The sequence below is a fragment of the Sylvia atricapilla genome, chromosome Z, assembly GCF_009819655.1.
Source record: "Sylvia atricapilla isolate bSylAtr1 chromosome Z, bSylAtr1.pri, whole genome shotgun sequence".
Lineage (NCBI taxonomy): Eukaryota > Metazoa > Chordata > Aves > Passeriformes > Sylviidae > Sylvia > Sylvia atricapilla.
In genome coordinates, this window is record NC_089174.1 from 67,664,484 (window position 1) to 67,899,957 (window position 235,474).

At 41.7% G+C, this 235,474-nt stretch overlaps 2 protein-coding genes across 2 annotated transcripts; both read left to right on the forward strand.

Moving 5' to 3' along the window:
- Positions 1–22,786: 22,786 nt before the first annotated feature.
- Positions 22,787–228,912, forward strand: LOC136374278 (serine-rich adhesin for platelets-like). The gene is made up of 43 exons (XM_066339578.1): positions 22,787–22,850; positions 48,869–48,898; positions 52,143–52,242; positions 56,076–56,193; positions 57,135–57,258; positions 65,105–65,175; positions 68,269–68,326; positions 85,880–86,102; positions 90,533–92,030; positions 92,322–92,462; positions 93,192–99,109; positions 100,797–101,123; positions 103,024–103,114; positions 138,833–138,839; positions 144,239–144,278; positions 148,539–148,617; positions 150,331–150,405; positions 151,041–151,260; positions 158,997–159,224; positions 160,021–160,162; positions 168,916–169,085; positions 169,937–170,052; positions 171,886–172,049; positions 174,044–174,194; positions 175,173–175,241; positions 177,425–177,514; positions 178,917–179,051; positions 179,855–179,976; positions 180,879–180,964; positions 188,342–188,468; positions 193,028–193,124; positions 193,924–194,067; positions 194,203–194,280; positions 194,777–194,854; positions 201,779–201,867; positions 204,911–205,063; positions 206,960–207,083; positions 213,342–213,398; positions 217,832–217,912; positions 218,296–218,443; positions 224,392–224,484; positions 225,567–225,726; positions 226,916–228,912. Exons 1-43 carry the CDS (start codon positions 22,787–22,789, stop codon positions 227,199–227,201), a joined length of 12,372 nt encoding a protein of 4,123 aa, XP_066195675.1. The 3' UTR covers positions 227,202–228,912.
- On the forward strand, positions 131,106–133,146 carry LOC136373859 (protein unc-13 homolog C-like). Its single transcript, XM_066338873.1, has one exon. The coding sequence runs from the start codon at positions 131,131–131,133 to the stop codon at positions 133,144–133,146; it is 2,016 nt and encodes a 671-aa protein (XP_066194970.1). The 5' UTR covers positions 131,106–131,130.
- Positions 228,913–235,474: the final 6,562 nt, after the last annotated feature.

Here is a 235,474-nt window from a genome sequence, read left to right on the forward strand (position 1 = left end):
GCGGGGCCCCACGGGCACGATGTGTCCCACCCCACGGGCAGCCATTTCATCTCTAATACATGTCCCACCCCGCGCGTCCACCGTGTGTCCCACCCTGCGTTCACACCCACGGGCAAGCATGTCTCAATCCCACAGACACTCTTTGCCCAGCCCCACGAGTGAGACAAAGGTGTGCCAGCCCCAGAGACAGCCCTCCCTGGCCCCAGGGTTACAGCCTCCCCCAGGTGAGACCCCCGCGGTGTCCCTTGCCTCATGTCCCGAGTGGGCTGACCCTGGTGTTCCCCATTCCTCAGGTGGTGCTGGTGCCTGGCAGGACGGGTCTGCTGTCCACCCACACTGCCGGGCTAGGAACTATCCGTGCCGGGCAGTGCCAGAGCCCACTGTTGGTGTCAGACCCGAGGGGGCATCTGCCACCCGGGACATGCCTACTCAGAGCTACTTAAACACCCGGCAGCCGTGGGCACCTGGGCACTGCCACCCGCCTGTAGGGACGCCGGCAGGACCCACTGCCCCGAGAGGAAGCAGCCCACAACTCACCAGCCTGACCACAGGCCATTTAGGTCAGGGAAGAGATGCCTTGTCTTCATCAATTTTGGGTGAAGCTCGGTAAAGATCAGTCCCTAACTGACTCACCTCGCTTCTCAGAGAGCTCCAGCTGCAACACCACTCTAAAAATAGTGGGGACCAGTATCGTCAAATGATAAATATAACCAAGATCTCGTCTTTTGACTGCGTTAGCATGCAGTGAGCTGGATGTAAACCTGCAGTGCACTGGCTGCTGAGTCCCAACGCTCCCCTTGCCTTGCTTCCAGTCCTGGGGCATTATTTTTGGAGGTGCTGTCATGGATAAAATTGTGCTGTTGCTGTCTGGGAATAGCCATGAGCTGTACAGACGGTCCTCTGACAGCAATGCCCTGCACGTGCCTCTGTGCAGGGTGAAATGGCAGCTCAGTGTCCTATGGACAGATATGTGGCCATGAAGCAGCTGCCAGCAGAGGAACTCATCTCCTCCTGGGGCCTCAGATTGCTGCTCTAGGAGATTTCTTGCTGAATAACTCCTGGCTGTCCCCAGATTTAGCTTGTGGGCCACTAAAAGCTATTTAATGTACAGAGCATTTTAATTTCTGAATGTAATGACAAGAACATGCAATCCTTCAGTGCTCCTGGTGACTTAGGAGCCACTGACTCAAACTTCATGTGTGCAGGTGCTGGTATCAAAAGCAGCCAAGGAAGCTCAGTTCCTTCACATGCCTGCTTGTCTTTCACTGCAGATTTCCTACAGACTTCCAGGACAAAATCTAGCTTTTCTGCCTTTTGACCCTGCATATCATCTCTGCTGAGCTGGCAAGAAGTTCTGGAGTCCAACCAGGAAGGCACCGGAGGCCATGGAAACCAGGGATAGGCTGGAAAAGGCTCAGTCTCCATTACAAAGCTGTGTCCACAGACTGTGCTTTCCAGTGCGAACTAGCTGGAATGGGTTTACAGTTAAAAAATGGTTAATGAACCTTTATTGGCTGAACAGGAACACAACTTCAGTTGAAGCTGAACCAACCACGGAGCTGAATAAAAAAAATTGCTGGTTCAGCTCCTTGGCTGGGGGGAAATATGGGCTCTTTTGTCCTTGACAAGAATAATACATTCCTGTTTATTGTGTGGGCAGTGAAGGATTAATAATATCCTTAGTTATTTACCTCCTGCTTTTGAGTGCTGAGGGTTTGTGAGCAATGTCCGTGCTGAGCATACTGTCCCTTAGCAACCTCCCCTGATTTTTGAAACATGTTCTTGCTCCAGAAGCAGGATTAAGGCACAGGACATAAAAGTCCCTTTTAGCAGTCTGATGAGGTGAAGCTGCTTCCACTGCTTTTACCATGGAGCAGAACCTCAGCTATGGCCATTTGATGGGCGAAGTAATACAAGCTGTGGTGGTTCAGAGAGCATCTGGAAAAACTTCCAGAGGCTTGGGAGGGTTAGGGATGGGGGAGACTTACTACACAAGCTATACTACTTCTTTGCAGGGGGCAGCCCACTCTAGGCCTTGCCATTAGGCTTCATCTATTCCTTATGCACCCTAGGGGCTTGAAAAGGGTTGATGAAGGCTAGCGTGGGGTTTAAGCACATTAGGCATAGCTCTGCACCATGGCTGGCCACTTTCCAGAGACTCCAGGAAGGCTTGAAAGAAGGGTGTTTCCCCCGGAGGATGAGGTGTCCCAAGAAGCACATGATGGAATGACGTCTTTCCGTCTTGAGCCTTTCTGCCTGCAGGGCTTCCCTTTGAAGGGTGCCCTGGTGAGGTGACTGAGTGGTGGTGAGTTCATACCTGGGTTAGCTCCCTCCTGGAGGGAGGCAGCCAGTGCTGCCCCAACCTGCTGGTGCTGGGCTGGGGCTGTTCAGCCTGTTTGCCAGGCTGGCTACTCCCACCAGAAAGGCTGTCAGGTGCCAAGCTCCAGAATGCTGAGGAGCTGACACAAGCAAGGATCCTGCCACAGTTTTAATTTAATTTAATGGTTTTCGTCATGGAAGAGTGACATCCCCATGAATACACTCGTTTTATTGGTGTGAGCAGGTTTCGCAATTGCAAAAGCACCTTTGAGAAGTACATGGATCATCTCCCAGAGCTAATGAGGCAGGATGTGCCTCCATAGGGGTGATGCTACCCCTGCATCACCTGTATGCTCCGCGTGCCAGCAGGCTGTGCCATGCTATGATCCAAGTCCATAGGTAGGTAAAGCAATAAATGACCCATGTGCAGAAGCAAAGAAGGACCTGGAGTCCTGCCAGGAAAAGATTGTAGTGAATTTTAAAAGGACCTTGAAGGAAGCTGGTAGAAATCAGCTGTTACGTTGCTTGGGGGCCCCGGCAAGTGGTACCAAGTGGGGAGGGGTGTGGAGCCATGGCAGGGCTGTACCAGGCACCATGTGGTGACTCATGGCCTCATCCCAGCTGGCAGAGGAGCTGGAGAAAGCCCAAGGGGCAGGTATACTAGAGGAGCATTGGGTGGCACTTCCATTCTTAATGGTGTGTTGCCACAAAAAAGCTTGGATTTTTGTATCTCTCACAGCTCAAGTCCTAGGTGTGCAGCACAGACTGTATCTTCTGCAGTGCTGCCTCCAGGAGTTTTCATGCTTCTTGTCCTCCCTGTGTTTTGCAACTAGAGGAGACAGAAGCCAAAGCCTGTCCCTCTTTCCCTGAGATTGTAACAAGCAGAAGATGCACTGTAGTGCCCTGTGGTCCTGTGCTGGAGCTAGAGAATGTTCCTGGGGGAGTATGAACCAGTGCTGCAGGACTTTCCTCCCGCTGGAACCTGTTTCTGTGATGTGCTTGGTTTACCTGTTTGACAAAAATGGCTGTAAAACTGGAGATAAAAATCAAACTTGGAGAGTTTCCTGCTGGAGGACCCCTACTCCTTTCAGGGGTAGGGGTGGCATTCTCTTTTGGCACTGTGGGAATTCCTTTTGGTACAGCTCCAAACAGGGCTTGGGATCACAAAGAGCTGAAGTCAGTGTGGCACACTGAGTCCCAGTGCCCATCAAAGCCTCATCCCAAACTGAGTGTGTCTGATGGAATTCAGAGCCCTGATCAGAAAGGGAGAAGTGAGAACGATGGATCTGATATCGCTTTAACCAGGACTAGGTGGTAGGGCCAGGCAGGGCTGCACTTTTCCTCCCATACCCACACCACACTCATAGTTCCAGTGTTGCCTCTTCCATCAGCTGTCTCACAGCACTTCTGTAGAGGAGGGCAACACTGTAGCCCCCAAGTGACCATGGTGGGCCTTATGGACCAAGGAACAAAGGCTGGATGATCTGGAGCCTGATAGAGGTTATTAAACCCAGTGCTAGAGCCACCAGACTTCACTGTTGTTTTGTGTCTGAGACACACATGGGACTTCCCAGAATTAAACAGGGAGACCCAAACTCCAGAGATCTGTCCTGTAGCTGCTGGCAAATTGTATTCTGAGGGATGAGGGCTGTTGGCTACAGCTTGACAGGCTGAGGATGCTCAGCAAGAAGAATTTCTGTGCAGCCTAGGGCAGGAATCTCCAGGCCCGGGGATTAGAAGTACAAAGCCATAGCTAATATGATGTTGGGTTACACCCTGCTCTGAGAAGAAGGTCAGACTGGGGATGTCCCTGCCACCCTATATCCAGGGCTGCAACAACACCTAGGGACTGTATGTGCCTATTCAGCACCAGGGAAATAATCCCTGCTCTCTTTTCACTGTTGGAAATGTAGAGCTCCAGCTGCTGCCACTTCAGTCCTCGGGGTAACCCATTGTCCAGGACAGTTCGACTTCGTTTAACGGCCCTCTGCCCTGACCTGCAGCTGGGGAGCTGGGAGACGGGCTGGCTGTGGATTTAAGGCGGCATCAGGGACGTGCTCTGAGGAGGATGCCGGTGATCTGGGCGGGCCCTGGGAAGAGAAGTGCCTGGCCCCACCCTTGGACGTGTGAATGGGTCCCCTCCCTCGTCCCCTTGTTCCTTGAGCCTCTCGCCCTGCAGGTTCCCTGCAGAAATGTTTCCTTTCTTCCATGCCTGCCCTGAAAATAAAATATTAAAAAGAGAAAACCTGAAGGAACTGATAAACTCTGTTTACCCACCCAGATAGCATCGGCTCCAAAGAGCCGGCCGGCGTGGGCTGTGCCAGGTCTGGTGCATGCCAGGGCTGCCCGAGCCGGGCAGTGACGTCCCAGCCTTTCTGCTGCCCCCCCGACTGCCCTGTCAGCCTTCGCCCGTGCCAAGTGTGCAAACCAGGGCTGATAGCAGAAGGCAAAGGTCTCCTTGGCGTCACCTTGGAGAGGCGGCAGAGCCTGGGGCCACCCAGCAATTGCTCTCAGCACTGCAGACTGCATCAACACCCGAGGGTGCTCGTTCATTGCTAGCACCTACGTTTTGGAATGCTGGCATTTCTCCCTGGCCAAGCTCGGCATTAGGGGCAGAGCCTTTCTGCTGAGCTCTGTGACTCGAGCGCTCGCAGGAATCCTGTGCCCCACACAGTGCCAGAACCCTGGCGGGGGTCTGCATCCTCTCTTCCCGCTCCCAGGCATTTCCCCGAGGACTCGGCTGCTGGACGACGGGACTAAGATCTGCTCAGATACAGGAATTTTGAACCCCGAGGTGTGGGTGAAGATGACTTCATGGAGGGACAACAAAGTACCTTGCCTATTCAGCAGGGAGCTGCTGAGCTCCATCGGTCTCATCTGAGATATTCCAGGGTATATACTAAAACTATATCCCCATTTAGGTCATTGAAAACGTGGGGTAATGGGAAATCTTAGGACGTCCGTACGGAAACGTCCCATGCCAGGCTTGGTCAGTGGATGCTGCCTGTTGGCACAAGGTGGCAGCCCAGCCCAGCTTATTTTCGGCAGCACCTTTGAGGGGGAACCTGGGCCCTGCCATGACCTGCCCCTGTCCCCCAAACCTTGGGTGTGTGTTCTCCACGGGGTGCTGCCCTCACCCTGCCAGGGGTCAGAATTACAGGAGGGACAACGTCCTGCTGCGTGGGGCAGCCCTGCCCAAGGGCACCCAGGAGCTGCATTCTGGCTGTCCTGGCTCTCCTGTACCTTCCCTCTGTGAGGGGATGTGGGGACAAGGGACATGCTGGTGGGCAACAGTCCTTCAGCTCCTGGAATAGAGAGGGCTTGGGGTAGGCCACAACAGGCATACAGTTGCTACTAGAATCTTCTTTTCAGGGTTTTCCTGAGCAAGAGGGAGCAATGTAAACATGGGGTAAATTACCCAGCACTGCAAAAGGCAATGATGAATTCTTCCCTGCCCTCATGGGAGAGCAGGGGTGTCCTGGAGTTTGTGATAACCAGTCCAAGGTGAGGATATTACAATTGCATTTAGAATGTTCATGGACCTCTCACTCTGATGTGCCCATGTACCTCCAGCAAAGGGATGGAGAGACTTCTTACAAATCTAGATGCTGTGGGTACTCCATTGTTTTTCCACCAGTTCTTACCTCTTGGTGTCCACTGTATTTCCATATCCTACTGTTTCCCCCCGAATATGGCAGGTTGAAGACTGGTTTGTGCTTGAAATTCCCTGTGAACATATGTTCAATGATACAGCTCAGCTGTGAGGAGGCATGGCAGGTTCCCATTTCTCTCTTTCATCCATGCTTGCCCTGCAGGTGCATTTTTGTAAGAACAAGAAGAGCTGTGAAGTTTCTGACATGAGATTGTTCAGGACATCTCCCTGATGGTGGCTGGCTCAGTTTTGGGGTTTATGCATGTCTCTGGAGCAGCCAAAGATGTTGTTTGCGTATGCATTGCTGGACTGACTCTGTTCTGATGTGCATCCTTTCACTTTTTTGTTTGCTTATCTGTAATGGAGATACATGAGAATGCTGTTGATGTGATAGACCTTGTTAGAGGCCTTCTTAGAGACCAAATTAGATTTCCTTTTGGTTTACAGTCAAATTTCCTGCCAGATCTGCTTATGCCTTGTTTTCATCATCACCTGATCCTTGACTTCCTCAGGCCAAGAGCTGAGCACCCACAACCCTTCTAGTCTTTGGAGGGGCCCCACTTTCCAGGTGCTGCACCTTTACCTTAAAAACCTTTCTTTCGTAGGAGCTGCCCCTAGCTTCTGTAGAAAACTATGGCAGAAAAATGCCTCTGAGCATTTGATCTTCCCTTCCAGATATCTTAAGCTCATGTGCATCTACAATTATAGAGGACACCAGGTCAGAAGGAGCCCATAGAGCTGTGGGTCAGATCTGAGTAACCTGGTCCAGTGGAAGGTGATACTGACTGTGGCAGAGGGATTGGAACGAAATGATCTTTCAGGTCTCTTCTGATCCAATCGATTCTGTAATTTTATGAGGGTGGGGCTGCCAGCATTATCAGGGTGGGCTGGGCAGCACCAGCAAGCTGCTGGACTTCCAGAGTGCCTGTGAACATCCAGAAAAATCCTTTCTGAGCATCTACCTGCAGAAAACTGCTCAGTGTGCTCAGATGTGAAAACACACCCAGCACCACAGTGTGGGCATCTCTGCACTCTCAGGGCAGCACATTGTGGAGAGGACAAACATCCCTTCCCCAAATAAATCACAGATACTCATGGCTTGTCACCTCTGCTGCACTGGGCTGGGACCTTCCCTAAGGTTTCAGTGTGCTGCATGTAGACAGGATGGGAACTGCTAGCTCCAGCTGGTTTGCTGGAGAGAGAAATGCCCACACCGGCTGTTATTTCTGCCTTAGGTTTCTCACCCAAAGGGCCATTTGGGAACAAAATGCCCTTAAACTGGGTCTTTTCAGCTCCCAGTGCCTGGCTCTGCCCCTCATGCTTGTCCTTCATTTCAGTAAACACATTCAATCCCTCACCAGGCTCTTGGGAGGATTGAGAATTAAATGATGCAAAAATCCCTGCCAGCTGCCTGCGTGGGGCTCTCGGATGAGTCTCACCGGCTCAGCGCAGGCGGATGCACAAGAAACGAGGTCATGGCCATGGGGGAGGCAGGAGCCATGGCCCCCGGCTCCAAGCACCATGGCAGTCCCCATCCCAGGAGCACCTGCCAGGGTGCAGATCCCTGGCACTGTGCTGGAGAGGCACAAGGACTGGGGACTGACCAAAGCCCTCACACCCATGGGCTTTGCATTACACTGTTGGAGGATGCTGCAGCCATGCTGGCAGTGACAGCAATGCTTGGGAAGCATTTTTAGGCTCTCTGAAGAAATTTTCAGACCTTTCATACTTAGATTTGTAAAAGTAAAAAGCCAGGGAAAATAGTTCCCCTACCAGAGCTGGTTCAGAGAGAAAAATATATTACACCGCATATGTGATGTAGTGCTGATAAAACATGGAATCACAGAATAAATTGAATTGGGAACTCCAAGGACTTGCATGGCTCATCAAGTCCAGCTCTTGGTCCTGCACAGGGCACCCCTAAGAGTCATACTATGTACCTGGAAGCGTTGTCCAAATGCTTCTTGAACTCAGACAGATTTGATGCTGTGACCACTTCCCTGAGAAGCCTGTTCCAGGGCCCAACCACTGTGTGTGTGAAGAACCTTTTCCCAATATCCAACATAAACGTCTCCTAATACAACTTAAGGCCATTCCTTTGGATCCTGTCACTGGCTGCCACAGGATGATCATCACTCAAGTGACAGGTCAGGTCTCCTTATGCCATTAAGTGTGTCCTTTGTTCACCATTTCATGCTTGGAGGCCTAAAGGCACATACAGCATAGTTCTCATCAGCAAAGCTTTCCAGCGTGAATGCCAAGGGGCCAGGGGAGGAAGGCATCACAGCTCTCTTGTTTGAGGTACAGGTGGCTGCACTGCAGTGGGAGGCACTTGGCTACTTTTGGCATACCCATCCCCAGGCTGTGTCCTTTAAACATGCTCCACAGGGACAAACTTTCCAAGAGCTGGCTTCTTGCCCCAGTAGGGCTGGCACTTTTTCATCTGTGCTTACTGCAGCTGGTGTAAACACACAGGGGAACAGAGGAGTGCATGTATCTCTCATAAAAATGTTGCTCAGTGGCCTCATATCCACTTTGATGCTGAATGGGTGAGGGAAGGAAAGAGGATAATGTCCATGAATTAAAGTTACAACCCTTTCCTCCTCCTCTGCTACTAATCCCCATTCAGATTTAATCAGAAAAAGAGTCCTCATAGTCTGAGCTATTGCAGCAACAGCCGGCTCCAGAGGGGCACTGCCTCAGCAGCTGTTGTTCCAGCTCCCAATGAAAGGAAAAAAGGTTTTGAGAAGTTGTGATCTGAAACACAGCAGCAGGTAGAGACAACAGCAGGGGGCATTGAGAAAAATGTCAGCACACAACACGGATCTGTGCCTGGCAGCTGAGCTAACCATTAAGGTTACATTTTGGGAGTGATGCAAGAGGAGTGTGGCGGGATGCTGGAAACCTCAAAGATGACAAGCAGGCAGTGGAGAACTGCGAGAGCTGGATGAAAACCACAGGAGATTCATGTGGTTTTTATTTAGGACTGTGTCAGCCAGATGGATCCAACATTTGTCAGGAAAAAGATCCTTTGCCACGGAGTTCAGAATAGCTCAGATGGGAATTTTGAACAGACCTGTTCATGTGAGGGAAGGGGCAAAGAGTAGTTGTGTTCTGCAGGAAGGTTCTGAAAGACCTTGGTCAGGAGGACATAGTTTGACGTTAACGTATTGGTTGTGGCCTGAAAAACTGCCAGGATAATAATTCTGTACTTCACCATGGAAGGACTTCATGAATATGAAGACCTCTGCTCTAGCTGAGTTGAACTTGAGGTTATAGCATGCATCTATGAAGAAAAAATAGTAGGACATCAAGGTTTGTTTTGGACAAAGAAATCTTGGTCTTGGACAAAGAGAAATCTTGATGCTGTATGAGGTGGTGCCTATATTCAGAGGTAAAGCATTAGATTCATCTCATCTGACATTGACCCTTCTCTGAGCTAAGGTCCCTGGGCTTCCCTAGTGGTCAGTGAAGAAAAAGACGTATTTTCAGGGCATCTAACCTAGTTTGAATATTCACTTTAGAGTGAAGAGAACTGTTATCAAAAAGTGTTTGTATGGATTATAAAGAGGGACACAATGGGAAGAACTCAGGGACAGACACCTAGACTGCAGACACCTGCATTTGAAAAGCTAAATCCTGACTGAGAGGGAATCTCACAGAAGCCTGGGGGCATTGCTGCTCCAAAGGTCACTGGGGGAATAAGACATGAGGACACAAACCACTGAATCTGAAGAAAAACAGGGTCTTCAGGAGAAAAGTGCAGTCAATGACCCAGAGGTGACAAATCAGAGAGGACAAAGCATCTGTTCACCCTGTAACACTGCAGCAGGACTGCAGCAGGATAGAAAATGTTCTCAGGATCTTTGTGAACAGAACAGTTCACGAAATCACAATTGCAGAATATCCTGAGTTAGAAGGGACCTATAAGGATCATTGAGTCCAACACTTAGCCCTGCATAGGACACCCCAAGAGTCACACGATATGCCTGTGAGAGCATTGCCCAAAATTGTACAGATTTGCACAACCTCAGCGTCAGGATAAAGCCAGCTCTCCTGCTTTTGTCACAGCCAAGGCACTGGCATATCACATGCCTACTAAAGAGCAAAAGCTCCCTAAGTGGTGGTATAAACACTCAAAAACATAGAAATTAGGAGGGTGAGAGTATCCAAAGCTGATGGCTTTGGAATAAGACGCAAGGACAAGTTTTGAGAAACCCCTGTGTGCAGAGTGGAAGTCCTTTGTCTTCTTTTGATTCTGTGGGAGAGCTGCCAGCTCCCAGCTGTGCTGCTTGCTTGGCTTCTGGCCAAGACTCCAGAGTGCATGACAGTCCCCCTTTCCTTGCTGCTGGGAGGGGCTCCAGGTTTGACTGATGGCTCAACACGCACCTAAAGCTCTGAGAAAAGCTCTGCCCTTCCTTACAGAAAGATAAGGCATAGTACAGATGCCAGCTCCCCCATCCCCATATTCAGATGTAATTAGTACTTAAACTTAGTGCCTCTGGGGTTGGCTTCAGAACATCTTGCAGTTACATGTTTTGGGCTGTGAAAACTCACTCTGCCAGCATGGAATTGGTGAGGCCATAGGGAGAAATGTCCACTAAATGACACTAGAACTGGGCAGTTTTCTGGTAAATCCTCAAATTACAAGCAACCCCCAAGAAACAAATTAGGTTAAACCTATGAGGCTCCTGGATAACTCCAGCCACTTAAACCTCCAGATCCTGCAGGGAAAAATGCCCTTTATTGCTGCTTGGTGTTGTCTTAGCAGATCTCCGAACAAAAAAGCAGAACTTGGGCTGCCCAACAGTTTGCTGGGACACCTCTAGAGAAACTTGTCTGCCTTACAGGAAAGTGTATTTAGATAGGGATGCTTTTCTTCTCCATCTGTGTTGCCTCTGTAGAGTATCCTAGTGCCAGAATATCTGTGGTGTTTTTTTGCAGTCAGGCTTGTGATAGATGCTGCCTGCTGCCATCAGCCTGAGGAATTGGGTTTTCCCCTATGGATGAGGCAGCCAAGGCTTGGCTTTAAGGAGCTTCTGGATGCAGAATACAGCACCAGTGTCACCATATGGGAACAGGAGGTGATAGCTGTCTGGATGAGAGCTGCAAACTAGAGGGGAATTGCTAGGTATGGGAAGAGGCAGACAAAGGATAAAATTCCTATGATAAAAGCAAGAATTTCTTGACCTGACATCTTTGTGAGACATCAGCATTTTTGTATGACGCAAATATTCCACAGTAGATAAATGGCTGGCAATTAAGGATAAAAAGGCAGGGACGAATTAGGGTGTCTGACTAAAATTTTCTGCATTTTGGATGCTGACTTTGCTTAGATTTGTGTAGTTGCAAGTCAACATTTTTCCAAGAATTTTCTGCGTTAATGCATGTAGCTCTGAACATGAAAGCAAACAGCGTTTGGAAGCAGACTACTTGTAACGAGTGCCATTATGAATTTCAATCTGCAAACCACAAAATGATCTCCAGCACACGTAAATCACTCTGCCAATCTGTTTCTTTCCTACCTGCTAAGCATGACAATGACACTATGTTTTTCCTAGTTGGGGGTCCTGCTGCTTACCTCAGCTTTATGAGCAGGCTCGAATCAGCAACTCCCTTATGGAGAGATGGCAGGAGGACCTCCCTCGAGCACAGGCAGTACCCAGGCCACATAGGCAATACCATACTAGAGGAAACCCGTGCAAGGTGAAGCCATTCACAGAAACACAGAATCCAAGATAACCCCACTGCTATGGGCAGGAACACCTTCCACCAGACCAGGTTGCTTAGAGCTCCATCCAACTTGGCCTTGAACACTTCTAGGGATGGGACATCGATAGTTTCTCTAGGCAACCTGTGCCAGGACCTCACCACCCTCACAGTAATGAATTTCTTTCTTGTTGGGAAAGATGGGACAGGAAGGGCTTATGGATATGATTGTCTGGTAAGAAATACTGGAGATGTAAAACCTGTGAGTGAAATAGAAATGAAGGCCAGCTTTGAGATGTAGGCATGCCAGGCAGGAAGACGGTGATTAACTGGAGATAGGATGAAGGACAGAAAACAAAAGGACCCAAGAATGCAGTCCATCTCCACCCTGCCAAGGCATCAAGGAAAAAGTAGATAAGAAGAGTTGTCTTTAGAGTTTAGAATATAGGATGATATGGTAATTTAGTAGTTCTCATAGGTTGCATGCAAAGTTTGTAGGTTTTGTATCTTGTGCCTGTTGGTCACTGTAAATTAGAATTTTCAACACAAAAGGAGATATAATGTGTTGTAACAAGGTCCTCGCTCTCTTACTCTTTTATTCTCTTGTCTCTTACCTCTTACTCTCTTACACACTTACTCTCTTACCTCTTTGCCTCTTCTCTTCTCGCCCCTTTTTCCTGTCTTGCCTCTTCACCCCTTCTCTTGCTCGCTCTCTCCCTCTGCTTCTTCTACCTCCCTCTCTCCTACCGCCCTGACCCCAGCACTCTTCTTACCTCCCTTACCTCATTCCCCCTCTCTCTCTCCCTCTCTCTTTAGGGGCTTCCCTTCAGCCAAGGCTGGTGGCTGAAAGCAGGCCCTCTTTACCCACAACCCTTGCAATAAAACCACGTGTTTCTAGAATATCTCAGGTCTGCAGAGTACCTTGTCCCTGTGGTCTGTGGATGCCCGTACACTTTCTAATATCTAACCTAAAGTCACTCTCTTTCAGTTTGAAGCCATTCTTCTTTGTCCTGTCACTGCCTGGCCCTTGCAAAAAATACCTCCCCATTGTTCTCATTGGCTCCTTTAAGATGGCCTCAATAAGGTCATCCCTAAGAGTTTTCTTTTCCAGGCTGAACAATTCCAGCTCTCTCAACCTTTCCTCACAGCAGAGGTGCTCCAGCACTCTGATCATCTTGGTGGCTTCCTCTAGCCTCACTCCAGCAGATCCCTGTCCCTCCTGTGCTGGGACAGAGCTGGGACCCCAGGTCTGGATGCAGAGCTCCAGGTGGGTGTCACCAGAGCAGAGCAGAGGGGCAGAATCCCCTCCCTCCCCTGCTGCCCACGGGGCTCTGGATGCAGCCCAGGACACGTTTGGCTCTCTGGGCTGTCAGTGCCATGGCCGGGGCATGTCCAGCCTCTCACCCACCAGCACCCCCAAGTCCTTGTGGGCAGGGCTGCTCTGGCTCTGGTCATGCCCAGCCTGTGCTGATTCCTCAAGTTCTGGCAGCATTTAGCCTTCTATTGGCAATGGAAGCAGCCTTGATAATGACTAGAAATCCTAAAACTAAATAATGTAAAGTCTAATAATTTAGAGCCAGGCTCCCTAGGGAAGGGTAATGGCATATAAAAACAGTTACCTAATAACAGTCTAATTACCCAACTGGAATGTGGCCAGGATGCTGAGACTAAGAACAGTACACTAAGGAAAGGGTTCTAAGTTCTCTGTGAGTGCACATGCTTGGGATCTTGGCTCTGTACACTAAGCAGAAATTGTAGAGAGGCAGAGAGTATGCCTGGTACTGCCAAAACACCCACTCTAGACTAGGCAAATGATATTGCAGGTAGGTTACTTCTTCACAGCCTCATACTTCCAGAAGCTAGACAGCCACTTCTGCCTTCCAGCGGCTCTTAGAAACCCCAACAATTAACTGGCAGGGCCAGCTTTTGGTTCAGATGGTGAACCCTGATTTAACCTCCTGCTAGGTGTCCCTGTCATGATCCTATCAAATTATATTGATGGATGTCATTACAGACTATGGTTTCAGTGCCCAGATTTGAGAAATTTCACAGATGGGGAGAGGGAATGGCATCTCAGCAGATTGGGAAAGTTTGTTTCCCACAGGTGATAGGAAGCTAGACCTGAGCATCTCTCCAATCCCTCCTACACCACTCTGCTTTCCGCTTTGGCACCTGATCTTATCTCCGTGGCATTACTGTGTTGCTGCCTTTTTCTCCAGGATTTTTTTACTTTTATGTGTGTCCTTTTCCTCAGTGAGGATCACTAGTTTCTTGCACAAGAAAAGACCCGGCAAACTCAAGACAGTTAGACATTTCTTGTATCCATACTCTGACTGTAGGCTCTGAGAGAAGCTTCAGCTGAGCCCGTCTCAAGCAGATGGGAAGACGTGAGGAAGAAGAGAAGCAGGGAGGGGAATAACAGCCCTGGAACCAAGCAGGTGCTTTTCAGAGTGGAGATGGGGATTGTCAGCAGCCCCTGCTCCTTCCCTTTGAGTGGGTTCAGATTTGGATGAGTCTCTCAGGTTTGCCGAGGGAGAGCTGTGGAGTCATGGTGTATTGCAGAGACATTGCAGTGAGGCTCAGGAGTGCCCTGCCACCCAGCAGTTATAATCCAGCGACCAGGGACTGCTCACCCTTCAGCTTTCACAGCTTCCTGCAAGGCAAACGATGACTGTGGCAGGATCCTTGCAGACCCCTTATCACAGTGCCAATGTTTAAACACCCTATCTGTCCCAGCCTGTTTCCCTACAACCTTTGCTGATTTTCCTAAGCAACTTTATGTAACCAGCTGGTCTGGATTTCTATGAGTGTAGAGCAAAGGCTTATTGACCTTGTTTGTTGTTCTAGGATAGAAAAGAAAGTTGGAAGAGCAGGGTTTTTTTTTTTAAATTTCATTTTCTTTCTTTTTATCCTTGGATCTCAGAAGAGGCTCAAAGAATTAATGGATGATGTCTGTTCTTATCGCAACATGAAATGATAATATCCAGCCCAAGAAACATAAGAAATTTGGGATTGTTAGCTACAGTTTTGAATTTTGCTTTTGAATTTGCATTTTATCAACTTATTTCATTCAAAGATATGAAATAGTCCCCAAATGATACCCATCCTGTTCATGGTTTTCTGAAGGGAAGATTTCAAGATCCTCTATTTCAGTTATTCTTTCAAGACTCACCCTCTCAGACCTGCCATCAGAGATAAAAGGTGAAGTTCAGGAATGTGGTAATAAAGAGTTATCATCCATAAAACAACTTTCAGGCTGTAACGCTGCATGTTTTGTGACTTATCTTCTCCTGCAGTTTACTCTGTTATTAAGGGAACCATGCCCCACAGCTGCTATGCACATTATATTGTAGACACAGGTATGTAAAATCTGAGGAGTTCTTAATTTTTATTTTTTGTTTAAAAATAATAATTTGTTGTTGGTATTGTTTTTGTTGTTTAAAAAAGGAGCTTTGAGGGAGTAATGGGAAAAAATTACAATATGGACAGTGAGAAATTTCTTAATTACTTGTTATTGCTTGTCTTATATGCAGCAATCAGCAGCACAGTGCTAGACATTGCACAAGCATTTAATGAAATGGATAAGCTTCTCTTTGCATTTAAAATTATTTTGAAAAGGATTTTTCTAAATCCTTTGCAAAGAGGGACAAAAAGGGGAGTGAAAATGTGAACTAGAGAGACTCCTGGTGAACTGCAATATGCTTGCTTTCTGCGCATCCCTTTGAGGAGGCTAATGGTGTAGTGTCAAAACAGAGCTTTTACTCCATTATCGACACTCCAGAACCTTGGAAGAGGGAGGGCCAGCTTGCCTGCCTGCCTGATCTCCCCTTTTTCTTCACGTAGCAGGAAGGCATGGTACACGTGCACACTGCTTGAACTCCAGTACTATACAGAAGTTTAGCTGGAAGGTTAAACAGCCTGTTTTGCACAGGAAGTGTCAATCACTTGGCCTCTTCTAGAGGGCTGGTGGCTCCCCTGAGCTGTGTGAGGTTGGCCTTTCTCTGCTATGTACTTTATTTCCACAAAAAGTATTTTTTACAAGAGCACTATAAAAATTCTCCTACAAAAAACCTGTTACACAAAAATACAGTTAAATACCCTCCCATATTTTTCAAGGGTCTCACCAATGCATTATTCATTTTAATTCAGAAACCCTTCTTCTGCCCCTGCTGCTCTCAGGTAGCAGATGTATTATGACAAAAAGTCACGTCAGAGAGGACAAGCCGTGTCAGCTGCCCCACAGCAAAGTGAAAGATATCCAGTATTCCTGAGGGGTAACTTTTATGCCTGTGATACTGACTCGGTAGCTTTTGACTGTGGTATTGGGATGGCATGCCAGTCAAGCAAGCAGAAGAACCCTTTGTGGTCTCACAAAGGTGCTTCTTCCTCAGAGCCCATTGCTTCTCCTGTGTTTGCCAACAATTTCAACAAATAGCTCCTCTTTTATGTCTGACAAATGTTCATCTTCAAAGAATATAAACTACAAAAGCAAGAAAAAAGCTACTCCCCTAGGCTTCTCCATTGAAGAATAACCTTCTGCACTACTCAAATATCTGCTAATGTGAACAGAACAATAACTGAAGAAACAGCTCTAAGGCAGGAAACAAGCCTAGGTGGGATAAGGGAGTTTTGCACCTTGCCAAGTTACAAGTGGGTCCTCGTGGAAAGGGAAATTATCTGATCTACTTAGAATAAAATATTTATTGACTCTCTTTTAAGAGGGAAGCCATGGCTCAATTTAGACAGGAATCCAGTCAAAGAGGATTATGGAACAGCAAAAAGGGTGTCACCTATTTCTGTAGAACCAGAAGGTGACCATCTCACAGGACTCCACAGATCTGTATAGCTGATCTATGGCACCAAGACCAGGCAATACTGGTTTTATCTTGATGTGACTAGCCATGCACAGTACATGCCACTTACACTTGAGAAGTGCTAACTCAAACTAAAAAGGTGTAAAATGACAAATAATACAGTCAGAAACAGAGATCTCTAGACTTCTTGGAATAGTTCCTATAAAGTGCCATAGCAAATACCCAAGCTCTTTGTAAAGGAGACAGAGCTGGGGAAAACGGGCAATGTGACTGTAAGAACAGGAGTTCTGAACCCAGGGGTCTCCTCAGTCCTGTGTCCAATATCACTTATCAGACTGCCAGACAGCAGGTATGTGGTGAGAAGGGGACAGTTAACTAAATGCAGCCAAAAATAAATATGCTCAACATATTGTATTTCTGCTGATCAGAATGATCCTTTCACACTAACACAGAGGCTTTCAGGGCACTTGAGCATCCTTCAGCTCGTGGATGTGCTAGGACAGAAACAGTGTGTCCACCAAGATCAGGGAAGTGATTGCGCCTCTGCATTTGGCATTGGTGAGACCATACCTCCTGTCCTGTGTCCAGTTCTGGGCCCCTCAATTCAGGAGGAACACTGAGGTGCATGAGTGAGTCCAGCTGGAGCTGCGAAAGTGTCAGGAGTCTGAGGAGAAGTGGGTGAGGGAGCTGGGGGTATTTAGCCTAGGGAAAAGGAGGCTCAGTGGGACTTTATTGCTCTGATAAGAGTGATATTGCTCTGAAAGCAATCTGAAAGGAGGGTGTAGCCAGGTGGGAGGCAGTCTCTTCTCCCTACAACCAGGGACAGGATGAGAGGACATAGTCTCAAACTCTTTGAGGAGAGGTTTAGGTTGGACATTGGAGGAATTTCTTCACAGAAAAGGAGATTAAACACTGGAATGGGCTCCCTAGGGACGTGGAGTCATCATCCTTGAAGGTGTTGAAGGAAAAATTGGACATAGCCCTTTGTGCCATGGTCTGGTTGACATGGTGATGTTAGGCTGTAGGCTGGACTTGAAGACCTCAGAGGTCTTTTCCAACCTAATTGATTTAATGATTTTGTGATACCTGCTTTTGGGAAAGCAGCAATAGTGCCAATGTGCATGCTGACTAGGTGAGGGATCACTGGCAGACAGCATCAGTTCTAGCATGCTTGGTTAGACCCCAGGGAATTATCCCTTTTGGGATCTCTGCTTCACACACACCCTGTGTTGCTGGCTTTGCTGCTCACTGCTTGGGCAGACAAAGACCCACACCATATATGTGTAGCTCTGAGTACAGTCTGCCTCAAAATGAGCAAGAAACACCATGTTTGGGATCTTGGGATAATTGTATGAGAAATAGGTTCAGTTCTGTCAACTCTGCCATGAGCAGTTGTAAGACTTATCTGCCGAGCAGCTGTAATTGAAAGGTCAGTTCCCATGGAAGCTGTTCTCATGTAGAGGGTTTTTCCCTGAGATGAAAGGATCCCTTTTGCCTCTCCAGCCTTTTGAACATGCATTTGCAATCTAAAGGCTGGCAAACCTCTTTGTCTGTTTTAAATGGTTATGCCGTGACAGTGTCCATGCATCTCATCATCCCCAATGTATTTATAATCAGGACACCCTTTGATACCTCCTTCCTTAAAGAATTATCACCACCTCCATTTTGTGGGTTGGGAATTAAGGCACAGAAACTGAAGCCTACTCAAGTGGTCATGCTGTGCAGAGAGAAAAGCTAAACAGCTGCAGAGAGTTCCTGAGCATGCTGAAAGCAAAGGGTCAGTACAGGGACTTCAATGGTGGGTTGGACAGGACAGTTGGAGGGGCTCTGCTGCAAGAGGCAATTAAAATTAAGCCATTGATTAATGTCTCAAATTGCCAGACCACTGTCACTCCTAGAAGTCATGAATCCTTAGAAAAGAACAAGACTAGGACACTGGAAAGAGGATGTTCCAAGTTGGAGCCCAAGGTTTGGCTGTTTGTTTAGTGGGGGGTGCTGCTCTACCCACCTTGTTCTCATACAAGCGCAGAAGTCCTATCCATTCCCCAGCCTTTAAATTTTTTTGAACATTTTTGAGTGTCAAAAGCAACATTATAGTTCATGTATAATTGAGAGGCTGGCAGGCTTCTTCCCTGTACATTTCAGTGCATGTCTGTGGTGTTTTTTAGCCAGTGCACTGACTATAGGCTGCAATCCATTCCAGAGAATGGTGAATTTCAAGATGTTATTCAAATGTGTCCTGCACACAGGTAAAACATCACACAGGCTTGTGAAAGACATCATGTTGTCCCCTAGTGGTTGTACAAATATTACATTTTATTAATAAAGAAATTGATCACAAATACCAGTGAAAGCCATTTCAGGAGCCTGTTATTTTACAGCCAAATAAACCTGAGGGCTGCCTCCCGATATCAGGATATCAATCAACTGCTTAGTCTATATTCAGCACTGAATTCCTGCCAAATGTCATAGGGTAAATTAAAAGCTTTTTTTCCTTATCTTTAGAGCTTAGCCCCAAAAACCAGGTCTGAGATGATTTTTTTTTGTCAGTTGCATAACAGTAAAAATGGTTTAACATATCTAAACCCTTTCATTTAAAATAAAGCCCATGTGGGTTTGCTACATACTAACTTTCCGCTTGACCCATTCCCTAGCAATAAATACAAAACTCAAAAAACGCAAAGCAAAAAGAGAAGAAGCAAATACAGTTTATGTAGACTGCAAACATAACTATAGTATTGCTCTCTGAACACGGAAACTACAGCACATAGATAGGTATAAAACAGCTGGCAAGCTGCAGTGACTGGAGTATCGCCCATTTATTACTTTCCTATTAAACAGCAGGTGAACTGAGACCAATGGCTGGGATCTGAGTAGCCAGAGAATATTAACTCTTGCTCTACTGGAAGTAAAAAAAAACAGGTGGCACTTTGCAGTTGACAGCAATGCCTCTGTTTTTTGCTTGCAGAGTACCTTTTGTTGTTCAGGAAGGCAAATAATCTGAGTGTGTATGGGAGCTACTGTAGTGTGCTTGCTGCACTGTGTTTTTCCTCCTTAATTCAGCAGAATTCTCCCATAAAAAAAGTACACTGCCAATGCAGTGTGCTGCCTGTGCTGCCAGAACACACTGCCAGCTGCACAATTTAGATCTGGTCTTCTGCAACAGGTTTTAGGGCTTATCTTCTAGTTAAGCATTTGTGAAGCTTGAATTCCCTTTTTTTTTTTTATTTTCAGAAACAAACTTGGAAAGATTGGTCATGTTTAATTGCTTGAGAACAGCACAGAACATGGGTTTTTTCCACTCCTCTTTCTACTGCAGCTTTTCTATCACTAAGCTATTTCTTGTATTTATGACAGCAATGTCCAGAGGAAGAATAGAAACAATAACAGAGCAAGATCCATTGGGGAGTGTCACTTCAGCTGAGAAAACATAAGGAAGTTGATTTCAAAGAGCAAGCATAATTTAGAAGAAGGTAACTCTACCTTGCAAAAGTTTTGCAGTATTGACTTCATCCTTCTTCCAGCCTATCTGAGATGGAAAGGAGAGAGAGATGGACAGACACAAAAGTACAAATTATTTCTTTTGATTAGACAAAGTCTGGTAAAACACTTGCGTCTAATTAGATCTCAGAACTGCAGGGAAATCATAACATCTGCGACAATCCCAGCGTTCACTGTTACTGTTGGTGGTAAGAGATCTCATCCTAGCTACAAGACACTTACTTAATTGCCACGCTTGCTAGTAACACATTACTACAATTTTAAAATGTATATGTCATCATCTGCCCTTGATGAGATAATTTCCCTATTCTAGTAGCATTTACAAGCTGTGGGCAAGATAGGGACTTGCTGTACCAGGCGCTGTGTGACGCAGTCTGTGACAATTATGGCCTCGAATGTTTTAATTTTTAAATTAGGACAGGCAGAGCAATGGGGCCCAGTAAAGGGAGGAGAGCAGTCATGATGAGATTGTGTGGTTGTGGCAGAAATTAGCTTAAGCACATATCAAAGGATTTTGCTTGCAACAAGGCTGCAAAGAAGACAAGAAAGGAAAGGCATCAGGACAGCTCAGGGACCCTCGAGCACACCTTTTGCTGATGAAAAGCTCTGAGGCTCTGAAGAAATGCAAAGGGGAATAGAAATGTGAAAAGGTCGGGGATCTAGCACTCTACCTGAGACACACGGGAGATAAAGAATAATGGACTTCAGAGAGAAACACTAACCTCCCTTCAAGTTAATGGAAAGTCAGTGGGGTACTCAACTCACAGGTGGGGCAGGCTTGGATGATGTACTGCCAAAATGCACAGTCTGGTGTGCTGGAGCTCTTACACTCTGCTGCTGCTGCTGCTGCTGCTACGTGGGATGAACACATAGAGAAATAAAGCAGAGCTTTCGGGAAGTCTAGCAGCATTTCAGCAGCACTGAAGCCACTTCAGGGTCAAGAAGAGGAGATTTCTTCCCTGGCTGCCTCAGTGCTGGCACTTGACAGTTCCTGCACTGACAGTTCCCATTCACACTTACAAGTGGAAGTATTCCCAGTCCCTTGAGTCTGCCTTCGGTAACACCCTTAGCACACATTCTGGTTGATTTTTTGTAGGAATACAATGGTTTATCCTTACAAGTTCTTCTTTGTATCTTGGAGATAAGTACGGTTTTGACACATTCCCTTCACTGATGCACTTCTGGGCAGCAAACATAAAGTCAGAAAAAATCTGCTGTGCAGAAATTAAATCTCTTTTGTCTAGGTGTGAACCTTGGGAAGGTTTGTTGGTCTTTGAAACACTCAACTAGGAATCTTGTCCTTCACACTCTGTGCAAACTTTGGAGTTGTTCTAAATATTAACAGAATAGCAATCACACTATATGACATTTTGCTGTTGAGTTTCAATTTCAGAAATTATTTGCTGGATCTTCTGTTTGGAACTAGAAGTACATTCTGCAGTGTTATGGCTATTTATAGTTTGGGATGAAGCAGCAATAAAAGCATTAGAGGCAGTCAGAGAAACTGGGCTCAAGGGAAACCACCTTAGGAGATTCTTTCGGCAACAGGCAGCTGACCTGTGAGTTGCTCAATCAGAAGAGGAGGCAAACTTTGGAGTGGTTTGAGATAGACTAGATAAGCTGAGAGATGGACTGGGTATTACCAACACAAACATATCAGGTTCTGGAAAGCCCTCAGCGCTGGCTGGCCATTGTAGCTGGAAGGGTACTGAGGGGAGCTTTAGGACGCAAGTAATCACTTGTCTGCTTGTCCTGCTTTTTGCACAAGACCAGTATTGTTTTATGGCTTTTTCCACGTGGGGGGATACAGCTGGCTGCTGCTGTGCATCAGTCGAGACTCTTCATCACCAGTTGAGCTCCTTGATCAGCAGTGGAGCTGGGGAAGGGCCTTGAAGGGAAACCGTATGAGGAGTGGCTGAGGTCACTTGGCTTGCTTATCCTGGAGGAGACTGAGCGGAGACCTCACAGCAGTTTACATCTTCCTCAGGAGGGGAGGGAGAAGGGCAGGCACTGATCTCTCCGGTAACCAGTGACAGGATCTGAGGGAATGGCCTGAAATTGTGTCAGGGGAAGTTTCGGCTGGATTTTGGGATAAAGTTCTTCACCCAGAGGGTGGCTGGACACTGGAACAGGCTCCCCAGGGAAGTGGTCACAGCACCAGCCTGACAGAGTTCAGAAACAGTTTGAACAAAGCTCCCAGGTACATGGTAGGATTCCGGGGTTGCACTGGACTCGATGATCTCTAAGGGTCCCTCTCAGCTCAACACATTCCTTAATTCTTACGCTAGCACACCGGAACTTGTCCGAGAACAGGACAGTTGTGAAACACTCCAGCGAAGACACATCCAGGGCGTTCCTCCTCCATCGAGTCCCCTCACCTTTCGGGCGTGAAACAAAATCCTGAGAAGAAGAGAGGCCAAGCAGCAAAGCCGCAGAGCCGAGGGCAGCCCGCCCGGCCGCGGGCTCCCCCTGCCGCGTCCGTCGTCACTCGGCCCTGCCCCGGCGGGACGGCCCCGCCCCGGCTGAGGCGCCGCCGCCGCCCGGTGTCCGCGGGGCGGCATGAGGAGAGCCGGGGGCGGCTGCCGGGGCCGCCATGTCGCTGCTGTGCGTGCGAGGTGAGTGGGGCGGCGGCGCCGGAGCGGGGGACACGCCTGGGCAGGGTTTGGCTTTGTCCCGGGTGAAGTGGGTTTCAGCCGCCCGGGAGCGGGGACGGGCGTGCCGGTGCGTCTCGGCTGAGCCGCGGGCGGCCGCGGCCCGGCCGCCACCTGCACCCCTGGGCGGGAGGTGCCGCATGGCGAGGGAGCAGGTGCGGGTCCTGGAGCGGCGGTCCCGGCCGGGAAGGTCCGGAGCCCCGGGTGCCGTGAGGAGCGGTGGCTGACTTTGGGAGTTGGCTCGGACACGAGTTGAATCGCCCAGTGAACGGCGCGGGCAGGAAGCAGGCTGCTGTCACTCCGTATACTGGCCTTAGAGCGTGCATTGTTATTTCACGTACATTCCTAATTACCTCCTCATCCTGCTATCGTCCCCTTGCTGAACAGGTTGCGGGAAGCAGGCGCTTTCTCTCCGCAGTGGATTATAGGGTTGTCTCCGGTTTCCCATTTCTATTGCCTTGTGCTGAAAAATAATGATAAAGAAATCCCTGGGGGAAACCATCTGCCAGGGCTCACGCTACAGGGACGTGTCTCCCTGCACTGAACGTCGGTGGTCACAGGGTGTCCCCGAGCGCAGCCGTGCCCTGCGGCTTAAAAGTGTAGTTTTAATGTTCTCAGCTCCTATGCCAGGAATGATAAAAAAACTGGCACGGCTGGTAGTTCAGCTCTTCTTTCACACACACGGGTTTATTGATAACAGCTCCTTTTCCAGCTGTTCGTCACCCTTTTGAGTCAAAATCCTTATGTCAGTGATGGTGTAAGATGCCCAGCAGAGCATCTTGAGATGCGTTATTTGGGGGAGAGCCCTGTTTTTGGGGAGTGTTTCTGAATTAATTTTTAGCCCTTTTATTAAACACGTGTGTTTATGGACTTAGGTGAGGTGCACAAGTGCTAAGTTTACCTTAAATATGCTTTTTGTACACTTCTGTGGAAACTGTGAAGTATGCTTGTCTAGCCCGTTTTGGGGGTTTTGCCAAAATCACTTTACTGAAGCTGAGTGTTCTAAGCCAAAGGATGCTTATAATGTGTTACAGGTGTTTTTAAACTGGTTATTTTTGGTGGTTCATCCTCAAAATGTTTTCAGAGTGTCCTTTAAAGAAATGTGGGGTTTGATACCACTTGAAGCTGATTGTCTTAAAAATGTATTTACGCACTGTTCATGAGGAATAGTGAAAGAACATGAACTGAATGATTGGGTTGCTGAAAGTGTCTTCTGTTTGCAAGGTGTTTATTCTTGATCTGTAGAGTTTTCGGGACAGAAGCATTTCAGGAGCCTGGAATGATGCGCTGTTGTGTTTCATTTTTTCTTTGGTTGTGTGAAGAGCTAAAGAAGAAACTTGAGGTGGCTGGTGACTGTGTGTGAAGAATTACTGTGAAAATTGTGTCTTCCATTTCCATCTGCTGTGTGAAGATAGTAGAAGACACCAGCATTCATTTAAATAGATGAGACTGAACAACTTTATTATAAGACTGCAGAATGTAGTCAATTTACTAAACATCAAGAAACATGTTTGCTAAAATAGGCATGACTGAAAGGATGAACTGATGAGATCACAAGTAGCAACCATCTAACATGAAGTGGAAGTATGTTGAGGTAGAGCAGTCTGAAAAACAGAACAGATACCAGGAGCGGAGATAAAAGAACCAGGGCAAAGAGGACACAGCCTTATTAATTGTCACTTTTTTTAAAAAGCCCAACAAATGGCACTTTCTTTGATTCTTTTACCTTTTCACTGAAATGAACTAATCTCGCTGAGAAAGCAGTGAGCTGAGTAAGAGAGCTGAAAAAGCTGGGGGATTTTTCTATTCCAAATGGTACACGTGTAAGACTACATGGTAGTGTGGGGTTGGATGGTGTAGAGCTGAGACTAACAAAGAAAGACAAGAGAAATCCCCATGGAATAGATGTAGGTGATTGGTACACTGTTAATAGCATCTGGATCACAGTTTTACAGATAAAGGAAGATGTGGAAAAAGTCCTAAGTGTCAGTGTCACAAGAAGCCTGACAGAAGGATAGTGTTTTAATTTATTTATTTATTTTACACCTCCCTTGAATTATGCCCATTAATGGTATTTTAATGAATTGCTAATCTAAAACAGTGCTCAGTGTTTGTGACCAAACATGTCTTGAGTGCTGCCTTTGTTCCTGAAAAACCAGCTACTGTACATGGCTTCTTGATGTCATCTTGGGTCCTACATTTCTTTTACCTTCTTGGAGAACAAATAATTTTTTGTGTGTGTGTGGTTTTTTCTTCCTCCTCCCCTTGTTTATTTGTTTTGATTTGTTGTTTGTTTGTTTTATTTGTCATTGTTTTGTTATGTGACATTTTTTGTTTGTTTCTTTGGTGTATTTTTTTTTTTTTTTTTTGAGAATCATTGAGCTATATCTGCCATAGAAATAGGAAGCACCTGGCAGAAAATCTAAGCTGAGAGGAATTGAGGAATTGTGAGTCTGTCTTTGTCTGCAGCTGTTCAGGGGACGGGTGAAATAAGCCAGTGGTAATAGGGTGTTGTAGGAGCAAATTAAGGGACTCTTTTGAAGCACGAAAATACGCAGTAAGTGTAAGTGAAGTCAAGGAGAATAGAAATCTTGAATATTACATGATTGAGGCTTTTAGGAGACTTCTTTGTATTTTGATTCCACTGCTTAAGTGCAAGAGAGGTTGCATACACTCCTGTTCAGAGCAGCTGTGTCTGGATTATGTTTGATAATCTTCTCTTGGCATAGTTTGCTTTATTAGTTTGCATTTAGTGTTGTATTTGTGAAAATAGCACATATTAAATAAAACTAATCCCAGGGAAGCAGTCTAGTTTTTGACATCAGTCTTGCATTGTTAACTTTCTTGAATTTCTCTTGTAACTGTTGATTTTACCTGACATCTCAACTAGATAAAATTTCTTTTCCTGATCTTTCCTGTTTCCTGACTTGGAGATGGGAATAACTGCTGTCTCAGCACAGCTTGCAGAGGTTGTAGCAAAAGGGACCCTGCTGAAGCTGGATCACCCGGTCACTGCCTCTGTTTGTCATTGTCCTGACATATACTTCATGCCTTTTTACATGTTCACTTTTATTCCATCTTACTTTGTCCCAAGCCCTTGCTGTCTCAAGACCGATGGTTCCCTTCTAGTTTTTCTCCTCTCTGCTTCATAGCAGTTTAAGCTATGTCTTCACCATCACTGTATTCCAAACTGCTTCACCTGCCTGGTCCACCTGACAATTATAATGCCAAGGATGTTGGCAGTGAGGTTCTTCCCTCATCCCTGTGCATCGTACCTGACTTAGTCCCATGAGGGCATAGTGCTTTTGAGTAATGTGGTTTTGTCTTGAGGCCTGATCCGCAGTATCCGTGTGACATTTGGCTGCCAGTTACGTGGTAGAATGACTTGGATGAACTCTTGCACTCCAGAATTTCAAATTGGCTGCTGTGTGAAATGATGCTGTCTGGAGGTTAGGAAAGATATTTTTTTGTTCTCCTAATGTTTATCTTATGGCTGCTCTGAAGAACTAGAAGTGCTTGTGACATTTTTGCCAAAACGGCTGGAGTGTTGGAATACTACTCGGAGAACTTAACAGTCCATCCCTATATTGCCTGCAAAATTTAAGTTCTAGTACTGAATTGAACTGTGTTGACATACAAGTGAAAGAAGCAAAGAAGTAAAATGGAAATGAATGTTAATTATGACAGAAATGAAAACATGTTCTATCTTATGGAGTACTTAGAAATACCTATACCTACAAATGTCAGGAATGTGTCTTGAAAGGATTTTTCCCCACCTTGATGTAATGGCCTCAACTTACCTCAGTGTTCTGTTTATGACTGAATGCAGTGCCTCCAGCTTTCTGTTGTGACAGTGTTCTAAAACAGCTGTAGAATTGAAAAAAAACCCTACCCATCTTTTTGTAGGTTGAAATGATGAAGAAGAAAATTGGACATTAAAAGTCATAGCAGAAATGCAAGGTTACAACAGTAGGGTATTAAAATAACGTAATGAATCATTTAGAATTTGCTGTGTGACTATTATGAACGCCATTTCTCTAGCTGTTCTTAGTCAGGAAGCTACTAGTGTAGGGAGTGTTGGAACAAAATGAAGTGCATTAGAAATTTGAGTAATAAGACTAAGATAGAAGTGTTCTCTAATAAAAGAGCGTTTTTGTGTTGAGAGTTAAGTTTGAGGTTTATAAATCTGTAATTGCAGAGAACTTTTAAGATTTCTAGCTTCTTTTTCTATTGTTCAGTAAAACCTGCAAACTGTTTGGCTTTTGATGCATGAGTGGTTGTTCGATTTCCTGCTTAAAATCCTCACTCAGCTTTGGGTGCTGTTTCTGCACCCAAAGTAGTGTGGAATCTACTTTTTAAGTATTGTGGGGACTATGAACTACTTGAAACCTCCTTATATTTCTCAGTGGGATGAAGGAAAGATACCAAGACGCTTCCTGAATTTGAATACTTCCTTGTACTTCGTTCTTGCTCACATGGTGTACTTTGAGCTGGCTCCTTCAGTCTTCGATCTGCCAGGCCTAACTTGTTAAACTTGCTGCTAGCATACTCTTTTAATATGCAATAAAGTGCTGCATTTAATCTAAATGCTGAAAGAACCTAATTTTAAACTCTAACAGTCTCCAAAATCTAGTTGCAGCTTACACAGCAGCATTGAAAGTCCAGGCAAATTAAAGTGCTTTTTAAAATCTGGGACGTTATTTCAAATACTTGAAAGCATATGAAATGTGTATGTCTGATGGCAAATTGTCTTCTTATAAATTTCCTTTGAAATTTCTTCCTGCATATTTTTTTTGTGCCTTGTGGTCACGTTTTACTGGGTATTTTAAAAGATACTTTAATCCCTCAGTAAATGCTGTTCTTGCTGTTCTTCCAAGAGATCTTGAAGTGGAGGGATGTGTCTAATAACTCTTTCTCTGTTGCTTTTTCGTTCTGATAATTCCCTGTGTGGTCTTGCAAACAGATTTGGGACTGCTTTGAAAGTATGTAGGGTTTTCACTAACAGCTTCTTTCTTACATTAGAGGTAACTGGTTCATACCTGGCATTTTCTTATTGTGGAAGTGTAAGTAAGCAGCTTGCTGGTCCTGCCTCTTGTTTGATAGAATGATTTCTGGAGTCAGGAGTTTAAAAAGTTTCTCTTTGGCACTTGAATTTGCTTTTCTTTGCTGCTTTTTTTCCCTGACCTTACTTCTAAAGCTTGTATAGTAGTGAAATTTGCATTTAATATTGCGTTGATCTCATCACTGTTAAATAGAGAACTAAAATCTGCTTTACTTGTGTTGTTGGTGTGTGCTTATCTGTGCCCACATTAACCATTTGCCAAGAACTTTGCTAAAGTGATGTTTTGCTTGTATACTGTCACTGCAAAATTTGGCAGATGCTTTCTGTGGTACAGATCCTGTTCCATAGGTATATCCTGGCCATTTGGATCAGCTCTCCTTGCACTTAGCAGGATTTCAGATGCATTTTCTTTTCTCTTAGGTTCGCCTTATACCTGACTAGGCTACTGTGCATAATTCTGCTTTTATTATTTGCCATTTGACTGGCTTCTGTGTCCTGCTTGGTTTTGTGTAAATGGCAAGTGCCTAGTTGAGGAGTAAAATATGGCAGGCATTTGGAACTGATCAGGGCCAGCCTCTCAAGTGGCTATCTATTAATGTTTCACTGGATACCCACCATACTATGTTCTTTCACACTTTATTGAGACACTGTTCTACCCTAAATAAGTTGTGTGTCTCAAAAAATTCCACGTGTGTACAGTTTGGATCAGTCTTTCCAAGTTGGTGCTAAATAGTAGGTATCTTATTTTTCCAGAACTTTAACTCCTTAGACATTTCAGATGTTTGTCTGGAGTGCTAAGTGATCTGTAGGTACCTGATCTACTGTAGGTGTGCTCTGAGTGTCACCTTGGGTGTCATACTCTGCTCTTTCATAGAGTCTCTTTTCTAATCTCTCTGGATTCATTTAAAACGAAGGTCACTGGGATACAGACTACTTCAATGACACACGAGTTGCAGTTTTCTGGACCTTCTGATTTTTTTTTACTTGCATTTTGGATATTTAACATAATTTTCATTTGCCATAGCCTGGAAAATACCTGATGTCACAGGTGCTTGCTTCTTCCTGAGCATGGAGCCAATGTTTATGGGATGCTTAATGCTTTTTCACCATTAGCAGTTAAATCAGCTGATGAGTCGGGAAGGCAATATCCTTGTTGGCGTTTTGTCTCTATCCAGATTTTTTGTTAAGTTTAACTCTCTAGCTTTCCCTTGCATTTAAATTCCTACATCTTGGGCCACACAACCTCTGTCAATACAGTTTATTTCTTGTATTTTACCATGGCTTTATAGCTCTTTGAGGAGGAATGTAATTCAGCTGTTCTTCTTGCTTGAGGACTTGTGTCTTTTTGGTCCCCTGGAATATATCTAATGAATGATTCCTGAATCTGATTATGACCGTTTTGGTTCATATTTTTTCTTCTCAGTCAATTGGTAGTAATTATTCCCAACTTTATGGAATTAACTCTCTCTGGAATATCCCTCATGTATAGGTAGAGATTGTTTGTGGACAGCTCATGTGGTATTTGATTTGATCACAGTTATTGCAGGTAACTATTAAATAATTGTTTTGTAGAAGAAAATTGGAGTGGTGATCCAAAAATATTGTTCTGCTGCTTAAAAGTTTTGAGTTGGAACACTGTATGCAAGTTTTGAAAGAATTGAAGAAGGACTGGCAGGCATATGAGCTCTTCAGCATTTCTCTGTTTAACTGTCTTTGTATGGGTAGTGCTGTCTTCTATGATGAGCAGATTTCAACTAAATACATTCTGAAATACATTATGTACATTTATATGTCTATTTCAGCTGGGAATAAAGATTCAAGTCTAATCCAGATTTAAAAAAAAAAAAAGGTTAAACTAAGAAATCTTTGGTTGATAATTTCATGAAAAGATACGAATGTGATTTACTTGGTGCATCATGAACAGCTCAGACATCTCTTTCACCAGGCTTTCAAAGCAGATTTCTTACTGTCCTTTTAAGTTATTTTTCCCATTATGAATATTAAATAATTAAATAATTACACTTCAAAATAACAAAATGTTGAGTACCTATAGGTCTTAGCAGCCTTTCACTTCTTGTGTAGTGTGGAGTGCAAGGGACCAACTGTGCCTAGAGGATCAGGTTAGATAATGATAAGTCCCCAGCATGGAATTCTTTTGACTGATGCTGGTTGAACTTACTGAGCCCTGTATTATGGCCTTGATTCATGTCCTGCTGTTGTGGAAAGTGGCAAGGAATCAGAGCGCAGTACTGGCAAGCCTCTCTAATAGCTATATACGTGGGAGTCCTAAAAAACGAAAGGGAGTGCTGCCAATTAATGGTTGTAACTTTGTTTATGTTCCCTCTGGCACACTGCTCTCCAGTGCATGTTCATCCTTTTGTCAGATGAGTTGGAGTGGGATTTGGACAGAACTGTATGACAGGTGGGTCCATGCATTCAACATGGAAGCATATGCTGGGAGAAGTTCAGTTCATGGAAACCCTGTGCTGAGAGAAAATTAAATTGGGGCAGTGTCAGGTATGAATAAATGTTGCCAGCTTTGTTTGCAGGATTTACTTTTGCTAGCCACACTTAAATTTGTAAAAATCTTAAAATTGCTGGACAGGATGTATGGGGTAGGAACTGTGTTAAAGGAATTAAAAATCCTGATTTTGTTCCCTTTTGAATTTCCTGCATCTGGGGAGCCGGGGCATTAAAAAGTATGTAGAAGGTATAGCATTTCAATGGTTTTGTGCTGACCTCAGTTTCTTGATGCTCTACCTTGCAGTTGAACATAGTGTATAAATGGAAAGTAAATTGGACTGGGATGTCTTGTCTGATGGAGGATAAGAGGAGGTGTCTTGTTCAAAGTAATCTCTAGCCTAAAACTGATGGCGAGTTTGAAAAGAAATTTGGCTTCAAGCCTTGACCGTGTCCCTTTAAGGAGTACTGGTTTTAACCTTATTACTTAAAGCTCCTGTGACTTAACTCTCTTAAATCTTTACAACCTAAGTGCTCTGCTAAACAGACTTCAACATTTCCACCATGGAGACCTAATTATTAGGTATAAAATACCTGCGGAATTATGCTTCTGATTATTGGCACACTTTTGCTTTCTCTTCTCAGGCCAGTGTAGTTAATACTCAGCTTTAAAAACTTAATTAAAAAATAAAAATAACATTTTTTTTTCATTCACTTTTGTGTTGCTACTCTGTTCAGACAAAAGCTACACCATATAACTAACCTGCTGTGATCTTTGTTGGCATCTGCTGAAAGAACTTTGGATTTGGAGATAAGTGTGGTGGCCCGTGAAAGCCTTCATTTTCTGAGCTGTTGTGGGAGCACAATGCTGCATTCCATATGCCAGGGATTCAGGCATGCTTGGATAAGGCAAAGGGAGCTGTGAAGGAACTGCATCACCTGGAATCTCTTCTGAAGGATATATAGAGAGCTTTTGTCCAGTGTCATTGCCAAACTCCATTTTTCCCAATTCTTAAGTACTGGAAGGGCAAGGAGTACAACTTATATAATAGCTTCTCCAATCTGAGGAAAGTCTCACCAACTTCAGCAGTTCTGATGCTAAAGGTAGTAAAGCACTTCAGGATAAAAAGTAGGAATTTGTCACGTATGATAATCAGCATAAAGCTGATGAATATTTAAATACTGAATTTCTAGGCAGAAACCTATTACAGATGTTTTCTTTTCCTAAGAACTTCTATAAACTTCAGAACAAGTTTTCAGAAAATGTCCAGCAAATGTCCAAGTTTTCAGATTTTCAGTACCTGTGATTATTCACTTGTAGTTATCACACACTCTTCTGTTCCAGCAACCTCAGTCCTTTGCAAACAGTCCTTGTGGAGTGTTACAGCTGCAATTACACGCTGGAGAGCTACAAACCCTTGTTGTGGAAATCTTCAGTAATTGTTTCTTCCTGTAGGGCCAGGAGTACCAGACACATGGTGCACCAAGGTAGTTTGTCAGCTTCCTATGAGAGAGAAATTTGACTGCTGAGTAAACTATTACACACATTGTAGAAAACTGTTGTTCCTCTTTTGGTCTCTTTCCAAATTTCATGTGTTACCCTTTGTCAAGATTTCTTTAAATGCAAGCAGGTGTTATTCTTCAGGAGATTGTTTGGCCTCTTCACGCTTCATGTGGCTCGTCTTTGAGAGGCAGAGGGGTCATAAATTACAAAAAAAACTGTGATTGCCTTTGTTTTTGGATTTGAGATTTCTAACCTTCCTAAAATCATAATGTCACTTCGTAGATTAATAAAGTCACGGTTTTAAATTAAATTCTCCATATTTTGTCGTTCAGACATCCCCCAACCTTGAGCTCCTGAGCTGAACCTAAACTTGTGTGTGACTTAAATTTGGCGTGCAACATGGATATGGATTGTTAGGGAGGGAGAAATGGACATGAAGCAGTAGTTTTATCTCAGTCTTTCCTACCTGGTATAACTTGCTGCATGTGCAGAATTTTATTAGATTTTGACCTATCAAATTAAGTAAGTGGAGTCTATGTATGCTCTATTTTAGTAGGAGATTTTTTGAGATTAACTGCTTAGAAACTCCATAGTTATAAGGCCAGAATGGATTGTTGTAATCATCTAATATGACCCTGTGTAGTACATAGTATTTTTTAAATTTAACTACCTAGAGTCTAACAGAAAAAGATCAGATTCTGGACTAAATTTGATGAAAGATTTTCTATGGTTCTTGGCAGCTTTATGTTAATTATCATATGTGATGAATTTCTCCTTTTTATGCTGAAGTGGTTCACTAGCTTCAGCATTAGAGCAGCAAAATCTAATGTGCCTTTTGTTAAGTTGGAGAAGCTATTATGATATTTGTACTCCTTGCCCTTTTAAGGATTGGGGAAAAGAGTTTGTTAATGTCTGCTCCTTGAGTAGAGGCAAGTGGATGTTATATTATGAGTAATCTGACTACAATGACAAGTGTTTACATATTTTTCCATGGTTAAAAAGAGATCAAGACTTACCATGATCTATTAAATCACTTGTTTTGTTACACTTTTTTTTGTTTTTGTTTTTGTGGGTTTTTTTGTGGGGTTTTTTTTTGGGGGTTGTTGTTGTTGTTGTTACGCATATGTTATACTTTTGCTAGGTGGGAAGAGTATGGTTTAGCAGAGCTTGACTGACAGACCTTTTACTTCTGTTGTAAACTTGAGTTTGAAGTTACTGTTCTGTATAAACCTGACACTTCAGTCTAAGATGTAGAAACTTGTTCAGGCTCTATTAGAGGAGGGTAGTATGTGACAGATGTTTGAATATATATGAGCTAACCCTGTGCACGCTCCTTGGGCCTGCATTGTATATTTCTTTTCCTTCATGGAATGTCAGGGAAGAGCTGGTGCTGCAGATGAAATGGGGGTTACCCAATCCAGGAATTACAAATTAAATATTATATATTTAATATATTAAAGTTCTATGAAGTAATCAGTGTAAAGCATTTGAATTAGTAGTGTTGAGTTAGTTTTCCTAGAAGGTGCAAACATATTCATGTATAAAGCAAAATGGGAAGCTTGTGGCTAAAGTGGTGGGAAGGGGGCTGTTAGTTTAAGACTCAGAACTAGCCCCCAAAAGTTTAGCAGGAGTCACGATGAGTGGGGCTTATGAGGGAAACAGAAATGTCGGAAGGGCTGTGCTACTCTAGAAAGAGAGGAATAGAGGTGACTGGGAAAATTCCACTGTGGTGTGGTGATGCAAAATTTTAAAGCAGCATTAGTGTGGATAAAAGAGAACCAGCTGGGCTGAAATTGCTTTGGGAAGGGCTGATAAGAGATTTCGCTGTGATAGCACAAGAGATCTACTGCACGTAGTCCAGGATTTAAATTTGGGTAAAAATCTTATAACATGGTTAGAGCTAAGTGTTTCTGGGTATTCTCACTGTGAAAGACTGACTCCACACACCAGGGAATATATGCGGTTGGTCGTGGCTGAGGTACAGGAAGCTCTGTTATCTGACAGTTAGGCTGTCAGGCAGTGACTAAAGCCATAAAATTGATGGAAGTGAACTGTAGATGTGATTTTGAGAGGCACATAAGATGCTTTAGGGAAGTTGAACATGGAAGTGAACTTGGTTTGAATGGTCACAACTGAAACTAAGTTAAGGTAAACAGATGAACATGTAGGTTAACAATTGTCAAGTCTCCAGGGAAACTGAAGAAGGTTTTTGGTGAAATGAGGAGGTTGGATACAGAGGAGGGCATGAAATTCAGGGAAGCTACAGGGGTAAATATTAGCATCTCAAATAACAGAAAAGGCTCCACCTAGGAAATTACCCCAGAGCTGATGATTCACCTGTTCATTACGTCAGGATATGCTGAGCAAACAGAGAACCTCTGAGAGGTGTGGGCAAAAAAACAGTTCATAAAGGAAGATGTATGTTGAGGATCAGGGAGTCCAATGCTAAGGCTGGGGCTTCCACCTCAGCAGACAAGGTGGCATCTTGAAAATGGTAATAAAACAAGTAATAGGCAGCCCTTTGGTCACACAGAAAGAAGAAACAACTGGCATCCACAGGGGGAGGAATCAGACTTCTGTGCATGGGGACAGAGAGTTGTGTGAAGATGGGCTGGGTATGGTCCCTGGACTATAGGAATTGTTTCTTGTGAAACTGAAAGCAATTCACAAGGGAAGGAGGAAAAAATTGATATCCTGCATTTGAGTCTGGTAGTCTGTATCCCAGAGTGCTGAAACATGCAACATTTAAAATAGGAACTCTGCCAGCAGAGGTTTAACTATGGCTGCAAACATGCAGTGGCATTGACTAACTGGAGGGGAATAGACATTGTTTTTGTGTATAGGCAGGAAGATAAAGGAGATGAGTGATAAATGTGGATAAATATGGATCTTGACTTCAAAAGCAGGCAGGACTGTGACAATATGGAAAGCTTAAAATAAATTGTTAGGAAAGAATAATAAAAATTTTATAGATCAGTGGAAGCAATGTGGAAGGGTATGAAATGTGTATGGTATGAAATGTGACAGGTGTGAGTGAGAGGAAGGTTGTTCTGGGCTACCTTGTTTCTAGATGAAAGCGTGCATCTATTTATACTTCTGTAATATCTCTCAAATCCTATAGCAGACTTTTTTAAAAAAATTGGAATTTGCAAAAGACTTGTAAAGAGTATAAGGAGCTGGCTCTAGCGGAAGCTAGTCCTGTTGCTAAGTAAGACTAGTGGGAGAAGCAGATAGGTGTATTCCACTTGTGTCATGGCAAGAAAGAATACAAATGTGTCAAAGCCGTTCTTAAGAAATGTCCTAATTACGTAGTAAATTTTGAAGCAAATAAGTATATTGCTGGAAGGACTCAGTGACCCCTGAGGAGAGTGAGAATGAAAATGAGTCCATGTTCTGTAAAAAAGCTATACACTTAGAGGCAAATGACAAGCATTGCTGAGAAATGTGAAACTTGGTGAAAGTAGACATTTTGGGGAGTCCTTGTGTCTCTGCAACGTGCTTGTAAACAGAAGCTGATGGGATCTGTGACTTCATCAGGAACATCAGGAAATTAAGCATGGAGCGAGGAAAAACATGGAGAGGGGGAATAATATTGACATAAGATATAGAAGGTATACACTTGCCATTAATTAAAGTGTTGGGTGGAGGGTCGGAATGATTTTGAGTGGTGTTAAGTGGTCCAGGTGTTGGGAGAAACAGCATTAGAATTGGTGATCCCAAAGGACCCTTTCAGTCTTGTGATCCTCACTGTACTAACTTTATTGTGATGTGAGTTACTGTTCTGACAACTAATTGCTATAGACAAACTGTATATTAAGGTAAAAATTTGATGTATCATCTTCCTTATTTGTAAATGTTAATAATAAGGAAAAGAACCTACATGTGAAGGAACTTGCTCATACTCGTTTTTTACCTAAGGCTGTTTATTTTGATTAATGGTCTTGATTCTTATTTAACTTGGTGGATTTTCACCTTATGTTTTATGGAGGTACAAATGTAAGCAAGCAGCATGGCTTTCAGGAGAATAGTCTTGGGCACACTCCTTGTCAATAGTAAACTTTCTTATGATTCAGTTCTTTGTATACATGCTGTTACAAAACAAAAATATTGGCAGGTGAGTGCTAATGTGTTAGTGAGGTGCAGCTCTTTCACATGGCAATCTGAACTGTCCTATTTCTGCAATTAGTCGGTGTCCTCCAGGAACCAATATTGTTTGAGCAGTTTGTGAATGTGAAGATTAAAATCAGACTTCCAAAGGTACAGTTTACAAGCAGTGTTTTGTTGTTAGGTCTCCTATTCCTGTCTGGAATCTCATTCAGTTACACCTTAACTCATACCCTAACAAGTTCTTTTTCTTAATTCTCACAGTCAGACTTATTTCTGTCTCTCAGATATTAATATTTTTGCTGGTTTGTGAAGCCAAACAGGTAAATATTAAGTAACATAATAACAAAATTTTATTAATATTTTAGTTAAAGATATTTTGGGTCCTAAGCCAATCTTCCTTCATTATTTGGTGTGGAAAACACAGGTGCTGTTTTTCCTGGAAGCTTATTATTTACTATAGCATGTGGGATGTTTTTGCTTAAAAAAATAAATACAAAAATTTAATGAATCCACCAGAACGTGCTGTTGCTTTATTTTTGAGTTTCTCTTTTGGTGAATATGCTAGACCTCTGAAGTTGAACGCTGGTATTTGTTAGTATCATTTTTTTATCTCGTTGCCTTTCAGGACAAGCTTGTGCTCAGTCCTGCTTGACAAGTAGCCATGTTCCAGTTGGCTGAGTGCTTGCAATCCTGTAACTTAAATCGAAACTACCAGAAAATAGACCAAGGCTGTGATTAGGAGGCAATCGCTACTGGTGTGGTTAGTCAGCAACTCTTTTTCCAGGGTGCATCTTGTTTACACTAAGTCTGAACAGGGAGTGTAGAAACCGGAGTCACTGGGGAGACTGTTCAGGTAACTTTTGTTGACAGGAGAAAAGCACACACCAAAGGACAAGCACACAAGTGGTTTTGTTCTGTCATTTCTGCTCTTTCCTCTTTGGTACCACAGTATTTGTGTCTTCTAGCCGCTGGTACCTTGGCTGTGACCAGGCTGTGTGATTTGACCTACTCTGGCAAGATTGTAGTAATTTAAATGGCCTTTACCTCTGTGTACAAGGTCTGAGCAGAAGGTGCTTAAGCTCTGTGTCTGGGAAGAAATCCGCAAAGAGATGTATCTTTTTTCAAAAAAAATACACCTACCCAGCCCCCTCAAACCTGAAGAAACCAATTTCTCCATTCATCTGTTTTCTGAATTACTGTTAAGAGGTTTTCATTATGTGTGGAGTTTAAAATTAATTTTTATATTTGCCCTTTGGTTTTTATTCTCTTCCACTGAAGCTTTTATTATAAACTGGTTGAGCTGTTGCTTTGTCATCAAAGTCAGTTTACCAGCTCAGACTGGCTCCTAGCAGACTTGATACATTATCAGTCTGTCTCTTTTCCTGCCTTCTGGTGCAAGGATATGGCTTTCATTATGCATATTTCCTTAGTCTTTGGCAGCTGGAAGCATGTGTGAGTTGCAGTCTGTTTTGTGTAAAATCAAGTAGTATGGGTTTTGTTCCCCTGATCAATTAAGGCATTTCCAGTAACTTAAAATAATATATTTCTGCCACTAACTTAAAATAATGTATTTCGTAACCTTGCAGGATTTCAAACAAGGGCATATTATGCCACTGAAAATTGGAAGCCTCCTTTACTGCTCTGTCCAGTAATGTGTATCTTATATGTTTAAAAATTCTGTAAGATTTGGTGGATGTTTATTTTTTTTTCCATGATGAAACACAGATTCAGGAGCAGAGTACTATCTTTTCTGATCATAAAACAGTTAAAAGTTAGGAGAAATCTGGAACGTGTAGGGAACCCCTTAAGGCAAAGTGACCGAAGCACAGTCTAACAGAATGCATTTTCTGAGAGAGTTGGGCACACAATAACTTGCTCTGGTACACTGCACCCAAGCTGCTTTTTGACGAATAATATTAAGGCTGCAGGAGAATATTGGAGAGGCGTGGCAGCTTGGATTGCTGTTTAGTTCATCTCTTGGTTGGGGAACCAGGTCGCCTGGCAGAGCTGTCTGTGTTGCCGGCGTCAGGAGGATTAACCTCTTATAATCTCTGTGATTTGAATAAGAGATTTTGTTCCTGTCCTCACTGCTCAGTTCAAAGCAGCTGCTGAGCAGAAACTTTGGTGGATCTTCAGAAATGTGTCTGTGTTCATCAGTCAAAAAAGGAATCAATAGATGTTGCAAGGATTTCTCCTAGCTATGCTTTTCAGCAACTGATTTAATTGTTTGTAGGGTAAATGTATATAGGTGGATTTAGCTGCTGCTGTTCTCTGGAGTCAGGGAAGTTGGCTAAATCCTCAGTTTCTTTTTTGTTTGCAAGGTCTTGTGTTACACAGATAGTATCAAATCACACCCTGCTTCCCCAGCCCCTTGGAGAGCAAACTTGGGACAAAAGCAGAGTCTTGTAAGCACATCATAACAAAACTTCTGTTTGTGTTTGTTTTCCCACTTCTCAAGAGAAGTACAACTGATCCAGACCAATCAGTTGGAAGTGATGCTCACCTGCCTGAGCTAGGTCAGGCCAAAGCTAGGAGGGATTACTCAGTCAGATAAGGTGTACGTGTTTGCCCTTGACTGGTGGTGGTAGTAATAAGGTTACTTAGCTCTCTGCTTAGAGCCCCACAAAATTTGAAGGATTTTCTTTTGTGTATTGTGGCTGGGAGGAGGCTCTCCAGTTTTAAAAAAGCCGGACTCTTGTTTGCTGTGTTAAACAGGTAGCAAAGCATCTTGCCTTGCTTTGATAGTCCCTTTCTTTTTGATGCAGAACGATACAGGTTTGCTTGTGTTGCCCTCTTTAAAACATGTGATATTGCTATCAAGTGACAACAAATATGTATAGCAAAAAGGCTAAACTGTGAAATAAAGGATCTGAAGCATGTATTCCCTCTTGCTTTTGAAGAAATTCCAAAGTGGAATTGACCTGAAATTGCTGGCACCCTTCAGCATTGATTATTTGGTGATGAAGAAGGTTTAGTGGTAGAATAGACTGTATGAAACTACTTTCAAAAATGTCACCTCTGTGTCCTAAGCTTAGGGGCCTATTAATTTGTACAGTAGGTATCATGTCATGCTCTTTTCTGGTAATTGTCTAGATGTTTATATAGATAACATACAGGCTAATGGGCTTGTTCTGCTGCCCTCACTCAAGATACAGTTTCTCTCAATACACACTCCTGCAGAGGGTGTGGAAGAAGCCCCTTAGTCTGCAGGGCAGAAGACATCTGGTTGGGGACCCAAATGCAAGGTGTCATTGACATTGAAGTGCTTTTTGGGAGCTGTAGCATCTAATTTGAGCAGTGAGACTGTCAGACTTACTGAAACAACTGACGTTTTGTCAGTTTTGTCTGACAGTCATTGTCATGGTGCTGGTAGGGGGAGAGGCAGTAACCTGAAGGCAGACATCTCTGAGACAGCAAGAAGGGTCCTGTGGCACCTTGCTTGTGAATGTTCTTGTTATTTGGTTGTGGTTCTTTGTGGAGAAATACAACTGACACTTCAGAGCCTTTTCTTGGTGAAGAAAACCATCTGAAAATAGTTTGAATTCTCCACTGTGTCCCAGAGCGTGGGCCTTTGGCTCAGGCAAGTGGCTGTTGAGGTAGCAGCTAGGAGCAAAGTGGAATTACAGGTAGATATTAACATATCTGTGGGAATGTTATGAAGGAGCAAAGCACAATTCTGAATAAGCATCTGAGGATGCTGACTCTTGCCTCGCTAGAATTAACTTGTCAGTTTGCACTGAGATCATGATTATTGCCATATAAGTTGGAAAGGTGAGTAATGAGGTAAAGGGCTCTCTGCCGAGCAGTATGCAGGCTGGAGCCACCTTGTACTCCAGCACTGGCTGTGGGGCTCTTGAGAGCTGGAGCAAAGTTTCTGCACAGCCTTGAATAAGATGCATTGTGTAGAGGAAAATTTTTGTCTGGGCACTGAGAGGCTGTCATTTCAGCAAAGTTCCAAAGCAGACAGAACGTGGCTTATGGTTCTCAATTATTGTTGTAATTACCTGAAAGATGACTTGAACTCAGGGGATTAGTCTGTTTTATGCTGGCTGGAGAAGTGTCCTTGAGACCACCTGCCTGCCAGCTGAACGTGGGGGACCATGCAAGCAGGAGAAATGGAGTTAGATACACTCAGAGCCTGGAAGAGGATCTGCAGTGATGGGAATTTCTGGAAGAGTGTTCTGGTGTTGGGAATTCTACTCAACTGCCACCTCCTCCTTCTCTCTCCTGTTCAGCATTTCAGCACACACACTGCTTGAAAATAGAAGCTTCTGCACTTTTTCTGGTTCCAAGTATATTTCATGTAAAAACTGGAAAATATTTAATGGGCTGTTGATGCTCTGGATTCACTGGCATTGCAGATGTGTTTCAGGAGGTTGTAAAGTTCAAAACTTGCATGTTCCTAGTTTCTTTACTGCTTCCAACATCTGATTCTAGCTTTCTTGACTGTATAGCTCATGAATACACTTTTTTCTCCCTCCTGGACAGAAAAAGCAATAATGTCAAGTTTATTTCAACTGCTCTTTATCTGAAATCAATTGAATGCTTCCTACTGCCTTTCAGGAAGCTTTTTCTGGGATCAGCTTTAAGTAAACTTCTTGCAGCTTCTGTTGCAAGGCAGAAGTTCCACTGAGTGCTAATATGTAATGTAATAAAGATTTGAGCTGTGGTTTACCAAACAGCTTATCAATGTTTTAAGCATTTTATTGTTACGGTCTCCTGAGGCTTTTCTGGATAAAATGATCTGCATGTTTCAAAGTGCTGGATTTCTCTTGCAGTGCTGAATGGTCATGGTGTATTGTACATATTTTAGCAGTGTAGATCCTGTTCTGTGCTTGCTTTTTAGTAAAATCAATGTATTTACTTGAAGGTTCGGAGATGAGGGTACTTCTGGGTTTTGGGACCTGTTTTTCTGTGAATCTCCTCCTTCCCTTCTTCTCTGTGAACCCTGTCCTAGTTGCTCTACTTCAAATATTGTTTTCAAACCAACAAACAACAGCCTGACCTTGTATGCTGATGCTACTTTCCTGAGAAATGCTGTGTAAGAATTTGGAAGAGCAGTCTGATGTCTACATAGAGGAAGGAATCAGTTGCAGACCTCTTTAGTTTTTGTTTTGCATTTAGTCCCCTGTCACAGTTGCCTTCTACAAGTTGCATACATAGTTTAAGTTCCATTCATTTTTCCTGTTCTGTAGTTCCCTAGTGAAATTCAGTTTGTGTTTGAGATACATTTAATTTTTCTGTCCAAAACTGTTCGCAACTGCAATCCCCATATCTTTTGCAGCACCCTCTTTTTGGTGTTTTCTTCTCCTGTGAATTTCTGTTGGTGAAATAGTTCAAGGAGTATTTCAGGCAGGTGAGTTCTTGAGCTATGCAACAAAAAGAATACACAGAAAACCCTTCAGTTCAGGAAGTTGAAAATTTGTGTGATGTTAAGTCAGTGTGTCAAATCAGATCTGGTAACAGATTAACCTGTAAACAGGTGTGTCTCTTAACTGTCTAAATCTGTTTTGTCATTGAAAGTGTTGAGAAGTCTACTTGCATTAACTGCCTAGTACATTAAACCAGAGTGGAAAGTAAATTGTCACCCCTTCTGTTGCGTGAAATACCTTTTAGAGAAGTAGAACATTTTAGAAGAAGGCTTCTTTTGCTGATGAGGACTGACTTTCATGATAACCCCCACAGTTAAACAGCTCTTGACAAAGGATTTGCAAACTTTATCTGCTCCTCCTGTATACTGTGAGAATATGGGGAGTTTGTGCAAATGTCAGAAAGGATTTGTTACACTATTTTTAAATTTGTTCTGTTTACATTATCTAGTAACTTTGGTAGGGATGGAAGAAGTGGAGAAGTGGAATGCTGTGAAGCTGTGGTGCAAGCTGAGCTGTGCTGTACACATTTACAAAGTTTTATGCAAAAGCTGAGTTGAAAAGTGACAATACTTGCAGGAAGTATGAAATTACCTGTTCACTGAGGGGATCAGACTGGATGGTTGAGCAAAATAGTTTTATGTATCGTTTGTTTTACAACTGGATCAGCACAGTGTATTAACGGTGGTTTTGCTCAGGTTTGTGTAGATTTGCCATCATATTGTCCTCCAAGCTCACCCAAGTTTATGTGCTTGAAAACTGGGGAATAGTCTAGATATCCAGTCACTGTGCTGTGTTGCTCTGATGTTCATGGGCTATGGCAGTACTAGAGATTCAGACAAGACTATAATATATAGCTTTTACATATAAAAGCTAGGCATTTTCTGCTTTGGTTTCAATACTTTGCTCACTGAAGTTCATCCCATACAAATGAAAATTCTGGCAAGAAACTAATGTTGGGGTCAAGTATAGTAACAGTAACAGTATAGGCAGCAATATCCCCTTGGGACTTAGCTGTGAGCCCCAAGTTGTGGAATGTCTGGGCTACGGAGGGGAGCAAGTGGGGTGCTATCTTCTGCAGGTTGTGACTCTTTTGTGCATGCAAGGCCTGGGTCTTAACTGACCAGAGAATTTACAGAGGAGCAGGAGAGCATCTAGTGAGGTTTGGCAGTTTAGGTGAGTGTACATTATGAAGTGCTTTCCTGGAAATCCTCTATGAAATGGTGGTGAACCTTGAATGGGAGTACTGAGTATATGTTTCTTTTGCACAGGGATTTGGAAAGCCCTGCAAAGAGTCACATGTCCCAGCTTCTATCAGTCACTGTCCAGTAGGCAGGAAGGGTGGAGTGGCTGATAGAAAGCTGTTTGCTGGAAATTGTATTGTAAATCAAATAAATGTAGTAGCTTTGTGTGTCTCTGGACAGGGTAATGAATTTGCAGATCATTTGAGCAGGAAGATGCTAATTCATGTGAATTAGGAAGGATTCTAATTCATTTTCAAGGCATCTGGCAATACAGAAATCTCTTGGGTAGATCAATTTGCTATCACAGGCGACAGATTAAAAACTCTCTTTTGCTCACCCCCTTCCTGAGAAGAATCCTTGAGTAATGGCTGGTTGCTGAAGGGAATGTATCTTCCCTTTGTTTGATGTGGTTCCCAGGACCTTGGGAAGGGCAAGTCAATCTGTCCTGTGGGCATTCAGAGTGGTCAAATTGAAGAAAGTTCTTTGCTACATGATTGGAAAATGCAATATGTAAGTGCTTTGTGGTATGTTGGGGTTTTTTTTCCTGCGAACTATTAAAAATTAATGAACTCATATCACGTCTATTCCATTTATTCCGGACTACTTATTAAAGCAGATCGATCCTTCAGTTCATTTGAGGTAAACTTGGCTATCTGTGTTCCCCCGCAGTTGTCTCCATCAGATAGGTAATGGATTTTTGAAGGACTGTTTCAAGTACTAAATCAGAAAAATTGTATCCTTAGAAGCAACCTTAGTAATTTGGGTATTGTTGAAAATCTGTGATATTTTCCTGCTCTCTGCCAGTTACCAAACAGAGTCGCATTTTGCAGTAGCTCTTCCTTCTGGCAGCAGAGCAGTTCCCTGATCAGCCCAGCCCTCCTTTCACATTAAGCAATAACAACAGAATGTTATCCCCCCATGTACTGTGAATTCAGTCTCAGCTTTTAGGACTGTTGGTCCATGAAGGACCACTGTGTTTCCATCACTTCATTCTCAAAGAGAATACTGGGGCATAAAGTACTCCCTTCCTGCTTGAGTGGAACAGTGTTTATATGTAAACCAGTGGTTTGTTTTGCCTGGCAGGAAAACAAAATATGAAGTAATGAATGTGACTTAAGTCCTGTGTCTCTCAGTGGCCCCTGAGGCTGCAGGAGCCTTGTCTGCAGTAACCACCCCAGCTTTGCAGGGCTCTGCTGGGAGAAGCTGGAGACCCTGCTCTGAGCTCTGCAGTTACAGCAGAAGCTCTTGAGGTGCTGCTGAGTGCTGGTGGGTCTCTGGGGCCTCCTGTGCAATCATCATTTCTCCAAGCTGGTTCAGGGAAATCTCTTCCTTCCTTTAATTTCACTCTAAGTGTATGAGAATGCAGTGGAGCCTTTCTTTTTACACCTGTCTAAGGCTGGGAATGTCAAGGTGGCTGTGTCACATTGAATCTTCGTAGTGGACTTGGAAAATCACTAAACTGCTGTTTTATCCAGCTTTTCCTTTCTCAGGAATTACGAAGGGAAGAGTTTCATGGCACAGTCAGTACTGCTGTTCTGTTATGGCACTTGGAATTGCAGTTAATGCCATAACTGTTGCTGATAGGCTTCAATAGGGATTGCATGAAACACAGCAGTGATGGAGTTAAAATCACAGGTGAGATCACTTCATGGTCTCTGCTTCCTCCAGGCTGGAGCACCTTTTGGGTTCAAGTAGTGAGAAAGAAAAGGGTTCCTCACCCTCAGGTGGAAGATGAGAGTGTGCAGAGGCTGTGCATGTTTTGATCTCCAGGGCAGGGAAGGAAGTGGTGGAGTCTCCCTCCTTGGAAGTGTTCAAAAGCCCTCTGGACACAATCATATGCCGTGTGCTTTGGGATGGCCCTGCTTGAGCAGGGAGGTTGGATCAGGTGACCCATTGTGTTCCCTTCCAACCTGACCCATTCTGTGATTCTGTGAAAGGTCCTTGTGTGTCAGGGTTAGATCCCCAGGGACAGAGCAGACCTTGTTAAAAGTGCCAGTCTTGAGCCACTTGCCAGCCTGTTGTGTATTTTATCAATCACTTCCAAGAAGTGAGTAGGAGGTGTTGAGTTTCTGGCTCTGCTATGGGGTACATACATGCACTACAGCTGTTGGTGCAGGATTCAGGCAGCAAAATGGTTTCCAAAGGCTGCGTTACAGAAAGTGAAGGGCTGGAGCACTACCTAACCATTGCATCCCTCACAGGAGGGCTCCCCTCCTTCTGCATGCCTGCTGGAGGGCGCATGGGTGTGAATTTGGTTTGTTGACTTAGTCTTGGGTAGAATCAGCAGCTTGCTGTGGTCTCTTATTTCTGTTGTTTAAGCAACCTTTGCACCTAGTGCTGCATGTCACTATACACTGAAGTGTGAACACCTGGAAAAGGTGAGAAAAGCAGAGTGAAATGGAAATATGTGTTGATTCTGCTGTTCAGCTGGGGAAAGTTACTGTAGAAGTTAGAGCGCTCTTGAAAACACATTAATGCTGCATTTGTGTTTCACAGGGATGAGGAAGCTATTTATCAAGTAGCTGATCAGGAAAATGAGTTTTGAATGCTCTGCTTTCAGCACTGCATTTGTTTTTAAAAGTGGTAATTCTTTTAATTTCTTCCACAGCCCTTCCATAGCACTTTTTTGTGTCCTGCGAGGGGATGTAGGTTTTGTTCTAGTGGGGGGAGTGATCGGGTGGTAAGTCATGTGCTGGATTTAGTTAGAATGTAATCTTTTGGCCATCTGCTCAGCCACTCCCTGTGTTGCCTTCCTCTCATTTGCAAGGGTTAAAGGTGATCTGGGATGTGCAGGTGTTCAGAACACTTGGTTTCCCTTTAACTGAACATGACTATGTGCCTGCTTGATTTGAGGAGATTTGAGCAGAGTTTCTTCTGAACCTTGCAGTAATTTGGCATGCTTAATTTTAATTACCTCAGTGGTATATGTAGCACCTGCTCAGAAAAAAAAATCATTCAGACTGTTTGAAAAATACGTGGATAACAAGGCTTTCTGCTTAGAAACTGAGTTTAAAAATACTCTGGTGTATGCTCTGCTATTGTTTTTTCATCCTCCCACAGTGATTCTAGACATTTTTTGCAATTTCTGGCTTGTGTTTTCCTTTCCTTGTCTTTAGGAGTTTGTCTGACCCTCCAGTCCTTTGTAAGTGATGGCTGCAGAGCATCTGGAATCTTGCTGTGGCTTTTAAAAATTTTTAGTTTAGTTAAGTTGCAGGCAAGACTTCAAAGTTAATTTCTTTTTTGTGTCTATATTAGAGTAATGCCAAAACGATGAGAGATGCTCAGATGGAGGAAAAAACTCTACATCAAGTTTTGTCTGCCTTCTAATAACTCCATGGAATAGCTGTATCTCTGATATACTCAAGGTTTTTTTTTTGAGATTAAATCAATCTTTATGGGCAGGGAGAGCAGGTGCATCTCTGTGCATCTCTTTCATGATGGGCTTGCCTGTGGCAGTGCAAAGCACTGTGTTGTGCTTTGTGTCTTGTGTTTCTTTCTAATTTTCTGTCATTTTCATTCCCACCCTTGTGTCCTGCTCTTGCTGTGGTGTGGCATAGGATCAGCATAGTTTGATATTTGTGTCTGAATGGATGGACTTAGTTTGCTGAGAGAAGCCATTTGAAACTGAGCAGAATTTGACATCTCCAGCTGGTTTAAAAATGCTCCTTCCCGAGAGACCAGGAGTACTGTGGCCTAACTGGGAATGAGTCAGGAAATACTTGATCTAGACCATTAATTACGTTATGTTTAGGTTTTTGCTTTGTGGCAATGCAGGAGCAACTGTAGCTGTAAAACCTGGTGTTGCTGGGTGCTCTAGAGAATAGTTTCATTTTGTGGTACCGGTTTTATATTATAAAAATCAGATTTTATTTATAAAAATTACATTTTACATTATAGAACTGTTGCATATGGCTTGATTTCAAGGTACTTTCATGCTGCTTCTTGTAGCAATGACTTTTCAGCCTTTGCTGTAACACTGAGTAACTAATGCATCAGGTTTCTGTTGAGCTTCAGAACTCAACTTTAAGTCTTTCCTTGAGAGCTTGGCATAGAGGAGCTTTAACCAGAGAGAAGGAGCAGGTGTGGGCAGAAAAGTTTTCTTAGTAGTGTTCCTTCGAAAAGGTGGAGTCCTTCGTGGCATGATGCATTGGTGTTCCGTGCAATGCATCTGACTTGCAAATTCCCTGGGCTGACATACAGGATGGGCCCTAGCAGTGCCTAGCAGCCCATTCCAGCTCAGAACTCCCAGAAATTCAAGCTGTTATATGGGGAATCCTCCAGTCTCACAGCCAGTCCTGGGAGATGTTCTGGGAGCTGCGCCTTTGAAATGCTTTCTGCACACCGCTAGGAAGTGTTTTCCTATAGGGCTAGCAAAATGAAAACACGTCCAAGTCCCTTTTCATGGGAACTTTTTGGACATGCTGTACAGGTTTGCAGATAGAGCAAAGGAGTTACTGGTGAGATGAGACTCGCAGGTTTGTGATTCAGGTCTTAGTTATAAGTTCTATTTCTACAGCTAAAGGTGTAATTTATTACATGCACTTTGTTTAGAGGCATGGTGCTCATTCCTGGGAGTTGCTAAGGGTTCCATTTTTGCCATGTGAGTCTGTAGCATGCTTGTGATCTTTGTTTAGTCTGGCTGCTTCCCCGGGATATCCCTGGGACAGCTCTTGCTGAAGCCCTCCACAGGCACCCCTCTCAACTGCCGAGGCAGTGCAGGGTTTGCTGCCTTTCATCAAAGGAGTCTCTGAATATTTAGAGGCTGTGATCACAGTGTACAAACGACATCTGTCTCTTAGTTTGCATATTGCCGCTGCAGAGGCTGCGTCTCTGTGTTTAGGAGCAGGTGGCCCACTCCAGTTGCTTTTTTAGCAAATACTACTGTTGTTCTACACTGGGGTTGCCTCTGCTTCCATGCTAACACTAGTGGAGCTTGTGAAGCTTCCCGTGTGTCCCCTGCCTTCCTTTGCCTTTTTTCCCAAGCACATGCACTTGGTTCTTTGTCTCCTGCCTCTTGTAAGGGAGGGGAACAGGGAAGTGCAGAGATAAGCTGGTGCCTGGGCGCTCCAGGGCAGTATTTCATGAAATGTCTGCTTTTGTGTGGTATGCAAAGCAACCTAGAAAGTGGGTAGATTGTCCCACATATTTCTCAGTGGTTAAACAAACTGATTTGAAGGCATCTGTATCTTCCAGTCAAGAACACTGGCCCCTGCTATTGTATATTTCACTTGCACCATTAGGTTCAACATCAGGAATGCTTCAGGCCCTGAATCTAGGGGAAAATGAGCCAGTTTATTTTGGACCTAAAGGCTTGTGAGCCTTGTCAGTCTAGGTGGGAGCTTCAGCCCTTTTAACAGTAACAGTTCATAATGTACTTGGTGAAGCATTTTCCTTCATGCAGGCATCTACCTAGACTGTAAATGCTCGCAAAGGAGAATTTCTGAAATAGCAATGCTGTTATCACACTCCGTTGCGACTCTGAGTATAATGGTGTCAGGGCATTTTTTAAAAAATAATTGGTTGTAATTTTTTAATGTTTCTTTCTAGAACTTTCAAGATAAAAGTTGGACACTGTCAGCCTCTAATTTACTGTCAGCTCTGTTTTCTGGAGGAAATATCATTGCACCAGCTTTTAAATATTTTTGCTCTCTTGTGTATCTTGCTTTCTAGCTTCTTAAATATATTTTCTTCTTAGTGTTAGTTTTCCATTGGGAAAACTAGCTGGAGCCTAGAGATGTCTTCTTTTAGTGCTTACTCTTAGCAATTCTAGTGAGGATACGAGCTTGCAAAAGGGAAATGTAAACAAAATCTCCCCTAGGTAGACATGGACCTTCTCCATCTGGTGAGATAAGAGCCAATACTGTTTTATGTTTTAACAATTCTATTTTTATATATAAATACTGTCCTGGAATTAAATTAACAGAGTAGAGCTTGTAAAAATGACATTTGAGTTTACATTGTTGTTTGTTTGGCTTATTTAATTTAATTGACAATGTCATAGTATAGAGCTACTTAAGGAGCTGCTATTCAGGCTTGATTATTTTCAATTTGTGGTCTGCTGTATAGTGTTAGGAGAATTTTTTTGTTTATAAAGAAATGTTTATTTCTTCTGGAAAGTAAGTAACTTTGTAAGTGAGGTGGTATGAAATGACATCTTGCTAAGCAGCACTAACATCTGGTAGCAGAGGATTGATGTTGAGATTGCTTTGTATTAGACATATTGCATTGCTTTCCAAACATTAAGCCTGTGATTGTTTTTGTAAATGCCTCACTTCAGAGAGATGCCATGGGGTACAAAGGAGTTTTTCATCTCCAGATTTGTTTAAATGAGTGTGCATTTCCAGCTACCAGGACTGTGCAGGGGATGTTGTCCAGTTAATATGATTCACTGTGATGCTTTAACTCAGGGGAAACTGTAGCAGGACAAAATCACTGACAGGCTCTTATTTTGTTCTTTTCCTTTCTTCTCTTTACAGTAAAAAAAGCAAAGCTCCATGGACCACCAGGTAAGTCCTGCTCTACTGCTTGTTTACAGCAATGAGTATCCCTGCTCTCACTGCTGTTCATGCTGCTCCCTCCAGTTTTCCTCCACGTCATCTCACCTCCTTTATGTTCTCCTTATGAGTGATCCAGTCTACCTTGAGAATCCAGGTAGTTTGAGTTAGTAGAAAGCTTGAGGCTGTGACCTGGTGTCACAGTGGTAAGAAACCTCTGTGTGCTTAACCTGACCTGAACAGGTGATGAAAAGAGGAAATGTGTTCCTTTACTGTCACCCTTCCCCACCTACCTGGCCTTTTCATCTCATTTTGTCTCTGTCCCAGTTTTAAGCAGAACTGGTGTGTGCATCTGTGGATTTAGCACCTTCTCAGTCCTAACTAGGATTGTTGGATAGAACTGCAGAAGTGAATCATTCTCTTATGTGGCAGTCTGTAATGGCCCTGCTTGGAATTAAAATCCCACCCGCTAGGTTTTCTGTCTACATAATAAAAACAAACAGCTGGTGATGCCCAGAGTTTACAGTCTGGGCAACTTCTTTTCACTGTGGTTCAGAAGCTAGCAAGGAATCATTTAGCAATTCAGTGGAAATTTGATGTTCAGTTCCCAAAAGAATAAGCACTTATATAAAAGGCTCATAAACAAAAACTTCTGGAATAACACCTAGTGAGGTGTTTAGGTCTGAAACAGTTGCACACCTCATTCATAACTTACTTTTTCAGCTTAATTCTTTGGATATAGCTGTCCTCAGATTATGGCAGAAAATTTCCAGGATTCATCCATATTCCACAGCAGATCAAGATCTGTCTGTGCACCAAACTTGAATTTCCAGGGAAGGAAAGCTGAGTGCCCAGACTTGAAGGGAGACAGTGTGTACTTTATCTTTTCCCTAATCAAGCCTGCTCACAAATGCAAAAGATTTGTCCTCTAGTCTAGGTTTAACTCAGGTTAAACCTGAGTCAAATATGTGATTTCACTGATAAGCTCAGTGTCCCAGGAGGATGCAGGAGTAAAATAGACAGGGAAGGGTAATGTGGTAATGAATAACTGGATATATAGGAATATTCAGTGACTCTTGACTCCTTCCTGAGCTTCTAGATTGTGTAATTTCTGTTTCCTCCCTTCATGTTAGGATATTGGAAGCTAGATGATGTGGTTCGCTATAGTAACCCACAGCAGTGATGCATTAAAATTATATAATCATATAGTCATAGAATGTTCAGGACTTGGAAGGGACCTAAAGAATCATCTAGTTCGATGCCATGGAAAGGGACACTTCCCACTAGACCATGTTGCCCAGTGCCTTATCCAACGTGGCCTCAAACCCTACCAGGATTGGGAGTCCACAACTTACTTGGGCAACCTGTGCCAGTGTCTCAACACCTTCACAGTAAAGGATTTCTTCCTAATACCTACCTAAATTTTCCCCCTTTCAATTTGTACTTAGAATTCCCTGTCCAATCACTATGGTTCCTGATAGAGGGTTCCTTTCTGGACTCCTTTCAGATATTGGCAGATTGCTGTGAGATCTCCCTACAACCTTCTCTTTGCCAGGCTGAACAGCCCCAGCATTCTAAGCCTGTCTTCATAGGGGAGGTGCTCCACTGTTCTTACCGGCTTTGTTTCCTCCTCTGCGCTTGCTCCAGCACTTGCATGTCCTTCTTATGTTGGAGATGCCAGATCTGTATGCAGTAATCCAGATGGGATGTCACAGAAGCAGGGGGGATGAATTGTCTTCCTTGATCTGCTGCTCATGTCCCTTTGGTTGCATCCCAGGATACATTTGGCTTTCTGGGCTGCGAGGACACAGCCAGTTTATGTTGTTACTCATCAACAAGCTTCATGAGGTTTGCACAGTCCCACTTCTCCAGCCTGTCCAGGTCCTCTGGATGGCGCCCCTTCTCTCCAGAGCATGACTGCACCACAGCCTAGTGTCATCAGTGAACTTGCTGAGCATGCCCTTGATCCCATTGTCCCTGTCACTGACAAATACAATGAACACTATCAGCTCCAGTTGAGACCCCTGAGGGACACCACTTGTTACTGGTCACCAGGTGGACAATGAGTCGCTGACCACAAGTCTTTGGGTGTAGCCAGCTAGCCAGTTCTTTATCCACAGAGAGCTCCATCCATCAAATCTGTGGCTCTCTTATTAAAAGATAAGGATGTTGTGCAGGACAGTGTCAAATGGTTTGCACAAGTCCAGGCAGACAACATCAGTTACTCTGCCCCGTCCACCAGTGCAGTAGCCCTAGAAGGTCATCAGATTTGTCAGCCATGATTTCCCCTTTGTAAAGTCATGTTCGCTGTTATATCTTTGTTTTCCATGTGAAATTTTGACAGTATTAAAATTGACTTCATTGAGATTGAACATTGGGAATGGATGCAAGAGAACATCAAAGTATTAAAATATGTGCACTGCTTTCTGGGTGCTTAGCATGTCTTGTTCCAGGCTGTTTGAAGCTGATAGATAGGCCTGAGGTGGTCACTCCCCTTAAAGGGGAATTTGTTCATTCTTGGGTGCTGATATTCAAACTTTGTATTTTGCTGCTTTTGGTTTTATTAACAAAGAGATAGCAGATACTAGGAAAAAAGTTCTTCCAGAATTTTCCTTCAGATTTAAAGTAAAAAGCAAAACATCTAAACAGAGCCTGTCTTGTCTAGATGTGAGTGTGATGTGTTTTTCCTAGGCCAGGTGGGTTTCAGCACACTTAACAGTAAATCTGTATTTTTCCCTGACTGGCCTGTAAAGTTCTTTGTGGACTCATGGGTGGAAAACTGAGTTGTGACTAGGAGAGCAGTTGGGTCAGAAGGGATGAGATGATATGACCAACCCAACCTCTTGCTTATATGTTTTGCAAATTTGTTTTTCTCACTGCTTAGTATTTATGATGGGTCCTGTGCCTTCAGACTGTCTTTTCTTCCTCTTGTCTGCATTTCAGAAGCAGCATCATACAAAGTGTCTGTGTTCCTTAGGATTTTACTCTCTTTGTCCCTGTCTTACAGCAAGTGAACAGATGCATGTTTTTGTTCATTTGTGCTTGGATTTCTGAAAAAGCTATGATGGAAAATTTGATGCAGGTGGAAAACATCTTTAACATTTGTCTTCTTAAACCCAGTGATATTTTTCCCACATGGACTTTTTATCTGAGGTCTCTCTGGATGCACTGTATGAACTGAAAACATTACAGTGTTGCAGGTGATGTGATGAAAGGGTGTGATGATGAAGATAACATTTTGTGCCTCATTCCCCAGATAAATTCAATACATATGTGACCCTGAAAGTGCAAAATGTGAAGAGCACGACGGTGGCTGTGCGAGGTGACCAGCCCTGCTGGGAACAGGATTTTATGTTGTAAGTATGGTGGTGCACAGCATGAGGTGCTTATGGTTGAGTCCTTCCATAGCCCTGGTGTTCATACAGCACTGCTAGTGTACGTAGGAATGGAATGTTTGGGTTGGTAAAATGCACAAGCCTGGTGACAACCTGAATAATTTTCTAGTGTTGTATGCGGTGGCCTGTGGTGAAAGATGTGTGTTGGGAGATTTTCTCTGCTGGTGCCATGGATTGGCAGTTGCTAGTCAGGTCTGTAGTGGGAGGCCAAGTCTGAGGTTGAACTGGGAAGTTACTGTGTGGGTTGATGTTGTCCTTGGCCAGTATGTGCACAGCTGTGCCTGTAAAGTCGACCCCCGCGCCCCCGCCCCATCCCTATGAGAGAGCTTAGCCAAGGACTAAAGGCCCATAGCTGAGCTTAAATGGGGCTCCTGGGTGTGGGAAGAGCGTGTGGGTGTCTGTGGCTGGAGAGGCTGGTCAGGGCAATTAAGTGTTAGTACCCTCAGGGCCTCTACGAGGTGATCCTGGTTACCTCAGTTGGGAGCTGCTTCATGAGCAGCAGAACCAGTTCATTCCAGCTTTTTCAGGGCTTCTGGTGCAGTTGGCACTTCTGATTTGCTTTGATTCTCATAGATGTGACATGTAGCCAAGGATTTCCCAGTGTCTTTTACGATGGTGTGGGTTTTCCTTCTGGTGGATGAATGATTTATTGATTGTACTGCATCTGCTTCTGTTTCTATAGCTTTATAAGGCAAATTGAACTAAATTTACTAAATGGGGGGGAATGATGTTGTATTCATCTTGTGAGGTCAAAGATAGTGTTGCTGTTTCTGAGTTGGTTTGAGGTGTTTACATGGGATCTAATGTAAGAATTTTGTGAATATGTTTCCTAATCTACCAGCTGTTTGTTTGTCAGCTGAAAGTGGGAGGTTGCTGCCTCAGGTTAAGGAGGTCACCTGGGTCAGTACTGTGTTTTCATCATGGCTGTGCTCTCACCTCCTTTGTTTGGTGGTACTCTGCTTTTGGAGCAGCACAAGCTATATGTGCTCCTGCATGAAGAGTCTCTGGAGCCTGTCCTTCGGCATCTGGTGAAACTCACACACTCCTAAACACCAGCATCTACGCAGCTCTGAAGCTTCTGGTCAGACAGAGGCCATTTAAATTTAAAACATTCGGGACTGGGTAAGGCTGGGACAAGGAATTGAACCTATACTTGGAGTCACATGCCTGTACTCAAACTACTAATTCTTTCTGCCTGTGATTTGTGCTCATCCTGTGGGCAGGAGCTACCTTTAAACACAGCCAGTCACAGAGAAGGCTTCTCAGTGGTGATTTAAGAAACCACTTGAATATGTTGGGTGAAGGCTCCTGTGATTGCTCCTCCTTCCTCCCCTCAGGCAGCTCCTGCAGCTGCGCTCTGGTATCAGCTGGGAGCTTAGCTGGCATGCTGTAAGGTCACTGAGACGCTCCATAATTAGTTGCTAGGGAATATGGTAGCAGAATATTAGCTGAACTACCTTGCCATTATTGTCCCTGCGTTAGCCAGGCAACTCTACAGTAGTTCTGGTGTCTTCTCATAACAGAAATATTACATGTGGGAAGTAACATGTTTTGCATGATCCTGTGTACATTAAGTTGTCCTAGGAGAAATGGTGCTAGTATTCCCATACTGCTGTTCTCTAGCTTGCTCTTATTCTTTCTGGAGTTGGAAAAGAATTTTGAGCAGAGCAGCTTTTCCCCCCAGGGGAAGGATGCTTTTACTGTCTGTGCTGTGTTTACCTTTTTCATGAGGCATAGTAGAAGAACAGACCACAAACAAAAAATGCTTCCTGTCTGTGTTTGTTGGCTTTGCTGTCAAGCTCCTTGTGAGCCATAACACTGCAGAATTTGGGTCTCTGGGGTTGTTTGAGATTTGGCTATTTACCAGACCAGTGAAACACTTCAATGTATTCCTTGGGGACATCTTCGAATTTTGAAAGAGCTTTAAAAGAGCTGTATATGTGATGCCTGTTTGCAGGAAACACCTCAAGTGAAAGTGCCCACTGATGTTTAGAACACAGTAATTCATTTGTGTTGGAGTTGTGAGAAATGCCTTTATTTAAGTCCTCTGTGTGTATGTAAAGGGAGGGACACCGTATTTCAGTCTCAGCTCTTTTGTTTCTAGAAGCTGTTCTGCATCTAACCAGAAGGTGGAGAAAGGGAGACACAAAGGCAATCAAAGCCACAGGAATTCTTTCTATTTTTTGTTCTTACTTGATGACCTATCCTTTGGAGATTTTTAGAGGAGCTCATTGGGTGTATCATTACCAGTGTCGTTCTCTGACAGTGTGTGTTGAAGCAAAGTGCATGGTTATACGCTGTGACTGAAAATAGAGTATTTCTTCCTTTTCCTTTCCTTTCCTTTCTGGCCTCACACCCTTCCATCCAGCAGTCAGCCAGTCATCATAAGGCTGCAATCAGATGAATATCATGCAGGGTGAGGGCAGAGCAATGCTGGTACAGCTGTTGGCCATACTGAGTAACCCTATCAGAGTAAAGGATGCTGGAGACTCTATTGCAGGATGCCAGCAGTAAACTCATAGAAGGCAGTGTAATCGCTTGATTTTGAACTGTTGCAGACTGAGCCACTCAAGTACTGGATGCTCCTAACCTTAATTCCTGTGTCTCAAACATGAACAGAAGCACTTAGATTTAAACCAGACATTTATATACTCTACTGTAACTGCAAGGTTTGTCTTGAACTTTGTAGATATGATGTTCTCTTTTAGTTGCAAGAAGGAGGCAAAGTTCAAGTGGGTGCTTGGATTTGCAGCAGTTCTTTCTTATTTTGGCTACAAAGGCAGTTTATAGAAATAAGATAGTAACATATTTTTAAATTTCCTTGATAGCTGTAACATGGATATATTTGGGCAGAGGGCAGCAGCACTGACTGTCCAAGATGCCTACTTTTGAGGATTAACAGTTGCAATAAAGGGAAGCCCTGAGCTCGAAAAATTACGAGTTACAGCTTTTCTTCAGGATAAGTGTGAGACAGCTGTGATACCAACAGACAGCTCAAGATTCTTCCCTACTTTATTATTTTTACCAGTGTCTGCTGTGTAATGTTAGGCTGTTCTGAAGTAGGCATGTAAGTAGGCATAGTTATAAACCAGCATGCACATGTGAGGCATAAATGCTGTAAAACTTTGAGAAGATGCAAATTTGAGATGCGTTCTTGTGTCAGGAATATACGGTGAAAGGAAAGATGTTTGTGAAAACCTTCAGATCAGATTATTTCCAAGAACCTGTCACTCAGTGGCCATGTGAAAGCTGGTGCTGGAGTGGAAGTGGTGCCACACAGCCGTAAGCAATAGGTAGTGCTACTGATGGAGCTATGCTGGATTTCGGACTATTACTTTTGGCTAGGAGTAGCTACACTCACAATTAAGTATTGGCATGTTTGCATCTGCCAAAGTACACTTGTCTTGCTGTGCTGCCAGGGGTGACACTCACTTTAGAAGTGGGGTGCCTGACGACAACACCTCATCTCTAGGTTTTGGTCCAAGGTACACTTCCTCCTCCTGTGTACATAGCTGCAGAGATGAGTTCCCTACTGGCAGTTCATGCATGACATAGTTCAGGGTTTTAGTTTGCACTCTTTGTGTAATTAGTATTAAACTGTGAGTTACTAGAAACTGGTGTTCCCTGTGAGTGTGAGCTGCCTCAGTCACACAATTCCAGGAGTTCTCTGTAGCTTGACACAGCTCTGTGGAAATAGTTCACTGGTATAGTCATGGTGGTAATGCAGAACATAAAAAAAAATTAGATTGTATTCTACTTTTTTCTCATCTGTGCTGCCTTTACTTTTTTTGCAGTGAGATCAGTCGGCTGGACCTGGGCCTAATTGTGGAAGTATGGAACAAAGGACTGATTTGGGACACCCTGGTTGGGACCGTGTGGATTGCTCTGAAGGCCATTCACCAATCTGATGAGGTTAAGCTGACGGAGAACCTTTATTTACTCCAGTGTTGATAATTAATGCATTACGGACCTGGCGTGGTGCAGCCCAGACTTAGCTCCTAAGCAAAACTTCCACTTGCAAAGTCAGGAAGGCTGAGTGAGCAGAGAGAGCTGTCTCATCACATTGATTTTGATTTTGTAGTGAGATCACAAGTGAGCTTACACTAGGCTCTTTGGTCTCATTTCACTTGTGTGGACTCAAGAGCTAGGGCCTAATCTGTTAAGGAACACAGACAAATGTATGAAGTCTTAAGGACTTAATGCTAAGTCTGATTGTCAGATTCCTATGACTTACTGCTAAAGACATCTATCTCGTCCAGCTGACAAGGTAGACCCAGAGCATATCTGCAGTATCTTCTTAGGGCTTCTAGTTGTAGCATTAGGTGAACATTGTGCTAATATATATGGACAGAAGTAGGAAGTTGGATGCGCCAATGTTTGTAACTGCTCTAACTACAAGTTTGGCATTTGTTGCAACTAAGCATTTTTAACACAAATTTTAGGGTATTTACTTAGAAGATTATTGGATTTGGCCAGGGAGAGGTAGATTGTATTTTCCATAAAAGGAAAAGAGTGGAGATGCCCTGCAGTGTGGCCATGAGATCTGGCTGGTGCTCAGTTCCTTTCACTGTCCAGATACTCCTCAGTCCTGCCTTTGAGGGTTTACCTTTGCAATTCCATTGAGAAGGCAGCACTTGTTTTTGCTGCTTGCCCTGGTAGATGCCTGTGAAATTTGGAAGAAATCCAGTTGGGAAGAAAAAGCCAGTGCATGCTAAACGGATGTAATTTGATGTTAAAATACAGTTGATAATGCCATAAAGCTCTTTTTGGTCTGTTTTAGCAAAAGTGTGAGAGTTGATGTGTGATGTTCTTCAGACTTAAATGTTCATTCACTTAAGGCCTTTGTGTCACAGGAAGGTCCTGGGGAGTGGTCTACACTGGAGGCAGAAGTTGTAATGAAACATGATGAAATCTGTGGAACCAAAAACCCAACTCCTCATAAAATTTTGCTGGACACAAGATTTGAATTACCTTTTGGTGAGTACATTTCCATAACTTACCCAGGTGCTGACAGTAGAGAGAGAAAGCGGGAGCAACTTAAGTTTTATAATCAAATTGTGCTCATTCTCAGTGTAGTCAGTGTAGTTCAGTGGAGGTCATATGGCTGGTATTCATTTTTTGTTTGGCTTCTTTCTTACAAGATCTGAATAAATATGAAATATTTGGAAGTCCCTGGGTGCTGGAATGTTTAGACTGGCAGCGATTTTTTCTTCTAATAGTGTTTCAGGATTGTGTATGCATTTTTTTTCCTGAGCAGGGAGCATTCGCTTCTTTGAATCTAGAGAAATTTGTCTCTAGAAGAGGTCGTTAGGTGTTGTTAGAGCTGTTCTGTGGTGAACGCACGTAGCCCTCTTAGATGTGTGCAGTTCAGTTAGTGAAACATTAATGCTTAGTGGTCCTGAACGTTACCGTTAGCAGAATATATAAATAACTTAATGTTGTAAGAACTGCCTTTCTCGAAATCACTTGTGGTTAAAAAATACAGAACGTGGAAAAGCAGCTAATTGGATCAAACTGATCTCAAGTAAAGTTGTAATTTTTAAATTTTATTTTACTTAAGCAAACCCCAAACCAAATAAATGCCAAAAGTAAGGCCTTAGCCAAAGTGCATCCTAGGCTTACATAACTTCTCTTTCCAGCTCTTGCCTAAACTTGGCAACATCAAGAACAGAGATGATGTTTTTGGGGTTTGTGCTTTTTTATGCACTGACCATTGGAAGTATTTCAAAATGTTCTGTCATTGCAAGGCTCATCCCTTCCTCTCTCCCTGTTGCATCCTTTTTGCTGCAAAGCCCTAGCCAGTGTGAGCAATTTGTATTGTGCTCTAAGCAGGGGTAGGGCATTTGTGCAGGCACTGGCATGTAATCACCACCCGTCAGGATTGTCCATCTGTTGTGGGAAGAAGTTAGGATATCTGTGAGTCTCATACTCTGCTTCCTGCTGCAGGGGAGGATGCAGGCTTGGCCTGTCAATTGTATTGACAGTCAATACAAATTGTGTTTTGTGCTGTGGATGCACTGTTGTGAGTGCACAGTCGCCTGGACTATTGTACTTCTGGGACAGCACAGTAGATGTAGATACAGTGGCAGTTCTGTAGGTGCAGTGTCAGTGCTCTTTAGCTACAGTCCAGTGTGCAAAGGGGAAGAGGTACCTGACAGCTCAGCTGTCCTGACAGCTGTCTGATGTTGGTCAGGAGCCATCCCTCTTCCCCATGGAATTACTCTGCTGTTCCACTGCTTTTGTCTGTGGGAGGTTTATTACTGAAGTTAACTTTTTATGCAAGAGGAGGAACAAGCCTGTTTAACTTCACCAAATGTCTTGGTTCTTTGGTACAAGTGTTGAGGCTTCTGAGAGGGGCAGAACAGAGCTGAAGGCAGGGCTTGTAGCCACCTTCTCATCTCAGTTCATTCTGACACACTTGCTTGTAAACTGTGACTGCTTTAAAATAAAATGAAGTTTTGATGTCTCACTTTGTACTGAGAGTATCCAAAAGAGAATTTGCCTTTTTCTGCCATTCATGTTATGGACTGTGTTTCATTTTGAAGTATTTTTTTCAAGTGTAAGAAAACAGACTTCATGTTGATGTGTTACAATATCTCAATTTTAGAAATCAAAGTATCAGATAATAATGTGTTTCCTCCCTAGTACTATACTCAGAAGAATTTTTCTTTGTTTCTTTTGGGGAGATTTATGCTATTTTAAATTTTTCCATTTGAAGAAGTAGAATTCCATGCAGAGCAGTGAGTAAATTAAAAAAATTGTGATTCTTCTGTTTTTGACACCATTGATCATTTAAAGCACACCTGTTACTTATTTCTTTGCTTACAATGCCAAATACTGAAATAACAGAGATTCCTCACCATCGTGTTGAATGATTTTTGTTCTAGGGTGTGGAAAGTTGTCTGCCTGTCCAGGATTTCATAATGTCCAGGAAAAGATGGGTGCATGAGTTAGGACTTCAAAGGCTAGAAGAGTGCTGCAGTTTTTGCTTTGATCTCCATTTCTAGTCTGAGGTGCCATGGCAAGGTCAGAAGCAGGTTGAAAAGCAGGAGGCACTAAGGGTATGTCATACTTCTCTAGAAAGTGGCATCTACCCATGTCACCTACTCCAGTGGTGCTTCCCCTCACACCGTGACTGTCTCCTGCCATCACCTTTGGGACAGACAAGGACTCTGCACCATGAATTAGGCTCTGTCTCCTTTCCCAGGTACAGTGAGACTCGGAGGGGTGCACGGACCTCACAGCATCTCTCTGTGGATTTGCAGGTCAGTTTCCCTTTAGCTGGATGGCAGCAATATGGATTCTTACTGCCTATACATTAAGATTCTTTGTTATATGAGTTGGCAAGTGCTGCTTTATCCCTACACAGGGTAGTAAATGGATCACTGATGTACCGTGGATGTTCTTAAGTCAGCAGCTGGGCCGTAGAGGCAAGATTTGGAGCAGGTTTGGAGTGACACTTAGGAACATTGTATATCATGTTTTGTTTCCCAGGTGAAGATCTCCTGGTATTGTAAATGCATAATAACCAGAGTGATGTGTGGGCACATGTGCAGCTTGTGCTGTTTTTCAAGTTGGGTAAAACACTGCTGCCTGGGATAGCAGCTTTAAAAAAAACCTGTGTGTTCTCCGGTTTGGCTGTGCTTCTGTGCTTTTTCTATAATTTCTGGCTGCTGTCTCATTTAGATGCACACAGATGCAGTACCCAAGGTTATTCAGTGTATTTAAAGTATTTCATTGTATTTAGGTGGAGCTTGAGAGGTTTTAAAGGGTTTGTGAAAGAGAATAAATGAATTTGAAAACCAGAAAAGCTGAAGTCCTTGATGTAAAACGTGACTGTGTATGCAAAGAGGTTTAGAAACTGGTTTGTTGTTTGCACTATATTTATCCCAGATGAGCTAGTTGTTTCTGCTTCCATCTGATACATTCAAGATTCTTCCTTCCTGGTGTCTCTTCTGCTAGTACTCTGGAGACTGGCAGCCACCAAAGCTGAAATAAGTGCAAAATGATGCTGATAATGGTAGTATGTGATGAAGGCAACTTAGAGATTTTTTAAAAATTTTTTTTTCATATAATGCTGTTTTCAAGTACTTACCAGGCTTGGAGTTGGGAAGCAGTCATCTCTTAACAAAGGCTGGTGGGAATTTAGTCTCTGCTTTCTGGTGATAGAAGAAGATAAGCTTTTCTGAGGTCATGCAGGAGTTACACTTTGGCAATGGCCAGATTTGTAACGGGACAAAGAACACTGATGGTGGCCTTCATATGTCCACTGTGTGTCCATTGCATGTTCCAGATGCAGCTGTTGCCTTGTGGTCAGTTTGTGTGACACCAGCACATGCTGTTCAGGAGAGGGCATCTCTGTGGGCCCTTCTGTGTTGCATATCTCTGCATGATGGCCTTGCAGTGCTGGGGACCAGGCTGTCATATGATACTCTCTGTCATGTTCTTGAATATTCAGTCTCACAGGAACAGAACAACTGCAAATTCTCTGCTACAAAAATGGAACAAAGAGTGAGGATGGGAAATGTGAAGCCTTATATTAACCTGTAGGGTGAGAAGCTTGGTAGTCCATTAAAAATGGCAATAAACTGCCTTCTTCATGGCAAGAAGTGGTTGTTAGCCGAGACAGGCTGGAGCCACTTTCTGCTCTGATCATATCTGTTTCCTCTTTGGAAACAGACAGACAAGGAAGGGATACAGCTTTCCTTGGTTGTTTCAGAAAATTTTCTGGTAAGGAGAAGACGATCTTCCTATTACTGTTTTGGTGCAGTGAGTGTGTATTGGCACAGACTTTTCAGGATGCTGCTTTTCAAGTGTAAAATTGTTCTTGATAGCAGTTTTACTCTGTCCCCCTTTTTTAGAAGTGCAGTGACTGTGCAAATCCCTCACAGGATGCAGTACTCAAAAATGCTTTTCGCTCCCAAGCTGTAGCAGTTTGGTTCTGTGCCAAGCAATTTCTAGTTCATAATTGGAGTGAAAATGCTTTTAGTGTTCTCAACACTCCCAGAGTGGGAGCGTGCTGATCTACATCTAACCATGAGGTGGGGTAAGTGTGTTTTGTTATTTTAGTGTCTTGGGAACGAACAGAAAGAAAAACTCAGCTCAGCAAAGTCATTTCAGTAAGAAGTTACAGAGATTCCCATACATTGGAAAAGGGAATAAATTTGGGCTGGGAAGAGAGGAAGCTAGGTGAACACTTGTAGGAAAGTGGGGAGAAAGAGGGTATCACTTTTGCTTTCAGCACTTGCTCTCACTCCTGCTGAGCTGGGTTTTACCCCAGCCCAGAACTTGCTACCTTGGAAAAACGCAGAAGGAACAAGGTGATGTGCAAGGTTCAGGGCAAGGCCCAGCAGACCTGAGGAGAAGAAAAGCTTTAGGGCTGAAAGTGCCTGGTTGTTGCCAAGCTAGAGATGTCTAAGCAGGAATGCTGTCATATTTCGCTTCCTGAGGGGTTTAACTCGGTGAAGTGTTCTGTTTGGATGCGCCAAATTCTCCTCTTATTTCCTTCCTCACTCTAACAAGTAACTGTACTGCTGTATGCCTATTCTATGTGTTAGGGCACTTACGTGCTCTGAGCACCCTCACCTGAGACCTCCACGCATACCCTTGTTCATGTGCCCAGGAATCCACATCAGCTCAACTTGGAGCCTTCAATCCTGAGTGATCTTGTGGGAGTCGCTCATCCCCCACCCCAGCCATTGCCATGTCTGTGCCTGCTTATGGACTCTGCAGATTCAGGCCCAGAAAACCAGGAGCTCAGAGAAAGTGAGGTTCAGCTTCCAGCTGAGAATGGCAGTAAGAACAGGGACAGTAAAGTTTGCAGTGTTTCTGTGTTGGTTTCAAATAAATAAGCACCAAAAGCTATCGAATCTACTTGCCCATTTCCTCTCTGTTGTTTATCAGTAATTTAGTTTCACTGACATATGGTCTTGCTCCTTGTGTTCACCAAGCATGATGCCATCCTGAAATGGCATCAGGTGGTCTCCCTCTGAATCTTTTTATCTTTTAAGCAGAAGTTTATGTGGTGGAGTAGTTTCCATTGTAGTCAAAAGCTGAGTAATGATGCAGAAGCTGGCCAGTGGATGTGGCCTTGCAAGCAGTCTGTGATCTCTGGGCTAGGGATTTCCACTCTGCGTTCCAGAGAAACAGCTTCAACAGAACTGCTGACTGAGACAAGACACAACAGAAGCTTTCTCAAAAAATCAAAAATTATATCTCATTGGGATTTCTTTTGAGCAGGTAATTTGACTCAAGATCATAGGCCAGTTGCTTCAAATTTAAAGTTTGCTGTACAGTAATTTTACTGGTATTAGTATTGATGACAAGAGTTTCTCTGTGATCAGAAAGATGTCCTAACAGCTGTTACCTGAACAGTAGCTGATTTTTATCTCTGACTAGTCTAAGAAGCTGTTTCAATAGAAGCAGCCATCCTGCAGTAAAAATCTGACAGCTGTTTATGAAATGGGCGTCTGGGTTGTGAGATAGGAACAGTAAGTCCAAGTGCTGCTCCTTGATGCCTGAGCATGCCACTACCCCATGATGTATGGGAAAGCTTTGTGGCCTACCCTAAGATACCCTCTATTTCTTGCAGTGCTGATGGTTCCTGATGGTTCACCCGTTCTCAGTCTCTTCAGTCTTGATTTCAGGCTCCAGATTTGAGTTGGACTTTCAGTTCTCATTCATGAGGTTTTTTTCACTTCTTAAGAGAATTGTCTTGGAAAGACAATTCCATGGGCTTTGCTGTAATTTTTGGATTGTTTCATGCCGTTATTAGAGTTTGTCCTTCTAAACCTCATCACATTGTATGCTGATAGCCATTCAGTTCACTGATGCCTTCTTTCTCGATCAGTTTTATCTGATCAGATTTGTTTTGAATGCCGGTCCTAATTTGCACAGACTGTCTAAAAAGTCTGTGCAGCTGTGATCCACAGCCCTGATGATCAAAAACACGTATGTGTTTCTACTGCTCCTGTAGTTGTGGAAGAGTCTCTCATGTTTCTCTTACCTTGTTTTCTGATAGGTTTTAACAATGAAGTAGTGTACTGTACGTCAGAAAGAGCAGGTGGCTTTGTGTGCTTTGGTTAAAATAAATTACTTTGGTCTCCCTCCAAGCAAGGAGAAAATGGGTTGTCTTTTTTTTCTACTTGGTGCACGTTTTTTGGAGTCAGGTACTAAGCTCTTCCATAAAGCTTTCTGAAGTAGGGAGTATTTTAACACCTTGTGTGGGTGAGGCTAGTTGCTTAAAAATTCGGTGGTGTTTCTGTTACCAAGATGAGGACATGAGTTCATAGTCCAAGGAAATATCTACTGTTGAAACTTGAAATTCCACTAAATCTGGCACATACCTGTTAACAGTTGTTTGTGTTCTGTTATCAGCAGTGTTTTGGGCTTGTTGTCTTCATAAGATCATGGTTTGTATGGCTGTGAGAGGACACATGTAGAACAGACATTCTCTAAAATGTACAAGAAGACAGCAATTCTTGGTCCTTTCTGAAAGCATCGTGAATTTCAATGGAATGCTCACCTGCCAATAAATCTTGGTCCTTTTTTCTGTGAGGAGTGAGAGTGGAAGTAACTTTTAGAATCACCTTTTCATCAGGAGGCCACCGTGTCCTGCTTTTCCTGTTTTTGCTAATGCGTAGCCTAACATATCACTGTGCTGGTGTCCATGGAGTACAGTTCATTGCAGGGAAGCAGACTTCTTGGCTCTTTTTGAGGCCACCTGAAAGCATAAAGAGTTACAGGAGATGGGAAAACCAGCTGAACTGGAATAGCACTATCTTCCTGTCAGCTTGCAGGACTGGTGGTGTTTTTAGCTGGAGCGCTCCCTCCATTTCCTTCCTCTGTGAGCTTTGAAGTTTCTGCAGTGGTGCAGTTTCAGTCCTTAAACAGCCAGATTTCAGAAGCTGCTACATTCGGGGATGTTGAGTGGCTAGAAAAGAACCCAAACAAAATAAATCCAAATCCTTTTTTTTTTTCCTTTTCCAATGTTTTCACACCACTCCATCCCTAAATAATTTTGTGTTAAGCTTTTCTTAGCAGGTTATCTGCATCTCTGAGCATGTCCTTTGAAAGGCAGAATTTTGAGCGGCAGAAGTCAGTGTTCCATTAGGACAAATCATTCCATTATTTCAAAGTGTGAAATAGAAAGTAGTTGCCACAATAAAAGTGATAATGCTTGCTATATACTGTCAGCTTGGTAGCTCTTCTAGATGATAAAAATGTTGAGATTCATTTCACAATGAAGCTGCAGTGGGGCATAAAAGGAAGAATGTGTTTTCCTGTGAATATGACTGCCTCTAACACTGTTTATTGCCTCAAAATATTTGGCTTATTGCTGGCAAAGAAATAAGAGACCATTTATTTTTTGGTACCTAATTTGTGTTACACCAGGAGGTGTGCTATTGGTGTGCATAAGGTGTGCTATTCAAAGGTGGCCCTTGTTCTGCTGGGGCTATAAAAAGCGTCCAGAATGAGGTTTTTGTTTTGTATTAAAGTGTATAAGCAAGGGTATTAAAATACTGTTGTGAAATGGCTCTTCATCAAACTAATACTTTAATTAAATGTGAACTAGTCTGTCTTTCTCTTTCTTACCTGTGTGTAAGTGTGCATTTGGTTAATTAGCTTTTAACAAGAAAGCAGTGTAAGTCCGTGAACTATGCTACTATTTACAATGTTTATTTTCCATCTGAGTGCTAACATAAGACAGGCCTATTTCTTCAAAATCATATGTGGGGTTTTTGTGTATAATCTTTATTAGTAATGGTTATGAATGGAAAGTTGCCTAATTAATAAGGTGGTGTGACTTACTCTTTTGACTTAGATATTCCTGAAGAAGAGGCCAGATACTGGACCAGAAAATTAGAACAAATAAATTCACTGGGAGATGATGAGGTAAATATTTAAATTGAAAGAATAATGTAGTCCTGAATGTCTTATAACTAGCTTTTATTCTTTGTATTAGGTTCCTGTGATTAGGATAACTACTAAGTGTTGATCATTTACAGGTCTTCCATGAATTGCTTACAGAACTCTTTCTCAAGTATACTGTTTAGTGTTAAGGAGAGGAGTATTTTTCTGCATACTGGAAGTGCTTGAATAATGTTTTGTTGATGTGAATATATTCAAAGGAAAGGCAACACCATGCTTTACCTGAGCAGAGAGTGAAACCATTTTTGACAGGCTGTGGTAGATTCTTTATGTGAAATCAAGTCAGAAAGGACTTTTTTTTTTGCAGTTGATGGTTTCTTTGAAGAAAACAGTGCAAGATACTGAATCTTTATTTGAACTGAGGACTGTTGAAGGTGTTGGCTTTTGTCCTTGTGCAGTTGTTAATGCCTCAATTTATATGAATCTTGTATTAAAATATGTGGTAGCTATAGCTTTGGTTTCCTGGCTGTTGTGTGTGCTTAGCTAAGCAGCCATAAAATAGAGGTTACTTTTTTATTTCTAAGAGAGACTCTTGCATGACTAAAATTTTGTTTACAGTTCATACTGTTTGCAGAGTATGATTTTAACATGTTAATGCTTGTACCAGAAATGAAGTATTTAGAAAACCCCAGTACTCATGTGTTGATGTGAACATCACTGAGTAAGAACATGGTGCTGGTGAAACATCTTTGACACGTCTCTTTCTGTAGCAAGAGTTTCCATAGCAAGATAACTTGCAAAATACTCTGCCAATGCAATGACTTCTAGAGATTTTTGTTCTGGGATCCTTCATCTATTCTTTGGCTGTTCCTTATGTGAATGATTTAGTTTACTGTGCAGGTGAAGGAAAATAAGGTGGATTTTATTTTTGACTGAGGCAAGAGCAATACTCGGGTGGATAAAATGTTAAAGAATTTAACATTTAAAGGCCTTGCCTGCCTTCGTAGAAGTTTGAGAGCCTCTAAGAACTGATGAAAAGCTCAGTCTGTGACTTGTCCTGTCAGTGATACTGCTGTGGTGCCTAGAGCAGCAGTTCAGGTACTTCAGCGAGGCACAGGTGCCCTCTAGTGATTCACTGAGCTGGTACTTGCTGAAAGATATCCTGAGCTTCCTGAGTCTCCCCTTTCCCTGCAGTGCCGTGCACCTGCTTGCTAACTGCAGGCTCTTACCAAATACCAGTAACAAAGTACTATCTCTGTATTTGTTACCTAATGATCTCAGACTTATTATGGATGCTACTTGTGACCAGGAAGGAAAAAACCTGTGCAGGGCCTGACCTCAAGTGGTTCTCCTGAAGTTCTCTATGTTTGCCAGCCACCCAAGCATGGGAATGAGATCTTCCTTGCACATTCCCCTAATTGGCAGTGACCTGTAGCTCAGGAGCTTCCAGAGCCAGAGGCAGTATCCTTGTGTTGAATGCAATAGATTTCTCTTTTGTGGATGCCAGCTGCCCTTTAAATGCACCCAGTTCAGTTACGGAATTCAGCACCTTAATTGTGCATTGCCCGAAGAAATTTCTTAATGACTCTGAGCAAACAAACACAGTGTTTGAGAAACCAGCTGGAGGCCGGTTTATTTGAAGTTAAGTGGCTGATCCTCATGCATCTAGTCTCTGCCACTCAGCTTTACAGACCTCACCTTTTGGGCTGCAGAATCCTGGTCTGCACAGTGTTTTTTAGCACAAGACAACTATGAATCTTTGTCTTCTTTGTTTTAAGTTCAGCTATCTCTGAGATGGTGAATGAACAGACTAAAGCTGCGCAGGAATATTGAAGAAGCAGGTTCATTTGGAGTTCATATGGTGTCATAGAAATACTTTCCAGCCTCTCTTCCTACAAAAATTTAATATTCTGTTTTCATTTTGGGACTTCTGATAGCCGTAGGGCTGATGCCTTAAAAAGAACAAACTGCTGACATTCTGAGATCTCTGAGGATAATAATTCAGAACCCACTGCTGTCCTGTGTTGCTGAGATTGCTCATCAGCAGACTTCCTTTCACCACTTTGTCAACCAGTCAGTGCTGTGAGATCCGGCAGTTCTTGTTTTCACAGTCCTGATTAACTCAGTGGGTTGGCAGTTTGCTGATGATAAGACTAACCACCTTTCAGGATCCCTTGTGCATTTTAAATAGCACAGATTGGAAGATAACTGCAGCGGAAGTCTGCGGGTTGTTGCCTTCCATGCACAGAACTGGTCATTAATCCCTACCAAATCCAAGGAGAGACTGGTGGCTGTGTTTTGCATAGGCTGCAGCAGCAGCTTGCTAAGTTTGCCACTTCCTTTGTTGTCAGATCTTTTTTCCTAGCAAATACTGTTCTTGTTATTTTGGTCAATTGTCCTAATTTTCTTATATCTCTATGTAATACAAGATAGAAGAGAATAACAAAATAAAAACACTGGCATTCCCCTAGGGAACACTTTGATGGTGTAACAAACAGCTTTGTAAAAAATAAAAGCTGGCTAATTGAAATACCTCAGTGTTCTCTAATTTAGTATTAAATGAGATGAAAAATTCTTCACTTTGGATGTGAAGTGGATCACAGGAGAGTTTGCAAGTGTTGACTGGGCAAACATTGTGTTCTTGCCTTGCCAGGTACATTAATTACCTTGCTGTTGCCATCTCCTACTGCAGAGTTGCTGTGAGCCCGCATGAGTTTTCAACTGTTGAAGCTGTGCTGGAGTGTCTAAATATAAACAGGCTCATTCCCAGTTTGGAGCTCCCTGTCATACTGACATTGTGATGTGGAGAATCAGGTCTTTTCAATGTCTAATTGGAGATCTTAGAATTAGTGATAGGGCCTGTGCTTGTTCTAAAGCAGACTTCACCTTAAACAGAAGTGCACTTTGTAACGTGATTTTTGCATGAAAAAAGAGGACACTTCTAGGAGAGTGTTTAAATACAGATATAACGGAGATTATATTACAGATATTATGTTATAGATATTGTGCTTTGGTAATACCAGGGTTGTTTTCTCTTATGTGTGGCATGTTGTCATAAAGTTACCATTTGCTTACTTACCTGTCTATATTCCTTCCTATTTTTTTTCCTTCCTTTAGTATTCCTTTCAGGAGGAAGTCCAGAAGAAACCATTGCCCAGTGCTGCCTCCCAGTGTTGTAAGTTAGACTTATTTCTTCTCAATATTTTTCCTCTTTCAATGTACTTGATTTCCTTTTGTGGTTAGATGTCAAGCAATGGTACATCTGAACAACATTTTCTTATTAGAAGTACTTAAATTTCTGTGCAGTTATGAAAAGCTGTGCTCCTCAAAATATTGCTCTGCAGCTTCTGATGCCAGGAAATGAAGTCAGGCATTGAGTCTTCCACTTGCTGTAGTCCTTATATGCAACAGGAACAGAAAATGTGTTCAAAGTCACCAAGATTGTCAGGCCTTGTATTGTTTATACCAGTAAGAAAATGCTGTGTTTTTTTCATGTGACTATATTAGGCTATGTTCTGCTAAAGCTTGGTGTGTTAAATATAATTTTTTATTACTGTTTAGTGAAATTTTAAGAGGGAGAAAATAGATGGAGACAAGTACTACTGGTAGCCTTTTAAAATGCACCAGAGGTTTGTGTACTTGATATCTAATTTCTTCAATATTACTTTTCAATGCTGCGTTGATGGATGGAAAAAATATTTTTACTAAATTTTGCTTATCTTGTCTTGCATTTTTATACTTCTGAAAACATGGATGGAAAAATAACATAGCAATTACTGTATCTGATGATCTGCAAAATTAGATTTATGAAGCACTGCTTTTTACATACAATAGATGAAAGCTCAGTGATGTCTCTTGTGAATGTGTTATCTGCTTTTGGCAACAACATTAATAAAACTCAAGTCTCATAATTTAAACAAATCTTTTATCCTCTACTTCAAATCCTTTAAGATGTACATTGGCTAGGGCTGTTTATCCATTAGGCAGATTATAGGATCTCTTCAAAAGTAGTAACATTAGGAAATGCTAGTTATTGTTTACCTATTTTGGGTGGAATGAATTTCTCTGTGTACTATTGTTATGTTATCTTAAAAGTATCTTAAACCAACTCTGGACATTAACCAACTGCCTCGGAAATCTGGTTGTGCTGTGTAGCTGAACATGTCCAGCCCTATATCAAAGTATTCCAGTAATATTTTCATTCTAGTTAACACTGAATGTGTCCTCCCTTTTTTGGGGGGCGAGGGCGGGGGGGGTGGAAGAAAAGAAAAAAAAAATGTTTATAAAGAATAGTGCGGGGGGGGGGTTTGTTTGGTGGTTTTTGGGGGGCGTGTTTGATTGCTTTTTGTTGTTGCTGTTGTTCTGTTTTTGGGGGAGTTGTGTGTTTTGCTTTGTTTTTAAATGGTCAAAAGGGTACAATTGATTTGTTAAACCTATAAATAAGACATATTTCGGGAGAAACTAATATTTGATTAAATCTTATTAACATAGTATGCAGAACCTGTGATGTCAAAAAGTCAAAGAAAAACTGCTGTATGACGTGTCCAAGATATTAATGTGTTATTTGCTGAATTTGTTTTCCTGGCTCTGTGCCCTGGACTTTGCTTTTGTTTGAGGGAGGCTGGTTTGATTGAATCTCCTAAGTATTGAGATGTGTGGGTAAATTAGAGGGAATGCTTATGTGTGGGGAAAACAGTTGCACCTGTTCCCACAGCAGGGTGCTCTTACATCCCCCTGTAGGTGGTTTCTCCCCTGGAGAACCAACTGGGGCTCCTGGAGATGGACACAATGAGAAGCAGCACTACAGCCATCCTTGTGCTACCTGTTAACAGCCTGCATCTTGCTAGAAAGTGAGCTTTTGCAATATTCAGTTGAAGGCCCTGTGGTTTCACCAATTAATGTCGCATAGAATTTAATATAATCATTCATGGGATTAAAACACTCATTAGAATGGATGTTAAACATTTCATAGCAGTCTGTTGTTAATGTATTTAAGAATTTTCAATAAAGCTGATGGCACTGCATGTACTTTGGCTTGTTTACTGCCTGCAAGTATCTAATGTCTATGAATATCTATTCACATGGAAAAAATACAAAATAGACATTTAGTAGGGGTACTTCAAAAAATGAACTCTGCCTGCATCAACTTGTGCATAAGAGTTGTCAGCTTGCCTCAATACAGCACAGTCCTTGGATACACAAGACTTTAACACAGAACATGCACAGATTGTATCTCTGTTGAAAACTGACCTGACCTTTGCATGGGACACAGGAGCTCAGCCCTTTTTACACAAGAGCAGGGTGGGTGTCCCTCACCACACTAACATGTGTTCAATGTGGAATGTTCTTACTTATCATGTGGGTAAATAATTAATAAGTTTATTTTTAGATATAATTAAAATATCCTCAAGAACGCTTTTAAGACTCTTCCAATTTTCCATCACATCATTTTTCAATTTGATCATCTAGGTGTTCCAGATGAGGTGTGGTCACTGTTGGGAGTAGGACACAGTCTTCTGGACAAAAGACTAAGTATTTATTTAGAAGGAGGAAAAAAACATGCTTGATGTGAGTGGGTTTTACTCCATGAGAATGTTTTCCCAGTCCTTCAAAAAATACAAAATTATCTTAAAACCTACTGCACTATAGAGCAAAAGTTCTGCAAAACGTTTCATATAGCTTGCACTTAAAAAAATTGTACATTACTGCATATACCACTGGTGTCCTGCTTAGCCAGTCTGGTAGCTCTCAGAAGATCATTTTGACATTCTTGTTCCAGCTAGAGAAAATCCTACTCCAGCAAGCAGGATCAAGTTCATTATTTAGGAAAATACATGTCCTTGCATGTTAAAATAAGATTATGCTTCAGCCATCTTCTGCATCTGAACTTTCCACATATCTTTTTACCTTTTCCAAACCAGCTTTTCTTGTTGTGGTTTCCCACTTACTGCAGGGTTGCAATTTGTTCTCTTATCTCCCCTGAGTAGACGGGGAGATGGATGGAGCAGGATGTGAGAGAAGGGAGGTGACATATCTGAAAGCCAGCCTCTGATCTGAGGGTGGGTTTTTGTCCCTAGGCGTGTATAGGCTGCTGCCTTGGTATGATGCCATGGGAAATCTTGGCCCACCCTGGGAGCTCTGATTTTTCCAGAGATTATTGAGCTTTCAGCCCTCTTTCACAGTCTCAAATGCTGTTCTGTTCTCAGAAGACTCTGACCCATAAATTCTGAGGTAATGTGGGATTTGGACTTTCTACCTATTCTTAAATTAGGCAGGTGGTTCTGTTGCATATACAGTCTTTTCTAAGCCCTACTGTTTTTGGCACTTCCTGCCTCTTTCCTTCATTATACTTAACCATTTCATTTTTAACTCCCAGCTGCTGTGCTTCCCTATATATTCCTCCTGCCCCAGAAAGATCACATGCTTCCAATTGATTTAACTTTCACTGAGCAATGAGCAAAGCACTAGAGTGTCCAAGGATCCAGTTTTGTTTGCCTTTCTATTACATGTAGTCATAGTTATTAATGTTTTGATAAGTCATTGTTAGAAAACTGCAGCATCTCCATATTGGCTTTTACCCACAGCCTGAAATTAAATGTAAATTGAAAGGAAAGCAAGGTTTTGTTGTTTGAAAATCCACTTTAAATTATGTAGATTGAAAGCATATTATGTGATTACTTTGATGTTGAGTCAATGAGCGCTAAGTTATTTATTGTGAGGAGTTACAGATATGTTTTCCTTGTATGCTCAAGATAATTTCTGGACACAGACAAGTCCATTATAATCCACAAGTGAGTCACTGAGTATTTTAAATGCAGCTCTGATTTGGATCAGTTACAGTGCGAACTGGGATGAGGAAGATACTCTATCTTTGCAGAATCAATCTGGCAGACTTCGTTAATATCAGCTGTTGTAAATAATGCACTACAGCATTTGTCAGGGAGTTTGCCAATCTGGAAGAGACCAGGTTTGTTCAGTGTGATTCTTATTAAAGATAACCTAAGTGCCACTGAGTCAACCAGTTATGTCTGTCCTCTTAGCACTGACTGATAATCTTTCTGAGAATGCTTTATTGTCTCTTTTTGCAACAGTGTCTTTTTGTTCCATTTCCTTTAGTCCTTTGCCCTGTGAAATCGCTGGTTTTCAGGACTGTGGTGGATGTTGACTTCTTTTTTTGTTTGCTTGCTTTCTTGTTTGTTTGTTTTTTGGGTTGGTTGGGTTTGGCTTTCTGTTTGTTCATTTGTTTGTTTGGTTTGGTTTGGCTTTTTATGTGTGTGGGTTTTGTTTTTTTATTTTTGGGGGGTGTGTGTGTGTGTTCTTCTTTGGGTTTTGTTGTGCTTCTTTTTTATCAGAAGAAGATAATTTTTTTTTTTCTCTGGATGTAGTTTGGTACTGGCAACAAAAGAAGCAATAGGTTCTCATATACTGTTTTACTAGTAGAAAGAACCAAAGCCAGCCTGTGCTTGTTCTGCCGTAAGATGAGAGAGAAAAAAACAAGATTACATCTCTTAATGCTCTTTGGAATGTGTGTGTGCACATGCATGCAGGAAAAAAAAATGCTACAGTTGTTTTAGATACATAAGCAGCTTTTTATCTACTCAATATCTGGCAAAATGTTTTATACACATTATAGGAATGGATATAATTTGATGCCGGATCAGTTTGTTGTGGTGACTCCTCTTTGCCACTGATACTTCAAGAAATCTGGTTTTTCAAAATTCTTCTGGTACCTATGCATGCACTGCTATTTCAAAAGTACTGCAAAGGCTGATTTGAGAGGTTTCATTCGTGATGCTCACTGATTTTTGTTTTTGGTAGCTCCAGTTCCCCTGGTACATTGCGAAGGCTTGTTCATTCCCCTGAACAGACTGACTCGAATGCTGAGATGATGATGCTTTCTATGGCACTGATGAGGAGTTTTCTCTGCTTAACAGCCAGATGATTGCCTTCCCTGCCCCTTACTCCCCTGCATGCCCGCAGACATGACACTGATTTTGTATTTGTGCTCTACTGTGGATGCATTATTTTCTGCTGCCATTAATGTGCCACTGGGCTGGGGGTATCTAGCTCTGCTGTGGAGTGAACTGACCCTGTGGCAGCAAATGGCAGAGAATTTGCTTCTTTTCTTCTTTGGTTATAGTATATAAAAAAGTGGTCTGCTCTATGAGTCTCTCAAGACCAGACAATAGCAAAACACTTAAACAGGTCAGAACATGCCACTCCTAATTGTTTGTAGAGGTGCATGATCTGTGGTAGTGGAGGGTCAGGCAGCATAGTTGTCTGGAGAATCCTGGGAGCTGACACTGCCCTCCTTGTTGTAAAGTTGTGTTGCGTACATCAGGATTCTTGCTGGTTTTTTTTTTCTGGGGGCCAGCCTGATTCTGCACTTAAACAACAGAGGTCAGCAGCCACCTACAGCATCTCTAGTCCACACCAGTTTAGGAAGGGTAAGGAAGAAGTCAATGATTATTTTACCCTTCTCAAGTGTAGGTTGCACTGAGGATCTTGCTGCAGTCAATGTATAACTGTACACTAGTATGAGTAGAACTTCTGGTTACAGTGCAGTTACAACTCAAAAGACTGTTCAGTGTAATTCAAAACAGCACACATGAATGGCTTTATTTATTGATTGATTTAAGCTTGGCCACAGAAAAACTGCTTTAGTCCATACAAGGGGCGCCACTGTTTGAGCTTTTTTGTGGTAGTTTACTGATGGGCTGGGAAGGCTAGGTCCTTGTCCTCTCTGCTTCTGGGTGACTGGCAGCTCCTGTTTCTCTTTGTTTGGGATAAATCCCCTCTGGGATACTTGTTTTCTTATGGCTTTGTGGCACTCACTGGGCTGGCTGAAGGCCTGACAGATCTGCTGAAAGGAACACAGGTTCAAGATTTTACTTTAAAATATCTGGCTGCAATTTTAGGATAAAGCTGCTACTTCAGGACTGGATATGTCTAAGAAAGAGTACTTGGCATATGGAATTTAAAAATAAAAATACTGGCTATATTAGGAGATTATACTGTAACCAAGTTTGATGTACTGCTGAACTCTGGAGAACTCTATGGCTTTGATTTTGCTGCTGATCCTCTAAATATAAATATGTGTTTTTAGTTGTTGTTTTCCTAGAGTTTGGGCTGCATTCTGAAAGGTGGTGACAAGGAAATAAAGCTTTTACTTTTAAATAAACCCCAAATGTAAAATGCTTACTGAAATGCTGAACACTGCCAATACTGACAAGTGTCTTTATAAGCAGTGATCAGGCAAAGCAAATGTTCATTTAAACACTAGCTTTCATAATTTGTCTAGTGCTCTTCATGAAATCTTCATTTTTTTTCTAGTGCAGTTTTTTAAGGACTTTGAACTTTATTAGTCATAATTTAATATCCTGGCAATAGGAGCAAATCAATTTGAATTTTGTTACAACAGTGAATAAGAAACTTTTTAAAAATTAAAGTTTTTAAACAGATAAAAAATGATTCCCAAACTATGTGCAAGCCATGAATATGTGTTTTCCAGCAGTCAGGCTTGTCCTTAAAGTCCAAGATCAAAAATCAGAAGAAAAAAAGGCACCAAATCTTTTATTTCTGCTACTGTAGAACATTATATTCCTCTTTGTTATTATGCATATATGTCATGTTGGGTGATCAACTATGGTTCAAAATTTTATCTTACTAAGGGGTATATAAATGTTTTGTCTGTAACTGTGTTTAAATCTCTTAGCCAGATAGTGTGTGTGACTTCGTAGCCTGGAAATTTGTAAGACAGGACAGCCATGTTAGGCATCAGTGCAGTGGTAGAAATGTTACAGTTTTCCATTGACGATAAAATTAGGTGGCACTCTGCCTGAGCCTTTTTACTGTGGTTACTGATGAGTTGCACAAGCTTGTAATAACTTAGTGGGTACTGTCGGTGATTTGATGGTGATCCAAGCCCTGCTCAAATTCTCAGATCTTGGTCTGATTTTGTTTAGCCAAAGTAAAGGTGGCCAGAAGGGCCATTTTGTTTCATGAAATAAAATACTCAAAAATTTCAACATAAGCTGAATGTGGTGAACTGAGGATCAAGGAGAGCACACCAGTGTCTCACTCCAGTACCTGTCCTTGTGTCTGTCAGATCCCTTTAGCTTATTTGCCTCTTGTGCTTTCTTATCTCCTTTTATGCAGAGGCCTTATCCCTCGTCTGGAGTGTTCCAAAACTGAGCTGGAAATGGTGGTACTTGTTACAAAACCTTCTTTGGCATTGTCTTTACTTAAACCTTGACTTCCTTCTAAAAAAGTATTCAATGTATGTTTTCTATTTTAGGAGCTTATTCCACTAAAATACCACCTGTTTTGTTTTGGGAAGTACATTGAACACTGGAAGAATGTAGATTTTTATGGAATCTGAGATCTGTTCACACTGTGTTGAGGGTATTAGCTATGGGAAAAGGAGATTTCTTAAACATAGCAAAAAGAACTGACCAGAAAACATTCTGTCAATGGTACTCTATCAGAACCAAATATTCTATCTGGATCTTGATTTGCTTTTATAAACTTACTTCGATGATTTTCATTTGTGCTAAGCATAGGATATAATCGGGAGAATTAAGTAATTCTTTAGTGTGACTATAAGCAGTGGTCAGCAGCAAATGATAGTGTTCTGGCAGGGATAGTAGGTCCAACCAACCTCAGAGGCTTATAAACAGAAATGAAACAAAATGGCAAACAGGCAGCCAAATTAGATGGCATTAAAAACTGGCAATATTCTGGTTTTTTACAGTGTCGCTGCTGACCCAGGCTTGACAGTGTGAAGTGGCGAGGAGGAGTTCCTCCTTGCATAGTTGCGTAACTGAGGCACAGAACAAGCATATGTTATATTCAGCTAACAGTGGGAACTTAGATGTGCTTTATAAAATGTGTTAATGACAAAAATATTTTAGCTTCCAAGGCACCAGGCTGTTGGCATTGCTTAGTCCTTAATTGGAAGTTTATATGAAACCTCATTTTTTGAAACTGAAACTTACAAATACAAAATAATGTGATAACCAAGGCACCCACTGTTGGTATTTAAGAACACATGGAGTGACTAGTCTGACTTGTCTGTATCATGTATTCCATTGTTGCTGTATGTTGTTGTATGGTTTTGGAGTTACAGCTTTCCATTTGCTATCAGTCTGGACTTTGTGGTTTTAGTTTGAGTTTGTACAGGTTTAAATTTGTTCCCAGAGGTGATCTGGAAGGGATTTTTTTCTTAACAAATTGTGGTAATACATATTACTTTTATGAAGCAGAAAAACAACTTGAAAAGGCTGAAAAGAAATTCTGTTTTCATTAACCTTCAAAGTATCAAGACTGTCAGCCCAGGTCTTCTACGATTATGCTGAAGGGCTGAGATATATACTGTTAGCTCCTGAATCTTAAATGAAGCAGCATATGTGTAGAATCTTTAATAAATTCATTATTTTCCAAAATGTTAGACACTAAAGTGAAGTGGGTGTTAGTAAAAACAAACAAAAGTGGAATTTTGAGCTTCTGGCTGAAAATCCCTTACTCTCTGTTATTTCATCTCTTTCTCTTTGCTCCTGCAGCATTGCTTTCCCCAGTCCATAGCTGTAGCATACCCTAGTCAGCCAACCCCAGCTTCTCAGTGTGAGAAAATGTGCAGGGTAAGGAGTTGCTGTCTAAGGGCAGCTGCCTCTCTCCTTGCCCTGCCCTGCTTGGCATTTGGCCGCTGTTTGCCTTGGGCATGGAAAATCTGCAGGATTTTCATGCTGTTCATAAGGAACTTGGTAGCAGTGAGGTGGACAGGTAAATAGCTGGCTCAGGGTCATCACTGTCAGTTTGAGGATTTCTTTATCTGTGGGAGGTGGTAAGACTTCTCCTCCAAGGACTTCTCTTCCTCTTGGTATCCTTGAGGGGTTGTCTTAGCACTTGGTGGTTGTCTCCTTGTTGCAGTTTCAAACGATGAGTAGTGTTGTGCCAACCATCAGGATTTTTTCTGTCAAGGAAATAGTGATTAGGAACGTTCCCAGCTGGTTTCAGAAGTCACTCATTCCCTCCATGCAGATTGAGTACAATGGTTTGTGCAGAGGCTGGCGGTCTGGGATTTATATCTTTGTGAAAACCGTGAGGACGGATAAGCTCCATTTCCTCTGTGGGTGTTTTTTTTTTTTTTTTTTTTTTTTTTTTTTTTTTTTTTTTTTTTGGTTTTTTTTTGGTTTTTTTTGTTTTTTTGCCTATCAGCTTTGGAAACTTACAGTTATCTTCTGGTTTTTCTTCCTCTGTTGCTCTGGGGTTTTACATGTGCATTCATTTGTGAATAATGACATGCATTTCACTAGTATGTGGACTGACTGCAGTAATGCTGTGTCACTACATAGTTTTTCTGGATCTTTGATAGTAATACAAGCTGAAGGTATTTGAATGTTCTCCTTCCTTTGGCTCTTACTGTTCACCTGAGATACAGACATTTTAATGGAAAGATGTGTTTGAGTTGCTATTGCATGCTATTCCATGAGCTAGTGGCTTGAGATTTTCAGTAATGAGATACATGAAAGCTGTTGTTCAACTTCTACATTAATAGGAAATTGTTTTTAATGGGAACTCTTGGTTACAGCAGTTCGAAGCTCAGTGCAGAGCTCTATCAACATCTCGCTCTTACCTCAGTCCATTTTCTTGTGTCCCTGTTTACTGTCTCTGCTCTCCCTGCCTCCAGTTTCCATGCTCTTTCTCTTGGTTGTCTCCCCTTTTCATTTCTTTGCCATGTCTTTTACTTTTGTTTTGTCAGCTTGGTTGTGCATTCCTCTTTTTCCTCTCCTTCCCCCCTGAAATAACACTCACACCGCTGTCAAACCTGGTATTTCGGTTGTTTGCTGTTGTGAAAAACAAGCCTAAGGTGATAGCCCTGTGGGTCATGCAAACAGTGTTGGATGGATCCTGGCAGGTTTCTGATGCATTTGGATACATCTTCATCTTACCAGCACACCAGGCACAGGTGCATTATCACTCTTGCTACTTGAGTGGCATTTGTCTTACCTCAGGCTGTAGATTGTTGAGGCTCGACTTGATGGACTTCAGTTTTCTTCCATTGTTAAATTCAGTAAGCTACAACTTCTGTACACAAGAGAGGAATAAACTTTTTGTGCTCCATGGTAACTGCATGTGTTTAACTTTATACCAGTGGTTCTTTCTAAATCAGCACCATATAAATTGTCATTCAATTTTTTCCACTTAGTCAGGGCTGCCTCCTTTAATGGCCAAAGCAAACATACATGTGTTAATTTTTTTCCGTCTAACTTTGACTATAGGTGCCAGAAGGTAATGGCCTATCTTTGAAATTCTACCAGGTATAAAAGTGCCACTTGAACCTGAGCAATGCCTGTGCCAGTGCAAAGCACCACACATATATTTATCAGAGCCTAATCCAGGGACCTTAAAGTACTGATGTGTATCTGAGGGACTGTGTTGCTTTGTAGACCTTTTGTTTCTGAAAAGAAAGGAGCAGTCTGATTGTAGCTCTGATGCCTTTGTGTGCCTGGCTGGCAGCCAGGACGGGAAGCTCTTGCTTGTTCTCTGTCTACATGGGATGAATTTGTTTATTGTCTGCTGCACTTGATGCATCAGCAGTCCTATAAATGTAACTTTTTAAAGTGTGTTTTACACTGTCTTCTAGAAATGTTGGTTCTGAGGCATTTCTTGGAGTTGCAAATTGTGTGCATGGTTCTGAAGTACTTTAAGGGCTGTGTGTGAACTGGTTTGTTGTCTCCGTGGTACTGAGTATGACCTTGAAGTGACAACATGAGTATTGATAAGTAAAAACTTTATTGTCTTACGAACTTGATGTGCAGCTTAAGCATGAATTTGTTTTCACCTTCTATTTTAACATAGAAAGGTTTGCTTACTGTAGCAGAATTAATTCATGGTTTAATTAATTATTAATAAATCATTATTTCATGTGCCTTAGAATCTTGTGAGAGCCTTTAAGCTTTTAACTAGTGTGTATATCTGTCTAACAAAGTACACTTCACTTCACATTGTTTACATGCACACAGTTTTTCATGTTATTATTGAAGTGATGCTCTTGCCACTGGGTTAACTTTGTTCTGGAGAGGAGGCAGAAATGGAAATGTGAAGTGGCTTTTGCCACGTGATTTGTGGAGTTTAGCCTGGAATCAGATACTGTGCTAAAACTGGTTTCTGAGACATTGGAGTGTACTCGGGAATAACAGTGTTTAACTGCTCTTGCTAGGTTGACTGATGTACTTTTGTTAATAAATGTGTTATTGCTTATCAGTTCCAAGAGTTTATAATGATCTAGTTTTCAGAATGTCTTATAAACAAACTGGACATGAGGAGTAAGCCCCAACATAAAATTAATGTTTTATTTATAAATAAAAAAAAAACCCTTACATTTTCAAGCTCACGATCTATAAGGCTTTTTTAATACATGAAAAGTATGCTCATGGTTTATTTTTTCTAAGCTTTCTTTTTCCATTCCTATTCTTTTCTGCCATTTGTGTTACATGCAGGCAACTGGAGTTATTTCGGATGGGGAGAGCAGCTGAGTACGTAACCGTTTGATTTCTTGCAAGCTTTCTGGTCGTATAGTGATGCAGCATGCTCCAGTACAAGGAAAAGTGGAAATATTCATGCATATAGAAAAATTCTGTTCTGTTGTATTTCTTTTGCTTTCACTTAGTCATCATATTTGTGTGAATGGATGGCTGTTCATTTTTCACTTTTTAGCTTTGGTCATGTTTTGAATGAGTTGCTTGTACCTTCTACTGGAATTTGAGGTCTTGATGGTGGAATTGGACTATTATTCTTTTCCTGTAAAGGTGGTTTTGTTTTTTTGCTTTTGTGTGTCTTGTGTTGGTCGTCATACCTATGTAAGCCCAAATCAGTGTTTGAAGTAATGGAAAAACACAAGGGAATCTGTAGTCATTGTCTTACTAAGATAGGAAGGTATGGTGGAAATATATTCCAAATACTACAAATAGGAGTAAATCTGAAAGAAGAAATTACTATTGCACCCCAGTGAGGTTGTAGCTACTGTGTTATGTTCAACCCCAGTGAGACAGTATCATGGCAGAAGTGGTGAAGCTTTCACTAGTGCTGAGCAACCTTGGACAGGAAAAGCTCAGGTACTACAGCTGTCTGTGATCTGTACAGCTGATACCACACCTGGAGACTGGTGTGTTAAGTTGTGATTAGGCTGCAAAATTTTTGTTCTTTTTTCTAGAAAATGTGCCTGAAACATCGTCTTTTCTCAAAGTGCTACAGATGCCAACAGGCAAGGCCACTGCTCCAGATCCAGTGTGTGGCTTCTACAGTCTATAGAACAAGTCTATATGTTGATCCATCAGTCTTGAAGCAAAGGTGTTTTTTCCCCTGTGTACAAGTCAAGAATGAGAGTGTTGCTTAGGGGAGCATGCAAAGAAAAATTACTGCATCCAGCAGGGTGGAGATTCTGCCTCATACTTTTCCATTTTTGATGTGATAGAATTTGTAGAGGATGCATTTACTGCTTCTGAGTCTAATGTCCAGCTAATGTTACTGTGCATTTCATATGTGGACCTGTTCTGCATTTTAGAAGTCTTCCACTAGTGACTTCCTCATTTCTTCTCCCACAACATTTTTTGTCCTCCTTGTTCTGTCTTTGATCAAACATAAGTTCTTAGTGCATCAGCGGTGTTGATCAACTTGCTTGCGCTGTTGGTGCTGGATGTCTCAAATGTTTATTCTTAGAGATGTGATAGGATAACTGACAGGTAACTAATTAACTTTTTTATGCTACTGAAAGAAGGACTGGTGTCCTAAATAGCTTTATTTTCCATTTTTGGGTATTTGGGAGGGGAATGGGGCGTTTAAGTACTAGTCAGTGAGGGGTCTAGGAGGGCTGTGTACATGTATTTCTCCTGTATCTAGAGAGTCAGTGTGTGGTGGTTTTGCTTTAAAAGTGCTTGTATTCATGAGCCTCCCTCCCTCCCTTTCCTTCTTCCTTGCTGTGGTGTCCTCTCTGAAATCATTTTAGCATCCCTACAGTCAGGCTTGGTCTGGTGTTACTGGTGTTTCTGAGTGAACTCCATTAGCCTGATAATAAAATGAAAAACACACTTCTAGTTGTAATGCTTAAACAGCAGCTGAGAAGGAAGCAGCAGAAATAGCACGTTGGTAGCTGAAGGCGGTTTTCCTGGTGAGAGTTTCATGCAAGAGGAATGCTGTAGTCCAGACCCTTGTTAGTTGGGCAGAGGGTGTTTTAGGAAAGAGGCATATTGTACTGTTGACCTAGTTTCATTTTAGGAAAGGGAAAAACTTGAAGAAGTAGGGTAAATGTTCAGGGGAGTCTTTGCACTTCAGCCTGTCAGTTCTGTTCTTGGCTGTTGAGTGTTTCAGCAGCAAGTATTTTCAAGTGAGCAAAACAGAATTATGAAAGCTCTTAAACTGAAGACTTAATATTGCAAACATGCTGTCTTTAAAAATAAGCAAATTTATAATGTATTTTTAAGCCATGAGGGCAATACAATGAACTAATGACCCTCATTTAGAAGTGCAAAAAGTTGCATTTAAATAATTTCTCAAAAGCTAGGTGGTTTTATAATAAAAAGATATAGAGGGGCCTCAGAAAACACCCTTGTATCCTTTTGAATTTTTTTTCTTTCCTTCTTATTTCAGTAGTCCTCTTTAGGCTAGTATGCACTATGGTTATAAGATTTTAGAAAGTGTATTTGTCAGAACTGACCATGGTTCAGTAGATGATGGCACAGTGGGATCTGAGGCTTAAGAAAGAAGCTATTGGCAGCTATGATGAAAAGAAGTTTAAATGGATGATGGGTGGGGAAGGTGAATTAATCACAATTGGTGTGGAGCTGACAGAGACTTTCACTGACCTGGAAGTCATTCCTCCAGTTAGTACACTTGGTTTTTTTCTACCACTATTAAAATAGACAAAAGCTGTGAAATGCTCGGTGCTTGTTTTGGAGAATTAATGAGAGTTTTGCTTTTGTCCAAGATTTTGCTCTAGTTTGTAGAGGATAATTTAAGGCTCAGGGGACTGGACTTCAGCTCCCAGGGGCTGATGACACACTATGCTAGAAAAGGCAGGCAATTTCAACTGAATACAATGTTTTGAGAAGAGCTTCTGCTGTGCCTTGAGACCTTAAACCAACAAAACCACTTATTCAAGTGCATTCTTCCGGCCGCCTGTAATAATTCTGTTGCTAGCTTTCCTTCCTGTCCTGAAGTTTGATTTAAAGAAAACTGCCAGAGGCTGAAGGGGACTAGTTGAGCTGGCATAGCAGGGCTGTCAAAGTGGTTTTTGAGGTCAAGATATTAAAACCTGCCTGTGTTCTACCCTGCAGCAGTCATATTATAACTTCTGGGGGCAGGAATTAGGGGAGGAATAACAGTCACAGAAGGTGTCTCCTTCCTTCATTTTTCCCAGTCTGTGAAATCCTGCTATGTGGTGTGACTGCCCCAATGGGTTTTCTTCTTATGCTGCATATATGCATGAATATTCAATAATGGAACATGAACAGCATGCTTCTGCCCTGCCCTTCAGCCTTACCCACAGCTCTCTCTGCAATGGGTCCAGTGACAAAGAAACAGTTTTCATCCCTTGACAGCTCCTTGGTATATGTTAAATTTCTCTAACTGGTGTGAAAAAATTACTGTCTTTTTATGTTTATTGTTGTGTGTCTTGTTACCAATTTAACTGATCTTCCGAGACTGAGCTTCGCTTGTAGAAGACTTGTTTTATCACCTGTTTGAAGAAAACTTGAATTTATTACACCATGTGCGTTGTGAGGCATATTTTGCTGAAATGCAGGCTGTAATACCTCCATTTGAAGGGGCACTGCATCCCCAAAGCCACTTCTGCATGTTCTTGTCAGTCTCTTAATTAAAATTTAAGCACTGATATGTTAATGAATGGGATCATCACTATGTGTTGGCATTTCAGAAAATACTTTCTTGCAAAGAAAATGTGTGCTATAAGCCACATATGGGCCAGGTTTTGATGCTTTTCATCAGGCTGAGCAATGTCTTCATTTGAGAACACTTCTGTTAAATAAAGTGAGATTGCTCATAGGCTAGTTGCAGTTCAGCATGACTAAGAGGTTTTTGAGTTGGCACTTATTTATGAGTCAGTTGACGATTTCTGTCTGGTATTGACATCTGTGGATGTTGTTAGGTACCTGGGGCATACATCAGAGAAAAAACATGTTCCTGCCTCATGAAGCCTTGCGTCCTTTAAACATACCTCAGGTAGGCATTTTGTGTCATGACCTCAGAGAGACTTCCTTCTGCAAAAAAACCCATTAGAACTCTGAAAAATTCTGGTATCAGCTTTTATAAATGTATGTGCTCTAAATGTTTGATTAACATTTACACTAATCAGCTATTTTTGGATGTTGCCTAGAGATACTCTGGTTTCTTTGGGAAATCTTCGTTTGGTAGTGCAGAGGTGAGATGCAGTGACTGGTTAACAAATACAGATAGTGCTTCTGCAACAGTCTGATTCATTTGGAGTTCTCTGGGCCTGTCAGCTGGTCAGAGTTGGTGACATATAGAAGAAGTGTTCTGCTTCCTAATAAATGTAATTGTGTAAGTCTCTGCACTCCCAGTATGAGTGAATCACTGGATTTCACCTACATAATTGTACTAATTTGTACTTTTTGTTATACACTGGAAGTTAGCTAAAATGTTTAGTCCTAAAGCTGTTGGTCTGGTGACTTTTACCAGACCCTAAACCTGTATCTCAGTTAGGCTGCCTTTAGTCTCTACAAGTGCTGTGATGATGACGGGGCCACAGCCAAGGAACTTCCCATCATACAAGAGTTACTTAGGCTTTATCTTAAATGACAGTAACATCTGATGAGACAAAGCAATTAGTTGAGCAGCAAGGTGAGGCATTAAAAGACCCTTTGGATCAGTGTGTCTTCTGTCCCAGTACAAGTAATTATTGTTCATAAAATGGCAATGGCTCAAGTGTTGAGCAATAACAATGACGTTGCTCAGCTGTAATAGCTTGTTATTCTTGTGAAGTCAGTGTGAGCCTCATGATTGACAAGTAGATTGGCCCTTGCTCCACAGGCTGGAAGTTTGATGCTCCTCAGTGGGGTTTGGCATATGAAATCATTTTCACGTAGTAAATTTTGAATATTTTTTCCAAGCACTGAACCGTGATAAAATTGATGGACGCTGTGCTTTTAATAAAGCTGAATACAGCAGCATATGATTACTGTTCATTTCTATTCAGTTGACTAGAGACTGACAAGAACCCTGCAGCATTTAAACTAGAAAAAAGCAGGAGGCTTCACTCTGTTTTCAGTCTGGACAATCAGATTGAATTGGTTCCACTGAAGAGTGCAGAGCAGGGTTTTTCAAGTGGCCCGTATTTTGCAGTTGTGTACTACTGCTGTTCTTTTCTCCTCTTCCACTTCAGAGCTAATCTTACTATGTTGTGAAGGAACTGAAAAGATCAGCAAGAACAAATTGTACTTCAGATGAAAAAAATAGAAATTGGGTTAGAGGTATGGGAAGCACCCATGGAAGAAAAAGGGGTTCCGTGATGCTGCATTCCATCTTCTTGGAATTTCAGCACTTAAATGCAGGGTTCTTTAAGGATCTGGAATATAAAAAGCACTTTCACTTTATTGTTCAGCCTCATGATGAATGACTATGTAGGACACCATTGGATAACCTACCAGAGAGGGCATTAATTTGATTGTCCTTTCTAGAGAGACTTGATGGCAGAGGGAATGAATAATGGCTGATCATTATTTTCTTTTGTTTCAAGCATGTTAATGGTGCACTCCTCTGCCTTATGGTGTGTGTATTTCACTGTAAGCTTGCAAAGATAACCTTGCATCCTGCATAGCCATACACAGCCATTTATTTTTGATACCTCACTATAACTTGGCATTCTCCTTTCGTGGGGGGTTATGAAGCAGAAAGGTTTCTGCAGGGATAGGAATTCACTGGAAAGGAGCTTTTTCTTTTTTGGAAGGTTATTGTTAGTGTTAAGTACTATGCTTAAGCTAATTTACCTGTATTTGTTAAATGTAGCAATTTTCCCCTATAAGAAGTAGTAGAATTGTTTATAAGCAGAACTACTCTCCCAGTTCTTCTGATTTTCCTACTGAGTACTTTCCATTAATTTCTCTTAACTTAAACTAATTAACTACTATTTTAAAAAAAGGCATTAAAAAAATCCAGAACCACGAAGTTCTGGTTAGGAATGGTGAGAAAAGACAGTATTACAGCTTAAAGGTTGGAAAGTTTTCAGAACGAGCTCCTTTACACAAAGAACTGTTTTAGGGTTTGTGTTTTTTCTTTCTTTTCCACTGTCTAAAGGTTCATTTTGGCAGCAGCAAAGTACCTGAAATTTTGGGTGCTGGGTTTGTTGTTGTTTGGTTGGGTTTGTTTTGGTTTTGGTTTTTTTGGGGGGGATGGGGGGGGGGAGGGGATGTTTCTTTTGTTTTAAATAAAGATGTCTTAATCTGCTTATTAGTAATGACTAAAAATACCCAAATTCCTGTAATAAGAAGGGGGAAAGGAGGGTATGGATCTGATCACTGCAGTTCCTTGCTGCACACTTGAGAGAACTGGGCATTATAGCCAGCTCCCAGATGGAGATACAGCCACAGCATAAATAGTGATTTTTTTTTTGTTATTCTTCCTAAACAAAATGGGTTCCACTGTCCCAGCAAGACAACTGAGAGAGCTGCACCCTTAAACTGCTTTTGTCTCATAGCCTTTGAAGATGCTGACAGTGCTGTGGATGACCGGGACAGCGACTACCGCAGCGAGACGAGCAACAGCATTCCCCCTCCGTACCACACCACGGTGCAGCCCAATGCCTCTGTGCACCAGTTCACGGGCCCGGCTCGCCTGCAGCAGCAGGGAGTCCTGCGGGATTCCTGTGCTGACTCCCTCCAGAATTACGATCTGGATTATCAGGAGCACGTGGCTGTCAGGTGAGTGCTGTTTGGGGTAGCTCCCCTTTCCCCATTGTTTTTCCACTGCAGGCCATGAAGGTACTGAGCTGTCAGGGGAGGGCAAATCAAGGGCTATGTAAGTCTTCTGATAGGAGAGCGTTACGTGTGTTGTTGACACTGGAATTCTGCTGTGAACCAGGTAACACCTGTGAGGGTTATGAGTTGCACCAGATCTGGCAGTTCAGGCAGTTACCTTTAAAAGATACATCAAGTTTAGGTCATTTACTCTTGGTTGTACTTTCGCCATACTCTCTGAAGGCTGGAGTAATGGGTAGTTGTTCTGGTACCAGGGAGTAGGTGTGCCTCCAAAGCCAGTGAAACACAGTTATCCTACTGGGCGCTTCTTTCTTGGTAGAGATTTATTTACTCTTCTGGATTAGCTCCAGTTCTATTAGATCTGCCAAACAATGTATTCAAGAAGAAAGTTTGTAACAGATCAGTTGTTGGGTTTTTTTTCTTCTGTTCCTATTACCATGTAGTACTGTTGAATGGCTAAGCTGCTGCTTCTGCCGTTGGTGAGGAAGGAAGAGGCAGCTACTTAAGCACTGTCACAGTTAGAGGTGCAGAGTTCTATTTGTATTATAACTGATTTGTTCTACCTTATCTCCCTTGGTGCGAATGTTCTTGTTTTCTGAAGCCTGAACCTAAATTTAGTTATTGTCTTGGGTGGCTGAGGCTAAGTTTTGCCCTTCTTGATGTGTGATCATTACCGGTAAAGGATGAAGTTTAATGGTAACATCTAATGTTAGTGTTACTGAGGTATCAAGAATAGAAGCAAATGTGCCAAAAAAATGCATTTATTGCAGTGTGATGTGCCGTTCCTAGTGTTCTATTCCTAGTTCATTAAATATTTTATATATAAGCAAGTTATTCTCTTTCTCATATGAGTCTGTGCTGCTGGCTTGCAGTGGTAAAATTGCTGAAGATCTGACTGAGAAAATGAGCTGAGGTGTTTTGTTTTTGGAAGAGCTGAGCTGAGCAGTGGTGTTGGACCCCCAGTTAGGGGAGGCCAAATGGTGGTGGCATATTTTTGAAGTTGTGTGATTTCTTGAAATGGTGTTGACAATACACAGGTAGTTTTTCATGGCTCACTTCGCTTGGAGTCAGTGTATATGTGAATTTATATCTGTATCTAAAAGATAAATGTGTTTGTAAGACTTTCCAAAGAACCACTGCTGGTTTGAATTGTTAGAGAATACCAAGCTGGAATTTTTTTTTTCCCTGATTTCCTTAAGGTATTGATGTAAAAGGATTTGGGCTGATAAAACTTTACTTAAAAATGCTGAGATTTGTAGTTTGCTATGGTCTAAAACTACTTCCAGACCAGAAATGCAAATGCTCGATGGTAATCTGAGTATTCCTGTTCCCTTGTGCATTTTCCACATGCCCAACAAGATTCTTTGCCACATATTTAATGTTAAAACATAAAATATGCAAATAAGCTTTCCAAAGAAGCTACGTGGGATTCTCTTACTTACCAGAAAGGTATTCCTAACAAGCTGGCTGAAAAGAAGCATGTGGGTAGATCCTAAATATTTTCAAAACAAAGTTGTAGCTGAGTATTGCAGGAACAAGTTGTATTTGACTTTCATTCCTAGCAGCTCTCAATTCTGTGTACCAGGCAGTCACCTTTTGAGATCAGTGTTCCTGGCAGACTGCAGCTGATAGTTGCTGTGAAGATGAGGGCTTGTAGGAGGCTCTCCTGGGCCGACCCAGAGGAATCAGACAAGAACCCGCTAAAACCTGTCGTGAACTGGGCAAAAGGTTGTCAGTGGCAAAATGCCTCAGTTGAAACTGTCTATTCTAACACTTGGGTTTTGTTCTTACAATATTTGAGTTTGGGTGAAAAAGTTCTGTATCTCTTTATTAGCTGTTACATGTGATCATAATCCTTTGATACAAGTAATGTATTTTCTTCTGACCTTTCCTAAGGATGACAAGCAATGTTGTTATTTGTCCTTGGAGTGTGTTTTGCTGCCAGCAGCCAGTTGGCTTCAGAAGAGCAGACATCTTTCCCTCAGTTTTTTTTCTGGCTTTTTTGTTGTTTGTTTGTTTGGGTTTTTTGTTTGGTTTTTGTTGTTGTTGTGTGGGGTTTTTTTGTTTAAGTACTAACTTCTCTTTGCACTGCTCATTTTCTTTAACTGTCCTCCATACCTCCCTAGTGCCCAATATGATAATGTAGATTCCACTGTGAGAGGCCACACTGACGAAGAGTCCACATCTGAGTCCCTAGGTCTGTCAGATGAGTGGGTTAACCTCTCTGCACGTCTCTGCCTATCTCCCCACTCTTGCTGCTTTGAAGTGTTCCTGTGATAGATTTCAGCTGATACTCACTATTTGCCTCAGCTGTTTTTTACATCTGTAGTAGTTAAATGCTGGGTTGATGTATTTTTCTCCTCTCATGTGTTGGGTTTCTCATCATTATTTCTAGTAAAAGGGATGCTATGTAAAAGAGCAGAGGAAACACGTACAGGAAAGAAGCTCAGTTAGAAAGAACAGTAATTTTCTTTATGGCTAAATTAGTAAATTTTTTTGGTTCAGCATTTACAGATAATGGCTCTTCAGACATTCATGTAGCTCCCATTGCCTTCAGCTGAGTTTTTGAAGGGCTTGATCCAGTAACTATGGTAGTCCGGGGAATCTTTTAAAAGAAAATTATTTCAATTGCCAGCTTAAAGTAGTGAGCAAGAAGTGTAATAAGTGTTCTAAACTGTGTGTAATAGAACTCATTTAAAGTAGTGAGCATATTTCCAATTACTGTAAGTTAGCTAATATTGTTGGAAATACAGCACTAAAGCAGCAGTAAAAAATGCAATGACCCATCTCTCTTTCAGGGCTATCCCATCTGCATCCTATGTTGGTGTGCTCTGTGCAGCTCTCATGGTGAAGACTCTTGGATTTCCAGTATCCATAAAATGCCTGTGTGGCCTCTGTATTTTCTCTTCTCTGGCACAATGGGGTCAGGGACATACATGCCCTCATGCTCCTTAATTCTCAGCAGTGGGTGATGTGAGGGGGAGCTGCATCTTTCAGATGATCATTTTGATGTTTTTACTTCCACTTTCTACCTGTTTGTTTGTATGTAGATAGTCAGGAGCTGTCTTTGTGAGGTTTGGATCAAGAAGAAGTTTCCTTGCTGCTGCCCTTGGGGCTGTTGAACAGTTGAGATAATCGTACTGACCAAGGGATAAGCATTAATCCCCAAATCCCAAGGATCAGTTACTTGGTTTTCTGGGAAGCATCAGGTTGTTTCACAGCTTAATTCCCTCTCCTACAATCAACAGTATAAATTGTTGGATCTGTTCAGATGCGTTGTAAATCAGAAGTATACAGATCATCAAAAGCATCTGAGGCTTACAGTGGACTAATATCCAGCACTACTGTTTTGTTTTTGCCTTCTGGTCCTGTTCTGGTAACAGCTCTGAGAATTTTAATTTTGTGTTGATAGGGGCACCTTGAGGCCGTTAGCTGCTGCAAGAGCTCTCCCAGCAAAGAGCAATGATGAAATAGCTGAAACTCCTCTTGTTGCTTGTGCCCACATTTTTGTCCCCTGCCCATACTTGCCTGGAGTCCAGTGACTCGTAATTCTCCAGGTGCATTCTCTGCTCTGTTGCCACCCCTGAGAGATACAGGGTCCCTGTGTGCTTTATGAATACTGCTGAAATAAATTCTGCAGCCCAGAGTGACTGAAATGCAGGCACAGCATAGTGGAATGGGGTGCGTGGGCTCTGAATCTCAAAGTAGTCCTCTTGCTGCAAAAAGTGACTTCTTTTCAGCATGCCTAAAAAAGCAACAGCAGAATACTGGTACAGCCAAGGCTGTGTGCCCTCACTTGATCACAAAAAGCTGTTCTCCCTCAGAAAGGCATTTCTAAATTTTGTGCAGACATAACCGATGGAATCTCACAACCCATGCTGCTTTCTTTGACTATTTGATTGAAGTGTAATGGTGGTAGATTGCAGGTTTTCAATTTGTTATATGTGAATGTTTCTGATTTTAATTTTCATTTATTTAATGCATGTTTTTCCATTACTATTTTTTTGTCCTTCATATAGCTTTTTTAAAACTGTTGTTTTTTCTTCCTATTTTTTTTTTTTGCTGCCTCTTCTTTTTCCTCCCACTCCCTTTGTTTCTTATCTTAGGCAAGAATCTCTAGGTAGAAATGAGAGAGTCAGGATCATTCCATTTGATGCTGAAGATGGAGAAGAAGAACAGGACAGTAACTATGAAGAGCTAGGAAAACTGTTAATAGAGGATTTCTTAGAAAAAACTCATAAAACTAGGAGCTGGCATGAGAAAAATATGAGAAAGATGCAAACTCTCTCAAAAAGAGAAAATTTAAATCACTATGAAAGATCAAGGAGCTGCCAAAATGTGTGTCTGGAGTCAGGGTCTGTAGGTGTCCCTAGATATCCTCAGGAGTATGATACAATTGATAGAAGAAGGAAAAAGAAGCTGCGATACAATTTTGAAGACAGAGAACGAATAAGTAAGGGAGGTCTGCAATTTCCTGGGGAGAAAACAGTTTATTTCAATGGCGTGGCACCTAGTTCTGAACCTATTGATGATTTCTCAGTATATGCCAGAGTTGGAAAATATACCAGTAACTCCGAAGGTAAGGGGTTGCCTGCTTATCCAGTCCTGCGTCCATACAAAAATGGGTTAATGGTTAAAAGTGGCAAGTTGCCCAACAAGCAGGGGATGAACCATGAGGACTCACTTCACCTGAGTAACACTGAGAACATGAAGCGCATGAGGATGCTAGAGAACACTTTTGTGCCTGTCGATGTCCTTGAGGAATTTGACAGCAGTGCTTCTGATGAGTTCCAGTACTCTCCTGTTTCAGATGATGAAATGGGGGAACTGGCTACACTTTCAAAAAGATGGTACGATTCTGACATCAGCCATTTGAGAAACATAACTGCTATTTTCCCTGCAAATATGGGCTCCCACTTAAAATCTAGCTCTGATAAAACCCATAAAATTAAAGAGACCAAGTGTGATCATCCTATGCAAGACTTAACATTGTCTCCTGTTGAAGAGCCCAATGAGGAGTACATAGACACAATGGATGAACTTCAGTGTCTGGTAGAATCAGTCTCTGAATACTTGGCTGAAAAGGAGGAAGAAATCAGCAAATTTGGTACATTGCCAGAAACAAAAAAAAGTGTTGAGAATGTGCCACTGAAGCGGGATAATGCTGATAATTCAGCAGAAGCTAAAAAGTCTGAGCAGACCAAACATCTTGCTACAGAGGAGAGTACCAAAGGCAAAACTGAATCTCTTCCTGACTTGTCAGGGGTGAAAAATACAGTGAACTCCCTGTTCAGCTCTTTCACAGAGAAGGTGGGGTCAAGCACAAAGCAACTCACAGCCTCTGTTGAAAAACTTGTGTCTTCCACTCCAGAGAATACAGAATATAAAAACTCATCAGAAGGTGGAATCCTGAATGTATTTAATAGTAAAACTAAAAGTGAGAGTTCTTCTGGAGGAGCAGCAGAGAGTAAATCTGACCCCAAATTCTCCATTCAGTCTTTGCTGCCATCCCAGGTGACTGGTGATAAAAGAGCCCAGAACACAAACTCCAACAAGGCAGAAACCATGGAGACAGACAGCAACGCTTCTGCACCACATCCTCCCCAGAAAACACAAGGAAATTCTGACGACAGCCAACAGAATCAGCATTCAGTTGTGAATTCGGTTCTAGGCATGTTTAATCCTTTAAAGATCTTCTCTGAGAAGGAAGTGCCTAAACAAGAAGTTACAAAAGAGGAGCACACCAAGGATAGCCATGCTGTGGAAGTTGAGGAGGCAAAAAGGAATGAAATACCATCTGGACAGATGTCAGCCAGGACAAGCAGCAGTGTTCCAGAGGCTCAGAAGAGTGAGACTAGAAGCGAGGCAGAGGTAAACACAAATAGCACTTCTGTGTCTTCCATCTTTGGCAGGATCACAAATTCAGTCAGTTCCTTCAGTCTGAAAGCCAATCTTGATGGTCTGTTAGCTCCCAAGCAGCCAGATGTGCCACAGAAACAATCAGATTTGCATCCTATTACAAGTCAGCCAGGTGCCACTTTGGTAGAGGGTGTGCCTGCTGCCAGGAAGCAGGCTCCTGCACATCACTCAGAGGATCAGCATCCTGCAGGCCATGGACTTGCAAACAACCAAAACAGAGGTAATGTGGAACCTAAATCACAGCCTCAAGATCAGGATACAGCATCTGAAAGCTTTTTTAGCCCACTCAAAAAGTCTTTCAGTCAATTATTGCTTCCTTCTGCTGAACAAGGAAAGAAAGAAAGTACGTCTGAACATTTTAAAGACCGTAAGTCTGAGGAGGATGTAAGACAAAATAGTTCACTGAAGGAAGAGCACTCATTTCCTTTCACTGGAAAACTTCCTTTTATCGGTGGGCTGGGTTCTTCAGCAAAGCAGGAACAGAGGAATGAGAAGGGAGGCTTTATGTCATCATTATTTAAATTTGCTTCTGCAGAAAATCTAGCACCTACACAGGACCAAAAAAGTCATGAGGGTTCTGATGGCAATTCTTTGCATGAAGGCAGAAACAGTAATTCAGGAAATGCTGTTTCAATAAAATCTAGTTCCGTTCCAAATTTATCAAACAATAAGGAGGAACTTTTACAAAGGAGAAACATGAATAAAGAAAACCTATCTACTGTCCAGGTAAACAGAAAAAACCACCAGGATGGTGCCTCTGCTGCCCTTAAGGCAAAAGAAGAGCAGCAGAAAGCTAAGGGTACTCAAGAAGAACCTAGAAATGTTAAAGGAGGACTGATGAAAGAAGGAGTAAATGCAACAGATGTAAGCAAAGGCTCAGTTAAATCCACCTCTTCATCTAAAAGGCCAGAAGTTCCAAGTGCAGATGATACTCAGAAGAAGCACACAGCAGGTTTTCTTTCTGGCTTTCTTCACATTTCTTCAAATGAAGACACAGCCAATAATCAAAACTCGACTGCTAAAAGCGAGGATGATAACCAGAAAAGCGCTTCTCCTGGGTTATTTTCTGGCTTATTCAGGTTTGCCTCAAGTGAAAATTTGTTTGAATGTAAGCAAGAGAAGGCAAAACCAAATTCTCTGGGCTTCATGAAGCTTTTTGATAGAGGTGATGATTCTAGCTCAGAGACAAAACCCAGTAATTCAGGAGTGACTTCTGACAGTCAAAGCAGCACTGGAGAAAAGCTGGAAGCTTCCAGCTTCTTAAAAAATCTGCTACCAAAACCAAAAGAAAAGCAGGATAATGTGGAAACAGTGGAATCTTCCACTGCTGTCCACTTATCCAGTGCAACAGCAAATGAAACAACTGAGCCTAATGTTCCCCACAGTGAGCATTCTGTGCTCCCCGAGGCCCTAAATCTGCAAGCTAAGGTACAGGACTTGTCTGGAAAGCTTGTAAATAGTAGGCATATTCCTCAACAGGATGAAGAATCTGGAGTTCTTCCAACTCCTTTGAACAAAAGATCAAATGAATCTCTGAATTTGACTAATAGAAGCTTTAACCCTAGGGAGCGGTACTCAGCTTATCAGGAAACAAGGAGCCATTCTAGCTTTGAATGGGAATATGAAGTGGGGGGACTGGCTGATGCTCATGGAATAGCAGTACCAGTTTACTATGTGTTAAACCAGAACCCTGTTCTGCCCCCTCAGTTCTTAGACTGGCCTGAAAATAATGTGGTAGTGAATCTTTGCAAAAAGGATGGGAATGCAAATGTGATGGATTGGCAGACTAATGCCAATTTTGATGGACAGAGTCTAGATTTAAGTGTGATGTCATATGAGTCATTTGACCAGTTAATATTTCAAGACATTTGTTTGGAAGAAAACGATGCATGGACTACTGATTCTCTCAATGAAAGTTACAATAACTTTCCACCCTTTGAAAGAGATGGCAGTTACTCATTTGAAGAGTTGCCCATGGATTTGAGCTGCTCCTCTGGCTGTGATGGAACGATGTGGACACTAATTGACCAAGAGACTTTAAGTACGGATGAAGGCTTAATGTACTCATCCTATAGCCGGGAGTATCAGGAGTGGATAATGATGCTTGAGCAGGGCGTGTGGTGGCCATCAGAAGATGGTGATTGTGGATACTACATGTACAGTGACAACCAGTATGTGTATTCCCTGCTTACTGATCCAACTGGACAGTATGTCTATGTGTGTGCTCCTGAAACTTACTCCTACATGGACTGCTGGGATTATAATTTCCAGATGGATTCTATTCCAAGAGCTGTACTGGAAGACAACACAATTGCTGTTTGTGGTTTTAAAGTCCCTCTTGGCAGTGAAGATGAGTTGTTTTGGTTTGCTGAAGAAGAGTGTCTGGATGATTATACAACAAATAAACCCCTGGATTTGTCAGTAGCTTTGCAGAGGAGTGACCAGCTAATGAACATGAATTTGGAAACTTTTTCACAGATGTTTGAGGAGTCTATTTATTATCAGAGAGAGCAACCATTAGACTTCTCAGGTTATAAACTTCAAAAACTCAAAGTAGATTTCAGACCTGAAAAGGAAACTCTGAACCATTCAGAGGAGCCTCCAGTAACTCTTGATCTCAGAACACATTCCAGGGCAGCTTTCAATAAATCTCTGAATAAGGAAGTCCATACCAAGGAAATTGATAAGGCTGTCCCAGTGACAGCTTCTGGGAGTGGGTCATCTGGATTCTTTGGATTACAGCTGTTTCAGTCTACTTCTAAAGCTGAAGAAACTGCAGCATCTACTGAAAGAGTAACAGAAACAAAAAAGATTGAGGAAGATAAGAAAACACCAGTGAACAAAGTTAGCTCCTTATTTTCTGCTTTGGGAGGACTAATTGCCAAGTCTACAAGCTCTGGCACTGAGACATCAGAAGATTCTACCTCAAAGAGAGCAGACACATGGTCAGTATCATCTGAAAATAAAACTGATGTTTTATCACTTACACCAAATAAAAAATTTGATGAAGAACAAGCAGGGCAGAAGTTTTCTGTTACATCAGAAGCGAGAAGAAATACTTCATTAGAACTTAATTTGGAGGCTGCTAGAAATGAAAAGCCAGGATTACACCAGACTGGAAACATTCGTGTTAAAAAACCAGGATTAACAAGATCTCCTTCTATACTGAGCCAAACTGCTGTGGATGGCAGGCCCATACAAGAAGAGAGACCTGTTAAAGCAATACCAGCTTCCAGGCCTCTTGAAAGGCATGCAACCTTTAATGAACCAAGTCAGCCACAGCCAACTCAAAACCAACCAGCCACTGGGCCTGAGCCTGAGGAGACATTATTTAAAAGTGCTCTGAAATTGTTCAGTGTTGGAGAAGATTCTCCAGCAACCTCAACTGCCAACAAACCCCAATCTTCTGGGTTTTTTGATTTCTTTAAAACCCAAGTAAGCAAAGCGCCACAGCCGTCACCAGAACTGGAGAAGAGGCAAAGTAATAAACCAGAAGAGGTGAAACAGGCAGAACAGAAGGAAACCTCAGGCATCTCATCTTTATTTGGATCCCTTGGAGAGCTGTTCAAGGTAGAGCCTGTGTCTTCTCAGCCAACCTCAAATGCTACAACTCTGCCAAAACCCAGTAGCAGAACTGTGGCTGAACCAAGGCAGAAACCTGAGAAATCTGGAGGTCTTCAGAGTGCCAGTATGCCATGTCTGTCCTCCACCCCCAAGGAAGAGGTGAAAACAGAAGGTATGAACAAGCAGGTCTCTCCTAGCCCCAGAGTGCAACAGGAACAACAAAGCAAAAAAGCTGTGGATGAGTCTCTTGAGAGTAAAAAAGTGCCTCCTGGAAATGCTTCACAGAAGCCACTGAGTGTAGGTCCCAGAGGAAGCCAGCTGGGCCAGCCAGCTGGGCAGCACAGCAGCACACCCATGGTCACACCAAAGCAACAGGGAGGTCATGTAGGAGACACAGCTAATCGGGCAAAACCAAAGCCAGTTCAGACACCCAGAGAGTCAGGTTTCAGTTTGCCATTCAGCTTCTCTGATATCACTGCTCCGAAACCCCAGCCAGCCAGTAAGAGCATATTCTCCTTCTTCACTGGATCAGATGAACCAAAGCCTTCGGCACCTGCTGCTTCTCCTGCTAGTGGGAAGCAGCAAGAAACAGAGGGGCTGTTTCATCTGCCTTCCTTCTTCTCCAGTGGTCCAGCTCCTAACAAGAGTGTACCTCAAAGAAGTACTAGTTTTAGCTTCTTCAATTTGACATCTTTTTTGGATGAAAAGCCACAAACCACTCCAGGACAGGAAAAACCAGCTAAACCAGTGAACTCTAAACCACCAACTGCTCCTAGACAGGAGAGTAATACAAAACCAGCTAAACCAATGAACGCTAAACCACATACAAAGCAAAGTGTTTCCACTTACTCTGGTGTCAAAACCAGTGATTCTCCCAGGCAGCAAGATGCAGACAATAAAAAAGAAGTTGATGATATTATTGCAGCAGTGACTGGCAAACAAGCATCTAATGACCTCATGATCCCAGAAAATAAATCAGAAAAGCTGGCAGTGGAAACTATAGAAAACATTGCTGCAATAGCTGAAGAGAGTGGTTTAGAAAAGCTTCCACAGACCAGTGGAGAGAGTGGTTTAGGAAAACTTCCACATGCCGATGAACAGAGTGGCTTAGGAAAGATTCTACTAGCCAGTGAAGACAGTGACTTAGAAAAGATTCCACAGGCTAGTGAAGAAAGTGGCTCAGAGAAGCTTCCACAGGCCAGTCAAGAGAGTGGCTTAGGAAAATTTCCACAGACCAAGGACACTGCCATAACCAATTTGTCTGGTCCTGGTCCTTGCCTTCAGACTTCCACTGTGCAGGAAGGTTCTCAGGACCAACAGAGTATTTCCCCAAGGGCAGAAGATGAGTCGGGTAGTACAGAGAAAATGGACAGTGTTGCATTTCCTACTGATGTGGAGCCTTATTCTTCCAAAGAGCAAACTTCTGAAAAGGTTGATCATAGCATAGCCTCAGGTGACAAGATGGATTCCCAGGATATAAATTACTTAAATGGTATAGATGACATGAAAAATGAAGTGGCCTCTGAAGAAGTGCGTATACAGAATGAGTTGCCAGAACAAAAAGTACTTGAACAAACTGACAGATTACGAAGGGCACAACAGCCACATGTTCCTCCTAAAATGCCAGAGGCACCTAATTTGCAAAGCAAACCAAAGGAACCTGAGAGTGATAAATCGGTTCTGGATTCTTCAGTTGAAATGTTTTCAAGTTTCATGACAAAAATGAAACCACCTACAACATTTTCTGGTTTCTTTTCTCAACCTCAAGCTACTGCACCTCCACCTGCACAGAAGAGAAGCTCCTCTTTCTTTGGTTTCTCATCCCTCCCAAGTGGTCCAGCACCAGCTTTCACAAATGATATATTCGGCATCTTCAAAGGTCCAAAAGACTCTCCAAAAGAGGTGCCTCCAAAATCCACCCCTAAACCTCAAAGCACTGTGAAAGATATCACTGGGTCTGTTCCATCAAAAGGCTCTAGGGAGCCAGAAAATACAGCTGCAGCCAGAGAGTCTAAAGGAGATATCTCTACCTCTGTGGAAGAAGAGAATGCCACAAAAGAGTCTCCTATGGAAACAGAAACTGAGGAGAAAAAGAGCTTGGAAACCTCTAAAGAGAAACCTTTGAGTGCCACTCTAGTAACAGGAGTCTCTAGTGAGAATGAAGCCCTTGAGGTGCTGCAGCAGGATGGTGAAGCACAGCCCTGTGAGGTGGTAGATACTCAGCCATGCCAGTCTGATCTCAGTGGTGCAGTTGATACAGTGCAGGCTGAGGCCACTGACCAGGCTGATGTAGGTACTTTCCAACCAGATCTGCGGCCTTCAGGTATAGAAGAAGAAGCTGCTCCTGCAGAGAAGGCAGCCACTGCCATCCTTCACACTGGCTCTACTGATGAGCTTGCGCTGGAAATGGAAGCCCAAACTAACAGGGCAGACACAAACCTTCCCCAGTTAGGTGAGGGTGTTACACTTGAATCAGAATGTGCTGTTACGGGGGATCACACCAATGATGATGTTGATCAGCAGGACTTGATCGGTGGTAATGATAGCAAACCCACAACTCAAGCTGATGAGCTCAGTGTTCATCTGCCTGAGCTGAATGAAGAGAAGGCAAATGAGGTAGAAAAGCAAACTGCTGGACAAGAAAAGCATTTAACAATTGATAAGGTGCCTGCAGAAAGGATTGCTTCCAAATCTGACTTGAAGAAACAGGATATAGCGAATAATATTGCTGCAGATATAGGCAGTAGTAAACCTGTCTTTGAAATACCAAACATACCCAGTTTGCCAAAATTCAGCTTTATGTCATCTTCTGATAGTGGCAAACCTTTTGGGTCATTCTTCTCTCAGCAGCCACCTTCTGCTAATAAAGCAGGAACAGATGAGGGCCTTGTGTCCAGTTTTAAGAAACTCTCTATGTCTCTGTTTGAAGGAGGTGGTGAAGAAAAGGTGAGTAAGCCAGAGAGTGCCCAAGGAGCAGTATTTGGGAAAAAGATAGATTTCTCCTTCCCCTGGCAAAAAGACATCAAGGAGACCTCTGCAAAAAAGGAACCACATGTACCACCACAGGCTTTGTCAAAACCAGATGACAAGGTGTTAGGAACAGTCAGTTCAGAAGAAAACTCAAAATCTGCAGTCCCAGATCAAGTGACTGATGCAAATATAGAAGTGAAGTTGTCTTCAAAGCAGCCTGATGCTGTAGACAATGAACGTTCTGAAGAGCCATCTGGTGCAAGCACTGTTAATGATACATCCAACAAAGAGCTGGGAGAGAAGCTTGACAAAGAGTCAGAAGATCAGCAGAATGTGATTTCAGGTGAACTGCAGAAAGAAGATCAAGCAGAGGAGCATGTGCCAGACAAGCCTGAGGAACAAGAAACTGGGCTTGATTCTGCTCCTGATGGACCAGTGCTGCATCCTGATACGCTGGCTGCAGATCTGCATAGCGTGGAACAACTGAATGAGAAAAGGCTAGTTAAAAATGAGGCATAATAAATGGGATTTTACCATTTATAATGCAATGCTGCAACAGTAGACAGTGGCCTTGGTGTCTGATGTTGGTAGCTCAGTCCCAGTCCCCTAGCTGTTGTCAGTGTTTGTGATGTCTCTGGTGGCTGTCACAGACGATATGGCAAACTAGTCACTAGTCATGTACAAGCCTTTAGACCATTTCTCACCTTTTTTCCACTCCTTTTCTGTAAGTGCGATTTAATTTCCCATGTTCTTATGTGTCACACTCAATGAGATGTTTTTAGTGCTGATTTCATTAGTGTGCTGATTTCATTAGCCTGTTAGAAGTTATGGTCTTTGTGTATTAATTCTGCTACATACAATTCACTTTGCTTTCTTGTTTAGCGATAATATTGTATTTCCTAAGAAAAAAGTAACAGGTAGAATGTAATGGTAGGGAGGAATGTTTTGTTCTCAAAATGCAAGGTAAAGGTTTTAAATTTTAGAGAGAAGTTTGACTTACTCATGATACATTATAGAACTACTTAGGTTCACTTCACACTGTTAAATATATTAAAACACTTTCAGAAATATCAGTGAAGGTATTCTAATGCTTGGTCTTCCTAAAATCGGTGCAAAATTTATTTCATGCAGTTACGGAAGTCCCTAGAGGAAGGTATCAGTATTTCATGAATGTATTCAGTCCTGTGCATGTGCTAAGTCACAACTGCCCTTAAAAATCAAAACAGAGACCTGCTAAACTTATATTTAAGTATATATACAATTCTCTATAATATAAGTGAAACTTGTTCCTCTGTCATACAGTTGCAACTCTGCACTCACAGAACTTCCTGGCTCCAAATAAGACTGCAAGTGAAAAATACGAATATTAGTTAATTCTTGGCCATAGTTCTCCTGACTGCATGACAAATTTCCATCTGCTGTATTTTGTTTGAAGATTCTAGGAATTCAGTCCTGAAAGTGTTGTCTTGAATCACAGAGGCCACACCCCTGTGATACTAGGGTTTTTATATAAAATAAACTATAGAGAAAACTCTACTGGAGTGAGACACGTGGATTTCACGTGAAAATTTGTTCCATTTTTGTCGAAGGTTAAAAGTTTAAGGCCTTGATGGTCTTAATCTTGACTGCAGCATATTTTATCATAAACTTGTAATATATAAAAGTAAACTTTATTTTTTGACATTAGTCAACTGAAATGGACGTGATAAAGACCCCAGCTGCAACAAAACTACGAAGAAGACAGAAACACTTTGACTCTGAATTGCTGTGTTTCAATTCTTATTCATGTCGGGTTATTAGAATATCTTCACTGCAGTTTCTTGCTGATGTAAGGTGAAGCAGTAGTTGGTGCAAGAAAGAGCATTATATAGAGCATACTAAAGTGTGTGTGTGTGTGTGTGTATATATGTATATGTATATATATTTATATATACAAGGAAAGTGTATATGATCTATATGTTGGTAGACTGTGTATAAAGTATTTCTACTGCCTACCGAACTTTTGAGGTTCACAAGTCTGTGTTTATATAATAATCATAAGAATATAATAGTTAACTAAAACTTCATAAAGAGCCTTTTCAGTAATACTTGGTGTCCTGCTCAGTTTTTTAGATGTGCAGGTGGTTCTATGTTTTTCCAAGCCACTATTTTTACTGATGGGCTTTCTTATTCTCTCATTCTCAGTCCTGCTGGCAGTAGTAGATATGGCTCCTCTTGCAATGTCAGCCATGAAAGCTCTCACCTCAGTGAGCTGGAACATTACCATGAAAGTGCCCATGGCTCTGAGCAGGAAGATGATCACCAAGAAAGGCAGTCAAATCACTCTTACCACAGTTTGAGCAGCTACCATAAGGATGGTCAGGCATGGCTCAAGGAGCAAGAGGAGCCTCATGGCAAAGGAGAGGAGGAGAAAGTCTGCAAAACTGAGGAAAAACCTGCAGACCATTCTGCAGATAAGTTACCTCTGGAACTGGAAAAGCCCAAGGATGTTGCTGCAGGAGTCCCAGTGAGGTAGGTGAAACTATTACCAATTTATTTTCAGCTAGTTCAAAGAGAATACTTCTATTTGCTTTTTCCCAGGGGAAATTATGTACATTGTTCTTGCAGCCTTTTCTGACATCTGAGTTAATGATCTGTGAAACATCTGTTGTAGACAACCAGTTACTTACAGGACATAAGCTAAAGCTATGTTTGCCTGTGTGCAAAGAGGAACACTTGCTAAAACTGCGGTTTGTGTGTCTGTAACGAGGAACACCACCTTGGAGTTCATTTGCTGGATTTTCTGTTTGTGTTTTGAGGAACATACTCTGGCCCCAAAATAGCTGCTCCTGTTGCACATGTGGGATCAAGTTTATGGTTGAGCAGCCAAGAATTATATGTTTTCATGGTTAGAGCTTCACTAGTTCCATTCTTGTGTAGTGGACTACCACAATTATTAGAGTTAGTGTTTATATAGTTGTAGGTTGTAGAGAATTAACAGCACTAATAGACATTTTGCTCTGACTCACTGTGGCAGCTTTTCTTGTCCTTGTACTTTGGCTTTCCAGGCTGTTAACAGTATTGAAAACAGGCTTCAAAAGTAAACAGGCTTCAAAATTTCATCTAAGTTTGGGGGAGTAAAGTACTGGGTTTTGCACAGGTTTTACCGAAATTTCAAATTTCACTTCTTAAATTTGGGAGTGACATTTTTCCTTGAGGTAATCAAGTCATTGAAGCCCATGGATGTGGTTTTGCTTTCATAAGTATGAGGGATTTTTAAAAAATCTGGTTCTGTTAGATCCATGGGAAGATGTCTGCCTGCCTGTACCCTTTAAGAGGGTACAGCTGGTGTCACTGTGCATGGATGATAGAATTATCTACAAGAGTTCATGTGTAGGCAAGCCTTACACTAAAGATGAAAAGAGGAAAACAAGACGAGAAAAGTGTTAAACTGTTTTTAAACTCTGATTCACTTTCCTCTTTTCCTTGCAGAGCAGCAGGAGTCTTGTCCCAGAATGGCTGGCCTATATTTGTTCGCAGGAAAGGTTATTCACATAGTCTATTTCAGGCTAATTTAGGCATCTAACTTGGATACTCCTGCCTCACTGGCTCCCTTCTCTCCACTCTCTGGCAGTGCTCTCCTGTCTCCATGGAATAGGCATGGAATTGAGCTCTGAGTGTTGATCCCTTGTGCTGCACTTGAGCTAGACCTGTAGCATGGATGTGCACTGGTCTTATCTATGGGGTTGTTTGATACAGTCAGCAGTGTGGAGTGAGTGCTTTGCAGGCAGGAAAAGGTGATGTTTTTGTGATTTACACTTCAGCAACATACAAAGGCAGGAATGCAACCAAAAGCCCAATATCCACAACAAGGTTAGGGATGTGCTGTGGGGCACTGAGGTGGAGCGTTCCTGACAGATCTGCCTCTCCTCTTGAACAGCTGTACAAAAGAGTTCAATGCACCCTGGAAACTTGGGGCTGAATCCTGTTGCCAGTGTTTCCACTTAAGAGGAGCTGTAAATTTTGTAGCAGGAGGAGTAGGAAAGGGCAGTGGCTAGAAGGGAACTACAACAGGCATGGGGATATAAAATCTTCTGTCCACCTCTTTTTGTGTCTGTAATCACAATAACAATGTGTTGCATTGTTTTGATCCGGTGTTGTAGACTTTTCCTGATGTCAGCACAAGCATCATCTTCCTCCTAGGTGTGGATTGTGTACAGCTCAGGTCTTTGAGCTCATCAGTTTCCAAGATGCTCCTGAGTTTAAAGAAACCTCTGCTTTAGCCTCACTTGCCAGAGCACATGAAAGGCTGTGCTAACTGGAGCCTGTTGGTTCCTTCAGAGCTGAAGCTGTAGTTGCACTATGTAATTGAATCTTTAATGCTACAGGTAAATGTCTTTCATGTAGTGATTTCCTGTTTCTTACTTCCAAGCTACCAGGGTGACATCGAGCCACCACCGTTTCCTCCAGCAAGAGCCCATTGGATTAGAGCCATTAGCAAAGTCCGACTGCAGCTTCAACAGGTAGGATGGAGTATTGCTTTGCTCCTTTTCTGAGCTGCTGTGGCTCAAGGTTTCACTTCTTCTTCATTGTAAGACCCCTCTTAGAGTTTTGATGTTTTGCAGTTAAGTTTTATCAAAGGTATTATGTAGGACTGCAGCATGTTGTAGAGCTCTCTGATTCTACCAGACATTTTTAACATCATTGTGTGGAATTAGAGATGAATATCAGAAAAGATGCAAAAGGTGAGAAATTATTTCTGAATTTGTAAATAATAAAAATGGTGTCTAGGACTTAAATGGTTATTCTAAATTGTTTGAAATGAAGACTTTTTCTCAAGGCAACTTGAGGATAGCTTGTTAGTTTAGTAGGAGTTACCAGTATTATTTGTCGTGTGAAAATGTTCCTTGGGAAACTTTGCATCAAATATTTTTATATATACTTATTGAAAGTGGGTGTATAATAAGTCTTGGTATTTCCATCTCATGAAAGTAAGATTTAAAAATAAATAGTCTTGATTTGGGAAGTCAAAAGGAAAAGGTTGTGACATTTTCTATAACTGTATAAACACTCTTGTTTTAGAAAACAGTGTTTAGGAACCAAAAATTTGGATTAAAAAAAACAGTCTTATGGTTTTATCCATCTATATGCCCACAGAAAGATAACATATGGTGTTCATGTTCCCTAGATTTTGCCTGCTAACCTAAGTGCAGAGTTAATATATTTCGCTTAGAAATACTACTTTCTTCCAGAGCTGACTTGTTTTTATAAGAGATTTTACAGTATTTGTCACAATCAGGACTTTCTCTTGGAGACTTTTGAAAATTTACAAGAACTGGTTGTTGTTGTTGCTTTGCATCTGGAAAGACAAAATAGTTTTCCTCTTGTTTTATCTGGATTTTAAATGCTTTTTTATCTAAAAATGGCTTCACTTCTGAACAGAGAGGATTTGGATCAAAACTCTGGGTATGACATGGAAAGTGAAGAGCACCACTAGAAGAAATTGGCTTCTGCTATGATTTTGTAGAGTATGCAAACAAAACAGTTTAATTCTGTGCCTTATGGAAAGCAAGTGCACAAACAAGGTACAAGAGATTCAACAACACCCATCCATTGATCTCTCTCTTTTTCTAAGAGGGTAGAAAGTCCTTGAGGTGGTTCAGTGTCTGTTTGTGATTCTGCTGAATTGGAAGGATGACATGCTTTGAGATGATTGTTACTGAAACAGTAGTTTAGTTTTGATCACAATATGTCGTTATTTGGTTCACCTCGACCACTGCTGACAACAATTGATCAAAAATTCCCTTAAACCAAAAAATGTAGGAATTGGAACTTCTCAGGAGCCTGCTCTGGGGTTTAGCTGCCTTTTCTATCCAAAAGCTTTTTCTTACCTCTGCTCTAGGTCTCTCTTGTTCCATATAAATTCATGTCTCATGATTAGGACAGGGAGTACTGGAATAGTAAAGAGCAGCTGCAAAGACAGGACGAAGCCCTGCTTGCTCTTCTTATATTGACTAGATGACCCTTTCTCTTTTAGTCTTTTCTTGCCAGGATTCTTAGGGACTCTTTTAATTCTCTCTCCTGCTCATTTCTTTGTTTTCCCTGAAGTACAGTGCTCAAAGCTGAATGTAGAAATCCAGCTGAGAGCCTGCTCATGTGCCCTGTAGAGCAGCCAAGACTTTGTTCTCCTGCCTGTGGTCCCGATATCCCAAGATATACTGGCTGTCCTGCTGCGATGGTGCTTTTTTTATCACAGGCTATCACTGATGTGTAGTTAGCCTTTTACACTTTTCAGAGCTGAGGTTCCTTCTGAAGATGGGTTTGTCTGATGTTTCATAGCCTATCTTTTTGTTGGATACAGCTGAATATGGCTTTGCACTAGTTTTTATAGAATTTGGGTTTTTTTTTTGTTTTGTAAGCACTTTGTTGTCTGTCTCTTCCTTAACTTTTATGTGAACAAATAATTCAAGTTATCTGTGACAAAACTCCGTGGTACCAAAGCTGATGGCCTGTGTGCTATCAGAGTTGCCTGAGGGATCTTGCTTGATACATTATTTGAATTTGGCTACTATGATTATCAATTTTTACGAGTATGTTTGCATCTACTTTAACAGCTTCATCCAGATTATGGGGTATAAAACTTCTATTATTTTCTCTCTATCCCTTAGAATAGTTTAGCTTGTCATAGAAGGAAGTTAAATGCATTTGACACAGTTCTACTCTTGATGAAACCGTACTCACAGTTATTTCTCTCCTTTTCATGTTCTAGAAGATTTGCAAATAATTTGATTATTTGTTGCAGTCTTCAATCCCCAGGGAACTAGGGGAGGGGTCTGTATGTGTCAAGTTATAATGATCCAAGGCTTTCTCTTACTATTTTTTAAGCATAAATACTTACTTTGCCTTTTTCAAATCTTCAAGCACATTGCCTGTTTTTCAAGTTCTTAGTGCTTAGTGATTATCAGCGTTGCAACCTAGAACTTGAATATAAATATTCATCAGAGCTATCTGACTTAACAGACAGATAAGGTGGTTATTTCTTGCAGGTTTTTTTTGTTTACTGCAGCTTCTTTTTTATAACTTTATAAACCTTTTTCTGTTAAAAATCCTCCAACAATCCAGTATTAATTTGGTCAGTTGCCTGACTGCACTTGTCCATTTCACTGAAGACATGAAGCAATGAAGGCGTCAAATTTCCAGCCTTCTTAATGCTGCCTGGATGATACCTCTGTCTTCCTATGAATGGCATCCATCCTTTATTTGTCTTGTTGTGTGGTCATTGCTAGATATTTAAGTTTGTGCTTCAGCCTTTTGGTTCCTTTCCTGTGCAATCATTTTTGTCCTTAAAATCATCCTCAGGAAGAGAGTTCAAGCCCTCCTAGAGGGCAGGAGGCTTCTTCACTGGGGCAGGTTCTGATTTTTGTCTGGTAATGCTGTTTCATTAGCTGTAAACAGCTTCTTGAACCCTCTGGTCCTTTAAGCCTCTTTCTCCTGAGCTCTAGAGACTGATTTTATCTATTTTTATTAGTTTGTGTTCTTGAATCACATAGTGTTTTCTAGCTTGTCTAATTCCTTTCCTTCTAAGGTATCAGGATGACTCTCACAGTTTCTTCAGATGCATTTGCATCCTCATTTCTCTCTGCACTTATGCACAAATCTAGTGGAATATCTCTGCTAGCTGCTTTCTGCGCACATTGAGTCATCAGCTTGTTCATAGATTTTGTTTGAAAGTCAGTGATACAAAGACAGACTTTCAGATGAGAAACAGGATTTTAAAGGTCCCTGTGGTGACAGTCTAAGCAGGTGATTCTCTTGGTAGCTAGGAAAGATCATGTCTCATTACTCTGGTCACTGTACTGACATCTTTCCATCTTCTGTCGTTGCCTGGGAGCCCTCAAGAGGTCTGTCCTTGTTTGTTCCAGCTCTTGAGAGCAGGTGGTTATCTCCTTAATGTTTGAAGAGATGTTGGCAGCACATTTCTTGTGTTCCTGTTTCTCCGTGTGCCATAATAATTCATGAATACACATAGAGCTCCACCTCACAGATCTGAGGGGCTGGTCTCCTAGCACATAGACTACTGAAATGTTTCTTGCAACCCTTAACTGTTAATGATCTGACTGAAATTTGAAAGAATAAAGGAAAAGTCCAAAAAAGAAGAAGACACCCAAGAAGTTTCCATACGTGATGTGATGATAAATCCCTTGAAAAATTCAGCTTCCTACCTGGGAGAATATTAATATTCATGTGAATAATGTACATGCATCCTACATTCTGACCATAAGTCAGAGAAATGTAATTTTTAATTAAGACTTGACAGTTACAAAATGGCACAGGAATTTGTAACTGTGCATGTTAAAAAAGCTTTGTTGTAGTATGTATGTATGTTTTGTTCTTCACTTCTGCTGTTTTTCTTGTTCCTTTTCTCTGTGAAGAGGAAACTTAATTATCTCAGAATCAGCTAGGGTTTTCAGTCCTGCAAGGAATGACTCAGTAGTATTCACCTTTACACTTAGAACTTCAGCTACAAAAAGGGATTAATTGATAGTTCATCTTCTGCAGTCCCTCAATGGGAGCTTCTTTTCCAGAGGAAGAACAAACACACAGCTATTGCATCTTCAACTTTCAGCCGTCGGTAACTAAAATAGCCTCCAGCTAGGGACACAGCTCTGTGACTTCGAAAATTATACAAATTTGAATCTGGCTTTTGTATAACAGAGGAATTGGCAGACCAGAGAAGAGCAAAAATTAAGTCAAATTATCAAATTACCTCTCTTACCAACTCTTTTGAGTATATTTAAATATTAGAAGAGGGTGTCATATCTGAGGTTTTCTCTGCTTACATTGAATTTGTTGAGGGGGAAAAGGTCTTATGCATAATTTTCCTCTTTTATGTCAGCATATTAAATATGTCAGTTGACTTCTTATGTTTCAAAACCAAAGTAACTGGAGCAGTGTTTCCTCCTTTTTCTGTTTTTTTATTAGTGCCATTTTATACCAATTATTTTGATTTAACCTTTGTCTTTCCCCATTAAATGCCAATAGTCTGTTCTTTTTGACTGATACATAATCAGATCATTTACTGAGATGGCAGATGTAGTTCATGGCAGTAGTTTTCTAGAATATGATGATCACCTGCAATAGCAGGGACTAAGGGGGAATTTTCTTTTATGGGAGTAAGATTTTCCCATGCTCTGTAGTTTCACCTCTCATCAAGCACCTGCAAATATTTAAGAACTATGAGGGTCTCAGTTTTAAAAGCTCTGGTCCTGGGAGGGTGCTGTGTTACTGATTTTGTAGTGTGGAGCCCTGTTTTGATTTTGAGAAAGCAAGCTGCTGGTGCAAAGCATCACTACTCCCTTCATAAGCAAAAGTGGGATGCCCTCAGGAGTCCTTGCTGGACTTAAACTCATGGTGAAGAGACCAGCAGGGTTTGGTCCCAGTTTTTGTTGCAACTTTGATTGTAAGTTACTTGCCTATCCTTGTGTGATGGAAATCAACCCCCGCATGTGAACCCAGGTCCTTTGATCAGTGAAACCAGGTACTGTTTTTTACTGTAACCCAGCCCATTTGGTTAATGAAACAAACTGCTTTGAGCCAATCAGCAAGACTGGAAGCTGTCCCTTTCCACCTCTCATGGATTTTCCAGTCCATGCAGTAATTTACTTTTGGCATTTTACTTCCCTTAAGCTTTGTTGCCTAGGTGTCTCTTTATCAGTCCCGTGAAGATGAGTAAGCTCTGCATTTTGAAAGCCTCCCACACAGTGGCAAAGAAGCAAATTGAAGCATTGTGACTTTAACAGAGAGTTACTAGAAACTTCTCTTTATGCAGAAAAAGTATGTCTTCAGTTATATATCTTCGTTCTTTAATGATCTGTGGAGGTTATCTTAATCTCCACCAAAATACCAGCATTCCTGATCAAGTGTCCTAGGGATCAGTGTTGGTGGGGATCTATAGAACATTCTTATGGTCATGAATTTGCTGTTCCTGCCCTCAGGTGGAGATTCTGTTGGTCCAGCATCATCCGAGGGTTGCTACCAGCAGTACTGCAGACAGTCTGGTGTTAGGCATCTATGGCAGTCAAATCCTTTCTCCAAATGCAGCTTTTAGGTCTCTTAGGGATTGTGCAACAATAGCTATTTAGAAGGCATTCACATACAAGAATAGTGGAGACTGTCTTCCCATACTGTAATTTTGGTTTTCTCTTTTGCATCTGAGTTTGCAGGCTGGCAAGTCTTGTGAGACTCTCCAAAGCCCTTTGTGCCTCTCCCGAGGCAGCTTTTAGTATGGGGTGATTCCCTGGTGTTTGAGGCAGCTTTTAGTATGGGGTGATTCCCTGGTGTTTGAACAACTTGTGTCTGTTGTTGCCTCTTTGTCAGGAGCAGTTCAGCTGACAGGCTGCACTCAAACAAGGGGAAGCTTCTTTCTTCTCCAAGTGTCTTAAATACCTGCATATTCACATCTGTTTGGGATAGAAGCCATTTTTATTTATCCTTTCTGAGATTCCCTAAGACCTTCTGTAATTTTTAATATGCTTTACAATGAACATTATGTTAAACCAAAGCAATAATTACTGTATGTACACACCAGAAAATAGTGTTGTGCCATCATTAGCTGCTGTTGTGATTTTTGAGCAGCTGTTTGATAACCTTTCCTCTAGTTAAAAAGATCAGCAGCCTTTCCTCTTTTGGAGAAGTTAAGATAAATGCTCTCTTGTGAAGCAATGTGCAATGTTTTCCCTGATGGCCACAGCGGCTCACAGCCTGCTCAGTTGCTAACAGGACTTTCTGCAACCTTCTCTGAACATATCAATATATTGACACTCATCTCGGCTAAGAGCCAGTTTTGGTAGTGATGATCTGTATTCCCTGACACACTGGGCATCAGTCCCCTCCAGTTTTCTCTATATTTTCTTGTTGCTGGTTAGAAAAAACACCAAGCAAATTCAGGGGGTTTTGCTTCTCTAGACTTGCGTTGTAAACTGTACCTATCTGTAAGTTAAAATTTTTAGAAGCCTTTAAATGAGAATCCAAGATTAGTTTGCTTTTCTTCTGAAGTTCATTCTATTTATTTCCTTAAAAAGAAAGAGAAGGTTCATCTGGGATATTGTTTGCAAACAAGATGTATTCCACAATCAGGTGCATCTCTTTCTTTGTGGCAGTACTGGACATTATTACATTAGGTAATCCAGTTGGGCTGATCTCTGTACTTCTCTAAGGTCATGACAGCACTGATTGCCAATAGACTGTCATTATAACCATTAATTTTTTTAAGGTAGGTATGTCTAGAATAAGGGAGGAATAGGACTCTTGCTCCTGATCCAAATACTGTGCGACACTGTGATTTGAACCTAGGTTTGCCATGGTTTAGAAAAGTGCATTGACTGCTAAGATGTAACTCTCCTTCAGGGAATAAAGTTAGAACTTCTCTGCACTCCCTCAACTGTTTGGACATCTTAGAACAGAGAAAAATTTTCATTCAAATTCATTATGGTCCTGTAAAGCAATTTTTGATTGTGACAAGTTGATGTTTTCTGAAGAAAAAGGTGTTTTGGTCACCTTTCTTCTTCTTCATGCAAGTGTACCTCTGCTGATCAGAGAGCAAGATATGGGTGGCAGCAGTGTGCTGGTGATGTAGATACATGACCTTTGTCTTGTACAACTCGATTCTTGGTAAGACTGTTGTATCCATGATTTCTGTCATTTTTTCTCTGGTTGTGTTTCACATGGGCTAACAGGTCACAGCAGTTTCTGTGGTGGTTATGTCCAGAAATCACCTGAGTGTGGCAGGCTGAAGGAGCTGTCTGTGTGCCCACAGCTCATCTGTCTGAGCTGGGGTAAACTACAGTAGGCTCTTTTCTCTTGTCTGATGCTGCCCAGCTTGTGTTCACATTTGTACCAAGACACTTCCAAAAATCTTCTTGACCAAGCGTTTGTCTTTTCTCAGGATCTGCTGCAGTGGTGAAGCTTTCAGTAAAAATGAAACCCACATTTGTATGGAGAGTGGCCCAAGTCCTCTAAGTAGTATATACTAAGGGCCATAGAAGAATGCTAGAAATGGAGCTGAGACCATCTGAGTCCAACTATTGCCACCGTATGCAAAATTCCCCTCTTTGCACCTTGTGCTCTGGTGATAGAGGTTGTGTCTGATTTGGAATGGGGCACAGAAACCTGTGATTTCCTGATCATCTCGACACGACACTCATGCGTGGTGCTTATCAGGAGAAATTGTGAGAGTTTCATCTGACACTGGAGTAAGCCAGTTGCTTCTTCTCAAAATACGGGTGCAATGGGAGAGGTGGGTGGGGGGACTCCTACCTGCCACATACGCAGCCCATAAAAATAGCACTGGCTGTTGGGAGAGCCAGACTTCACACTCTTATTTTTAAGGATCTGTGTGGGAGGAGGGGATATTTCCCGGTTCTGTGTATTACTGAAGCAATCTGTACAAGAAATGCTGCACCAGAGAGATAGCAGTGGGCTTCAGCTTACAAAGCGCAAGAGTTGAAGAAAAGATGAGCTAACCAGCACTGGCTGATAGCATCATAAATGAAGCAATAACTATTTGTGCAATGTTAGCAAATACACTGAATAATAATTCAGCTTTATTGGAAATGCCAAAAGGTCAGAAGAAAGAGCCTAAGACTTCACAATTTTTTCTTCTAGTATTGCTTTTCTTTCAGTTGTTTCTTGTTTTCCAAGCTGTGTCACTACACAACTTGTTTAGAGGTACAACAGGGTTGCCTTGCATGCTTCTGAACCAAATTTTAAGAGTCATGTGTAACTGAAGTCTTCCAGTACCATGCATCCAAATTGAAGTAAGGCAATTGTTTTGTTCCCCCTCCCCATTGTAAAAGTGGTACTAATAAGTCAAAAAGTTATTAATACTGCATAATACAATGCCTGAAGACATCAGTACTCCAGTTTTGCATGATGCTACATAGTATGTAAAATCGAATCATAGAATCATAAGATGGCTTGCACTGGAAGGAGCCTTAAAGATGATCTAATTCCAACCCCCCTGCCATGGCGAGGTACACCTTCCACTAGACCAGGTTGCTCAAAGCCCTGTCCGGTCTGACCTTGAACATTGGCAAGGATGGGGCATCCACAACTTCTCTGGGCAACCTGTGCCAGTGCCTCACTATCCTCACAGTAAAGAATTTCTTCCTAATATCTAATCTAAACCTACTGTGTTTAAGTTTGAAACCATTTTTCTTTGTCCTGTCACTTGTGAATGATCCTTCTCCATTTTCCTTGTGGGCTCCCTTCAGGTACTGGAAGGCCACAATCGGGTCACCTTGGAACTTTCTCTTTTCCACACTGAACAATTCCAGCTCTCTCAGCCATGCTCCATCTCTCTAATAACCTTGATGGACTCCTCTGGGCTCACTGCAGCAGGTCCCTATCCCTCCTGTGCTGGGACCCCAGCTCTGGATGCAGAGCTCCAGGTGGGTGTCACCAGAGCAGAGCAGAGGGGCAGAATCCCCTCCCTCCCCTGCTGCCCACGGGGCTCTGGATGCAGCCCAGGACACGTTTGGCTCTCTGGGCTGTCAGTGCCATGGCCAGGGCATGTCCAGCCTCTCACCCACCAGCACCCCCAAGTCCTTCTGGGCAGGGCTGCTCTGGCTCTGGTCATGCCCAGCCTGTGCTGATACTGGGGGTTGTCCCTGCCCAGGTGCAGCACCAGCACTTGGCTTTGTTAATCCTCATGATGTTCCCGTGGACGTCTCCTTGATCTTGTTCAGGTCCCTCTGGATGGCATTCCATTGTTCAAGCGTGTCAGCTGGAAACAGAATAGCAGTTTTATTTTCTGCATAGAAGTCAAGTGGGTCTTGTGATACAGCAAATGAATGCTGTCTATTAGGATGGAGTTCTTACTGAGTTAACTCTTACCAAGTTAACAAGAACTTTCTTTGCATCCAGACTCATTTCTTGGCATTCAAATAGGATAGCCATATAACAGACACACACATAGTGCCTGCTGTCTGCTCCTGTTTAGAGTCTGGACAGTTTTGTGACATTGTGGAGGACCAATCAGACGAGCCAGATTTGGGTCAGACTGTGGTTTCATTTCTATTGCTTTGCTGGTTAATGACTGACACCTTAAAAAGTGCTTTTCAGTGGTTCCCCCTTGGTTTAATTTGAAATCTAGAGGTGGTAAGGATGGGACCAGTTCTTCCTCTCCTTGACTGCTGAATTGGTAAGAAAAGGTCTGCAGCCTTTCCTGGCAGTCTGTGAGCTGGGTTTGTAACACACCTCCTCTGCTGAAAGGCACTTGAGAACATCAGTGTATCAATATCTGTTCTGCAGGAGAAATTTGCTTAGGTTATTGACAGCTCTATCCTTCATGCGCTATAAAACTAAAGATAATTTAGGCATAAAGGTGGGATGAAATCCCAAATCTAGCTTGAGATTCTCATCTGTTGGTCGTGTGCAGGTACCAGATGCTGGAAGGGCTGAGGTAAATCTGAGTACCAGTTTTCTGGGGTGCTTTACGCAGGGAATCTTTTGCTGACTGGTGGCTTTGCGTTCAGGTTTGCAGGATGATGATGTACCAAGTGAGCAGTGCTGCTGTCCTCTGGACTATGGGAGTATGTGCTCACAATAGGAGGATCCTGTTTAAGTTGTGTTTATGCACTGGTTCAGTAAGAGAAGGAAGGGCTATTCTGGCTAAAACTCATTTAGTCTGCTCTCACTAGTAGGGCTGTAGAAAGAGTTACAAAAAGAAAGCCTTAGTGCCTGGCAAATGGGACATTAGTAAAATTAATTGCTTTGTGCTCCATGCTACACTGTGGCAAACCACGTAGGTGATAGGTCTCTTCTGTCTATATTTATAAAATACTTCTGATATGACATGTAGGAAACCAGCAAATGATTTGGAGAAAACTGGGACTGTTGCAAACATCAGAGAATACAAGTTGGAGAGGGGACATCAGGGCAGCCCAGGGAGGGAAGGTGCTGAGGTTGTGTGAGATGAGACCAAACAAGTATAGCTCAGCTTAGTAGACTGGAAACTGAGAGCTGACATTGCTGCCATGTACTAACAGAGCATGGGAGTAAATATTGGCAAGTTTACTGCTATTTAAGTGAAAGGTTAATGTTAGCACAAGAACAGAAGGACAGAAGAGCAAACCCAGACTAGAAATCAGAAAGTGATTTTTCTAATTGTTAGTGAACAGCTTCCAAATTGATTTCTTTGCCCTTTCTAATTAATCTAAAACCAGTTCTTTTTATGAATGCTATTTTATGACTGTTGCCTGTAGGAGCAAAGAATAGAGACTTCAGCATCCAGACATTCTCTAAGGAGAAATGTCCGTGGAACCACAGCCCCCGCCATGGGGCTCGGAGCGTGTTCCTCATTGCATGGCCTCCATGTGTTCACTCTGCCCACCTGCCTGCCTTTGCTGTCAAGCTGCCATATTGCAGGACCCTCTGGGTTTCCAAACACAACCAGAGGTGTGTAGGAGAGGTATTTGCACCTTAGAAGCTCGCACTGAAGTGAATTTGTGAAAATAATGTTGTCGCCCTTCTTGGGTGGTGGTTTTTCCATACAGTTGCACAGCAGATATTAAGGATGCTAGACTGCATGAGAGATTTCTTGAGGAAAGGTGTTCTTAGTGACTCATGCCTGGTAATGGACCTGTCATAGATGCAGTTTCCTTTCCTGACAGATGTTCAAGTGGTAATAGTTCAAAAAATAAAGTATAAATTGTAAACAGGTTTGTTCTTAAATCAGATTTTAGGAATTCCCCATGGGATTTCAGTTTCTTATTTAGACCATAAATTGCAATTGAACTCTTAGTCATTGAAAGTTTTTGAAAAGCTAGCACTTGAAAATCGTTTTATAGGAGACCTTAAAAAGCAATAGCGACAAAATCAGGGACATGCACTAAAAAGGATATAATAGAGCTGTCCATCTAGAAGCAAATATAGATAAATCAGTTCAAGACTCAATTCATTTAGCCTCACTTCGGTTAATATTTTAGGTTGTTGCATACAAGAATATTTGAAATACAAATAGAAATTGCTTTATGTGAAAGATCAGTTTATTTTAGCCATGTCTCCATCTGTGTTTTATTTTTGTTAATGAGTCAATATTCACCTTGTATTTTAAGATAGCAAACACATTTTTTGAGAAACTGTTATTGAGAAACTGAGAGTGCTAAATTTTAATGCAATTTATTTATATTTTTCTATTTTTATTCACTCTATTATGTTAGTGCAACAGATTGAAATGCATGCAAGTTTTTTTGTGGTATCTCATGTAACGAGTACTTGAGGGATCCAGTTTTGTCTACACAAATACCTATGGATTGGCTGGTGTATTCACTCTGAATTTTGTTATGCCTAATTTAAGAAACTCAATTTAAAGCAAGCACAACCCTCCTTCATAGTTTGTGACATGGATACATATTACTCGTCCAAATTATATCACTTTATTTTTAGTTCGCAGTAGTAATGGCTTGTTAATATACAAATGTTTACAGCTGCCAGAATCATCCCTTTTTAATCTTGCCATTACATCCGTTTCTGTGGGAGGGTGGAATGATTTCTGTGACCTGGGACCACCAAACAGCGGCAGCAGCTTTTGGAATAACCTCGCCAACCCTCAGTGTCTGAGTGTGTTTTGGTCCTGCCCCTCCCATCACAGACTTTTGCCAAAGGGGCTAATTGGCTTCCCAGTGACTTGACCCAGGTCAGCTGTGTTATCAAAGCCTGGTTTGTAGTGCAGTTTTCATCCTCTTGCAGAGGCTTGCTTAGTCCAGGCTGCTTTTTTTTTTTTTTTTTTTTTTTTTTTCATTTAATTTCTTCCTCTACCCCTCCTAGTTAGCAGAGCAGGCTGACTGGATTTCCAGAGCTCCTTAATTCAGGCCCAGTGTGAGCCTGTCAAGTACCTTTACTGGAGGTGCGAAAAGTGTGTCTGAATTTATTAATATGGGGGTGCTTGCTGGAGTTGACTTTGTCAGACCTCTGATGTAACAGTTCTTTTTTTCTTGTTCAATGTTTATGTTAATGGTGTCCTCAAAGACTGGCAGAGCCTTGTATGGGGTTCAGAGCAAGTATTTGTGGGGCATTTGGGTTCATTAATCAACTGCTGCCTTCTGCAGGGTATATAAATACACGAAATTATTCCCACCAAGAGAAAAGCATATTACTTAAGCCAGGAGATAAAATGGTGAAGGTAGGATAGTAAAAATGTTTTCTCCTACTTTTTGAAAGGGACATGTGTAGCAATGAGAAGGAAGTCTCTGTTAGAGGATACAACCTGTTAGCAAAGATAGCTGGGCATTGCTTTGTAGGATTTTTAGTTGTTATTCCCCTGCCATGTTATTACATGATGCTGGACAAGCCACTGTGGCTTTTGGAACGGTTTTTCCATTTCCTCTCTCTCAGATCCATGAATTGATTTCTGGTTATTTGATTTAAGATTCTGGAAATTAGTTGTCTGAGCACTAAGTCAAGTAGCTGGAAAACCAGACTTTCTAGTGCTTGATATGGTCCCTGCTTAGTTACTTTTAGAAATCTGGGGTTTGTTGTCCTGAGATGAATGTTCAGAGAATAAGCTCTTGACCTGATACTGCCCTTGTTCTGCAGTTGTAATGGGGACTTCCTGACTTCACAGGTATGCTGTCAAAACACCAATTAAGCTTGAATTACTTTAGTAATATGATGAGGAGTGCCCCTTAGCCTACTGCACGTAATGGTAGGGCCTGCCTGTGATATAGTGAATAAAGCATGCCATCATGCTTTGAGTAACACCAAGGAAACAATATTAAATAGTTTCTTGTTCAGTGAGCAAAAGGACACCCTCTTCTAGCTGAGAAAGGGGCTTACCTTCAACCAGAGAAAGAATTGTAGATGTTCATGTAGAATGCTACCTTGTAGGATTAAGGCACTTACTTCCTTCAGCCATATCCCTTTGTGTAGGAGTGACCTTGCAGAATGCATGGATGGTTCTTTGAGAGACTGTTTTCATGTTCTCAGTGTCAAGCCCAGGTAGGAAAAACTCTGCAGTGTCTGAACTAAGCTGTGTTTTGCGAGGTTGTCCTGCAGACCATCTGTGAGGCTTAATGTACCCTCAGGCTTTTAGCCAGCTGTGTGTGTTACCAAGTAGTTATCTTACCTGAGATAGGCTTTGAAGGATAAAGAGCAATAAAACTGAGATGTGAAGAGATTAAATAGACCATCTATCTTCTTCAAAAAGCATACCTTAAAAATGTGTGCACTTCCACTTGTTAAAACTGGGATAGAGATTTTTAGCTTCCCTGATAATTTATGCTCACTGCTGATTAAAAGCTTTTCCAGGTGTCTAACCTAGCTTTCCACTGCTGCAAATCAAGTCTGTTATTTCTTTATATGTATTTTCGATAGAAATGCTGAATTGTTTACTTCCCTTCTGCTTGCCTCAACCAGTTCACTGGGAAACTGTTATCCTTACTTGAGGTCTGTGTTTCATATAGTCTGCAACTTTTCCTTCCCAGGTTTCTTGATCAAAAAAGCAATTACAGCTCCAACTGAGAATATAATTACAGGTTTTTCTACCCACAGCACATGTCTGTGCCCAGATGCCTTTGCATTTTAGGGATGCTGATTATTTAATTAGGTGTGCAATTAACACAGTGATTGTAATTTTCCAATTTTGTAGGATATCAAGTCCTTATGTTTTTAATGCTGTTAGGAGGGAAAGATATGTAATTTGAAGGAGGAAGCAGCAGAGGGAGAGTTTTCTCTGCTGTAAATGCTTCCTTGCTGCCTGTTGACTTAAGGTACTTAAGCCGACTCCAGTTTAAAAACCAGCTTAATACTTAGTAATAGCTGCTTCCAGAATGAGGGCATCCAGCTGGTTAAAATTTTCAAGTCATCTGAGTTGTAGAAGGCATCATCATTTTTTCAAGAGTCCATCTCCTAACTGTACTTCTTAATTAAAAGTAGAAAATGACCATTCAGCTAGGGAATGGCTTCAGTGCTTTCAGATGGGCAGCCGAAACCCTGGACAAGAGCTCTGGGGTTATCCTGATGTTTCCAGGAGTACATTAAAGAGGGTTTTACGTCTATCATTGTTAGGGCACGAGGAGACAACATGCTTCCCACAGCCTGTCGCCTGACACAGCTCTGCTTTTGAAGTCTCATTACCCTGACTTTGAAGGCTGGTGTGGGTTGTGACGAGTGGGGTCTGCATTGTCTCGGTGCTGGCTTCTGAAGGGAGCATGGTGTCTGGGAGACAAGGCTTGTTCCTGCCCCAGAGTAGTTGAAACCTACTGAATGAGGAATAAAATAGCCTTTTCTGTGAAGTGTGTGAAGCTGATATTGTTTGGTTTTTTAGTATCCCAAAATCAAAAGTACAAACAAGACATCTCCTCATTGAGACGAGAGGGATGAGCAGGTTTAGCACCTGCATTTAAAGGCTGCCATCTCTGAGGAAAGGCATTGTCATTGTAACAATGATTGCTATAAACTAATTAAATAGAGGATGATAATATGAGGGTTTCTAACTTTATGACCGATACTCCCTTAAGGACTTTGCACCTTAAGACTTCCCATGTGGGACTAGATCTGTTCAGCCTCTGGAGGAGTTTTTTGACTGGTGTGGTAGCAGCAGCCTCAGGTGGACAGAGATGGGAGAACACATTGCAGGCAGCTCCAGGGTCTCTGATTACTCTCTGCCTGATAAAGATTGGCGTAAACTATGAAGATGTAATGTTTGTGGCTCTTAAAAAATATTAGTGTTATGTTAATTCTTTTTTTTTTCATTAACCTCACAAAAATCCTACTCTTTGAATCTTACTATGTTGTTGGCCTTGGAAATACTCTTCATTCTTAGGTATGTGAAGTGTTTCCTCCTGTTTGTTAGGATATGTTGGTATCTCAGGGTTCAGCAGATGTCCTTATAGTCGGATGATGTTAACATATGGAATGTAGTCATATTTCTATAGAGATGAGTCAACCCATGGTTTGGTCTCAGCCATTCACAACAAATGAACTGAGGTTACCTGACTTTGGAACGTAAAGAGTCCTAATGCCTCTGATCTGTAGCATTTTTTTCAATGAGCTAGTGCCATTCTCATTGTCTTTTTATGAAGAAAATAATTCATCTTGTATGACAGGAAAACAATAAACTTTTCAAAAGGTGAGAACTTCAGAAGATTATCTTCTTTGTTTTCTTGAAGTCTTTCAATGTAATTTCAGTCCATAATTTTTCCATGGGGCTCAAGGTGCTGTGGGAAGTACCTGTGTCTTTCTTCCCTTCCAAATTTGTATGTTATCCTTGCCTTAGCCCTAGAGGGAAAAGAAAGCCATTAGTGCTTTGAATGGCACTTTCTTAAGTTTGTTCTTTCATCTGACAGCAACATCTTAAGTGTGTGTTTCATGAATATGTTCTAGAGCTACTGTAAGGACGGCAGCATTATTGACAGGGCAGTTTAAAATGCCTGAGAATGTACAGTCTCATCTCTTTCAGGCTCTGTCTCAGCAGCAATGCTTGGGTTGTGTGATGCACAGCTCCCCAGAGCTGGTATTCATTGAGGACAGCTGCCAAACAGTAGGAGGTCATTAACTGCGTTTTCATTAACACTTCGTCTTTAGACTGCTGATTGATTTAATCTTCTTGTGGCTTTGAAGAAGATAATAAATAGCATGTTTTCAATTCTGAGTAAATTGATAAACTTTGCGCTGTGTATTTGAGATCTAGTGAAGCACCGAACCTCCGTCTGTGCCTTACGGGGAGCTCTGTCTTTTGGAGATGCAGCGGGCAGTGTCACCTGGGACAGATGGTTCTTACATTTTTCCCAGTGAAATAAAAAAATTTGTTTTAGAGACCTCTTGGCTCAGAGATATCCAAGGCCATTTGGTAGATGAGTTAAACCTGAGAGTGAGTTGGGCATATTTCCCTGCTGTTCTAGACAAGCATTTCTCCATTGACGTTTCCCTCTTTACTTCTCCCCGCCTTGTTTCTTTGTTTCATCTCTCTGTGTAACATTTTTATCCTCTAATTTCCATAGCCACTCAATTCTCTACCTGCCCCAGACCAAGCAGAAATGTTCTTGCTTGTCTTCCTGCAGGGAGAAGGGGCGTAAGTGTGCAAGAGGGAGGAGTAAGACCTATGCTTGAAGAGTGCTCATTTTCTTTTGGTTAATCCGCTCGTGCTCATGAAGGAATTGCTTACTTTTTTACAATTTTATCAGTAATTCAGTACTTTACAGGAATGAAATAGATAATGAGGATTAAAAAAGAAGAAAGGGTAACATATACCTCGTAGACATCAAAGCATTTGGCCTATATAGCTGAGCCAGGCTTTATCAGTTCTAATAATTCCCTGCTGGCTCAACCTAAAATTAAAATCTGTTGGTGAATTAAAAAATTGCAGTAAGAAGTATTTAAAATTTTAAATGGAAGTTTATTTCTCTAGTAGAAAGCAAATAACTCAGTGCTCTGAGCCTTAAGGTAAAGCATACACTTTCTCATAAGAGTTTTTTATGTGCAAGTCATGGCTATTTTACTCAAGAAATTATTGTCATTATTTCAGAAAAAAAACCTCTCTAAAAAACAGAGTCTGTCTCAATATCCTGCGCATTAGGTAAGGCGTTATAAATACGTGAAAGGTGCCATCTTCCCTTCTGAGGTCACCTGGTTTTTTATCTTTTTTAACCACATTGTGAGCTGTGGTAAGGGCAGTGACATTTGCCAACACTTCCTTGCTCATGACCGCCTTTAGTATTGTCACCTGGCTCTGCCTAATGAGATTTGCTCACTTTTTCCATGTGTTTTTCTCTGCTGTTCCTGTAATACAGCCATGGGAGTTATTGAGATTTTATGTGGCAGTGTTTGGAAAATGGCGTGGACTCTTTGCATCTCAGGAACTATGGCTGGAGCGTTGTGTTTCTCTGTGGTACATTTTTGGCTTCGATATGTTATTCTCTGGTACTGATGGCTGCAGGGATGCAAAGACGAAGGAAGAAAAAGACAGGATGAACAGAGGCAGTGATGGCAAGATGTCTTGACTCCACTTGTAGTAGGATCTTTGGAAAGAGTAAGGCATTTAAAAGCCTATGAGGCTGTCTAGTGGATACTTTAGGTAGAGTTTTAATGTAAATAAAAATATGTCTGAAGGATACCCACTATTTTCTTTTTAAACTATTGAGACCTCTCTAAGAGACTAAGAGACCTCTCTCAAGATCTTTCTCATCTTACTCATAGGCAGAGCTTTGAAGATTCTAAGTGCCATTCAAATCCTGGATTGCATTTTATTTTCTCGACTGAGCAGTCTTCATCCTTATGTGGATGAATTTGATGCAGAGCTTTGACTCTGAGCTCAAGGGCTATAATCACTGTGTTTAGTAGAATCATTCCTTATTGCAGTCGGACTCAGTGCTCTTAGTTGGGTAGGAACCCTGCTTTCTTGGCAGAATGCAAACATATTATGAGATACTCAGGGTCAGACTCTTAAAATCCTTTAAAACTGAATCACTTTTCAAAATCTGACCTATACTCCCTGCCCTCCAGCAAGGCAAAGAGCAAAAATGAGAGTGTTCTGGGGGATAGAGGATATAAGAGACCATGAGGAACATCAGCCTTACACAGGATCTGAAAGGAGGCTGGTAACATGATTCCTGTGCCTGGCTGAAAGGGGCAGTGCTGTAGCTGCACATGGAGAGAACAGGGATACAGTTCACCAGTGGTGCTGCTGAGACAAGGTATTGTAAACTGTGACATTAATCTGTATGTGAAACTTGTTACCCAAAGCAAACAAATGAACCAGGACACCAGCCTGGCTGTTAACAGCTGGCACAACAGCAAGATGCTGGGATGGAGCTGTGGCAGCAGAGGGTTGAAGGTGCCAGGAGAATATCCACTGTGGTGAGGGCAGGACGGGGAGCACAGTGATGCTTGGGGAAGAAATGGTGAATTAAAGTTGATGTTGGTGTAGGTAAGATATTGAAGGGGAAGTATCGTTCACAGCAAGGCTGGCTCATGAGGAGGTAGGAGGTATTTGAACAGATGGGAGGATAAGTGGCATTTCCACAGCTAAGTCGTATAGGCCTCTTCAAAATCCCACCCCACTGTGAAAAGACACTGTTTTGAAAGATGCAGTGAGTTGTTCTTGAGCAACACCAGCACTCACACAGTGCCTTTGATGCTAGAGGCAGAGAAACAGTATTCGGGAAAGAGGTGGGTGTTTGTGTTGGGTGCACAAATAGGGGGGACAGGATAAAGGGAGCATTTGTGGGAAGGGGTATGTGAACATGGATCAACTGGCCAGTAAGTTTTTCTTAGTGGCAGTTTGTTGGATGCCTCTGGAGCATGTTGTGGAGCAGATAAATGGTGTCTTTAATTCAGGCACTTCTTGCAGGGATGAGTGCCTGCTGCTGCTCACTCCCAGGAGAGAAGTGTCAGTACAACGTGAGTGGATCTGATTCTGTGCACAACACTTCTGCAGTCATTCTTTTATGTAACAATGTGACTTTTATTTTTGGGAAATGAGAGATCAACGGGTGTTCAATCCCCCACACTTGTAGCAGAGCTGGTACTAGTCTTCCTTGGAAACTGGATTCATTTCAGCAAGGGCATAGCTGAATCTTGTGGGTTAGTCGGGGGGTGAACAGGAGAGATAAAAATAAACCTCCATCTCAGAGCTGGGCACAAAATCTTCTTGGAGCTGATTAATTATGTTGAGTCCTGGGCTTTTTTCCCCAGCCCCCCTTTTCCACAGTCCCACAGGATGCCAGAGTGCTTTTCCAGCAGAGATCTGCTCGTTGCGCTGCGCTGCACTGCCTGCTCTCGTAATGCCAAAGGAGTGCGTTTTGTCTTTAGTCAGATTGGCTCCATCAGTTCGTATTTCCTTCTGAATGGATAATAAAGTGGAAAATCATTTTGAGGCAAGGAGTGAAGAGGGGAGGCTGCGTGTGTGAGGAGCTAGGCAGTAGGCAGCTGACGAGGAGGAGTAAAGTAGCTGCACGGCTTTCTCTCTGCCTCTGAAGTACAATATTTTCTGTTGAGTCACATCTGAAGAGAAGGTTGAAGTTTTAACTGTACTTGATACAGCCTGAGAAAGGGAAAAGATGCACTGTGGTGGGGAACTAAAGAATTTCTGTTGAGGGATGCTGCTGGAAGCCAAAAGGATTTCTGCATTTTTAGCTTTTGCAATCATTAGCTTCTGCTGGTTTTTGCTTTTTGGATTTTTAATAGCTGTTTGCATTTTTTATTCCCTTCAACATGCCTTCAACTTTACATGATTTTTCATGCTAGTGCTGCTGTGGAACAGGAAACTCTCGGTGCCTTTAACGTTGCTTTCCCTGATACCTCAGATGGGACACCAACAATATGCTGATAATCTCCACAGTGAAAGTTCATTATCTGGTGAACCTTTAACAACATTAGGAATTCTTCAGGACTTGTATTTTCTATGAGAACAAGCTGTTGTATTCTGTAGTTTTCTATTAATTCTATATATTTCCTTTACATTTTAACCTTTTGTTTTGTTTTGAAGCAGCAAGGTAAGTGAAAAATTGGAACAAATGAAGTGCCTAGGTATAAACTGCAAGTAGGCAGCAAGCAAGAATCGCTCTTTATTTTTAGAGTGGGCTCTCTGTGTGCGTGTGTGTGTTTACTTTAGCAATACAATAGCTCCATTGGAAGCTGTCTGGATTTTAAAATGTGCTTTGTAAAAACAATTTACACTTAGTATGTTCATTTGTATGCTCTATTTCTTAGATTTTGTTTTCACCCATTAGACACTAATTGTAGATTTCTTATGACTGGTATAATTGAGGTTGTGTCTGTTTACTTCTCATACTTCTCTGTTAGGAGGGTTTGTATCTCAGCTGGAATTTGACATCAAAATCACTATGGGAGGAAGAGTTAAAGGGAAAGGAGCTTGGAGATAATTTAAATTTGATCATCTGAGAAGCAAATAACTTGAAGTAATTAAATTACTAGTTTGATTCTTCCTTAAATGTCATTTAAAGAAGGTTTTGGGTTTTTTTTTTTTAACACAGAATATTTGTCATTGGCCTGATTTCTTGTGCTGAGAAGCTTGTGAGTTGATGAGATGGAATGACTGGCATGCAGGAGCAATGAGGATGCTGTAAAAGCTCGTGAATCAGAGCAGATGGTGTGACTGTTTTCAGATACCTTTTCAGTTTTCATTCCATTTATATGGGCAGGTTTCTTTTGCTGATGGACAAGCCTTTTGGGGATAAACCTAAAGACTTAATTCAGAATGCTAAGGTTCTCAGTGCCTGAGATGAAAAGGAGAGAGCTTATAGAAGTAAAGCTGCAGTTTTAGCCCAGGAGGATTTTAGTTGCCATGTCCTGTGTTTTAATATCATGAGCTGTAAAACCCTAATTATTCCATTTGCTGTATATGCTACCTTCACCCAGCCTGGCTGAACACTGCCAAGTGTCTGTCCAAAGGGAGTGCAGAACAGGTCAGAATCAGTGAGTAAGATTGTGTAGAAGCAGTCTGTACCAGGGCTGTGCTCTCTGTCCCCTGACAACAGAAGTTGGGTCTCCTAATTTATCACCCTGTACTGGTGAGCATTGCCTATCCCTCCCCTGCCTGCATGTCCCTGTGAACTGAGGCATTGTCACCTAGAAAACCAGCTCCAAACATCCTCAGTGAGTCATCAGAGTTTTGAGAAAATCCATACTAATGAGTGGTTTATGGTGGTTCTTCTCAGAAATGCAGGACTTGGAGAGTTCACACTACTGGTCCAGCAGTAGTTCAGCACAGGGCTGTAAGTTGGATTGCAAGTAGAGGAGAGGCACAGTACATTCTGTCTCTTTTAGTCTAGGCAGAGCTCTTAGCATCATTCAGCATTTTCATAATAGTGCATGCAAACCTTATTTAAGCTAGAAGTACTGTGTTTGTACTGACAGTGTTGTCTATTTTCTTTCTGGTTAGAGGTGGCTGAATAATCAGAGACCTTTCCCCAAAGTCTGGCAGACATTTCTAGAGTTTTCATCCCATGGCCAGCCAACCTGTTAGCATGCCATAATTTGTTTCAGTTCTTGGAGCTGTTTCGTTTACACAAGAAGTTGTTCCTTGATGCTGGCCATGTGCTCAATATAATGCTTTGTTCTTAGGATTCTGATTTGGGATAAGTCCGTTTTAAGAAACAATTAATGCTTTAGGTTGTCGTGGGCAAGCCACCTACTGATTGATTTAGCTGTGTACAAAACCTCTGTACTTTGGAAATACTTAGTTCAGGGTACTGCTGAAGCTAATTATTTCTTTATTTGCTCTTAAACTCCTGATAGCTGCTGCTCAGGTTTTGTATTTGCTGGAAAGGAGTGAGGTAACTTTTACATAAGATAGACAAAAGCAGCTGTGATATCTATTTTCAGTAGTCAGTTATCCCTTTTGCCTTTTCCTCAGCACAGGGTTGTTTCAGAACTAGGTAGGTGCCTCAGAGTTATCTTGCTGCTCACCAGGCATGAGCCTTTGCACTGCCATGGTGGGCAGCTTGCAGCCTGTGCCTCTCTCTGTGCCTAGGGACAACCCCTATTTCTTTCTCTGATGCCGCCTTTTCCTGGCTACCAGGTGGTGACAGACCTAATTTGTTACTGCAGGCGATGCATCGCTGTGCCAGGCACTGCTGCCTCCAGGCTGCATGAAAAGCTGGGATAGAGGGATGCACATGGAATAAGCATGTTGAGGCACTGAAGAATGGAAGGACTGCCTGGTGCTAAGGTGTCTTCCAGGGGTTCCCAAGGCCGCTGGATTTAAAACCTAGATGTCTCAGTCCTTTTCCATCTGTGCTCACAGAAGGGATGCTGTCTGGATGACAGACATTAGTCCTCATTTTACAGAAAGCTGAGACACATTTAACTTCTGGGTTTTTTCCTTGGTCACCTGGCCTCGTGTAAAAGGTGAGAAATAATTGTGATGTAGAAGGTGCAGAACTGTGTTATATGCAATGTTCCCTGGATTGGCTTTCCACCCTGAGGGTGACTGATTGACCTCACTTGACCTTTTGTCACTTCCATCAGATTGCTCTGGAAAGTTTTTAAGTATGGTTTTTTTCTGAAACGTGTCAGGTATGAAGGCTGGCTCTCATTGATACCTTCACTGAAGTGTTTTGTTGTCATTTTTCCTTAGCTGTATTGAAACAAATGTTGTAGCTACAGATACAAACTGGAAAATATATTTGGAAGTGTTTAAAAACTTATGAAAGTTCTACAGATAGGGCTGGGATGTGGTTTTGCAGCTAATGCATTAATTCCCAGACAGGAAGTGTTGAGTCTTGGCAGCAGAACTGTGAACTGGTTACCAAGGGACTGAATAATAGTTCTTCTCCTCACATGGTTTTATGTAAAATTGTCATCCTTTTGTAACTACTGTATTTTTAATGGCATGAATGTATTTCCTATTCAGTCCACTTTGGAGTTCCTCTGTTCTGCACCTTACTTTCAGCCTAAATGTCCTGCGGTGAAGATGTATCTCAACAGTATGTTTTGTTCTCCAGCTCTACTGCTTTTTGCCCAGGATTGCTCAGCTCAGTACCTTGTTGTTCTAATCATCTGTGCTAGGACTCAAAAGTTAGAATTTTTGTTAATTATCAGAAGGTTTGAAGAAAGGCACATTCTCAACAGCAAAGCAATGATGCTGTGTTCAGGTATGATCCAACCCAAAATTAAATCTAATGATATTAATTGGAAAATTGCAGGCTCATCTCCAGAAGTCAAACAGCAAAACTGATGATAACCCTTCATAGCTCTGTCAAGCCTTGTTAGGATTCTTTCAGCAATTATTGTGTTTAAAAATGCTGTAATATTCTCAGGAAGACTCAATGTTTCAGCATGCTGAGTGCTGGGGCGATGTTGCTATGGCAGCCTTAGCCATGATTTCTTTCTCTTTTAAATGCCAAAATTTTTTTCCCCACAATGTCCTGCATTTCAGTTGTTGGTATCCTTCACGTTTAAATCACACTTTATAAAGTAACAAGACCATTTATCAGGCATTTTATTTATTATTGCTTTTCCTAGTGTAATTTCTAGTACAGGTAATGCAATACCACTTTGTGTGGATGATACTGCAAATATAATGTAATCAAAAATATTCCACTCAGTAGCATGAGTCAATAGCCAGAGAAGCTGCGGTGAAATGTTTTTCTGATCATAGTTAATTGCTTTTATATCTCTTTTCTGGGTTCCTTGAACATGGCATCTACCCTGAGGTACCAGCACCTTCTAACATGATGCTGTGGGGAAAGGTGTCTCGGTATTAACCTTAGTGTGATGAAAACCAGATAGCGATTTACAAGGGGTGTCAGATATCAGAATGAGCTGCCCGTGGGAGTGGTGGAGTCACTATCCCTGGAGATACTGTAAAGACATATGGATGTGGCACTGAGGTATATGGTTTAGTGGTGGCCCTGACAATACTGGGTAAATTGCTGGATTTGATCTTAAAGATCTTTTCCAACCTAACTAATTCTGTGATTTTTCTAAGACACACATACCTCGTCTAGCAGAATTTTTGTCTTCTAACAGTGTGGGGCAGTGCTGAAGGCACACAATGGTGCCTTTGTCTTGAACCATACTGGTCCAGCGTCTCACAGAACTGAAGATGCTGATCAGAGGGGGTTGCAGTCTCCCTAGTGAAAGCCTGGGTCTCTGTTTTATGCTCTAAGCATAAAACGTGGCTGATCCCCAGCTGATGAGCAGAGATAATGTAATTGCATTCTATTTCTTTGTGGGATTTCTCGTGTTCTTTTTTTCTCATTCATGGATGGTGGCATGACATGCTTTTACTCCTGTTGTCATGGCAAATCTGCATGTCAGGAGAAAAAGTATCTGTTGTTCATGTATAACAAGGCTATTTCAGAAGTCCAGTGACAAGGTAATGAGATGTGCAGTGTTTGTGCTAGCTCACCTGTTTCCCCTCTCTAAAATCCTAATGTCAACTTTGTCTTCATGAGAATAGCAAAATAACCCAAACATCCCTAAGTAAAGCAGCAGTGTATTCCTCATGTTGAGCTTGAGCCTGGATCTGTTTGGAAAGTTGGGGAACATAGAAATGGTGGTGCCTTGCATGCTGCTCTCGTGCACATCCTGAGACAGCTGCACTGAACTGAGCATAGAGTTCTCCTGGAAGGAAATGCCTGCTAACAAGGCAGTCAGAACAAACCTTGTGTAGTCAATGAAAGCTTGCAGCATCTGGCAGGACACCAGGATGCAGATATTATTTCCTGAAAGACTTGATTTCTTGTTATGTGTTAATGTAATTCCTGGAGTGATCCTGGAAGAGGAGTTCAGCAGGGATTTGCATCTAGATTAGGTTTTGGGTTTTTTTCCGGGGTGAACCTGCATTAACTTTTATTGTCACTTCACATGTCTGTGCTACAGAAAAGCATGGCTCTAACATAGACAACGCAAGAGAAATAAGTGATCTTTATAGGAGACAAGTTGCAGAGCACCCAGTCTTGAGCATGGAAGGAGACAGGAGCACACACAGAGCACTGGGTGGAGAGGAGGAGGAAAGGATGTGGCAGGAGGCACAGAGACATTTTGGGACCGGCCCACAGAATGAGTGAATGCTCAGAGCTTCAGGTCTGAGCATGGGCTTGGGGTGGGGAATGGAGGGAGGAAGCCTGTAGGAGAGGGACAAAGAGGGTGATTCTCTTACTTGATTCTTGGCATTCCACTCAGTGGGCAGTGATTTGGTCTTGGTGGTAAACAGTGATTTCTGTTCATTTCCACCCACTGTAGAGAGAGGTAGAAAGGCTTCCCTGAGCCAGAGCTGCTGTCCACGTGTTCTGCTCTGGCCTTTTTCCCAGCTTTGGAGGGAGCAGTTTCTGCTCTCCTTGGGGAAAGGTGGAAAGGTACTGCTGATATTTAATGAAATCAAAGATGTGCTTTTGAAAATGTCCAGCGAAGTAGATATTCTTGTGTCTGTGTGAGTGTGTATATATATATATGTATATACACATATACACACATATATATATGTATGCGCACACACATACATATATATACACATACATATATTTACATACATAAACACACACCCCCCTACATATACATATACATATGCATATGCATATACATATACCACAAATGCTATATATAAATAAAAATGACAGGACTGTACTGTTTGCACTGAGCTGCCGGCTTTGGAGCTTGCTGCAATCTTGCAAGTAAGTGTTCAGCAGGAAAAAGTGATTTCTGTAAAAAACTGCTGCTCTTGAGTATTGCAGCAAGGGAAGTGAGAGTGAGCTCTGTCTTGAATTGATTTTGGTTCTTTTTTTAACTAACGTGATTATTATGCCCCCTCTGATGCCTTGATAGCTGTGCGCAGAAGGAAACATGATGAAGACTGAGCTTTTTTGAGGGAAACGTTGCACAAGCAGATGTAGGCTTTTCTCCTAGCACTTAGAGTTAAATATGCTGGACAATATGTGAAATGAGCATTTCTGTGTGCTACCCTCAAGCAACATGTGTAGGGAGCCACAACTGTGCAGCTTTTTTTCCTGGCTGCTGTTGAATTAAATTGCTTACTCTCCAAGAGTTCACTTCTTACGACTGGTACAGAAGTGACTTTTTGATGTTAAACATCAGTTGCCCACTTGAGTGAAAGTGGCTAAACTGTGTATGTGGTAGAAGAAGAGAGTTTGAGAAAATATTCGTTATGTCAGCCCTGTTTTATGAGGAAATAGAGAAAAAAAGAAAAAACAAACAAAAAATCCCAACAGATTTTTCTGGACCAATAGCCTGAAAATCCTAGAAAATTAAAATTTACTTTCTTTAAAGAAGCTGGCAACCAATCTCACAGAGAACTTGTTTAGCCTACAGAAGGGCTGGTATTGCCTTTGGTACGGAAGTTCAGCTGAGATGCTTCACGATGGGACTTAAACCTGAAATACAGATGCAACCTCTTTTATAGCATATTAATTAAGTGAAACAATAAAAATGAAAGACAGTTACCATAGGTCTTAAATAAAACAAGAATATGAGAAAGATTATGTGCTTCAGGCAGCAAGTACAAACTGAATCATCAAATCATCGCTTTCTTTCCAGTCACCTTGCCTCCAGGAGGATCCTGTGTGGTCTCTTTTGTGCCCAAATCTCTGGAGGAAGAAACTGATTGTATGTTGCTTAGTAAGTAGGCCAGTAAAAGTACGTGGAAGTTTAAAGTAGTTAACATAGTGGGGTTTTTTGTTTTTATTTCGCTCGTTACAGAGGAGATTTAAACTGGGGAAAATAATCAACTACAAAATCTCCAGAGCTGGAGAAGAAGTGACATGCAGAAGCTTCATCCTGTCACCTGTCAGCTCAGCCTGTTTGTGCATATGAATGTGTGGCATATTTAACTACAGGTTAGCTTGAGAGCTGAGGTTTTGTTTTTTTTTTTTTAGTTTGATTCGTTTTTTGGGTGTTTTTTTTTTTACTACTTCGTTGCAAGATATTAAGATGAAAATAGCAAAATAGTAGAAAGGTTTTATTCCTAAAGTCTGCCATCCATTCTTCTTGCCATTACATCACTTCACACAATTCCTGTGGGCTAGTTGGTACTGCACTAAGTTAAATTTGCCTTGGTTTGAATAAAGAAAGGATGAAGATTGTGAACTTGAAAGGAGAGGAAATGTGCAATGATAGAATTTCTAATGTCAAAACTCTGTATTTGGGGGGTCGTTAAATCAAACAGTGCACAATTGCCAGGAGTTCAAGCTTGAGAGTAATTTGCAAACCTAGTAGAAAAATGACCACAGAACTGCTTTTTCAATTTGACCTTTTTTTTTTTTCACTCCCTTGAATAGAAGAGGGAGTGAGGAATACTTATTCCAACAAAAACCTGATCAGGGGAGGTAGCCAAAACCAAGACAATGTCTGTACACTTTAAATAGCATATCCTCTTTCTGTCTGATTTTGTGTGTATGCTGATTTTAGGTTTTTGGGTTTTTTTAATTCTTCTGCTTAAGTTACGTCGGATACTTCTGTCTGAACCAAACTGTAATTTTTTTTCCCCTCTTTTGGTAGCTGCCTCATGACAGAATAAAAACTGGATGCAAGTTGTGCATTGGGAAGTGATTGATGTGTGCTTGAGCAGCTTGTAGCACTATGAGAAACGCAGGTGCAGCTGATGATGTTTGCTAGAAGTAGATTGAAAAAGCAAGAAAATGAAATTTCACTTCTGCACAGAAAACCTATTGTAAAACTGCAGGGCAGGAAGCAATTCCGGAAGCAAAAACTCCATTTGTTTCTGCGGGACAAAATGAAGAGGCTTCTCCAAGGCCAGGTAGATGATAATTCAAACCACGCACATCGCTGCCAGCTCTCCCCGGTGGAGATTGAATCAGACATGTTTGTTTGTGGAATCAAGAGGAACTCTCAAAGCACTGAATTTTCCACGGCTGGAGGGGACTTCCATCAGGTTGGAGGACATGATTCCCAGGGAGTGAGTGAAGTGTGTGTTGGTGAGGTGGAACTGAACTGGGGTGGCTATGTAAAAATACCATGTTCAGTTCAACAGAATAAAAAGGACTTGCAGGGGAATTCTTCTGATGGTATCATGCAGACTTCTTCTGAAATAAAGGGCAGAATGTCTGAGAGGCAGGACCTTTCTTCCCTGAGCATTACCATGAGCTGGAGGGATGCAGCTGAAAGGCAAGGGTGCTTTCCCCAGGAAAAGACCATTGCATACAAGAGTCGAAGAAGGCAATCAAGAGACCGCTCAGCTGATGTGGTTGATTACATTGTTAAAGAGCTACAGGGAATAAGTCGAATCCAGACAGAGATTGCGGAGCTCCGTCAGCACCTCACCTTGATAAAGGGCTCTGTGGATGAAGTCTCCAGCTGTGTGGACACAGTCTTGAGTGAGATAGAAGGCCTGCAAGGTGGTTCCAGTGGCAAAACCCAGGGTACGCATGTTCGAGAGCCAAGAAGGGAGGTACAAAAGGAAGAACCAGTGTTGTATTTTTATGGCATCCCAGAGGAAGATGGCGAAAACACAGTAGAGCTTATCTGCAGCTTTTTGTCTGAATATCACTGTTTCAATGGTATTCAGTGCAGTAAATATATAAAAGATGCCTATAGGTCAGATATTGGTACAGACAAGCCATTAATGCCAAGGCCAGCAGTTGTAAAACTTGTGAGTTGTGAACAGAGAGACTTTATTTTACAGAAATCTATCCTTCTGCAGAGCTCAGGGGTTCGGGTTGCAACCAGTGAGGAGCAAAAGCGGCAGAATGGCCAGAGGAGCCAGAAAACAGATTCAATTTCTTCACAGTCTGGCTTCAGGAAAAATAATCAGAATTCGGTGAATCCTGATGGAGCTCAGAGAACTGATGCAATTGGGAACCTTCAGACAGACTCATGCCAGGTTAAGTATAAAAGCATGAATAGGAAAGCACAGTGCGCAGGGGAGAGACTTGATTCTGTGCAGAAGTCAGCCTTGACCGAGAAAGACACCTTGATACCTGAAACTGGAAAGGAAGCACGAACAATAAGCTGCAGTGAGCCGCCTTCAGATGATAGGGACATTTGCCAGGCCTTTGTTGAAGCTCCCCAGGTGGGCAATTCACCTAAATCAGGTGATGGAAATCACTGCTGCTCGTCTGACTCTTCGGGCCATGCAAGCCAGATGTGTGCGTCAAGTAATGGTAGTGAGCAGAGGCTTGACATTAAAAGCATCACTGAGAATTCTTCTTCTCTTCTAGAAAAAGATGAGGGGATAACAACAGAAGAAATTGAAACAGACTATGATAACTCTTGCAAATTCACCAGTACAGAGAAAGGTGATGTTCAAAGAGAAGATGTTTCTAGTGGGGTGACAACCATTAGCTATGATCATACAACAGATGAAATGGCTGATAGTAGTGACAGTTTGAAAGATATGATACAAATGGACCTGAATGATCAAGATCCAACTGATCAGGTCTTTAGGGATGTCCTGGAAAATTCCCAGTATTTCCTTGACCACTCCCGAGACAACATTGATCTTGTAGACATGAAGTTTTACACTAATAAGCTTGGGAAGGCTATTCACCACTTCAGGTCTGCTCTGCAAGTGGTGTTCCATAAACTGGAGACAAGTGATTCTGAAATCCTGTTGGAAAATGATAGTGGCTTACAGATGGATGATGACAACACGCTTATGCTGACCAGTTCAGGTATGGGTGGCAGCTCTGACTACTTTGCAGAAACCCCTCCTAGTCAGTCTTCTGAGAGCCAGGCAAATGCAAATGTCAACAGTGACACATCGGCTCAGATGCAATTTGCTCCTTCCAGTCTTTCCTCTATTTCGCATGAGCCTCCTGTTCCCAGTGTGCTGCCATCATCTGACCTTGAAATCCCCACGGGGCAGCAGATACCTCCTGAAGAGGCTGGGGAAGATGGGAACCGTCCAGCTGAGCCAGCAAAGGAGTGCAGGCCCATGAGCCTTGACAAGGTGTGCGCAGAGACCATCTACCTGAACAAATGCATCAACAATTTCAAAAATGTGCTGAGGGAAAAGAGACAAATGCGTAGGAGACTCTTAAAAGAATTAGCACAGGAGGGAAACTGGATTTCTGCTGAGGAGACAAATTCAGGTAAAATGAAAAACAAATGTTTTTAAGGAGATGTCAAAATCTGGTATTTGTGCAGCCAGCAGCCAGCATTCTGGGGTGAACTGTGAACATTCTGTGAGTTTGTTAAAAGTTTTGAGCAAATAGTTACAAGGACAAGTACGCGCACTAAACAACAGCACTGACAAAACCCCTTAAAATTTACTGTGTAACATGCTAAAATGCAAGCTTCACTTTTTGAATTTGTTTTTTCTTTGAGAGAGGGAGATTTGCAGTGCTTCTTCAAAATAGCAGGTGTTAAGGTTTTTCGTCATAATTCGTGACTTGGTTTCTTGTTAAATATAATAGCTAAGACATGTGATAACAAAGTGTGCATTTGAGCTATAAGTTGCCAGATTTGCAGTTTTGTAGTTGAGTGGATCTAGACTTAAAGTGACTATCACAGAGTGGGAGTTCTCACTGTTTTATCACTGCTAGATGTTATCCTAGTAGAGACCTTCAAAAACAATAAATAGTAATAATAATAATAATTTTAAAATTTGAAAAGTTGAGACTTGTATTTGGTATTGTTTCCATAACTCGTCCATGATGGAAAATTTTTTTGTTTCTGGGGAACTACCTCTCTTATTTCCAACACAGATTTTGAAATGTATGACCACAGCAGATGTGAGCTGATACAGTGGTGGAGCAGTGTTGCTAAACCATTTCCTTAGGCTGTGGGAGATAGAGATGGCTGCCGTCTTTTGATGGGACATGTTTTGACAGTCTTGATGTGGTAAAACAGAACCTGCAGTGTAGGTCCATCTTCCCCTTGCCCTCCAGGCTATGAGAAGGCTTTCTCAGTGTCATCTCTACAAGTCACTACACATTTAAGGAAAGAGGCTTTGTTTCAAGAGTGAAAGTTATTTTAATAGCTTGAAATCTTCATGTACTTCTTGTGAACTTCCTTGTATCAAATACTGTGTTCACTCTTGCAATCAAGAAAGCTGGTCAGAATGATCAGGGGGGCTCCTCTCTCCACTGAAGGAATCATCTAATGCCAAGTGCTTTTCGAGTGGCTCTGCTTTAATTGTGAAGAAACAATCTGTCAACCTGTGTTTGATTTCTGTACCAGTCATCTTCTCAGTTGTGCTGATCATAAAGCTGGTAATCAGCTCTTTGCTTTCTTATTTTATACAAGGTCTTTAGTCGAGAGTTGGCTCAAACAGTAAGTTTTTAATGAGAGAAACACTGGGATTAGTTAGTGGGCTTGGCACAGATTTTTTTTTTCTTTTTTTTTTTTTTTCTTTTTTTTTTTTTTTTTTCCTTTTTGGTAGTGTTTGTGTGGTGCTCAAGTCCTGGACATATGTCCTAATTTTAGAACCTGAGGGAACAGACAGTGGTTTGGATTAGCATGTGCCATAGTACATACAGCAGAAGTACTGAAATAGCCTGTTTCTGAATGTGAGAGGAGGCTGCGCATCTCAGTAGAGTTTAAGCAGCACAGACATGTTCACAAGGCAAGAAGTAGCCAGAACAATTGAGGAGGAGGAGCAGAGCTGCACTTCATACCTTAGATCCAGCTCCAGGGTGAATTGGGATTTCTCATCCTCCCTGGTTCAGTTCTCTTGAACATTATACAGTGATGTGACAAAAAGTTGGTGGCGCTTGTATGCGACTTCCATAAAGGTAGATCTACAAGGTAGATTTGGCAGTTGAAGCTATTAAAATAAGTGTGTGATGAAGTCACAATGTAGGAAATTTTCTTTGAGAGACAGGAGTCAAAGGTAGTGGAAAAAGTGGATGAAGGATAAGAAAAAGGAGACCTCGGGGAAAAAGCCCTGGAGATGCCAGGAAGCAAAGCAGCCCAGACCCTGACAGCTAGACAGGCAAAGAGTTAGAACTAGATGATCTTTAAGGTCTCTTCCAACACAAAATGTTCTGGATTCTGTGATTCTGAAATACTGTTGTTTTGGCATGTGTTTTTCAAGAAAGAGAGGCTACAGTTTTATGTCCTGCTTCAATGCACTCAAGTTTGAGCCAAGCTTTTATTTTCTTCCTTTGGAGAAAGCATCATACCTGGAATGCAGTGAAATGTTGTTGGTTTGCTTTTTTTGCCAGCTGTAGAAGAGTGTTTGTGTCTTTAAAAATGTAATTTGTTCTTAATAGCCTTTTCAATTCCTAGATAAGGTCTACAGAAAACCCAGTTCTGCAGCTTTTTCTTTTTTTTTTTTTTTTTTTTTTTTTGTTCTGAATCTGAACCTCACATTTGCTCAAAAGTTCAGTTCAAGGTATTTTCTTAAATGTGTTTGGCAGCAGCCTCCAGCAAAGGAATGGAAGATAAGTTTGAAGGTGTCAGTAAATATGCGTGTTTTGGTGAATCAGAGATGATGCACTGGCATAAAGGTTTAAATTATTTATAGTTAGACACAGATGCAAATCATCCGAAGAACCTGGCAGATGGATATAAATAATTGTTGTGTTTAGCTGGAAGTCAAAAGAAAAAAATAAAATATCCCCTGGAAACCTGAGGAAGCTTTTAAAGTTTGAATTTGAGAAAAAGAAAAAAAATGTAAGTGAAGATGATGATAGTTTGAATTTGTTTAAAGTAAAGCCCTGAAATGCTAGAGATTTTGTGTGATTTAAGGTGACTGCTCAAAAGTGAAATGGTAAAAGAATTCTCTGATCAGGTTTAGCCAAGTTAGTCACCATTGATGAAGCTGTGAGTGCACGTGTTGTAGTGAGACAAAAGTTTTTAAATTTGTGTCAGCAATTACTCAGAGTTTTGACAAATTTTATATTTTGCCTGAAATTGTCCCTAACAGCCTTAAACTGATATGGCTCAGAAATCAAAGATTAATGTGGATTTTACGGGTTTTTTTGTGTTTTAGCTTTTTAAAATTATCCAAAAATTAGTCTAATGCAAGTTTATTGCTTTGTGTTTGCATAAAAATAAGTTTGACCTATATTTGAGAAGCTCTGGTGCCTTGAGGTCTTGAAATTTGGCAGTGCTAGCCTGTGTCAAGGAATTTTCTGTGGAAAATCAACCCCAAATGAGCGGAGTGAATATGCTTTTGAAAAATGCGTAGTTTGCATATGCTCACTGGTAGCTTGCTACTGTTGAGCTGTTGCATTGCCAGAGACTCCATCTGTCCTCAGTGTTTTCCAGCTGGTGGCTAAAAGCAGGGTTTTCTGGCTTGATGTGTCTGAGAGCCACAGCAGACCTTACAGGGGACACAAGTCCAGGTCTCCCACATCTTCTGTGCTTCAAGACTCCATAGGAGAGGCCAGGAAGGAATAGAGGTCAAATGCAAAGGAATTAAAAGCCCGTAAATGAGGGATGCCTGGATCTGCCTGTGATGCTCTGAAACCACCGCAGGGACCAAGTCATGAGAGATTTGGCTTGGGTTGGCAGGGCTTGGGGTGGCTGTATAAAAAGAAGGACAAATCCAAAGGATTAATGTGGAATTGTGTCTGTCTAAGTGAGACGGTTTTGCTTAATTGAACAGGACACCAAGAAGATACAGAAAATTACTTCAGAAGAGAACAGTCAGAAGGGTCCATGCCAGGCAAAACATGTTCCCATCTGAGTCTGGAAGGAACCCAAGGTTTCCTTAGTTTCTCCAGGTCAGCTCGTCTGTGCAGAGCAGACTGCCAGAACATAGCACTTGTGCCATACTGTGATTGCAGCATCCTGTTGGTTGTGATTTCTTCTCCATTAGCTCCAAAAGAGAAGCCTACAGGATGGTCCAGAGGCTTTTTCCCTAATGAGCATCTGTGCAGGAATGTCTTAGGGTGCAAAATAGGATTTTTATTTTAGCTACAATCCAGCACTTCGTTTGCGAAAGTAATTTGACTTCTCCTTAGCGATTAAGTTAAAATAGCTTCTCTATTTTCCTGTCTTAGTGATTGCATGTCTGTAATTACACCCATATAGACAGTAACTTCAAAAACTATTTTTGCCTTTAAACCAATTTGAGTGTCTCCTGTTGCCATGAAGATGTTCCTTCCCCTCCATCTTTCATACACAAATGAGTAGTAGGATTCTTCTGTGCAGATAGAGAGTTATCTGATTGGAAGACTTAAAAAATATCATGTCTGTACCGGAAGTTTTGAGTATGACTCTCATGTAACTTTACTAGCCTTGAAATTGCCTATCCATAAACATGAGATTCAGTGTAGGAGGCTTCTGGATTTTTTTTATTTTTTTTCTCAGAGGGAAATTGCCTAGATGTATAAACCCAGAAAATATCTCTGCATTATAATGTTTGCAAAAGCAAAATGTGTTCTGTGGGAGCTGCCAGTTTCCTCATGTACAGGGTGTGAGGAAGGGAGCAGGGGGGATGTTTCAAATGCAGGGATGCAGGCAGTGGATGCAGTCTGGGGGAGAGGGGAACAAATTTGTTCCTCCTTTTAATAAATACAGGGCTTTTTTTCCTGTATGATAAACAGTGGCACCCATTCCATGTTAAGATTACTTAAAATTCTTCAGTTAGTGAAACAGGGGCAGAAACTCTAAAAAGAGCTCAAGGTTGTCTGTTAGAGGTTGTCTGATGCATGTCCCAGGAAGCACATGGGAAAACTCTCTGCTGCACAGATGTGTTATCAGCTTGTGGCAAACCTTTACCCCAGTTTCTGTAAAAAGCTTTTTACAGAACTCGTGGCAGAAATCTAGTCTACTAACTTCTGTTCCTCTCCCTCTTCTCTCTCTTTTTTTTTTTTTTTTTTTTTTTTTTTTTTTTTTTTTTTAATTTCTTTCTTTGCAGAAGGAGGTAGAGAAGAGCTCCAGGTGGTACATGTTGTCCCTTGTAACTGGCATCTCTTTCTGAAACCCTTGTGTGTGCATGAATCGTCTTCCTGTAGCCAGTTGCTCCTGCTGAGGCGCCAAGATTCAGTTTAGCATGTCATGCTTGTCTGAGGCATTGTTAACACTATGAGTTAAGAGTCTGTTCAGTGCCTATGACCTTGTACAAAGAGGAAAACATGAATGCTTGGAGTGATCTCTTTCCTTTGGTAATCTGTGAGGGGTGTGTGATGTGCACAGACACCAGTCTTCCTCTTTATGATCTTGTTTAAATCAAGTATTTCCTCATTTTTCTTCAGTTATATTACTTCATTTAATCTCATCTCTGTTTAGCTCATCCACATTCATCAGTTGAAGTCAAAAGTACGTCTGTGAGTTGTAGTAGTGGGGTTAATCAAACCTGGATGCTGAAAGATGTCTGTTGCAGGTCCCAGGCCTTTTTAGTCACTTTGCTTTGAGCAGGGCCCTGTGCCCCATGGGAAGGGCCGAACTTTTTCCTTAATACATACAGTTACTTTACTGTCTTCCTAGTCGTGGACCAGCTACCTCTCTGCCTGTTACCCTGTCAGCAACAGGTAACTGTTTCCTCCTAGGAGGATCTGCAGAATTGTTTGGTTGACTGCTGTGTGCTTTGTCAACAATTTATTAGCAACTGTATCTCACGCAGAGAAATTACTGGCTTTTGGATTCTCAGCTGTTTTATTTTCATGACTCTGTGCTATGTGCGTTCAGTGCCTGCTGTGCTTCCCTCTCTCCTGTAGTTGTAAAAATGTGGCCGAACTGGCTTCCAGGAGAAGCTGAACCTTGCACAGATTTTGGGGGCTCCATGCAGATGTCATCCCTTGAGCCTGAGGAATTTGCATTTCTAAGCTTTATTGGCTCATATATCAGCAATTTTGTTTCCTTCTTGCTGGTAAATATTTGTCAATTAATGCATTTTCAGGATTGCAGAGATACCAGGTGTCAAATACCGGTGTTAAATTCAGTCCCCTTTTGGCTTCAGTGCAAAACCACTGTAACCTCCTTCAAACTGTTCATCTAGCAGCTGGAAAAGTGATACTGGGTGGTACACCAGTTAGAAGGAGCTTCCTTTGGGGCTCTTCAGCCCTTAATTAAATGGATCCTGTTGCAGAATATGGAATGAATTTAAAATAATCCCTTGACTTGTTGTAGCTTTGGAGTCTATGTAAAATGCAGCATACTTGAGTGAATGAAGACATTGAATGACAAGACTGACTTCTTTAATTGGGAAGATTTAGTTCAGTCTCACTCTGCTAATGCCACTGAAGAAATGCGCTAATTAGGCATGGCCAGAAGTTAAATTTAGTCATTGAAACAGTTGCTCCTTGTTTTAGCCTGATTCAGATTAACCTATATCTAACCGAGGGTTTTGAGGTTTAATAATAAAACATGGTATTTGAAAACAAGTTAGGATGATTTTCAAAACAAATAAGAAGAAATTGATTATTTTATCTGTTTAAATAAAGCAGCATAAAGCAGCTTTACATGTTTTACATCTGTTTTATATTTTAAGAGGATAATGTGCTAGACACAGTACTGCTAGACACAATATTTTAAATGTGATGGAAAATTACATTGTTAGGAAGCCTTTTATGTGGAGAGCTAGGTTTATACAGGGGGCTAACAAATCTGTGGATGTTCTTCCTTTCCCTTGTGCCGCTCCAGACTTTGTGATTTCTTACTTTATTCCTTTCTTTGCCTGTCTGTACATTTTATGTACTTCCACTTCTACAGAAGTGCATAGGTGTTTGTTCTGTCCATTAAAGTATCTTCTTATGTATGAGAGAATTTGCAAAATTTGCAGCTTTGTTAAATGACTTCTCGAGTTACTTGTAAACCCAGCTGTTGCTTTTCCTGAGTAAGCAAAACTCCTGTTGTTTCCTTTTTAGGCTTCACTAAACATTGCTTTCCCTATGACTGAATACTTCGCCTTAAGTGACCATGTCTATTGCCTTGTTTAATCCAGGACCTTAAATTTATGCTTCTCTGTCACTGACATAGTTTTTCTAACTGGTTTTTGGTTGATAAGAAACTTTAATTACTTGGAGAATACCTTTCAGCAGCTGGTTATGGTATGCTTTACTGTACGTGAATATACTGCAATACTAGGGGTGACAAGCACTTCCCCATTTGAAAGTATTTGTAGGACAGTAGTTACAAAAATGTCATCCTCTGGCATCAGAAATTAAAAAAAAAATCAAATAAGGATGTGATGGCCTGTTTTATTTACATATTTGATTCGCCATTGTTTCAGTGCTCCTATAGCTGCTTACTGGAGATTAAAAAAAAATTTAAATTTCAGATTCAATCTGGTGTGGCTGCTTTAAAGGAAAGATCAAGTGACAGAGCTGTGCAGAGAAGCCCATAAGCCAGCAAAACACTTTCTGTGAAATGCAACATGTGCATGAGAGGGGGTTAAATGTGTCTGCTTTCCCTTTGCCTTCACATTTGTCACAGTAGTTGCAGTGCTCCTCTCCACCTGCCTGTTGTTTCTGCTGCTTGCCCGGGCTCTGACCAGCTCAGGCTGCTGCTATGGACTGAATTTGAAAGCCAGAGCTGGTGACAAATCCCATCCCAGGGCAGCTGCTGGAGCCCTGCTGGGTCCTGGTGTGAGTGCTGCCTTTGGAGAGCAGGAAACTCCCCATCTGCACCAGATCCATCGGGTGGACGATACTGGTGTTTGCTTTCTTTAAATGAGGGGGAATATGTGAAGAGTTCTTACTCCCAAGAGAGGTGCAAACTATGGATTACTTTGTTAAGCTGGTATTGCTGGAGATGTCTTAAAGCCTCGTGCCAGCATGTGTAGCTAATAACAGCCTTCTGGTTCTTTGACAACGTGTCAGTGGAAGAAGGGACTACAGAGGACTTCTTGGTGATTGCCATTGTGTGATACTATGCCAGTTCCTTTGATATAAACCTCCCAATTTCATTCTCTGGAACGGTTATGGTTTGGTGTCTGGTTCTCCTTTTGAAAGGCTTCTACAGAGCTGTCGTTGCGAGACACCTTTGAATTTTCATCCTCTGTTTAGTGGTTGTTCTCCCATTCACCTTTCTGTTGAACAAACACAGGAAAAAATTCTTTTTGCTGGAGTAAGCAAAATGTTTTGTTCTTCTCCTTACAGGATTGTGTTTACATCCTCTAGCTGCTTTTGCCATTTTCCTTTGTGATTTATTTTTTTACTTTGATACAGAATAAAAAGATTTCATATGCTTTTCTGAAGGAATCTTGCCATCATAGTTCAAAGATATGTATGCTTTTACTTCGGTGGAGACATTTCATTGGACATACTCTATGGATTATGCTCTCTTCCTACCTGGCTATATCATAAAGGCTTATGGTCCGTCTGATGACTAGAACTCAAGTCTATTGTTTCATGCTTTTCTCAGGAACACCTTGTATGAGTCAAATTCATGGCAGCATTTGGGGCTTTGACCTTGCCATTTTTTCCGTGTTTAGTCTTCCATTATTGTAGTACTTGCTGCCATCATTTCTTTCTAGTGGGCTACTCTGTGAGTCCAGTGTCAATAATTTTCCTGGGTTTGTCATTTCCAGATTTTATCAGCAGATCCTACTTACTCCCACTAGCTTCCTTATTGTGTTGTCCATGGCTGGCTCAGTTATAGTTACTTGTTTATCCACGTCAAAGCTCCTTCCTCCTCCTCAGCTTATCTGGTCTTTATTAGCATCACATGGCACTGTGTCAAAAAGGTTTTTTTAAAATGAAAATTCAGTTCATAATCCATTTTATGATTAGAGAAAACTAGTTGCTTTATGGAACAAAACCAGAATGTTGACAAAATTGGTTGTGCCTCTGTTACATTTTTTTCCTGTTTTTCAATAGCCTCCATCTTAATTCTTTCCCTCGTGTTTGCTCAGAACCCTTTCAAGCTTTTGAAGCCAATAATGGTTGTACACTAATCTGGATCACATTTCCCTCCTCCACACACACACCTTAACTGTGGATACTGCATTGGCTCTTCAACAGTCTCAAGGCATCAGCCCTCACTTGATGGATGTCAGGAGCTGGTTCTCTTGGCATTTTCTCAGGGAGAAAGCTGCCTGGAGCAAATTAGCTCTTTACTTTGCTTTCAGCAGGTGATAACTCCTGCTTTCACACAGCCATCAGCTGCTTTGGCCCTGCATTGCCACTTACTGAAAGCTTTCTTTTTCCCTGTGTTGTTATGCCCAGATGATTTTCAATCTTGACCCTAGAGAAGCTCTGCCTTTTGTTTTTATTTGCATGTCTGAAAGGCTTGGTAAAAATAAATTATATTTTTGCTCATTTATTTTAATTATCTGGAACTCCTGTCAGATTTTACTTTGCACATCATGAATCTGGGACCTGATGTAGGTTTGTTTCCTGATCATACTTTATGCCCTCCCCACGTTCACATTCCTGGCTGTTCTCTGTTGACTCATGGTTGCCTGTAGGAAATTGCTTAACTAGGTAACACCTTTCCCTATATCTTTCCTTCCCCCTTTTTCCCAGATTCTTGATGCTTTTGTGGCCTCCAGTCTGCAGCGAATGTGCTGTTTTGTGGTCTGTTAGTGTCACAAATATCAGTCACTTACATTTCATTCTCACGTAAAATGATTGAAAGCTTTGTTATTACTGACTCCTTCTGCCAGTCAGTGTTGCCTCATTTGTGTTTGTCATTCTTTATCCTTCAGCACAGCTGAGCCATTGGTGTCAAGCTCAGCCTGGTAGGAAACCTTTGTCCATTTTAGTGTTGCTTTCTAACCACAGCTCTTTTAAGTGTTCAGATGCAAAGGTAGAGATGACCTCTCCTGTGTGCTCAGAAGGATCTGGTTTCATTTACTTTATGAAATCTCTCTTGACCAGCAGTTGGTTCAGATCTCTCTGGAGAAAATGGATATTTCAGGCTGAGGGGTTTTGAAAGCAAAGCTTAGTGGAGCCCGGTGTGCTGCTGCAGCTGTGGGGAAGTGTGCATGGTACTGCACTGTGGGTCTGGGCCCCTTCCTGCTCTGCAGGCCTGTCTGATCATTCCATTATGGATAACACTATACTGTTCAACCTGTTTAAATATAAAATAAGAAACATTACTAATATGTACTGTTTAAATCTCACAATTCCCTAATTTGTAGGACTCAAAAATACAAAGTTTGGACATTTGCTTCTGTTCAAGTTGATACCTCAAAGAGAACTCCTCTTTCTTGGTTATTTCTGCTCTTGAGAGGCTTTGTCTGTCACCTGTGAACAATGTGAGGTTGCACAGCGCATACAAGAAAAAAGAACTCTCTTTTGCTGCTGTGTTCTTTTATCTTGCATAAAGTTGGATCTTATTTTCTGACTAAAGTTCCTTTACTTTTTTTTGACTCTCAGGTTGTGAGTTCCATGGCTGGAAGTACTTTGTTTTTCACCATGTGCAAGTTGCAGCTTCCTTTTTCTCTTGGCAGATGTGAGGTTGGAGTTTTAGCCATTAAGCATTGTGACCTGCTTAGTCCTGTGTGAAGGTAGATATTCTTTCAGAGCAGGATGACCTGTGAGCTGAAACAAAGAGGTTTCAAGTTAATGGGTAACCATTTTCCCCTTGTCCAGAACCTGTTGTTTTTCCAGGTGCATTACAAGTGTTTGAATACTTATCACTTCTAATTAGCCAACTCAGGATCTTCAGAGGAACAGAGAACATCACTCTATAAGTGTAGTCTTAATATGAACATAAGAACATGGTTTGAATTCATTAATACGAATCCCCACATTCACACTCTGTGGTGTTTTCCATCACACTGTGGGATCCCAGTTGACCTGCAGGTGGTGGCCATTGTTTCATGCCTGTTAGAAATCAAATACTTTCAAATGAATGAGTGAAGCTGTAACAGAATCTCTCTGCGTAGGACACTAAAGAGTCTTTGCATTAGGGCATGACCAACGCTCACAAGCATTCATACAGAGGTTCATGTTAGTCTGTCATTTGTGCATTTTGTACAAGAGCATTTAATTTATAACATCTTCATTATGACCACATTCATGTTAAGTGGTGACCTGTAGTAACAGGAGCTCTCCAATAACTCGTTGGTGTTGGAATAAAATAAAAAGTTTGTTTTCAAGACTGTCTTTTGGATGAGTTGCACTGAACAGGCTCTTCAGGTTCCAGTCGTAGCTACTCAATGAAATTGCATAGTCTGTCCGTGTCTGTATGACTTACCCTGGCATCTTGGTCACTGAAAGTACTTGAAAGAGTTTCTGTATGGATTTGCCTGCATGCAGTGTGGTCTGTTACCCTTTCTGCAGAATACCATATACATATTTTTTCCAGTGTTTCTGGAAACTAATTTCATGTTGGTTTTTTTCCCCTTCTCCCACTTCAGGGCCAAGATGAGGCTGATCCATCAAAACCACCCTGGCTCAAAGGAGGGTAAGTGGTATTTTGGGACCTTTTATCCCTGTGTTAGTTAGAGTGTACTTTAGAGGTCTGCAGTTCAGTCTAAGTAAAAATAGCATTTATAATGTTTTTAGTGAAAAATCAAGCGGCCAAACCTCACTGAAGACCAGGATGCTGCTGTGTTTCGGTCTATTCTTAAGCAGCTGGTGGTGGGATGTGCAGCTCTTCCAGACCTGTGGTTAAGAACAAGACTGTAGTTGCAATGTATAAGATATAATGTGTTGGTGGCAAGTCCTTATGGCAGCAGTATTAAATAATTGCTACTGAGCACCTCAGAGTGGTCTGGTTGAAATTGTTTCTCCTGGATCAGTCATTGGTGGCAGCAGGGTGGTGCTAAGTGTAGCTCTGAAAGACTTCTGTATCTTCTACTCTTAGAAGAAGAAGTAGTTTGGGGAAGTCTTCTGTATTTACAGCAATTCCTTGTAGTAGTTAATACTGCACTAACTCTAGAAATGATTGCAGCTTGTATTTTTAATGCATTGCACATCATGGCTGTTTTGCACAGATGAATGTGAGCAGGTCTTGTGTTCTCTCCACAACACACTACTTGCAGCAAATGAAGCAGACAAATTCTGATTGTAATTTTAGCATGACACTCTGTAGTCATAGGTGCCAGCATGGCAGCTTCCCTGGGATCCTCTGGCAGGAAAAAGACAGTGACACATTTTAAAGGTTATGTGCCTGGTCTGTAATCAGCATGATTCAGGTTGGTGGTGAGGCACCCATTAGAAGCTGTCAGTCAGCTGCAGTAAGATTGGTTCTGAAATCTCAGCCAGATGTTGGCTTGCTACACACTTAAGTTGATTCTCACATTACTGAAGGAAGCTTCCCTAATAAAACATGAAGTTAGATTGGAGGCTTCATTATATGGTTTTCTGCTTTTGGAATCATTTTTCTGTGGTGTTGATATTCCCACAAAGCGTCACCTGCGGGTGCCTGGAGCTGCCTAGCAACCCCCTGCTTTGCCTAAGGAACCTGGGACTTAGTGGGCAGGCTGCTGGAGAATTGGCAATTTACAGGAATGGGAGGCAGTGATTTATTGTAACTATAAACAGCACCTTCTCCTGCGTTAACAAGGGGACTGTGTACTTGGTTTATTGCTTCATGCACACCAAATTATTTCCTAGCCTGAAAAGTGGATACAACTGCAAGTCTTGAATTACTTAAACATGTGTTGTCAATTTGAGGCATTGTTTGCTTTAATCTGTAGGTTTTTTTCTTTTTTATTCAGGATAGCTAAACATGGCTAATGTAGTTTTGCCAAAAGTTGGTCATGCTCACTCATCCCATGCAAGGGATTCCCAGAGAAGGTGTTGAGGGTGGTAAAACTTGAATTCCATGCTTAGCCACATTTTGGCATGTTAGCCTTAAAGTATACTTAAAGCATTTATGCTTTGAGTTGTTCTTTCAATTGGAAGATTAGAGTTGTGGTGTCCTTTGAAAGAAGTAGTCATCCTCTGTCGTTGCAAACCACCTTAGCTTGCTTAGATTGTCAAGATTTAATGGACACCTTTGTGTGATAAGACTTGTATTAAAAGATGAATACATGCTTCAAGCAATTTTCATTTATAGTGTAATGCAACAGGAGCTCCCTGTCTGTAATCACTGGCTTTGGAGATGTCACTTCTAAAAAAAAGGTACAATTGATATTATGGATCAGTCTCTGGATGTAGTACCTCATATCTCTATCTTTTATTTATTAGTGTGGATTATATTCTCATACAGAAATGCTATTCACTCCTCAATACACCTCTCCATAATAATGCTATAAATATTACATCCATTGCAGAGGAGAGTTACCCTATTACGTGTAAAACTGGGCATATTTGAGGCACTGTCAATTCTTTTGTCTGTACAAACATTGTAATTTTATTAAGCAAGGTAGCAGTTTTGCTTGAATAAAGGGAGGTAGCTGAAAACACACTTTTGAAAATTAGGAATTGTTCTTGAATATTTTTATTACTATTAACAAGCTAAAAGCAGGTCATCTGGGTGTGTAGCTATATAGGTACTAGGACATCTCTCTTTGGTGACAAAATAAAAGCACCTTTTAAATACATTTGTCATCCTGGCTTACCACTGGTTCTGTCATAAACCTCAGCCTATCAAAGGTATTTTTCAACAAACCAAGCTGTAACTAGACGTGTTTCTCGAGGATAATAATTTATATAGGCTCATCTTGAGTTTATAAAGCATGCAATTTTAATGTTGTTATTTCCTGGGAAATGTCTGAGTATCACAGTTTCCTTTCAATAAAATGAGAAAAAAAATTTGAAATCATGTAGGAAGAAAACTATTAGCAGGAGCATTAATGCTAGAGTTTAACTTGTGATCATTTTGTTGGATCTTTTCAGGTTATATACTCTCCCTTTTGATTTTATATATGCTTTCATAATTGAAGGGATTTACACAAATCCTTGATGCAAAGTGTATCAATTAGATGTGTTGTAGTTTAAGTAATCCTGGGATTCTTTGCATCATCTGAGTAGACTGCCCTGACACCTATTTTACCCCAAAACAGTATCACCAGTATCAAAAAGGTTTTGTAACATAAAGGCAGCAGACAAATGTGACAATATAAACATATTTCCTACTTCTTGATGAGGGTGAGATTTTTCTATGCTTAGTCAAAAGGGATTTTTGCAGTATGACTTGGTCAAAAAGTTTCTCTCGAGTTCTCTATCGGAAATGGTTATAGCCTATAGTAAAAAACACAGCGTTGCCTTGCTATGAGGATTTCCAGTGTTGGAAAACTGCAGAGCTGACGCAGCTCTTGAAGTTACATGTGACTGCTCACCTTCCCACCAGGCTTGTTCAGCCAGCAGCAGCTATCAGCTCAGCCATGGCTTAGACGTGTTGCCCTCCTATGCCCCATCAAAAAAGTCAATTGTACTATTACTATTCTGTCACATGTTTCTGTAATACAGGACTGTTTTCCTCTTTGCCACAGCCTCATGCTAGGCTGTGTTGTGACATCCTTGTCCATCCTCAAGCTATACTATAGGTTTGATTGTGCTGGATGTTTTTATTGTTTGGGTAGGGTTTTTTTTGCCTTTGTCTGTGTTTAAGGGGGCTTGAGTAGGCCCTGCTCTCTAATTGCTGCAGGTTGCCTTGTGTCATTTTTCAACCTTACAATTTTCATGGCATGTGCGAATTTGTAGTGGCAGTTTTCAAAGGTAGTTTTTATGGCTGTAAGAACAGTTTGTCCCATACTGCTTTTTCCTGTAATTTTCCTGCAGAGTGTTTTGGCTGGTTATGTTGTACCAAATCAACAAAATAACCAGGCTGAAATTGCCAGCCAGTTAATTGCACAAATACCAGAATGTGTAAGCCAGAGTGGTAGGGAGTGAAGATGAAAGGGTAAGGATGGAGAGGCAGAGGATTCCTTTACAGTCTCAAGAAGACCGCCTCAGGAGCCATATTCTTAATGTTAGCAAGGCCTGAAAGCAGAATGGAGATGGGGGGGATGAGAGAGACACTGAGAGATGCTGTGGATTTTGCCTGCTGGGCTGGGTGTTCATTGCAGGGAGGGAGCCACAGCAAAGAGGTGTGTGCTCAGTTTCCGGCTTTTGGAAAAGGCATTGTTCAAAGTCCTTAGAGATGAATACATTTACTGGGGACCTTTAAGCTGGATTGATAGACCATCTTCAAGTACAGGGTTACATCCATGTTGTGTTGCCAGTAAGTGGCAGGATCCAGGTATAATTATCCAGGCCGGTCTCTTGGGGAGGGAAGTAGGGTTAGAGTGTTTTATTTCATCAGGCTTGGGTAGTTTGCCCTTTTGCTCCATTTTCACTTCTGCCAGCAAATGCCATCTCTTGTGTGTACAGGTCTGCATCGCTTGAAATGCTGAGCACCATGAATGCTCTCTTTTACAGAAATAAAAATAATCTATTTTCCCCTACGATGTCAGGTCTTCAGGTCTTTCTTAATAATTACGCGGACCTCAGGGGCCAGTATTAAGACTGTATTCTAGACTAGAATCAGAAGATGGGTAGCAGCATTGTGCCCCTGGGCTGATCCTCTTTGATGTCCTCTCTCCTAACAACCGACACCACTGGGCTGTTTCGTGTGAAGAAGATAAACACTTAATCATCTTTAGCGTTAACTTTACACTTTCTCAAGTATAATCTTCTGACTGTTTTTTTTTCCTTCAGTAAAGCATCCCCCTCTTCACCCCTTCCAATCCTAAATTAATTAGGTTGTTTGTTTTTTTTTCTCCTGAATTTCCAGGCCTGCAGGTGGTCTCTATGGCATTGATAGTATGCCTGATCTGCGCAAAAAAAAGCCAATTCCACTTGTCAGTGATCTGGTAAGAGATTTGTTTGTTTCTTTTCTGCCACACAGCATTTACACAGCTGGCTTTACTTTCTTGATGTATGGGCACATTCATTGTCACTTCAAGAAGCTCAAGTGTTTTGTTAAATTAAATCTTATGCTAAAGGGTTAGGAGTCTCAGTGAGAATGAGCTGTAGTTTTGTTGACAGTTTTATTCATTTGAAACAATTAGGGTATTTCTTGTGTTCTTAATCCTTTTTACTTTACACAAAATATTTGATTGTTTTTAGGCCTGCATCATTTTTAAATGTTTTGCTAAAAATCGCATACCTTAGGGAAAGTAATAATGTCCATGTGAGGTTTGGCAGCTTACCAGAAGGCTGGAATTTTAGAGGATAGATAAACGAGCATATGTGCTTTGATTTTAAAAGCTATTTGCAATGTTGCCAGTAGACTTCTGCACTGAGGAGGTATGAGAACCAAGTGAGTAATGAGGACAACTTTCATATGCTTGTGTGATATGGTGAAATAAGGCTTCTGCAGGACGAATGGTTTTCCTGTTGGTTGTATTCAGTACGCGTAGTGCTTTCATACTTGAGAGAAATGCTGTAACAGCTGAAAGACCAAAGTTTCTGTATTCTGTAATTCATGTGAAGAGATGCACACAATTTTGTCTGCCGGCTTATGCATGGGCAGCTTGGCATGTGTCTAGCTAACTGCTTGTATCTTAAATCTTTGCAATAATGGCATTAACTTGTGTTACTTCTCTTGAATGCATTCATTCTCTCTCTTCACAGGCCATGGTAAGTGGAGGTGAAGACTATCCATCAAGTCTTCACCAGAAAAAAACCCCTTACTTTATGTGGTTTCCCTCTCTACTTCTTTGCTTTTTATTTTGAACCTGCAGTATTGCAGTGAATGCACATCCAACACACTGTCCTACTCCATCACTGTTGGAATGAACTTTCTGTGTTTCTCTTGGAACAGGATAAAACAGAACATAAATGGTACAAAACTGAGAGAGCTGGATGATTTTGAAGCAAATGCTGCTATCTTTAAGTATCCTTCTGTGCCTCTGTATTGCTGGAGTGGCTGCAGAAATCCCTTGTATGCCACTGTGAGGTGCTGCAAAGACGATATTCTGTGCTGTTCACAGCTGCAAAGTAGTGTTGGCATTGTGTGACGGGCAGTTCTTCGAGGGGAAAATGCAGTTCATTGTGTTCAGTGATGGCTGATGAATGTGATACACCATCACATTCAAACCTCTGCTCCCAACTCACTCCCTTTATTTTTTCCTTGTTACTTGCAACTCTTTACTGTCATATTTTGGGGTGTTGTATGTTTTGTAAAGCTGATGAAGTAATCTCCTTTTGATTATGAATGAAGTTAGATAGAGAAAAGTGAGTCAGTTGTAGTAACTTCAGACAGTAGAAAGGCTACTGTTGCTACCAAAATGTAAAAGTGGAGCTGGGAGCCCAAGTTTCACTGGCAATTCTTTCAGAGAAACAATCAGATTTTTACTACAGTGAGACTGATTTTGGACAGATGGAAACAAGTTGGAGGTATTTCCGAGAAAACATTTGATTCCTCTGAGATGTGAGCAGTCATTTAAGAAACCACCTTAAATGCAGTAGGTTGCTGGTTTGATGTCTGGCATGACAGAGTCCCCTTGCTCACATCTCTGGGCATGTAATGCCATTGCACTTGTAAATGTCAGTGGTAAATAATAAACTTTCTTCCTCCCTAGTCACTGGTTCAATCCCGAAAAGCTGGAATTACCTCAGCAATGGCTACTAGAACATCTCTCAAAGATGAAGAGCTGGTAAGTGGGAGCATTGCTTGACTTCTCTTAGTTCTTAGTAAGCACATTAAAGAGATTTGACTCTGAGATTCAGAACGAGCTTCACAGATGTCTAGAAATATAGATGCAAAGCTTCCTGTATCATTTGTTTAAAGAAACTAAACATATAAAAAATATTTAATGCGTCAGTATGATCCTGAAAGATGTAGAAGCACAGAATTGCAGAATATGCTGAGTTGGAAAGGCACCCATCAAGATAAATGCGTTCAGCTCCTGGTCCTGCATAGGACACCGCAAGAGACACCATCTGCCTTGATGGTATTGTCCAAACACTTCTTGACCTCAGTGATCTTTCCATTTCCTTCCGTGCTATCTGCCATAAGGGACAGTGTGGGAAACTTGCTTTATTCAAGATATTTCCGATCCACAAACATTAATTGTTGTCTTCCAATTTTTTTAATGCCTGGGGAGACGTTTTTGGAAGGTAAAGGATGTCCTCTGACACAGCATGTAAAAATTTGATGCATTTGTCCACCTCAAATGTGTAGCTTCACTGCACTGGTCATTCCTTTTCCTGTAAAACTCTTGCATTAACCAGCAAAAATAGGCTCAGTCACCTTTCTGAATTTTGGTTTACATGTGCTCTTGCCTTTCAGAAATCTCATGTCTATAAGAAGACCTTGCAAGCCTTAATTTACCCCATCTCTTGTACAACCCCACACAACTTCGAAGTGTGGACAGCCACAACGCCTACCTACTGCTATGAATGTGAGGGGCTGCTGTGGGGCATCGCACGGCAGGGAATGCGCTGTGGGGAGTGTGGGGTCAAGTGCCATGAGAAGTGCCAAGACTTGCTCAATGCTGACTGCCTGCAGAGTGAGTAGTGGCCAGTGGAGTGTGGCTGTTCCAGAAATTGTTGCCAGAGTGTTCTTAAATGTACTGCTGGTATCTCAGGGATCAGTGAAGCTGCAGTGATTAAAGTGACTGTGTGTTTTCTGAAAAGGTGCCATTGGGCTAAACCTACCTCCAGGAGGCACAGACAGCTCCAATGATGCAGAAGAGCTTTGCAGCATTGTTCTTGATGTCCTTTAAAAGAAGCTTTAATTCTTTACTCTTTATCATCTGTTTGTTGGTTTTGCTGATTTTTTGATTGTTGGTTTGGGTTTTTGTTTTTTTTGCTCTCTTTGTGTCAGCTCAGGTTGTGTATTTGCCAGCATATCCTGCATTGAAGTGTGGGTTGGATGAATAGGGTATGAGGCTGAATATTCTGACATTTGTTCTGTCCCCCGTGACTGGTATTGCAGTCGGGTTGCTAGTTCCAACTGTGAGTCTGTGTCACTGTTTCACACTTCTTAGGGCAACACTGGGTTCCTGCTTAGGGTATAGAGACCATGGGCTTAGCCTGGGTTATCTGTACCAACAGCAGCCTGGGAGCGCATTTTGTCTTTTCATCAGTAAGTCTACTTGGCGGAACCACTTTAGAGACCTAGGGCTGAGTTAACAGAGATGGTGGGTCAGGTACAGAGGTGTTTGAGTATATAGGCAGCATTTCATCTTCCTACTAGCGTTTCTAATTATTTTGTTGGTGTAAAAAATGAAGTAATCTCTTTAAGGAACTCTAACTTTGCAGAATAAATTACATCTTGCACAAACAATGGGAAATTTAAAAGGAATTTGATTAAAGGGGGAAAAAAAGAGAAAAAAGTATTCATTTAGGCATCTGCCTTGGTCCAGTTGTTTTCATTTGCTTGAAATACCATTTCTTAATTCAGTCTCAGACTTACATTCCTGCTTGAGAGCAAAGTATCTCAGTCTAAATAGAACAGAAATTTCTTCCATGTGTGGTAAATGTTGAGTAGGAAGGTGTGCCTGTTTCTGTTCATTCTTACTTTTCTTGTAATTGTAGCTTGATGGAATAAGTCAAAGAAATCAGAAAAGTTTGTGAAGGATGAAGGGGCTTAGTGCAAATTTCTGTCAGCAGTTTTAGGAATATAAAAAGTCAGATCTTGTGTCTGCCTTAGGCTGTAGTTTTTTGGGAAAGCCAGGCTGAGTGATTCAGTAAGGGATACCAGTGAATCATAGGTAATTTTTTTTTTCTCATGACTCTTCTCAGCACCTCAAATGGATATCATTTATCCTTGTATTTTTGACGTGTGTAGAGTCTTAAATTTGTCATAGTTAGGTCTAGGGCTATTTGCAGTGACTCATTTGTAAGACACATCTGATCCTGGCCAAACACCTCTGTCTCCCAGTTGCTTAGCAGATCTAGATTTGTCTTTGAAGGCTGGGAGGTGAGTTTATAGCATTTGAACAGTTGCATCATTGGCACTTTGGCTTTGTTGAGACCTTTCTGTGACTAAGCAAAGAGCTGTGGTGTTGCATTTGGTCCAGGAGAGTGTAGTTTTGTCATAGCTCAGTTTTCTGTCACAGTCTGGTGCACAGGGTCAGTTCCTGAGCATAACCTTTTTATTTTGGGAGTTCACCAGAACTCTCTGCTAACTGATAATTTTCAGTATTTGAGGTGAAAAGCTCAAGGCATCCAGACTTGATTCAGATGCATACTCACGATGCTGTGATGTTGCAAGGAAGTTGTGATATCTCAGGAAGAGAGAAATCTGTGGAGGATAGAGGAGGATTAGGTTTGCATCAGCACCAGAGTGGAAACAGGCACAAAGCTGTTGTACACAGCAGTGGTCCTGAAGTTGGGAACAACAGGGAAAATCTCTGTATTAAAGAAATAGCTAATGAGTAAGAAGAAGTATGTTCCTGCAGAGGAGGGTAGTAGTGGCTATCCATGTTCAAGAAGAGAGACTTCAGATGGGAATGGGTACTGGAGAGAGTTCAGTAGTAATGGCAGAATTATGCGAATGTCTTGAGAGAGGATGATATAAGATAGTTAATCTTTCAAGAGAGAGGCTTGGCAGTCTGGGACAGGAGGGCAAGGACAATGCTGTTTCAAAAAAAATAAAAACAGCTGTACTAGGTCTGTCCTAATAGAATGCCTCTAGTCTATTCTTCTATTCTTCTTCTATTCTATGCCCAGGGCAGAGGTGTAGGACATCTGCATGTAGTGCACCTGCAACGACTCTGGCTTACTCTTACAGTTTACAGTTGTCATATCTTAAAGCCTTTTTGGGTAGTAGATACTGTTCCATAGCTGGCAGCAGTGGCTCTATGAATTGGCTTAATCCGTGTTTGAACCTGTTTATGCTCTCACCATGTTGGGGAAGAGGATGATAAGCTACAGAGAGAAAGATGATCTTTTCAAGCTTACTGTTTACAAGAGAGAAAAAGGGCTGAATTTGCTGTGAGAAAATTAAAGGTAGAAGACAATTTCAGTGATTCAGACTCCCTGGGAATAGGAAGTCTCTGGAGCTGAGACTGAAGAATAACCATGGAGGAAGATTTTCTTATCTCAGTTGTAATTACATAATCTTATGCAGTAGACTGTGGGATTTGACGGTGGCAATACTGTGTGTTTTGCCATAGAATAGAAGAAACAACTGGAAATTACTTTTCATATATGGCAAAGCATTAAGTAAGAACTTGTTATTTTATTAAGGGGGGTTGCAGATGTTTTCACATTTTCTTTCAAAAGTAAACTCAGGATACTTCATCATTCAGAGTTACAGAAACAGAGAGGAAACAACTGAGAGTACACCAGACATAAAATGTGTGAAGCATATAGAAAGATAAAACCCAACCAAACAAAAATTTTACTTACTGAGTTACTTGTAAGGTGTCCAGAATCAAGGATGAGAAACTGTGAGCAGAGTCTGCAGGGTTACCCTTACTGTGAATGTGGAAGGTGTCATTAGCTGGGGTAGAGGTGTAAAGGAAGCTGGAGATGATAACTGTGTAATGAAAAGATAGAAAAGACAGAGGGTAGTGGTGGGAGATGGAGAAGGGGATGAATGTGCCTCTGGAATGGGAGAACAATTATTTTCAATACTAGAAATGTATTAAAGGCAATTTCAGGCAACTGTGTTCTTTGCTTTGGTGTGTTCATGCTAAAATTTTTCTAATTGGAACCAAACAAGCCAGAGGAAAATGGGGAGGTTTAATTTCTTTTTATACATATGTTTGAAGAACATAATCTGTGCTTGAGGAATGATAAACAGGATGTCATGGGGGAGAAACAACAGTTTAGAGATCCCATAAATTCAAGACTGAACTTTCTTGTATACTGAACTCAGGAGGGATTTTTTCCTTACAGAAGCTTTATTGTTGCTGTTGGCAAAAAACCGAAAAGATTCTCAGGACATATCTTCACTTATGTCTATTTAGGGCTTCCAGAAAATGTTACAGTGGAGTAAAATAAATTGTCAGACTGACAGCAATTGCAATTCTATTGATTATACATTGATGCCTCAGGATATATATGCACTTCAATCTGTGTAAGTTGTCCAGAAAATGTTGCGTTAGAGTAAATTGAATGTTCAGGTTGGTCACAAATACTTTTCCATTGTTTATGCCTTAAAATTTTGGGTAGACACCTGGGGTTTTATTTCTTAGATTTAGAATGTGCTGTTTATCCATTTTCAATCCTTCATACCTTTCTGGGGAAGATAGTTCTCCAAGTCTTTTAGAATTAATTTTGGTTGTCTCTTCTGGGGATATTTTTTTTTGTCTCTATGTTTTTAAGAAATTTATTATCTGATACACTCAACAAATTTATCATCAGTGTGGTACTGCACTGGTGAAAAATTCAGGAATGCTTTGTTGCAATTTGAATCAAAACCCATTTGTACTGCTTCAGCAGGGCTATTCCATGAATTGGTGATGTCTGAAGTGCAATAACCTGGAATCTGTTGTAGTATGTGTACTGCAGCCTCCTGGTTCATTATATTGTAGGTACTTAGGAGTTATTCTAATGATAGGACACATACCTTTTCATCATAAGCTCATAAATACTTGCTCAAGGGACAGTGCTCTCTTTTTAGCCATTTGTTATTCTTGGTAGTAGAAATCTCTGCTGAATGGGTACCTTTCCTTTCTTACTTGGCTGAGGGTGGATAAAGGGATGTTCTTTAACATCCCCATGGCATGCAGAGCTTTTGGAAACTGAGCTTTTATCTCTTGCCATGAGCGCTGGTGTAGTACTAACTGAATTACAGTGGGTTGGGCAATTCTGGTATCAAAGAAAGAGTAAATCTGGGGCTGAATGTTTAGGAGACCAAGGAACAAATGCAGAGAAGTTATTACTAAGAGGGTGGAAGGGAATGACATTTATGTGAGCAAGAGCCTGGTAAAAAGGCCTGTGCAGTTCAGGGCTGGCTTTTTTGTTGGATGCATTTTGACTCAGGACTGTGAAGCAGGTGTAACTGTTGCTTTTTGGATGAGAAACTTGTGTGTGTTGTACTCTGAGTTCAGAGGCTGTCATTCTGAAACCGGGTCAGGGAGTGGGAGGTTAGTCAGACCAATTAAATTATGTGCTAATCGTCTTAGCTTCTGAGTTGGATGATGGTTAGGCACCATGGTGATGAACAGTTGTTTGCTCCCAGAGTCCTGTGTAGGAAAACATTTGCACAGAAGGAAGAAGGATACCTTTATTTGAAACTTGAATATCTATTTTAAGTTTCAGGAATATATAATTTCTAAGCATTATCCGCCTACTGAACAGCTGCCTTCTATCCTAACAGTGTTGCTTTCTTGAATTCTTCTTAAAGCATAGAATAACAGCACTGGTGGTTTACTAATAGCTGTATCAATACAATTCCCAATATAGATATATTTGCTTTCTGTTTCCAGTCATAAATTGACTCATAATTCAGTCATGGAGAGGAAGAAGGAAAGCCTAGAACCTTTACACTTTACTTGTATATTCCAGTGCTTTTCTGTTGTCATCCACAGGATTTGAAAAGCTGATCCACTGACCAAAAACTTCTTTGCAGCTTGAAGAAACACAATCCCGGTCCAAGAGCAGGAAAAGCACCCTCTGCCATTCAGTATAGTGACATGTTTTGCCTCTAAAACACATACATCATAGTTAAATAGTCGCCCAGTGGTTGATTTAGAAGCCTTCTTGGTTTTGTACCAAGAAGCAGGTCTCAAAATTAAGTGAGTGTGTTGTTGAGACAGCAGAACAGACATCGTCTGTTCTTTGTTAGTCTGTATTGTTACATAGGGTGTCTGTCTGATTCAGGCTTTTGCTCTGCAGTTCAGGCACAGTCTCTGCAGGCAGAGAGAGACCTTTTCCGGGGAAGGAATGATGAAGCTGCCTCTGCAAACAATCTGGGCATAGTGGGGAAGCATTGTGAATGAAGGTGGGGGACTTCCTCTGGAGTCAAAAAGCAGAGCCAAGTCTTTGGAGGTGACTAGAGGCTGTAGGCGTCTGTGTGTTGTGGCTTGAACATCCTGCAACCCAGGGTGCCCTGGACTTCTGCTAGACTTGCAAAGGATAAATCCACTGTGCAAGGTCTCTGGAGGTTGTGGGGACGTTTTAATTAGAACTCCTCCATTTGTCCCAATTTGCATTCTAAAGCCTCATTTGATGCTCCTGCAATGCTTGCATTAGGATGAGTTTTAATTTGCTCTTAATTTTCTTTAAGTCAGAAAGGTCAGGGCAGAGTTGATTTCTTTGGATTATGACAGATCTCAGAATTTCAGCTAGGAAAGGCAAATTGTTCAGTTTGGCCTTTCCCAATTTCCCAGTAATTTTCTGTAGCTCTGCGTATATAGCATAGAGTTCATCTCCATCCTCAGGAGACCTAGTTCTGTTAAAGCTGAATAGCACTTTTTATCTGAAGTTCAAAGTGTAGCCCTTGGTATCATTTCTGTTTCATATTCCTTTAATAAATGTTAGGTGCATCACCGGTGAGTAGAAACAGGAAGGGACTGTATAATTAGTAACAGTATTTTTGATTTCATTTCATCTTAAGCCAACAACAGGAAACTCTGAGGCATGTACTTTTCATTGTACTGAATGAAATACTGAACATCTAGCCTCTAGCAAGAAAAATGAAAAGGTACTCAGGTAATGTAAAATTATGGCTTGTTTCACACCCAGGTCCTTAGTAACATGCCTTGGTATGCAGCATCCTTAATGAACTTCAGACACTTCAGTGGTTACAGTTTATTGCATACTGGTTTATTCTCTTTGGTTACATACTACTTGGGATCCCCTGTGTGTATGCGTTCGTAGGACTTTTTTTCATATTTAGTCACTGCTTGCTGAAATGGTTTTGTATGCAAAACTGTAGTTCCTTATAGCAGGGGCACTTCAGATATCATATTTGCCCACTTCTGGAGGAAAACAGTTCAAAGTATCTTTGTGATTGATGACTCCCTTTGCACACTCCTTGCACCTGCCTTAATACATGTTTTTAAGGTAATTTAATATTTGGTGAATACCTGAATGAGAACACTTTTCTTAGGACTAAGGTTACTTTAATTAAACTATCCTGGAGAAGAAAACCAAACAAAAGCATATTACATTAAACAGAAAGGTTATGACTGAACGTGTTCACAGGACTTTTGTACTGGTTTAACTTAATCTGACTTAAGATCATAATTTAAAAATGCTGCAGACAGTGTATAGAGAGACTGTGTGCAATCCTGTGATCCTGCTTTTCATTTCACACCTGAGTTATTTGCCCTGGTTAGCTCACATTGGTGCTTTTATTGATGGATGTCTCACATCTGACACAGTAGTCAATTTCTGAATTTTGACAGTGAAAATGACTATCAGAATTGAGTAGGAAGTATTTAGTGGTGGGAGTAGTCTTATCTCATAATTATATGAACTTTGAAATTTTTTAAGAAGTATGCAAGGAAAAGGCTTCTCTTTGTCAGATGGAGATAACTACCTGTGCAGTTACATACTTTGTTACAGACTGGCTCTTTTTTTTCCCAGCTGATGGACACTGTAGTAACACTGCATGCTTATAATAGCCTAAGTTTTGAACTCTTGAGTTTGCTATCTTATAGGTATTTGTTATAGTTAATGTACCTGTGCGGTTCTAGAAATTGATTGAGTTGTCTCCGTGTGGACTGATAAAATAGAATAGCATCCAGGGAGGCACTCTGTGTTTCTGCAACTTGATGCCTGGATGCAAACAGGGTGGTTCCAGGCAGAAGGAGACATAGATTTGCAGTGACTCTGAGCTCAGCAGGGAGTTTTGTGGCACATATGGGTAGAAAATGCCGACAGTTTGGACCCATCTGAACTTCTCTTCCGTGGTGCTGAAGTGCAGCAGTGAAACAAGCTCATGGGTACTACTTGTAATGGAGGTCCTATGTCCTCTTCTTACAACTTGCCTAAGCAAGGGTTTATTTATTCACAGGAAGATAATGAGAGCAGAGGCCTTGCTGATGCCTGCTCTTAATTTAAGAACCTTATTCCTGGGTGTTCCTTAGCTGTAAGGATATTTAATCAACCTGTTGTTAGGAGGGCAGTCTGATCCCAGATTATAGAGGAACTACTCCCTCTACCTCCACGTGTCCAAGTTCTCTGTGTATGTTGGAACAGGGGGGACAGAGTGTAAATGTCAGTATCAGGAGCCACCATGTGGAGGGTAACTTGTAGCTTTGATCCTCCTATTCAGATTCAGTGAGACATGATTTTTTGTGTGTTTGTTCCTCATGAACATTGTGTGTTTTCTGGTGCACAGGAGCAGCAGAGAAGAGCTCAAAGCATGGAGCTGAAGACCGGACCCAGAATTTCATCATGGCCATGAAGGATCGCATGAAAATCCGGGAGCGGAACAAACCTGAGATCTTTGACTTGATCAGAGATGTGTTTTGTGAGAGCAAAATGACGCATGCTCAGCAGATGAAGACCGTGAAACAGAGCGTACTTGATGGTACCTCAAAATGGTCAGCAAAGATTACGATCACCGGTGAGTGGGAGAGTCACAGGTTCTCTTGGTCTCGCTTGGGAGCCTCAAATAAGAGAGTTGGTGTGAAATTAGAACAGAAAGGAAGGGCTTCTCTGACTTCTGTGTTTTCCTGCTGGGTGCACATACAGGTAGCAGGTGCAGATACCCCTACTGCAGGCACTGTAACACACCATGAGCTGCAGCTCATCAGAAATGCTCCTGTGAGGGATATTCCTGGTTCTCAGGCATTATGAGCTGCTGCTTCTGCTGGTGATCTGGTACAATCTTACACATAACCAGTGTGTAATAAGCTACTTGAAGATGTATCAAGTCTGAAGATTGACCTGCAACTTCCCAGAGTGGCTTAATAATAGCAAGACAACTTCTCTGGACATGCTTTGTAAAACAAAAGGTTTTAATAATAACAAACATTATAAACATTACCAAATAAAAGAAATATAAGTTGAACACAGTGCAGAGAACATTGTTACACTGCTAAGGCAGTCCAAAAAAGCGGTTGAGCTCCTTTGTGGATCGTCATAAATACTTAAAGTTTTAGGACGGACAACTTGGCCTCCTGCCAATGGAAACAGGTACAGATGTTGAGAAACATTTCTAAAGTGAACCAGTGCCCCTGTGCTGGCTCTGGACCAATTGCGATAAGGGGAGAACAGAAAGTTCTGGGGCTTCTTTTTAAAAGTCAGGGGTCCCGTTTCCTTACTTGGAAACACCTGCTTGGATGTGGGAGTGCATTACTACAGTAATTGGACACACTGTCTTAATGCAGAGTGGTGGTAACCTTTTTTTTTCCTTTCAGTGGTGTGTGCTCAAGGTCTGCAGGCCAAAGACAAGACTGGGTCCAGTGATCCATATGTAACTGTTCAAGTGGGTAAAACAAAGAAGAGGACAAAAACGATCTTTGGGAATCTGAACCCTGTATGGGAAGAGAAGTTTTACTTGTAAGTGCTCTGACAAGGACTCTCAGCCCAACCTCACCTGCTAGTATGATCCATGCTTTGTGTCTTCTCTGTCTGTATGCATTCCCACATCACCTATAATCTTGGACGGTTCTATTTTTGCTCAGCATTGTGTGTGTGTGGAGGGTTGACATCTTTAACAATGTAGGTAGTGCACACCTATTTATCCCATCTGTCTTCCTTGTGTATATGGAAATTATCTGTTTTATAAACACTTCTATATTGGTTTTCCTAGAGAATGCTAAAGAAAAAGGAAAATATTTAAATCAGCAGCTGTTAGTCCTGGTTAAAAAAGAATTCCTTTTAATATGAGAGTAAAATCTGTGTAAAAAACTAAGGAAACTTCAGTGACTTATTTCTGGGATCTACTACTGGTGTTTGGCAATCAAATTTAAAGGTAGGTAGTTTAGGATTGTCTGTGACACCAGCAGCCTCTTCTTTCAGTTTTGGAACATCAATGTAACAATAACTCAAAGGAGTTATTGTTGCAAGAGAGAACTTCCAAGATGATCAATGTATTGAGGGCTGAATTGAAAGCAAAGGCTGGAGGCACAATTCTTTAGATAACAGCTACACTCAAAATATATTGCTACATCCTGCTTTTATTGAGTAAGTAATCAGAACCCTCAGTTTGTCATTGAAGATGTTATAAACCAAAATGGAGACATGAAATCGAACAACTGTTCTCTGAAGATTCTGGGTGATCTCTTTCAACATCAACAATCTTTATTTATTTTCATGTGTAAGGTCTTTCATTGTACCATCTCTCTCCTTCCTTTCTTTTCCTCCCTGTTCTTTCCTAAACTGCTTGGAGGGAGCTCTCTCTGTGAAGTGCAATTTGTTTGTGTTTTAAAATCAGTTTCATATCAGTCCAGCTTTACAACATACAGTAGAAAAAAAGATTATTTTTAAGCAGTTTTGAGGTACTCATTAACATCAGAAAAAAATCTTACTGCTATTTTAAATGAATAAGCCCCTACCTTTATTCTTGGTTTAATCCAAGGTAACATTTCTGCTTGGTAAGTAGGAAGTATGCTTAGGTGCCATTTGGATAACTCTAGTCACAATAGCAGCAAGTCTGTGTGGGAGCCTTAAGGACCTTGATTTACCATGCCAAGTAGTTACCATGGTATTTGCAGTGTGCTCCCTTCTAATTTTAGGAGCTTCAGCAAATACTCTGTTTAAAGATAGCAGAGTGTGATAAATGTCACTGTTTTAATGGTTACACTGTTTAGACTTAATCACCACGTCCGTGATTCAGCAGATAACAGGCTCTTGGGCATTAGAGTTGATGCTGCTTTCTGTCTTACCTGTGGTGGTTGCCTTCCTTGCCTTGGAATAGCAGGAGGAGATGAAGGGAATGAGCATATTGTCCACGCTGACGGCTAGAGAGCATTCAGTACTGCAATCAGTGTGTTGTTTCATTAGTAGATGTCAAAGCTCACTTTCTGCTGGATGAGGAGAGTGTTATTTCAAAGCATGTACAGCACTGGTTCTCTACAAACCCGTGTTTCTATTTTGCATTTATGGATCTTTTTGCAGCTAACAGCTCTTTAAGTTCTGAAATTTTCTAACCCATAATCAAATGGAAATTTAAATCAACACATTCAGACCCAAAATACCCATTACATACCAGGCTTTTTTAGAAGAGATTGTCAGGTCAATCAAGAGATTGTCAAATTTTCAAGGGTTGCATGGGGAGGTGTCTTTTATTCTTAGAATGAGGTTAATTTCTTGTAGTGAGAGAAAGGGGTGGTGGTAGTTACTGAAAACTGTGCAGTAGACATATGAAAGCTTTGGTGTTCAAAATGGTTAAACAATACAAAAGGAGTGAGGTGTGTAAGTAGGGAGGTCAGGTCAGTTACCAGTGTGTGTGTCAGCAGTTCTGGCTTGGTGCCTTTGTTTGTAGTTGATGTTCATTAGGTGCCTAGTGCCTTCCATATCATCACAATTCCAGTTGTATACAGAGCCAGAAATCTGTGTGCATCAGTCATTAGAATTATAACACTGTTATTATAACCATGGCATGAATGAAGGCACACATTGTACAGATGAGTGATACAATTCTCTCTACAAGCTCAATAAAGTTGATTAAAAGCAGCTTAAATAAGTTTGAAAATTTTAATGTCTCTGGTAGCCTATTTTAAATAGGGGTTTTGTGCTTATTTACAGTGATTGATAGAAAAGTATGTAAACTTAAATATCTCTCCCTAAAAATGGCTTTCTTCTTTTTCCATATATTTTCAGAAAAAAATAATGTGGCAATTTGACCCAATTCTAAAGACCAGATTTAGAATAATTTTTTAGAAAAGACAAAGTTGAAAATGCTTTAGGTTTCCATTTTAAGTGCTTTTTAGGTCATTACTAGCCTGTATAACTGTAGGCATCTGCTTAGATTAATCACCAGTTCTTGCAGTGTATTCATGTTGCCTGAGCAAGATTTGCAGGCTGTTTCTTTCTGAAAATTATCTCTTTGTATATTTACATCGATAGCTTTAGGAAATAGGTTGTTATGGAGAAATTTTTGTATATTTCATCAGCGTTTGAAGACCTTTGAAAACGTAAGCTGTTGATTTTTCTCTGTTCAAAGTGTTGCAGGCTTGATGCAGACTCTGCATATATGGTGCTTGGCAGCAGGAAGCTTGGTGGGGGACTCCAGCCACTGCTGCAACACAATGTTCTGTGAACATGCACTAAGGAAACTCTGCTTCCCTTGGGTTTACAGCCTCTTCCCTCCCACAGTAAATTATAATTTCCTTCCTCTAGTTGTGATGAGCAGGCTTACAGATGTCTTTCTCCATTTGCTATGTACTGTTTTCCCTTGTGCCCTCACCTCTCTTCCCTTGCCCTTAACTCTGGCTGGACAGAAGGCAGCATGTGTCGTGCCAGCGGCTGGATTCTGAGTTGTCTGTAGTGGTTGGTACATGAGAGCCAGCAGGCTGCAGGCTTTCCAGGAACAGCAGCTGGTATGGGTTTCTCTTCTCCATCTAGCTGTTGTGTTTTCACAAAACCTGTCGGAACATAGAAGCTTTCATAACAAGTCTGCGTAATTCTCATTTCCTTATGAAGCAGTCCAGTAATATTAAAAGGAAGCTATTTTTGCCATATTCAGTGCAATTAGAGCAAGACAGTAATTTCCCATTTAGACATGGTTTAAACTGTCAGTGGAAAATGCCGGGTTCCTGTTTGTTTGTTTTTGGTTTTGTTTTTTTTTTTTTTTCTTTTAAGGCTGAAGCTGAGCATCCCTTTGCATGGGTTACCATAGCAGACAGTGCTTAGGAGGATAAACCTGACCAGAGGGCAATTTTAAAGGGAAAGCTCTGGGGTTGTTTGGAGGCTTTTTGTCCATACCTTTTGTTCAGGGAATGCCATAGTCTTTAAAGACTGTGAACACTAAATGTTTCTGTTCTTCTTGGCATATGTGCAAAATTACTTGTTCATTTTACAGTAATATTCCTTTGAATTTGTATTGTTTGAGTACAGCTGTGTCTGAAGCTTTGAATGGTGGGTGTGAAGTCATTGCCTGGAACAGATTACATTGTCTCTGAACAGGTTGCAAGAGGATGTTTATTCTTTCTCACTGCAGAAGAATAACTGATTTAAAAGGAATGCAGAGCCTTGTGCTAGCAGACAGCCAGTATTTTTCTGGGATGTGCAGAGCCCACATGATACACATACCTGTTAATCTTCTGGGAATGGTGCTGCTGCTCAACTAACCACTGGTTAGTTACCCCAGCTTCTGTTTGGTTCTGCAATTTTCCTTTTAGCTGCTGAACGTGTTGTCAAGTTCAATATCTTTTAGTTATCTCTGTGATTATATGTGCTGTTCCAGAGCTATATTTTCGACTTCCACTTCTGAGATCACTGTGTTTATAACCATTGTAACTCTTCCCCCTTAGACTGCCTTCACTGTGTGGCAGGGGCTATCCAGTTTGTCTTGCTTTCTTTAATCTCCAGGAATTGCAGATACTGAAACTGGCACTCTGATACAGCTCACTTGTTTCCCTGCTCAATTACCAACACGAGACTTAAACCTGTATGCAGACCTGATGCCCTGTGGCAAGCACCAGTTGGAAAGCTGAGTTAATATGGCTAGTGATACAAAATGCAAAATCACTTTATCTGCTCTTTGTAGTTAGAAGAGCTGCACCATTAATTTGTTTGTTGTTGTTGAACATTGGGTAACAGCAAATGATTGTATTTGTTCTCCTAAGAAAAGACCTTCATGCTAGCAGAGAAGTGAAAACTCATTTCTTTGTTCTTAGACAGCAGCAATGGGCTCTCAGGGCATATTATTGTGCTGTCATGCTTAACTTACAAAGTACTGAGAGTTTTCCTTTGTTCTCTTTCCACTGATTTTGCCTTCGGTGTTTTCAACACTGTCCTTTTTTCTCCCTAAAAGAGGAATCTTCTCATCGTTTAAAGATGAGTCTCTTCTGAGAAGTTTATTGCCTTCCATTCCTGCTGCAACTAAGCTGCCAATTGGACCCTGCAATGTTTTGACACTTAATTTGAACCACATTCAAATCCTCTTACTTTTTAAGCCGCACTATTTCCCAAAACAACTCTTTTTCTGCTCCCCTTCTATTTGCTGTTGCAACTTTTTACTGGTCTTTCTCATGCTGGTTGCTACAACTACTTCTTCCTTTCTCATTATCCACAAAATCACTTCTTTTTTTTTTAGGCTTTGCTCCTCAGAAGCAGAACGGTACTCCTCAAATGATCACAGGTCCTAAAATCTTGCTGATCTGTTTTTTCCTTGGCATTTTCCCACCTCCTGTACTCTCATCCATTATTTCTGCAAGCGGCTCTTCCTTCCTTCCTTCCTTCCTTCCTTCCTTCCTTCCTTCCTTCCTTCCTTCCTTCCTTCCTTCCTTCTGTCTGTCCATCCTTCCTTCCTTCCCTCCCTCCTTTTCTCTCTTTGTCTCTCTCTCTCTCTCTCTCTCTCTCTCTCTCTCTCTCTCTCTCTTTATCTACCATTGTATGAAATGTCCCCTGCACCGGACTGTGGAATTTTACAGGCCGTTCTTGAGAACTGCAGGCAGAAAGGAAACTGCTCACAGAATATGGACACACAGACATTCACTAGGCTCTTTGAACCATAAATATTTGTGGTTCAATACAAAACAATAGAAAATACAATAAAACTACTCAATTCTGGGCTTGACTGATTCATGTTAAAATCTGCAAAGTGTTGTTGTTTTCTCTGGTCCTTTACTTTCCTTGTCTGTTCTTGCTTAAATCTACGTGTTGTGTTTTGCCTTTATTAGCCTATCAACTCTACAGGGTAAAATTAGCATATTTAGCACAAATATTGTTAGGGTACTTGTTTCAAAGACTGAATCATTGGTTCAGAAGTAGTATTATGGTCATTTTTGGACACTTCTTTTTCTTTCCCTCTAAGTTTTTTAGGAGGAACAGAACCTGTCCCAGACTGCTGACATTGCCCAAGCCCATCTGGTCCAGCCATCAGAGATGGGCAGAGATCTTAGAACTAAGAATCACTTCCTACAGTTTTTTTTTTTTTTTCAGAAGTTGGAGCTAGATTAGAAGGATACAAATTGCTAACTTCATTGTAGGAGGAACTACAGTGTAAATTCAACAGTTGCTTGTTCTGTTTAGCCACCAGTATACTAATTACTGTGTGTGTGGGCATGTCACTGTGTGAGCAGACCAGAATTAACCACAGCTTCGTGTGCTCTCGTGCTTCCCCTCAGCTGGGCATGGGAAGAGACCCAAATATTGACAGTGCAGGGGACGTGTGTGGGTGCTGGGGCTTTGGTGCTGTGTAAGACTAAAGGGGAATGTGGAAAAATTGATGGAGGTAGAGAGTGGGATGACAGGCAAGTCAGCAGAACTGGGCTCAGCTGCTTCCAGTGCAGCAACGACTGGCTTCAGGCAGAAAATCTTAATGGGGAAAAAAAAAAAATCTCATCTTAATTTTTCTTTTAGATTTTGTTTGTATACTGTTTCTGGAAAATGTTGCTTCATTTGGTAGCTTGAAGTGTAAAAGTAAGTTCTTTTATAAAAATGGCACCACTCCAAACACTGAGGCAATATGGATAAAAAAGAAAATGTTTGAGTCATGTGCAGAACAAACCTGGTTTCCAGTCTCCTGCTCTCTGAAATAGACCTGAAAGTATTTGGCAATTTCTTCCTTTTGGTGGGGTCATAGTGTGTTTCTTTTCTCTGCATGCTCTTCGGAGAAGCTATGAGAGCTCAGCTGTGAGAGGGTGGACAGATGTATGTGTGCACACAGTGAAATCAATCATAAAAACATAGTAAGAAGTGGGGCAGGCATCTTGAGAAATGTGCCAGCTCCTATATTAATGAGGGGGAGATCATCTAGCAGTAGAGCTTGTTAGTCAGAGAGTTATAAAGTTGTGTCACTGTGACAAACTGGAAACTGTTTCTCATTAGTTAGAAAATTCTTTGCCATCAGCGAGCTCAAGTCTTCCAGTGTTCATGATTCTGTTTTGGGGTGCTCACTGAAAAGTGAAGTGGTTTTGACACAGCTGTGTTGCTATACCAAATCAAGGGCTGTGGTTCACTTAGATGTTTGATGGTAAGCCACCAGCTCAAGGCTTTTCACGGAAGTGAGCAAGTGATAAAGCTCACTCTCTGGCATGGGACCACCACAAAGAAAGCAAGTTGAGCAGTCTCTTAAAGACAAGAAAGATGTGAAATAGAAGCTTTAGTCGCTCAGTAAATGCTTATTGGAAGGTTTCCTGTAGGATGTTGCAGTGAAATTATGCTGCTGTCTTTGAGTGAAGGATGATAGCTAGCCACCTCAGGAGTGGGGATGATGCGTGGGACTGCTTAAGTTAGATTCAGGTTTGAACAGTGAATGTTTTCCTTAAGTAAAGACCATTGGAAGCAAAGAAGGAAGACCACAGTGGTCCTATCAAAGAGCTGTCAGCCAGAAGGTGATGTCTGATGAAGTCAGGAGTTAACTTACTGATGCTTGGTAAATGTCTGTGTCCCAGTTGTGTTTTCAGGCACTCCTGCATTTCTGAGCATGGAGCCTCTACAATACTGCCAGGTGTACACTAGTGCACCATGTCAGGAACAGAGAATTTCTTTTACATCCTTAGGCTGTATTGCTGGCAGACATGGCAAAGCACTCACATAATTTTGAGAGCTTCGAAGAGCAGCAGTTCCAACCATTCCCTGCTTGTGAACACTTGTTTGCATGGTTTTGTTGGGAAGACATTCTTGAAGTAAAGGAGGAGAGAGAGGAGAGTGAAGATGGGAGACAAGCATCATACCTCTTTTATTCTGAGCTCTAAATACAGATTTGATTGCACAGCAAAGGCAGGGAGCAGCAATGTGCTCTGCCTGTGATCTGAGCTGCATGGGATTGCCTCTAACCTTGTCCATATAATTCCCAGCTATTCCTCGCTACTGGAAAAATCTGTAGGAGCTGCATGGATGTCTGTTAAATGTTGTCCTGAATCACAATGGTGGCAGTAAGAGCCCAAATGGTTTCTTGGCAGAGAGCATGCTCATAAGCAGCCACTGCCACATCCTATTGACCAGGCTTAGCAGAGCTCTTCTGACCCATTTCTTCTTTCTCCCTTGTTGCTTAGCAACAGATGCAGCATGTTAATGCTAAAAAGGCCAGAAAACAGACCTTCAGCAGCAGTTGCCTGTTTCCATAGGTTTTATTTGCTCGAGGGTAGACATTTGTAGTGGCTATGGTGAGTAATCACCCTTGTCATGGTCTCATATGAGCATTCAAATTGCTTTTATTGCATGCCCTGTAAATGAGCAAAGCTGTTATAATACTGTTCTACCCACTTCTGATATCCAAGAGCCTGTTTGGATCTACAAAAGGTATCTGAAACACCTGAAGGAGAGGGAGAGTCTGTAAATCCTGTCTGTACATTAAACTGGAGGGTGCTGATTCATCAAACAGTAAACTGCTTCTATTAATGGAAATATCTTTATTGATCTACCCAGAGCACAAAGTATCAGTCTAAGCTGTAAATAATAGGCACAATCAATTCTAGTAATTAAATACCAATGCTGTAACTGTCATATCACACCTGTTCCCCTCAGGCAGTGTGGTGTATCATATGATTGTAATTTATTATGCATTGATACATTACTGCTTTGTGACCATCTTGAAGTAAGAGACCCACCTGAGCTATTTATCCTATGTTAGAAACCAGCACACAAAGGGTGTTTGCCATAGGTCTCCACTGTGCTAACCTAGAAACTGCATAAAGACAGGTATCCCTTACAGCCTACAGCTGAACAGGAGGTCATTGGTGGAGAGAGCTGTTGAAACCAGTTACATGCTGACTGTCATTTTTGGCGGGGGTGTATGCTGGCATTAACCAGCCTAGCTATCCCCAGGCTTCTGTGGGCTGCTCAGCAAAACTGACATCTGTGAAGAGAATTCCTGGGTTCTATGAGCTGCTGCTAAGAATGAGGACAAGTAGTAGAGTCACAGCCACCTGGGAAGTTGGTGGCTGAGGTCAGAGCAGGGTGGTCATTCAGCATGCATTTGGAGTGCAGAATCTGCTGTGTCACAGGAGCATTTAGAGTGCACCAGCAAGTTGTGTGGTTCATATCAAACACTCCACTTTTGAATAAATACAGATTGTTTACATTTTGCTAATACATCTCTCTTATGTTGGAGGAGTGGGTCAAGAGGAATGCAGAGCATGTAGCAAATAAATGTTGGCTGCACTGCACGCTCTTAATATTACATTTCCTCTTGTTTTCAGTGAGTGCCATAATTCCTCTGACCGGATCAAGGTGCGAGTGTGGGATGAAGATGATGACATCAAGTCTCGTGTCAAGCAGAGGCTGAAACGCGAGTCGGATGATTTCCTGGGGCAAACAATCATTGAAGTTCGCACTCTGAGTGGTGAAATGGATGTGTGGTACAACCTTGGTGAGCAGGGCCTTGGGACTGGGAACGTGTCACAGGTTGGTTTGGGAATATTTGAGAGCACTTGGATGCATGTGGACAATTTGCAAGAACGGGAGAAAAGATTTACATGGTTTCAAGGGCATATGATGCTGCTGCAGAGCAGCTGCAAAGCTGATCCCAGTTAAAATGCAGTGTAGTGTGTCAGAAGGTTGATGTTTTCTTTGTCAGCCATTGAATAGTACATTGGGAGAAATGCTTGGAGCAAGACTCTATTCCACCTTTGCTGGAGACATGCTGTCCTGTGTTCTTTCTTTTGGTGTCAACACAAGCATTTTACAGGTCTGTAAGAACATCAGGTGCACTGCATTGGGCTGGCGAGTTGTTGAGATCTTTTCCAGTGACTGTTGTAGAAGGTACCAGCAAGCAACCAGATGGTGCTGAGTTGACAGGCGCTGTGGACCTGTCGTCTCCTAGGAGATCCAAAATCTTCTTCCAGCGGTTTGCAGGAGTTAAGGGCTATGGTGAAGTTAGGAACAAATTCCTCATCAGTCAGCCCTGTTCTCGGAAAAGGAATCTGTCCTTGGTGGTTCTGGTTCATCTGACTGAATCAAAGACCCTCCAGCACATTTGCTGGCAGGAAGGCTGTCTTATGTCTAAAAACGTACATAGTTCTAATTAGATGTGTCATATTGAGGGTGTATGATGGCACTTGTTTTGCTGATGTCTGCTTAGCACTATTGAAAGAAAAGAGAAAGTTTTCTCTATGATGACTCAGCCCGAGGTTCCAGCAGTTTCTTTTGCTGGTATTGTCTCCCTGAGATGTGCTCTGAACATGAAAAGTGCATATAATTGCTGATGATTTTGCCTTCTAGAGAAGCGAACAGATAAGTCTGCAGTGTCTGGGGCTATTCGCCTGCAAATCAGTGTGGAGATCAAAGGCGAAGAGAAAGTGGCTCCATATCATGTTCAGTACACTTGCCTTCATGAGGTAAGAAGTGGGAACATTTGTTCATTCTGACTATGGGAATAGCAATTTTTTGACCTTTATTTCCTTGAAATGTTTCTCCTTGCCATAGGTGAGCTTTCTTTTCCCTGCTGTGCAGGCCTGGTGGTAACACACTGAATCATCAAACCCACATTTGTCAAGGAGGCAAAGGCAGCTTTAAGCTGTCTCCCCCTCACTGCGGACGGACTGGCTCAGTGTGTCCCACTGTCACAGCTGTGCTACTGTCAGGGAGAGATCAGGCTTTGGTTCCTCTCAGAGCCCATGATGAATTTAAGGTGGAGAAGCCTCTGAATTTCCTTGAGTGATGTTTTCAACATGTACTGTACCTCTGTCTGTTTTTAGAGGAAGTATACCAAAATGCATTATGAGTAAATTCTGATTGAGGAGGGAGTCTCTGTCTTGTTGACTGATGCAGAGGTATCAGTGTTATAAATCCTTTTATGCTGCTGCAGTGGTGTATAGTTATGAACAACTGATGGGGAACAAATTGAGCTGAGGTTTCTGGGTACTAACCTGTCTCAGGATGGACTGAGCTGGACAGGCAGTACAGTAGAAGTTGAAAGAAATCCAAAGATGACTTGTGAGAAAGATTGAAGGGAAAAACTCTGTCTTGGAGAGATGCCTCGTCTATCTGTGTCAAAGAAAAGGCAGGCAGCAAAGTCAGTCTCAAAAGTGCCTGAATAAGGAAGAGTAGTCAGAGCCCTGTATACAAGAATATCCTGAGGTCAGTGAGGGTTAGGCAAATTCATTTTACACAGAGAAGGACAGTTCTATCACAGAAAGGAATGTTCATCTGTGGGAACAGCATGTTTATCTAGATACTGAGCTGGATGAGCTCTTTGGTGTCTTCTGGCCTTAAAACGAGCTCTCTCCAAGATAAATATGAAGCTCAGAAAGTAGACTTCTTTTAGTAGGCTGTGTTTTGTCCTTCAGTACATATTTATTGCTTTTTATTTCAGTGATGGCTACTATTCAGTAACCTGTTTTGGTTTTGTCCTTTGAGCATGCATGATCACTTGCTCTTTTTTTTGCAAATAGGTATCTTTTTAACTATCACCTTTTTACTTTTGTGTATTCTAAAATGAAGATGATTTGCAGCACGAATAATATAATCAAGAAAAATAGTACTGTAGAGCAAAGTCCTCTAGCTACTAATGATATCATTAGATTTTCGCATCACTTATGCAGGGAGCCAGCTGTCTGAAAGGCTGATGTATCTGTAAGTGACATGAATTTGAGGATTACTGAGAAACCCACTGAGCTGAATGTGTAATTTCTGCATAGCAATGATAGCTGAAAACTTTTGCAGTGTTAGATAAAGTGAAATGTTACTTTGAATAATAATGCAATTGTCTAGCTTTTAGGGGTGATTTTAAGGGTATCCTTTTCAGAAAAATAAATCTGTTTGGACTGGTCTGTGTAATAATAATTATAATGCTGATACAGAGCCGTAATATCAGCTAATTTAAATAGCTTGTCCATATTAAGGCATTTTTATTCTGATGACAGAAATGTGTAGGTTTCAGGAAAATTAATTAGTGTATGGTTCCAGTGCACTGTAAGCACTCTTCTGAGTCATTCACATTGTCTGCTGGGTAGAGTTGTAGGTATGCATGTGAAAGATTCAGTTATGAGAGTCTTTCAAGAAGAAAAGAAGGTAAAAGCAGAAAATACAGAACAAGCAGGAGGAAAAAAGAGGAGAACAAAGAAATTTGTGTTAGTGCCACCACCTCAGCCGTTCCATGCTTTCCATGAATCTTACTTCACATCTTCAAGCAGCCTCACATACAAACTTGTTCCTGTTTTGTTTTTCAGAACCTCTTTCACCATCTCACAGATGTGCAAGGGAATGGGGTGGTGAAGATCCCTGATGCCAAAGGAGATGATGCATGGAAGGTGTATTTTGATGAGACAGCCCAAGAGATCGTTGATGAATTTGCAATGCGTTACGGCATTGAGTCAATATACCAGGCCATGACGTAAGACCCATTTCCTGTGTTCCTTAGTGCAGATAATTGGTGTAACTAATTGATGTAACTCTCACTGTTTAGCAGATGAAGTGTGTTGGTAATGGAAGGCTTGGCTGTGACAGCTGCTCCTTGTGGAGCTTACTGTGAATGGGAAGAGACTTCCTGTCTTGGAATCACTGGTGTCCTCAAAGTCTAGAAATTATTGTCTACCATTTCTGTTTTGAGATTCTCAAATCTCTGAGAGCTCTTCTGTTAAAAAGTTGCTGCTCAAGGTTCCCACTGAAGATTTCTGATAATATGAGAAGAGATGAGGTTTTGTGGAAGCATTTGTCCTGTATGTCTGTTGTGGCAAGTGTTACAGTGCTTTGAAGTGACTAATTTCCCAGGTGCTGCTGAAAGCATTTGCAGAAAGTTTGAGTAATGGTGCCACTGATTTGTCCTCTTTAGAGCTAGGCTGATGCAGTTCTGTATCTTCAAAGAACCTTTTCCTTGTCACTATACTTTTACGTGGATTTGGGATTAGTCATTCTTCCTCTTAAAGACTGGTATTGCTATGCTTGGCTCATTCCTTATTTCAAATGTAATATAAAGTGTAGCAGACAAAAGTGAACTTTTTCACATTCGAAGCTGCAAGTTTTGGGTTACGGGTCGTTAGATGAGTTATGAGTTGTACTTATATCACCTTGGAAGCAGCTTTTCTGCCTATTGGTTTAAGCCAAAATGGAAAAGAACTGCCAGGTTTCTCTGCAGGTCTAGTCAAAGCTTAAAGCAGGATTAACTTGAAAGTTGGAGTAGGCTGCTCAGGGATGTGAAAAATTTTCAAGGATGAAGGTCTACTGCCTCTCTAATTAGATCCCACTCCTCACAGCTTCTCTTCTTAAAGCTAAACAAAGCCATTTCATGTGCTTATATTTACCCAGTGCCTAAATGACCAGTTGGTACTAAGTGTCATGTAACAAGCATGGTTTTAAACTTGAAGAGGTTAGATTTGGGATAGATAAAAGGGTGAAATCTTTTACAGTGAGGTGGTGAAACAGTAGGATAGGCTAGGCTTCCTAGAGAGGTGGTGGATGTCCTACCGTTGGAAGTGTTTCGAGGTCATGTTGAATGGAATTTTCAACCTGGTGTGGTTGAAGGGGTACCTGATCACTGCTGAGGTTGGACTAGATGACCTTTAAAGGTCCCCTCCAACTCAAACTATTCTGTGATTCTGTGAATCCCTCAGGGAAAAAGTTATATTTGGAAAGTAATTCCCAGATCTATTCTGGGAACTCTGTGAGTATTTCTGTGTAAAAATGGCCCATGTCTTGTGCCTCTTGGAGTGAACTTTACTTGCCATCTCCCATGATATAAAACCTCTTAAGCTCTGATTTATGTTTTTCTAGGTCTAACAGACTTTTTTTAAAGTTTTTTAATAATTTCATAAGCCTGGATGCTCCTACCATAGTTTTGAGATTTCCTGGAGGAGGGTTCCTTGAATTTAATGAGAGAATGGGAAAATGCAAATGAGTGTGCACACTTCTTGAAATCTGAATGGGTTAGCCATAAGGAATCACATATCAGTGCAGCACAGAAATACTGGTGTGTACTCTCACTGGAAATTAATGTTTTCCAGCTGCTGCTGCCTCATGACACCTCAGAACCTGTGTCTGCCTCAAGCAGCAGCAAATTGTGTCAATTTCCTTTTGTCAGCTTTGGTTCTAAGAATTGGCGTCAGGACCCAGGGCATCACTAAGTCACATACTGTCAGCAACAAATGGTTGAGAAGCTGTTTTATGATCTGGAAATGGCTGCAGTGAAGGGATTTCTCTTTGTTTTGAGCTGTTGTGTAGATGGCATCTTTCTGAATAAAAACTCTGTGATGCTGGAGTTCCATAAAGTGATAAAACGTAACTTCCACCTGTTCATGCTGCCCGCCAGCAGAAGGGGTCTGTTAAAGGGATAAGGTCAAGTCCTGCTGCACAAAAGAGACCAGAATGACTTACATCACTGTCCTTTTGCAGGCATTTTGCATGTCTCTCCTCTAAATACATGTGCCCAGGCGTGCCAGCTGTGATGAGCACCTTACTTGCCAATATCAATGCTTATTATGCACACACCACTGCCTCCACAAATGTGTCTGCTTCGGACCGCTTTGCAGCCTCCAATTTTGGGGTAGGTTTGTGTTTGGTGATGTTGCAGTTGGATGTCTTTGATTTGCCCACACTGCTTCCACCCTTCAGTAAATAACTTGTTCTGTTTAAGGAACATTAAATTTGTGAGGAGTTGGGAGCAGTGGAACTCTTACACCAAAGAGCGTGTGTTTATTGTCTTCATCATCACACATTTCAGATATCAATCAGTGTAATGCATCGTGATGTTTATTCTTTGTGTTCACGTTGCAGTGGAGCACAGATGGTATGGAATGAGCAAGCAATACTAACTCTGCATATTAGTGCTGTTGGTATAATGTACCATGTGATCTGGTAATTTCAGAACCTTGTTTTTAAATACAGCAACTGCTTTAAGGAAAAAAAAAACACCACTACAAAACCCTTAGTGATTAAATGTTTTGTATATAGTTTGTGATAGAGTTGAGCATGGTGGAAAATTATTTGGAAAAGCTCATGCTTCCCATCAGATTGAGAATTTGTTAATAGATTGAGGTGATGTTCATAATGCCAAATCAGAATTCAATGGAGAGACCTGACCTCAAGAAGTTATGTGACAATAAGCCTGTAGTATTTGTCATTTATCTGGATAAGATCATAGAGCTGTATCATTGCTCTAAATTCGACCCTTTTCTGCATGTAATTTATTAATCTCTGCATAAATATTTTCTCTCCAATACGAGTTTGGTGTAAATTCGACATGGAAAGTCGGAATGGTTTCTCTTCTGCCCCTACTTCAGAGTGATAATGGAATGGTTTTTTTCTGGCAATTCTGATGTTTCACAGACTTCAGAAATAATTAGTTTAAAAGGAAATTCAAGAGTTGAAAGAAAATACTGTTTGCACAGTGCTATGTATCCATACTATTTCCTCTTGCTTTCATGAGATCTGACACTGATTACCTGATGCTTTGCTGGTTACTCTGAACATGGATTGGACAGTGCTGATTTGTGAATGTTCATTGGTGTTTTCTGCTCAACAGAAAGAACGATTTGTGAAGCTTCTGGATCAGCTTCATAATTCACTTCGGATTGATCTCTCAATGTACAGGGTGAGTGGGAATAAACAGAATCCTTTCAGGTATTCTGGTGGGCAGAGGGGAGACACACTATTGAGATTTCTCTTACATTTTGAACGTACTGCTTAGTTTGTGCCTTAAGGAATCGTCATGACAATTTTGTTACTCAAATGTACTGTTTTGCTGTTCTCTCATGGACAGAACTTAGACATTTTTTTTCTTTCGTTGTAATTTCCTCAAGACTTCTGAAATAATTTTAGCATTGTGAACTATGCTCATCTCTGATATTTTCCCAGAAGTTTCCAATCCAAATTGGATTGGATTAAGTAATTTTAATTACTCTTATCAGCTACGTCAGGTATCATATAAAAAGGGAAAACAGACTTCTTCTCCCCTGCTATGATAGAAATATTTTAGAGGACTATGTTTTCACTTATTTTAAGTTTGGCAAACTCAACTCATGATGTAAGTCAGGTTTGAGATTCCCCCCCAGTTCAGGAGATTGTGAAGAGATGAGTTTCAGATGTTGGCATTAGTCCAATGGGCTTCATAAACCCTCCCCTTTCTTTCTTTGCTCTTTAGTCAATATTGTCTTATCATGTGACTTGGCTGGTTTCTTTCCCTTAAATTCCTTGCTATATTATCTCAATCAGGGACTAATTAATTGAAATTTTGAAAATGGTGGCAAAATGTGAGCTTTGATTTTATTTAGTTATTGAGTTCTGATTTTAACACTTACTTGAAACAGAGAAAAACATGAGGAGATTAATAGAAGTGCATTAGGATGATGAAACAAAAAGGAAAATGGGCAAGGTGCAAAAGAAGATAAAAGGAATATTGTTTGAAGAGCTATTCTCAAGCTACATTACTAGAAAGAGAGGGTCTAAATAGAGCCAACTGATACACAGAGGAGCAGAGAGAAAATTATCAACCCATGACAATAGGAATCTGTAGCAGTGCTGCCTTTTTTGTTTGCTTGGTGTTCAGTAAAAGCTGTTTTTTGGTGGCTAGTGCAACTGAAATGTGCATAAACAAGTAAGATCTTACATAAAGGACCAGGAAAAAATTGTGCAGTTTAAATAATTTAGATGTAATCTAATTGCCATTATATTTGGAGAAGTGGCCAAAGCATTATGGGAGCATTTAGTAGTTATTTTAAAACCGCTATAGGGCAGGTTAATGTCTGAAAGAACCTCAAGACAGGAGATGGCAATTTATTTTCATCAAATGATTTGTATTTAGACCTTGACCCATGGAAGTCTTTGGTTTTGATAAATACCCTGAGTTCTAGAGAGCCCATGTGTGGACAGTGTAACTTTAAAAAGAGAGTAGTCTCAGAAGGACCATGTACAAATGAGTGCAAAGAGCATCAAATTGCCTGCAGCAGTTAGCTGAACTGCAGTGATACTCAATTACTACTGTCAAGAGACAGCATATTTTTTTGCAAATCCTCAGTAAAAAGTGAAGACTGTTCCCCTCTGCCCTTTTCACCTTTATATCTAATAATTTTTGAACATGCAGATGTGAAGAGACTATGTGAAGAGAAGGTTGCCCCTGCTGTTTTACTTGCAGCAAAACTAATCACATCAGCTTGAATGTAAGAACATGTTGAGGAGTAGGAATGCTGTTTAAAGGACACAAGTCCACAGGAGACAGTGGGAATGTAGGAAAGGGCACAGTGCCTGAGGTCAGAAAGGGAAGAGTTTTGTGCAAGAAGCAAAGCTAGCTGCATTCAGCATATGTATCTGCATATGCCATCTTGCAGGGTTCTGGCTGGTTCAAATGCCGTCTTATGGAAACAGTGCTAATTTTTCCTTCTTGGTCTTTTTTATTTCTCTGGAGTGGTGTTGAACGCACTACACCTCTTGGCATCTCAGAAGAGAAGCCAAAAAACCAAGCATTGAGTGCAGAAAGGAAAGGGCTTGCATAACCTCAGGCAAAAGGCCAGGGACGCCAGTGGTGAGACTGTTCCTGCCACCAAGGGCTGTCAGTCTCCTGGCATCCACAGACTTCACATTTATATGAGAAACTATTTAATTAAGCAAACAGATAAGCTTCTGCAGCAAAAAGGCCTTATTTATTGAGCATTGTTTTGACTGGTACAAGCTTCTTGAGCAGGAAATGTTTCCAAGACAGTTTCCTTATTTAGCACATGCTTGAAGCCTTGCATGGATCTGACTGTGCTTTCCAACAGGATTTCCCTTTTCTGTCAACAGAATAACTTCCCAGCCAGCAGCCGTGAACGGCTGCAGGACCTGAAGTCTACAGTGGATTTGCTGACCAGCATCACATTTTTCAGGATGAAGGTAGGGATATGAGTGGGCATGGAAATGGCATCTCTGTAGTTTTTTCCCCCAGAAGTTGATATCCCATTTTCAAACCATTGTTTCATGTTGTTGTGCTGAGACTTTAATGAAAACGGAAATCATCTGCTAAGTGTGTGTAAACATCCACATTTTATCTTTACTTCACTGTATTTTGCATTATGAGGATATCAATTACTTTTCCCCTATTCTTCAGTCATAAAGATGGCACAATCCTCTCTCACTCTCCTTTGCAAAAAAAAAAAAAAAAATTATCTAGTTTTAGGAAGATAATTTGCCTTTTTAATAACGTTAGGAAGGTTTATCACTATCTAGTAAATATTTTAGAGTTTCTCTTGTGGAGGATGAGATACTAAAATGGGATAATATCTCTCGGTAGAGATCCAGGAGAATTGTTATGAATGCTAATGTGCTGGTTTTATAGTTAGGTTTATTGTCCTAGCAATGTGTAATGAGATTATTTTATATTCCTGATTTTAGCCTTCTAAACATTTTTAAAAGATTACAACCTAATATTGTTGGTTAGTGCATGTCACTTAAAAATTTTCATCTTGTCAAAAACAAAGCCAGTTTAATTTGAACTACTTCAGGAAGTGCTTAAAATTTTACTCTTAAACCCTAGTGTAAATGATGGTTTATTTAAGAGTATTCATTCAGACAGTCTGTCTGTGTTGGAAGCTTGATTTATAGAAATACCCTGAAAAGTTTAGAGGTACTTAAAATATCAAAATTGTCTGGTTATAGTTTTACTTGCAAGGTGACAATTGCCTGTCTATTTAAAGTACCCCTGCAGCATTTTTCTAAAGCAGTGTACAATGAAATAATAAAAACAGCTGCTGTTGCAAGAGGAGAAGGTCTATCAGTTGGCATGTCCCTAAGTGTTCTGGTTGCTTTAAAATTCAATAAAGCTTGTGATGAGATACGTACCTAAATACTTTTGTATTTAAAGGTAGAGGAGTGGCCTTCGGCAAGACTTTTCAGATCAGATGTAAATTGCTCTGCTGGTCTGTTGTACATTCTTGCAGTGCTGGGGAAGATTCCCTGTAGACTTTGTAACATAGTCCTATAAATTCAGCATTAGAAGAAATTGTGTGTGTGTTTGGCTCAGATTATACACATATCAAGCCACATGATCTGTCTGTTCTGAGGAATCTTCTTTCGCACATCAAAATCTCTCTTGTGCTTCAAATGGTCCTGTGGGGAGATAGGTGTTGTCACTGCTTTTTCATGCCTGGGGAGACTGACACATTTTGTGGTTTCAGGTCACAAGTTGCTGAAAGCAGATTCACCAAGCCCTGAGTGGCTTCTAAAACGGTGATGTGTTCTTTCCCTGTTTGATTTATGAACTGTGCTTTATTTGACTCTTTTGTTGTCCCCCTGCCAGGTCCAAGAACTGCAGAGTCCACCCCGAGCTAGCCAGGTGGTGAAGGACTGTGTAAAAGCTTGTCTCAACTCCACCTACGAGTACATTTTCAACAACTGTCATGAGCTGTACAGTCGGGAGTACCAGACAGATCCTGTGAGTAGCTGATAAGCAGGCAGAAATCCAAGTTTTTTTGATTTTCTTAAGATAATAACACAGATACTAATTGATACAAAAAGCCAGCACAAACTTGTTATCTTCTGAATGCACGAAATTTGTAATCAATTAATGAGCACTAATTAGTAAGGGGAAGATGGTAATTGTTTTTCACTAACTAATTATGATGTGTTTTGCCAGCTTCAGCAGTTATTTGTGAAGGGAAGGTTTGATGTAGGTTTCAGCGAGCAAAAGCCAATTACAGCAAATGTAGACTCATGAAGGAAACTGTCATGAGCATATGTAAACCTCAAGCAGTGAGGTTTTGCCTTGTTTTTTGGCACCCAGTATCCTGCACTGGGTTTAGGAGGTGTCTGTAGACACAAACTCTTCTCAAATGTGTGAGAGCTGCACTGGCCTCTCTGTAGTAATGCACACACAACAGTTCAACAGGGATGTAGTCACCAACCAGGTGCCTAAAGAGCAAGTATTTGGAATAGGCTTAAGGCAAATGATGTCTCAGCAGGTCTCCTGGAGCCTAGCCTGCTCCTGTCATGATGGGTGACAAAACAGGGATTAGTTGGGTTTGAGGCCACCAGTTATCAACGTGACTTGGCATGTTACTGTGTTTTACATTAGATCAGACAAGTTGCCAGCAGTCATTTACAATTTTAAGCTCTTTGGAAGAAAGGGTCCACAGCTGTGCTTGGAGTTTGCATGGTGATCTGCATTTACCAGGTTTTTCTTTGCCCTTACATTTTATGCTGGTTTTCCAATGGCTTCCTTCTCAGAGCAAAACTCAGGACCTTCCTGCTGAGGAACAAGGCCCCAGCATCAGAAACCTTGATTTCTGGCCCAAGCTCATCACTTTGATAGTTTCCATCATAGAAGAGGATAAGAATTCTTATACTCCAGTCCTGAATCAGTAAGAGTCTTTTGTGTCCTGTATGGGTATGCTAGTCTGTGTGTGCTCTGCTTTATTTGTTAAACTGCTTTCTGTCTCTTCTGTCACTTGTGCATTTATAGAAGTACTTATCTTGTCTGTCTGTCTTTCTGTCTTATCTGTCTCTGTCTATATAAATAACTTTTTGATTGGGATGGAAGAGTTTCAAAAGGTTCAGTTACGATGGCGTTCGAGCACAAACACCCTGATTATTACAATCCTGAACTCAGGGAGGCACCTGAAACTGGGGTGAGAGTTCTTTCAGTTTTTTCTGATGTTGAGCAGTTCAGGGGTGCACATTAATGCACACAGTAGTACTGTGGTGCCTTACACTGGGGTTTAGGAACGTGGTGTTCAGTGCAGCACTGGGAGGTTGCATTGGGTGGAGTTTGCATAGCATTGGAAAGCACGCTGAAATGGATCTGTTTAAATGGTGGATACTCCTCCCACAGGGCAGAGAGAGACAGAGATCCTACAAGTTGTTACACACAAAGACCTGGATTATACTCTAATCATCATTGATCTAACATGATTAGCAATCACCTGTCAGCCTAGTAACCCTCAAAAAGGAGAAAGAAAAAAATGGGCAAGGAAGGGGAAAAGGGTGCAGGGGCATTGAGATCACATTTCCAGAATGACTGTGTGCACCTCTTCTAGGAAAGACATGAAGAACCTGTCTCCTTGAGTTAAGACAAATTTTTTGGTTTACTTAATCTGTACTACAGAGTTCAGTCCATGATCTCTGATTTTCACCTGGTCCTTTATCTAGGGTGAAGGAAACATCTGTAAGATTGAACTTCTCAGCTTGTAGCGTAGCTCAGAGTTAAATAAAGAGAGCCCTTTGCTTTGACACATGCCAAAGCCTTTTCCAAATGTTCCCTCAGGTTTCCTCAGGAGCTTGCAGTTGGGAAGATCAGTGCAGAGGTGATGTGGAGTCTTTTTGCCCAGGACATGAAATACGCCATGGAAGGTAAGAGAATGTCATGCTGCTGTTAGCTGACTAGTTGCTGGTCTCTTGTTCTCAGTACATTTGGTGAAAATAAGGCTTAAGCCCATGAGTAGCACCACTCATTGGAGCAAGGATTTCTAGTGGTTGGTTGGTTTGTGCACAGCTGGTTTATGGGTCACAACTGAGGCTGGTACTTGTGTGAGCTGCAGACCACCATGTCAGGCTGTGTTGCAGACTGTTTATTGACATCCCAGCTAGTTTGAAATCAGAAGTTCCTTTTAGTCTAGAATTACAATGGCTTGGATCAGCAGCCAGCAGTGGCTCCATCTTCCATTGTACTGCGGTAGGAGGGGTTGGAAAAGTTGGACTCTGGGTTGTGCCATCACTCCAGTTCTCTGCATACTACAGCACAGGTTGTCTAAGCCATTTGCAGAAAGATGCTGTTTGAACAATTCCTGCTGTAGACATCTTCATTTTGAATTAGTCTTTGCATAATTCCTCCTCCTAGTAAGGAAGAAATTTTACTGTTTCTGAAAATGAGTTAGCATACAAAACCCAGCAAATGTCCAGAGAAAAATTCTTCTGCTTACAGTACTTTTCTGATGGTTTTCTGAATTTGATTTTAGTTCTATACATTGATTTTCACAATGTCACCAACTTTTCACAAGTTTCAGAGGGCATCCAGCTCCCACTGTCTCTGCAAGGTTGGGCTTTATGATAATTTGTAAGGTGAAACCGTGATAAAACAGAAGTGCCAGTGCTATCTGTGCTGTGTTAGCTGTATTTATGTTCCAGACCCAAGTCAAGCTACTGCTTTTCACCACTCACAAAATTTTCCTCAATCCACTTGTCTCCACTTTGATCCGAACTCACTTACAGGAGTGACAGCCGATTAGACTCTTCAGACTGCTAGGAAAAAAAATGCTGCCAGTAAGAGAGCTGCCTGCATTTTGTTCTTTGGAAATAGTCTGTGTGGTTGCTCTGTAGGTGAAAAATATTTGACTCCATTTATTTTATTAATCTCTGTCAGTGTAACAGATGTAGAGACTGTGCTGTGGGGGGGACACTCTTTGCCAGGTGTATGCTTGAATCTGACAGGCTGCAGGACTGGATGAAATGTTCTCAGTACTGTGTTAGGAACTTTTTATATCTGCTTGTACCCCACAGTGCCTTTGTCTTGCGAGGTCAAGCTCATGTACGAGCAGACACTGGGAAGAGGGACTATGGCCAACTAACCATGTTGAAGAATCTCTTCTATTGACTGTCACTGCTTGCTCATGTGTTATAGATAAGGCAATGGTGATAATTTCATGTACTCTTTCCCTAGAAACTGTTTGCTCCTGCAAACCATTTTAGCTCCCCTTTCAATTTGGTCCTTATTTATGTAGGAGGGATGGAGCACCTCCTGCGAAAGATAGAGAATTGTGTTTGGCCTTCAGGGTGGTACAAAACTGGAGTACCTGAAGGGAGCCTACAGTAACAATGGAGAGGGGCTTTTTACAAGAGTGTATAGTGACAGAACAAGGGGAAATGGCTTCAAACTGAAAGAGAATAGATTGAAATCATGTATTTGGAAAAAACTCTTCGCTGTGAGGGTGGTGAGGCACTAGGACAGGTTGCCTGAGAAGCTGGTTTTTCCCCATCCCTGGCAGTGTTCAAGATGAGGTTGCATGAGGCTTGGAACAGCCTGATCTAGTGGAAGGCGGGGGGTTGAAATGGGCTGATCTTTACAGTCACTTCCAACCCAAGCCACTTGATGGTTCTTTCTACTCTTGTGTGCTCTCCTTCAGGAATTTGTAATGCAATTTGTTCTTCTACCTGTTAAGAGCACCCTACCTTCCTCCTTTATCTGCAGCAGTGAGAATTGCATGTCTTCAGATCTAGTTGCTCACCTTCCTAAGACTTCTTTTCACTGTCACATCCAAAATGCAGCTATAAAAAAAGTTTACAGATTATATGACTATAACAGGGAATATTAATTTTTTTACATTTTTTTTCTTTTCTTTATTTGGTTGCCTGTGCCCAGATTAGGTTGGTCTCCCAGATTTTCTCTGTTCATGTCTCATAACATGTCTCCACTGATGACTCTGGGCTTATTTTACTTTTTCCTGACATCCTTCTGGTCACGTGTGAGCTTCTTAAAGCAAGCAGTGGTATGACCCATGAGTTGTTCAGTGCATAGTAAATACTTGCTGAAAAGAGCATCCCTCTTCAAAATATTTATTGGTGATGAAAGCTGATACAAATGCAGCTGGTGGACAGGGATTTTGCATTTTGAATTTTAAAAATTTCAAAACTGCATGGTAATTTATTTGTGGTCTAACTGTTCAAGTTCTGCAGGAGGATTGAACAGTGATAAAGTCTGTGTTAGGATGTGTCTCTTCCAAATATATATTCAAGAAATGCTTAGGGTGCAGAATTCTATTTGAGGCAAGTGTGATTCCTCACAGTGCTTTGCTCTCCAGAAACTTGTGAAGATAACCTTTAGAACAAGCTCTACAATAATTCAATTACAGACCTTACTACATATATTTTAAATACAGATGATTGCATTAGCTCACTGCATTTTTTTTAAACTAGGGAAAAAGGGATTAAAGGAATCTGATTAAATGATGTGTAGGATGATAATTAGATTTGCCAGCCTCAGCTCTTGGCTCTGTCATTTCTCAGGTTCAGTTGCTGTTTTTTTTGCAGTTAACCTGCACTAAGAGTTTCTTACTCCTTTTCTCAGTTTGTGGCATAATCCCTGGGTATGTTTCTTGTCTGCTCTGAGATCAGGAGCTCTCTGCAAGAAAAATTAATCTGGTTTTTGGTGATATGTGCACCTGAGTACAGAGTATAATACTTGCCCCTAATTTTCTTCCTGATATTTTCCCTTATGTTCGGTTCCTAAGTTCTGGATAACATGAGCTCATTCACCTCACCACATGGTAAGTTCATGCTCCTTGATGGAGCTCATAGCTGTGAGTAGACAAAGACTTTCATCTGTTACCCATAGTTTTAGCACTTTGGATATAGTGTGTAACACTAGCTTTAGTGTTCTGTAGTTTTTATGCCAGCAATAAACAGAAGAAAGAAGTCTTCCACAAAGAAGACTTGAAAACCATACTGCTGCTGTAGAAATGGAGGACATGTGCTGTAAGGGCACTTTGGAGCAAAAAGAGTTCAGACCTGGCTGCATGAAATTGCCCCCTCCCTCCTTCCAGCCTGATGCTTCCACACTGCTCTCCTAAGTTGAGCCTTGGGAGGCTTTAGTTGGGAGGTGGCTTCTCTGAGCTGGAAAGCAGTGCCTCCTGCCTGAGTTGATTTCCTTTTTTCCTCTTTTTCCTCTCCCAGCTGGAGCTTACCCCCATATGCACCATGCAGCCTGTGTAGGACAATGCATAAATTGTAATTTATACCTAGAATACCTAGGTAATTTATACCTAGAATGTTAAGGGCTTTGGATCTGGAATTTGTGCCAGCCTGTGGATGCTGCAGCAATGTATCCTTTGCACACCTTCTGAAGAGTTAGATTCCTATTGTGTAAAAGTGTTGAATCATAAAAATCAAGCACCTATTCTCTGTATAAATCAGCAGCTGGTAGCAGCAGTCAGGCCAGCAGCGTGTTTGCTGGATCTTATGCTGTTGGCTGTCCAAAGGAGACTCAGTATCTGAGACTCAGCAGAAGCTCCAGGAACTACTCCACTTGTTTTTTTCTCTCCCCTAGAGCAGTGACTACTGAAGGCATCATGCACAGCAGACCCAGCAATTCCCTGTTTGCTGGGTCTTTGAGAAGTGTCCATTGTTTCCCATCAGCCCAAGAGTAAAACAGGTCAGATACACATGTCCCAGACTTGGTTGGCAGGCTCATGTTACCCTAGAGTCACAGTAAGGTAGAGGATGATTTTCCAAGCCGTACAGTTGGCTCCACCCTGGGACACTGCCTGGTCCCCAAGCAGCTGGATAGCCTCTCTGTTAGCACACTAACTGTAGTTAGTTTTCTCACTGTCCTCCCTGAAACTTTTGTCATCCAGAAAGCACAAACACCCCAAGCAAAGAGACTTCTGCTCTTCCTTTGCTAGGAACACCTTAAAAGACAGTAATAGAAAATCAACATCATCCTTGACAGCAGCATTTCATCTTAGTTTGGACACATCAGTATTAGGAGAGCTCCAAATTGGAAACATTTCTGATAGGAAAAGAGACTGAGTAGACTTGGCAGGCAGGATTGAAATAAATCGTTCTGCCACTTTCTCAGTTCTAATAAGGAGAAGGGGATTAGAGGCACACACAGATGCCAGCTATCTAGTGTTGACACTTCAACAGCCCTACCTATATAGCGGGTATCTATTAAGGATTCTTTACAGAAATTTGGCATTATTTGCTGGAAGTTAACCCATGAAAAACAGGCTAACAATCGAGAAAAAAAAAATAAATCTGTGATTGAAGAGTGTGGTCCTGTTCTCTGCCTGAAAAGGAGAACTGGACATAGTACTAGAAAGTTGTGCTGCTAGGCAGCAGTTCTCTATTAATGTCTTGGTGACTTCAAAAACTTTTCTCAGTGAGAGGCTGTTTGCAGCTGAAATCTGCCAAGGAAATGTGGGAGACTTACAGAACTCTGTGGTCTTTTCAGGCTAAAACACAGCAGTTGCTGCATAGTATCTGTGTGCTGTTCTGCTTTAAAAGCCAGCAGGTTATAAAGCAGAACAGAAATATTCTAAGACTGATGGCTGCCAGGATCTTCACTTTAATTTTTCTTAAATGGGTTTTCAATGTATGCCTCTGACTGATGTGTTTCCATGTGACCTTCAGGTGGTCTTAAACATTTACACTTACAAAGGAAGCAACTGATCAAAACTATGTGGGGTCCATCGAAGGGGGAAGGGTAGATGATGCAAGCTGGGGATGAGGGGGGTTTAGGTGTTTGTTGGCTTTCTTTGTTCTCCAGAACATTTGAGCTGTTGATTCTTGTCTTTCTCTATCACAAGCCCCTCCTTTCTTTCGAATACGTAAAGTTCTCTTTTATGGTGGTAAGACCTCTCATTTAGTTTCCTGTGGTTTATCTCTTAATGTTAAGTGTCTCCTTTAGTGCCTAGATGGCCAGGTAGCCAGTAGTAGCTGTAGTTGGATTTATGCTTCTGTGACTGCTTTGCATCTTCTTCTGCAACTTAGAAGCATTTTAGATGTCCTGGAAAACAGGGAAAGGCTTGAATTGCTTGCTTTTTGTGCACTGTTTAATTTTGAGGAACTAAATCTGATTTAAGTCCTTTTTACATCCAAATCAGACCTTTCCTCAGCAGGAACAGCATTTTCCACGTGCGGGAGCAGCAGCTGTTGGCAGCACATGTCCGAGTTAATGAAGTTATAATTGTCCATCAGTTTCCTCACTCACAGGGAGCGGAGCAGGCACAGTAATTGCTCTGTTTGTTTCCAGTTTTAGATCTGCAGAGGGAGTTCTCATTTTCTTCTACCGTTGTTTGTAGCAGAGGATCAGCCGTTCAGACACTGAGTATACTCCTGCTTTCTTAGTGCTCAAGAAAGATATGAGGTTATTAATGTAAAACAGGAATGGACTTTACACAGTTTCCTGTGGAGTGAAATGGACCGTAGTGCATGTAATTTGTCCATTGAACTATCACCCCTGAGGATTATGTCTCTCAAATATTGGGCATTTTAATCCCTTTTTTAAAAAGATTGGGTTTCTCTTTTGTTGAGATTGTATCTGTGTGGGTCTGTGACTTGTGAACTAGAAGGAAATGTGTATTACACTGTTAAAAAAGCTTGTAAAGAAACCACTGGAACATTCAGCTGCTTGATAGTTGACAAGGTTTATGGAAAAATTTTGCATGAACATTCCTCTGGAATTTGTTTTCAGTTGGATAATTCACACTTGATTTGGACTTTACCCTTGTGCATGTTGATGAAGGTTCAGGAGGGATGTGGAAGTTTCTCAATGTTTTGAATTAGTTGCAAGAATTCACATTTACATGAAAATAGATAATGTTTTAAGATAAGCATGCCTATCACTTAATAAGCCATTCCAAGTTGAGCAAAATACTTCCTGTTTTTAGCGTAGCTGAAACCTGTCTGCACATGAGTAGTGATGCCCTTAGAAAGTTCCATCAGTGATGAGGTTTCCACGTTAAAGTTAGAAAGAAGAGTCTAAAGCCAAATATTGGGATAAAAACCTGAGTCTAAGCCAAAATCATGTATGTTTTACATGTATCTCACACTGTAGTCATGGACTAGCACCTTGCTGTGGTGCTAGAGTGAACAAAGAAGCTTGGCACAAAGTGTATCTCTGCTGTGAAACTTGACAGAAGAAAGAGATGGATACAGACAGGAGGCACTGGGGAGCAGCAGTGCAGAATTGATCACCTGATGATCCGGGGTCACAGTGCAGGCAAAAGCCAGCTGCTGAGTCCTCATATCATAAAAAAGGAATTAATTTTAATCTCTTCAAGGAAGATTTTGGAGAAGAGCAGTGCAGGAGAAGAATCTGCCTGTGTAAGCACATGAGGAGCGACTTGGGAGAAAGTGTTGGGCTGATTTTGGAAGAATTTAGCAAGTATTTTAAATACATAATTGTGGGCTGATCAGTGGTGGGAGTCAATTGCTGTAAAATGGTAGTGTGGTTGTAGGCTGTGAAGGGCCATGAGAGTGAAGGCATGGACCATACATGTCTCCTGGTAAGGAAGGCTAGCAGTGGTCTGCAGAGATCGTCTCTGCAGAAATATGGACCTGATTGTGGCCAGTGCTTTAATGGTGTGGGTGTGTTGTGGAGGTATGGGCATTACACAGGGAAAAACTGCATTTTCCCAGCATTGCCTGGGTACAAAAACATAAGGAAACCTAGCAGGAGGAAGAGGCTCAGCAGCAGACCCTGCAAAGTGGAAGAGAAATATTAATTTTCCAGATGGAGAAGGCTCCAGTTCCTGTGTAGCTCATTTGATCTTGCTTGAGTCACACTGTCAAACTCTTGGTGCTTTTTACTCTTGTCTCACAGGGGATGTAATGTAACATATTGGTATTGCCTTTGTTTATATCCAAGAATGAACAGATTTGCTCGCCTTGATTTTTCCCCTGCAAAGATGGATACTCAACTGTGATATGTTAAATGAAAAGGCCATGAGAGATTGCTCTGTTTTTATTGCTTTGACAACAAAAAAAAGTTCAGCAAATGGAAGTATTAACTAGAGCTACAGAAAAAAAAACTTCAGAGCCCAAATGGTCCCAACCTCCAAGAACTCCTGCCTGCTGCCAAAACCCTGTGTTCTGTAGATTTTGTGGCTCTATAGCTGCTTTATCCTCCACACCCTTGCATTCTGCAGACGTGTTTCATAAGTCTTTCCTATGCCTGGTGTGATGACAGTGGTGAATTCAGACCTCACTGCTTTCTTTTCCTCTTCCTTACAGAGCATGAGAAACACAGACTGTGTAAAAGCGCGGACTATATGAATTTACACTTCAAAGTAAAGTGGCTGTACAACGAATATGTTCGTGATCTGCCTGCCTTCAAGGGAAAAGTGCCTGAATATCCAGCGTGAGTGTTTGATGTCTCCTTTAGTAAATCACCACTATCTGCTTCCTTTTGTTACCTTGGCAGTAGGATGGCCATTTGGTTCTCCTGTGGCTGCCTTCAAGATACACATTTTCTGAGTTTATGTGCATGTTTGTACCCTGTGGACTTTCATGCCATTGCCCTTCTCCTAACTCAGTCCGTTATTGTACAATATCTCCTGACATTTCCAAAGCTCAGCAATGGCATGGACATATTTGAAGCTACTCTGTGCCTGCAGTGTGGCAGTTCTTGAATAGAAGATATGTGCCTACAGATATGCTTTATGCATATGTAATGTACATGGATGTCATATGTATGCACACACAACAGGATTTGTAAGTAAAGATAATGCTTTTTCTTAGTAAGACTGGATGGCTTAGTTGGAAGCAACAGATAAGCGGTTGCTCTTGACCTCTAAGCAATTGTTTCCAACTTCTGACTTTAAAAGAGCAATAATAGATTTCAGACATGGAGAAGGTGTATGAGACCAAAAGATTTTGAGAAGGTGTATGAGATCAAAAGGTTTTCTGAGCAACCTGGAGATAATGCTGAAGCTAGAGTCCCACACTTCCCTCATGCAACACCAGGTATTCTGTGTCTTAGCAGTGCTTTAAAGGGTTTTGAGCAACTTTCAATGATATTTGCTTCACAACTCCTTTTATCCTGTGCTTGACTGTTACTCCTCCACTGGGGAGTTCTAGGGATTTAACATACAGTCGTCTTTTCACCCCCTCCAAATCCTTCTTGCTTCAGTTTGAACTTGTTACAGGCTGCACATAGAGAATAAATTATGCCTGCTTTACAAGAGTAAAATGTTTTCCTCATGCTTCCTTATGGTCTTCTGCTGGTTCTTGTTTGTTTCCTTGCTTTCCGTCTAAGTGAGGTTTACTCGTCTCTTTCCAGACAACTTGTATCTGAACATTACATTTGACCTTAAATATTGATGTTTCATCTAGAGCTTGCCATGCATTGCCTTGTAGGCAGTGCTGCTGCTCTCATGTGCTGTGTTGACAGCAGCCTTTCTTCTTTTTTCAGAGATATTGCTGACTGATGGTGCTCCCAGTGGGCCATTGGCTGGTCTGCAGGCACCCTCAGCATTGTGTCCCACCACACTGCTGTTCCTACCCTGTACATGACTTCTTCATGCTGTCTACATGCAACACTTTGTTCCTCTTGACAGACATATTTATACTGGATTGTGTTTGTAGTTTGGCACTTCAAATTGTCTTGCCATGTTGCTGTGTAAACATGGTCCCTCAAGCCTGGTGCTAGCTGCATACTAATCAGACGTGAGGCAGTTGGGCATAATTGCTCAGTGTGAGCTGTGGGCCTGATTAAGAAATCAGGTCAGCAAGAGGCATAAACTCAGTGAGCAGGGTGCTAGAGTGACAGTCTCAGAAGCCCCATTCTCTTTGCTGTGCTTCTGAGTCAGGGCAGTCTCATGCAAGTCATCAGATATTCTTAATCTCTCTTTTTCTCCTGTATAATCAGGATAATGATGCTCAGGTTTTTCTGCAGTCTGTTCTGCTCTGCTGGCCTTCATGATAGAGCTTCAGTGCTCATGTGCATTTGCAGCCACTGGCTTTGTTACTTTACCCTTCGTATTTCAGTACAATAGCCACATTGTCAGGCATAGGTGATGTTTATCTCAACCATAACCTTCACCTGTTGCAAAATATTCCCTTGATATGAATTGTCCTTTGATTTGTTTCATCACAAGTATTTTTAGCCTCAAAACTTCCTTAAACAAAGGAGTCCACATATCAGGTTTGCACATTGGTAAACTCCGTAGATGAGACTAAATTGCGGCTGTCCAGAGAATGGTTGAGCTGTCTACTTGTCAGACAAAAGGCAGAAATTCACTTTTCCAGTTTATACACTCTGAGTAACCATGTTCCTGGTAACCTTGCAATATGATTGAACAAAGTGCAGGGTCCAAAGTATTGAAGTTCTTGTACTCCCTTTATTTTCTGAAACTCAGAAGAATTTTCTGAAATGGAAGTAGCTATGTAACTGGGAGTGAACCTTTGGAACTTCCTCTCTGCCAGCTAAAAGCTGTGAAGTGTCAGTTCCTGAAATACCCCAGCTTTTTAGGTGTGTAAATGCGTGTTCTGTGCTTTGTTTAAACACTGATCTTAGCATGCAGATAGCATTGTAGCTGTACTGGGGCCTACCTTCTCTCTGGTGGGGGAAGATATTCCTTCCTTTGAGATCCTGTCCACTTACTCTGCCTCTCTTCATCCAACCCAATATTTATTCTTTTACTCATTGGAACCCTTCCTGTCTTCATGCCTTGACTTTTGCCAAGGCACAGAGATTGTTCCTTAGATACCCACAGCAAATGAGCAAGATTAATTTACCTGCAGTGTTTTCCTGAGGGAGCCAGGCTCATGGCCAAGCTTGAAATGGTAGCTTTTTGTGTTACTTCACTGTTGTGCAGCCAATAGAGGTGAACTTATATTTAGTCCGGAAGCACCACTGCCTTTCCCAGCAGGGAGAGCTGAAGTGTATTCTTTGCAGACCTTGTTTGGAGAGTTTGGCTGTGCTATTTGGAGCCCGGCTGTGCTGACCCCTGTGAGCACAGAATGTCTCTGAAACAGCACCATGAGCCACTGGTGTACGAGTCATTACAGCATTTGCTTCCTGACCAATAATTGAAACAGGGAGAAAATATTTGCCATATAACAATATTTTGAACTTATTTATGCATGAAATTTTTATTCATTTCTGTGCTAGATAATTTTGCATATTGTTCTGGATAAGTTGCCTTCATAGTCCTTGGACTCCCCCTGACTTGCTGAGTGGCCCAGGACCTGACAGTAAAATAGTATAAGAGGTATTTGGCCTAAGAGAGTTCTAGGTTTGTGTTGAAGCTCAAAGCATAGCTGGCCCTGAATGTACACATGGGCTGCAAGTATTTCTAAACTATTTGCATCACTCAGGTTTTTCTGTCAGCCAAAGGACAAAATTGAGGCTGGCTTTGCAGATGTACTTACAGAATTTCGTGATTTAAGTTGTTCATTCAGCGTTCACAGTAAACCTCTTCCTGAAGGTAATGCTTTTTTTAATGTGAAGGGGAGCAAATACGCCAGTCCCACTCATCCAACAGTACCGTTTTCTCTGCCACCTTTGCTTAGACAATTTGGCAAGGCAGTTAGGTATACCTAGGCACTTGATTTTGTGTAGCAACATATGGTATCCATAAAAATGGGCAGTGTTCTCAACAGCAAATGGCCCTTTCTTGTTTATGTCGTGCAGTAACTAAGGATGAATGATAATCGGGAAGTTGCTCTCCTTCTCAGAGTGAAAACTGTGGCTTCTGGCACAAGCATGTAATCTTCCCTGCACGTTGACCTAATGACATGTGAAGCAGTCAGCAACTCACAGCATAGGAACTGTGAAACAGGTGGAAGATGTATGGTTGCTTTCTTGTAAACTGCCTGAGTTCCTTTCTAAGGCTTAAGCTGTTTAAAATACACTATTACAGTTTAAAAGAAAACGTTGAAAGCTTGAGAAACTTGCAGCAGACTTCAACATATGCTGACTTTTAGGAGCCTGAAGTACCATTCAAAAGGAATTCTTCCAGAATTCAGGAAGTCCATATGTCTGTGACAGTGTTCCACTGCTGCTGTCTATAATAAATAGGGCTGCATAGACAGGTTGCTGTTGGCATTTTAACAATGTCAGTTACAATTTCCAGTATTAACATTGATGTGCTTTATATTTCAAAGTGTAAAGATTATTTAAGGCTATCTAGTGTGCTCTGCCTGTGAATTTGCTCTTGATCTCCCTCTCATGTCTGGCACATGCTCTTATGTTCTTTGCAAACTCAGCCCACAATTAGCACAATCTCTATTAACACAGCTGCCTGTGTAGAAAGGCTGTACTCTGTAAAGCTCATATAATAATCTTTTGTATGGACTAAATTATACATGGACATTTCTTTCTTTTGTTTGTGAATGCTGTTTAGTAATATTTGAAATTAAGATTTGCTTCAGCTGTGCTGTTGGCACTTGCATGCAACAAACTCTAGACAGACATTTAAATAAGGCTGTAAGTGCTATGTTGCTGCTTAATCACAGGCAACAAAAACACACACACCCCCTTTTGTACTGTATGTGTCCCTCTGAGCAGAGGACAGAGGGACCAGCTGTCAGATCCTATCACTGAAGCTGCTTCTCAACTTGCCTGTTTTCACATTCCCTATTCGGTACACCCAAGTGAGCAGCAGGACAGGTGCCTGTGGGTGTTGAGGTCTTGGAAAAAATGACAAAATGCTTTGAGGTGAAGCAGTTTTAAAGGTGGCTCTCAAGTGGGGGTAAAGGGGAAGGTACCAAGAAGAAAAAAGACAGGAAGAAAGACAAAAACAGCTCAGAACCAGCCTGAGTGATGGTACAGGCCCTGTTAACTCGTGTAGAGGTGTGGGTGTATTTGGGAACTTGGACTGCATGCATGGACAGTAGCAGTCAGCGTTCACAGGGCTTGCTGGGGTTGGTGTGCTCCTCCTCCGGCTATAACATGCTGTCTTTGCACCCTTGCAGGTGGTTTGAGCAGTTTGTGATGCAGTGGCTGGATGAAAATGAAGATGTATCCTTAGATTTCCTGCATGGTGCTCTGGAGAGAGATAAAAAAGATGGGGTATGTAAGTTACTCTGAGTGCATGACTTCATGCTACACCATTCAGTGTACAGAACCAAATAAAACACTATAAATTCAGCTGTCTTACAGATGGTCCTTTTTGCTTGCTAAACAACTGAGAAACTCATTTAATTTAGTACTTTACAGGTCATTGAGAACTTCATAATAGCAAGGTGCATATAATTAATTTTTGTCTGTTCTGCTGCTGTTAATCTGTCTGCCAGTGGCTTGGTGCTCTCTCAGCTCTCTCCATTTTGGAGAAGTAATTGAAATAGAAAATTGAGGTACTTTGCATGTACTTAGTCATGCAGTGAGAATGTGACCTTAATCCACTGACAGACCAATCTTACTCTTAATTTGCTGAGTATTGCCAGTGGAGAGAAGAGCTTTCTTGTTATTCAGTGACTGTTGGCACTGTACACTGTGATACTCATGCAACGTTCTGTTTAATAGCTAAAAAAAAAAAAAAAATATATATATATATATATGTCTTTACTCTTCTTTTTTCCTCATTTACTGACAGCAAGCCATACATTGCATTAAGGATCTCAACATCATGGTACATTTCCCTGGTCCTTGTCATGATCACAGTTAGTGAAGGACAGTAGATTTATAATCCAACCAAAAAAAGCTGTTTATCTCCTCTGAGCCTTTTGAAGAGTTTTTGATTAATTCTGAGGAAGATGTAGGTTTTGGTAAAGTTACTCTGCCTTCAACGCGACAGATGATGGAAGCACCCATGGGTGGGTATATTTCAGATCTTTCCATTTGACAGTGACTATTTGTACTTCTGTTTTAGTTCCAGCAAACATCCGAGCATGCTCTGTTCTCTTGCTCAGTGGTGGATGTGTTCACCCAGCTCAACCAGAGCTTTGAGATCATTAAGAAGCTGGAGTGCCCAGACCCTGTCATTGTTGCCCACTACAATAGGAGGTTTGCTAAGGTAATACCCTCAGCATCCAGATGTTTATCTTTTCTTAATGGAGTGTAAGACAGTATGATTTTTTTGTTGTTTCCTGGACTTCTTCACCAGTGGTAGAGGAGGACAAGTAACAGTGCTCACATCTTGTCTTCACAGACTATTGGGAAAGTGCTGATGCAGTATGCTGACATACTTTCCAAGAGCTTTGAGTCCTATTGTTCCAAGGAGAAACTGGTGAGTTATGCTGAACTTCTCTTTTCCCCAAAAGAGTCATGTAATTGTCCTGATGAAACCAGTCTCACATTGCACCTGACATAGTGATGAGGTAAATATTTTCAGTGTTGGTTTTGTCATCATTTGGATGCTTTGAAATTTGAATTTTGGCTTGGACCAAAAATAAAAACAGGTCCTGAAGGTGATATGCAGGGTTTGGAGGCTGTCAAGTCCCCTTGAAATTAACTTCCACACTGCCTATATTGTGTGACTTAAAAAAATAAAAATGGGCACAGATTGCTCTGTAGATCTGGTCCTTAGAGACGACTATTCATCTGGGTATTCTGCAGCTGGGAACTGACCATATTTGAGTGCTGAAATCTGTGCATGCCCTTCCTCCTGTGTAACCCTTGGGTCTGGTGGTACTTGGGGAAAGGTGTTGAGGCACAAGGTCTGCCATTGATGATGGTGTTTTGGCATCCTAAGCAGTAGCAGTCACCTGCTTTTGTCCCTTCAGCCTTGCATCCTGATGAACAACATCCAACAACTGCGGGTGCAGCTGGAGAAGATGTTTGAAGCCATGGGTGGTAAAGAGGTAAGAGATCTTAGAGACTGAGTGTTACTCCTCATTCCTCCTGCACTGTTGTTGCTGGGTTGTTTGCATCATATTGGTTCTTGAAGACTGCAGTCATGAGGAGAGCCTTATGACACTTGGAACTGTAGGTGGGGGGAGACAGCCATGACTGAAGGCTTCCCAACTAAATCTATCCTTAAATGTAGGAGCAATGTTTTGGAGCACAGAATAGCACAGAAAACGAAAAAAAGACTCCTGTTGTGCTCACGTGGACATGGTTTAATGGAGGTCTCAGTGCTGTGGACATTGAATCATTTTATATGGCATATAAATGTGGGACAGTGCCTTTGGCATGAAATGTCCAATATCTACTACATTACAGATGTGCAAATGAGTTCTCTACTCATGTTTTGAGGGATATTCAGATGCGTCCATTTGCTATGAGATGGTAGTTTTTACAGAAGTAATGTTTTACACCGCCAGGTCACTGGTTTTGTTCTGATGTAATATGTGTTTGTTTTTTTTTTTCTCTTCTTTTTTCCTTGCTTTTCAAGATTCAGGAAGATGAAGAAAAGCCTGCTGATGCTGATGTTAGGAAAAATTATTTTCAAGTGCATTTTCTTTGGTTGTGTTGTGATAGAATTCATGCTATGACCTGTATGCCAAGAGGAAAGTCAGCTTTGCTGATGACAGCTCAGTTTTTTTCTGTATTGCTTTTCTAAATCTTGCTTGTGCTCAGTGGCAGAATTCTGTGAAGTGGCAAAAATCTCAACAAATAGATTTGCCCCATGAGGCAAGGAAAACTGCTGTCAGTCTTTCACATGTCACCTCAGTAATCCTAATTTACAAGTCCTGCATCAAGAGCTAGTGTATGCTTCCTGCTGTAATAGCAGCAGTAGCTAAATACTCATTTTTGCAAAAAAATAAACTTGTGAGGAAATATCTGTGAAGTAGCCTATAAAAGTTTAATGCCTGTGCATTTAATTTCCCTTAAGGAATCAGTTTGCTACTATTTTTTGTAGTGGTAGTCATAAGTAGGTTTTCCCTATATTTAAAAATGAAAATATCCCCTGATACTGTATTAAATAAATGGAGAAAAAAGGTGTTTCTTGGGGTTGTTGGCTGCTTTCCCTAGAGTAAATCTCTGCATTCTACCCTTTAAAACCTTCCAAAGGAAGTGTAAGTAAGGTAAAAAAAGGGGTAATGAACCCACTATTTCCCGTGTACTGTGGAATCAAAAGACTGGAAGGGGAGAGAAACCCAGACAATGAGGAATAAAACAGGAAGAAGTGTGGCAAACACACTAGGAAGCTGGTTTTTGGAAGTGATCTTTTTTTCATTTTCCTTTCAAATGGTGCTTATTGCACTTCATAGGGCTGCCACTGATCACCAGAAATAAATCGTGTTGTGTTAGGTGCCTGCATTATCTGCTGTCCCCAAGGGATTCCCACTTGGTGACTGTGTAGTACATCGCTTCTTGACTCAAGAACTGCCATGTTCTCTATTTTGCTAGTGTAAACAATGTCGTGTCCTAGTTTGAATAGTTTCTTGGCTACAGATTGAACATGACAATTGGGTAATGATATGTGAGACAGCAGTAGAACTTAACTGGAAATGCATCTGTGGGTTGTATCCTCCTTCAGGAAGGACATTTCTCACTTTCTGTGGCAGAATTGTTCTATGGTCGTCTGTCAATGACACAATACCTTGCACAAAAGTAAGCATTATCCTGACTAGTCTATGCAAAAAAAGGACTTCTTTGGAAGAGTAAGAAACTAGAACAGTGATATGCCCTGGTCTTGAACTGTTCAACTTCTTGTGTTCTTGAAGACGTTCTTGAGGGCCAGGTACAAAATATTCCATTGTTCCCGTGGCAGGTATGTTACTTGTGCCACGTGTGCAGCCAGATCCTGGGGGCTTGTTTGAGTTACAGAGTGCTTGTGGCTTCATTTGCTTCTGATTCCCAGATCCATCTCAATCTGCAGCTGTAGCACTGCACAACTGTAGAACGCTCTGAAATACTGCTGCTATGTGATGTTCTTTGCCAGTGGGTCCAGAGCAAACCCCTAGGGAAATTCAGGTCACTTATTCCCTTTTGCAGCAAGAGAAATGATGAGACAGGGCTCACCTGTGGTCACCCTACAGTGTAGTGGCATGATACAGAGCAGAAGTGATTGCCCAGTCCTATTTATTGAGATTTGACTCCTGGATATAGTGTCTGTCTTTACTCTCTCCTCCACCCACTGCCCCCAGTGAGTTACAGTACCTTTTACCCTCACTTTTCTTAATATTTTCTGAACTGTAGTACTCAAAGCAGGGCAAAAACTGCCCAGCATCTCTGAATTTAATGTGTTAACATTGTGTGGTCTGTGAACATTACCAGCCAGAAACAATAAGGGTAGCAGCAGAGCTTTAGAGAGCTGTTTGTAGAGATTCTCTTGAGTCAAGGCAAAGATAGATAGACAGACAGATAGATAGATGCACACAAATACTTAAAAACACATGTGTACACAGAGAGAAGTACCTTAAATAAGTTTTAGGAATTATAATTAATACTTTTATTTCCCTTCTGAGCTGTATTGATCTCATGGGATCAAAACGGCTTCATCATGACTCAGGAGCATTCTCAGATATCCCTAAAGCATGTTTTGGAAAGGCGGTGTTTATGAAGTGGCAGATAGCATTAAAAGCATAATGGATAGTGAAATTAGAGAGTGAGTTTTGGATAAAAACTGGGTGCATGAATACCTATTGAAACCTTCGATTCCTCTGAATCGTCTCCAACACACCAGCAGAACAGAGATTATAATTTAGATCTCTGCTGGGATGGGCTACACACATTCAGTGCTAGAGTTTGCCTGAACTTGGCCCCATTTATTTAATTATTCATACTTTACCTAGTAAAACCTAACATGATTTGCATTTTTTACCCACCTCCATCGTTTTCCAGCAGACTTCAGCCTGCAGTCCATTATTTTGTTTAGCTTTTCATGAGTGATGAACTCATGGCAGTGAAATTAAAAGGTGTTATACTGCCTTGCACACTGCTGGAGTCTAGATATTGTGTGAAAGGCTAGTTTAAAGCATTTCTACAGCTTTTTTCCCCAAGGGAAGCATGTGAGGTGAGTATCAGAGACAAGCACTTCCTGGGGATCCCAAGGAGTTAGCTGCTGAGTATCAGCGTATTGTCATTATACAATTTTCATGCTGCTGGTTTCAAGCTAATCTTCACAATTAAAGCTTCAGGAAAGTCTCCTTGTAATGCTTAGCCATGGTTAACCCACGTTTTAAATCCTAAGTTGGCCGCCTGAATAACAAATTGCAAGACAGCTTAGAAACAGCCAAGACTTAAATAGGAATATTCTCAAAGGATTTGTGCTATCTAGTGTTTGCTCCTCTTTAGGATCCCACATGCCATAGCTAAGGCCACCCTAGTATTTGAAAAGTTGGCAGCTATTGTTTAGATTCAGTGCTTAATGTTTCTTACCCTTGAACATTATAGGAAAGTGGGTTGATGCCTGAAAATTCAGTGCACACCCCTAAAGGAGGGCTGGACCTTCTGAGCTCCCAAGGGCTGGTGGCAGGAGGCAGAACAAAAATCAGCAGCTTCAAACTGAAGTCAGGTGAACTCCATAACTTGCTAAAGCTGAAATATGTTAGCAGAGCATAATTCTCCAGCGGCTGGTATGCCAGATCAGATCTGATGATTTCACAGAGTCTCTGCCTTTTGTAGATGGGAATTGATTAACATCTTCAGCTTTCTAGGAAGCAAGAGTCGTGTCTCCGCACCTACACCACCTAAAGAGGGGCCTTTCAGTTTTGGCCACTCACGCTTCACCAGTGTGTATGGAAACCAAAGAAGAGCTCATTACGTCTCATGGAAACCTTGGAAGCCCATCACTGCAAATTGTTAGGCTCAGGAGTTCTGTTTCATGCATAAGGAAAGGAGGAGAAGGTCATCCTTAATTCAAGTTGATGACACTTCGGTATAAATGCCACCATTCAGATTAGCAGAGGACTTGAGGTTCCAGCCCTAAATGGGTTCAGATGAGACTTTGAGGCCCAGATTCTCTCAAAAGTCAAGTCCCAAATATTTTCAGAAAATTAACAGAGGCTTGATATCTCCCCTGAAATTTAGATACAGGATTAGCTTTTCCCTCTTTGCACCTCAGTTTTCAGCATCACACATTTAGCCTCAGATACTGAACTGTGGCTGTTCCAGCTGTTATTTCCACAGGAATTGAAACATTTTCTCAGACATCAGAAGCCACCTCACTCTGGCTACTATCACATGTTTTGCACAGAGAACTTCTCATTCTTCCTCTGAATTATCTCTCATACACCCACCAAATGAAGATCTGCTGAGAGAAATGGTGTGGATGTGACATGTGGCAATGACCCAGCTGCCTAATCCTGTTTTCTGCTATACCAGCCAGATTTATCATGCAGTCCAAGTAGCATTTCCTGCTATCATTGATAACTGATATGCTTAAAATTCATTGAGCAGCAACAGCAACACCATTGTGGGTTTATTTGAGCCCTCTTGTCAGTGTTTCACCACATGGGCCAAGTTTGCAGTTAATACCACATGCTGCAGTACTCTGTAACTGATATGTGATTTATATGTGGGAAACAGAAGTACACACCTACCAGCACCTTCCTAATGAACTTAGATTGCACTCAGGTAATTCCCCAAACTTTGCTTTTGAGCCAAAGCAGGCCAATGCCTAAGCATTAACCCTCAGTAATATGTTATGTGGAGTCCTTGTTCCTAGCAGTTGCTCAGAAAACAGCAGCTTTTCTGAGGGTGAGGATGAGGCTGGGTATCTCAAAGTTAAATCTGGGCACCTGTCTTGCTAATTGTACCCATAGAGATGTGAGCTGATGTTCTGGAGGAGTGAGAGTTCTTTATAATGGAGCTCATCACCTTGGCAAAGCGTTGTGTCAGCTATCTCTTCTTGCAGTACTGGGACAAGAATGCATTTGCTACAAGGAGCATCAGTTTGCAGTAAAATACAATAGTGAGGGAAAACTTAGAAGTAACCAGTGAGCTCTCCAGGCCACCTCACAGTAAAATAAATCATTGATTGCACAGTTCATGAACCAGGGCAACAAGTTGTTGCTCTTGACCTTGAACATCCTCTAGGCTGTGCATTTGACAGCTTATAAAGAAGTAGATCATGAAGAATAATTGTCTTGTGCCAAAATTTTCTGGCTTTTTTTTTTCTTGTCTACAAAAGCTGGTAGTTGAAATATTTTGATGAATCATGAACTGGTCCTAACTCAAATGTGTCAGAAATGGCTGAAATCAGAGGGCCCTTCAATGCCATTAATAGTAGAGAGCAAATCAGGCAGCTTGTGACTCATTGTGCCTTTATGCAGTAGGAGGGAAGGATTAATGTAGGGGCAAGGGAAACCACCACCACCAAATGCTGTTTTTATTTTGTTACCTACAAGCTTGGCTAGAATGAATGCTGATTGGCATGACATTAGCTTCCTTCTGCCGTCACAGAGCAAGAGTGTTACAAAGATAATAGGAAAAGAAACTTACTTTAATAAGGGAAAAATAATTGGAGGCAGCAATGCCTAAAGTTACAAGGCCTAAGTAATCATCATTTGCTTGGCTGTTGGTTCTTACTTTAATTACTTTTAAAATTCTGATCCAAAGTTTCATTAGCACAGGTTCAAATACGTAATAGAGTCAATTTTCCATGCCAGCTTACAACAGGAAAATGAGTGGATCAGATTCCAAATCCCCTAAGGCTCAGCTTTCTCTGTCAGATGCTGAAGCAGTATGAAGAGGGCTTCAGCACTGATTTTAGAGGTGGGAACTCCTGTTTTGTTCAAATCCTGTATAGATGGATGTACCATAAAAATATAAACAGATTTTTAACCATGGCACTGGTACCTGGCTCATTACATTCCTAAAGAGGTGCTCTGCCTTAGAGGAAGTTTTTTGTTTTAAAAATGTCTTGCCTGCCTGCATACACAGGCAAATCTGTTTTCCAAGTTACTTTTTATGAATGAATGATCCCAAAGCATTCATCCTGTGTTGCCATGTGTACACACAGGTATGTTGTTCAGAAGTGGCTCTTTTGAGGAGGAGTGACAGCAGCTGGAATACAAGACGCTGTAAACCTTGTTTAATTTAAAACAGGTGGCTTTGGACTGGTAAGAAGGGAGGAAGCACTTCCTTATAGAACCTGCCAAGGTGTCAACAGCATTCATGTACTGCTTGGGGAACTTGTTTTTTTATTTTCATCTAAACACTTGTATACAAAAAGCTGTCTGATTCCATGTAAGAGTAGAGCTATGTTTGTTCAATGCGAGTAACTGAGATTTTACTTTCTAAAAATGATCAACAAAAGTGCACAGCAGCTCCTGCCATGATAATGTGGCTAGATTTTCTAAACAGCTGGGCTCCAACCTTCTGAGAGCAGTGACTGGGTCAATCTTCAGTTGAAATACTTGGCAGCTGGGTGGACGGTGAAATAGGTGAAATACCTTCTTTTAAGTTCATGCATGGAGAAATGCATGAGTAGCAACAACTCGTCTGAAAGGCCCTGTGTTCTTCTAGGCTCAGAGGAGTGAAATGGCCCGTGAGCCCAGGGTGTAAAGTACAGCACTTGATGGATTCTCAGTCTAAATACACTCTTGGCCACAAGGAGTTCTTACTCTGTTTCTTCCTCAACTTTACAAATCTCAGGAAGGGTATAGGAGCCTAGGGAAATTACTTGCTACTTTTTTAGGCAAGTACCTGCTGATGACTTCACAGCCTCTGTAGCAGCAGCAGCAGGGAGTAGAGGAGAGCGTCCTACCTGGCACAGTCCACTGGGGATAGTTCACCTGCTTATTAAGTGTAGCCTCAACAGTAAAGAGAAGCACTGCAAAGGAGAGTGGACTACCCTCTGGGTTCGAACTAAATACTCTTTTTTTTGTCCACAGTTGGATGCAGAAGCAAGTGACCATCTCAAAGAGCTCCAGGTGAAGCTGAACAATGTTTTGGATGAACTCAGTGCAGTGTTTGGTAACAGGTCAGTAGTATAAGTTCCTTTTCCTTGAAACATTCCTTTCTTCTGTCTAATCTTATTTAGTCAGATTATGAAAGAAAAGAAACTCCTGTGAACTGCATTGTATTTTTCTTTTTGTCCTAAATTCATGGCCCTTAAAATACAGAGACCATCCAAAGAAGTGAGAAACATTTTTAAAGTCTTTCTCTTCTGTATTTCTCTGCTTGGAAGTGTAACATAGGGATCTCTCAACTGTGAAATGTATTTGAATTACATGAACTGTTTTGTTTTGTGGGGTTTTTTTTCCAGTAATAAGTGCTTGTCAGTAACAGAATTGCCTGCTCCTTTACTGCTCAAAAAGCAGTTTCCAGCTTAGGGTTTATGTAGCAACATTCTTGTTTAAACATTCTGCTCTAAATATATGAAACAGCTGACTGATTTCTATTGTTAAATTAATACTGGAATTAGAAGGAAGCAGGTTTAGAATTTGAGATTGACTTGTTCTAAAGCTGCTGCAAATGTTATCTAGTGTTTCAAGGAGCTCTTTAAAGTATTGCCAGATAAAAATGTGCTCAACTTTATAAGACTTTAGTAGTGAACTATAGAGCATGTCAATTAAGTGGAGTCTAAAAACAGAACTCCTGACTGATCTTTGAAAACAACCACTTCTCATTACAAGCCCTATTCATTTCATGTTGTGCTGCATAACAGGATTAATGCAGGCATGAGCTATAGTGTCACTTGAACATGGGCAAGGCAGAGTAAATTGTACCAACTTGACCGCCCAGGGTCGACAGGTTTGCAATTCTTATGGCTAAAAAATCATAGTGGGATTTGTCAAAGACTGCTTGGATTTGAGCACACAAAGCTAAGCAGGGAGATAAGTGAGCAGTTCCCATGGCCGGTAATGGATGCTACAGCAAGAAATCGAAAGACTCATACTGAATGGAATCAGTAAAGTTCATAATTAGATGGAGACTGACCGAGAAACAATGATTAGGGAGGTGAAATTTTTTTTTTCTGTATATTGTCTCCATGGTCATTGCTACAAAACAATTAGGGGACAATCTTGACACATGATAATATGATTTCAAGAGATTATCCAGTATCAGCATATATACTGGGGAGTGTTTTAGAGAGATGAGCCAGCCAGAGATCCAGCCAGTCAGATGTCTCAGGCTTCATTTATTCCTTAACAGTCTTAGGGAGTGAAAAGCAGAGCTGCAGTTTACTATATAAGCATGATATCCTAAAGGATATAAACTTAGGAGATAAGGCAGATTTCATAATACTATGTTCAGAGTCTGTAAACAGTTACTCTTTCACCTCTGTGCACACTTGACACTGCAGATCTTAACTCTTCTTCATCTGTGTGAGGTTAACTGTATTTTATTATAAGGCAGCACATGTCCAGAGAGCCTCACTAACCTTGTGCTGAGACAAGATTTTTGTCTGGACACAGAAGCGTTTTCTACTTTGAAAGAAGATAAATCTTGGTAGGGTTTGTCCTTCATGCAAGGCTCTCTGCTGTTTTGTTCTTGTTTGCTCTAGGAGCGAGGGAAGGAATTCCTGGAGAAATTAGGGAGCAGCAGGCCCAGTTCTGACAGCATAGGTGAAGTTGTTTTTTAGCTTGCTGGTGCCAAGGCCTCCTGTTAAGCTGTACATCTACTGCACAAGCTTCACTTTCAGATGAACTTGTTGCCACAGTAACTGATCTATTTTTCATAAAACTGGCAACCAGTTTGACTCATATTACTTTATTTCTATGAAGGCATTGTTATTTTCTATCCTTGGCCTGGGGGGTTTAAAGCATCTTGAAGCAAGGTCCTGCAACTGATGAAGTGATGGGAGAACTTGTAGGGTGGGATTTGCCTGTGACAGAATGGGGACAGTTAATGCACAGGAAATTTTTTATGCTCTTTTATTTGGTGTGGCTTAGGTCTCTGGTTAAGCTGACATTGCAGCCACAATTGAGTGCTGCAACAATCTTTCTGCTAGAAAGAGTAGGGCAGGTGGGAGACAGGTCTGGAATTTTTCCAGTGAGAGGCAGGCTAGAATTGAGCAAGGACCATGAGGCTACAGGTGACAGAGCAGGAGAGGTGACCAGGTGGAGAAGGCCAGTGAGAGCCGTGGGACACTCACACCCAGCCCCCAGGTGTCCTGGTGGCTCACACACAGAAGTTCAGATCATTTATGCAGATGTAAAGCTGACTTCCAAACTTTTGTGCCTCCCCTTAAGTCTAGCTCCTAACACTGACTTCTCTTCCTGGTTTCAAACTTCTATGCCATTAAAGGATAGTTAAATGTCACTTGTAGTTCCTGTTGTTAGTAACTGTTCTTTTAAATGTCAAAGCATTTTCCTTTATTCACTGAATTGATTAGTTGTCAGCTCTGCTGATCTATTCATAATTTTTAATCACTGCATTATTTAATTTTGAATCTCCTCTTAGCAGGAAGAGGTGGAAAAGTAATCGTGCTTTAATGCCTTAATGCAATGAAGTGTGTCACTTCATTGTAGGGAGACTGCACTCTGCACAGCTGTGCCCCACATCCCAGTTTGGCTCTTGGCATGGACTACATGGCAGTGGATTGGTTTAAGCTGGTGCCTGCCTTCAGTCTGTCTCTGTTATTTTAAAGACTTGAGCCATGATGGGACATAACTGGATTTCTGCAGATAGACTCCTGGGTGCTCAAAGTGGGGCATGCACTATGTCATTGCTCTGTGTGATATCCCAGTCTCTGTGGTGGAGAAAGCTAAGGGTACAACAAGGTGCTTTGACTTAAGAAAAACAGTGTTTCTTGAAGTCAGGAAAGGATCATTTTTTGCTGCAAGATGAATGACCAAACTCCTTTCAAATGTGCTCGTGCCTCATGTTCAGAGCTGGTCAGCTGTGTGTGGGTGTTGGACATAAGAACCTGGAGACCATGCCCCTTGGTAACAAATACAGTAGGGAAAAGAGCAGCAAGTCTTGTGAAAGAAAAGTGCGAAACTGAATCAACTTGAAATTTTTTACCTTGTATTTCTGCCACTGATGGTATTGTTTTTGCCTCTCTCCTGTCTGTACAGCTTTCAGACTCGGATTGATGAGTGTGTCAAGCAAATGTCTGATATCCTCTGTCAAGTGAAAGGGACAGCAAATTCTGCTGCTAATGCCAGGAACACAGTTGCACAAGATGCAGATAATGTCCTGAGGCCATTGATGGACTTCCTGGATGGAAAGTAAGGGAGTGTTCAAATATATGCTACACATACAGTTCATTGGATTAGAAGAAGAATGAGGCAGAGGGGAAAATGACTCCATGTTCTTGGATTGTTACTGAGATTTCCAGATTTCCAAGAAGAATTTATAGCTTTTCTTTCCATATCTGCCTCTCAGAAGCCATGGATGGGCTCTTCAACCTTCATTCAGTGCGAAAGCACACTCTCAGTTCTTCTTTCTACCTCTGGCAATTATAGCAATCAACACACAATTATAGCAAAAAACACACTGGTGATCAAGTAGTGAAAAAGACTGAAATTCTAAATTTTCTAGCTGTGGGTTTTTTCCAATTGAGATTTTACTGTAGCCAATTAGCAAGCATATTGCAGACAGTGCTTATGTACTTGATACATATTCTACACAGTATCACAGTCCTGTTAGATGTGTGTTCTAGTCATACCAGCTGCTGTTATGACTAGCAAATAAGCTTCTGAACTGTGAGGTATGTACATGGTTGATCCATTGCTTTAATTTACTGTTGCATTAATAACATGCAGCATGATTCGGTTGGACAAGGACAGTTAAGCGTTCAAGCCAAATCTTGAACTGCAAAGAGAAATAGTTTTTGATCTTTATACAAGTTAAACTTAATGCTGATGTACATCAGTTCTTCATTTAGTAGGGGATGACCAGCAATTTTCATAATAAATACTGCAAGAGATGTTAAACTTTACAAGTTTAAATTATAGGGGTTTGGTTGCTCTTAGTGTTGATGATTCCATCTTTTTTGGGGGTCACTTTGTACTAAGTGACTTCCTGCAGCAGTCATTACATCTAGGAGCCTTCTCATATGATCATTTTCCATGCATGCCTTCATGAATCCTGAAAAGCCATATTCCTTTTTACCATTGGGAACGTGGTATGCTGCAGGCTTACCATCCAGCTGTGGAGCAAGTAACTTTGATTATGATAATCCATGTTTGGTATTTTCTTCCCTCCTTTACAGAAGGAGAGTATTTTTTAACGCCTCCTGCATCCCACCCACATCAGTCCTAGCCCTGTTTGGTTTTGTTCGTTTACTGTCTAACCAGCTGTGGGAACAAGGAAAGTTGGGAGAAGATATTACACAATGGAGAAGGGTCAGCTGAGTGCTGCTGGCTACAGAGTTCCTGTTCTGTAGCTCTCACAGTGTGGTCAGTACATGCTGAAATTCAAAAAGTGTTTCAAAGAAGATTCTAGCACTTCTTGGCCTTTTTTATAGCCCGTACAATAATAAAGGAACAAAACATAGGGAAGTAAACCTCCTTAAGTTAGAGTGGATAAACACATGGCTGGTGATTGGTGAATGCAATCACCATAAAATATGGAGTTGTCTGAGAAATATTTTGGGGTGGTTTTAGAGGTGAAAGATTTAGGTACTTCAGCAGTTTTCAGAAGCTGTGCAGGAATTTCTGCACAACACTCTGGGAAGTACTAATTTAGGTATTCATCAAAAATCATTATGGTAACCCCTTGAAGCTTAAAACCTATTATTCTATATTTGTAATTTTTTCTATATACTTTGTAAACCAAATACATCTTTTTAAAGGGACACTATTCAGTGGTATCTGCTCTTATTTGGATTATATATATTATTCCAAACCACCTATCACCAAGTGACACTTTCTGTAATCACAAGGTCAATAAACAAATTATTAAGATCAGAAATGTCAATCATCCATTTCGGCCAGTGTTTTTAGTGCTAGAACTCCAAGGATGTGCACAGGCTATGCTTTAGAAAAGGGAAGGTTTTTGCTCTTAAAGCAATTGTTATGACAAACTGGTTTGAATAGGCCACTGACTCTTTCATGTGCAGCTCCTTTTTCATTGCAAATTGTGCTCTTTGAACTTACTCAGTTCTTGCTCTCTCCCCACAGCCTGACACTGTTTGCGACTGTGTGTGAAAAAACAGTGTTGAAACGGGTGCTGAAAGAGCTCTGGAGGGTAGTAATGAACACCATGGAGAAGCTGATTGTGCTGCCTCCTCTTACAGACCATACGGTAAAGCATTTTATCCTTCTTGACTCATACCAGAAAGTGTTGCCACTGCCTGTGTAACTCATCCCCCTAACCTACTGAGTCATCCATCCAGGTAAATTTGTCTGCATGTAGCCTGCCTGAGGATGGAAAAAGCATGTCTGGAACTTGGTTAAGAAAGAGAGCATCTTTATTTATGGTAGACTTGCAAGATACAGAGCACACTCTAGAAAAAAAACACAATTCAAAATTCATGATCCAGTATATCAGTTTGCGCTGATTAGTTTTGCAGTTCTCTAAGAAGAGCTGTCTGTGTATGTGGGAATTATGGAACAGCTAGCCCTCCATGGCTTTAGATCATGACCTGTAGCCACTTCTACCCTATCATCTATTAGCCAGAGTGTCTCTCTATATTGGTGTGGTTGATTTGAGCGTGATTTTTAATCACCCATCCTCCTTTTTACCCTCCACAGAAGGCTTTAACACCAGCATTGGCTGGCAGAATTTCTCCCTCTGTGATGCTGGGGAGCTGGAAGCGAGTCCAAATAGTTTTTCTTCAAAGGCAGTCTTTTGTATAATTGTTCAGCTGTGTGGACGTGCTGGATGAATGTGTGTCATGAATGTAGTGATGCTTTTAACAATGGAAGATTAGCTCTTCCCCAGTTTTGAGAAACCAGAGAAACTGATTAAATGTCAGTCATGCATGCCCAGCTGCTCTGAGGGATGACACTTGGTTGGAAGCAGTATGAAGTTTGGGCTGTAACCCCATTATTTACAGATGATCCAGAACTTCTTTTTTATGTTGTTGTTAGAGTGAACTTGCAGTCTGTAGCTCAGTTATGGAGCCTTACTTTTTTCCCAGTGGTGGGTAGAACAATAGTTGTCATTCAGCAGTTCCCTCACGTATTTCGACTGGGCTTCTTGGGTTGCAGTACCCAGGGAAGTGATGCAAACCTGCCTCTTGCTATAGATGTTTCTTGCCCTGAAGGCCCTTGTCTCTGGCCTTGATGATGATGATTTTAAGTAAAACTGTTGGGATGAAGTGCGCTGTCATACCTACAATCATGAAATTAGCATGAGGTGTAATTTGCTAGAGACTGCTTTTTCTGAGCTCAGATTTGGAGTAATCATTTCTGCTTGCATTTATGATTTGTAAAGAAGAAAAAGAAAATAAATTTAGGAAGATGAAATTTCTTTGTCTTGGTTGAATTGCTCTTAAAAAGGAGTCTTTGGGGGCAGGTACTGAAATCATAATGCAGGAGCAGTATTAATGTGACCCATTCGGAACGGAATCAGTGAGATCAAGGGCCTCAGAGAGAACTAGGGAGGAGCTGCTTGAGCTTTATATTTGCTAGTTTTGGATTTCAAAGGCAGAGTAGGAGAGTGATTCAGTATTTGTATCATGAAGGAGGCAATGATTGTGATCAGCCAATTCTTCCAACCTGCAGGATGTTGCTACAAGCCACTTCAAGTTTTTTTCATAGTTTCTTGTTGCCATCATTTCAGTTTCAAACTGAGAAGCAAATTGAAGTATATACTCTCTTGTCTGAGATAACGCAAAATGCTCATAGCTGGATTTTTTTGTGTCTGTTTAGTTGTATGGTAGCAAGGAGGCTGAAGTAGTCTAAACTGGAAATGAGTTGCTCTTCCAGAAGGACAATTATGAACAGTGCAATGATTAAAATGGCCTTGTCTGCAGTCCTTGAGCAGAAAACTGGTGGTGAAGCTGGATGAGCTGCAAGGACGAAGAGCTGCTTCCACTGTTCTCTGGGGCATAGCAATTTATTCTGTTACCAACAGATTTTCATCATTCCCAGCAGTGAAGGCTAGCAGGGCAAGGCGAGGCAAAATCTGGGGCTGCCAGCATGGGCAGAAGCAGTACTTCCTCTTTCTCTTTACTATTCTACTTCTCTGCCAAGCCATTCTTACCTAATTTGGCTTGCCTTTTTCTTTTTTCTCTTTTTTTTTTTTTTTTTTTTTTTTTTTTTTTTTTTTTTTTTTTTTTTGAAAGCACATCAGACACAAATAGCCTCAGGCACTGAAATAATCTCTTTTATGGAATATTTTATCTTCTTTCTGCCAAACTGCTGGAGGTGCAGAAGTCTTTTTGATAGAGATCATGAAAAGTATACTGGGGTAGAAGGTCCCTATCACCCTGAGGTTTGCCTCACCTGTCACTTGTGTGACCCTGCCACTGCACAGTGCTTAAATACCTCTCTCCAGACTTAAAAATTCCACTTAAATTAGCTTCTGGAAGATCTTGCTGTGTGGGGCTCCGGTGAAAAAGTGTTAGCACTGTGAGGAATGCAATGGCAACTGGGCAGTTTAACAACCTCCCACTCTGATGACCTGATCTGTGGCTCCTTCATGACTTTCAGATAGTTGGCTTCAATTTCTCTGAGCACTCTCTGCCTGTGGCTTGTGAGATTAGCAGCAATATGATCTCCAGTAACTCACCAAGTAATTCACACCTCACTGGTTTTAAGATCCAGCATGTAATTAAACACTTTCTGTCTTGGTTGAGTGGATATACAGTCTGGGAATTCGTGTTTTGGGGTTCAGTGCACAGCACTCGGTGATGTTAACGGATTAGCTATACATTTCTTTCTCAGCCGCTTAGGATGAAACAGTACCATGCCATCAGTGACTAGTCAAGAGAAGAAGCACATAGTTTATACCCAGGTGATTCCTCTGGAGCCTCTCCTTTATTTATTTCACCCAGTGCACTGCAGCCATTCACGTGAAGCTCTGTTTGTGCTTGCTCCTGTTGTGCTTTTTTCTACTTGTCAGACTTCACTTCAAATGACAGCATGGTCCAGGATAAGAACTAAATTTTCTTTAAGCTGAGGACAGAATTTGCATTTGCCTTCCAGACTGTCTGTTTTTCTCAGGCTCATCTGCCTGAGCTGCTCCAGAGCTACTCTGTGGTAGAGGGTAGTGTGGCTTTAAGAGGTTTTCTGAAACCTTTCTTAACTTCTGTTAGTTTAAATGAATCCTCTCCCTTGCGCTAGCTTGGAGCAGAAAAATTCAAGGCTGCCTCTGTGATGACAAAAAGCTTTCTTAGCCTTGAATAAAATTGTGGTCTGTGAACTGCATATGTGCCTAATTCTCTGTACTGACAGTTAATTATTTTCCTCTTTTCATCCCCACTTTTAAGCTTATTTTGTCAGTTTTTGTGGTTTTAATATACCACAACAACTAAAAAATAGTTTTATCTTAATGTGTGCTAACAAACACTGCCAAATACAACAGCGTTTTTTAAATGAACTTAAATGCTGTTAAATTATCATACCTCATTGATGTTGAGCATGGGAATTTAAAAAAAATATGGAAAATGAATGTACAATAAAAGACAAAACTTCCTTTCACTGTTATGTCTCAGAAAAATAAGCATTGCATATAATACAGTTTCCAAAAAAGGATTGGAATCCAAAAAATCTTGCAGTAGGCTTTTGTTTTCTAACTTTGTCAGCTGAGTAGTAGGACAGTTAAGCTTTAAGGATTTGAGTCACTTGGAATATAAATCAGTGCAGTTCTGTTGGCTTCCAGCAATTAGACTTGAGTCAGCTGATGATCTTTCTCTACATGCTTTCACTGAAGGGACAAAAAGGCATCAGACCATTAACAAGGAATTTAAAATCTCTGTATTGTGGACCATAGGTGGGTTTCTTGTTTCCGAAGAGTTTAGGAAAGTACAGCTGACATTATGGGTGGGCCAGAAAAACCATCATGAATGCCCATCTCCTTTCCAGCTGTGTTTGCTGCAGAGCTAGGCATGATTCATAATAAGGATTTAATTCTGTCCTTGACATTTCAACCAATTGCATTATGGGCAGCTTGTCTCCAAGCTACCTGGTAATTTAAGTTCAGTTATTCTCACTTTCTAGCACAACTGGAATAAGTGCTGTCCATAGAGCTTTGTGATATGTTTTCCATACATAAATAACTTTTCTGAGGAGTATGGCATCTTGTTTACAAGAATGCTATTTGGCAGAGGAAGGAGCTGTCCAGATTTTCATTAGATGTTACCAGCACTGATGACAAACTCAGTGTAACGGCAAAATAATTTCTCATTCCAGAGGCATTGACAGAGATTGTCTCTGATTGATGAGGATTTTCTTAGCGTGCAAGAACTGGGAGTTATCTGAGCAGCTTTGTATCCAGTCACTGGCTATTGCTCAGTGTTTCTGACCTGCCCTCCTTAGAAGTCTGAGGCAGCAAGACTACGTGCCTGGGCTGGTTAATGTTGTTGTTCAAATGTATATAATAAAAAAGTGTCCAGTGAATGCTGAAAATACTGAATTAAGAAAGGTTGATGTTATTGTGTTTTGAGACTACTCCCATTCACATTAAAATATTTTAGTTTTTGTTTCCTGTTTCGTCAATGGACTCAGAAACCTAAATTTTAAGACCTGTAAGTCAACAGAACTTCATGGCAAGTCATACAGAACAGCAGGCACATCTGTTGGGTAGCAGAGGCTGGTGAAACCCTGTTTTCTGGTTAGTTATTTGGCATGGCCCACAGTGAAATCTCTGTTGCTGCTGGTGTGTGGTCATGTTCAACCTTCCTTTCTGGAGATCCATGGAAATTTGTGCTCTTTTGGATGAGAAAGCTGCACTCTTCAACACTAGCCATTGGATACTGATAGCAAGACAAGCTCTCAGTCTCAGTTCAGGAGCCTTCCTCTGTAGATTCAATGTGCTTGCCTGCACTTTCCCCTCCACCACTGCCACAAGTTGTGAATTTAATCATTTATCAAGAGCTTCTGTTTAGCTACAAAATCAATAGTGTGATTCTGTGTCAGTTTGTATTCAACAAACATAAAAGGCTGAGGAACAGTAAGGATTAGCTGGTGGTTACAAGTAGAGCAAATCAAGATGTAATCTGGGGTTTCATGTCACAGAGTCTTTCAGCTTGAAGAAATTTCCAAAGCTGAAAAAACCTAAGAAAAGGCCTCTTAACCTTAAAAATTCAGTTCTGGGCTGCTGTTTTAATGGGCAGAGGGTGTCCAGTTGCCCTAGAGCAAGTCTTGGGTTTTCCAGTGTTATAGCTGTAAGCTGCCTGTTTTTCTACTGCTACCCCAGGCAACAGGTATAGAGACTTTCCAGGGTCTTCTCTCCAAATCCCTGAGGGGGATAGTTGTTGTTCCATACAGTACTGACCTAAAGGGTAATGGGAAGGCAGCAAAAGAAAGCTGAGTGACACCAGCAGGGGGAAAATGCAGTATGATAATTCTGGGTTTACATCTTGCTTCATTACAGTTTGAGGTATTTTGGGGTGGGGCATGGTCAAGGCTGTTGTGGTTCAGTGGGAGGGTTAAAGATTGTTAAGAAAGGAAAGTAATGGAGAGGGAAAGAGAATTGGATTTACTGGAGACCTTTAGTTTGTGCAACCAGTAGTCCTCATACAAGATGGGCCATCCCTAGAAACATTCAGGGCCAGGTTAGATGGGGCTCTGAGCAATCTGACCTACTCGTTTTATGTGTTAACATTTATTTTCCAGATACCTAAATAACCAGTTGGTACATAGGTATCATGGGAAAAGCTAGCGTGCTTTTAAACTAGAAGAGGGTAGATATAGGCTAGATAAGAGGAAGACATTTTTTACAGTGACAGTGGTGAAGTGCCTTGAAGCAAGATTTCCTGTCACTGGGGTACCTCTTCCCTTTATGGTTCTTCCTTGGTTATATAGCTTCAGTAAGGCACAGAGGGGGAAGAAGAGCCATTGGCCAAGCTCTGGGACATTTGAAGGTGATGCTGTTGTATTCACTAGACTTTGGCAATCTCTCACCCCTAAACACCTGAGGTTCAGTTTTGTTTATGATCTGAGCTGTGCTTGCCCCACTGTGATGACTAGGCCCTACCTCTGTAACAGATTTGCATTATCTTGGGGTTGTGTGATCTTTTGCTGTGGCCAGTCTTTGTGGTCTTCATGTGTATTTAAATGTGAAACCTAAAGGAGTGTTTGGAGATGGCCTTCATCCCAACCCTGTGCAATCCATGGTTCATTCTGTATAAGTGAGTGGCTGCTGTAAGCAAGAGTAAGCTGGTTAGCAAGACATTCTGCTCTGAAATAGCTCTTGATGTGATATCTGCTGAAATGCCAGGGGTTTTTACTAGGTATTAAACTGGCAAGGAGTCCAGCTTGTTTCTCCTGGCCTTGGGGTGGGTATGTAAAGTTGCTGTGAACTGACTTGACTTTCCCAAACAAAAAATTTGTGAAGCTTGTTTATAACCCTTTTTTCCCCCTCCTCTTTCTTTTCTAACTTCTGCAATCATAGGGCACACAGTTGATTTTCAGTGCTGCTAAGGAACTGGGACACTTGTCGAAGTTGAAGGTATTGTCCTGCATGGCTTGCGTTAATGTCCCTGTGTGTAAGCATGGAAGTGCATAGCATGTCTTGTGCTTCCAGTGGTTTGTCACTGAATGCAGTTGTAGAGAAATGCCTTTAAATGCATTAAATGTGCTTTTAAATTCATTCTGCTAACATTAGTGTAGTGCTTAACATTAAATCTTACTGTGCGCTTAATCATCAAAGTAGTTTTTCTCTTCTGTATACACGGTGGTAAGTCTGGTACATTGATTTAAAATGAAAAAAAGCAGATTTCTCAATGTCTGGCCAGCTTCTCCATATCCCCATTTATAAAAGGGAGTCCCTAATGGTTGGAAAGTTACTAGTGTTAGCTGTGGATGAATTGCATGGACTGTTACAAAAATAACTGTTGCTTATAGAAGAGAGCCTGTGTCTGTAAATTCCTTCTGCGTGGGCTCCCTTCACAGGCAAGTTGGCATTTAGCTTGCAGGCTCTGTTGATGTGTTTTGACAGTGCATGACGTGACAGTACATGACATGAGCATTATGAAGTGCACACCACCTCATCACAAGCAAATCAAGCACTAATTCACTGATCACGACAAGAATGGTATGAAAAGAGTGACACCTTACAGCACTCAGCTTGCACTATGCTGTGGTTGAACTTGTGCTACAAGACCAGTATTGTGCAAGAGAAGGAGGTCTGAGTCTGAAGTGTCACAGTGCACAGTCTGCTGGGAGGGAGATGGAGATGGACCTGAACTCTGTAGGAGCATGATTAGGGAAATCTTCTCAGTGCAAAGGACATTCTCCTAAGTGATCATTGCAGTTTCAAAAGGCATTTGTCTTGCACACTAATACAGCTGTCTTCATACACCTATGTCCCTTGCCCAGCAGATATGTTTTCCATACATGTTTATGTGGCCAGAACACAGCTCATTTAAGGCAGTGCTTATTAGCGGTCCTTGCAAGTGATCAAGGTATGCAGGTGTGTCATTAGATGTGCACCTATTCTCCAGATACATTTTGAGGCTGCTACATAGCAGTCACTACTCATCTAGCATAAACCTCCAAGTGTGGCTCCCCAGGGGAATAGCTGTCACTTGTGCTGCGTGATGGCCCTGTGCACTCCCACGGTCAGGCTGTCATCCCTGAAGACGTGGTGGCTCATGAGGATTGTGTTTCCTTCCCTGATTTCTGCGCTTGCAGTGCTGTGTGTTGCTGCCATGGGAAAAATGGGGAGAAAGGAGCTTTGTAGCCAGCCTGGGAGAGTGGCAGCTGAATCACAGCATCCAAATGTGACTCCTGTTTCCTGTGAGTTTCCCCTTTCTCTTGCAAAAGCATCAGCAGGGACTCATCACGTGGACAAAAAGAAACCATCCCTGCATTTTACATGTACTCCTGGTGTCTGAGCGCAGAGCTCTGAATTTGCTGTTTCTTCCTCTGGGTCACAAGGACAGTCTGTGAGTTCCTGTGGTTTGCTTGCATTCTTGGGCATGACCACTGAAATTCACTGTTATCTTTTACTTGTTCTATATTTTCTCATTACTGGAATTTCTAAGCATATACTGGGTGCCTTTTGCCAGGAAAGGGTTGGAAGCATTGCTGGTTTCCATTTGCACTGGTCAGGTGAAGCCCATCTCTCAGCAGCAGCCTGTCTTTAGTTCAGTTACTGTAAGGCTTAACTCTGGTGACTCTGGACTGCATTTTTAGAAATGCATGTAATCATGCAGATCAGGCAAGCCCTGGTGTGTGTTCAAGCCTTTATTTGCATATCTGCTTATAGAACTGCAGCAGTACAGGTACACAGGAGTTTTTATGTGGCAGGAGAGTCATGCTCAAGTGTAAAAGCACCTGAATTATGGAAACCATAAGGGAAATTACATTGTGTCCAAAAATTTCCAGCAGAATAGGACTGTTATGAGAGTAAAAATCATTGAGTCCATGTAAGAATTGTGGATATTATATTTTTTGTCCTTTTATTTTTGCAGACACATACAGGCTAACAGGGAAGGCATGGTCCTTCAGACCCCCTCTCCTCTGCATTTTTCAGTTCCACTAAAATCCTGGGAAAAATATGGGATGGATTTTAAGCTTTATTGGTCTTACATAGAACAGGGAGAACAGAGCCCTAGTGAATCAGATAACTTAGCTGAAAACTGAGATTGACACACCTGACAAGCACAGGCTCTTGTCCTGATGATAATTCAATTTCACAGTGTATTTTAAAATGCCCAGAAAGCTAACTATAAACCTGGTTTCTTGGTGCCACACATCTGCCTCCCACTTATTATCAGACTCTTTCTGCTCATTTTGCTTAATAGCCAGCAGCTGGAGCAGTGAGCAGCTGCCTCCTCTCCCTTGTGCTGTCCCCAGGGTAAACACCTAGGCTCTGACCACAGAGTTTCTTCTGAAAATACCTGTGGAGAATATAAGGTTGAATTTGAGAGATCAGGAAAAGTTTGTTGTTGGTTTTTTTTTACTTCTTCTGCTTCAACTTGCATAATTATTTGATGTAAATATTTGTTTCTTGCTCCTGGCTTGCAATCTGGGAAGTGCAAGGTAGCACTGTGCACAGATCTTTATGGGAACAGTGTGGGATTTGCAGAGGGCAGGTATGCAGAGGAATGACAGTCGTGGGCTCTTCTCTGAGTAGGTGCAAATATTACCAGTCCAGTGTCTGAGTTATTTTTACATAATGTGTTGAAGAAAATGACACTGGGAAACTCAGAGAAAGCAGTGATGTGTTGCTGTACATTGACAGCATGGGCACGGGTGGAGTGGCCTCTCAGTGGGGCTGAATGAGCTCTGTAGGTGTTTGAGAGAAAAGTTTTGACCACCTGGTTTCTGTGGCAGTTGGGGCAATCTGGCAGGCAGGCCTAGAAAGTCATTTTAGATGTGAAAGTAGCTCTGCCTTGGCAACACAGCTGCCCTGACAAAACTGGCCTCTCCCATAAATGGGGCCTTGGGCTGTGCCTGATTTTGCACTTAATCTGACTGCCAGACAGAGAAGAGAGCACTTTACCCTCTGTGTACTGAAGTCTCTGTGTACAGAAGTGTGGAGCTACATCATCTTCAATTGAATTACCCACAGTTCATGAAGAAGAAAGAGGAGAGCCAATGCTCCCCTGAGGACAGCGTATCACAACAGAAGACACTTCAGCTCAGCAAGTACTGTGCTCTGCACACAGTCCCCAGACCAGAGACACCCTGTATGGGGGAAGAGGCACATTGAGACACATCTCTGCTACTCAGAAAAGCAGGGTGTGAACTTGTCTGAGAAACTGACAACTTGAGAGGCATCTTCTCTGCAGTTCAAGGCTTCACTGTGTAAAGTTGATAGCTAGAAGTCTGTGAGAATTGTGGCAAATGCCTTGTGGCTGCCCCTAGACTGCAGAGACCCCTGTCTCCCATCAGGCAGGAGATGGTTTGCAGTGGATAATGAATGGGGACAGCACTAGGCGGTGTGAAGAATCATCAAGCTGCAAGATAGCCAGCAGGTCTGTCCCTGTGAAACACACACATAATGCCACACACTATGTGTGCCTTATGCAGAGGCAGTTTAGCAAATGTGTCTCCTGGAAAGTGTCTAGGGGGTCCTATGACATGTTTAAGGTAGGGATAAAGAGTCTTTGCCTAATTTGCATGCATCTTTTCTATGAATGCTTTAGAACCCAACCTGAAGTCAACTGGCCTGACCGTTCAGCTGCTCAGTTAGAATATAGATTTGTGCAAAGCTTTGACTTCCTACAATATGCTGTTTTCCCCTGAGACCTAGACTAAGCATCAGAGTCAAACAGCTTAGTGAAATGCCAGAGGATGGCACATCCTTGTAGTCAGCCAGGAGTCTTAACAGGAATGTGCTTCCAATGCAGAAAAGGGAGTTCTTTCCCAAGTGATTACTTGCTTTTTGCTCTTAGAGTTGGTGTGTCTTATGGGAACAATGTCTTCTTTAACAAACCTATTTTCTTTTGTTTTTCTTCTTTTACACAAATGACGGAATGAATAGTGACCTTTGTAGTTGGAAGAGTTAAAAAAATCCACAAACGACAGACATAAAAACTTTGACTAATGCTTAGTTCTCAGAATTGCTTGATTTAGGTGGTATTTGGAGAGTTTTTTTGTGGCTTTTCCAGAATGACAGTGGTGGCAGGCAGGCTTGTGTTTGGGTTTTCTTGAGAGACAAACTGTGATTTTTAAATTATCACTTACCTTTGTCCAGTTCTTTCCTTATTTATGTCTTCTGTGCCTGCAAGAAAGAGAGGAAAATCAGTTTATTTCCAAGTTAAGCTGTAATAAATGACTCTGAGAGACTCCATTAAACATTCCTTGAACAGCTGAATTAATGCTGCTGCCATATAGATACAGCATGAATCCAGAGAAAGTGATGATACTGGGGCCTCCATTTCCTTTAGCCTCTGACAGCACACTCATGTCAAATACAATGGTTGCTTGCAGGACCACATGGTGAGAGAAGAAACCAGGAGCCTCACTCCAAAGCAGTGTGCTGTTCTGGATCTGGCACTGGATACAATCAAAGTAAGTGATTCCATTAATGTCTTTGCTGTTCCCTAACTCCATCTCCATATCCTCTTTGGGAGGACAGTGCTTGTCGTGGTTCAGCAGATGGCAGGAGTTTGTCGTTTCTGTCACAATGATAAAGGCTGTAAGTGAATACTGCCATGTTTGTGTACATCTGAAAAGGTTCTGGAAACTGTTGTGCTGTGAGTCAGCATATTCATATTTAAGTGGAATTCATATTCCTTTGGAAGAGGAATGCCATGAGCAGTTCATATCAGCTGGTCTAAGAGCTGAGTTTCCAGTACAGAAGCTGTTTCCTATCCATACACACAACGCACATACATGTTGGTTGCTGGTTGCAATTCTTACTCAGTACCTGTCCCATTTCTTTTTACTCTTAGCAATATTTCCATGCTGGTGGGAATGGTCTGAAGAAAACCTTCTTGGAGAAGAGTCCTGACCTACAGTCACTTCGCTATGCTCTCTCCCTCTACACTCAGACCACGGACACTCTCATCAAAACGTTTGTCCAGTCTCAGACAGCTCAGGGTAAGACTCTTTTGTGTTGGCAGAGTTCAGTGGAGCTCTTGGCTCTGCTCATAATTTCTCTCTCTCATACTACTAGTTTGTAGAATGTTTTTGGCAGTAACATTCCTGAAAGTGAGGCAGTTCAGAGCTTTTGAAACTGGGAAAGGGGGTTATTTGTCACTCCATGACTACATTTGGAGAGAGCAGAAATATGTGAAACATAAGGCCTGGGGTGTTTGTGGTCTTTTTTTTCTGTAATCCTCACTTAACAGTCACGTTTGATGAATTGATGTGGGTGGGTGGCTTAAGTGAAATTTTAAATTACTGTACTGAGGCTTGTGCGGTGGTGTGAGGCACCATTTCAGCAAGACACCACTGCAGAAACCAGTCAGGGCCTGTGTCACAGGCCAGCTGCTGGCACGGCCCGTGTGGCCCTGACTAAGGCTGAGTGACAGCAATGTGATGATTCACAGGGCTACAGGTTGCCTGTAAAGGGAGAAGGCTCTCAGGAGAGCAACAAATGCACTGTTTTGTCTGCAGCTAGTACAGGATATGTGAGAGCTAGATGATTATAGATCACCACAACATATTATTAGGCTGCTGGGATGGGTCACCAAACTGTTTGGTGACTCTCTGAGAATCCTTTCGGCTTAGTGGTGCTGTCCCATTGAATTTTGAGGGGTAAACAGTTAATTTAGCAGTTAATTGCTTTCATGTGAACATCTCCATATTACTGTAGAATAATTTGATCTCTAGTCAAGGACCTTTACTTGCTGACTGTGAATGTCACTATTCTCAGTAAGAGGAGACAGATGCTCCTAAGGGTTGGGTCTAAACAAAACCTGGTATTTTTGTGGTTTTAGGCTCTTTAGTTAAAAGCCTTGCATTAAGCTACTTCATCCCAGCAGCAAGGTAATAAAACTCCATGGCATGTCCTTCTGCAATCTTTTTCTATGGATTCCTTTTTCTTTCAATCCTTGCAAGCCTAAGAGAGCTGGCAACCCCACAGACTGTACTAACTCTGCCAGCATGTCATCACATCAAGCCCCAGGATCAAGGGGAATGCACTCCCTAGCTCACATACTTTTCCCTTGTGTACAAATGAGGCTGCATGATAGTGGCATTCCCCTAGCAGTGTAGAGAGTTCAGAGATTTTGTGAGCAAAACAGGATTTCTAGGGTGTTTCTAAAGAGAAAAGTTTGGTTTCATTTTACTGGGTTGAATCATCAGAAGAGGAGGGTCAGAGGAGACTTGAAACTACCTGAAAGGAGATAGTGAGGTGCAGGTTGATCTTTTTTCCATGTCTCAAGCGAAAGGATGAGAGGAAATGGCCTGAAGGTTTGCCAAGGGAGGTTCAGGTTAGATATTAGAATTTATTTTTTCATTGAAAAGGTGGCTAGACATTGGAGTAAGTTGTCCAGGGAGGTGGTGGAGAAGTGTACAATCTCTAGAACTGTACAAGAGTTGTGTGAATGTGGCATTTGGGGACATAGTTTAGGGATGATTTTGATGATCCCTCATCAAAATTAGCAGCTGGACTGAATGACCTTTCAAGTCTCTTCCTGATGACTCTGTGGTCCCTGCCTATAGCACATAGTCCAGTCTTTCTTATGTGGAAACATACTACATTAAAACACTAAAATTAAATAAAAAATCAGTACCTTTGAAAGTATGGTCCTGTAGCTGTGTCCCAGCAGAGCAACGATGACATCCAGTGGCCATCTAGGTCAAAGACTGCTATGTCCACTAGGGACTCCAGGAACCTGGTTGTTGCCATGATTTACACAAACCACGTTTTAATGGAGAACTTGAGTGCACACTTGAGTGCTTACAATCTTTGCTGTTCTGTGCACATATTTCCCATTATGTATCCAAACTATAAATTAATTGAAGCTAGCTTTTTATTTGGATGCTGTTAAATTGTCATGCAGAGCTATGATACAAGAAAGTATGCAGCAGTCTGTACTACAGTCAAGAGTCCTTAAAATTAGAAAAGTGCTCCATTGAAGTCACAAAATTGACAAATTCAAAGCTGATTTGAGAAAGCATCTTCATGCAATGCATGATTTGACTGTAGAACTTCACTGGGGGCAAGTATTTGGCAGAAACACAAAGATAATGGAAGATTATCATTACCTCTCAGATGCAGGAATATATAGGGCTGCCACAAAAATAGGTGCATGGGTAATTATGTATTTTTTAAGAAGCTTAGGAAGAATGAAACTCTGGCTTTAGGGCATCATGTGTGCATGTTAAAAGGTCATCAATTAAATTTCAAAGCTGACTGATGACGTTTCTTTGTGACTTAGTCTAAGCCCCTGTAGGGAGCAATACTGGGCATGCTAGGCCACTGAGGCAAATCAGTATCTTGTACATTAATCGGCTTGAGAATTTCGGACTCTGTTTGGGGAATAAAATATTTGAGCTACACCACCTAATATCTGCAGAATCAGTGCTGGGATATCTCTGAGAAAGGCAAGACTCTGATCTCTTCTCTGAGGTGACCAGTGAGAGGACCAGAAGGAATGGCCTGTAGTTGTGTCAGGAAAGGTTTAGGTTGGGTATCAGGAAAAGGTTCTTCCCCAGAGGGTGGTTGGGCACTGGAACGGGGTCCTCGGGGAAATGGTCACAGCACCAAGCCTGTCTGAGTTCAAGAAATGTTTGGACAATGCTCTCAGGTAGAAGATGTGACTCTTAGGATGGTCCTGTGCAGGGCCAGGAGCTGGACTCAATGACCCTTGTGGGTCACTTCAAGCTCTACATATTCTGTGATTCTGTGACTCCTTGTCAGGATTTGGTCTAAAGAAGGATATGCTTGCTTAGTCTTCTCATTAACCACAGCTAGTAGATGCGTTTAGAGAGCTGCACACAGGTTGGAGGGATAGAAGGGACAGCACCACTATTTATAGCTGACATCTGCTTACCAGAGCTCCATGACTGAGGTTTCCCTTTGCATAAGTGCCATGAGCTCATGGGAGGACATGGCTTTATGCAGTATCATTTAAATGCTGTTTGCTTCTCTTATTTCTCTGCTCAGTGGTTGGACCGTCTACTTTGTGAGATACCTACTGTTTTCATTTCATTACTGAGTAGGCTTCTATGGAACTATGCTGCTAAATGCTAGCTGTGCAGGTTTGGATCAGGACTGTAGTTTAGTTATGCCAGCACTAATTCTGTTCTGTTTTAACCCAGACTATGACTTACTTGCAGACAGCCTTGCTCTCCAAATCTGAGTGCAGAGTATCTAGGAGAATATTTTGTCTGATGAGAGCTAGAATATTTATCTACTGTTTAAATGACATTGCTAATTGTGTTGTAATTCATACTCTTCTTTCTTTATCCTGCTTGCTTTCTTGCCTTTTGAATTCATGTCTCAGTGCATGATGGGAAAGGTATAAGGTTTACCGCTAATGAGGACATTCTTCCTGATAAGGGTATGTTCAAGATTAATGTTGTTACCATAACAACATTATCCAACTGCCTTGCTTTTGAAGTCATCTTGCCCATGCTCAGAAACCTTTTCCAGAATCCTGTTCGCTGTAGTTCCCTTGTAGAAGTGAACGTCCACCAAATGCTTGCATTGCACAGGTTGTGTGGTTTAGAAGTCTGTACCTTGCCTGAGAGCCTGTTCCCAAACTTGAGATTTATTCACGGGATGTGAAAGCTGTCTTGAAATGGACTGCTTTTTGAGAGATGCTACAGACTTGTTCCCCTACCCTTTTCCGTGGGGTGTGTGTTTGAAGTCCTGGGCTTGCATGCGTGTGATCTGCTGAGAAGGGCTACTGTAATACATGGGAATGTTGGATATGCACTCATGGTTATGGCCAAGCTTGAACCATGTGGCTTGAAGGGGGGTTATCTAGAGGTCTGGATGCCCAAGAGGCCTCTGAATATTAAATCTTGCAGTGTTTCATCTCTTAATTTATTTTTTGCCATCCAAAGTGTTTTATTATCTGAGGTGAAATACATCATAACCCATTGCACAAGCTCAGTTCTGCAGTTTCACCTTTCAGCACTGCAATACCAATGAGGCTTTCATGCAAGAATTATATCTGCTGGACACTAAATGTATAAGTATGTGTATGTACACAGTTGTACATGCTCAGAATATTTTTTGTTGGCCATCTTCAGAGTAGTATTTTGTTTCTGTAAATTTCAGTTCATAGAACAAGATTTTTATATGGAAAGACAAGAATGAAGGTAGGAAAAAAACTGTAATATGAGTTTTATCTTCTTCAAAGGTAATGGATGGTTCTGCTGTCTTTCTTCTGAGGCATCAGGATCTCCTTTATAACCTACTAGTTGCACTAAAGATCAATAAATACTTGAATGGTTGCCAGCTGATGTTCTGTGGATGTGGCCATTACATACTGTTGGTAGTTTAGCCTGTTCCTGTGGAAAATGCTGACAGTGTGACAGATCAATAATTAAGCCTACCAATTTTAAAGCTCTCTGTTTCTATACAGGGGAAGGGGGGAAAAAAAAAAAAAAAAAAAAAAAAAAAAAAAGAAAGAAAGAAAAAGGCAGTATTCTCCCTCTTAGTGAGGAGAAAACAGTACATTCAACATATTTGTACCTGAACATATTTTTTACAGCCTAAAGATTGTTTAATGTACTCAGGTCAAGAATGAGGACGTACCCTGCAGTAATAATTTGAGGTTCTGTTTGGGTTGCTCAGATACTTTTGCTGGTATATTAATGTGGCTTTCATTGCCTATAGTTCTGTGGCATGCAAGTTTCCTCAGAATTGCACAGGTTGGGACTCAACCTCTTGGTTTTTAAATGAGTGGTTTTGCTGCTTGCAGATCATTCTTATGAAAGTTGACTTGTTAGATCAGTCTAATCAAAATGTTTGTGTAATGATATCCTTCAATCTCCTTATCTAGAATTTCAAACAGACCAGTTTTTCACTTAGTAATGTATCTTACCCTCAAATTTGACAAAATAACTGCTATTCATATGTACTCAATTACCCTCTAGGTACTTAAATAACAACAGCATTGCTAATTGTCAAACTGAGGTCAGGCAGTTATCAAAGAGAAAGTCAAAGCAATCTCACTCTCTTATTGAAACTTGATTTTCATTTTGCAAAGCAGTCATTTTCTGTAATTTGCATGACATCTTAATTTTAGTACCCAGAAAAATGTCATTTCCACATATTACATGATGATAATTACGATTAAAAGTTTAAAAATTGAAAAAATCATAATGTATTAATTGTAAGGTTTATGAAATCTCCCTCATCTATGAATATGTTATCTTTTCCTTCTGAAGCTACATCTTGTTTTCTCCCTGGCTAAATGATAAAGGGAAATAAGTATGTAAATTGTGCTTCTCTCTCATCATTTTTGCTGCACAACAAAGAAGGGGTTCTCCTCATCCTCCAAAGGGAAGCAAATAAACAGTCAGGATGACAATTTTTAGGTGATGTACAAGATGCAGAAAGGTTCTTGGAGGGTGAGACTGCACTATGGCTCTGTGCAAATCGCTAATATCTGTAATTTATTTTCCCTGTATTTCCTCTGTTGTGTGATGCCCTCTCCTCCTTTTTCTTTTGTTGTTGACTACTTTTGCCTTCCCTTCTTCCCTGAGCAGACAGGAATGCCAATACCCACCGCTGGAATGCCTGCATGTATACACAGTAGCTTGGCAGGAACCTATGAAAAATCCTTGCTCCCTGTGAAGGTCCACTGTTGAGCACTAGGTCTTTTAAATTCTTTAAAAATCTTCGCTGGTGTTCTCAATAGAATGCAGTCTTCAATAGGATGCAGTCTTTGGTGGAGTGGAAGAAGTGTTTATGTGTGTTAGGCATGTGAGCCTGATGTTATCTTGCACTGCCTTGGCATTCTTTGTGCTGACTGAACAGCTGGCTCTGGGAGGTGTGCTGTGAAAACACCACATTGTCTTCCTGAGGCCATAAAGACTTGTGACAATGAGCAGTAATCCACGTGTCCATTTTTGTCCAACAGGCTCCGGTGTGGATGATCCTGTGGGAGAAGTATCCATCCAGATCGACCTCTACACCCACCCAGGAACTGGGGAGCACAAGGTCACGGTGAAAGGTATGGCAGAGCACATGCTGCTGCTCAGGCTTGCCGGGGCAAATATCCAACTGGCAGTCAGGATATTTCTGTGTTAGCTTGTGGGATCTCAGTCCAGAATTGTTTTCTCTGTTTCACATCAGGGATATGTAGAGAAACAGCAAATGAGCTTGTCCAGCCCGTGACATGGCCGTGCACCGCCAGGTTGTTTATTGGCAGCAACATAAGCAAGTAAACAAAAATCAGATGATGGCTCTCATCAGGCGCCACAGTTTAGTCTGTGCTGCAGAGAACGGGGCAGACTGATCTTGCGAAACTGCTCAGTGTACACCCAGAGATCACAGAGCCAGTTAGAGTTCAGAGGCTCCTCTCCCCAATCCTGAAGGCCATGCTGGTCCCTGAACAGCCACTCCGGAAATAACCAAAGCAGTGATTCATCCCAGGGTCCCTTTTCCTCTTTCATCTCCTTTGCTTGAATACAGCATACTTAACTACTTCTATTTTCTCTGAAGATTTATATAAACAATTCTTCAGGCCTCTCTTCAGTTAAATCTACATTTAAGTGCAAAAGCTGATTTCCAGAGCTACTTCCTCTGCTTCAGTCTGTTCCCTGCAGTGACCTGAGATAGAATGAGAATTAAAAGCTAATAATTCTGGGTCCTGGAACCACCTGCAGCTCATGGGCTTTGTTTATCTTACCTGCAGTCCCATTTTCTTTTCAACAGAGATCTTGTTATTTGGCCTCCAAAATGCCTCTTTTTTTTTTTTCTTATCCCACACATAATGGTGATGTAAGCATGGAACTGTCAGGGCAGCCTGCCCGGAGCTGCAGATATGCCTGTTTTCTTGGGCTTATTGCTTGACAATCTGTATGGCAGAAGTTACATACTGTCCCAAACATGAAATTCCTTTCATAGAACTTAAACTAGATCAAAAAAGCATATCCTTGTATTTCAAAAAAGTTCTGCCTGTGTGTCAACATGACACTGTCATGTTTTGAGTTAGAAACAAGAAATTCAAAGCAAGGCAGAGCTGAAGGATGTCCAGAGCAACAAGTACAAATGAGTATTTGCTGTAAACCAGGTTGTGACTCTCTTTTCCAGTTGTGGCAGCCAATGACCTGAAGTGGCAGACATCTGGCATGTTCCGTCCATTTGTTGAAATCACCATGATTGGGCCCCACCAGAGTGACAAGAAGAGGAAGTTCACAACCAAGTCAAAGAGCAACAACTGGGCTCCAAAATACAATGAAACCTTTCATTTGTAAGTGTGAAAAATATCCTGAGGATCTGGCATGGCAAATGCAGATGCAGAGGGTGTGTCCCCAGATTCCAGTGTCCCCAGCTGGCCTGCTCAGGGCCAAGAGAAGTACTTGAACAGTAGCTTGGTCCTGTCTTTGGTGTCTTGGCAGAAAAGCTAGATTATAGAAGCTTTTGCTGTGGGTGGGACACAGAGGTTTGTTCTATACCATCAGTGTCCTTTGGCTGCCTTCTGAAATGCTCTGTGTGTCCTATGAACACATTTCACTGTGCTCTGTCATTTTAATGAACTTGGTATTTTTTTATTGGTAGAGTTGAGGCTAAAAGTTCATTTTTATTTATTTCTTAATCTTAATGTGTGTTTTTATCCCAACTTGACCTGTGGGACATGCTTTTAGAACTCGTTTCCAAGGATACAGCCCTTGGAATTGGTAGCAAGCTGCACTGCTAAAATTGCTGTGTTTCTGAGGTTGAGTATTGATCTCTTCTTATTTTATTTTCTTTCGTTATTACAAGGCTATATTCCTTCTTAGGAGGCTTAACAGAGTGACCTGCAGGCTTGAGCTCTCTCAGCTGTACATATAAGAATGAGATGAGGAGAACTGACCAACAAAAGGCTGTAAACATCTCGGGGAGAAGGGAGAGAAGGGAGTGTTCGTATAATTGTTCCGTTCTCTGAGGAAAGGCAGGCTTCCTCCAAGTGAAGAGATTTTGTTCCATTTATTCTTTTAATCTTAGAAACATCACAAGAGTTGCGGATTTATTTTTATTATCTTTCACAGTAATGGAAGGTCCTCAATCTTTAATAAAGACTTTATCTAATTAAAATAGTAATTCTGAAATGAAGCCATCCTTAGCGGAAGCAGAAACGTTTAAAGTCATCTGAGTTGAAAATCTATTAGCATGGCTTTAGTGTTTCCTGCTCCTCTCATTTCACAGTTTAATACACACACAAGTTGCAAAGGCAACTTGAAAGGGGTTGCTTGTTTTTTCTTCTTCAGTAACCAGGTTTTCTTTATCTGCTATAAATTGGCAAAAAATGCCCACATGCTGCAGGTTTTACTTCTCTCTTTGTGACCAGGGTTTTCTGTAGAAAGGAGTTTTCTCTGACTTATCAGAGCCTTCCAGTCAGCTGCTGGTGCCTTTGTTTTTACAGTCCAGACACTGTAAGTGAACTTGTGTGTGTTTTTCAGCATCCTGGGGAATGAAGATGGCCCTGATGCCTATGAGCTCCAAGTCTGTGTGAAGGATTACTGCTTTGCCCGGGAGGACCGGGTTCTGGGGATAGCAGTGATGCAGCTCAGAGACATAGCAGACAAAGGAAGCTGTGCTTGCTGGTGCCCCCTCGGGCGCAGGATTCACATGGATGAGACTGGACTCACAATCCTGAGGATTCTCTCTCAGAGAACCAATGATGAAGTTGCCAAGGAATTTGTAAAGCTGAAATCTGAGTCACGCTCCACAGAGGAAGGCACCTGAGCTGAGCTGTGTAACATTCCCTTTCCTGTTCTGCCTTGTGCCAATATGTGCAAGTGTTCAAGAATTCTTTTATTAATTGCAAAAGGTTTTTTTCATGTTGTCTTTGTCAGCTCTGATAGCGCACCTGTGCTGTATAGGAAACAAATCCATCAATCTGATGTGAATTATTTATTTTTTAGTAGCTGGGTAAGATACCGTAGAGAATGAGACAATCTCTTCTTATTTAACATGTAAATTCTGCTTTGTGTATATAAATTATTTTATATTGGAGGCTGGAATTGCTGGGTTTTGTTGATATGCAGCACTGTGATTTTATCCTCTGAATTTGGCAGGCATTAAAAAGGTTCTCCGTAATCACACTACGATGCAAACAACTGTGTGGAAATCAGGAGGAGATGATTTGGGGGGAGTTGACAAAGCACAGTTATCTCTCATTGAATTCACGTACTGTGGAGCTGCCTGGGGATCTTCTGACACAGATTATGCCAGCGTGATATACAGACACCTCAACATCTGCTTAAAGAAGAGGTTGCAGATGGCTCTGGAGATGCACACCGAATGAATGTATGTCCACGGATGTGCTGTTGTGAGTGCAGGCAAGAGCAGGGCCACAGGCCTGGAGTGGGGCCTGAGATCTCATAGCCAAAAGCTACAAAGGCAGCCCAGCAGGAGCAGGCCGCAGTTGTAATTAGCTGGTGTGTCTCGGAGAATACAAATCCCCCACATGCTGCTGGGAGTCCCTGATAGCCGTGGGGGTGCTGTAAGCTGCTCAGCTCCGTAAGGCATGCTCAGGCTGCTGTGACCGACACGGTCAGGAAGGGATCAGCATTAGAATTGTAGAGTTAGAGCCATTACAAATCACATGGCTGCTATGTGCTTTTTCCACTTCAATATTCTTTTGTTAGTGTTTGACAGAGGATTGGATAATTTAATATTGCAGGCTTTCTGTAGCATTTTATTACCCGGGAGTAGCTAAGACCATTCCTCACTATGAAGCCAGAAATGATGGCTTGCTTGGGAGAGAGGAGCACACTTCTCCTGTGCAAGCCCTCAGCCTGGAGTGCTGGTCAAGGGGCAGCATGTCCATTTGCTTCTGATCTTGGAGATGCTGTTTGCCATGCTGTGGTTGATCCATGCTAATTGTCCATAATCTTATAATACCATTGACAATACCACTGAAATATTTTTGCACTGTCTTAAAGAAGCATCCTGCTTTTGTCTTCTTAAAAAACAACACAGTTTCCTGAGCAAAGTAATTGCAGGGAGGTCAGAATTTCTGACTGAAAATTCGTAAGCAGGAAGGTCTGGAGTGGTGATTGCACCTGAGGCGTGTTTGTTGAAAGGTTTTTATTGGGGATATTTTTGCTTTTCCAGCTGCCCTTGTGCTCTGGAAAGTGCAGCTGGAACAAGCCAGTCCTTGCCCATAAAGTACTGTAATACTGTCAATAAATTCAAGGACTGCATATTGAATGACTTTTTTTTTTTTCTTTCTATTTTCTCTGACACTTGTGTAGCTGTATGATGTGACTCCTGTATTTCATGGGCCTGCTTGTAGAGTTCTGAGACAGCACATCTGCTTTTTTCTTGTCCATGGTGTGTTATAATGCTCTTCAAGACTCCACGCAATTTGTCATGATTTTGAATCATTGTATGTGCCATTGTTATGAGAACTGTTAGTATGGTCTTTAATAAACTCTTTTAGCAGCATTTGGACTTGTCTGTTGGAGTGTAACTGTGCTTGGGTTTCCTAAACCATGGAGGGCAGAACCACTGCTGCATCTTTGGAAATTAATCTGGTTTAGTACATAGATTTCTTTAGTGCTTTAGATGCCTAGAAAGGAGTATGAGTCAGACAGTACCCCCCTACTCCATGGTGCCTCTGTCTGGGACATCTTTCCCTGAAGTCCTTGGCTTCTGAGAATACTCTGAGGCATCATGGAAAAGCATAAAAAATAGCTTACTTACTTTTTTTCTCCTGTCCGGCCTTTAAGTCACATTTCCTTTGTATTAAGGGTAGTGAAGGTGCTGAATGGAAAGACTAAGACAAAGCAGTTGGATACTTTGCAGATAACAGATGAAGAAAAATAATTATATACTAAACTTAATTCATAACTTTCAGCCTCTTATGAACATAAATACTCTGTAGATGATATGTCAGGTAAACTACTCTCCTCATTTTTTGGGGATTCTGCCAATTTCCAGCAGACAAGGTCAGATAACTTAGAGACTCATATTTCATGATAACATGGGTCTCTGAATTTCTGTGATCTGAAATGCCATTTTTTCCTTGGTAAGAATATGCTTAGCAACAAAGTCACTTAGGAGGCAGTCCTGAAGAGCAAAGGAATTGGGGAACACTGATATTCTTCAGGAAGTAAATCTTCAGGCACAAGGCACAGGAGTAGGGCATCTCCATGTGCCAAAAGATGAGCCTGAAGGGAAGAAGACCCAGCCCGCTTGAACAGAGAGCTTGGGCTGGAACTTGGAGAAGAAAGGGAAGTTTCTGACCTCTGGAAGAAGGGGCAACTTGGCAACAACAAGGACGTGTAATTGTGGGATTATGCAGGGAGAACATTGAAGCAGCCAGAGCCCAGCTAGAACTTAATCTGGCTACAGCCATAATAAATGGTTTCTATAAATACACCAACAAGAAAAGGAGGGCTAAGGACAAGCTCCATCCTATATTGGGTGTGATGGGAAACATAGTGACAAAGGGTGAGAAAGGCTGAGGTACTTTGGGCCTTCTTTGCCTGAGTCTGTAATAGAAACACCAGTTGTTCTCAGGGTGCACAGCCCTGTGAGCTGGAAGACAGGGCTGGGGAGCAGAATGAAGCCCCCCATGATCCAAAGGGAAATGGTCAGTGACATGCTGCACGCAGGTCTGTGAGCCGGGTGGGATCCATGCAAGGGTGCTGAGGGAGCTGGTGGAAATGCTCACCAGACTGTTTTCCATCATTTACCAGTCACCGGGGAGGTTCCAACTTGTTGCAAGGACGTATCGGAGGCAGGGAAGCGACACACACACACACAGACACACACGGGGGTCCTGCAGCAGCAGCAGCTTTATGGAGACCCCTTCTCCTTATATAGGTCCGGAGGCACGTGCGGTCAGTCCTCATTGGTCGAGCTGTCCACCACCTGGCCAACCAGCCAATAGCAGCCTGACCCCCCACGGGCCGTACTGGTTGAGTTACGTCATCAAGGTAATTATAAATCAACCACATTTCAGTTATAAAGTTGGAATTATTTATAACTGTGAGACTTCCAGGCCAGCTGTAGGCCACCACAGCAGCTGACTGGAGGTTGGCAGAAACACTGCCCACCTAGAAGCAGGGCCAACAGAAAGATCCAGGGAAGCACAGGCCTGGCAGCCTGACCTCAGTGCCGTGGAAAGTCATGGAACAGATCATGAAACAGGAAACCAGGGGATCAGACCCAGCCAGCATGGGTTTGTGAAAGGCAGGTCCTGGTTGACCCAACTGGCTTCCTTCTGTGACAAGGTGACCCATGTAGTGGGTGAGGAAAAGGTTGGGAATGTGTCTGCTTGGACTTCAGCAAGCCTTTGACACCATTTCCCACACCATCTCCTCGAAAAAACTGGCTTCTCCTGGGTGCACTGTTCATTGAGTGAAAACTGTCTAGGTGGCCAAGCCCAGGGAGTGGTGGTGAATGTTGCTGCATCCAGTTAGTGGCTGGTCACTGGTGGTGTCCCCCAGAGGTCAGCGTTGGGCCCAGTCCTGTTTATTGATGATCTGGATGAGAGGTTTGAGAGCACCCTCAGCCAATCTGCAGATGGCACAAGCTGGGTGGGAGTGTGGATCTGCTGGAGGGCAGGAAGGCTCTGCAGAAGGACCAGGACAGGCTGGACCCTTGGGCTGAGGCCAGTTGTGTGAGGCTCAGCCAGACCAAGTGGGCCAAAACAACTCCAGGCTGGGACTGGAGTTTCCAGAATGGCTGGAAAGCTGCAGAGTGGGAAAGGGCCCAGGGGTGCTGGTCAACAGCAGCTGAACACGAGCCTGGGTGTGCCCAGGTGGCCAAGAAGGCCAAGGACATCCTGAATGTATCAGCAATGGTGTGGCCCAGGAGAGGGCAGTGACTGCCCCTCTGTACTGGGCACAGGTGAGGCCACACCTCAAATCCTGGGTTCAGTTCTGGGCCACTTATTACAGGAAAGACATTGAGGTGCTGGAGTAAGTCCAGAGAGGGCAATGGAGCCGGGGAAGGATCTGGAGTACAAGTCCTGTGAGATGTGGCTGGGTGAGCTGGGGGTATTTAGCCTGGAGAAAAGGAGGCTCAGGGAGGACCTTATGCCTCTTTAAGATGACCTTAAAGGAAGGTGTATACAGGTGGGAGGGGGTCAGTCTCTTCTCCCAGATAACAAGTAATGAGGGAATGGCATCAAGTTGCCCCAGGGAAGGTTTAGGTTGGATATTAAGAAAAAAAATTGTCACTGAAATGGTCATCAAGCACTGGAACAGGCTGTCCAGGGACATGGTGGAGTGAACGTCCCTGAAATTATTTAAAAAATGTGTAGATTTGGCCCTTGGGGACATGGTTTAATGCTGGATTTGGCAATGCTAGGTTAATGGTTGGACCTGATGATCTTAGAGGTATTTTCCAAGTGAAATGATTCTGTGGTTCTACAGTTCTTATGTGAATAACTCAGCTAACTCAAGTACAACTCAAAAGTCCTGGCTTTGTCATGGGTAAGTTGCTGAAGCTGATAGCGTGTCCTGCAAGGTGTGTAGTTTAAAGCATGACTTTAAAGCCCCAATTAAATAACTGGTCAGGTGGTTCACAGGTTTTTCACTCATCAGAATTCTTGCTTGTCATCGCATCAGCAAGTACTGCAGTGAAGAGAGACCAATACAGAGCAATTCAAAGGAAAAAAGTGCTGCCATGGAGTAACCATGGAGAAGAGGCCTGGACAGGGCAAGAGGTCTGGCTTTTACAACAGAGCCCAGAACCCAGGTCTGCTGAAGGAATTGCTTATCCACTATTCTAGCCCTTCTCTTGCCATCCAAGCAAGATTTTTAGAGAGGTTTTTAACCATAGCATCAGTTTCTACAGGCTTTGTAACATGTTTGCCTAAAACTGTTGGGCCAGCTTGCTTCATTTCTTGGGTTTACAGTGTTTGTGATGCTTTGAAATTTTCCTTTCTGCCTTAAAAATCTTGCAGATCTGGGCTATGAATACTCAGGCTTCTGCTGCTACCTAAGGCAACAATCCTGTGGTATGTACATGAATGTCTTTACTCTGAGCATTCCTCAAAGTAACAGCTGGATATAGGACATACACTGTCAGTATCATATATGTAATAATAAATAAGTGAACAAATAGAATTCTTCTTTTATGAATATGCTGATGTACCTGGGGTGGAAATGGCACCTTGAGGTGGAAAAGACTGTTCCAAGAACAGTGGCAAAGATGACAGGGAATGATAAGTAGCCTTCTGTCCCATCCAGTAATCACCTGCAGAATGCAGTGACACAAGCTTACAGCAGCACAGGAGGGAGGTGAGAGATGCATGCTGGAAGCAGGGGGGTGAATTCTGCTGATGTTCTCACAGTTCTTGCCCAGGAACTTTCCGTGAGGTCTGTGAGTGGTTTCAGACCATGAACTTTGCCTCCAAGATGGGTTACTGTCCAGAGCAGTTGTCCAGAGAAGAGTAAGAACAGGGTAAACTTGATGATGTTTCCTTCTGATGCTTTTGTGCTGCTGCTGATTTTTAACTGGAGTGCTGTTCCTGACTCCATCATTCTTCTCTAACAGAGGCTAAACTATCTGTTTCCTCTTTGTGGAATTCCAATTGATTTACAAGTTCTTCTAGAACATGACCTATCTTCTTTAATTTTACACATGATTCCAACTAGTTCATTTGACATTCTCCATTATTTTTTTCAAAGAGATGGTAAAGTGCTTGTCCTCCTGTCAATGGAGATATTGTAGATCTCTGTCTTATCCCACCCTAGTCATCGCTCTTTGGGGTGGCAGTGTCCTGGTTTCTTTTTCTCCAAACCTTTGGTAATCTTTGTCCTCCTTTGAATCTTTCCCATTTAAGTGGATCATTTTTTGAACTGTGAGGACTAGGAATATTAGGACCAGAACAGCATTCAGCATGCAAAATGTGGACCAGCTTCAAGGAGGAAGCTTTTTGAGGATGAGAGTTTTCTCCTGATCTTAAGAGCAATGATCAGTAGTTCAAAAAACACTTCTGTTTTTCATCAGAGGATGTTGTAAGACTGCTGGGAGGAGCAGTGATGGTGCCAGACCTTCCCAGTAACACAGAGAACTTTTGCAGGATCCCAGAAGTGGAAGTTCAAGAGCTTGCTGCAACTTGGAAAGTCAGTCTGAGAAAGAAAGAAGTCACCCTGATGAGATTTGGTTGAAATCTTTTGAAAATCCTTTCATTTATAGACTTATAATGTTTTAAAATATTAAATAATTTTGTAGGAATAGAGAGAAAGAAAAGCCTGGTTTTTGGATTTCAGAGACTTTTTGATCTTTGAGAAATAACCTTCAAAGCTGTGGCTAACTTGGGTCTGTGACATAATCAGAAAACTTTGCTGGAGGAGTGAGATAACTGGACTGTCAGGGATGATGTGTGTTTGTGTGCACATGGTGAAGATAAAAGGTCCTTATAGGAAAGGATGTTGTGTTTCTGGGTGTGTGATGGATGGGAGCAGAGACCCAAGGGCAGGCGTGGGAAGGATGGTTTATCAGCCTTCCTGGAAGAGATTAGCAAGTTGATGGATGGAGATAAGAAGACTGGGAGTGACTAGCACAGACACCAAGAAGGCAGATGGCACTTGAAATGTGGGATTCAGTTTCTGGACGGCAGCAGGGAGTGAGTGCTCAGTGTAGTGGCAGTGGATAGGTCAGGCTGTTCGTGGGATTTCCTCCAGACATGTCATCTTCCTCCTTTTCTGCTCTTATGCTCTCATTTCCTGCCTTCTAGAGAAATCTCTGGACGTGGCTCTGTGAACATCTGCAGTAGCCTAACGAGGCTGGCAGTATTCCCTGGAGCCTGGTGGAGCATTCACTGTGGGTCTGAGCCCTTCCAGGGGGTTGTGGTATATAACCTCAGACTCCTCTTTTGAACTAGGAGTGTGGATGCCTGAGGATTTTTTTCAGAATCCATTTCTCTGGTATTTTATCTTCTCAGTTGTTGCCTGAGATTATGTCCAATGTAGAAATATTTGTTCTTGCACCACTTTTTTTTATCACAGTAAAGTCTGCTGGTGCTTGCATAACATTGTCATTTCACTAAACTTCATTCTGCTACACCAGACAAGAGTGGGTTTTTGCTTAGAAGCAGTTCTCTCGAGTCACATGTGCATAACTTCTTTCAGTTTCTCTAATGTACAGCCTCTTAGCATCACCTTCCTCTGACTTTTAGGAAGTACTTCTCATTATCAGTCCCTTCCTTTGTGGACTTCTGATATTTCTCTGCCCATTTCTATTATGTCACACCATAGTCCTTTCATCAGGAATTCCCATCTCACATTGTATTCAATGGGAGTTTTTTTGAGTCCATCTAGATTTGAGCTTTCAGATACATATCTAGAAATTAAGTTTACTCACCCACAATGTGTGGGAAGATTTAGCTGGCTCACAAATGACACTGAATGCCTTTTACTATCATGTATTTATTCCTGCAAGCAGCCACTGCTCCCACATCATTTCAGAAATATGGACCCAATTTTCAGAAATATACACTTTGAACAGGCTAGAGTTGAGAAATCATTGATCAGATCCAGGATTAAGCTGGTTCTGCACATTCTAGCTCTGCTAAGTCCATGTTGCATCTCCTTTCTCTTTTCATCCTTCCTCTTACTGTTCTTCAAGACTTCTAAAGCCTTGAATGCTCTCAAGTTTGCTGTGAATTTCAGAAGTCACTTGGATATGGCATATATTTTGGACAAGAGCTCCACCTTCTCAGATGAACAGACCCTCTCTGCCTTCAGTTCCATGTGTCAGTGTTATCAGAAGTGTAGCATGGAAATGATCCTTTCTTCTGGATCAGGGGAATTTGAGCCCTCTGAACTTCTAGTGACCATAGAACAGGAAATTCTATTTCCTTGTTTTCTGTTTCAGGCAGTTTCTTTCTCTGTGGGTGATGCCTGAGGCCAAATCCTTTGGTGAGACTTTTTTCATCTGCTTGTCCTTGCCTACCTTCTTCTTGACGAAGAGCATGTGGCAGAAAGGACACCAGGTGCCCTTTGAATCCTGTCCCTCAATGACCATGACCATGACCTAAACCAAACAGACTT

Excerpts from the sequence above, each read along its gene's own strand:
- LOC136374278 (XM_066339578.1), top strand. The coding sequence starts at position 22,787 with ATGGCGAGGGAGCAGGTGCGGGTCCTGGAGCGGCGGTCCCGGCCGGGA. Across the intron at positions 160,163-168,915 it reads TGGGAAGAGAAGTTTTACTT|TGAGTGCCATAATTCCTCTG; the intron begins GTAAGTGCTCTG and ends TCTTGTTTTCAG. Across the intron at positions 207,084-213,341 it reads CTCCTCTTACAGACCATACG|GGCACACAGTTGATTTTCAG; the intron begins GTAAAGCATTTT and ends CTGCAATCATAG.
- LOC136373859 (XM_066338873.1), top strand. The coding sequence starts at position 131,131 with ATGTCTGAGAGGCAGGACCTTTCTTCCCTGAGCATTACCATGAGCTGG.